The sequence below is a fragment of the Uloborus diversus genome, chromosome 3 (genome assembly GCF_026930045.1).
Source record: "Uloborus diversus isolate 005 chromosome 3, Udiv.v.3.1, whole genome shotgun sequence".
Taxonomy (NCBI): Eukaryota; Metazoa; Arthropoda; class Arachnida; order Araneae; family Uloboridae; genus Uloborus; species Uloborus diversus.
Window position 1 is genome coordinate 77,480,820 of NC_072733.1, and position 288,358 is coordinate 77,769,177.

General features: G+C 33.4%; 1 protein-coding gene across 1 annotated transcript; it reads right to left on the reverse strand.

The window, feature by feature from the left end:
• Window positions 1-89,241: 89,241 nt before the first annotated feature.
• On the reverse strand, window positions 89,242-220,810 carry LOC129218230 (ruvB-like 1). Its single transcript, XM_054852454.1, has 11 exons — window positions 220,495-220,810; window positions 219,601-219,687; window positions 192,076-192,208; window positions 177,846-177,929; window positions 168,111-168,268; window positions 146,795-146,839; window positions 136,547-136,715; window positions 131,450-131,648; window positions 114,505-114,607; window positions 95,836-95,927; window positions 89,242-89,563 (listed from the first exon to the last, which is right to left on the reverse strand). Exons 1-11 carry the CDS (start codon window positions 220,633-220,635, stop codon window positions 89,404-89,406), a joined length of 1,371 nt encoding a protein of 456 aa, XP_054708429.1. The 5' UTR covers window positions 220,636-220,810; the 3' UTR covers window positions 89,242-89,403.
• Between the last annotated feature and the right edge of the window lie 67,548 nt (window positions 220,811-288,358).

The window sequence follows — 288,358 nt, forward strand, 5'->3', positions numbered from 1 at the left end:
ACCAACTAGAACAAAGAATGCAGTTGATACCAGTGAACGCAACAAGAAAATGTGCTGATAAAGCATGTGTGATTAGTGGGCTTAATATGCATTTGAAAGAAATTTCGCAATCGCCTAGGTAATTCAACTAATGATAGAGGTAATTATATTTTATCATTACATTTTTGCCAGTTTGGTGAAAAATCAGGCTAATTACTTAAAATTCAAACTGAAATTTTGTATGATAAGTAGGCTTGGTAAGAGGCAACTTTTCCGCATATAGACTTTACATATTTCTCAATTTCATTTTTTTCACTCCACCCTAATAGTAACTGGCTAGTCCTTACATATTTTTTAGTATAATTCTTTCAAAATTTCTCCCTGGGCGAGTTCACATTCCTTACTCTTCTTTTCTATCGACTGAACATAAAGCTGTACCTCCAATGACTAACATAAAGAATATAGTACTGCTATGGGATGGTAAAGTGCAGTATCAGCAGGAATGAGGTTTTGAGGAATTTGAAGGAACAGGTTTTGGGTTCCATACTAAGAATAGGAAATGTTGTAATTTGCCATTTTTTTCGTGCTTTATTTTTAGCTTGAACCAAATAAGCTAGCTTGCATAATAAAGCTAAAGTATAATAAATGACAAAAATGCAAAAACATGAAAAATGAAAAATTTGCATTTGCTGCGCTTTACCTTCCCACGGCAGAGTAGTGTACAACAGTGTTCCTGAAATTTATGATTTCTTGAGAGAAAAAGATTAATGTTTACCTGTATTCTTATTTTTTCTTTTTTTCTAGAAGAAGGAGTTATGAAAAATTTCAAAGGAAGTGCTGATAATACTGTTAAAGAGTATCCAAAATTAGAAATAACTGAGCTAGCTCATATATTAAAAGACAAACTACAGGTAAAACAGCTTGAACCTCTTTGAAATTTTGAAATATCATATTTAAAAAAATTTATAACTATGAGTTATATCATGCACTTAAATGTAAAAAAAAAAAAAAAAAATCATGAAAACCATTTTTTCAACAGCTACTAATGCTAACTATTATATTCAGAAAAATTGTCTAAGGTAGAATTACTCATGGTTTACATTGTTTTGAAGCATACATGTTAATCAAAATGTATCATAGTAAAAATTTTGAGTTTTCAATTCATTTCATAAATAATGTTGTTTCTGATTGAAATTAATAAATAAATAAAGTTTCAATAATTGGAAGCTGATGTTTTAAACTAAAATGATTCTGTTTTGAAACTAAGATTTTACTGCAACAACCTTTTAATGCATTGTTTTGTTTTTTTTTTCTTCTTGGGATAGTATCGACTGTAAATAGCAAAATGATTTGCTTTCCTTATGCTGTCCCATAGGTTTAGTTTCATTAGTTCTACGTAATATAGCAAAATCTTGTAGTGCAAATGAAAGCAATTTTGTTTAATATAATTATTAAATTAAGTTAAAAAATGTACATACTTTATTTTATTTAAGTCAAGTTTAAAAATATTTGAAAAGTATTATATCCGAAGTAAGCTTATTTTTTAAAATTAGCCCTGTAGAAGAATAATCTTTACAGTGAAATTTCCTCCAATCAAAAAGATAGAAAGGAATCAAGTCTTTGACATTTATGCAAAACTATAGTTGGGACAAACCTAACTTTGCAGTGTCATAATGTCAGGGGCAGACTGGCTGACTTTGGCCCAGTCGTCAAAAGAATATTTTGGCCCACCTATGTAAATTGAAAAAGTTAAACAGTGCCGCGGATCTTGATTCTTCCGTGGTCGAGCAAAAACATTAAACTACCGCTAGTTCCTATTTTTCTTTAAGTTTCTAAATCAAGTTTCAAAGTTCTAAAAAAAGTAGTAAACTGTGAAATGTAAAATAAATCTAACACTGACATTTTTTTTAAAGTGTCTTGAAAGAAGAATGTTAATGGTTACAATAGGGTGGTTCAGAAAAACTTTTTCCAGCTAGAGTACAGGACACTCCCTATTTTTTTAGACTTACTAATAGTATTATACTGTAAAAGTTTTAGTTTCTTACTCAAATTTCAAGAGGATGCTCAATGACCCTTAATTTAGCATTAGCCGTAGCATAGAAAATGGTACAAATTTAGAAATATATAATTTCCCTAGCTGTTTTTTTTTTTTTTTAAATAATTATTTTATTGCAATGTATATGAATATTGACAGTGTATATTATAATATGTAGCATTGTTTTTTCAGTTTAGTGTATATTTTTAACCCACCTCCCCATACTTATGAAGTTTGGGGGAGGGGGTTGAACACCCTCTTTCAGTTGAAATAGGAAGATAAAATTCTTCCAGTATATTACTATCCACAAGTCTAAAAATATTGAGGGGTGTCCTGTTTTCTAGGAAAAACTTTTTTTTACATGTATTTTTGAACCACCCTAAAGGCACATCTTCTATACTGACAACGTAGGGAAGACACAAGGAAAAGAAGGAATCGGAGAAAATTTCTCAGAAAATTTTCAAAATTGGTGTATCTATATAGGCTTTATAGGCTTAAGGAGAAAAGAATCGAGAGAAGGGGTTCTGGTTCCCTTCCAAGCAATATTTTCAAAATTGATCTCAAAAACAGCAATTTTACAATTTTCAGAAACGTTAGAAAAGGAGGAAAAGATGGGGTTCCCCAACAAATTTTTTGCCTTCCTTTTTTTTTTTTTTCTCTTCAAATTTAAGTCATTTTAGTCTATATTTAGAATGGAACATCAAGATCTCTTCCCGGAAATTACCCGAAATGTGAAATTTTAGAAATGCAATTTTAGGCTACCTTTTGTAAAATTGATGGAACAGGAAAGCATTGATGGCTCTCTACGAAAATGTTTTGATGTTAAGCCATTTAAAAACACAAAACTATCTTTGGTCGCGTTAGAGAGAGAAGGAGGCTCAGTGATCTGATTTGGAAGCATTTCAAAACTGAAGTCTACTCGACCCAATTTTAAATTACATTTAGTTACTATAGGGAATACGATGACTCCCTTCAGAATTTTTCAACATTGAAATTTAAAAACATAATCATGTAATACGTTTGGAATCATTAAAAGGAAAAGGGACCAGTTTCTCTGGTGTTACCCCTGAGCGTAGGTGGATTTAGGACTGAATTCTTGGGGGGGGGGGGGGACAGGATTTTTTTTTGGAGCAACATTTTTAATTGCCTTCCCCCCCCCACCTCTCCCATGTTTTTATCTGTTTTCTGTGATGCATAAGACCATTCTTTACTTTTTTTATGTGCCGTTTTCATTACTGTGTGTAATCATGCTGTCCTTTTTGAATTGACCTTAAAAGAGAGGGGGCTGGTATTAAGAGAGTGACGCAGTGCTCCCTTTTAAGTGGGATATAGAATATCTCCAATTTTAGGCGGCCCGGGGGTCTCAGGAGGATATTATATAAAATGGATATAAAATTCTGCATTTTGAAGTCTTATAAGGATTAATTGGAAATAATAGGCGAATCATTTTTTTTAAAAAGTTTTACACTTTAAAAGTGCTTTGTGATGCAGGTTAATACTTTAAAAGAAATGGTGCACAGATTTAAAGAATAGGTATAAAGAGAGTAACATACTACCCATTTGAACAATTCTTAATTTATACACTTGATAAGAAATAAAATTGAAGCACACTTTGCTTAGGAGTTTCAAAAACTTGTCTAATTATTTTCAAGGTTTGGTTAGTTAGATTGGGTTTTTGGCTCAAGAGCCCTGGTAGGCTATACTGCGCCAATTCTTTTCAGGGATTTTAGAATGTTGGGGAGAATTTCTAATCTAATAATATCTCCCCAATGTTTCTTTGATACTAGCAGAGTGAGTTCGGAAATAAGACTTAATAAACTATTTCTAACTTGCATGAAGTTTATTTAAACAATAATGTAAATAGTTAAAACACGCTGTAAATGATAAAAATAAATACTAACAACATAATCTCTCCACATGCTACTTTTGCATGAGATAACTAACACTACAATGCAAACTGCATGACTATTGACTAAAAACTTCGATGAAGTAAACCCATTGGGAAATCAGCTAATTCCAGCTCATCATTTCTAATAAAGGGCGAGCGGCACAAACAAGCAAGTTCGACTGCCGATCGAGCGACCGCCTACAACGACGAGAAATTATCAAAGAGAGAGCGAACATAAGCCGCGAGCAGTTTAAATATCCCCCCGGGTCATTAGCATATCAGAGTCACGTGAACGGACACATCACTGCTATCGTTAAGCACACGTGCCATCAGATTCCTTCTAGAAGCATTCTATGACGTCATCCACAACGGAGTATATATACTTAATATCCCGCCAAAGGTGAACGAAAGTGAAACAAACATTCGGTCGATTCGACCAATGTGAATGAGTGCTGATAAGAATCTTTTACCCCAGTCATGCAGAATGATTGGTAATACATTATAAGTAAGGAAAAACATTCTTTTACTATTGGTGTTGTGAGGTGATGAGATAGGATTATTTAACATTGTTATTAACAGGCATTTATGCCTAACAAGGCCCCCCTTCTCATCATCTCACAATGAAAACATTCAAAAAAAAATTAACTTCCTTTAGACATTTAACACAATTTCCACATATTAATAACTATATGAGAAAAACAATTTGATATCAATGTGTTTACTACGATGATTTTCGATAGGCGATTTAACAAAATCTAACGTAGCCTGATTATCCACATACAAAATAAATTTAATTTTACAACTTTTAACAATTTTTATTTTGATGCATTCGTCAATTATACGATCAAACCACATGAGTTCTTTTGCACATTCGGTCATGGCAATAAATTCAGCTTCCATCGTAGAAAGGCTAACGCTTCGTTCTTTGAACGTGCGCCATTCAATTGGAGCTTTATCAAGTAAAACAAGTTGACCGCCTAATGAGGTTCTATCATCTTTATTTGTGGCGAAATTAGCATCCGAAAAAGTTATAAGTTGAACATTTTCACATTTTAAGTTTAATTTTAAATCTTTAGTATGGAAAACATATCCTAGTAATTTCAACAATCCATCCCAGTGTACAATTCCTGGGTTGCCTTGAAATTGGCTGAAAATGTTAAAAGCATATGATATATCAGGACGTGTTCTACTAGAAATAAATGATAAACACCCTAATAAACTCTTGTATGGATATTTTGACATTTCGTCAATCTCAGCTGGAGTAGTAGGACAATTTAACTTTGAATCAACACATCCTTTACTAATAGGTAAAGAAGAAATAGGAATTTTAAATTTACTAAATCTTTCATAAACTACACGAATGTATTCAGTTTGATGTAAATTTAAGCCATTTCCTTCATTTTCAAATTCTACACCTAGTAGCTTTTTAGTTTTACCTAAAATTTTAATTTCAAAATGTTTTTGAAGTAAATTCAAAGCATCTTTAATATCCCTGTCCTTCTTACTGAATAACACAATGTCATCAACATATAAGAGTAAAATCACATTATCAGTATAATAAACACAATTACATGACAAAAATTTATGAAAACCAGTTTTAATCAGTATGTTTTCAATTTCATAAAACCATAGACGACCGCTTTGGTGCAGGCCGTATATAGCTTTATTCAACTTACACACATAATTTTCTTTTCCCTTTTCAATAAAACCTGGGGGTTGCTTCATATATATTATTTCATCAATAGGAGCATATAGGTACGCACTTTTAACGTCACATTGGATATGTAGCCAATTTTCTCTTGATACCAATAAAGAAAAGAAAAAGCGAATGGTACTAAAGCAGACTACTGGGCAGAAGGTAAGATCAAAATCTAGTCCCCTCACTTGATTAGTCCCCTGAGCAACTAGTCTACTTTTATAAACCTCACCATTTTCCCCTTTCTTTAAATTATAAACCCATCTACATCCGATAGGATTAACATTTTCCGGTAATTTGACTAAATTCCAAACATTTCTTTTACGCATAGTGCCTATTTCAATTTCCATTGATTTTTGCCATTCCCCCCCTTTCATTAGATTTTAATGACTGTTTATATGTTCTAGGGACTTGAATTTCTGTGTCTAGTCAGGAAACATGAGTTAAAATTTTAGATTGATTTGAAACTTCACCCTGAAAATCATCATTGCCTTTCAAATTAAATAATTCCAGATCATACGCTATGTTTTCACGAAGACAATATTTTTGAACATCATTCAACGATCTTAATCTTTTGTTATTCCCCTTTTCAAAATAATATACGTCGTTTCTTGAACCATCAGGTCTAGGGACAAATTTCCGAATCCACCTAGCTTCCCGCATTGGTTTGCGACTAGAATCATCTCCCTCACTGTCTGAACTTTCCGCCCCCCCTTCAGAGCTACTTTCAACATTTAATTCTCTGAAGCGATTTGAATCTTCGCTTTCTTCCGAAGAATTCTTATCTTCTGCCTGAGGCAAAAGAGGCCAGAAGAGGGTATTTTCTTTTCCGTGCGATTCCTGCTCGGAAGTAAATTCGTCCTTGAAAATGGAATTCTCTTTGAAAGATACGTTGATTGTTTCAATGACTTTATCTTTGTCTGGAAGATAAACGCGAAATCCTTTATGATTGAACACGTATCCGATTAAAATGCCTTTTTCGGCTTTTAGGTCTAGTTTCTTTCTTAATTGTCGTGGAATTCCAGCAAAACAAGTCGTTCCGAATGCTTTTAAATGTCTTACAGACGGTTTTCTTCCCCCGTAAAGTTCAAAAGGAGTCTTTTCTTGACTTGAATGACAAATCCTATTCCATGTGTATACAAAATATAACATCGCGTCGGGCCAAAAATTGTTTGGCAAACCACTTTCTTTTAACAAAACGCGTGCACTATTTGTTACTGTACGGTTAAAATTCTCAATTAATCCATTTTGCTCTGGTGTGTACACATTTGTGAGTTTATGATGTATACCCATATTCTGACAAAACCCGTCTAGTGCCTGATTTACAAGTTCCGTCCCGTTATCAGATCTGATACTGACAACCTTTTTTACCGATAAATCTTTCGGTTCTCAGAAGATGTTGTTTTACAATTCCCGGAACCTGACTTTTTGACTTAATAGGATACAATGAACACCTTTTAGAATAGTCATCAATAATAGAGAGAAAATAATTTTCTCCGTTTCTACCCTCTACTTCACATTTTCCCCAAACATCCATATGCAATAATTGCAATGGCTGGGTACTTCTTACTCTATCAATTGACTTGAAACTAACACGCTTAAATTTTCCTAATTTACAAACATCACAGTTTAATTTAACGTGTTTAAACTTAGGTAGGCCGCGAACAGCTGAAAGATTACTAGTTTTACGAATACTTTCAGTGTTTACGTGTCCACAGCGTTTATGCCAAGTTTCAATGTCACTTTGACAGCATTCTATAGAAGGTTCTTTATTTACATGACTAGAACTAGGAGAATTTTTAAACTTTTTACAATTAACATTATAAACTCCATTATTCAGTTCAGCTTTAAAAATTAATCCCTGTTTGTCGGATACCTCCACGAAACCTTCCCCACCTTTAAATTTTGCACCACCCTGGTCAAACTTGGTGCCAGACAAAATATTTCGTCTTAAACGGGGAGAATATTACATCTTTGAGAATTACAGTTCTTTTACCGAACTTAACTTTGATTTCCCCTTTTCCCTCAATCGGGAAAGTTTGCTTTTTCACGGCAACAGCCATGTTTACATCATTTAGGGGTTCAAATGTCCTAAACCAGTTCTTATTTGAGCAACAGTGATTTGATGCGGCAGTGTCAAAAATAAATGTATTCCCTTTATCTTGGGTCTGACTAAGATTTGCCTCTGACAAGAAATACAAAGGATACTCACATCTGTTATTTGAAGGTGGTCGGCGACGCTCCTGGAACTTCCTTCTAGAACTCCGTCAGTGATTTCTATTCCTTGGGCTCGTACCTTCTTCCCTCCATTCTTTCCGGGATTGGTGCTGGTTTCCCCTTTTATTTCTTTCTTGTGAAGTCAATCTTTGACGGTCTTCATTTTTGACATAAGGGCATCTGCTTCTTAAATGTCCATCTTCATGACATTTGTAACATCGAACTTTAGATTTAACTTGGAAAACCTGCATCTCATTTGTCTTCTCTTCTTTCATTTTTTGACGGTTTTCTTCAATAATTAGGTCAACCAGGATTTTCTCGAATGTAAAATCTTCATTTTTCCTCATCAAAATCTGTTGAATCAGATGATCATACGTTTCTGGTAAACTTTGCAGTAATTTAAAGGAAATACAATCCTCCGGGAAATTCGGATAAGCAACTTTGATTTTGTCGAAAATTCTCTGCAGACGCGCCGCGAATAAATTCAGCTTTTCTCCATTTTCTTTCTTGCACTGATTCAGCTCAATAAAGAGTTGCATACTTATACATCTATTCTCCGGAAAAAAATGTACTTTTAGCTTCTTCCAAGATTCGCATGGATCTTCTATAGTTTCAACAATTTTTCTTAGATTTTGTTCAATATTCAAGAAGATTAGAGAGACTGCAGTTCGCTTCCTCACAATAAATTCTTTCACATCCTTTTCTGTTACATTCGTCTTCTCATTAATGACTGGTTCTTTCTCTTCTCCATTTGTGATATTCCATACATTCCGTTCCATGAGAAGGAACTTCATATTTATCGACCATTCGAGGTAATTCTTGTTGTTGAGCTTTTCAATTTAAATCGCGAAATTTGCCATTTTTTTTCAAACTTTAGTATTCTCGAATTTTGGTAAAATCTTTTAAGTCGCTTCTATCTTGGTCGCCCCCCCCCCCCATCTCAAACATTCCAATAACTTCATCTTCAGATGGGTCATCGAATTTGCAGCTTCCAAAAACATTTTTCAAAATTTCTGAAAAATATCGAAATGTACACCATCCAACGGTACATGTACTTTTGGCAGTAGTACAACCCCACCTTTTTACAGATGCATGTACACTCTTTTTCATTTCCTAGTCTTATCCAAAAATATTTTCACTAGGTCTGCACAGGAAAGGGACTGGGCCCGTAACCTGTGTTGGGGAGAATTTCTAATCTAATAATATCTCCCCAATGTTTCTTTGATACTAGCAGAGTGAGTTCGGAAATAAGACTTAATAAACTATTTCTAACTTGCATGAAGTTTATTTAAACAATAATGTAAATAGTTAAAACACGCTGTAAATGATAAAAATAAATACTAACAACATAATCTCTCCACATGCTACTTTTGCATGAGATAACTAACACTGCAATGCAAACTGCATGACTATTGATTAAAAACTTCGATGAAGTAAACCCATTGGGAAATCAGCTAATTCCAGCTCATCATTTCTAATAAAGGGCGAGCAGCACGAACAAGCAAGTTCGACTGCCGTCGAGCGACCGCCTACAACGACGAGAGATGATCAAAGAGAGAGCGAACATAAGCCACGAGCAGTTTAAATATCCCCCCGGGTCATTAGCATATCAGAGTCACGTGAACGGACACATCACTGCTATCGTTAAGCACACGTGCCATCAGATTCCTTCTAGAAGCATTCTATGACGTCATCCACAACGGAGTTCCCGCCAAAGGTGAACGAAAGTGAAACAAACATTCGGTCGATTCGACCAATGTGAATGAGTGCTGATAAGAATCTTTTACCCCAGTCATGCAGAATGATTGGTAATACATTATAAGTAAGGAAAAACATTCTTTTACTATTGGTGCTGTGAGGTGATGAGATAGGATTATTTACTGTTGTTATTAACAGGCATTTATGCCTAACATAGAACCAATAATTTGCACTTTCCAGTCTCTGAAATTGAGTAGTAGATTATACAGTTGTACAGTATTGTTTCTCATTACAACTTTTTTTTAAAATATAAGTAGTGCAGAAAACGAAAAGGAATAGGGGTAGTGTATCATTTTTTCCCAGGCTAAACAGATCAGCAATATGCAGTAAAAATAAGATAAAAGCAATCAATACTAAAGAATTTCCAAAATTCTGCATTCGGGATTAAATAAATAGCAAGATATGAAGCATGTGAGTCGCAAAAAAATTTATTTCAAGTAATATGTTACAAACGCGAGAACCATGATTTTTACATTTTTGATGTAAGATGTAGCAAGGAGCTGAATTTGACACATTTTGGCATTCCTCCCCCTACAATTTGTTATAAATTTTAAAATTTAAGGTTTGTAGTCACACGTTTCCCAAATATTCAAGGTTTTCAACTACTTGAAAATGAAATTAGTTTTTCAAACACTTTCCATTTTTTTAAGGAACGAATCATAATTTTTGGGAGTTAGGGGTCCACTTCAAAGCAGGGGCCCTAAACAATAGCTTGTTTATCTTATAGGCAAATCCGGCCCTGCATGTAATTCACTCTTACCTGCAGATTTTTGTTTGATTTTTTGTAATTTTAACGAAAATTCGTCAGTTTTTACAGTTAAAGGATTTTTACGATTTTACCAATCTGTGTAAGGTTTTTATCGGTTTTTATCAAATTTCAGCAAATTTTTCCAAAACTTTTGATGACTGATTTACTCAGATTTCAATAATGACAATAATTGTCTCATTTAGACTTAGATGATTACGACTTACCTTAATTTTTAAACAGTAATTAGAATGTAAGGAAAATGGTATTTTCCCTCTAATTAAGAAGATTCATTTAATCGGAACGTTCAGATAACTGAAATTTATTCAGTTTGCGATAGTATTTACTTTTCTTTCTCAAAAAAAAAAAAAAAAAGACAAGCCGAAAATTTTCCAAGCGCATGAAGTACAGTTCTAACTATTATTTTCATATATACAAATTTTTTCCTTTAAAAAATAAAGAAAACACAGAAAAACATTTCATCAGGTAATAATGTGATCTTACAAGAATTGTGCAAAGCTTTCGTGCCGGAAATATATCTCCCTCTTTTTTTCTTTTATTCAGACATTTTCCTTACAATGTATGATTCTGGAAAATCAGAAATTTAGTTTTGAACTGCTAGGGATTGAGATTCCTAATTTTTTCCCCTAAAAAAATTAACGCATTGTTTACAGTGATTTTACGTTATGTTTGTTCAATGGTTGGACAAATTTTCTAGTCTTTTGTTTCATTGTTACATACATTCGTTGAGTATGGTGTTAACTGTTACAGTTGATAGTATTTTGCTGTACAAAAACCTTTTAGCTATGTACTTCTTTTGCAATAGCATACATTTCAAATCGGCCAATTTCATTTGAACGCGTGATACCAGAAGGTTCTTCAAAATCTTTCGTCTGTAACAACCCAAAACATCTAGTTTTTGAAATCACCCAAATTGAAAATAGCGTTCTCAAAAGAGAGAAGACAAATCGTAATGAGTAGATCGTTCTGTTAGCGCAAATTGGGGAGGGGGGAGGGAGGTTCCCAAACATCAATTATTATAAGTGTTGCAGCTGAATGCATAGCTCATTTAGCCTATATTTTCATTCATATACTTGCCCACATGGTTTTCAGTCCAAAATAGTGAATTTAGACCAATTTTCAGTGCCCCAGTGACAGCTGTACTATTTGTATTTAATGTTCTTTTTTTTCTTTTTCTTTTCTCCCTTCAGAAAAGAACATTTGCTAATCTCTTCATTTTCATTGAACTATTCAAAAAAGAAAAAAAATCATGATTTTTTTTTGTTAGATTTTGGAAGATAAGTTGTTACTATATGAACTCCTCTCAAAACTACGGAGCATTGCACCCTTTGCCCCTCCCCCCCCCCCATAAAGCCAACCATGCTCTTCTGAACTATTCAAAAACAAAAAAATAATGATTTTTTTTTTTTTTGGAAGATGTGTTGTTACTACATTAAGTCCTCCCAAAACTGGGGGGGGGGGCATTGCCCCCCTCTGCCCCCCCATAAATCCGCCCATTCCCCTGAGGTGTTTTAAAAAGGTGCCTTGTCCTTCCGCTTTTAATCTAATCTTTGACTCAACTTAAACCACCCTTCTTTCCCCTTAAAAGTTTCATCAAAACCTCACAACAGCAAAATTTTTTTGAAAGGTAAAGATTCATGCGAGCTGTCCTTGAAATGTCACTCCTTGGTTTCAATCGCTTTTCCACTAGAATCTGATTAGAATATGTTTGAATGTTTTTACATTATTTTTAAAACAAAACATCAAAAAGGTTTTCAATATTTAAAAAAAAGTTACTATCCAAAACACTTTGATTTTGTATGCACCTAGTATACCAAAATGTAAAAAAAGCACCTTTTTTATACATGCATGACAAAATTTCAATCAAAAAGTGCTCTTTTATCTGAAAGCACACTGCCCTTTTTTTGGTCTAGGGGAAACACTATTTTTTCTGAGCCACTTCACTGGGCATTTTTTTCTGAAACTGAAATCAATTTTAGGCTATAGTGATGCAGATATGAGAGTTTCCAAGCTCTCCCACGGAAATTTCTACAAGTGAAATTTCAAGCTATCTTTACTGACTTTAATTGAATGGCGAAGGCTCGAAGACTTTGTATGAAAATTTTTTGATATTTAAGTCTGAAAACGCAATGGCGAGCTTTTATGCAAGAACCAGGTAAGTCCAGACTCGCTTATTTTTGGGAGGACTATCAAATAACATCAGTGTCGAAAAGAAACTCTTTTTTTCTTTCCCACATAATTTACTTCAGACCAGAGGTCTGATCTTACATTTGCGTAATTGTGACCGGTTGTTGCACCAATCGAAACATCTATATTCTCCACACGCAAAAATGATTTACTTTTTTAAATGAAGAATTTGGACTTACCTGGTTCTTGCATTTAAGTCCTCAATTGTAGACTATCGTTGATGACTTTAGGAGAAAGTCTTAATGTTACCAAAATTAGAGTCAGGAGCCTCTTCTCAGAAGTTTTTCGAATTTGACGTTCTAAAAACGCGACTTTAGGCTTCGTTTGGAAACTATAGGAGACATAAGTGGTGCAAGAGGGGGTTAAACATAAAATCTTTCAAATTTGAATCAATTTCAAATCTTTCATTCGATTAAAGGGTTCAGGGGTGCTTTTTTGAGATTGAAAGTTTTATTTAGGCTATTTTTGAAGCTGTAGAAGTGTCAGAATGTCCCCAAAGAAGCTTCGTCATTGAAGATTTAAAAATGCAATTTTTTGCTGTATAGTGAAACGTTACGAGTGTGTGTACCTTAAGTACTTAGTCTTAAGTTAAGTACGTGTACTCTCCCTGGGAAAATTTTCAAAATTAAAGGCCTACATACGTACTTCTATGCTATGTTTGGTGACGTAATAAGAAGGATTCTAGGACTTTGGACCAACAGACCACATGGAGCCTGTGAAGTTGTTCTATGTACCCGCAGATTGTGTTTAATGATATGAAATGCAAAATCTATTCTGAAACATTTCATACCTTCTGATCATCTTCATTCGGTCTTATGAATGATAGTTGCAAATTTTGAAGCCAAGTAGTCATGTATTAGTTTCTAAAAAACAGATTCAAAGTTTGTATCAATAAAATTATTATGCAGTAATAATGGCAGCAGTTAATCCAATTGTATATATATATGTATATATATATATATATATATATATATATATATATGTATAGAGACGTTCACCGTGTTTCGAAGCCACGGAGAAGTTCACCGCGTATTGAAGCCAGTTTTAAACGGCTTCAGAACGCGGTGAACTTCTCTGGTTTTTTTTTATATACGAAGACGTTCACCGCGTTTCGAAGCCAGTTTTAAACGATGGAGCTGTATAAAGCGTTTACAAACCAAATGCATGAAATAATTCTGAATTATTGTTTTATAGTCAGGAGGAAATATATCGTTACATTTACGCTCTTAATTTTGCTAAAATTACTCACTGTGGAATCAAAACACTATAAAGGATTACATTAACCGATGCGCCTCTGTATACATATAAAGTCATACAGAGGCGCATCGGTAAATGTAATCGTTTTAATAAAAAGACACATCGTTTATACGACCAACAGAATGGATCATACGTTGACTTTTGATTTTTTAGTTGAGGATGAATAGAATTAGTCCGAAAAACCAGGAGACGTGAAATATTTGATGAGTTTACAGTGAAATAAAATCCCTTCATAAATTGATACGAACCATCCTTTAATGTAATCGCTTTACCATAAAATCAAATCGTTTATACGACACCTCAGAAGAGTATTTGAGTAAAAATCGTGGCCAAAAATATTTTCATGCGTTTTAAGCTTGAATCTTTTTTTTTTTTGAGTTTTCGCTCTCTTTACATTTCTTATTACTCTTGATTTACTATATCAGTAAACAAATAAGTATATTTTTAATCTATACTCATTATACAAAAGTTGTTTTTCTTATTAGTGAATGCAAGAAAAAGATAGGTGATGTATGTAAGATTGCGTGCAAGCGTAAAATTTTGACGAAGTATTTTTGAGTTACTTTTTGAGGACCTGAGTCAGGTGAAGAGAGGGGAACACTTTACTTGTTACCTATCAACAAAAAAACATTGTACTGTAAAAATCTCTTCGCTGTCTTCCGTGCCGAAATCCGTGCGTTCTTAAACTAATGTTGAAAATGTTTTAGTGAAGTGTTGAGTAAGTTTCCCTCAGCATCCGGACACTTGGTTATACTAGCAACTTAAATCTCCATAACTTCAAGCTTTTATCGATTGAATATTTCAGCAATTCGTACAATTTTAATCTGATGAATTCTTCCTCCATTTTGACGAATACTGCGATAGATCTGCTTGTTTTGCGCAGCTCTCTTTTCTGACAGAACTGCGTCTGAATGAATTTTTCCCCCGATCCTCGATGTTTGACCTGGTGTACTTATTTATTAGGGTATGTCATAAAAATAGTTTTTTTAAACGTTGACATGCACATTAAGCATGCGATGTATTTGCACCCGAAAAATTCATTTCTAGTATTATTTTTGAAAAATGTTAAGGTTTAGTTAACAGGAACGAGTTTAAAAGTTTGAAAATAAGGTAAAAAATGCCAATTTCCAAAAAAATTTTCAGAGTACAAATGTTTGAAATGCTTGTTTTAAAACCATTCAAATGCTTCATTTTAACTCTTTTCAAATGTCTTTATGATTAACTACTCCTTTACAGTTATAAGTGTGCGAATAAACCGTATCTTTTCGTGAAATTAACCAAAAAATTTATTTTTAACCATTTTTTGTACATTGCAATATTTTACCTTTTATAGTCCAGTAATATATGTGCACTATGCATCTCCTTGTTGGAAATGCAAATATATTTTATTGCACTAACAACTGAGAACCCACTACAAGTGGCTGCACTTCATGCTCCTTCCCATTAGGGACGGATTCAGACAGAATTCTAGGAGTGGGCCATTTGGGAAAATACGATGCTTTGGAAAATTTTTGAATTTTACAAGTATCAATGTAGCCCACCTTTAACTAGAGCATTTTTTCTGGAATTTTTACTAAGTGGCGCGAGTTTTAACATAGAGGTTGCAACCCCTTCCCAATACTTTCCTCTTTTCTTAACAAACGTGTGCATTTATCGTCTCCTTAAAGTTGTATTCCTGTTATCAGTACTGTGTTCTTGGGCAACTGTATGGGACTTTCTGATTTAAGAGGAAACAGATATGAACCAACCGTAAGTACAATAATAACTCCGAAGTCAAGGGGCCCGGGGGTTTCTCCCCTGAAAATTTTTCGAATTTGTAGTTTTAAAAACGCATTTTAGATGATCTTTGGTAATGTTAGGAGAGATGAGGTTCGGTGGCGCTACTCTGTCTATTTTTCGAAATACGTAGTAGCTTTACGAATGCAGTTTTAGACGATCTTTGATAATGTTAAAGGAAGTTAGAGGATTTGAGGGTCCATCTAAATAAATTTTTCTTATTTGTAATCTTAGAAATGCCTTTTGGCTGTCTTTCGTAATATTAAGGATTCGGGTGCGACCCCCCCCCCCCTCTCGCTCATTTTTCGAAATTGTAACCTTAAAACGCAAACATTATCTCCAATGATGTTAAGAAGAGGGAGGTACGGGGTTTCTCCGGCAGACTTTTTTTTTGCCATTGTAGAGTCAAAAACGCAGTTTAATACGATCTTTTCGTGATGATGCATGGAGGAGAAATTCGCGGGCCCGCATCAAGAAATTTTTCTTATTTGCAGTCTTAAAGATGTATTCTAATTATCTTTGGTAATGGTAGGGAGAGGAGGTTTGGAGCGCTCCCCTCGAAATTGTAGCTCTAAAAAAGGCTGTTTTAGACGATTTTTTGGTGATGTTAAGGGGAGGAGAGATTAAAAGGCCCACCCCAGGAAATTTTACTAATTTATAGACTTAAAAACGTATTCTAGATAATCTTTGGTAAGATTAAGAGTTAAAGAGATTCTGAGGTCCACTCCCAAAATTTTTTCAAAATTTAATTCTTTAAATTGCAAATGTAGGCAATCCATGATTCGTGAGTAACTTTTAGAGGACCAGCAATTTTTCGAAACTGAAGCTCCAGAAACGTAATTCTTGAAGACTTTCAATGAAGTTAGGGACAGAGGAGTTCTCCCCCCAGAAACATTTTGAAACTCAAGCGCTTAAAACAAAATTTAGGCCGATCTTGAACGCGAAAAGAAGAGGTGGGGGACCCTTCCATAGAAACATTTACAAGTTATTTTTTAAAACGTGGTTTGTAGACAATCTTTGGTACTAATAACAAGAGAAAGAGGCGTGGTTTGGAGGGTCCCATATTAAAAAGGGAATGAAGAATAATTACATAGCACTCCATAAAGCATTAAGCAAGGTTAAAACTTAAATTGAACTTAAACTTAATGCGCAATCATTAAATGTATAACTTTTTATCGGACACTTACTAATACATATCCCTTTCTTTCCCCCATGGGGAGAGTAAACTCATCTAACGAGACGAGCTCATTATGCTAAATGAACCCAAATATTTGGTATATACTTGATAATTTCGAAATTTCCACGGGGGGTGACCATGCCCTTCTCTTGCATTGTTTCCATTCTTGTTAGACTTCGCATGAATTACAAGTTTTTTTTTTTTTCAATTTAAGCTAGTAAAGAGGTTTAAAAACTATACTTTAAACTTCTCAGTGTGGTTTTATGGCTCCCCGGCGTTGTTTTGATATTCTTGTTAAACTTCAAGGAATAATAAGGATTTTTTTATATTTAGCTCTAAAAAAGATTTTAAACTATCTTCGAAACCTTCTCAGTGTGACCATGGCCCCTCTCATTATTTTCCTTATTGTTAGACTTTGTGTGTATTATAAGGGCAATGTTTTGCACTTTTGCTCAAAAAAGGGGTATTTTAACTACTTGGGAAATTTTCTCGGTGGGGGCCATGGCCCCTATGGCCCCCTCCCTGGATCCACCCATGCTTCCCATCCAACGAAGAAGGATAGTCATTACAGGACTTAAATTTACCCTTACTATATGATTTTAATCGAATTTCAATTTTTGGACAAGGGTTTGAAGTTAGACTTATGATTCAAATTGGTGATTATATTCGCAAGAATAAAGTACTACATGAAATACACTGCCAGCTCAGTCATTCCATCTGAGGACTGCAGTTTCTTGCTTATTAGCACTTCCTATGCCGGGCTGATGAGTGCTAATAAGCACGAAACTGCAGTCCTCGAATGGAATGACTGAGCTAGCGGTGTATTTCATGTATTTCTGCTATATCTCTGGTTATAGGGCGGTAACTTACTGATTAATAAAGTACTTGGGTAATATCCCCAGTAATTGCCACGGCACCAGTAATTGGCACTTCCAACAAAAATGTCCTAAAAAAAGACTCGTATCCAATTTTTTTAAAAATGAAGGCTACATACCAACTGAATGTACATTAATTTTAAAGATTATAACTTCAATTCATGTTACTAAATGACATCAGTTCGTAGGAAAGAGAAACAATTGTGGCTTGTGTCAAATCAGCCATTTTTGTTGCAAAAGCTTCTTCTCTGGCTTAAGGGAAGCATGCTCATAAATCCATTAAAATCTGACTTAAAATATATTTAAATTTTCGTTGTCAAAAGTTTTGTTTAGTTGAAAGGTGTTACTTTAATTGTGTAGAAGTATATTTTCGTCCCTATTTTGAATTTTAAAATAATGATGGGTGCCATTTACTGGTGCTTCAATTTTGCTAGTCCCCAGTAATTGGCATGTGTGCCAAGTACTGGGGAAATAACATCATTTCTGCGATAAAGCTGAGTGAGGTGTCATTATCTTCAGTTTTTTACGTAGATTACGAATATGATAAAGCGGAAATTGAAATCGATAGCTTTTGTACAGTAATTGTCAAAAAAAAAAGCATCAAAATCATCAATTTTTGAAGTTGCGGCTTTTTGTCAATTGGAGTGACTTTCACCAGAAAAAAATCCAAATGAAAGTTAATCAGTAATTAATTTTATACTGGGGGCTCCGTCCTCTGCTCGATTCGCTCGCTAACCCCCGTTCGCCACCTACGGTATCTCAATGCCGCCTGCAGCGGGTGGTTTTTCAAGAGAAAGAAAAACGACTTGTTGCATTTGATAAATAAAAAAGAGGAAAACTTATGCAAAAAAGTATGCTATATGAGTTTTTAACTATACTTGGGGCAAACCTAACTTGGTAGCATTCGTAAAATCAAAACTGTAAACCAAAGGATGAATCAGCATTAATTTCAATATCTTTTCCATGGAACATTCCAAATTTATGTTTTTATTTCTCTAAAATACTTTTCAGCATGAAGAAGAGTGATTTAGCATTAATTTATATAAAACTAGTGGTACCCGCACGGCTTTGCCCGTAATAGAAAAATTAAATGGTCTTGTCCCCATGTTACGGTTCCACGTTATGATAATTTCGTATCTCGCCAATTGGCTTGTGCCCATGTTACGGTTCCACGTTATGATAATTTCGTAATTTACTCGTCCATCTTTTGATAATTTTGTTCTTAAAATTGGAATAGGAAAAGAACTACATCGAATTTTCGAAAAATCGCTTCGAGGTGCACACCCCCATGCTACAAACTAATTTTGTGCCAAATTTCATGAAAATCGGTCGAACGGTCTAGGCGCTATGCGCGTCACAGAAATACAGACAGACAGAAATCCGGACAGAGGGAGATCCAGACAGAGAAACTTCCAGGTTTATTATTAGTAAAGATAAAGAAGAAGAAAGATAAAAACATTCTTCCTCATATTATCAAATTTATATGAAAAATGGGCTTAAAATTGGAATAAGAAAAGAACAAAATCGAATTTTCGAAAAATCGCTTCGAGGTGCACACCCTCATGCTACAAACTAACTTTGTGCCAAATTTCATGAAAATCGGCGAACAGTCTAGGCGCTATGCGCGTCACAGTGATCCTGACAGACAGAGATCCGGACAGAGATCCTGACAGACAGAGATCCGGACAGAGATCCTGACAGACAGAGATCCAGACAGAGAGACTTTCTGCTTTATTATTAGTAAAGATTACCTACTTTACATTATCATTACTCATGTTTCTTATGATGATAAAATTTGTATGTAATTTAAAAGTAAAAAATAAAGTAATTTTCCAGTTCTATTAACATGTGCCAATTACTGGATCACAAGGTGTCATACACTGGGGTATCAGGTGCCAATTACTGGGGATTTTGGTAACTTTTTATATACATATTTTTATGAAAGTATCGATTCAAATATTTTTGATTTTAGTGAACCAAATAGATGCACAGATGTGCACTCTTTGAGACAAAAATATTTGCAAGAGAGTATTTTTTTTCTAAGTACTGAAAACAGAGGTAAGTTTAAGGACAAACTCTTAACCGTTTAACCGCCGAACTATTGACGGAAGATCAAATTTGAGTAATTTTTTGAAATTTTGTCTATTTATGTCTAGTAAATACAGAAATAAAATAAAATTTCCAGAAAAAAATTTTTTACTATGTTTTTCAGTGTGTTCCATTTTTGGAACATTGGCGTTTTGCATGAATTTTTTTTTTTTTTTCAGAGAATTTTTTTAAACTAAGAGGTTTTTGAATGCGGTTTTTATCTTAGCATAATTTATTACGGAAAAAATAATATTTTAAATTGCATTTATGTACATACCAGAATTCAGAAAATCCAATACAGAAATATCTAATGCCCATGATATGAAAGGAAGCATTGCTGGTGAAGTCGTTTGTCGCAATGGAAACATTTGTCGTATTTTTTTTTGCACATCGTACAACGTCCTTGGGATGCAGATACAATATAATGTCCGTCAGACATTCTTGATTGTTTATGTAAATGACAACGAGGCCCTGAATGACTTTCCACTCGTACTTTTCTTCTTAGGAGGTGAGTTGTTATTTCTCTTCGGAACTCTAAATGCTTCATCTTGACTTCGTGTAACTCACAATGAAGTAACCAACTAGCTACAACTGAAATATTCAGAGCATTACTAAAAAGATTCCACCACCAATTTTTACTCCTCAATTGAGGTCTGTAGTTTCTAAAAGTTTATCCAAGACGTCCACACCCTCCATTCCTTCATTGTATATCTCTTGATAAGATGAGGTTGTGGCACATCTATCTTGCATTTCTGCTCATTTGAGTAACGTTTTACAGATGCAAGTGGCTCATGTGTATAACAATTAGATGCTACTGTAACCACTGCATTATCATTCCAGCTGCACATGTACACTGATCCATCAGATTGATAGTCAAAATCTCCTTGATCTTCTTTAGAAAGGGCTTTTTTGGATTTCAGTGGACAATGGCCAGTTCTGTTTTCACAAATTGTTCCTGTTGCTCGTACACCTTTTTTTGATAGCTGAGAAATTAAGTCATATGATATAAAAAAGTTATTTAACTATACTTCATGCTTAGACGTGTCAGTCAAAACTGATAATAGATCACTTACAACTCTGGATCCTAATTGCACATCAGGGGATCCTTCTTTTTTGCCTGAATAAATCTCCATGGAACATGGGTATCCACTTGAAGAGCACAGCATCCAAATTTTGAAGCCGAATCTTATTGGTTTTCCTCTAATAAACATTTTACATGAATGCGACCGTATAGTAGGGAACCATAGATTCAGCTATGCTCAATTTTTCATGAAATACACCAAATTGTTGAAGGTTTTTACACAATTCTTCGTAAATAGGGTATACTTTTGCAAGTTTGTCATTTTGTTTTAATTCATGGTTGTCCATCAAATGAAAGTTGTTTTTTATTTTTCGAAAACGATTTCGAAGCATAACTGTTAGTACAATTGGCACATATGTATCTTCTGCACTGCTCCAATACATATCTTCAGAAGGAACGGAATGGTACCCACTCAATAGCAGCAAACCAAAAAATTGTAGGATTTCATCTCTGTCAACATCTATTGATTCTCCTTTTTGCAATGCATACAAGTTTGTCATATTTGCTAAGTGTTCAACATACTGCAAAGGTAAAATTTTAAAAAATAAATCAATTGGAGATAAATCCACTATATTCGGAAATGTGTGTCGAAGCGGTTCAATACTTTCTGACGAAATCAGTTTCTGAAAATTAGCTTTCTTCTCCCATGTTAAATCCATTTTCATTTTTTTTTCTACTTTTATTTCCTGATAATTCCAACTTTTTCTTTTTTTCCATTTTCATTCGCTTTTTACTTTTATTATCTAATGATTTCAGACTTTGTTCTTCCTCCGATTTTTTTGTTAAATTTTCACGAGAGTTGGCGGAAAAAATGTCCACCTGTCTACATACATCAATTGGTGTAATAGGTTGTAACTCGTCTTCTATAATGTCTTCTTCCTCAGTGATATTGCCTGGTTCATCAGGGGGTATTTGGCATATATCTACATCTGACAAATCCGAATCTGACAATGTCTCTAAATAAGCTACAGCTTGTTCTACAGTAAGAAATCTTGTAGACATTTTTTAACATTTATGAACAGTTGGTATACGTCAAACAGAATTTCGTTTCGCTCGAAAACAAAGCTAGCGAATTATTGAACTGCATTTAAAATGAAGAATAAAACGCTGACTAATATTATTTTTTATCATCACGTCACAATGCAGTTGTCCGAGCAGGTGTGGATTCGGAGCCATATTGTCCGTCAAACAGTAGACTGTTATTATTTTCTTTGCTAACGAAATGTCATATCCATTCAAAATATAAACTTACTTGGTTTTGCCAACATCTACATCAGAGTACATTCAAAATGAGAAGAAAAAAGAAACATATATAACGAAAAATGAAATTTCCCCTTTGAAGTCGAACGATTAACTTCTTGGAAATTTAACTCCCTAAAAGCGCCAATGTTCCAAAATTGGAACATGCTATTTTGAAGGGGTACACCTTTTGGAAATATCATTGTACATTTCTACAAGCATTTTAAAATCATACATTGAAGTATTTTTCACAACTATAATAAATATCATCAAGTTTTCTGAAAAAGCCAATTTTTGGTAAATTTTATAAGAAAAAGTTGCAAAAAGCTAAAAAAACACGCATCTTTGAAAAATCGCAATAAATAATTGAAAATATATAAACAATCAAGCTTAAAATCAAAAAATACTTTGAAGTAAGACTAAACTGTGCTAAAAAAACTTGTTTATTTTAACGTTATTTCTTGGGAAAATTTTCAGTTAAATATGATGTTCCATTTTTGGAACATTGGCGGGTAAACGGTTAAAGTGCCAATTACTGGGGTCTTTACCCTAGCTCTTATAAATCTATCTTTTGTGCCTTTTGCCTCTAATGCCTTTCTCTAAATTAACTCCTTTATATTTTGACTGTCATAGGGTTTGTTATACAGATGCATGTACATTTTCGACTCGGAACATACATTTTCCTATGTATTTACCCATTTTGAGTTGATAGGTGCAAAAAAAAAAAGTTTGGGGAATGCAATTTCAGATACTGTGAAAACGTAATTTGCATATAATTCCGGGGTTTTTTTTATACACAAATACATAAAATACAAATGCTTAAAACTTTTATTCTAATACCACTCAAATGCTTCCTTTTAAAATTCTATTCGCATGTCATGATTAACATTCCATTAGTTTTTAGTTCGCTCGTAACTCGTAAAGTTTCGTAAAATTATCCAAAAATGGCTTTTTTTTTTAAAGCTTTTTCTGCACATTGCAATATTTTTTATGGTCCAGTTATGATTTTTTTGCAATAAGTGTCTATTATGCAACTCGTTGTTGAAAATATTTATATTACAAGTGCATTAACAACATCGAAATCCCAACAAGGAGGTGGCTGCATTTCGTGTTCTATATATCCTGCTCTTCCCATCCACCCAGCCAAGTTATTTACATATTTACAATTACTGTATGACTTTAAACACGTTTCTACTTTTGAATACAGGTTTGAAGTTGGACTTAGAGTCAGATTTAGCATTGATGATCAAGAGTATAATGTTTTTCTTATAAATTCACTTGTGTTTTCCCCGAGTTCTACAACGAAACTTTTCAAGAGAGAGCCCCTGGACTTTCCCCATCCCCTTAATGTCATCTCAGATAGCATAAAATTTCCTTTTTTTCCAACTTTTATTTGTGCAAATTTCTGGAGGAGCATTCAATTCTTAAATATTGCTTGAAATTGATTACAGTTCAAACGACTCAGGAAGGAACCTCAACCCCACATTACCAAACGTTACCCCCAAAACGTTTCGAAAATTGCGTTTTTGACAACAATTTTGCAAGTTTCTACGGGAGGGTCCTGACCCCCTCACCATTATCCGAATGTATTTTTACCTACCAATGTGATAATCTACTCAGCTTTATATGAGGTTCTTTGCCTCAGTATGGTTTTGGCTACTCCAGACTGATGAGCACAAAGCTTTAGCGCAGTCTGCAATCTCTGGATACTGTAACTGAGCTTTTCCGTTTAGTTCCAGCTATGGGGTGGTAAGTTGTAGCTTTATATCCATTCGGGGTGCTAATGGCCATTCCACCACGTACAGTACAGTTCAAACTCAATAAGTCCACTAACATTTTGTTATAGATCTTAATATTTTAATTAAACAGGAGTAAGCACATTTTTTTAAATCTTTACATGTGATATCAAGATACTCCTGACACTGTACTATTTTTATTAAATGACTTTTTTGCTTAAATTTTAATATATTTGCATGCGTCACGTGCAGGAGATCCAAAGTCAACCTCTTATAGTATGGTATGTGTATTTCTTAACTTTTTGTGCTATTAATACTAGAAAGTCGCCCGTCAAGGTACAAGGGGTGAAAATTGCGTCTACTCTTCTACATTTGAACAAAGCAATTGCCTATTTGGTGATATTTTGATAGTTGAAATTTTAACCCTAACTCCAGTGGATTAACCCTAAACTCCAGTAGATAGTGTTAGTTTTCAACCAATTTTTTAAATTCTTCATTCCCTTAAAATGACTACCTTGCCAGTAAAACAGTGAAGTTACTGGATCGAATTCAGCCTTGTCGCAATAAAGCCTTTCCCTACATGTTAAACATTACCAAAACATATTATCAAATTATCATGCCGTGGTACTAGTTTCATTTTTAAAACTTGCGGGTTACTCAATCATTGGCTATTATTTATATAAGGATAGCAATGGCGAAAAAAATTGTAGGTTTTAAAAGCTAAGTTTCTAATGTAAAGGAAACATACCTTATTTGTTGAGAAATAATAATTTTAACCGTAGAAAAAAAAAATGTATATGGCCTGGCCATTCCACTGAAAATTCAATTTCTCCCGCGTGGGATAATTCCTATATTTCTTTTTAAAAAATAATTTTACAGTGTAATGACAAAATTTTTTGCTTAAGAAGTCACACGTTTGTGATTCCTTGAGCAACAAAGTTTTGTTCATTTTCCTTTTAAATTATTTTTTTTAATGAAATGTATGAAGCGTGATGTGCAGGAAAAAATTGCAGTTTTTCCTGCACATCAGTGTAGTGTTTTCAGACCTTTAAATTTTCTTTGCGAAAAAGTATTTATATTCTTCAGTATACTACATTAGTTTTCTTCATAAGTAAAAAGCCTAATACGCATTTAAAATCTTAAATTCTTTAGGAAAGAATGAGAGACCCCTTGCAGAGAAACTTTCATATTGTTTAAATATGGGTGTCTACCCCTTTCAGAGTGATGCCTCCCCCCTCCCCTCTCCAAAAATCGAGAGTGCCCTCAAAAATGAAGAAAAAGACCCTCCAAAACAGTAGCTCCTCATTTGAACCTAGGTTACCCCTCCCCCTTGCTGGAATTCTAGATCCGACACTGCATGCATGATATCCCAATTGCTATTTTCAGCGATTTGCTATTTTCTATTTGCTATTTGCTATTTTCTTCCTTTCAACAGATTACAAGAAATATTAATTGTGTTTCTAATTTACGCCTCCAATAATGAAAGCCCTACACAAATACGACTCGATTGAACTCGCAAAGTAGGAGCTGCAGTCTCTGGCCTAAGGCAGCTGAAAAGGTCAAGTCTAGACCAGTGGTGCCCAACCTTTTTTTTTCAAACCGCGTGCGATACCTCACATTAGTGGGAATGTTGCGGGCCAAAAGAGTATAAAATTTCTAGATAGCATCGTAAAACAAGGGAAATTAAGGACAATAACAAACAAAAATTTCTGTCATCGTTGCTACGTGCTTAGTTTATTGATGCGAATTTTGCATCTGTATCTTAGAAAACAATGTATGACTATTTGGCTTAAAACATAGATTTCGTAACACCGAAAGAAAATGATTAGTTTTTTTTGGAACGTCCCAGAAAATATTTTTCGTTTTGTAACACTAAACACAAGGACGGGACACATGGATCAGCTTCCACATTGGACCGCGGACCGTAGGATGGGTCCCACTGCCTGACAGATCCACTAGCGTAGGATATGATCTGTCCAATGAAATCCCAATCGGCCTGGCCGATGCATCGGTGCCGATTGTTCAACAATTTATCCATCAGCATTGGCGGCCGATGCTAAATTGCAGGAAGCATCGGCCCATCGGCCTTAAAAACATCGAAAAACCGATGGAATTGGCCAATGCTTTTGAAAAAAAAAAGGACCTTTGATGTTTTACCTTTCAATACAAAGTAAAGGTTGTTTTCATATAAAAATGCTTACTTGAAATTCAGTATGAATTTCTATTTTAGTCACCCCTGAAAGAGTTTTTAATACTGCATTTAGGTACCAAACAAGTTAATTATTGCGTTGTTTCTTGCTGCTGGATGTACGTATGTATCTCTCATAAGTCATAACTCCAAAATGGTAAACTGTAGAAGGATAAGTTTTTGCATGTGGGGTGTGCGTACGTTCCAGTTGCGCACTTCCGTTTTTGTTTTCGATCGGGTGTTCAAAAAAGCCTGTTTACTCATTTTTTGTGGCTATTAATTACTTATTTTAATGCAAAACTAATATAGCGTCTCAGACTGACGATCATTTGGTGATATATTGCCGAATTGGAGACCATGGAAACAAATATGAGATGGCGAAACTGGTTTTTGTGTCATTTTGTTAGATTCCTCTTGAGCCGACGGTAATTTTTAATTTTTCGATGTTTGTAATATAAATCACAGTAATGCAATCTTTTCTGTATCGCTTCGGTGGAGTTACAAGTTTGGGGCTCGTCGAAGTACATTTTGGGGCCCTATTACTCTATCACAAAAATTGTAAAACATTTATCATAAGCATTTTTGTAACTCCTGCGGTGTCCGTATGGTTAAGAGGCCTCTCGCGCATTTGCTATATTTAAAATCCGCCACTGCACGCCAAAACAAACTCGGGTGCAAGTTTTGAAAGGGTTTTTCTGCTCAGTGTTTATGATTATTTTGAAGTCTTATTTTACGACTATTTCTTGAATTTCCGAGAACACATGCGTGCCCCTCCTCCCACTTCCTTATTTTCTGAAATTAAACTCTAGTTATACTTCTGAGTTGTTTAAAACTAACACCATTCATAAAATTAGCGATTTTTTTTTTTCAAATTTTATCTATTGTTTAGAAAGAATTTAGAGCATTAATGTAAGAAATTGATTAAAGATGTTTTGAATGGTGACATAATTCGGAAATCGAAGGAACTTTTGAATTTTTTTTCTTCGGAAGTGCTGAAATAGATTCAGAAACTCTTCCGAGGCGTTGGTTTTAGCGGTTCTGTACTAAAAAAATTACGCCGAGGTTGGGGCCGAAGTGTGAGTTACTGCAAAATCAGAGGGTGACTCCCCCCCCCCCATTTCGTAATGCGCCATCTTTTTTGTATCATTAATATCGATCGATTTTTTTCTGTTGTAAGTAACTATTTTTATGTATTTATATAAAATCAATGAATAAGTTATTTTCGATTTTATAGAAAAGTTTCAAGGTTTTTCTATTATGCAATTTTTTAAATTTCAGAAAATTATTGCTAAATTGAACAATTTAATTTGAACTTGTTTGTAAAGTTTCATAAAAGATTAAACAATCAAATTGTTCAATATTAGCAGATAATATCTGATAATATTAGATAATTCAATAACATCAGATCAAGTAGTATATGTATTCAGTTATTAACTTGGTGTAAATATTGAGTTTGTTTATTGTAGCTGCGTTTTAAGAACTTCGCTCTTTTCATGGCTATTTTTTGTTTCAGCAAAATTTATGTCACTGTTTTAGTTTTTTGAAAAATGCAAAATTTTCTGTTCGTAAATTTTAAATAAGTATAAAAATATACCTATCATGATTTAGTATTGTAATTTATCTGTTACCTTTTTGTTTAATTTGATGACCAAAAAATGTCTACGTGCAATCTTTGCACTTTAATTGCGTAATTTGTTGAAGGTTTCATAGTTTTATTCTTTTTTTTTGAATGATTTAACAACATAATTTAATGTTTTTTAACTATGTTTAGTGTACCTAAATCCATACATCATTACAATATTACTGAAATCTTAGTTATATGCTCAATTAAAAAAAATCAATAGGTTATTAAACAGTCCCTTTGTTTTTCTTCCTTTTTTTCTTCCTTTCTTTCTTTATTTCTTTCTTTCTTTTTTTAACTGTTGTTCTTTCTCTTTCATCATACAGCAGTCAAAAAAGGAGAAGCATAACTACACCTTATACAGATTGTACGTAGCACAATCCAAAAGTTCGGGGACAAGCTGTATAAAACCTTACCCAGAATAGTTCACATTACAGAAGCACATCCACCTTCAAAAGGTTATCTTGAGGGACTATGTACTTCTGCCAGTGTTCATATAACTTTTGGAAGCACTCCTGGAAGCCAATTTTTCGCTACCTTCTATGGTGCAGCTTTATCTTCTCCTGACGGAAGAAAGCGGCGTCCATCCAAAAGTTTTTTTGCTGGGAACAGGTAAAAGTCACACGGAGTTAAGTCCGACGAAACGTTACGTTATTTGTTTGTCATATCAGAGACCAATCGAACCGTGCATCCTCAACCTGAAAATCGACTTCTTCCCCGCGATGAAGTTAAAGCAACAGCTTAAGAGACCTTACTGGAGTTTGCAAAAAATGTCTTCCAGGAGTGCTTCTAAAAAGCTATACGAACGTTGGCAGAAGTGCATAGTCGTTCAAGGTGACTATTTTGTAGATAGATGTGCTTCGGTAATGTGAACTATTCAGGGTTCGGTTTCATACAACTTATCCTCTAACTTTCAGATCATACTACGTACGTATGAGTTTTCAACTTACTATTTCATAACGTTTTTGAGTGACGTAAGTTTACGCGCATGAAGACATCACAAGACAATTTGCGATAATTAACTGAGGAGGCGTTCAAAATGGATATTTCGGCCATCCACATGTTCTTAGGTACATATGCATGTACAGATGTGCCGAAAAAGCTTGTGAAGAAATTGGGTGATCGTAAAATAGAAATTTAGGTCAAAATCTGATTTTTTTTTGTGATTACAATTCCTTATTCGAAGAAAGGAAGTAAAGTGAAATGAATCAATGATCCTTTAAATCCATGACAATTGTACCTATTTTTTTTTGGCCAACGGCATCGGCCAAAAAATGCCATCGGTCGAGCCCTACTCTTTGGCTACTTTCTTAACTCACCGCAAGGTGACGCTATCAAGCTGTAGAACAAATAGTATGATCCTTCGGAAATATCATATCAAAGTATGAAAGATATTTTGATTCATATTTTCGTCTTCAAAATTTTCATCTTCTTCCATTTGTCTGTATGAGAAAGACCGAATATTTAAGTGAATCATCGGTGAAATTCAACACTCTCAAATTTTGTTTTTTTACGGTAACAAATATCTACAAGTAATATTTATTTATATCTTTCTTTGTTTACTGCATTGCTGGTTCAGATGAATAAAGGCAAGAAGTTTCTTGGTGCTAGCTGCTTTTTTTTTGTGGGGCTAATTGTTCCTCGGAACAACTTGACCCCACAAGAAAGTAACAACTAGACCCACACGCACATGTTCTCAAAAAGTCAAATTTTAAGATAACGAAACGTAAATCGTTTCAGCGAAGTATATTAGGATGCACAATCTATGTTTTCATAAAAACACCTACCTAAGAACTAAATACTATCGATTAAAATTCGTGAGAAAGACTAAAAAGTTAAAAAACGAAAATAGTTACAAAAGTAGACCAGGGGTGCATGTACTCGGCTTTTAATATGCTGGACGCCACTAGCCGGACTAATATGGCCGCCATCGGTGTGCTGCAGCATCGCATTTCACCAGGTATTGACTAAACATACTTATCTTTTTTCTTCATTGAGCTATTTCAAAGGGGACAATTTACCCGCAGAACGTTTAGCCCCACTTTCCCCTACTTGGTTTGGTTTATTGACAACATACATTTCCAGTTCGTGTTCTCGGTCACACAGGACCCGTTTATGAACTCACATCCAAGGTCCAATATGACAGATAGCACAATACAGGGACATAGTGTAGGACAGAATTAACAGCACAGAGAGGGAAGTTACAACCAGGGCAACGGGCGGGAATCGAACCCACCACCTCGGGATTACAACAATGACGCGCCAACCAACTGCGCTACCGAGGCCCCTTCCCATACTTATTGGATCTAGTTCAGCCTTGTCAAAACAAAGCACTTCTCTGCTTCTCAAGCATTGCCAAAAATTGTTATCAAGTTAATAAATAAAGTTACTGAATTTTAAGTGCTCAAACAATGAATAATGCCGTCTCACATGCCATGGGGCGATTCTCATTCTCTGTTACGTCAGAGTATAACCCGATTACTGATTTTGGTAGAGCCCCTATCTTCTTTACTAATAATAAAGCTGAGAGTCTCTCTGTCCGAATCTCTGTCTGTCAGGATCTATGTGACGCGCATAGCTCCTAGACCGTTCAGCCGATTTTCATGAAATTTGGCACAAAGTTAGTTTGTAGCATGGGGGTGTGCACCTTAAAGCGATTTTTCAAAAATTCGATGTGGTTCTTTTTCTATTCCAATTTTAAGAACAAAATTATCCTAAGATTGACGAGTAAATTACGAAATTATCATAACGTGGAACCGTAACATGGGCACAAGCCAATTGGCGAGAAAAATTCACCATACATTATTTGTAAATATGCAGGCGAACCGAAAGATCTTTTAATTTTCTATTAAGGGCAAAGCCACTAGTATATATATATAGTAGCCTTAGTCTATATAGTGACCTCAGAATTTGGTTATTATATATTTACTAGAAAGTCGCCCGTCAAGGTATGATGGGTGAAAATTGCTTCTACATTTGAACAAATGCATTGCCTGTTTGGTGATAGTTTGATAGTTGAAATTTTAACCCTAACTCCAGTGGATTAACCCTCAACTCCACTAGGTAGCGTTCATTGTTGACCATTTTTTCGTTTCTTCATTCAACTGAAATGAGACCAGTAAAACAGTTAAGTTACCGGATAGAGTTCAGCCTTGTTACAATAAAGCCTTTCCCTTCATGTTAAACATTACCAAAGCATATTATCAAATTATCATGCCGTGGCGCGAGTTTCATTGTTGAAACACGCGGGATACTCGATCATCTGCTATTATTTATGTGAGGATGATAATTCTTCCGGTTCCAGGGCTCAATACGCAATAGGGTGGTTTCGAAAAAATCTAAATTCTGCAGAGTACTTCGCCCTAGTGCGGAAAATTTGCGACTCCCTAACAATAATTACTGTGCAAAAATTCGTGACTCTGAGTTAATGCATTCTGCTCTGGGCAGAGGCCTAAATTTTTGAGATTTTTAGAAAAAAAATCAAATAAAGAGAAAATTTACAAAATATTTTAAACTCTGCAGAACTTCAAACTTTAGTGCGGGAATTTAACTTCCTAACACAAACTACTACGTAAAATTTCAAGTTTGTGAGTTAATTATTTCTGCTTTGGCAAAAGGCCTGAATTTTTAGATTTTTAAAAAAAAATCCTAAAATACGAGTGACACATTACAAAGTAGTACATACCTAATACGCTATATAATACTTAAATAACTAGCCAGAGACATTTATTATTTGCCAATCTCATCGAAAAAACGTTACTTCAAGATTTGACTTGAGAAAAGCCTTGAACATTCACACAAACACATAGAGTAAAGAAATTACATAGAAAGGCCTCGATTCATTAAGAAATTGAAGTCACCAGTTGTTGCACCGCTGTATCCCAAGATCCTTAGCTTCTTGCTAAGTATCTTAAGATGCATTTTTATTCAAAACATTCTATTACTGAATCTCATCGTGTTTTTTTTTTTTTTTTTTTGAAATTGCTCTAAAATATGAATTAAAATGCAAAACCAATCCGGCAGTTACTTTATTTGGTCCCTACACGAGATTGGAGAAAACCATTCTCGCAAAGTGACCATGTTATCATAACCTTGCTCATCATTGCACCGCTGTATCCCAAAATTCCGACTTCAGTTTAATCTGCTTTTTACCATAGACAGCCTCTCTGTAAATTTCTTTACTCTATGCACAAAAAGCAGAAATGATACGCAATTGTAGCTATAGACAAGTTGAAATGATGCACTAAAAACCTAATTGGGTTGAGGAAAGCCTTCGAACAGGGAATTAAAAATTTATTACTTGTGTTTTGTTCAACTTGGAAACTTTGAACCGATTCCATCTTTAGCAGAAAAATCAGCACTTTCGATGAAGATATAATGTTAATATGTGCAAGTATTTTTTCATCCCCATATTAGAGAATTTATGTGAAAATTGTGTCTTAACCCCCTCTAAGGGGCGTTTTGCCCCCATAGTGGGGCAAAAACTACCCTATGTGAATTTCTGAGCTCTAAAGGACCTCTGTGCAAAATTTGGAACAAATCCGACGTAAACTGTTGATTTGTATAAGTATAAGAAGCATGCAAACACACACGCAAATAAATTTCCGTTTTTATACTCGTAAATAGATAGATTACGTATCCAATATACTACGCTGAAAACATTTACGCTTCGTTACCTAATCTACAATTTGCTTTTTAAAAGACATGTGCTTTTGAGACTAGTTGTTTCCCTTTTCTCTAGGGTCAGTTGTTCCGAAGAACAAATTTCCCCAGGAAAAAGGAGCAATTTGTCCCATTATAGCGCGAATCATTAACAATAAACATCGAACATAAATAGTACCAGTGACAGAAAATTTAAATTGATATCACACAAAGGGTGAAGTCTATTGATTTATTTGCGTTCTTTTATAGAGCTATTAATTCAACGACAAACATGCAAGCAGGGGCGTGCACAGAAATTTTGGGGGCCATCAAAAATGACTTTTCCGGACCCTCTCCATATTGTTTACCCCAATATTTCATTCCTAGTTTTAATAATATTGGGCCCCCCTCAAGCTCGGGCCCAGACCAACATGTGTCCCCCCCCCCACATGCTGTGCACGCCCTTGCATTCTTGGGTGTATCTCTGGAAACATATGGTTGATTCTACTCATTACAACAGCTTTAAATGTTGGACTTGGACTTTTTGTGTTCGGTATAGAGTCTATGTAGGGGAGAAATGGTTACAGTGAGACAACAGCGATATATTTTATGTCTAGATATTTTTAGTCAGGTAAAACTTTTGAAAAGTCAGGTCGACGTACTGTGAACAATAATACACTCCTGTTTGTGAAAATTGCAACACCATGAAGGACGCATCATAGTTGAAAGATATTTAATACACAGTTGAGTGGTAATGGTATAAATAAATGATTACATTTTCAAACCAAACAAACAATAAAAAGAGATAGAAATTAGTATTTCGTGTGGCCACCATGCGCCGCAATAAGAACTGCTACACGACTCGGCATGGAGTGAAATAAAGTTTTAATATCTGCCTGAGGAAGAGTATTCCATATTGTTTGTATGTGCAACCAAAGTTCGTCTGTCGAAGCAACCGGACGAGGATCACGAGCGAGACGTCGCCCAACGAAATCCCACACATGTTCAATCGGTGACATATCCGGGAAATATGCAGGCCAAGGAAGAAGCTGTACCTGCTGCGAATCAAGGTAGGATTTGACAGTCCTGGCGACATGTGGGCGGGCATTATCCTGCTGGAATACAGCCCCTGGCAATCTTTGCAGGAAAGAAATAGCTTGGGGTAGTAAAACTTCGTTTATGTTTCGCGTACTGTTCAAATTGCCCACAATTCGTAGCAATTGTGATCGTCCATGATGTGCTATGGCACCCTAGACCATAACTCCAGGTGTTTGTCTACTGTGGCGTTTGATAATGCACTGCAAAATGTGCCATTCACCGGCATAGCGCCTGACACGAATTCGGCCATCATGGTGCCACAAATTAAAACGGGATTAATCAGAAAAGACGACCTGCTGCCAATCAGCACGCCAGCTCCTATGCACATTGGCCCATTGTAGCCGCAGCGGCGATGGTTTTGCGTAAGAGGAATCTTGTATAAAAGAATCCTTGCGCGCACCCCACGCTGCAGCAGACGTCTTCGAATTGATGAAGCACACAATGAAACACCTGTAGCTGTTGACCACTGTGCTGCCAATTGTCTAGAAGAAGCTGTGCGCCATATGCACCAGGTGTCTGTCATCGCGAGCTGACGTCACATTTCGGGGTCTATTCCCGGATTTCTGAGCTGTCCGACCCTTGTCCGTCCACTGCTTCCAAACACGCATGATTGTGCAGCTGTTACGCTGCACACGAGCGGCTACTGTACGATAAAACAACCAGCCTCACGACTGCCGAGGATTCTGCCCTGTTCAAACTCCAAAATTTGCTCCAATTTTGCTTTCTTTCGTCAAAGAGGCATAGTAAAGGTTCACTTAACGTTCATTCTAGCATATAACCACCGATAATCATACACGCCTTGCTACAGCCGTCTATTTATATTCGGTTCGATCCGCCGTTCAGAGGGCGCTGCTCAGCATACGCATGCGCTACCGGTCTGCAATTTTAATCATTTGCATATCATGTCCTACTTTACATTTCCTGCAATTCTCAGCTCACTAGCGTAAATCCTTCATGGTGTTGCAATTTTCACAAACAGGAGTGTATTTAAATAGTTTTCGTTTCACGTATCATGTAAGAAAAATAACTATGCCATCATACTTAGTAAGGTACCGCACTATAGCCAGGGCTAAGGCAGAAATACATGAAATACACCGCCAGCTCAGTCAATTCCAGCCGAGGACTGCAGTTTTGTGCTTATTAGCACTCATCAGCATGGCATAGAAGTGACTGAGCTGGAGGTGGAAAACCTCTTAAGGAAGCCAAGAGTGCCAAACAAACTGTTAGCTAATGCAGAATTAGCACTGACCAGACGAGTGACTGAAACATTTTGGTCACTCGTAATATATAATATCGATAATATATACTATCGTCGATATATAAATTATTTAATATCCTCATTAGTTGCATAGTTCTCTCTCTGCGCTGCCAAAAAATGGCAGTTTTTGTATCAAAAAATGCGAAAAAGTGCAGTTTTCATGGGCCTTTATCTCAGTGCACCGAGGGTCAGTGTAAAACTGGATACCTGCATTTCAAACTAGAGTATGTGTATTTTCACAAACAAGTGTCAGAACTATGGGCAAATTCTTTTCAAGAACACGTATTTCAAAAGAGTAAAATGAACTATTCAGTTTTTAATTTAGTCAACATATCCGGGTTTAAACTTTCCTCCAGGGACTTCCAGATACTGTTTAAAACACTAGTATGATCAAAAACTAATCATAAAAGAGTTATAATCTTGCAAATAGACTGAATATGCTTATTCGCATACTTCAAAATATGATAACTAGAAGCAAAGTGAAAGAAAAAAATCAACATATGATAAAAAATGTACTTTTTAGGGGCCTGTATCTCATAACACTGAGGGTTAGTATCGAACTTGATGCCTACATTTCAAACTAAATTGTATGTCCTTTCACAAACAAGTGACATAACTATGGGCAATGATTCTGCAGGCTCGTAAAATGCACTTCAAGATGAGGAAGTTGCATAAGAGTAATGACGCATCTAGTTAGTTGTACTCAAGCTACAATGCTTTGTTTTGCAATTGTTTACTGTCCCACTAGTCAGTTAGGCAACTATACCCTTGTTTTATAATGTTATAGTACTGCTTTTATCATAAGTAAGAAAATATGACTGAGTAATTGTTTACTATCATTGTAGTTTAGTAAATAATTTTTTTCACTATAATGTACCGCCTCAACGAATGTCCACGAACTATAATGTACAGTATAAACGAAATAAAGCTACCTTAATGAAAATAATTAAAAATATACCTAAAACACATTCAAAAAAGTGTTACAAATAACTTCCGTTTTTACCGCAATTTATTTATTTATTTAGAAGCTAAACAGCTTCACATACATACAGGACTGCGTGCCAAGCGCCTTGCCTCCGGACATACACGAGAAAGATGTACAATACAACAGAAGGAAATAACACCCGGGGCACCGGCGGGAAAGAACCCACAATCTCCGGCTTAGAAGACGAAGCTTCTACCACAGAGCCACGGAGACCTCTTTTTACCGCAATAATAACCGTTTTTTTTTCTCCACTTAGCTTCCAGTTATCATATTATAAAGTTAACTCTTATGCAATTTCCTCATCTTGAAGTGCATTTTACGAGCCTGCAGAACCATTGCCCATAGTTATGTCAGTTGTTTGTGAAAGGACATACAATCTAGTTTGAAATGTAGGCATCAAGTTCGATACTAACCCTCAGTGCTATGAGATACAGGCCCCTAAAAAGTAAATTTTTTCTCACATTTTGATGTTTTTCTTTCACTTTGCTTCTAGTTACTATATTATAAAGTATGCGAATAAGCATAATCAGTTTATTTGCAAGTTTATAACTCTTATGGTAAGTTTTTGATCATACTAGTTTTTTAAACAGTACCTGGAAGTCCCTGGAGGAAAGTTTAAAACCGGATATGTTGATTAAATTGAAAACTGAATAGTTCATTTTACTTTTTTGAAATACGTATTGTGTTCTTGAAAAGAATTTGCCCATAGTTCTGTCACTTGTTTGTGAAAATACACATAATCTAGTTTGAAATGCAGGTATCCAGTTCTACACTGACCCTCGGTGCACTGATATAAAGGCCCATGAAAACTGCACTTTTTCACATTTTGCGATAAAAAAACTGACATTTTTGGCAGCAATGAGCATTAACCATGCATTTAATGAGCCTATTTAATAATTTATATATATATCACTACACAAATTGCTCGCAAAAACTATGGTTGAACCTCAGTGCATGGAACCAGGATCCCTCAAACATGACATATTTTCACTTTCTTCGGCACAGTTTAGCCACCCCTGCCAGGGTCCACTGAAGGTCAGCCATAAAATTTACGATACATTTCATTTGAGGCACTAAATATCGTGTTGTAATCACAAAGATTACATCTGCTGATGCTCAACGCGCAGAGGTAATTGAATATTAAAAAATGTCGATTTGAGAAAAACCCAAAGTTGGGACCAACTTTCGAAATGTTTGTGGATCACAAAAAATTTTTTTGGGAAGGGGAGAATTCTGAATATGCCGAAAGAAATCATAATTTTACCGAATGATAAAATTCGATTATGCACACATATACATACACAGACCTGCCAACTCTCCCGTTTTTTACTCCATCCTCCCGGTTGTACGTTTGAGTATCCATTTCTCCCGTTTTTTTACTCTTTTCGGGGTTTTTTTCTTTTTTTAAAAATTAAACTTAATTTTTTTCCTTAAAATAGTTACTCACAGCCCTAATAGATGGCCTGACTAGCAGAGCAAACCTGCACTGCTCAGTGAGCTTACGTTCGACGAGCACGACCGGTTAGTTAATCACGTGACAGCTAATGATCACGTGCTCCAATCAACTGCTTAGAATGGTAACGGATGCGGTAACCGGTTGATCACAGAACGCTGCGGTTAGTAACCGGTTACTTACCGGTCGACCGGTGTGGTTCGTCGAACGCAAGGTGAGCGGCAAACATTCGATGGGTGCGTTCGGAGTGTCGACCGAAATGCTTCCGGCGATGGTGTTTTGGTTTAACTCCACGTTCGCACTTCCACTTCTATCTCACGCATGCGCCGTTGCTGTTTACGCGGTATCGTTCAGTTTCAGACGCATGCTAACTGCGCCGCGTGTTTTCATCTTGTTCCTTGATCTACCGCGTGCGTTGTAGTTTAACATTCATCTATAGCAATGTCTGAAAAAATGAAATATCTACAAACTTATAAGAGCTATTATACGAGTGAATTCTCTTTCATGAAAAAATCAAATAAATACTTGTTATAACAGTGTTTTTTACTTATTATAGCATCGTTTAAAATCTCCCTTTTTCTCCCTTAAAGCTTTGACTGGATCTCCCGTTTTTTCTTTTCATAAGGTTGGCAAGTCTGCATACATAACATCTACGGCGAAGAAAAATTGGGCATCATTGAAAATAATTTAAAAATAGAAAATAAGAATATTTAAATTCAATATTGTGTACTAATTTGTCAAATAAATTAATTAAGTGTCCCTACCCCCCGCAAAAAAATGGAATAGTGAACTTCGGTGACTTTCCATTGGGAAAACGCTGGGGTGGGGGCGAAATTTCTGAAGTTCACCAGGGGCGCCAAACCCCCTAGTTACCATACTGCCAGTAGAAGGAACTGAAGGAAAAGCTTGTTGAGCAATACACGTTAGTCCCTAAAACGGGGCAAAAGGGAAACTAAATGCAATATACCGACAGCCCGTTTGTCACATCCTGAGATTGCACTTTCGTCTCTCTTTGGACTCATCATTCAGGAATAGGCAATAACTGAGCTAGAGGCGGATGTCCTCTAATTGAAGCTGAGATTACCAATAAACTGGTAGATGAAATAAATTAATTTCATTAGCGAGAGTCCGTAAACCTGGCGCGTAAACTGAAGCTAAAGCTTGGGTTTTTAGCATATTATAAACTACAACTAAACATAACTTCAGTGACAATATTTTCTACAGTAATAAGGAAACATTGTCTTTGCAGTTATGCTGAGTTGTAGTTTATAATAAAACAAAGTGGATTGTTTGTTTAATTTAAAAAAAAAATTCTGTAGAACTCCCTCCTGAAACGTACCTCTCTCGTTTCCATTTCCTCCTAGAACGATAAAAAGTTCTTTATCTTCCCCCTCTGCAAACCATGAAAGGTTCTCTTTTAGAGAAAAATGTTTTCCTTCCAGCAACGTTCTCTTACTCCTACTTTTATACTGTCTCAACTCCTTAATTGAATAATACTATCTGATTATAAAAATTTATCTGAATGAAAAAAATTGCTTCACTATTTATTTCATATGTGGTTAATTCAAAAAATGTAAAAGCCTTGCGACAGTTTCAAATGTTGCTCCGGAATTCCAGCGCTCTTCCTCTCGTGTATGTAAAGCACCCATCTTTATGGTTTCATTACTTTTTTTTTTTAACTTCACGGCCTATTCGCATGTATGCATGGAAATGTACCTATGCCATCCTGTGTAAAGAAGAAGCATCTGCAGGGCCGATCCCAGCAGGTGTGCAGCTCGTGCTCCGATATCAAGCGACCGAAAGTAAGGGGCGGCCGCAGGCCACATTTAGTTCCATTAGTGAAGCAAAATTCCTGGAGAATTTTTACTATATAACTTATTTTAAGTCGAATAAACGTGCTGAATTTTAAACGTTTATTCAAAAATCAGAGTAAGTCCCGATTTCCCTACAGCATAGCACTCTTTAAGAACAATAGAACGTTAGTGCACAGCATGTTGGTCTATTGTCTATTAATATCTATTCTTTACATACATGCTTCATTTGATTGCCAAATTTGCGACAGGTTCGGCAATAAGGCATGGATACCGAGGAGGAACAGTGAGGGCAATGGATCTCTCCTGAAGCATTAAAGGGTACCTTGTAAAAGGAGCACCGAGGGCGGCAACTAATGCTTCCTCCTAAGCTCCTACAGACCCTAAACTATGAGCACATATTGTAGTAAAAAAAAAGAAACTAGACTGATAAAATACATTCGCAAGGCGGATATAGGGGGAGACAATAGACAATTGCGACTTCCCTGAGAGTCAAGTTTAATATATGAATAACAAACTAACTTTTTTGTAGTTTCCCCCTTAACAGCAGTTTTTTCTGGAGAAAATTGAAATAACTAATGAGCTGCCCGATTACAGATCAGGTAAGAGGGCAATTCTCGTATCTCAGGCAGCAAATTCAAGTTTGGCAGATCCAAAAGAAGGCCATGATCTCCTTGACGAGACTAAAGAAAGCTTAAAATTACTCTTCTAAAACTTAATCTCGGAAAATATCTGTCGTTGAACTACCGATCTTAAGTCTCTTACAAACCCTTTCTGTCTTAACTTGACCAAATATGACCTAAAATAGATTTTTTTGCGATTTCTAGCAGTTTACAGTTCCCCATGTCTTAAGTCCCTAAAGATGGCTTCTAAGTGTATTCTGTCCTCAAACCCTGACCCTTCTAATTGTGACATTAAAGATGGTTTAGAGAAATTTTTAGAATTTAAATTTCAAAAATTTTGCGGAGGAGGGTCCTAAAACCCATTTTCTATTACCGTAACTACCAAAGATAATCTGAACTAGAGTCGTTAGAGAGGTCCTACATCATTTCCTCTGAATTAACGTCTTCCAAAACAGACTAAAATTGCGTTTCTCAAACATCAGTTTCATAGAACTTTCGGAAAAGTGTGCCCGTATCCCCCCTTTCTATCAACGTAATCACGGAAAACTTAAATTTTCGTTTTCAGACGGACAGAACCTCCCGCGTTATCAAATAATGCCTAAAGTTCGCTTTTGGGACTTCAATTTCTAAAAATTTCAGGAGAAGAACCGACTGGCTTATGTAACTTTAATCGACGTTAGGGCATCCCCCTAACGTCGCCAAATAATGTGTTTATAAAACTACTGCTGTACTACAGCGCCGAGGAATTTCGGGAGGAAAGCCGCTAGTTCTCCTACCGTTGCCAAAGACATCCTAAATTTGCGTCTTAGACTTTAATTTGGACAACTTTTGATAAAAGATGAGCTTATCTCCTTCTCTCTCGTAACGTCAACAAAGATATCCCTAAATTGCGTGTTTAAAACTTCAGTTTCGGAAAAATTTTGGGGAGAACTGCTATACTTCCTAAGCTAAGGTCCCAAAAATAGCCTCAAATTGACTTCAACTTTAATAGAATTTCATAATGGAGAACCCCAACATTAGTTTCCCCTAAAAGTTTCAAAAAAGTTCCTACAAGCGCAATTTTTTAAGTCAAGTTTGAACGTTTCTCCTTGGACCTTGAGTAACCTCGACTCTCTTTTCCTCGCAACCTAACACAACCAAAGATTAATCATTTTTTTTCCTACGATAATTTCGAAAATTTTCTGAGCTATCTCAGCCCCCCTCCCAACTCCCCCGATGACAGACTAAAATACGATCTTACGACTAGTAATTCTTGGTATCTATAACTTTTCAAAGCGTAATTTTGTTTATCCATTAAGTTTTTGTTTTTTGACAAACTGCTCTTTTTAAGCTATCTACGACCTAGCGAAATTTCGAGAAACCTAAATTTGGCGATTCCGCAACATAGTGGATATATGTTCAAACCGAAATTTAATAGTTCAGATGGAACGAGAATGTGATTAGAAAAAAAATTAGTACTGTCGTACAAATTTAATTAGTAAAAGTATTTTTTCAAAGAATCTTCTTTTAAACATGTTTCTCATTTTATTTATTCTGAAATAAACAGGAGAGTATGAAACCAAAAATCTATTTGAAAACCATTTTATTTATTTATTTTTTTTCTTCAAAAATTTACTGTAAAGATTACTTTTACTAGCTATGTCTTCATAAGTAGCTGTGGTTAACTATACAACATTTTCTCTTTCATTGAAATCCTAAGTTAAAATGTTCCAAAGAATTTTCTTTTGTGATATTTTCTGCACAAGAATTTTAGTCATTTTTTAGAAAAATTTATAAAACATTGTCAAGAAAAACTGAAATGCTGAACTTAGTTTCAAAAATGTACATCAATTTAAAACGGCACAAAATAAATTATAAAAGATTAATAGAGCATAAAACAAAATATCTTTCATTGAATCTTTTTTAAGGGTTTTGGGCTTAAAACGCTGCAACTTTCACAATGGCTTCAAAGCGCGGTGTATACCTCTAAAAAACCTACCTTTTGAAGCCACGATAAATGGCTCCAAAACGCGGTGTGTGGTTAGAGACCGCTTTTTGAAGCCAGTGGCTTCGAAACGCGGCGAACGTCTCTACTGGCTTCATTAAGCGGTGAACGTCTCTAAAATACCGACGTATGTGAAGCCAAAAATTGGCTTCGAAACGCGGTGAGCCATTAGAAGTTGGCTTCAAAACGTGGTGAACTCAATTGTATATATATATATATATATATATATATATATATATGTACCCTTTATGACATGCTCACAGCTGAATTTAAAAAATTTGGTAGCATTTTCAGATCTAGTCCAGAGAATTTTTTTTCAATAAAAATTCAAAGCACACTTGTGATGAATTTTCAAATGTAAATTATAGTTGAGACAAACCTAACCTGTTAGTGTTTTAATACTGTTATTATGATCTGAGTAATATTCACAACTATTCCAGACATTGCCTCAACTATAATTTGGCAATTTTATAACAGCATCACTTGTTTGGACATTCATTTGTTGTATCTTCGATTCCCCCCCCCCCCCACAAAAAAACAAGCTCATGATTTGTTATAGATGGGGCAAACCTAACCTGGTAGCATTGTAAAGGCTGCACAGATCTTAATTACTACATCATGCAGGGGCGGACTGGCCCGGTCAGCTGGTCAGGAATCCCCGACTGGGCCAACTGCTGAAAGGGGCCAACTTAAATAGTTGACACTTATTTGTCAAACAAATTTTCCTAAAAAAAATACTTAAGTTCTGGTCCTTCAAATTCAAGTCAAAATTGTGCTTAAAGTAAAACGGGAAAAGTTCTACAGTACTGAGATTGATGCTATCCATCGGTGGTGCCCAACTTTTTTTATTTTTACCTCGGGCCACACCTTATATTAATAGGGATATTGCCCGCCAGAACAAACATAAAATTCTTTTTTTTTTTTCCTAAATAGAATGAGAAAACAAGGATGAAATGAAAGAATAGAATGGAATGTAAAGGATGAAAAGACAATTATATATATCTATATATATAGGGTCTATCAATGCAGTGTTATAAATAATCAGGACACCTAGACCAGCATTTCCTAAATTGTGTTCTGCGGAATGCCAGCATTACATGGGATCACTCAAGAGTTCCGTGAAACTTGCATTCTAGCTTTTAAATCAGATTAATCTCTGAAAATTGATATAAATTAGGTTTGAGTGAAGCTTTTTATCAGTATTTTTGGAATTAAGAGCAGAATAAATATAAATTGAATAGTGGATTAAAAGTTCATTTATTTACTAAGCATGTCCATATTTTTTTTAGAATTTGTTTCTATATCTATTACATTAAATTTTTTTTATAACAACTTTTTTTTAATATGTGCCCCAGATATGGAGGCACATGCAAATAGTTGAAGATTTTTTTTATATATATCATTCTGATAATTTTTAATACCAAGAAGTACTTTAATATTTTGTTATTATTTTTTCTAATGTTACTGTAAAAACTGAATGTTAATCAAATTGTAATTATTCCAATGTTTTTGTGCCAGTACAAGAAATGCATATATACCTTTTTTTAAAGAAATTACTATTTGCTAAAATGAAAATTATTTTGTTATAAATTTTGCTGTTAATAATCTGTTTAACATTTGTTAAAAAACATTTTTTTACTAGCTTTTTGTTTTCATAAAAGATAATCAGCTTCTTAATCATTTTGAAAGTGTTAGTTAAAAACTGAAATCAACAAACTTTTCAAAAGTAGTAATATCTTAAGCATTAACTTGTTAAATCTTTTGAAGCAAATAATATTGATTGTTATCAGGCAGAATGCAGCGAGGTTGTGAAGCACCCTCCCTCCCAAAAAAACCTTGGTCTTAAGCCATATTGCCAATTATGGTGTGATATTTTAAAACTATGTTTGGATTGTTATTAATCTTCCCCCTCCTTCCAAAGTAAAGTTTGACTAGTATAGATGCTAGTATGGGAGAAGAGATGGTTGAACCATTTTTAACAAAATTGATCTCTGAGCACTATATCTGTATTTTTGGCACTAGCATATTTGACATTATACATCAAATGGACCTTAGTTATCTCGCTAGAGCTGGATGAGCCTACATTGACAGTTAATTACAAAAATATTGAGGCAATTTAAGGCAATCAGAAAAATTTTCAACCGGTACCATACAACTGGCCTAGGACTGTTGAAAGTGACTGGGGTCTGTTGAAACATTAAACAAATAATGAGAATTATGAAATTATATAGTTATTTAATAAACAAAAATTACAACTAAAAGTCTTCAATCAATATTGTTTAAGAAAAAAATATCATTAACCTTTTTCTTAGGTAACAGTTAAGATAAAATCTAAAACTGATAATTCCAATCATATATGATTTCTCAAATGTGTTTTTGTGGAAAAGAGAGAACTTACTTAACAATTCTTCAAACTTCATAAGAAAGGCATCATTTTAAAGATTTTATTTTGCAACTTTTGGCAAAAATTAAACACACAATTCACATTGTTTTTTTGAAAAAATCCATTAATTTTACTTTTTTTAAACATTGCTCTAATGCAGGGGTCACCAACTTTTTTGCTCAAGGATCACATTATAAATTTTTGGAGGCAAGGCAGGCAAACAATCCAGCAATATTTCAACTGTAGGTGGTTAGTTATTTTGGTCAAATGAGGGGAAAAGCAAACCTATCGTTCAAAACAGAAAAATAAAAAAAAAAGGTAAAGAAAAACTCATTGCAAAACTTATTTATTTTTGTTTCAAATAAAAATTTCTAGCGGTAGTGGAAGTTCTGCCTTTCTGAACTGAACGCGCCTCGATTCTTGGATGTCTTCTGTCTTTTAGCGAAGCAGGGGGTGAATGCGTAGTGAACGCAAAACAACAAGGGGAAACCTCAACGCCTGAAGGCAGTCCATTATTGGGATGGCAGCTAATAAATAACATGTGCGGGCCCCAGAGGGCCCTTGATACAGTAACAATTCCTTCTGTGATTGGATGCTCGTTTGTCAATCATGTGAGCTTAGCACATGCCTTCTTGCCATGCTGAAAAACACTTTCAAATTAGCTCTCTGCCCAGCACCACCTTAATATTGAGCAATGTTTATTCGAAATATGTGATGTTGTCTACATTATTATATATTGCATTTTTAGTGACATTGCTTTAACATATTTTTACTAATGTAGTAAATTACCTGTTCCTTGATCTATTATTTGCAGTGTCAACTACTAACGTTATTCATTAGTGCTTGCAAGATTTTTTGTCAGAAAGCAAAATTTTCCGAAAAAATAGTTTAAAAATCTTTTTAAAATTCAATAAGTCTCTTTGGGTTCAATGAATATTTTAAGTTTTTGTAATCTTTTTTATGTGTGCTTTTATTCCCTTTAGCGTTATCTTCCATATAGATTTTATTTCATTTTTTAAGGTATGTTAAATGCTTCAGTAATAGAAGATAGTGCATCTTCTTATTTGTTGGTGCTATGTTTTTATTTAAACAATTGTTCTTTCTAGAAAACGTTTTCTTTATGAAACATAATTGCATATTCAATGTATTCGAAATCTAAAATTGATGTTTGCTTTTCCATCATTTATTGAAGCAAATTATACTTTTTATGTGTAAGAAATAATACTATTCAAGATAATTATGTTTCCATTCCTATTTCTTACATCTGAAAATGCTTAAAATTTTTATTTTTGTACTTAACAGAAATTGAAAAGGATGTTTGAAGAACAAAGACGAAGATAGATATTGCATAATAATATGTAACTTCTGACTTTTTTAAAGTAGTGTAAATTTTAGTGTAAAAAGTAAAGAATGTTTTAATAAGATGACTTTTCTTACTCATCATATGAGGCAGTGAGAAGCAAAGGGATGTAAGTGGCAAAATTATAAATTTGGAGATAACCAGTACACATGGTAGGTGAACCTCTCCTCTGTCTTGGGGCAAGAGATGGTACTAGTAGCCTGGTAGTTGCTGCTATACAGCATGATTTATAAAAAAATCAATGAAAGCCTATCTATAGGAGGTTATCTTTAAGTGTGTTTTACTCGAAAACTTGAAAATGTCTACTTACATCCCTTTACTTCTCACTGCCTTATGAGGTTTTTAGTGCAATTGTAGAGTAACCCCAAAGCATTTGTATAGAGATCCACTGTAAAAATTGAAAGTTCTTTTATTGTGAAAAAGGTTCTTCTCAAACCAAGAACATAAGTTTTTTAATTTTAATTTTTTGTTTAATGGTACAGGATGGTTAAAAACACATGATAGAAAGTAAGAGGCTGTTGTGGAAAAAAGACAACATCCAAGAACATGAAACCAATGTTTTTTAATACAGTAAAAAATGGCATTAATTTATGTAAGATTCTTAAAATGGGTACCATCTTTGACTATAGTTGGTTCTAAAACTGTCATAAACATTGGAATATGTCTAAAACAAGTGCAAAAGTCGCCTTTCTGATGGCCAATTTCAGGTCCTCGAGTAATTTAAGGGGTATCGTGTAGATTCTGTCCATGATGTAACCCCATAAAATATCACAGGGTCATTCCATATAAAATCAACAAATTTTCAGAAATGGATTGCATTGGGTGCAGAGAAATTCACAAGGCAAGGGACAGTAACTCCCATACAGTCCAGACTGAAATCCATAACATTGTTTTAAGACATGTGAAGATGTCAGCAGTTCTTTAGGGATGAGTTCTTAGGGAGCCTCATCTGGCATGAACTAGTACCAGCGTATCATATTGAGTCACCCGCTTCAGGGCCAAAGTGATGATGATCTTGTATGGATGTAACCATACAAGATCATCATCACTTTGGCCCTGTTCCGCTTTTTATGTAATGCCTTTGTAATGATGCACCTGTTGAGTGGAAGTGGTTGGCTGATCCTCAAAGAATGGGAGTACATGCTCCCTGTTATCATTGGCAACAACAAGATTTTCGTATTTTTGCATCCCAAACACTCCTAGTCAATTCAAATTGGACCATCAACATGTAAATAGTGATGTGCCGGATCGTTAAAGTAGATCCGTGGATACGGATCATTAGTGTCAAGATCCACGGATACGGATCTCAAAAAAAATTTTTTTTCACCCAATTCAACCATCCAAGTATAAAATTTGTTAGGGAAGGTATTCCCGTCAGAATAATGGCAATTTCTTCAAAAAATGTCAACTGCGGCAAAAATATAATCAAGACTATGATTTACTCTTTAAAGAAATCTCTGTTAAAATTGAGGGAGAGTTGGAAGGAATGGGCTAGCGCTGCATTAATGCTTAGATGGAATGTGAAAAATTATTTCTAGCTTACTCGGTAGATGTAGGATACAGGAGCAAGAGTGTAAAGCTGCTACTGAACAGGCTAGAAATAATGTTTCGCATTATATTTCAGAATAAATGCAGCGCTGACCCATTCCACCGAACTTACTCCGACCGACGAAATACTGAGCCGGGAGCACCTTTACAAACAGCAAATAGAGGATTTAGTCTCACCATTTTGGAAGGATGCCGAGGAAAACAAAAATGAAGAATAACAGAAACCTCAAATCAATAACAAAAACTAATACAAAATTAAAAAACCAAAATATGTCCCAGAGAACCGACCTCATATTAAGGTGATTTTCGCGGGTCAGATTACACATTTATAAACAAATATGAACTGACAGCAGGTAAAAAATTTAAATCATTGAGCTTTTTCTCCTTATCTTCCGATTATGAAATCACTACCAATCACGCATATGAAGGCTTAGAATTACATTTAAAATTTACTTAACAAGATTATAGCTCCTACTGTGTATAAGTTGGAAGTTTCAAATAAATATCAAACGCAGAAAACTTCGTTCTTTCAATTAGGGCCAACATTTTTAACGTACGGGTAAATTTTTACTGCCCTAATTGTGAAAAACGTTAAGTCGATTTTTAATTAATGTCTCCGGTAATTAAAGTTCTACACAGTGTTGCCAGATTGGGGGAATTTTCCCCATTTTGGGGATCTGGTGCTTTCTGCGGAAATTTTGATGCCACACAAAAAAAAAAAATCCACACACACTGATACACACTTTTAAAACTTATTTCCCCTTCCTTTTTTGCAACGGGGGGGGGGGGATACAAATTGGCTTCTGAAATGATACCTTAAAATTTAAATAAGGAATAAAACCGAATTTAAGAGTCTTTTATTCAAATATTAAAAAATTTTTAGAATAGAAATGATCCGTTTAAGATCCGTCAAAAAAGTAATGGATACGCATACAGATCTTTATTTTCCCTCAGATATCCACGGATACAAATACAAATGTGACGACCAGCAACAGGCTCTGGGCCCAGCTAGGCTGGTCCTAGTCAATTAATTAGTCCCCAATGAAGATCAATGGCCCTCTTAAAGCTATCCACTCCCTTGCTCATTACCACCTCTTCCGGTAAGCTATTCCAAGTGCCCACAACCCTGCTAAAGTAGTAGTTTTTCCTGATTTCCAAGTTAGCCTGAGATTTAAATAGCTTAAAACAATGACCCCTTGTTCTGCTTTTCCCGCAAAAATTTAATCCATTTACATCTTTCATTTTGATAAATTTAAATAACTGAATCATGTCCCCTCTGACTCTCCTTTGCTCCAGGCTGTACATGTTAAGCCTATTAAGTCTGGTATCATAATCTAAATCTGAGAGTCCCCTTACTAATTTAGTTACCCTTCTTTGAACCCTTTCCAATACAAAAATATCTTTCTTCAGATAAGGCGACCAAAACTGAACAGCATACTCCAAATGAGGTCTTACTAAACTCCTATATAAAGGCAGAAGAACTTTCTTAGATTTGTTTGAAATAGATCTATTGATGAACCCAAGCATTTTGTTGGCTTTGTTACTAGCAATACTGCACTGTTGACTAAACTTGAAGTCCTGATTTATAAAGACACCCAGATCCATAACATTTTCTGCCTGATTTATGATTGAACCCTGTAAACGATATCTCATACGCTTATTTCCATGACCTAAGTGTAGCACTTGACATTTCCCTACATTAACTGCCATACCCCATTGATACGGATATCCGGAACATCACTACATGTAAACAATGAAAATCAATGCAAGATTATGCCCAGAACATCAGCCATATGATGGTGTCAAAATGACTGTGACTTTACAGTGCTTTAACTTACTGCATGATTACCACTTTACTTGATGTCCTTTTCTTTCGGAATTAAACAACCATTAGGAAGAGTTGGCGACTGTGTTGAAAATTTTAGCCTAAATTATGACAAAAACGACTATTTCATAAAAAGCTGCTACTTTTTCAGCCTAAAAGCGACTAAAAGAAAAAAAAATAACGATGGATGTAAAGAAAATGGAAATGTAAAAAAAAAACCTTCAGCTTCAACAATCATCAGCTGAGCTTTTCTAATTTTGAACTCACTCAGGTCGGCCAAATTACGCCAAAAGTCTTCAAATTAGCTAGCGAGACCTTATTTATTGCCAAGGATAAGTAAAACATCCCTTTTTTGCTTTTTTTCTCCTGATGCATCTTGTACTTCCTGGAACGGAAGGAAGTTAGTTTAGATTGTACTAAGAAATGCACTTAATTTCATTTCAAAAAAATACTGATTCAATAGCAAAGCAAATTTTAAAAGGGACTAAGGTGACTTGTAGGTATTTTTTGGAAATATTTCGAGAACATTATTTAATGAACATAAGGCATTCAGTCTTATTTTTAATTATCATCTTAATTTTTTGTAAATGTAAATAAAAATTAAATGTGTAAATATATATAAAAGCTAACAATTGTTTGATCTACAAAACGATGGTGAATTGGTGAACGTGTTGTGGCAGTGTTAAAGAAATTTTCTGTGATTTAAATGCCTGATCTACCATTTAAAATACTAGTGTGTTATCAACTTACTTATATAATATTTAACTTGTTCCACATTTGTAAGTAGATTTAAACCCGAATAATGAAAAGTGTTTGGGGATGGCTTGTTAAATTTTATAGAGGTTGCCCTAGTATTAGGGCAAAGGAGCTTTTAAGTCTGAACCAAAACAGTATCAGGAGGGCCATCAGCCTCCTTACTGGTCATTGTACCTTGAAGCGGCATCTTACTATAATGGGCATCACTAATGACCCAATTCGTAGAGGCTGTCACTTTCACGAGGAAACTGCTGCACACATTTTGTGTGATTGCGACGTCTTTTCTGCCTACAGGTTTGAACATCTTGGCTACCACTTGCTTGAACTTTGGGAGATCTATGATATTCCCATTAAATGCTTGCTAATCTTTGCTTCGGCTACTGGTCTGTTTTAGGACTTCTGTTTGGGGTTTAGTGCAATAGACCTTTGGTCACAGTGCTTGGCTCTACTAAGCCCCCCTCTCCATCATTTCATTCAAGTAGATTTAAACCCTAACTATAATGAAAAGTTTAAGGGGATAGCTTGTTAAATTTTTTCAACTGCATGTCTACTAATAACCTTTACAATTATATGAGTGCTAATCAGGGTTCACCGATACATATCAATTGATATATATATATACATCATGATATATATCACATCTATATGATATATATCTAATATTTATTTTGAAAATATATTTCCGATATTTATTTTTTCAACTACGGTATTTTAATATAAACATTATATCAATCATAGTGTTATTGTATTGATACATCATTAATATAACAAAGTAATATAATTATTTATTTATTTATTTTATATTCATGACGTTATTAGCAATGTAACAATTTTAATTCATATTACAAGTGCCAAACAAATATTAAACATTGGTCAGAAGAAAAGAAAATGTTTATGACTGCACCAACTAATGCATATTTTTTATTTCTTAATCAAAAACTATGTAAAGTAGCTAACAGAAGAAAAAATGAGTAAAAGAGCTAACGCTGAATTAGCTCCATTTAAATTGATAAAAATGTAAAATGAAATATTAGAATAAATAATGGAAGAATCCTTAATTTTAAGTCTACATATAGCAGTAATAATATACGAAAATAAACGAGTGATTTGAGGATGCAGTTACTACATTGAAATCTTTAGTTCCTGCGAATTGAAAATATCAGATACATATCAAAATAACGGATATTTTTGAACCCTGGTGCTAATATTAGCCTTGTGTTATTACATGAACATAAACCATTCAGTCTTTTTTTTTCGTTCACTATTTTCATTTTACTATAAATGTAAATGAAACTTTAATGTGTAAATGTAAATCAATGCTTTAGATTCCTTTATTTGCATAAATGATTGTGAATTTAATGACAGTGTTTAGTGATTTTTTTAAACGCCTGTTGTACCTTATAAAATATCTAATGTGTGACCGCAATGCGTTGAAATAAAAAAATTGTTTAACTGCAGTTGACATATGGTAGGGGCTGGTGGAGTCAAGTGGTCATAAAATATGTTTTTTAACTTGAGTAAATAATAAATACAGGAATTTCTTTTAAAACTTAAAGTTTTCATTACATTAATAAATAACACACTGCGCTGAATTTTCGGAAGAAAAAAAATTGATTTAAATAGCTTGAGGACATTTTCTTTTTCCATGTGTGTTAATGACGTGGGGTGGGGTAAAGTGATCATAGTTAAACAAATTGATCTGAAACCACCATAAAATAACTGTAATTTTTTTAATACTCAACACACTTAATTCTTTTAAAGAAATTTACCTCATTTAAATAAAAATTCGATGGTCAACTAGGTCAAAAGTTGGTTCACCAAGAATTTTAATCATATTTTACCCCTGGGATTTCATCAATATCATCAGGCTGTGATAGTTTGAAATATTTTATTTCTTTAGGAATTATTTTAAAATAGCGCATGAATAATGTCTAAACTACCTAAATTACACAATAAGAAAATATTACACCCAAATAGAGTTCCGAAAAATATTAATTAAAAAACAAAAGGGGAAAAAAAATGATCAAACTTTATTGATCAATGTATGCGAAATACTTCTAGTTCTAAGTTTTTACTGATATTTAACAGATGATTTTTTTTTTTTTTTTTTGGAGAAGGAAAGGGGGGTGGCATAAATTATTCTACTAGAATGAATAGAAAACAGTGGTTTCAGAACAAATTCTACAATTTTTTCAAATTTTTTTTCAAATACTTTTGGATTACAATCTTGCTTTAATTCAATCAATATTATACACAGTCCAGTCACATTAATGTGACCATCTGTCAAAAGCCAGAATAACCACCTTTCGCAGAGCGGATTGCTGCGAGACGTGCAGGAAAAGAGTCACTTAGGTCCCTGAAGGTGTTCTCTGGGATGTTGAGCCATGCCGACTCTAATGCCGTGGCCAGCTGGCGCTAGATTACGCGGTTGAGGATTCATGGCGCGAACAACTCGATCGAGATGGTCCCACAGATGCTCGATTGGGTTTAAGTCAGATGAGTTTGCTGGCCAGGGGAGGACGGTAAACTCATCCTGGTGCTCTTCGAACCACGCACGTACACTGGCAGCTGTATGGCACCTCGCATTGTCCTGCTGGAAGATGCCATCATCCTGAGGAAAAACAATGCGCATGTAGGGGTGGACATGGTCCGCAAGGACAGATGCATACTTGTATTGATCCATAGTGCCTTCCACAATGATCAGTGAACCCAGAGAATGCCAGGAAAACATTCCCCAGACCATAATGCTCCCGCTCCAGCTTGGACCGTTCCAGCAATGGTTGCAGGGTGGCTCTTTTCAGAGGTTTCAGCCCTTATACGCCAACGTACATCAGTCCGATGGAGCATAAACGCGATTCATCTGAAAACGCTACCTGTCGCCACTCAGTGGACGTCCAGCTGCTGTACTGGCGTGCAAATTCTAGCCTTCGTCGTCGATGAACAGCAGTCAGCATAGGTGCACGAACCAGGCGTCTGCTTCGTAGGCCCAGACGCAGCAATGTTCGCTGAATAGTAGTTTGGGAGACACTTTTGGTAGCCCCTTGGTTCATTTTGGTGGTCAGTTGCTCAATGGTAGCCCGTCTATCTGCCCGAACACATCGCCGCAACCGTCATTCGTCTCTGTCATCTATGGCCCGTGGTGCACCACGTTTGCCACGTCGCTGATTTTGGACAGTCCCATTTTGCCATGCACGGTACATTTTTACCACGGCGGCACGCAAACAGTTCACAAACTCAGCCGTAAGCCATGATCATGCCCTTTTGGACATAGGATAAATTGCTTCGTTCTGCATTACGCCAACGATTGAAATGTTTTCCGAAGCCCTCACACACCCTTCATATAAGCTCAACTGCACATAGGCGGATTTAGGACTGAGTTCCTGGGGGGGGCGGAGGATGTTTTTTTTGGGGGGGAGCAACATTTTTAATTGCCCTCCTTACCCCTCTCCATGTTTTTCTCTGTTTTCTGTGCTGATGCATAGGCCATTCTTTACTTTTTTATGTATTGTTTTCTTACTGTGTGTAATCATGGTGTCCTTTTTGAATTGACCTTAAAAGAGAGGGGCGGGTATGAGAGAGTGACGCAGGGCTCCCTTTTAAGTGGGACATAGAATATCTCCAATTTGGGGGCCCGGAGGAAATTATATAAAATGGATATAAAATTCTGCATCTTGAAGTCTTATAAAGGTTAATTGGAAATAATAGGCAAATATTTTTTTTTTTAAGTTGTACGCTTTAAAAGTGCTTTGTGATGCAAGTTAATACTTTAAAAGAAATGGTGCACAGATTTAGAGAATAGGTATCAAGAGAGTAACATACTACCCATTTGAACAATTCTTAATTTATACACTTGATAAGAATAAAATTGAAGCACACTTTGTTTTAGGAGTTTCAAAGACTTGTCTAATTATTTTTAAGGTTTGGTTGGTTAGATTGGGTTTTTGGTTCAGAGCCCTGGTAGGCTATACTGCACCAATTCTTTTCAGGATTTAGAACCTTTCAATAATTTCCACTTTCCGGTCTCTGAAATTTGAGTAGTAGATTATATACAGTTGAACAGTATTGTTCAAACTTTGTAAGAAACGGCTTTTTTAAGTTAAGAGAAAGAATAAACTTTAATTTCTCATTACAACTTTTTTTTAATTATAAGTAGTGCAGAAACGAAAAGAAACAGGGGTGGTGTATAATTTTTTTCCCAAGCTAAACAGATTAACAATATGCAGTAAAAGTAAGATAAAAGCAATCAATACAAAAGAATTTCCAAAATTCTGCACTTGGGATTAAATAAATAGCAAGATATGAAGCATGTGAGTCACAAATTTTTTTTTCAAGTAATATGTTACAAATGCGAGAACCATGATTTTTACATTTTTGATGCAGGATGTAGCAAGGAGCTGAATTTGACACATTTTGGTATTCCTCCCCTACAATTTGTTAGAAATTTTAAAATTTAAGGTTTGTAGCCACACGTTTCCAAATATTCAAGGTTTTCAAATACTTGAAAATGAAATTAGTTGTTCAAGCACTTTCCATTTTTTTTAAGGAACGAATCAGTTTTTTGGGAGTTAGGGGCCCACTTCAAAGCAGGGGCCCTAAGCTATAGCTTGTTTATCTTATCTCATCAAAAACAACCCTGTTGTAAAAATTTCCCCGCCAAGAAAACCTTTAACTTTTCCGCCCAAAAAAGAAAACCTGCATCTAATAGTCAGAAAATAACTTGACATAAAATTAGGCTAGCCATTATTGTTCCTTAAAAACACAAAACAGCGTTGTTTCAATGAAAATTTTCTGACTTGAAGTTCTCAATTCTAAAAATTACAGACAAAGTAATAATATCAATCCAAAAAGATGTGATATCTCATCAAAAACAACCCTGTTGTAAAAATTTCCCCGCCAAGAAAACCTTTAACTTTGCCGCACAAAAAAGAAAACCTGCATCCTAAACCCAAAAACCCTCAGCCAAAAAAAGTTATGATATCTAGTTTGCCCGCCAAGTATCTGCCAAACTATCATCCTCCCTCTTCTCCTTTTCATCACAGCTACTTCCATTAGAACCTTCTCCCACCTTCAACTCCTCAGAAATATGGATAGATCTTTTAAATTGTTTATCTTGTTTGGCGGGAAGCTTTTCAAAGTGAAGTGGTTGCTATGGTGTTAACTGTTACATTTGATAGTATTTTGCTGTACAAAAACCTTTTAGCTATAGCATACATTTCAAATCAGCCAATTTCATTTGAACGTGTGAATCCAGAAGGTTCTTCAAAATCTTTCGTCTGTAACAACAAAAAACATCTAGTTTTTGAAATCACGCAAATTGAACGTAAACATTCTGAAAAGAGATAAAACAAATCATAACGAGTAGATCGTTCTGTTGGAGCAAATTGGGGAGGGGGAAGGGAGGGTCCCAAATGTCAATTATTGTAAGTGTCGCAGCTGAATGCATAGCTCGTTTAGCCTTTATTTTCATTCATATACTTGCCCAAATGGTTTTCAGTCCAAAATAGTGAATTTAGACCAATTTTCAGTACCCCAGTTACAGCTGTACTATTTGTATTTAATGTTCGGCTTTTTTTTTCTTTTTCTTTTCTCCCTTCAGAAAAGGACATTTGCTATTCTCTTCATTTTCATTGAACTATTCAAAAAAGAAAAAATCATATTTTTTTGTTATAAGATTTTGAAAGATAAGTTGTTACTATATAAACTCTTCCCCAAACTGGGGGCATTGCCCCCTTTGCCCCCCCCCCCCCCCCCGCTCCCATAAATCCACCCATGTTCTTCTGAACTGTTCAAAAACAAAAATATATATATATATATATATTTTAATTTTTGGAAGATGTGTTGTAACTACATAAAGTCCTCCCAAAACTGGGGGAGCATTGCCCCCCTCTGCCCCCCCCCATAAATCCGCCCATGCAACTGCAATATGCTGCCACCTGCCTTCTGTGATTGGTTATTTAACTCGGACGTGGAAAGTATGTGGTGGTCACATTAATATGTGACTGCACTGTGTATATCGAATTTAACCTAAGTTGTATTTATTCAGTTTACCTTAGAAACAGTAAATGGTTAGTTAACTTAATATTTAACTCATATCTGCGATATAAGTGAAATTTAAATTATTTTATATGAAGGATATATCGTCACCTCAGAGCAACAGTAGGATATCTTTGTATTATTTCTGGGATTAGATGTCTTAGTGTTGCTCTGAGGCGACGATATGTTACGCTTAACTTATGACCACTTTACCCCATCTTACTTAAGTTGTTCAAAATATTTAATACATTTCAATCCAGATTGGCTGTTTATGCAGACGTATTTTAGAGACATCCAAAAAGCTGCCTGCACAACCAATCTGCTAAAAATTTTAATAAACAAAATTTTACAAAGAAGTTAAAAGAGGCCTTCTGATTTTAAAATGTTTCGTGTGCACACAAAACGAAATTTTTCACGAAATAAAATACTGCTAGTTTCAAAATTTTGAATTCAGAATATAGTTCTTAATTGTTAAAATCTAAAATTTAAAAATTACCTTCATACTTTCACTTATTTCGAATACATAGCTCTTTATTTGATTTATACAAATACAAATGTGACGACCAGCAACAGGCTCTGGGCCCAGCTAGGCTGGTCCTAGTCAATTAATTAGTCCCCAATGAAGATCAATGGCCCTCTTAAAGCTATCCACTCCCTTGCTCATTACCGCCTCTTCCGGTAAGCTATTCCAAGTGCCCACGACCCTGCTAAAGTAGTAGTTTTTCCTGATTTCCAAGTTAGCCTGAGATTTAAATAGCTTAAAACAATGACCCCTTGTCCTGCTTTCCCCGCAAAAATTTAATCCATTTACATCTTTCATTTTGATAAATTTAAATAACTGAATCATGTCCCCTCTGACTCTCCTTTGCTCTAGGCTATACATGTTAAGCCTATTAAGTCTGGTATCATAATCTAAATCTGAGAGTCCCCTTACTAATTTAGTTACCCTTCTTTGAACCCTTTCCAATACAAAAATATCTTTCTTCAGATAAGGCGACCAGAACTGCACAGCATACTCCAAATGAGGTCTTACTAAACTCCTATATAAAGGCAGAAGAACTTTCTTAGATTTGTTTGAAATAGATCTATTGATGAACCCAAGCATTTTGTTGGCTTTGTTACTAGCAATACTGCACTGTTGACTAAACTTGAAGTCCTGATTTATAAAGACACCCAGATCCATAACATTTTCTGCCTGATTTATGACTGAACCCTGCAAACGATATCTCATACGCTTATTTCCATGACCTAAGTGTAGCACTTGACATTTCCCTACATTAACTGCCATACCCCATTTATCTGCCCACTTAGTAATATGATTTAAATCCTCTTGCAGCTGTTTTACTTGTTCTTCATTTTCGACAATCCCCATAACTTTTACATCGTCAGCAAAACAATTCATGCTTCCAGAAATATTTTCATTGATGTCATTCATAAATATAATAAACAAAAGAGGCCCTAAAACTGATCCCTGAGGAACCCCACTTAAAACATCACTCCAATTAGAATGATTTCCTCTCACAACTACTCTTTGCTTCCTACCAGTAAGCCAATTTCTTACCCAAAGTAAAGTTTTTCCTCCTATTCCAATGTCAGCTAACTTGCTGAGAAGAGCAACATGCGGTACCTTGTCAAAAGCTTTTTGAAAATCAATATAAACAACATCCACACATTTTTTGTTATCTAAAGCTGAGGTAACCTTGTTGTAGAAATGCAATAAATTAGTAGTACAGGATTTACCTTTCCTGAAACCGTACTGCAAACTAGTCAACAGACTATTAGTCTCTACGAACATCATGATCTTAATTTTGATCAAAGTTTCGAAAATCTTACAAATCACCGAAGTCAAACTTACAGGTCTATAATTCCCAGCAATACCTTTAGACCCCTTCTTGAAGAGTGGCGTTATGTTAGCCAGCTTCCAGTCCTCTGGCACCGTCCCCGAGTTATAAGAAGCATTGAAAATATTCAAAATAACATCCACTAATTCCTCTGCACATTCTACTAAAATTTTTGGATAAATATTATCTGGTCCCGGAGCTTTAGTTGCTTTAATCTTTTTCAAATGAAATAAAACCTCCTCCCTGGAAAATACAAAATCCTCAAGCTGTATAATAGCTTGTGTCTTGTTAGTGTCAACTGTTGAGATACAGTTATCGTTAAACACACTGGAAAAAAAGTTATTTAGAACATTTGCAATATCCCTATCGTTTTGGATTAAATTTCCATACTCATCAACCAAAGGCCCAATTTGACTGTTTCGAGCTTTCCCAGAATTAGCGTAAGCAAAAAACCTCTTAGGATTCCCAACAATGTCATCTGCCAGTCTTTGCTCCAATTCCCTTTTCTGAATCCGTACCAAATACTTAAAATTTCGCCTTGCCTTACTATACTGGAGTCTCTCCGCACTCTGACCAGTTTCTTTAAACTTACGAAAAGTGGCTTGCTTATAATTAAGAGCTTCTTTAGTCTCCCTGGAGAACCACATGGGCCAAATTTTGGTACTAACACCTTTTCTCCTAAATGGAACATAGTCCCCAACGGTTTTAGCAAGTTTATCCTTAAATTCCGTCCATTGCTGATCTACGTCGCTATTTTCCAACCCAGACGAAAAAACCTCTTTCAAGCTCTGCCTAAGTGCAACAAAATCAGTGTTTCTGAAATTGGGCACAAACCTAAAATTATCATCTTTGCACACTTCAAATTTAACCCGGAACCTAATGCTGTTATGATCACTATCTCCAATATGCTCCCTTACACTCAACCCCTGAACAAAACTACCCATGTCACAAAAAACTAGATCCAAAATTGCCTCCTCTCGAGTTCCCTGAGTTACAACTTGATCTAAGAAACAGTCACCAATTACTTTTAAAAATTCCTCTTCTTTGCCATTACCTGAATAAAAATTATTCCAATCAATACCCGGAAAATTGAAATCCCCCATTATGATAACGGATCCCTTACTGGACATGTCACTAATAATACGGTACATCTGTTCATCTTGTCCCTGGTTTGAATTAGGTGGCCTATAAATGTTTCCAAACCGTAGCTTTTTGCCCTTACTGCTCATCAACTCCAGCCAAACCATATCAATATCAGTAGGCTTATCACTTATGACCAATTCATTGCAAATAAAATTGTCTCTAACATAAAATAAAACCCCACCACCTCTTTTACCTACTCTATCCTGTCTGAACAAATTATACCCAGCAATATGTAATAACTCTGCATCAGATTCGGTAGCCCATGTCTCTGTTATTCCAATAACATCCAACTTCTCATCCATAACTATGCTTTTCAATTCATCCATCTTGTTCCTAATACTGCGAGCATTGGTATAGAAAACTTTAAGCATGCCTAAGTCGCTTTTATTTAACACCCTGAAATTTCCTAAATTACAATTGTTAACATTACTACTCTTGTTCATCACTTTATTTCCATTTCTAGCAGTACCCAAAAAAATTTCATTCTCTCGATACCTGATGCTTGAACCATGCCCCCCATTCCAACTTAGTTTTTTGACTCCGAAGCCCTTAAAATTAATCCACTAACCATTTTGACCCCTGTAGAGCTCAGATGCAGGCCATCCCTAGCAAACCAATCCCGTTTACAATGACTCCATACATCAATGAACCTGATACTGCGCTTTTCGCAAATTGACTTCAGTAGCAAGTTCATAAACCTCGCACGTTGATTTAGCCAGCTCCTATGCACTCCATACCTGGGAAGCAAACCAACCACTTGGACATTCGTCGAAAAGCTGGTTGCTTTATCCAACAGGGATTCCCATTCCCTAGAAAACTCCTCATTTTTACTGTGGCCTACATCATTTGTTCCCACCCACAAAGTAACCATGTCCTCCTTATTCAATACTCCCTTCTTTTCAGCAACCATATTAACGTCTTTTACCCGAGCCCCTGGTAAACAACACCTAGCCACCTTACGCTTTACTCTCCCAACTGTGTTACCCACCTCCCTTACCATAGAGTCCCCCAAAATTACACCCTTAGTTTCCCAATCTAACTCCTCACTTGAAACTTCCCCTTGAATCTCTGGAACATTTATACCCTCTACAACTGGCTTACACCCTAATGCTAACTGGGCTTCCAAAACTATTGTCTTAAGTCTGAGAGTTCAGCACATTTAGTGCAAATATAATCCTCCTCAAAAACAGACTCATTTTCCCCCTTATACAGGCAGAACATATGACATAAATCACAAGAGATCCACCTGTCCCCCTTCCCACTCTTTACCTCTTTCATAATGCATATAACACCCATTTCTACTCAGTGAAAATGTTCCAAAAGGCAAAACAGAAAGATAAAAATGCAAAAAAACACAGAATAAATACTAAAAACAGCAGTAAATAAACAGAGTTGCTACACCCAATAAAGCACACAAGATCAAAAACCAGGAGATCACCACATGTTAGGCTTAGCTCCAAAAAATGCAAAAACACTTCAAGAATACAATAACAGCAAAAATGAGCCCCCAAAACACAATAAAACTAAATTACATGATAAAGTGAAGTAAAAAAACCTAAAACTAGACAGTAATAATGAAAAATTATAGTAAGAAAACACTTATCAAATTAGCAGCAATAACACTCCCTGCATCACAGGCGCCCTACCACTTTTCCCCAACAGACCCTAGACAGCAGACGGTTTCTCAACCAGACTATTGGGTTATCCATCATATCATATACTGTAAAACCGTACAAGTTTATACCAATTTATGTGTATTTTTCTTCATATTTTGTTTATTTTTTGCCAAAAAAGGTTGAGAATTCAACCATACACTACCATACATCTCAGCTGTAGAGTCACCCTTCGAAACAAAATCTAAATTACACACAAAGGGAGGGAGAATTTTTTGTATAGCGGTATAAAGTTTGCACATGGTGGTGACAACTTTAGACCACCTCATATTTATCTTAATATGCATTGCAAAACCGCTCCAGTCTGAAGTTACAATGCATAGATCGTTCTGCTCGAATCCCGTACATTGCAAAAAAAATTGTACTTACTTTTTCCAATTTATAAATTTTATTCTACTTTTTGAGTCAATTTCAGGTTCTCTTGAATAAAATCAATTATGAAAAATACAATATTTTATTCAGCTATATAAATATGAATGTTAGATAGTCTGAAAAGCAATTAGGAGGTACATACTACTAGATTTTTTTTTTTACAAGATCATTTTTGTTTATTAATTTTTTGCAGGAGCTTGATAAATATTTCATCCCAATTGCGTAGATTTCTTCGTTGCCGCAATATATATATTTTTTATACTAAATGACATCAGGGGAATGCCAACACCAAAATTTACCCTTTTTTGCCTTTCTTGTTGAAATTTGGTTGCTCCTGATTTCTTGGGTCACCTTTTCCATCAGTTCAGGCAAATAGTTGAGGTAAGGACGATACAAAATTGTTCGCAAAATATTGACAAACGCGAGTAAAAATTGTTGGGCTAAAGCCTTTATTTATTAATGCTTGGAGGGTTTCATCATAAATAAAATATAAATTGTGACTTACCGTTTGTCATTCGAAGGGGGGGGGGAGCAAAAAAAAAAACCTTGCACGAACAGATCCATTCCACATGTTTTCATTTTGAATCGGCTAAGTCCGAATCTGAAGTTTTTCCGAACTGTATTTTGAAAGTGTTGTGATTGGATGCCTTGAATCGGCAATCTTCAGAATGTTTCCGATAGAGCACGCCGTTTGTGGCATAAGATAGCAGTTGAGATGTATTCACCAAATTCCAAGCCACGCTTACCGTATTTTCGGGATTAAGCGCCGCACCCAGTATAAGCGCCGCATCGAAAATTATCGTCGCCGGAAAAAAAAATTAATGTACGCGCCGCACCCATTATAAGCGCCGCGCCCGCTATAAGCGCCGCATCCAACTTAACGCAACTTAAAAGCGCAATTTAGACGTTCAGAAACTTGCAATAAAATGAAAATAAAATTTAAAAGAATATAATTAACATAACTATATTATTATTACTATAATTAAAATTTTCGTACTTTGGGAGGAGACATTGGTTGGTTATCCAGAGCGCGGGACGCGGACCCTTCTCCTCATGGCGCTCCACGTTTTTTTAAGTGGTCGGCGCCACTATAAGCACGCTTTTTTCAGTGGGTCGCATCCACTATGGATCGGCGATTCAAAATCCTTCGAAATCGCTGTCCTCGCTGTCGGACGCAAATAGTCCTAGAAAGTCTGCATCGAGCTCCGGGCTGTTTTCCTCGTCATCGGAGCCATCGTCCTCCGCAGCAACATCCGGGACTCGGGGAATGATCTCCGCCTCGGTGAAGCCGGAAATTATGGTGCTCGGCTTTACCGCATTCCAAGCTGCAGCTACCCACTTCGCCACTTCCGCGAACGACGCTTTCTTCAGGTTGCCGCCTTTCGTGTATTCGTGCAGTCCGTTCACCATCCAGGACTCCCATTGTTGACGCATGTGGCTCTTAAAACTGTGATTGGGGGCCAAATCCAAGGGCTGCAACTTTTTTGTAAGCCCACCTGGTATGATGGCCAGGGACGCCAAACATTGCCGCGCCGCTTCCTTCACAGGGTCGGTCTTGTGCGCCGCCATGGAGTCCATAATCAACATTCCACTTGGTTGGAAAAAAGCGCCTTTCCTTTTTCTCCAAACTTCGTTAAACCAGTCTGACATAGTAGCCCTTCTTTTCCAAACTCACTCCTTACGGGAGTGGATCGTTCCATTTCCCTTACAGGTGGGGAAGGTAGAGATCTTCGCTGCTCTCGAAGCAAACTAATGCGCATGCTCAGAAACTTTGCGCTCTTTTATATTCTGTGGCTACGATTTTGTTTACAGCGTGCTATTTTGCCATGTCTGATCATTTTAAAACAAAAAGGCCGTTTTCAGGGCCAACTTCAATAAATTTGGATGACGACTCGGAACGGATTTTGGATAGTGAATTAATGGATACGGATCAAATATTGACTTCAGACAATAATGCTGACGACTCGGAACGGATTTTGGATGATGAAAGTGAACTGAAACATTAAGGTTATGACAGTAAATTACTGCACCTAAGCCAGGGCTAAGGCAGAACCTCATGCAATATAACATATATTTGCATTAAGTTGATGATTAATGATGCAGAATGCTTACTTTAAAAGGAACTAAGATAGCATCTTTAGTTAAATATTTGATTGTGTATAAAATAATTTGGATGAACTTTGGTGATGAAAACGTTTTCGGCAGTTATTCATAAAAAAAAGAATAAAAAATTGAATCTTAAATTTAGATAAATTGAATCAATGATATCTTTAATTATATATTCTAGTAGATTCTATGTCATGATTAATCAAAGACAATAGATCAATCCTTTAAAATACAGCTAATACAAATACAAATCAAAATTTTCATAAAATTCTTAAACTCAATGTGTACTATAATCAAGTATTCATAAGTCTTGCTAAAAAATTCAAAAAATGAACCGAGTACAGATTTAATAATTTTCTGTAAGCAAAATATACTATTCATTTTTTGCTCTTTTTTTTTTTTTTTTTTTGTTTGTTTTGCTAAAAAATTAATTAAGTAGAGAAGAAAGTGATTTTATAATAATAATGACTCAAAAGTACAATTAGAACAAAAGAAATGTAACTCGTTGGCAGGGCGTCCCAACTTAAATTTGGGAGGGCAGAAATTCTTAATTTGCGGAACAGAATTCCAACTTGTGCCAAATGATAAAATGGTTAGACACATATCGATCTTATAAAAACGGATATTCTGACATTGGAAATCAATCTTGCAAAGATGTCGCCAAATCGTCGTTAGAGAATATTTGCCGAACAAGGAAAATTTTCCAGGAGTGAAGTAGTACCTCAGCTTGTAGAAAAATTTTATTTTAAAATATAAAAAAAAACTTGAAAAGAAATTATTGCTGTTTCAATTTGAAACCAGTAGATGGCGCCACTATTTAAAATTCAGGAAGAAATATTCTTCCTTTCCCCACCTGCAATAGTAATGGAACGATCCACTTCCATAGGGAGTGAGTTTGGAAATGAAGGGCTAGTGTCTGACATCAGGGCCTCATTCATCCACCCCTTCTCGTTGCAGCGGATGACAACGGTGGACGGGAAAGACTCCTTCGGGACCGTTTTCCGCTTAAAAATCAGCATAGGCTTCAGCTTCTCTCCGCTAGCCGTGCAAGCCAAAACACACGTGAATGATGTTTTTTCATGCCCCGTGGTTGTAATGGCGACGCTCTTCTCACCGGTAGATGTGACAGTCCTGTTGGGAGGGCAGTCGAAAGTCAAAGGGACTTCGTCCATGTTGATAAGCTGATGAGGCTGAAAGTTGTTTTCTTTCTTCAGCTTCTCGACGTAGTCTAAAAACTTTTTTTTCTGCTCCATCCAATCAGCTGGAAGACTCTGCCCCACAGTTGTTCGCTGCCTGACGGACAAATGATTCCGCTTCATGAATCTGAAGCACCAATTCGCGTTGCCTTTGAAGTTGGAAATATTCAAATTAGCAGCGATGCACCTGGCTTCTATTCGAATCCGGACAGTCGAAACGGAAATTCCTTTAGCTCTCTGCTCCACTACCCACTTCTTCAGGTCCCGTTCTAAATCCGGCCAGTGAGCTGATCTTCCTCGTCGGGCACGTTTTGTCTTCGGCATCGCTTCGATCGTTGATTTTTCGGACCTCCAACGCCGAACACATCTTTCATCAATTCCGAATTCCCGGGCAGCAGGACGATTTCCGATCGCTTCAGCCTTAGCGATAACTTCCAACTTGAAAGCTGCAGTGTAACTCTTAAGTCGTTTAGTAGGAGCCATTTCAGATGAAACTCGATGTAAAAACTTTAAGAAAGAAAAGAACGCACGAACGACAGCAAAAGCGACGATGTGAGTGAATAAAATTGGGGATGGGAGACGGAGAAACAAGTTTTCAATTAGTAGGTCACTTGACCACCCCGAGCAACCCACTTTGTTGAAAGGGGTGATTCCCCTTTAGAAAACTGGAAGTTCCACCCCCCTCCCCTGCTAGTCTTGCTAACAAGCTCCTTTCCTTGACCCTCCGTCCCCCTTCGCTTCGATGAGGCTTCCTCGCCGCTCACGTCATTCAGCGCTCACGTGGTTTAGCGTTTCTCTCTATGGTGCAACACCAGCAATCGCTGACTCACCTCCCCTCATGGCTACCCCTCTTTGCTTTGCTTGTCGCTCATTTCGCAAAACGAAAGGGAAAAGTGTGGCGCCATCTATTGGTAAAATGTTCAACTTTTTTGCAAACTCGGATTTTTTTTAAAACTTGATCGGGGGAAAAAAAAAAAACACTATACCCGCCGCTTGTGTGATTAAAATAAAGAACCACTATTCATTACGTCATGAGAAAAAAATGAATAATTATTAATTAAATCTTGAGTTTTGGAGAAGTGGTGTTGTATTTTTTCCCTCTAGGTTGAAATGTTAAATTTTAGGTTTAAGTTCTTGTTCTTTTTAACTAAATAATGGCAAATGTTCGCTAGAAAACTAGTTTTTCAGCAGTCTCCCAATATTTCAAAACTATGGTAAGATGCTTGGTTATTGAAGACTCTAAAAGAGTAATTACTTCTTTAAACTATACTGAATGGTGTGTGGTTCTGTTTTGTTTTGTCTTTACACTAACATATTACATTATGGCATACTTTTCGGTTTCAAAGGAGTGATATTGTTACAAAATAAATTTGATTTAATTTTATGCTCACAGTTTCAAATTCACTTTAATTTAAGCAAGTTAATTATTACTTTGTAATAAATGAATGCATATGAAAGGGAGTTGATCAAAATTTGAAACTATAAGCCACTAAGTATGTGATATGTATCTGAACGAGTCGTGGTGTCTTAATCCGTAAGGCATCGGACTTATGACAGGAGGGTCCCTGGTTTGCTCCTAGCCAGTCGAAGATCTACTGTCTTAAATAAGGGTGACTGGGGAGACGTTAAATATGCTCATAGTCACAAGTTCCTCCATGAGAAACGATACTAGTGGGGGGTGCTTGGCCAGAAGTTATGTCGGCTTCTGGTCTGGTTCTAAATTATCGAACTTTCCATAGATGGTGCTACCATCTATCGTGTTGTCTGAGCCAAATCAGACTTCCATCTAGAAATAGGTTTTCGATTAAACGGAAGCTGTTCCCCTTTGCCATACTATCATGTAGCCCCCACCCCAAACCTGGAACAGTATTCGACTGTTTGCTCTAAAAAATTGATTGAAACCGTAAGAAATTGCAAATATGGGGTATTTCGTGAAAGGGTTGATTCAATGAGAAGCGGGGTGGGGGGGGGGATTTTTTGCTAGAGACGTACCGAGTACTTGGCCAATTCGCCGATTACTCAGTATTCGGCCAAATTCTGATCAGATACTCGGCTAATACCGAGTAGTTGCAAAAAATTGAATATTGTCCAAGACAGATACTAAAATTTATTTAAAAAAAAGAGCAAGCATTATATTCTGCAATCATTTACAATTAAAATTTAAATTTTGAGAATACTGAAGTTTAATGCTTCAATGGAATAAATCTTTATTTTAATGTCCCCAAAGTTAATAAAACTTATTTATTAAAAATTATGCAAAAAAGGTAAGTATTGAAAATATGGAATTTTTATATTAAAAATGGATTTTTGCTACAAACAAAAATTAGTTATAAAAAATATAAAAATACCTTTGCTTAAAAAATAAAACAATGTTAAAAGCACAGTGCAGGAACACTGCAGACACGTGTTTTTGCGTTACAAGGAATTCCTTTTTCAATGCACAAAATGGGAGCTCATGGATTTGAAGGCATCCGACAAAAGTCGGATTGTTTTGTCGAATGTCTTTACATTCTTTAGCTCACATGTTATGCACTGAAAAAGATGTTCTTTGTAACGGGGAGGGGGGAGGCAGAAACATGTGTCTGCAGTGTTCCTGCATATTTGTTTTATCTGCTTTTAAAAATTATTTATGTTTGGCGTGCTAGAACCATAATTGATTGGTATACAGTGAAACCCCTCATAATGGACACCCCTCTTATGCAGAAATTTTTTAATTCCCCAGTTCCAAAGCAAATAACATTATTAAACCCCTGTCCTTCGGACACCTCTCTATTGCGGACAAAAAAAGTGTCCTGCTAGTGTCCGCATTAGAATGATTTAATTTGTTTTAATTCCAACTTAATTAATCATACCTTTTATTTATTTATTTTTAATTTTAAAAATAACTTTTTTGTAAAATTTTTGACACAAACAAAATTGTTTATATAATGCATAATTAAATTTCAGCAGGAATTTAGTTTTAAAAACTATTATATGGACAAGGAGGTCTATACTACTATTCCAATAAGTTCAAAATTCATCACATGTGTGTCGGTGTTTTTTCTTAAAACATAATTGGTACTTGGTAACTCGGCCGAGTACTCGGTACTCGGCCAAAGTGCTACTCGGTACGTCTCTATTTTTTACAAATATTTTAAGTGATATTTTAATAGTATTTTTCTGCATTCAAGATGGATGTGTCAAGTATCATGCAAATTTATAATCAAAGATGGATACGTGTCAAGTATTATGAAAATATTTAATCAACCAAGGGTTTTGTGATCCGAAATTTCCAAAAACTTTAGGTTGTCGTTTCAGAAAATTTTGGGTTTACAACACATTCTAAAACAGGAAAATTATTTTAAAAGAAAATGTTTAAAATTATATGCATATTTAAAGAGTTTTTGCGGGGGTGGGGGGGGGAGGCCTCGAGCTTCCACCTAGTTTCAAAAATTTTCTCTGTTTTCAGAATTTTTTGCTTGATTCCACAATCACCCCTGAAATCAACATATATAAATTTTTCATATTTGTAAAACATTAAATTTTTATTAGATTTTCATAGTACAGTGAAGCACCATTTATACGTTTCTCTTTTATATGTTTTTAAATTGGTCCCTGTAGAGTCTAATACGCATTAACCTATACCTATTATATGTTTTTTTATCTGTATATTTTTCATACAGACCCTTCAGAAACGTATAAACGGTGTTTCACTGTATTTGTGTTGGCTGGGTGCGAATACTGGTCTAGAGCAGGTTATAATACAATTAAACAAGAAAATTGTAGTAGGTAAGACTGCATTCTAGAGCATGACCCTCCTTAAAATGAAATCCTGAATCCGCCCCTGAATGTAAGTAGATAGCAAACCAAAGTTAACAAAATGTTTGTTTTGTCCGTTATTTCGAGTGATGTGCAACTTGGTTTTTCACCAGATCTTCAGTTAGAAAGAGAATGACTGAAACATGAGTACTAATTACAGATGTACCGAGTACTGTGTAACTGCTCGGTACTCGGCCAGTACCGAGTAGTTGCAAAAAAATTCAATTATTTAAAGCAGATTTTACAATTAATAAAAAAAGTGCAAGCATATAATATACTGCAATCATTTACAATTCAAATTTACAAGTCAAAATTAAATTTTGAGAACAATGAAGTTTGATATGCTTCAATGGAGTAAATCTTTTATTTTAATGCCCCAAAGATAATAAAACTTATTTATTAAAAATGGAGCAAAAAAGGTAAGTACAGAAAATATGAAATTTTTATATTATTAAATGGATTTTTGCCACAAACAAAATTATTTACAAGAAGCATCAAAATACATTTTCTTAGAAAATAAAACAACGTTAAAAGCACAAATGTGCAAGAACACTGCAGACCAGAGCCGGCCTTAGTATATGCGGGGACCGATTGGAGAGTTCTGGTAGGACCCTTTACAGAATTATTTTACAAACTTGAGAAGTGCCATAGATTTTTACAAAACGGGTAAGGGTTCAAAACTGCCGCAATTATCCATCCTTCTTCAAATTTCTAAATCACGTTTGATTTTTACTTATTTTTTCTTAAGAAATGAATGCCCACAAAGGTGAATTTTGAGAATGTAAGATAAGTAGCTCTGAGATTCTTTATGCACAATCACAGGTGGCTGGTGCACTAAAAAGGTGTGGGGGTTAGGGAGCGGTGTCCCTGATACTAATTTTTTCTTTCTTTTTTTGTGAAATCTGACTATATTATAGGATTTTAACATGACTGATTAAACCTCGAAAAAATGGAATATAGCCTCCAAAATAGGGACGGAGATGGCCACCGTAGACCTCTCTCTCTTCCAATTTAAAGTTCCATTATTGTCAAATAACATGACAAAATTATATTTAGTTGGAGTTTTTAGTTTTTATTTTCATGAAATAAATCAATCTGCCCAGTAAAAAATAATTTTTCTTTCGATCAGTATTGTTACACTCTGAAAAGTGAGGGGGCAACCCCCTTCACTCTTGGAAGAGAGTGGGCTGTTGCCTCCCCCCCCCCCTCTTATGAGCCACCTATGTGCACAATTTATTACTTTGACAAAAAAGTAAAATGCACGAAAATTTACCAGTTCTAAAAAAGCAATTTTAGACTGTCTTTGGGATGTCAGAAGTGGAACGGAGATGCAAGGAACGGCGGAGCTCCCTTCTTGAAAACTTTTCAAAGTTGAAGTTTAAAAATCAGTTTTGGTACCGAGATTAGGTAGAAGGGGGGTAGAGGGAGGGGGGCGTTAGAGGTCAGATAAACCGCTGATGGTCGGCGGTCCCTGGAAGAGTCATCAAAGCGATAGAGAAAAGATTAAATTTAAGCTGGAATTTTGTTATAAAAACTATTATTTGGACATGGAGGTCTATACCACTATTCCAATGAGTTCAAAATTCGTCACGTATGTGTCGGTGGTTTTTCTTAAAATATAAATTGAAACTCGGTACTCGGCCGAGTACTGCGTACTTGGCCAAAGTGTGACTCGGTAGGTCTCTAGTACTAGTTTCTCCAAACCTTCGACCGCCGCACCCAGCCATGCGGGGGGCCCACTACGCGGACCCCCGGATGGTGGAACCTAAGGCTTGCAGCTAAGTGGTGGGGTGTGTGCGGAAAAAAGTTTCTCCAAACCTATAAAACATGTTTTGAAAATGTTTAGTAATTTAAAGATGCACCAAATATTCGGTTCAACTGGTACACTGCTTATTTGGCAGACAAACAAAATGTTTGGTTTCGCCGAATACAGTCGGATCTCGATAACTTGAAATATTCTTTTATCTCGAAGTTTTCCTTTCTTGGGACTTCGAGTTATTGACAGTACTTTAATATTAGGCGCTCTAATTGTAAACAAATTTAGATATTCGACAATCGGTACACATTAACTAAAGTTATAGTATAGCATCATAGTACAGCTATTGGTATTACATTCAAAGCAATTTTAACGCAGGAGAAAGCACTCGGAGATTAAATTTAAATTTTGTTATCTTTAAAAAAAATTTTATGCCTATGATATATCAATCTTACTACAGAAGCAAATTGATTAAACAAAAAAGAAAAAAAGTGATGAACAAATATGTAATAAAATATTAAATATCAAACCAGAAAATTAGGTAGCAACTTTAAACCAATAAGTGTGTGTGAACTGAAAAGCTACAACAGGAGAATTGATTGAATATGACACCAAAACTCCTGTCATAGCCATTCTGTATGAACACAGTGCAGAAAAGCTTCCATCATTGAAAAAATAGCTTCAACTTAAGAATAGGAATTACAATTCACAACGTACTTGTAACCCAGTAGATTTGTGATTCTTGAAAGCAGACTTTGTATCAACTTTATTTCTGTTTACGAGGTATTCATAAAAGCTTATCATTGAAATCGCAGTAATGATCGACAAACGAAGACTCGTTTTTTTTTCCCCTTATTTCTGTATTTAAAGGATCAGGAAGATCAGATCCGTTGATCGACAATTCTTGAGAATAGCAAAGCCTATTATACTCATTTCATGCATTAAAATATGCAAAAGACATGATTCTACCTAGAACGGAAAGAAAACAAAATTGCCTGAACCCTGTAAACATCAATCGCTAGCAAAATAGATTCGCCATCCATCTACTAAGGATCGGAAAGGTCACAACCATTGAAAGATAATTTTTTCACAATAACTAAGTTTGTCTTTCTCATTTAATGCATTGAAATACGCAGAAGACATTGTTCTGCTTTTTAAAGAAGCACAACAAAATCGCTTTCGCTATGAACACCTATCGCTAGCAATGGAGATTGGCGCTTAACCGGAAATAAGACTCGCTACTTCCGGTCTACGTCAGTGGTTTGTTTGTTTATTTAGGATATTTGGTGAATATATATAGATTCTCATAAAATTTTCCTATGATAACTTTTTTTAAGATCAGTGATTCCATATTGGTCATTATTCATATTAGGCCATTTCAGTATTCACCTAAAATGTCAATATACATTGTTTGTCTCAAAAGTAATGAGCCTCAATTTTTTGCCATGCGAATGTGCCACGCACACCTGCGCGACCAGTTGGAAATGGTGGAGGGGACTCGAAGCTTTCCAGAAATGCCTGGTCAGTCGTCTACGAACTCCCGAATCAGTGGGAGGTTGTTTTGAACATCTGAGCAGAGAACTCGTCGTGGTCTTATGAATGTTGTTCAGGGTTTCCAGATGCTTTCATTTCAGATCCCTTTTCACCCTTGGGAATAAGAAGTCGACCAGGGCTACAGGGAACCTGTGGCACCGTTAAAACACCAATCTGGGTCAGATAGGAGTTGACAACAAAGGCGGTCGGACAAGATTTTTGGCACAAGTTTCGGGAAAATGCCACGCATGGCCAAGTCTTTCATAAGAATTCGATGAACATCTGTTTTCGGCAAATTTAATTGTTGGGGAATGTGTCTTTACCTTATGTTCATAGAACTAAATAAAAGGTTTACAGAACCCCAACATCAAAAAGCCGTGCAGTCTGCCAATAAGAAATAAAACATACTCAAAATAATATAAATAAATAACATTTATTCAAAAATATCACAGTATACAACAGGAAAAATGTTTTGTTAAATACCAAAATTAATTTAGATTGTAAACTCCCCCAATTATCACAGAAATTTCAAAGTTAAATTGTTAAACAAACATTTTTAGAAAAATGCGAAATATTTTAGAAAAATTGTAAAATGTCACCTTCCTGCGCTAAATGCGCATGTTTACATTGTGATGGGCTATAATTCTCCAGCATAAAGCAAGAAAGAGAATAGCCCAAGTTTTGCAAAGAATAATGATAATTCAAAGCTATTAAATTAGCAAAGTGTAATATGCGATTAGAGTAGTCAAACTATCAAATAGAAATCTATCTTCCGCTGCATGAAGAATCTTATATTAAGTGACGAAAAGTCGTTCTTTAAAAATATAACGATTTATTAAACAATTAACAATTGTAAAAGATAAAATGAGAAAATAATAAAGTAACTTGAAGAATCAATAACTCAAAGCCATACGCAAAATTAAAGTATAATCGTGAACTTTGTAGACCTATTATATCTATTTACTAATTCTATTAAATATTACCGAATGTTCCATTGAAGATGTTTTCATGATCTCTATTCATAGATCTCTAATACTAACATTTCAATAATGCATCACGAACACTAAGTTCGGCGAGTTCTAGTAGAATCTATTAGATCACATCTAACTACCGATCAGAAAACTAACTTCCTATTAATCCATTCTAAAAACTGTGAATGACTATCTCGATGGTTGAAAAGCCAAGAGCCGAAAACCCCCAACTGCAACCTGCAAGTTGGCAAACTAAAACATCTATCGTAGATGCGAGAAGTGAAAAAGAGAAAGAGTCATATCGCACGAGCGTATAAATACTGCTTTCCCAATTAGCATAACGCGTCATCTCAAGTTCGACACGTGCGGAAAAGACGTGTGCAAAAAGCTTCTAGAATGTCTGAGAACGAGTGACGTCATCTGACCTTCAATTCGCCGGGAAGCGAAAAGCAGATTCACTCATTGTTTACGTTTTCCTCTGAAGTTGAAGTACGCGGGAAGAATCGCTTGTCAAAGCGAAAAGGATATTACAACGCGAACATGCTAACATGTATAGTAAGTTTACAATTAAATAGCTTTAGTTTGTAAATGATGAGATACATATAATTAAATAATAACATTGTGCTTAGGATAAACTTAGTGTTTATCAATGTCCCCCCCATCTCATTATCTTACAAATTAAATATAAATTCAATAAATTAAAAATAAATTCATATGGCTTCAAGTTTTACATATAAATTCTTTTACAATATTAGTAGAAATTAGAAACACGAAAAGTATTTTTCATTGGGAATAAATACAGAAACCCATCGAACTTCAAATTTTCACAAGAATTGTAGAGAAAAAATTTTCTTCATTATCCATCATTGATTGAAAAATTGGGTAGACAGTCCTGTGAAATGTCCTAAGAAAATACAGTCCTTCCACAGATACACACTCAATCTGAAAATAGTTACAACATACAACAAGTAACTGTTCAAATCAGCACAAGATGTATAAGCACTTATAAATTTTTAGTTGTATAAACACATTGAAAAAAAATTTATGTTTTGACTTCTTAAATACGTGAAAACAATGCGTTAAGTTATACATTTATGATTTGTAAAAAAAATTTCAATAAATTTAGACAATTCAATGCGAGTCATTGGTTTTGTAAATATGTCCGATAAATTATCTTTACTTCTGACATATTTAATGTTAAAAACATCTTTATATATTAAATCTCTAATGAAAAACAATTTAACATCGATGTGTTTACTTCTGTGATTTTCAACTGATGATTTTACAAATTGAATAGCAGCTTGATTATCAACAAATAGCGAGGATTTTACTTTAGATTTTACACTTTTAGTTTCAATACATTCATTCAAAATCCTATCAAACCATATCAATTCTTTGACAGTTTCAGTCATTGCGACAAATTCTGCCTCCATAGTTGAAAGACTTACACATTTTTCTTTAAAAGTGCGCCATTCTATGGGCGAATTATCAAGCAAGATAAGTTGACCTCCGACAGATGTTCGGTCATCTCTATTTGAAGCGAAATCTGCATCAGTATAAGCAATGATTTGGATTTTGTTACAATTTAATTTCAATTTTAAATTCTTTGTATTAGAAACATAACCAAGTAATCTTAATAATCCGTTCCAATGGGTAATACCGGGATTGCTTTGAAATTGACTGAAAATGTTAATTGCATAAGATATATCCGGTCTAGTTCGATTTGCAATAAAACTTAAGCATCCTAATAGATTTCTATATGGTAATTTACTCATTTCTTTGATTTCATCGTCATTTTTCGGACAATCTTTAGTTGAGTAGACACAACCTTTACTAATTGGTAATGACGAGATAGAAAAATTATATTTACTAAATCTTTTACATACTTCTTCAATATAATTAGTTTGATGTAGGTGAAAGCCATTTTCGCCTTCTTCAAATTCTACACCTAGTAGTTTTCTCGTCTTACCCAATGCTTTTAAGTCAAAATGTTTACTTAATAATTTTAAACAATTTTTAATATCACAGTCCTTTTTACCAAAAATAACGATGTCATCAACATATAATAGCAAAATTACACTAGAATTATAAAATACACAATTGCAACATGAAAATTTGTTAAATCCTAATTTTGACAAAACATTGAAAATTTCATTGTACCACAGACGTCCACTTTGATGTAATCCATAAATTGCCTTATTTAACTTGCAATATAAATTTTCCTTTCCTTTTTCAACAAAACCTGGGGGTTGACACATATATATTTGTTCGTCAATTGGGGCATACAGATAGGCATTTTTTACATCACATTGAACATTTGACCATTTTAAACATACTACTAATAATGTAAAGAAAAACCGAATTATACCGAATTAAACTACTGGGGAAAAGGTATCTTCAAAATTTAATCCTTTAATTTGAGCAAAACCCTGAGCACAAAGCCGTGTTTTGAATCTTATAATATCCCCCTGTTCGTTTTTCTTAAGTGTATAAACCCAGCGACTACCAACTGGAGTGGTATTTGCTGGTAATTTGGCCAAAGTCCAAACATTTCTATCATGCATACATTGGATCTCAGACTTCATTGCATCATGCCATTTTTCCCGCTCTGTTGACTTAAGAGTCTGTTTATAAGTGCGTGGAATTTTAATATCATTTTCTAGTCAAGATTCTGTTATACTTGAACTAGAATTATGGCTTGCAATTTCCCCCTGAAAGGTATCTTTCCCTTGAAAATTAAATAAGGATGGTTCAAAAACAAGATTTAATTTATCACAATATTTTCTTACATCATGAACAGATCTTAACCTTTTAGATTGACCCTTTTCAAAATAATATATGTCATTTCTTGACCCATCGGGTCTTGGAACAATTTTTCTGACCCATGTTGGATTCCTCATGATCCTGGACTTGTCATCGTCTGACGTATCCCCCTCAGTATCTGAATCACTATTTGAATCCGAATCACTATGAATGTTAGATTCTCTGTTAGAGATTTCTGGCACGTCAACGTCAGATTGACTCTGCTCCTCCTCAGTTTCAACATCCGTATCATTATCGAGTGGACGAGAGGTTAGAGGCCATGATAAAGTATTATTATCCAACTTAGAATGAAAATGGTCTTTGTAAAAATGACCTTCTTTAAAAGAAACATTGATGGATTCAATTACCGCGTTAGTATCAGGTATCCAGATACGATAACCTTTGGTACTAAACGCATACCCAATCATAATACCTTTTTGGGCTTTAGCATCCAATTTGTTTCTACGTTGTCCTGGAGTGCCCACGAATGAAATTGTGCCGAAAGGCTTAAGATGTTTTACAGATGGTTTATTACCGCCATATAGTTCAAATGGAGTTTTGTCCTGATTGGAGTGACATACCCTGTTCCAAGTGTATGCAAAATACAACATTGCATCTGGCCAGAATTCTTTTGGCAAACCACTTTCTATTAACAAGACACGGGTACAATCAGCGACAATTCTGTTATAATTCTCCGCGGAACCATTTTGTTCTGGCGTGTAATAATTAGTAAGTTCATGTTTAATACCAAGCTTTTCACAAAAATTATCCAAATTATGATTAACAAATTCCTTACCATTATCTGTTCTAATAGCTTTTACTTTCTTATCTAAAAATCTTTCAGCTCTAGTAATATGCTTTTTGAAAATTTCTGCGACCTGACCCTTTGATTTAATGGGATACAAAGATGCGCGTCGAGAAAAGTCATCAATGATAGATAAGTAAAATTTTTCACCATTTTTACCAGTTACATTGCAAGGGCCCCATACATCAGCATGTAAAAGCTCTAATGGGTATTTACTACGTTTTTCAGTCAACGGCTTGAAACTGACTCTTTTAAATTTACCAATTTTACAGTCGTCACACTGAATTTTAGAATTTTTAAACTTTGGTAAACCCCTTGCTCCCTGCAATTTACTAGTTTTCTTAATACTATCAATATTGACATGCGCCAAGCGCTTATGCCAAGTTTCTAAATCTTCAACATGACTAGATTCAGAATTAAAATGACTAGAATTTAAAGGAATTTGATTTGACTTTTTAGAATTTACAATATATACACCATTCTTAAGTTTTGCTTTTAAAATTAGACCTTCTTTGTCAGAAACTTCCACAAAACCATTCCCCCCTTTAAATTTAGCTCCTCCTTTGTCGAATTTTGTACCAGATAACAAATTCCGCCTTAATTGCGGGGAATACAGAACATCTTTTAGAACTACAGACCTTTTTCCAAATCTTACTTTAATATCTCCTTTCCCTTCAATCGGGAAGGTCTGATTTTTGATGGCAACAGCCATTTTACTATTTTTTAAAGGTGTAAAAGTTCTAAACCAGTCTCTGTTTCCAGAAAAATGATCACTGGCAGCAGTATCAAAAAGCCATACAGAGGGCTTTTCCTCTACATGGTTTAAGTTAGCTTCACAAATAAAAAAGTTCTTGTACTCACATCGGGTGCTTGAAGGTGAACGATTCCTCTCCCTTGAAAAATGTTGTTTCCTCCTATATGGGCTCCGTCCTCTTCTATTGGTTCTGTCCTGGGATCCTTGACTTTTCCTGTTCTGGGCTGAAGAATTCCGATATAGTCGTGGACAATCTCTTTTGAAGTGTCCAGGCTGCTTACAATAGTAACACAACTTTTTCCTGGTTTCAACATGAGCAACTTCTGATTTAGTATTTAAATTTTCACGAAGTGCTAGACGTCCTTCTTCTACTATTAGATCAACTATAATTTCTTCAAATTTAAAAGTTGCATCTGGTCTGATTAATATCGATTGTATAATATGGTCAAATTCTATAGGTAAGTTTTGTAACAATTGAAAAATTAGAAAATCTTCAGGGAAATCTTTGTGTACAATTTTTATCTTCTCGTAAATGCGTCTTAAGCGGGCTGCGTATAGGTTTAATTTTTCTCCCGATTCTATTTTGCAATTATTTAACTCTGCGTACAGTTGCATCTGAATGCAGCGGTTTTCCGGGAAGAAGTGATCTTTGAGCTTTCGCCAAGATAAGCTAGGTTCTTCTATATTTTCAATTATCTTTTTAAATTCTTGTTCGATGTTAAGAAAAATTAACGATAGGGCAAGTCTCTTGCGATAGAGAAAATCTTTGATATCTCGCTTAGTGACGTCAGAGTCTTTTGAAATTACGGGAAGTTCTTCGGAACCAATGACAATATCCCAGCAATCTTTTTCCATAAGTAGGAATTTGACATTTACCGCCCATTCGGTGTAGTTGTTGCTATTCAATTTTTCTATGGTGTAAGTAGGACCTGCCATTTTCAAAAAAAATTTCAAATTTTTCTTAAATTTTAACTAAAATAGTCAAAGATGTCGACTCTTGGATCCATCGATTCATTTTGTAAATTAGTGAACGGTCCCCCCCGTCACTAACTATCATAGAAATCTTGAAGAAAGGTAATCTCTTGAAAAAAAGTTCAAATTTGGAAAAAATTCATCAAATCTTGAATAAACCTGTACAAAAAGTTCAATTATCTTGCAAAAAATTCTTCCTAATCTTCTTTTAAATCTTGACACTTGAAAAAGGAATTAAATTTTCGATAAACTGACTTCAGACAACAGCATTATATTTCATCTCTTATTTGACTAACTCTATAATCTGGGCTACCATAACCATTGATGGGCTATAATTCTCCAGCATAAAGCAAGAAAGAGAATAGCCCAAGTTTTGCAAAGAATAATGATAATTCAAAGCTATTAAATTAGCAAAGTGTAATATGCGATTAGAGTAGTCAAACTATCAAATAGAAATCTATCTTCCGCTGCATGAAGAATCTTATATTAAGTGACGAAAAGTCGTTCTTTAAAAATATAACGATTTATTAAACAATTAACAATTGTAAAAGATAAAATGAGAAAATAATAAAGTAACTTGAAGAATCAATAACTCAAAGCCATACGCAAAATTAAAGTATAATCGTGAACTTTGTAGACCTATTATATCTATTTACTAATTCTATTAAATATTACCGAATGTTCCATTGAAGATGTTTTCATGATCTCTATTCATAGATCTCTAATACTAACATTTCAATAATGCATCACGAACACTAAGTTCGGCGAGTTCTAGTAGAATCTATTAGATCACATCTAACTACCGATCAGAAAACTAACTTCCTATTAATCCATTCTAAAAACTGTGAATGACTATCTCGATGGTTGAAAAGCCAAGAGCCGAAAACCCCCAACTGCAACCTGCAAGTTGGCAAACTAAAACATCTATCGTAGATGCGAGAAGTGAAAAAGAGAAAGAGTCATATCGCACGAGCGTATAAATACTGCTTTCCCAATTAGCATAACGCGTCATCTCAAGTTCGACACGTGCGGAAAAGACGTGTGCAAAAAGCTTCTAGAATGTCTGAGAACGAGTGACGTCATCTGACCTTCAATTCGCCGGGAAGCGAAAAGCAGATTCACTCATTGTTTACGTTTTCCTCTGAAGTTGAAGTACGCGGGAAGAATCGCTTGTCAAAGCGAAAAGGATATTACAACGCGAACATGCTAACATGTATAGTAAGTTTACAATTAAATAGCTTTAGTTTGTAAATGATGAGATACATATAATTAAATAATAACATTGTGCTTAGGATAAACTTAGTGTTTATCAATGTCCCCCCCATCTCATTATCTTACAAATTAAATATAAATTCAATAAATTAAAAATAAATTCATATGGCTTCAAGTTTTACATATAAATTCTTTTACAATATTAGTAGAAATTAGAAACACGAAAAGTATTTTTCATTGGGAATAAATACAGAAACCCATCGAACTTCAAATTTTCACAAGAATTGTAGAGAAAAAATTTTCTTCATTATCCATCATTGATTGAAAAATTGGGTAGACAGTCCTGTGAAATGTCCTAAGAAAATACAGTCCTTCCACAGATACACACTCAATCTGAAAATAGTTACAACATACAACAAGTAACTGTTCAAATCAGCACAAGATGTATAAGCACTTATAAATTTTTAGTTGTATAAACACATTGAAAAAAAAATTTATGTTTTGACTTCTTAAATACGTGAAAACAATGCGTTAAGTTATACATTTATGATTTGTAAAAAAAATTTCAATAAATTTAGACAATTCAATGCGAGTCATTGGTTTTGTAAATATGTCCGATAAATTATCTTTACTTCTGACATATTTAATGTTAAAAACATCTTTATATATTAAATCTCTAATGAAAAACAATTTAACATCGATGTGTTTACTTCTGTGATTTTCAACTGATGATTTTACAAATTGAATAGCAGCTTGATTATCAACAAATAGCGAGGATTTTACTTTAGATTTTACAGTTTTAGTTTCAATACATTCATTCAAAATCCTATCAAACCATATCAATTCTTTGACAGTTTCAGTCATTGCGACAAATTCTGCCTCCATAGTTGAAAGACTTACACATTTTTCTTTAAAAGTGCGCCATTCTATGGGCGAATTATCAAGCAAGATAAGTTGACCTCCGACAGATGTTCGGTCATCTCTATTTGAAGCGAAATCTGCATCAGTATAAGCAATGATTTGGATTTTGTTACAATTTAATTTCAATTTTAAATTCTTTGTATTAGAAACATAACCAAGTAATCTTAATAATCCGTTCCAATGGGTAATACCGGGATTGCTTTGAAATTGACTGAAAATGTTAATTGCATAAGATATATCCAGTCTAGTTCGATTTGCAATAAAACTTAAGCATCCTAATAGATTTCTATATGGTAATTTACTCATTTCTTTGATTTCATCGTCATTTTTCGGACAATCTTTAGTTGAGTAGACACAACCTTTACTAATTGGTAATGACGAGATAGAAAAATTATATTTACTAAATCTTTTACATACTTCTTCAATATAATTAGTTTGATGTAGGTGAAAGCCATTTTCGCCTTCTTCAAATTCTACACCTAGTAGTTTTCTCGTCTTACCCAATGCTTTTAAGTCAAAATGTTTACTTAATAATTTTAAACAATTTTTAATATCACAGTCCTTTTTACCAAAAATAACGATGTCATCAACATATAATAGCAAAATTACACTAGAATTATAAAATACACAATTGCAACATGAAAATTTGTTAAATCCTAATTTTGACAAAACATTGAAAATTTCATTGTACCACAGACGTCCACTTTGATGTAATCCATAAATTGCCTTATTTAACTTGCAATATAAATTTTCCTTTCCTTTTTCAACAAAACCTGGGGGTTGACACATATATATTTGTTCGTCAATTGGGGCATACAGATAGGCATTTTTTACATCACATTGAACATTTGACCATTTTAAACATACTACTAATAATGTAAAGAAAAACCGAATTATACCGAATTAAACTACTGGGGAAAAGGTATCTTCAAAATTTAATCCTTTAATTTGAGCAAAACCCTGAGCACAAAGCCGTGTTTTGAATCTTATAATATCCCCCTGTTCGTTTTTCTTAAGTGTATAAACCCAGCGACTACCAACTGGAGTGGTATTTGCTGGTAATTTGGCCAAAGTCCAAACATTTCTATCATGCATACATTGGATCTCAGACTTCATTGCATCATGCCATTTTTCCCGCTCTGTTGACTTAAGAGTCTGTTTATAAGTGCGTGGAATTTTAATATCATTTTCTAGTCAAGATTCTGTTATACTTGAACTAGAATTATGGCTTGCAATTTCCCCCTGAAAGGTATCTTTCCCTTGAAAATTAAATAAGGATGGTTCAAAAACAAGATTTAATTTATCACAATATTTTCTTACATCATGAACAGATCTTAACCTTTTAGATTGACCCTTTTCAAAATAATATATGTCATTTCTTGACCCATCGGGTCTTGGAACAATTTTTCTGACCCATGTTGGATTCCTCATGATCCTGGACTTGTCATCGTCTGACGTATCCCCCTCAGTATCTGAATCACTATTTGAATCCGAATCACTATGAATGTTAGATTCTCTGTTAGAGATTTCTGGCACGTCAACGTCAGATTGACTCTGCTCCTCCTCAGTTTCAACATCCGTATCATTATCGAGTGGACGAGAGGTTAGAGGCCATGATAAAGTATTATTATCCAACTTAGAATGAAAATGGTCTTTGTAAAAATGACCTTCTTTAAAAGAAACATTGATGGATTCAATTACCGCGTTAGTATCAGGTATCCAGATACGATAACCTTTGGTACTAAACGCATACCCAATCATAATACCTTTTTGGGCTTTAGCATCCAATTTGTTTCTACGTTGTCGTGGAGTGCCCACGAATGAAATTGTGCCGAAAGGCTTAAGATGTTTTACAGATGGTTTATTACCGCCATATAGTTCAAATGGAGTTTTGTCCTGATTGGAGTGACATACCCTGTTCCAAGTGATCACAGATTCACTCATTGTTTACGTTTTCCTCTGAAGTTGAAGTACGCGGGAAGAATCGCTTGTCAAAGCGAAAAGGATATTACAACGCGAACATGCTAACATGTATAGTAAGTTTACAATTAAATAGCTTTAGTTTGTAAATGATGAGATACATATAATTAAATAATAACATTGTGCTTAGGATAAACTTAGTGTTTATCACATTGCTGAAGAATTTTGGCCAAAGCGTAACAGAATTGTAGATTCATCAAACTGTTCCATCATTCACCGGCCGATAGGCTTGCTTGGTCCGAGAAGAACTTTTTCATATACCGGAACACCAACTTGTGCACACACTGGAATACCACCGGAACCTTCTGGAAATATAGTTGGAACATCCAGGAAATCCAATCAGGAAGGTCACTCTGTAGGACATCGATGATTTCAAACTGATGACGGTTCCATTCCACCATAAGAGCACCGGTAAGTCAATCCAGGTATAGGCCAAGTTTAAGAATTAGGCCTAGTTGCCATGAGCTACATCTTTTGGTAATCTACCGCGAACACCTTCAGCAATGGTGACATTTTCCATCCACACTAAGGAGTAATTTAAAACATTTTAAACAACAATTAACACTGAGTAAAACTTATCTCAAGCCCTGCTTGAATTCAAAAACGTTGCTTCAACAACGGCTCGAGCACGCCGCAACTTCCATCAACGACAACCAAGCAGGGTTGCCAAACCGTCAAAGACCAATCCCTGATTGGTCAACAAAAATGGCAAGATGCCAATGGGGAGTAAACACAAATAATCAAGTGAGAACTGAAAATATTTCGATCAATCTATTTATATGTTCCATGACCGCGATATGTCATCCCATGACACACCCTACTTTGCATTGGAGATATACATCTCAACTATTCCTGATTGAGTGATTTAACAACCTTTCTGGCCGTGGTAGCCTGATCGGTAGGGCATTGGACTCGGGGCCGGAGGGGCTCGGGTTCGATCCCCGCTGGTCGAAGACCCACCGTCGTCATTAAAGGGGACTGGGCGACGTTAAATATGCTCGTGGTCTCAATGTCCTCCAAGTGAAACGATACCTCTGGGGGTGCTAGTACCAGGTAGCTATTAGCTCTTGAACTAGTTCTAAATTCTCATTAACTGTTCGATCCGGTGATGGTGCTGCCATCTATCGGTATATAAAATAATGGAGGCAAGGCACTAGTATGCAGACCTCGACATAAATACAGTTGTAGTCAGTTGTGACTCTTGAATAGAATAGAATAACAACCTTTCTATTCGTTCTTTCGGCTCAAAGTAGCCAAAAACATCTCAACCATCGGGTGTTACGTCATAGGATGATTCCGACGTTGCACGATCATGCCCGAATCAATTTCAGTTATCCGCCGCTGGGACACAGGACGCGGAGTGGCAAAACATATCGGAGGTAAGTCTCAAAAAATACTTTAACATTTGTAATTAAATTAAAAGCGCTCCAAGATACTGAATAAAGGCTTTTAAGCCCAACATTAATGGTTCTGACATCAAACGAACACTCATTTGGCGGCCTTTGTTCAACAAATCTTGCACACAAAAGACATTATCATCTGTTTGCGATGATGATGGATGCCCAGAAAGAGTTTCATTGGCAACTTCCTCCCGGCCTTCCTTGTGCCACATTTTGACCTGCTAGTACGACAAGCAATCATCCTTGAAGGTCTGAGTTAACAAATCAAACGTTTTCATCTCTGTCTTTTGGAGTTTGATGCAAAATTTTATCGAATAGCCTTGCTCCAAAGTTCTCTCTATCCTACACATCATGACGAGGCTCTGCTCATAGGTTCACTAAAAACGACCTCAAATCACTCCGAGCGTTCCTAAGCGACTGAACCTGGCATCTCTGGAAGGCTGAGTCCCCTCCAACATTTCCAACCGGTTGTGCAAGTGTGCGTGGTATATTCACATGGCAAAAAATGAGGCTCATTTCTTTTGGGACAAACCCTGTTTGTGCTATTACACTATGGAAGTATTGTACTTATATCAATACATTTGAAATCAGGAACTTAAAAAACTTTGTCATGTTTTTTGGACCACTTTGTACTTTAATTTTAAAAAAATGAAGTACTCTAAAATTAGATGGATTGTTTTCTTTTCTATCTTTTCAACTTTGTCAATGTTGGTTATTTCATTTTTGCATTGATTTTTGTTTTGTTTAGTTAATTTGAACATTCTATTGAAATTTCAATTCTCTTTTAATAGAAAATGGGAACACATCTAGGATAGAACATTGTGTTACAAAACTTTCTTGGCTAAAGAGCTAAAATTTACTAAAAATACTCAGCTGCATTCATTTGCCAAATGCGTCAAGCTATGTCTGCTACTAAATGTGCTTTTTTTTATGCCAAATACTTCAAACGTGAGCCAAAAAGTGTTGTAGAGTAAAAACCCTCTAATGCGGACCTCTAACAGGACAAAAGTTTTTGTCTGCAATGGAGGGGTGCCCGCAGGACAGGGGTTTAATAATGTTATTTGCCTTGGAATCAGGGAATTAAAAATTGTCGGCATAAAAGGGTTGTCTGTTAGGAGGGATTTTACTGTATTTGCATTTAAAATTGCAAACAGTATACCTGCCGACTTTGCACAAAACTTACACATTTGAGCTATTGTTTTTTTTACAAGTACCATTTTTTAACGTATTTCTTATTCTATTCACTTCAACAAAATTTGCTTCTTTGATTCTACTGCTTGGACAGATTACTATTTATATATTTACTATTATTTTCAACCTTTTTATGCTTCAATTTCAGTAGTAAGGAACATCTAAGTTCATCATTTTGCCATCCACAGTCTAAAATTTCACTTCAATTACTTTTCATGATTTTTTTATTTATATATCTTTTATTTTCAATTAAATCAGGCTCTTTTTATTTAAATCTGATTCTTTTTATTCATATCAGATTTTTTTTTTTTTTTTGCTTTCAATTTGTATCCTTTTTTTAAAACTTTTAGGCAGGCTTTAAGAATTTTATGTATAAAATAGTTAGATTTTTAAAACGATTAATTTGCAGAAAAAGCAAATATCATGGTAGTCACTATTTTTTAGTAATAAAACACATGTGACTCAATTTTAATTCAAGTGCATGATTCATATAAAATTTAACGTACAAAAAAACTAGCAATAATAAGTAACACCCTCTAAGTATAGAAAAATTAAACAACGTAACACAGAGCGTAAAACTGGTCAGTAAATGTTGGTATTCTTCAACTTTATCAGTGTTTTCAAAATCGGCTGACGCATCCAGCCGTGCGGGAGGCCCGCTTCGCGGACCCATCGGACGGTGAAACCTAAGGCTTACAGCTAAGAGGTGGGGTGTGTTCGGAGAAAAGTGTTTTCAAAATTGAGTCAGTAAAATCAGTATTTATCTACAAATTTGCTGAAGAATTCAAGTAAGAAATTAGGATTGATGCTTTTCCTGTTTTCCTTATAATCTTCGTAAAATGCCAAAACCGTGAGAAATATCCAATATTGCAACCTAATTTTGGCTACCTGGCAAAGAATCATTTGATATTTTCTTCTTTTTAGTCGACTTTCTACAGAAAAAAGTTTAAAAAACAAATATATGTTTAATATATTGTAAAAAATTATTAAAAAGAAAAAAAAATGTCACGTATTTTACGATAAGTAAATGAGAATTGCAAAATAAAAATTTTGAAAGTAAAGTACTAAGATATGGAAATGTGTGTCTGTTGGTCTGTATGATCACCCCTCACCCCTCATTGAAAAAAAAAATTTATTTCAAAAATGTTGCCAATGATGCATCATTCCTTTTTCCTCCCAATGGTTCAAAGTTCAAAAATGGCAACATAAGCACCTCTACGGGAAATAGAAAGGCATACATAAATCTCGGACTGAAAGGCAGATTTGTTTTAAATAAACATAATTAACGTGTCATACAAAAAATCTTTCTTAAATTTCGCTATTTGAAGTTATTTTTTGAGAAATTTAAAATGTTTTAACATTAATGCCGATTTGAAACCTTTAGAGTAAAACTGATTTCAAGTAATTTTTTGTAGCAAAAAAATTTGTGGAGAGAGAGTTTTCTTACGTTTTAAGAAATAAATTTAAAAAACTATTTTTTATATTTCAAGTGGTTTCTTACAGATTTATCAACATCGACAAAAGTTGGTGTTTGGTTTGATTGATTCAAAATGAAGTAAATTCAAAACATGAGAAAGTTGTAATTGATTTTTAAAAAAATATGATGATTGATATGTCTCCTTATCAAAGGGGTTTTTTTCCTACACCTTTTTGAAAAAAATAATAAAAGGAAAAAGATAATTTCATTTAAAATTTTTTATCAGATTAAAATTGCTTCTGATCTTTACAAAAAAGGGAAACACATGTATCATTCAAAAAGAAAAATTGCTATTTTTTGTTAACTCAGGGTGGCGTTAGATCAGGAAGAAGTCCTGGAACTTTATTAATCAGGGAAAATTAATTAAATAAAGAAAAAAAGAATTTTTTTGATTTGCAAAATTAAGTACCATTTTTTCCTGCGCATATTCCACCAATTATTTGTTTAAAAAAAATTAAGTTAATGAGGTGCGATTATACACTGCCGTATATTTGCGCATCTCTTCTCCTCAAGGTCAAAGTATTGAATCTTAAGTTATTAACCACAGGATGAACTTCCTAAGATTGCTTCTGTGTCTGTAAAGCTGTTTATTTTAGGTAGCTTGAATTTTTCATCAATGTGTTCCATGCTACGCAAAATAAACAACCCTACAGGCAAAGAGGAAGCCATCATTAATGACTCAGCTCTTTTTTTGCCTTTACTCATTGTCTTGAAGTTATTGCATACTGCAATCACGATTTCAAGAACTTTATTTAGTAAATTAATACTGATAAAAGCTTATAAGTTATTACTTGGCATTTTTGATTTAATGCTAAATGAAAATCAACTTAGTTTTTTGCCATTGTATTATTTGCTGTTGGCTTTTTTTTTTTTTTTTTTTCAGGCTTTAAAATTTTTTTATTTTAAAACCAAGTAATATACATATTATTTTGGAATAAAAAATTGTTTTTTGCATTTCAATGATTGTTATAGAAGTTTTTTTTTTTTTTGACAAATAATGAAACCATTTGAAATTGAATTGTGTACATAGGTAAATATTTTTACTATTTTTTAATAGTTAAAATGCTGTATTCATTCATTAAAACCTAAGTTTTTGATTAGATAATAGCTCAATATGACTGGTTGTTATAAGGTTTTAGTTTTTTTCCACAGAAATATGTCTATCATTTACGTTACATCTATACTTTCACTATTACTTGTTATTCTTGCAGCAACAATTATAATGCTTGAAAATAGTTCAAAATTATTTCTATATAAACTTTTTAGTTTTATGATTAGACATGTCTTAAAGAGTGGTTTTAACGATTTCTTAGCATTCTTATGTTAACTGGTTACTGGAAGTTCCGAAGAATATTTGTTTTACATTTCCTATAACATATCTCTGTAGATTTTATTTAATATATTTACTTTACTAAAAAAAGGAACATCTGATCAAAACACATTTTTAATTAACAGCTTAATACGTTTCAAACACTGCATTTTATTTAATATGCAATGGATTTCAGGTAGAGTAAAGAAAGGAAACCATTATCATTGGTAATATAAATCAGGGAAAAGTCTGGGAAATTTTTTCAGTTCCTGTCATCACTCTAACTTTATAAAGTGAAACTTCAAAAACTTTCCTCGGAAGCGTCCCTCCCCCTCCCTCTTGCCAACATTCAAGATTGTCTTAAATTTTTTCTTCAATTTTGTAGTAAATGTTCTGAGAGCGAGTCCCCAAAAACTCCTATAATAGCATTATCAAAATTTGACTTTAATTAAATTTTTGGAGCTTCAATTTCAAAACTTTTCCAGTGAGGGCTCTTTTACCCTCTAACGTCACCTGAAATTGTCTAAAACTGTTTTTCAAACTATAATTTTGAAAATTACTGAGAGAGACCCCCCCCCTTCCCATAAACCCCTTTCTGTAAAATAGTCGAAGGTCCAGACATATTAGACATTAAAATTGCAAAGCGTGATGTACAGTAAACTTTAGATTGTCCACAACCTTTCATGCTTTCAAAAAAAGAATTTTTTTTTCACAATGATTAACTAAATGTAGATAATGAGTATAAATGCACACATCTTGTGTAAAGTTAATTTTTAAACATTTATATTTCTTTCCCACCCTCCTTTCCAGAGATATGGAATTTTCCAAGGCCACCAAAAAGAGGGACCGCGTTAAGCGTGCTCCAATGCGCCAAATGCGATAAAATCTTAATTTGGCGAAAAAAATTTGAATTTGGCGAAGTTATTGGTGCACAGAAAATTCTCTGAAATTTCCATTAAAAAAAAAAATCTATATTCAGACGTCAATCTAGATAAAAATTAGGTCCATTTACAAAATTCAGACCCCTAAAAAAATGGACCCTTCACAAAATTCCGAATCCTCAAAAATGGACATTTCACTAAAACTCCCAGATTAGCAGTCACTGAAAGTTGTTTTATCCTCCGACCATCCAGCCACTCCGAGCAGAATAACGTGCGTGCACAGGCGTTGGCATCGGATCCGAGGAAGGATGACTTTTGCCGTTTGCCTCTCGCCTCTTGACTTGCACATCTCGCTCATTGGAGGGATACCGAGTGCGCAGGTGGCTACAGAGTAGAAATTGTTGGCGGGTGCCTTGTTGCATGATGTGTTTGTTGTTTCATTGTGTGCGATGTCTTAAACTTCGGACTAAGATAGGAATGCAGTCTTTACTTCATTAAAAGCTTTTATTTCTACTCTCAAATTTATTAAAGAATGATAAATATCACTTTAAGTTGTTTTTAGCAATTTTTTCCTTTTTACTGTACTAGTATGAACAATCATGTTTCTTGGCCATTTTATAAATTTCGAACAGAAAGCACATGCGGAGCGAGCGAAATCGTTGCTCGATTAAATCCTCTCTTGTTTTGTAACAAGCTTAAAGTATCATTTATTATTATTTTTCTAAAAGGAAAGGAATTTAGTTTTTTTGACAAATCACATATGATTTGTCGAAAAACTACTTAATTGGCATTTTTTTTCTCTTGCAAAAATCCTGAAAATGGACAAAAATTCCTGTATTTACCCCTGCCCTTATCCAAAAAAATTAAGTTATACTTCACTCTCTGATTAACTATTTCTGCAGATAAAAATACATTAAAATGAGTAATAGTTAGTTTGACTAAGACTTTTGAAATTTAGCTAATTTACTGGCTAACAATTCGAAATCCTTAGCGCCGTACCTGACTGACTAGTTAAAATCTGCTTTTTAAACCTACACTACTTTCTAACCTACTCCAATTACTGACCCTACTGATTGATTTTTAGATCTATCCTTCTTATGCGACAAACCCGTAACTCGACCAATTCTTGAAAAAATTTGCCTCCCATGTACGTTTTAGGTGTAACCTAGCTTGATCTGTTTCAGTTCAGCTGTTTGCACGATCTGCTTGCGTATGTGTGCAATCCGTTTGTATTAATTAGCAATTCTTTTTTGGCTTTTACATACATTTTTTTACATACACTGTTATCATTTTCGTGGTAGTTTAAATTAATGCGAGTGTTATTGAGTTATAATTAAACTATTGCATACACTAAAGGCATTTTTGCCTAATTTGCAGATTATCCGCAAATTTGCTTATCCATGGTTCTTGTTCCACCCTATTCTGCGAATAATCAGGAGTTTACTGTAGGTAGCAAGTTGCAGCTAATTTGAAGGCTAAAGGTGGCATAACACATCGAGTAGGTGGTCATAAAGTTTTGGCTCTTCAGTGTAATTCTTGGTCATCTCATTCAAGCTGAGAGCACCAACAAACTAATTTTATCCCACCAGTGAGTGTCTGCAGTATGGTGCAGTTCAACTCATTAATTGAAGGCAAAGCTTAGCCAGAACTACATGCAATATACCAGACAGCCCAGTTATCACATCTAGAGAGTGCAGTCTGTCATAGTGAATAACTGAGCTGGAAGCAGATACCATCTCATTGAAGGTGATAGTGCCAAAAAGACAGAAATATAAACATTTTAGAAAGAAATAGGTCATGTTGTTGAAAGAGAGTAAAATAAAATTTATTTGAAAAATCTCAAATATAAAAATACAGGCCTTAAAGCTATTTACAGAGCAATGATTCCTAGGAAAAGGAAAACATTGTGATGATTTACATGAGATAAAGAAATTTTTTTTTAAATGAAGCATAATGCAATAATGGAATGATAAATTTAAACACAAAACTTATTTAAGGAATTTATCACCCGCAGCTTGTAACATTTTTGCTGAAGCTTTGGAATGTTTGAATATTGCACTTACTTCCAAAACATCTGCTTTCCTGATACAAGAACGTCTATCTACTCTAGCCAGTATTCTGGCAGGAGTCAATAACTGCATGGCAAATCTACAACAAAACACAAATAAATTTTTGAAGAGAACAGGGGTAAAACTGTTTGGAGGGTCAAAAATACTGACTTTACTGACCAAAATTTATAAAATACTGACCAAATACTAACTAAAATTTTAAAACTCAACAAACTTTGGCGTAACAAATTTGAAATAGATGCTAGATTTATTTGTAATGTGCAGGAACATAGTGTAAAGTGCTTTTGTTACAAATTTTGAATGAAAGTTTAATTTATATATTTAGTGAATAATGAAAACTTTTTTGAAACTAGGAAAATAAATTAAAAGATCTTGCAACTGGTCAACATATTATTAAATGATTAAGAGCAGTATTTCATTCACAATTTTTTTCTCTGAAAACTAACTGGAAAACACAATTTCAAGAAAATTTCCAAGATCAGAAAACACAAAGTGAAAAAAAAAATCAAAAATTGTACACTTAACCCTGTAAACTTTTCGTATAAAAACTAGTTTAGTAAAACCCAGAGCATATTTAAAAGATTGTTTTAATTACTAATCCACAAAAATTTTTGCATGTACATAAACTAAGTTCACTTATACTACAAGAGTTTATGATGAAAGTTAAAGGCAGCAAATAAAGATAACAATTTAAAAATAACAAATTTTTTCTCATCTCGAAATTTTACACAATTGTAGTTGTCATGAATACCTTAATGCTCTGATATTATCTTCATCTTACCTTACACTTTAGACAAAAATAGGAAACCTTTTCAAAGAGATTTTTTTAACGATGATAAAATGCAGAGTATTGTACAATGTAAATCATAATTAATGTTTGTATGAATTTAAAGATAAAACGTCCAGGCAATGCTCTTATGCAATGAAAACAGATCATAAAAAGTCTCATAAATCTGCAAATAAATTGGAAAATACTAGTTTTTATACACAGGGAGCCCCAACGCAGAATACTTAAGGATATTCTGTGACACACACAGTCGTTTTCGTACAGTAGACGTGGATGCGTGAACACTCGATTCGTTTTCCCATGCCGTTCTAAGGTCTGTGGAAGATGACTGTCTGTTCCGAAGACTAAGTCGCATCAAATACCTGTCCTGCGCTGCATGGAATATTCGTGGACGACCACTGCCACTCTTTCTTAATGTGCTTCTGGTGCTCTTTAGCTTATTCAGTAGTCCAACAACAGTCGATTGCGAACAGTTTATTCTTTTTGCTATGGAACATGACGACAATCCTTCTTTGTCCAATGCAACAGCAACTCTCTTCCTTTGTGGTGTCAGTTGAACGTATTTCGACATATTGCAACTCATAAGTCCAGATCGTAAATGAATGCGTCGAACGGTCAACTGTTTTTTTTATACAGTTAGAAGGATGATGCAATCTTACGCAATAGCTTGTGTCATGTACCGATGCCAATTCATGTTACATGATGCAAGAACCATTAAATATTTCATAATTACTTATAAATGCTAAAAATATTTGGATTTAGTTTGTGATGCAATTTTTTTTACCACCACTGTATCAGCGTGATGAGCATAACAAATTGATTGTGATGAACGTAACCGCTTGAAACAAACACTACATCTTTCAAACATTTAGTTCAGTATAACATAAATGAAATGTATATTTTGAAATAATTTATCTTTTTTAATGTTACAGCACAAAATTTTCTAATTTTCACAACAAGAAACTTGATTTTTTAACACATATTTGTGGAATTTTCTAGGGTTGTATTTTATGGGGAAAACAGCAGCTTCAAAAAAAAAAAAAAAAAAGAGTTAAAGCAGAGCAAGAAGGGCAGGTAAACAAAAAGAAAATGACAGGGAAAAAGCAGCAGAACACATGCGAATATTACGGCAAAAAAATAATAATAATAAAACTGCAACAATTTTAAAAAATCAAGAAGACTGAGCAATAAACAATGGAAATTCAAGAGATTAGAACTAATTGCAGAGAAGCTAGTTAAGCTAACTTTGTATGGAGTTGTAAACCAATGCAACTACGCCTTTCTTAATATGCTAAGTTTACGGAAAGATTCAAAAAGCATGCTCTTCCAAGTAGTCTCAGGGAAAAAATAGGTTTTTATATGTTATCTTCTAAATAATAAAAATGGAATTATTGTGGTAGAAATGAAAATCAGAAAGTTCCTGGAAGAAGCCTTCTTGAAAATACAATCCTTACAATGATTTTGTTTTCATAAAGAAGATTACATTTCTTTATAGTTTTCTGAAAAAAAAGTTTGTCTGTGTGTGATTAAATAAAAAAAAAATAAAAAACAGTTGAAGGCCCAAGATAGAAGTAAAACTTTTATGTTTTTTTCTCTTTTATATTCTAAACTGCTATTTTACCTGCATGTTCTCTCTCACCCTAAGCTCTTGTTCTTTATGCCTCTGACTTATGCATATTCACAACATGATTGTATATTTTAATAAAGAAAACATATTATAAGCAGTGAGAAAACAGAAAGTTACTTGAAATCCGCTTTTTAATTATTGCCAAAAATAATAAAAAAATAATAGTAATAATGAAGTTAATTTTGGTAATAAAAGTGAACAAACTAAATTTAAGGCCAAACCTTAGCAGTGAGGATGACGCTCTTAAACTGATGACTTGACTTAAATGAAAGAAATCTCAAAAACCTGCATTATTTGAAATGTTTAAAGTGACCAAAATCCACAAATATATGCTTACTTAGGCCTTGAAATTAAATTGTTAATTTTATTAACAAAACTAAATTTACAAATACAATCATTTTTCATTATTTCTGGCAACATTTAAAAAACAACTACGTCACACAAAAAAGGTTGGGGATCAGAAATTCCAAGATCTCGCATAAAAAGTTCACTTCAAAACAGAAGAGAAAAAAATAAATTTTACACAAACCGAATAAAAAAGCATTTATTTAATACATGTTGAAAATTTGCTGACAGAGGTGTTAATTTTAAGGCAAAGTATCAGTGTTTACTTATTAAATAATATTTAGACATGTAACAGTCTAAAACACTGAACGAGTCTTCACCGTGACGAACGTAACTTCAGAGTTAGGTTTCTCACGGTTACGTTCATCACATGTCATATTTTGAAGAAATATTTATTTCTAAAACATTATAAAAAAAATGAGTATTAATCTGCATGAAAAATAAAGTTAAGGAATTAAAACAACGCACATTGCACTGTTTTGACAATAATCTCTACCTAAACTTTAGAGAATCAGAGTTGAATTTCATGTTGCAAATTCAAGTTTGCAAAAATGTTACGTTTGTCACTCTATACTAATTTTGTTTCAAAAACCAATTCATGTGATTAATATTGTTTTATTGCATGGATATTACATAGAAGTTTTATTCTTTCAGAAAATTCCGCAAAACCACAAGTTAATGATTATCAAACGTTTATAACTCATGTTATGCAACTAAACAGAGTCTTTGAATGTTACGTTTCTCACTATGGAATGATCATATATTAGGGGCGCGACATCGATGTCGATGTTTTGGAAACATCAATGTTTTTCTTTCCATGTTTTCGGACCATCAATGTTTTGGTTTCGATGTTTTTTCAATGCTGATTTTTTTGCATTTTAATTGAAAATTATCATAAAATTTGCTCCAACTTTCTCGCTAGGTAATTAAGTTTACTTATAGAGTTGCCAAAAAAAAATCATTTTTTGCACCCATTTTTAAGATTAATTTTTCTGTGTAGAAGATGATTTTTGGGAAGATCACTACAAGATAGTAAAAGATAAACTACAGAGTGAGGAAAAGGTCAAAGCTATTAGAAGAACCTAACACTGGTAGTCAGGTGCCAGAACTTGCAGTCTATTTCAAGGCCCCAGTTCTTAAACTAAAGGGATATCCTATACGTTACTAGGGTGAAAATTATAACTGGTAAGAGAGAGCTGGTAAAAGTTGCTTCACTGTTCCATCGGAAAGAGATGTTCCTCTGACTGTGGGATCGTCTGCAAAAAGAGAAATGTGCTTCTGGGGAACAAAGTAAACAAACTTCGTTTTCTCCAAACTGTCAATACCAATATTCGGGGTTGCTTATCGACTTCCCCCAACAAATCGTCCCTCTATTACTTACAATTTGTGTTTAATTATTAACTAACAGTACAACACATATTTCTTGCTCTTAAAAATAATTGTTAAAATTAATTTTGTATTTTTAAAATATTTAGCATAACTTTTTATTATCATTAAACTGATGGTAAGTGCTATGATACATTTTTCTTAGATTCCTTTTTGATGTAAATTTACTTTTAGTTTCATTCAGTTTGAAAATATTTCCTTATTACTATAACTAGTTGTATTAATCGGTGCTTGTCTTATTATCAATTTTTGCCCTACTATAATACCAAGATGTTGCGAAATTATTCTTATTAAATTATATTCATGATTTGAGGTTCAGTATTTTTAATATATTCGTCTGATACATATTATTTTCTATTGCTTAAACTAGTGTAGTATATTCAAAAATGTATGTTATACATTGATAAAAAGATCGATGTTTTAAAACATCGATGTTTGGAAACATCAATGTTTTTTGGTCGATGTATCAATACCATCGATGTTTTGCCATCGATGTCGCACCTCTACCATATATATAATATATATATATATATATATATATATATCAGGCTTTGATTTTTTTAAATCCAAAATAACCGATTTCTTTTATCTAAATCGGAGGTTTTTTTTTTTTTTTTTTGCTAAAATTTCAAAAATTTTTAAGAGATTATTCACTTCACATTTTTAAATATAAGATATTTCATACAATAGATGAAAAAGCAACTTTATTGCTAAACAGTGGCACCACTATTTCCAAGAATAATAATTTTCACACTGTTTAGAAGTAAAATTCGACCCATTAAAAAAAAGTTTTCAGCCAAAAGAAATGTTTTCATTCTGCTAAGTCAGAAAGAATACTTCACAAAGTTTTTCCAATAATGAATAGATTTTAAATACGATTGATACAAATCACTTTTTTGATTTAGACAAGCTTTCGGTTGTTTTTAATTTCAAAAAGACTTTAAATTTATCGAAAAACTGATTTAAGAGAAAATGCTCGCAAAACATGTTTTATTTTTTTATTTCAAAAAAAAAAAAAAAAAACACCCTTCTAATTTTTTGAACATAGCAAGAGTATATTTTGTTCACAAGAGAAAAAAAAATGATGCAGTTGCTAGTAGGTATTCTGAAGATATGACTTATTGAGTATAACATTTGAAAAAATAAAAATTCTGACTTTAGCTGATGATTGGCGCCATTTTATTGTACACAATCTCAAATTTATTGTTAATATTGAAGGGAGCGACAAATGCCTTTAAAATAATATGTAAACCAGCTCAATCAAATGAAAAACAAATAAATGAGAGAGTTTTTCTAGACTTTTACCAAAAATGAGACAGCAAAAATTGTGTAAAAATCAAAATTTTGAAAAATTCTACAATGCTAAATTTTTATTTAAAAAATTTGAAAAAAATTATTTGAGCTTATCTCATGGGTATCTATCCGTAAAAAAAATAACAAAAAAATTCCAAGATATGACGGCTCATGGCATTAGGCGATTTGATGTGGATAATGACCCAGAAGTAATTTGAAGGGGTTTTTTGCCGTGTATTTAATTATCCTTGTTTGATTTGCAATTCTTTGTTTTAAAATTGATTGTGGTTTTTTTACTGAACACCTTTGGGGATGAATTAATGTTGACTTTCATCTACTTTTACACTTTATTAGTGTTTTCAGAACTTTCCCCAAGATATAAAAGTTGAGGGAATGCTTTTTCCTAGAGTACAATACAATGGGCTATGATTGAATATGTAAAATACTTTGCTCTCCAAGATCGCTAAAAATTCACTGTAGTTTCTTGTCCCATCACTAAAACTGGATTGACTGGGCAATAATAGGTGCCTGTGTGAATAGCTGATAAAGTCAAAGGGTGCTTTTTATTTGTTTCAGTTTATTCCTCTTTGTCATTGAAGAAGCAATTACTAAATTAATCTTCCCCCTTTTCAAGAGTTTTTTTGAAGCTTGGTGCATTTGGTTTTTCTGGGTAAATTGAACCTTAAACTATGCGGAAGTTGCATCCCTTTCCAACGAATTTGCATTTTTAAAAACCTATGCTATAGCACATACAGGAACTCCCACAAAATATTTGATTAGCTTTTCCAAAAAATTGAGAATGTAAACAAATGTCATAATTTGGCCAGTGCTTCCTTTTTTTCACTTGACATTGATAAATGATTTTCACAAAAAATTCTCTCATAAAAAAACAAATCCAGAAATAAATGAGTACCTAATAGTTGTGTTCCTAGCTATTTCTCCCAGATGCACAAGACATTCTCCATCCAATTGGACACCCTCAGTATCAGCACGTAACTTTAATATCTGAAATATAATGGACATTTTTGTATATGAATATCTTGTAAAACAAATACAGTTGAATACACTACTACAAATCCTTTCATACGGCTAGTGAACATTCATTTGATTATACAGTGCATGACCACAATTTCGGAATCCTGAAATCCTTAAGACCTGAAAACTAGGCTTTTTCCCCATAAATCAAAAGAAAGGGGGGGGGGACGTTATGCGAACTGTTTTTCTTACGTTTATCTGACATTTTTCGAGTTCATATTTGTTTCAATCAATACCTTTATTATGCTTACATTGTACAGCGAAAAATATTTAAAAAAAGGAAAAAAAAACACTGCTAATGGGTGCACAGGGGTCATAGCGCATTTTGATGGTCAAAAAGAAGGAAAAGTAGGATATTTTTGCAAAAAAGTAGGAAAAGTAGGACACTTTTACAAAAAAAGTAGGAAAATGTAGGACCAGTATTTTAATGCAAAAATAGGAAATTTTCAAAACAATGAAAAAGTAACTGAGCAATATTTTTTCATGAAAAACTTCCTTTCATATTTTTAACTTGCCAGTACATATCTTACATGCAAAATATATTTTTAAAAAATGAACAAACAAACCAAATAAAAACATAATTATATTTATACACTTTTTTAGGTCGACTCAACTTCTTAAGCGAGTTATTAGAAATTGGAAGATTTTTTTTTTTCGAAGTTCAGATGAAATATCATTCATAAGCATGAAATCAAAAGATGTGTACTATAATGATGTAGAAGCAATATTAGATTGTAGACTCCAGAAACTTCAAATTATAAGTAAAATTTACAACTTTGCATAAGTGTAAATTTTACTTATAGCTTAAGTGCATAAAGCTTATAGTGCATAAAGCTTTTTTATTTTAATTTTATTATTTTTAAAAGCTACATCCTTAGTTAAATGCCTTATCCTAGAGCTCAGTTACATTTCTTCTAAAATGATTGTTTTAAATGAAAATTTTATTAATTTTAAATTGTAAATTTCCTTTTTTAAATACTAATATGTAAATTTAACTAAATACTTTTAAAATGCCAGCCAAAAGCATGCAAGTTATTTTTAAAAAGAAATATAAGAAATACAATAGTTTGTGTACTGTAATAGGAAATTTGAGTTGATTGTTTCAAAGCAGTTTACGTATTACCGGTAGAATTAGATATGAAAAACATAATCATCCAGTATTGCAGGTTGACAGGCAAGTATCTTGAACATAATACGAACAAATATGTCAAGTTATATCACTGAGCAAGAATAAATAAGATGTGTACCCCCCTCAAAAGTAAAGGCGCACCACCCTAAATACCACAAAAAAAAATTTTATATAGTAAGCCTCCCCCCCCCAAAAAATTTACCCCTTAACCCCCCTCCCCCCTCAAAAAAAAAATTCAACGCCGCAATCTGCTACATGAAACCTCTAGGTGGACACCCCTGAATAAGAATAAGTAACATACTTATTTAAAGTCAAATGCTATTCTATTTCTCAGAACCCCTCCCCCCCCTTTTTTTTTCTCTTTTCTTGGAGACTTTGTTCAATACACTAGTAGCAACATTAAAACATTAAATCAAATACTTTTGTTGCACCACTTCTAGAAAAATCTTTTAAGTCAACAAGAATTAGTTCAAAAACATGTGGGTCATTGGATGTAAAACGAACACAATTTTCTACTAAAATTTATGTTAACATTTAGGATTTCAATGAAATTGGTGCAGAGGTGACACATTCATAAAAAGCTTTTTTTTTTTACATTTAAATATGAACCCCATTATGATACATGCCATTTCAATACATACATTTTTTTAAAAAACTTTCTAAAGAGATGCATTTTGGAAAAAGGACTTTATTTTAAATTTTAATTTCATGAACAGTTTGGATACTGAGCCTTCAAATTTTATTGATGTTTTTTTGGATTTCTACATTGCTGTACTCTCAAAATGGATGAATACTTTGAAATGTTTTTAAAGACTTTTTATGTGTTATCGATATTACCCTTTACGTTAAATTTAATCACAATCTACTATTGTGCAGTCAAGCCAAGAGTGCCCAGTGGGAGGTTGCTGTGATCTTCCAAAAATTTCTTTATTCAGCAAATTTTGTTTGACGATTCCAAAAATTTGGGACAAAACTGCAATTCTTTAATATCCAACTATCTCTTTTTAACACACTTTTATTAGCTTCACCTGTATGTATGTATCTTGTAACGGAATCTTGCAACTCAAATTTCGCCCACTTCCTGCGACCAGATTCCTCTGAAATTTGGCACGCGATCTCAGAACAGACAATGCAATATTCTATAATGAAGTTAATTAATTAACTATTAATTGTTAGTTTATTCCAATTTTAATCAATATTTTGCCATAAATCCAACAATGTGAAGAAAATTTTTTTAAAAAATTTAAAATGCTAGCAAAAATAATTTAAAATATCTATAAAAAAAACCTTTGATTTTTCTGCATCAGACAATGTTTGTTCCAACGTTTCAAGATAATTAGAACATGAGTTACAATTGTTTTTAACTAATTTCATGCCAAAATTTAGGTGAGCCTTCAATTGGAAATTCATTTTTGATCAGGCCATTGTTGAACAATACTTTTATTAAAATGTATCTCAAATTTTCAAAGTAATGTAAATATGATTTCTGCACACATACATTGATGACTGAGATGGATTAGCTGGATTAGACAATTACTCGACAGGCAATTTAACGGCGCAGTTGAATGTTTTTAGAGCTCGGCTATTACACTTTAAGGAATATAATTATTCTTTTTGGAGTTTGAGAAACCGCGTTTTGAATGCTGCCGAAGACCTATAGTTGCTTTTTTGGGGGCAAATTCCATGAAAATAAAAGATTTTGAATTATGTTGAAATGAATATTTTTTGGTTAAACAAGTTGAACTAAACAGAGAAAAAGAAAAATAAATAAAAATAAAATAATAGTTTTAAAAAACTAAAAAAAAAAAAACAAGTTTTTGCAGCAAAATGAACTGAAAAGTAAAAAAGGTTCATTTTGCTACAAGAGCGTGTTTTTTTTTTTTTTTTTAGCTTTTTAAACTATTATTTTATTATAAGTTATATGTATGTGTTTATATGCACTAATATATCTAAAGACCTATCTACTTCAGTACTTTGTATGCAACAAAATATTTTAGGTAAGAAATAACATGAAATTTTTAATTTAAAATTTTTTCACTTAAAAAGAAAGTTTTATTTCTCTGATTTAAGTGAACTTCATTCTATCAGACTGAAAATGATATCTATTTTACAAAACTCGTGAATTTTAAGAAAATGTGACAGAAACAAAAAAAAAGGTGGGGAGGATTCAGTTTTTTTGATTATAGTTCAAATTGAAATTCAAATACAATTACTATGTTACATACCAGGAAAAAAAAAAAAAGAATAACATACATAACAAGTGTAATTACCAAAAGTTTCTATTTACATTGATGGATATTTTTATACTTTTTAAAAACTAAAGTTTTTTCTTAATACAAGCAGTAGAATTCAAAAGAAATTGCAAGCATGTATAACTTCGTGAAATAAATTCAATATTAGATATAAACAATTTACAGGGTTGCCAACTTTCAGACAGGCTCAAGAGGAGCACTTTTCCGCAGATCCAAGATTCGAGTATTGCGAGCGAGAAAATTGCATATCAGCGACTTTGTGATAAACTAATAATTTGTAATGGCAACACTAAGTGTTATTGTGGATTTTAAATGAAACATATTATTAAAAAATTATTTCCATCTATTTTTTATTACCAGCACTTCTGTTACATTTAGCAAATACAATATACAAACAATAAATGACTATTGAAATTAGTTATTACTCAAATACAGTCAACTTCAAATAAAAATTAATTTAAAATGTCATGGGAAAAGAACATCAAATGAGTAACAGAAGTTAAAATGACAGTACCTAGATTAGGCTTTTTGCAGCAACATTACAGTTGCTTTCTTTGCTTTAACGAGTTCCTCTTTAGTAAATTCTTTTTGATAACAAAGTGTTCTTTTAGACATTAATTTTGACTTTTCGATAACTATCGATTCTAAGGTTGACACACTTAAATTAGCCCGAAATTCATTTTGATTCTTCCTAACTAAGCTGAACACACGCTCACAAGCTGCATTGCTATGAGGAATTAACAAAATTCTTCGCATCAAAGTGGGTAACACTTCATATTTGACACAGCCTCGATGATCTTTGAGCTGGCTAATTAGAAACCAAGCGTGATCCGTCCTGTCACAATTGAGAATATCATTAGAAAATTCATCAATTTGATAGAGCGAAAATTCACTTTCAATTTTACCCTTTTGAGCATCGGTAAAATCCTCACAAAACAGTTGAATAAAATAGTCCACTGAACAGAAAGACTTTTCTAATCTCATGTTGACATCAGCAACTTCAGCATGCAGTAATGTATTGTCCTCTAAAGGAAATTTATCAACTATGTACTGACAGGCTACGGCGTAAAAGTCTCTAACATTTTGGTAGAACTCTGATTTATCATTTAGAGATAAAGTCTGATCAGTTAGATGTTGTCTAGTTTTACTGCCAATTACTAGATCTTCATCACACTTCTGTCGTTTTTTGCTCGAGAACTTCAATTTAAGGATTGAGTCGGCCTCCTTAACAGCAACTGGGGAAATAAAATTTGCTATAAGCTTTGTCAAGAAAGCAAGTAACTCCCGACGTAATCGGTGGATGAGTGGTGCCTCGGTCTGCAGCAGAACATTTGGACCTGTAAACACAGGTAAAGTATTCTGCAGAAATAGCAAATACAACTTTGTTGCAGAATTTCTGAACATTTTTCTTATTTTTTTACACTTTTCAGATGGATTTTCACCTTCACTCTCAAAAAAAAGAGTAAGCGATTCCCATTGCTCCAAAAATCTTGTGATCACATCCAACATGGACAACCATCTTGTCGAAACATACTTTAAAATTTTATGTTCTTCAAGCTCACATAATTGTTGGCACAATTTGAAGAATTCGACCCGCTTTGCACTTTTTTTGAAGTAGTAAAATGTATCAACTAAAAAGTCTTCAACATTCATGCTCAATGCTTTGGCACTTGTTTTAGCAGCTAAATGTAGGAGGTGGCAAGAGCACCTACTGACAAATATTTTAGGATTTTTCTCCAACAAAAATTTTGTAAAGCCTTTATTTTTACCAATCATTGCATTAGCATTATCACATGAAAATGCAACACAATTCGACCACGGTATTGATCGCTTTGAGAGTTCTTCGTCCAGTAAATTGAACATATTTTTACCTGTTGAATCCCCCTCTAACTTTGGAAGGCTTAACAAACGTGTAGAGATAGTTCCATTATCGTTGAAAATCACCACAACTGGAAATATTTTCTCTAAAGATGCAGAATTGCTTGCATCAGTTCCTAATGCAAATTTGCAATGTTTTAGAGAGTCTGATAGTTCCTGAGAAGTGTTGCTTGCTAAGCACTTGATGATAGCAGTTGTTTTAGTTCTGGCACATCCGTATTTTTTTGCCACTTCCGAATCTGGGAACATTTTTCTAAATAAAGGTTTTGCATGATCGGATGCGGCTATAGGCAAGTTGTGCTCCAAAAGGAAATTAGTAAATAAAAGTTCTGCCCTAATTGTATTATCATCATTTGATGATACAGCAAACGAAGAACTCAAAGTTTTATTAGTTTTTAATAACTGCACTTTTTCTTTATGGCGTTGACTATCAACATGGCGCTTGCAGTCCGATTGTCCACCATGTGCAATACTGAAATCAAAATCGCACGTCATACAATAAGCATGTTTTTCTGACTTTCGCGATTTTTTTAAAATTGGAAACAGTTTTGTGTAATCTTCTTTGAAAACTTGGCTATGCGGCCTCTTTGGGGGCATGATTATTAATCACAATCAAAAAATCGGTAAGAAAAATTCAGCAAGCACAAGTTCACTATCAACACCAAACCACAACATTCAAAGTTGAGAACACCAATAATTGCACCCGTTGCCAAACACGAAAGTCTGTAGCACAGAAAATTAATCTGCAAGCGCGAGGAGACTCAAACGGTACTTGACCGGCAAACCCTTCATTTCATGACGCCATCAAAACCTATCGAGGACACGCGCGCGCATCAAGATAGCGAAAGTTCAGTAACACTGCGCTCCCCCCCCCCCTGCCGCGGGCCCCGGCGTCGGATGATTGGCATATTCCGTGACAGCGGGAGCGCGCGCAGCTCCGTAGCCTACGGTAATCGTCTCTCGCTTCTCCCCTTGCAGGTCTTACCGATTGTTGACAATTGAGTTTCGAAAACGGAGTTTTTGTGAACTTGCGCGGATCAGCGGAGTTTGAACTGTAAAGCGGAGAAACTCCGCTCAAAGCGGAGCAGTTGGCATGTCTGAATTTACAATCAAAAAATTTTCATTTTTTGAATGCAAATTTCTTGAAATCACATCAATTTCAAAGTGTTCTGAAGGAATTTCAAGCTAAATTCTAAAGGAAAATCAAGCTAAAAAGTAGGAGAAGTAAGAATTTTTTGCTGAAAAGTAGGAAAAGTAGGAATTTTTGCTGAAAAGTAGGACAATTCCTACTTAAGTAGGAATAGTAGGAAAAGTAGGAGGAAAATGAGCCCTGGGTGCATTATGAATGCAGCAAGAACTGTCCTGCATTCCTGTCGGTAATAACTTCATTAACGATTAACAACTTTTATATTTTTTCATTAAATTAAATTAAATTTAGAATTTAAAAATCTTTTTGTTTTTCGATTGAAATGAAAAACAATAGACAAAAAAAATTTCTCAAGAAAATGCAGCAAATAGTTGTTTTAAGGCTACAATGGAGACAGTGCTTCATCAGTGCAAAAGTGCTAAGCACACAACAAAAGCGTCAAGAGAGAACCACTAATTGTGTTTCAATCATATTTTAGCACAAAGCATATTTGATCTTTTTTCTATTTTCTGTCTTTGTTTAGATTTTGTATCAGGGTTGATTGAATGAAGTGGTTTTTAAATTGCTTTCGCAGATTTAAAATTGTTGTTTGAAATATATAATATGTTTCATTTACAACCTCAGCTTCAATTAGCAAAGCTAGGTCCTTCTCTGTCCATCTGCGAGCATTTAATGCATTTCAATTCTTCAGAAATGAAAAATAGAAGAAAAAAAAAAGAGCCATTTGAAACCAACTTACATTGCATAGGCATAATTTTTACAGCAAAAAAACAAACATTTTAAAGGACAGAGTCCCTGCACTCCCCCCCCTTCCCAAATAACAGCACTGAATATGATGATAAAAAGTATAATTGTTAAATGTAGGACTTTTCACTCAAAACATAACCACTTCTTACAACCAAACCACCAGTTAGAACATGTTTCTAAACCTTAAAATTTATGAAATACTTAGAGAAATTATCCTAATTTTAATATGCTACAGGGATATATTAATTCAGTTTTCTTTTCCAATGTCATCCTAGTACCTTTTATCACCTCTTTTTAAATTCTTTCCAGAACTTTTGATAACCATCCCCTTCTTCCCCTTCTGCAAAATTTGGTTTAATTCACTCTCAACTTCGTTTAATGTTGAAAATTTGCTTTTCTTCTCAAACAATTTAGCGACAATTCATTTAACAGTTGCAGTTCATAAAAATAAATTAAATAATATAGATAAAATCTAACTTTATTTGTTTTTGATGACAATACAAATAAAGTTAGAATGTGCATATGTATTGAAAGAATGAGCATAGGTAGATATTATAGACACGCATGTGGCATGCCGAGTGTGGATACAATTGTTGCTGTGCAAATACATCTGCTGTACATAGTGCATTGCCAGATTATTTCAAATTAATACCATTATTTAAAAATGAAAAGGTAGAAAAAATAATTAAAAAGTTCACATTTTGCTTTTATGGATACATGATTGAAAGCAAAAGGCATTCTTACTAAAAATTTTGTCTGCGGACTGTGTATTGATTTTCTACAGATAGTTTTGAGTTGTGTCAGCAGATCCTCTATATATTTATCTTACTATGTGAATCCAATACAAAATTTTGTCTGAAATCCATAGGGGGTGCACTTCCTATAAATACTATGATGCACCCCCCAAGATTAAGAGGACTAAAACCTCCTAAAAATATTACCAAAAATATTTCAATGCCAGAGTTCACCCCCCCCCCCCCCCCCAGTTATCGACGAGGGTTATTCAGAAACTAAGGTTCGTTTACTTGTAAAACATAAAACATTACAGATTTTTTCACAAAACTTTATTTTTTAAATTCCTTACATGTGTCTCTATTTGTCTGTGCAACACCAATACAATACGATGGGACAATTAATAGGATGAGGAACGTGATTTTCAAAGGAAATGTTTACTCTATTTAAGAACTTTTGACCTATCGGGATTGGAAATTTTTAGGGATAATCGGGGCGATAGTTTTAGGGCCCATGCAATCTCAGGCAAATTTCCGGGGACTGTTATAAAATTCTGAACGAAAATTAAACTCAAAATATTTCCTATGCATATGAACTCAATATATTTAGGCGTGACTGTAGAAATTGTGTCACGTGACATGAGATTTTTTTTTTTCCTCTCCCCAAAAAATGACGAAATAGTTAAGGTAGCCCGCCCAGAGAACCTTAGATACTTGTTATGCTGATGGGAAAATTTTACACTATTTGTTTCTCTTTTTCTTTTAGACATGAGGCTGAACATGCATCACTTTTCATTGCTTTTTCAACGAGGTGGCCTGTAGATATTTAACAGTCAAAAACAATTTTATTCAATAACAATAAATATATCTTAAACTTGTACATCAACAAGGGGGCAATTCCATGGTGTCGGACGTAAAAAATGAAGAAAAATTTCTCGGTTTTAATTCCATTTACCGAATATAAACTGTTCCAAAATGATCAAATTTATTTACAAGATACTTACTACATCCCACTGAATATAAAATCATGTTAGTTTTTTGAAATAGATCCCTAAAGTATAAATTAAAAAAATGTAAAGAGTTGGTGTCGGACGTAAACACACAAATAGTAAAATTGATGGTTCACTTAAAAATTATTAAAAGTCTGTGAATTGGCTTACATTTTAATTTTAAAAACAGCATAATTCTAAAGTACACTTATGATTGAAGCATATATCACAGTTTTCAAATGATATTATAAGGAATAAAATTATTTAAAAAAATATTTTTAGCTTGGTGTCGGACGTAAATTTTCAGTGTCGGACGTAAATTGTTCATATTGGATGTAAACTATTGCTCTTAAATGTAAATACATAACAATGATTACAGTTATAAATATGTAAATTATAGGTTACATATACTGAAACAAAATTTACGAAGTAAATTCAAAAGTAGGGTTGATTAGGGGAAGTGGGACACTGAGGTAAGTGGGTCACCCCCCAAAAACTGAAATATCCATATGGTGTTTATACTTTTTTACATTGATCGTGTCATGGTTCATCATAGTGATTAGTTTTGCATATATTTGGGCTAAGTGGAATTTTTTTCTAGGTCAGAGAAAGTCAAAAAAAAAGCAAACAAAAATCTGAACAATATTTTTTGGCGAGTTTAAGCAGCATTTTCCAAAGAAGTGTTTCCCGGTTAGCATTTAATTTTTATGATCATTAAACATTCATGTACAGTTTAACTTAAAGTGCATACTGCAGTCAGAATTTTTGAGTAAAATATTATTAAAAACTTTTAGAGGAGGGGCCCCACTTACCCCGCAAAATTTTGCTATAAGACGTCCCTACACTATGGGGCAAGTAGTTCCCCTCCCCCCTAACAGTGAGGATTTGAAAATCAAAAGCAACTTTGATGAAATATTTGTTAGTGAAATACAAGACAACTAAGATGACTTAGTAGGAATTGATAGTTCAGCTACAAAAGCTGGTGATTAGTTATTTGTGAAACTTACATGAAAGAAAACCATCAAGATTTATATGGGTTGAATGTTGATAATTGTTCTTCCTTAGCCTACTTTACACAGACACAGTCATTTAGTGTTTCTAATTTCTTTTTACACTTATAGTTTTGGCAAATTTGCCAAAATTGATCTTTATCAGCTGTATTACGTTCATTCAACACACCTATTCTCAAAAGGGGTCCTACTTACCCCTATCAACCCTAAATGTATATACCATAAATTCACTAAGTTGTTTTTTATGCATTTTCCACTTTAACTTTGAAATTAAAGGCAAAAAAAGGAGAAACACAGTTGAAAACATATGTTATTTAAAGGAATGTAACAGTGTCGGACGTAAATGGTGTCGGACGTAAAAAAATGTTTATGTCCGACACCTAGATTTTAGTAAAAAATATTCACTTGTTACAAAATAAAAATAGGTTACATCAAAGAGATTGAAATTCTTACTTTGTACCCAAAAATACATGTATGTAGCTTTAAAATTATTGGCTCAGCATAATTAACTGCCCATTTTGATGTCGGACGTAAAACACTTAATGTACCCTAGAGGAATTCTTTTACAAATCAAAATGAATTATATTTTGACACCTTTTTGCAACATCACCAGCGACACTCTGTATCTTTAAATGTTTATTCATCTCAATTCATAATATTAGCATGTATTTTTTGGAAAATGCAGAATTTCTCCGAGAGTCTCCAAATATGGTTTGAAAATACTCAAGATGTTGACCTTGGTTTAACCTGCTGTAACTTATTTATAACTGAAATGATCAAATTTTAGACAGGCATTTCAAAATACACAACTCTTTACCTTCAAAATGACACCTCATTTGCTTACAAATTTTATTTTTGAAAATTTGATCATCTGGTTGACCTTATCATGGAATTGCCCAAGGGTAAATAAGCTACTTTTAAACCCAAAAACATTTTGACTGAAAATACCCCCGCCCCCCCACAAGAAAGATTCTTTGGAACACTTTTCAAAAATACAGTATTGTTCAGTTCCAAAACTTTACAGACTAGTCAAACGCTAGTCCACCTTGAGTCCAATGCCTAAAAATGGTCTAGTCCTGGTAAAACTTAGAATGAAAGTTCATACCACTCAGGATATTCCATCCTTAATACTTGGCATATCAAAACGTGAAGGCCTGATCCATCCATAGGATCCTACATGAAAGTTGATTGCAGCCTGTACCACTTGTGGCCAGTCGCCATGCTGAACCTCCCATAGACTTGACCTCTCAGACATCAAGAACTGCCACATCCGGTGAAAAACCCTTACACTGGGACATCCAGTCCAGCCAGGCTTCAGGACACCTTTTACTTCAATCCAGCATGAACCTTCAATGGTCTTGTGAAGCCTATATCCAACAACATCAACTTCCGTGAAAGAAACTCCAATCTTTCACTCCTCCATTTCCTTCACCATCGAACAATCTCAAGGTGACCAATGGAACCTGCCCGCTCCTTTAGCGAGGCACAACCAACTTATTTCCTACATCTTTTATGAAATCAAAGTCCACTTGATAACGTGGAACTGACAAACTGGAGCACACCGCTTCCAGCAACACACCGAACTGCAGTTACGGCGACATCAAAACTAATAAGATAAGAGTAAGATTGATTGATTGGGTGCACTCACTTAAATACATTTCCCAACCCCACCACGTGATGATGTGATGTTTATCGTATCACATGCATAAATTATCACTGTGAAACAACACAACAGTGTTTACATTTTAACTGTGAAACCTTTTAAAATAGTTGTGCATGCACTCATCAGAAAGTTACCCAACTCGGTAACAGTGACATCACATCATCGCACCGTGTGAACAAACACACAATTCTGTTACAGTTTCTACTTTTGGGAACAATTCGCCCACTGGATAGGTAACAGGATAATTTTCAATGTTTGTAACAACAAGGAACTAAGTAACAAAAACTTTCTTAAACCTTAGGAATTGTCTTCAAGAACTAAAATTTCATATTTTTGCTAACACCTGAGAAACTTGAAATGTTTAGAATATGGAGAAAGTGCCTGAATCTGAGAAACTTGAAATGTTTGCACATTCATGACCAGAGCATTAGAATTCCCAATTTTTTCTATCTTAAGTGTCCCCAACTAAAATTAAAGATCAGTTTTTGTCCTAAAACAGAAAGAAACCCAAGATTAAAAACTGGTGAACAATATCAATTTTTACAGATGGCTTTCGCTTAAATCAATTAGGATGCAACTGGATTGATATTTTCGAGTGGGTGTGACAAGAAGACAAACTTACAAGTCCTCATATTCTGAAAACAAAAGATAAGAAGGGTTGAAAATAATGATCAACACAAAATTTTTCAAGTCAAAGGAACATACCCACATAAAAAATTGAAACGATCAAGTTTTTCAAAAGCGGATACAATCGGATTTTTAAATGCGCAAAAAATCGAGACCAAGTCAAAAAATTGTAAAAACAAGCTTCAAATGCATAAACTTGATATTTTTCAAAAACTGCCAAATATACCAAAGGAACTGCAACATTAAATGCAAAATTGCACTTTTGGCGCAAGTTTGTCCAATTTTGGTGCAGAAAAGTCCATTTGGCAGTCTTCATGGCAGTTTGGCGCAGCTGGCACGTCCCCACATACTGTTGGCAAAAGCCATTTTTTTAGGTTCTGATTCTTGAGATTCATAAAAGACTAGAATGTGTTCTAATTTTGGAAAACTTACTTGTGAATTCAAACTATCCGAGAGAAATAGATTCCCGGTTTTAAATGACGTAAATACCCGGCGAGCGTGCGGAAATCCCCAGTGTCTAAACACCCAACATGTCGATCACATGTTTGGCCCCTCGGCGGACGTGACGTCAGGCTTCAAGAGTTGAGAATCTTTCTGCTGATAGCAGTGCAGAAAGAAAATAGAAAAATAGGAAGAGTTAAAAGATTAACCGAGTTGAGTTGCTATGAGATGAATCAGATGCAAATTTTGATGATGTCACGTCATTGCTTAGGAGAAATGGAGACTGCTTAAATAGCAAGTCAATCAATAAATCCATCTCTTATGATTTGGTTCTGTTCTGCAGACGGTTTGTTTAGAAGTGAGCATGTGAGCTCGGATTGATTTATCCACGCAAGGGACGTGGAAATTTTATTAGAGTAATGTAAAATTAAATATTCATTTGCCTACTAGAAGTGCAGGAAGTGTTCTAAAACAGTACCCTATGTTTGGAAGGTGGTTTTTGTTAAAAGGAATTTAGAAATAAAGAGTTGAAGTATTGAGAATTAGGCTTAACAGGGCCGGAAGATCCGATACGGCTCATACTAGGTTTCGAAGCTGGTCGGACCGTGCGGAATTCAGTGTGGGGTGAGGCATCTCTCATAGACTGTGTGTTCCCTATTAGGGTGAGGTGACTTCTCATAGACTGTCTGTCCCCTATTAGGGTGAGGTGACCTCTCATAGACTGTGTGTCCCCTCTTAGGGTGAGGTGACCTCTCATAGACTGTGTGTCCCCTATTAGGGTGAGGTGACCTCTCATAGACTATGAGTCCCCTATTAGGGTGAGGTGACCTCTCATAGAAAGTGTGTCCTCTAATACTGAATGTTTCCCTGTTTTGCTTGGAAACCAGGTAAATAATTTCCTGTGCTGCATACGGTGAGGAGTTCTCTACTGTGGCATGGGTGTGCCTTGGAATGGAGTGACCATTGACAGGACATGGTCTGTCGTCCACGAGTGAACGTGTTTTTTCAACTCAACAGTACATCTTATAGGTGGATGTAGTCTTCATGTTTTTGTGTGCCAAGTGCTTGTGTGTGGACTCCCAGTGGCATGAACTTTTTCATTAGTTTTTCCTGGACAGTACCAACAATGTGGCATTGTGTTTAGGGTCGTTTTATTAAGGACGTTTTAGAACTGAAATTTAGAGAAAAAGAATATGTGATATTTCTTGGTGAAGTATGTTGAGGGAAATGTTTAATTTGTTTATGGGGATTTGATTTAATAAATGTTTGTTTGTCTTTTCCTATTTACACTTATACATTTCTTTGGAATAAATTGTTATTTAAATTGAAATTCAGTTTCCATTGCTGATTTCTCCCAGACCGACCATTCCACATCAGTAGGTCTTTTTCTAAGGGCCAACACATACTATGTGGGAACCTATATGTTGCATCCGAGCAACTTCTTTTATTTGACAATAATTTCCAGCTTTATTGCTCACAATTTTCAACTTTTAAAAATTTTAAAATTTTTTGTTATTTAAAAAAAAATGATTTTTTTAAGAAAATTATAAACTTTAAGCCTCTTGCGGGACACCTAAATATTTTTTGATTCGGATAAATAATTTTATATTAGATGTAAGTTGGTAGGGGCAACTTTTTATCAACTTGACAAAATGAATTTCGGAAAAAAGTTTCCTCGCTACACCCTCGTGCTTATTTATGGCATCTAAAATTTTACGACAATTGACAAAATAATGGCGTAAGCCTTTATTATTCATGTTCTAGGAGCATTTTTATAAATCTAGAATGTTTTTAAAAATATGTAAACTTACTTTTTGATTCAAGCTATGTGGAAAAAAAATTCCCGTTTTCAATGTACACTCTATAACAAAAAATCGACACACCAAGAAGCAATCATCCGATTGCTTTGAAATTTTGTATGCATGAGTGTTTTGACCAGATATGCAAATGATTAAAATTTGGTGTCCAATGAATGAATAGTTTGATCTCCAGCGCATCCAGCAGATGTACATAAAGAGCAGTTTTTCAACAGTTGTTAAAACTTTCGGTTTGATTACGATTTAGATTACCTTTCAACAACTTAAAAATGCCTCGCCACATGGTTTGTGCTCATTACGAGCAACTGTTAGAGTTTAAAAGAGGTCGTATCATTGGACTGAAAGATGCCGGTTGGTTAAATCGGAGAATCGCTTGTCATTTGAGTCGAAGCGATGCGGCGATTCGAATATGCTGGCAAGGATGGGTGGAAAATGGTAGAGTTCAGCGTCAGGATGGTAGCGGTCGACCTAGGGTCACAACAGATCGTGATGACAGAGTGATTGTGCGATCAGCTGTCACAGCGCTTTCTTCATCTCTATGAACCATCAGACGTTCAACTGAAACACCAGTGTCCATCATGACCATTTACAGATGGTTGGGACAACGAAATCTACGCAGGCATCGACCGTTACGCCACCTGCCACTGACGCCTACACACTGCCGAGCCAGATTACAGTGGTGCATGGCTCGATCAGGTTGGAATGATGCCAACTGGGGACGTATAGTCTTTAGCGACGAATCTGGCTTCCAACTGTGTCATGACGATCATTGAAGACGTGTTTGGAGACACCCAGGGCAGAGGAGGGATCCTAGTTACACTTTTGCACGCCACACTGGACCTCAACAAGGTATTATGGTCTAGGGTGCCATTTCTTTGACAGCTGGATCCCTTTAGTCATAATTAAAGGTACACTTATTGCACAGTGGTACGTCGACGACATCCTAAGATCTGTTTTGCTGCCGTTCCTCTTGTAGTACCCTCGATTGGTTTTCAGCAGGACAATGCCAGATTACATATGGCACGTGTTGCTATGAACTGTCTGCAAGCTTGTCAACATCTTCCGTGGCCTGCCAGATCGCCAGATCTCTCTCCCATTGAACATGTCTGGGATATGAGGGGATGGTGATTGCATCGGGCAAGGAATGTTGATAACCTCCTCCGACAATTGGAGTAAATTTGGTCGGAAATACTGCAGGAAACCCTCCGGGAGCTTTATCGGTGTTTGCCACGACGTGCTTCAGCTTGTATCCAGGCTAGAGGCGGGTCAATACCTTATTAAACTTGTTACTGTAACTCTGACATAAATTATTCAATTGTTCTGAGAATTTAATCATTTACTATTCTGTGCACTGTCTTCCTATCCACCAATTTTCGTCTCAATCGGATCACTCCTTGGTGCGTTGATTTTTTTGTTATAGAGTGTAATAGATAACCAGGGAGTGAAATCCCCTAGGTGTCTAAACATCCAACAGTCAATCACATGTTTTGCCCATCACGGCGGACCTAACGTCAGAGCTCAAGAGTTGAACTTTTGGCTCGCTGCATAGCAGAAAACAAATTAAAAATTGTAAACAGTTAAATGTTAACTGAGTTGAGTTGGCTATGCTATGTATTGTATGCAAAATTTTGATGACATCACCTCTTTGCGTATGGGGTAAGGATGATGCTTAAATATCAAGTCAATGAATCAATCTGTCTATTATCATTTGGTTCTGTCGTTCTGCAGACAGTGTTTTTGTGAGCATGTGGACTCAGTAGATTGATTTATCCACGCAGAGGACATAGAAGTTTTTCTGGCAATATGTAATAAAAAGAAGATTTATTAGCTTGCTAAAAGTGCAGGAAGTTCTAAAACAGCACTTTTAAAGTAATGAAGGACTTTTTTTAAAAGGAATTAAAATTGAAGAGTTGATATTTTAAGCTAGGCCTAACAGAGCCGGAAGGTTCGTCCAGAGTACCCGATTATAGAGCCGGTCGGACTGGATTGGATTCTGTATATGGTGAGGTGTCCTCTGTTACTGAATGGTTCTGTTTTGCCTGGAAGTCAGGTAAACAATTTCCCGTGCAGCATATGGTGAGGTATCCTCTGCTGTTGCATGGATGTGCCTGGAATGGAATGACCATGGATTTTGGTATGGCCTGCCATCCGCGAGTGGAACGAGCGGGTGTTCTCAACTCAGCAGTACATTTGAGATTGGGATGTTGCCTTCGTGTTTTTTCATAGTGTACCAAGTTTAAAGTGGGGACTGCCAGCGATGAGAACATTTCTAAATAGTTTTTCATGAACTGTACCAAGGGTGTGGCATTGTTTTAGGGTGGACTTGTTTAAATTATGAACGTTTTAGAACTGCTGTTTTTAAGTAACAAAATCTTGAATCTTGTGATATTTCTCAGTGATGTTTGTTTGTTGGAGGGTATTTTATTTGAATTGTTTGTAGGGGATGTTTTTTGTTAATATTGATTTATTTTTCCTATTCACACTTATATTCAGGTTTAAATAAATTGTTATTTGTATGTGTGTGTGTTTTGCAAATGAGTACATATTTATTTTCTCCCAGGCAGATCATTCCAGCTCAATTTCTTCAGTTGGTTTAGGGCTAACAAAATTCTTGAGAATCTAAGGTATTGAAATTTTCGGAATGTTATTATTGGGAAAGAATTTTTGGTATGTTTTATGTTATCCCGGCTCAACAGTCATTCTAAAAGCCCCGTGAAAATGTTTAAAAAATCTGCTAAATAGATAAAGTAAGCAATTAAAAACCATTAAAAGTTAAGGGTGAATATCAACGCGGGAACATTGGTGTTTTCAAAACGTTTTTTAATTAAATTTGATTTTAAATAATTGGATTTTTTTTTTTGAACTAAGTCAAACCTAATGGAAAATAATGGATTATAAATTTATCTCAATTTGGCATGTACCAAAGATGATTTCTAGAAAAGTTAAACAAAACCTGAAAATAAACCACCTAGCAAATAAAAGAGAACATTAAGTTTAGTCAAAGTTTCATGTGAAAAGCTAAATAATTACAAAAATGAAGAAAAGAAAAGAAGAAAAAGAGAAAAAATATTAAAAACTGCGTTAGTTATTGCCAATCTCACCAAGTGACCAAGGTTTTTTTAACCAACACAACCACGTTAATTCTGTTGGTTTTTGAAAGGTTTGTCTCACTTTTAATTGCGTATTATGTGAGTTGAATTCGTTTGAAACAAATTTCAGCTAATTAAATGTTTTAAAAAGTTTTTATTTCTTTTTTTCCAAATACTGTTTGTAGTTGTTTGACAATATTTCACATTACATTGAAATTAAACATTAAACTCGCTGTTGTTAAACTTCTAGTTTAAATTCGTAACTATCATAAAAACAGCGACAGAATTGAAAATGGGCTCATATGTATTTTCCTTTAAATTTTATAATAGGCAAAGTCGTGGTGGGTGTCACTATTGTATTTATATATATATATATATATTGAACCTATTGTCAAAATATGGACATATTCTATCAGAATGGTTGTAGAATCTTAAGAGATAAAATTTCCCAAAGTTTCCCTGATTACTATGATCATTACTGATACAAATAAACTTGTAGCCCTATTCATTTATGGTGCAAACATTATATTCAAAATAATTTTATAGCAACATAAAACATAAAACTAATTTAATGTTTATTCAATAGTTCAATGGAATTATTTTCTCTTTTTTTTTTTTGACATTTCATAAGGCAAATGAAAATCATTGTGTGCATGCCTAACTTTCTTCTTCTGTTCTTGCACTTTCATCAAGGGATCATTTGAGGGAGAATTTTTTTTTTTTTGCAAAATTCAGTTCAAATATAATATTCATCATATACTTTTTCTGATATTTTTAATATGGAAATGAAAGTCACTGAGATAATTGCTTCAAAAAACTAAAAAAGCGTTTTTGAAAGTTATAAAGCAAAAATTTTCAGATTGGTTATAAAATTAAACCATCACAAGAATTTCTTGAAAACAGCTCAAAAACTTTCATTACATACTTTATTTTCCCAAAGGTGTTTCGACTTATAAGAACATAACTAAATAAAATTTGATCAATATAACTTAGAACTTGAGTAATCATTATTTTGGTTAAGACTTACCTGCATTCTTTCAAGATTAGAGAAGTGTGAAGTACGAATCAGCATTAATCGGTTCAAAAAGTCAACTGGAATACCATGAGGAGAAACAATGTCCTCAGCACCTCTAAATAAAAATTCATATTTAAGATTAATAATAATTTTCTACTGGATACCTATCATAAAGAAAATGTACTCCTTTAATTAAGGTTTAAAAATAGCACAACAGTTAGAAATTCAGAGCTTAATAAAAATAAAATGAATAATAAATTTACATGAAGGAGGATATAGGTACTGCAGAAATGTGGTCTAGGGCAACATTAAAACTTACTTTACATACATATGTTTCAAAGCAAAACAGAACTGGAAGAAGACTTGCAGTATGATCTAGAAAATGGACCCTGTAAATAAATGTGGGGCCCATGCGCCTATCAGAATTCTTTGTTTAGAAATTTTCTTTTTAAAGCGACAATTGTGTTATACACAATTTTATAATTTCAGAAATGGTTTTGTTACATGTTTCAAGTCTCTTTTGAATAACAGTTTTTGTTTTTCTTGCCTTTTTCAATCAACATGCCACATCTTTTTAAATATATTATTTTGCAGCAGAGACTTGAAAATCCAAGTCTTATAACTCGGAGGTTCAGGTTAATTCAAGGTGCTTTATTGACATTTTAAAGTATATCTTTAAATAGCTAAAAATTTGATTTATATTGAAAATAAAACTTCCTTAATTTCATACAATGAAGTGATAAATAAAGTAATTAAGAAGTCAATGTAAACAACACTTGTCAAGCGGTGTGAAATATTTTTTGACTACTAGAGGTGGATTAAGATATTCTTTTGATACGAAAAATGACTTATCCCCCTCTCCTTCCTATATTGCCAAAAACAACCAAAAGTTTTAGGGCATCAATTTCTAAAATGCTTCGAAAGAGAGATCCCCGAAATCCCAGACTTTAAACTCACTTAAGGGAACGGTAGACCTTGAATTCGGCGAAAATCGACTAAAAAAATCAAAATTTTGATTTTTGTGTTTTGTTGTACTTCAAACATTTAGCTTCCTAACTCAAAAAACAGCAGAACGATTGAGCATTTCTTACCAAAATTACGATTGCTCAACAGGGTTCATACTCTATTTGGATGAAAAAATTCCATGACTTTTCCAAGACTTTTTCATGACTTCATGAAAATTTTCATGACCTTGTTACACGAAAATAGTACCGTTTGCCAATTTTCTGCAATGGGTATTGGTGAAACTATTATGTGAATGCCACTACCTTATCAAAGCATTTACTTGTCACTGAAAAAACATCAGCACATAGTACAGAAACTAATAACTATTCTTATTTATCTTTTTAATTTGAGTAAGGTAAAAATAGTGAATGCAATATATAGATGTTTAGATTAAAAAATATTTAATAAGCAAAGCATAATACAGTGAAACCTGTGTAAGTTAACCACCTGCGGAGCACTACTTTAGTGGTCAACTTAAAGAGGTAGTCAACTTACAGAGGTTGATTTATATGATAAGGGCAAATTCCATGCCTGAAAAAGTGGTTAACTTAAGACAGGTTTTACTGTAGAAATAAATAGGGCAGAATATTAATAAATAGGACAAAGGTTGAATGATTCATTACAAAATTTTCAAAAATAAATTTACTTTATAAAAATACTGCCCTTTGGTGCCAACAGTGTATCTAATAACCTATGTAACTTGACAGTATTTTCGTTCATTGAAGTAAAGCTTCATTTTTCAGTAAATTCTTTTTTTTTAAGTATTAGAATTGCCTATTTCTTTATTCTTTCGCCCGATTAAACCTTTATTTTCTAAAGCCTTCAACAAATTAAGATAAACTCTGACAAGTTTAATAATGATTTTTTTTTTTTTTTTTATGAGTGGTTGAAACGAACTTATATGCAATTGAATTATATTTTTTGAGTGGGTGAGGCAAAATCTAGAACATGCAAACCCAGTTCTAAAAAAATATATTATGTACTGAAAATAATTGTGAATTCTAAATAAGCAGCAGTAAAACTACATTACAAAAAAAGGCGGACGGCTGTAACAGAAACGAATGCAATAGGATTCCAAAACTCGGATTCATTTTTTTTTTGGATGGTTCAGTTTTCCTGTGTAAATAGCTTTTACATGCAATACTGTTAAATCACTGAAAATTTATAATGTTCTTTTAGCTTCTGTTACTTTCTTGCTGCCCAAGACATTTTTCCATGACTTGAAATAATTTTCCATGATTTTCAATGAAAATATTAATTTTCCATGACTTTCCAGGATTTCCATAACCGGTACGAACCCTGTCAAAGTTTGCACACAAGCGATTTTTCATGAGATACTCCTATCAAACTTGGCTGTTCAGATGCAAACAAAGCAGGAAAAAGTGAATTTTAAAATAAATCTTATTATTTCAATTAAAATATTGTTATAAATCTTGTTCTCGTAATGAAACATACTTCAACGATAAATAAAACAATGAAAAAGAGGTTTCGCAAAGTAAATTTTTAAGATAAGTGCAAAATTATGCTTTAGTTGCATTTTACTCGAAACGAAATTTTCTCAATTTTCATACCTACAAAATGCTCCATGCGACACAATTTTCGCTCAAAGTACACGAAACTCAATATTTAGCCTCATGTTTTACCAAATAATAAAACTTGGTACGCATTATAGAATCTAACTTCAGGAAGGTTTTAAAAAATGGACTAAAAATTACTAGCAAGAGAAATTTTGGGGAATTTTTATAGAAATATTTTTAAAAAATTTCATTTTTAAGGAATTTACTAATTAATACCAATTTTTCTTTGCAATGATTTATTACGTAATAAAATGAGAAAATTTAGCAAATATGTAAAAATACGTCGCATGCAGCATTTTAAATTATTCAAAAAATATTAAAATTTTTTTTAAAAATAAGTAACAGTTGTTTTTTTTTTTTTTTTTTTTTGTTTGATGCACTATATGTTTATGCTTAAATGCATATGCTCACAAAACCTTAAGTTTCTAGTGTGAGAACTAAAAAAAAAAGTAACTTAAAGATAGCCAAAATAGCATTTTAATACTTCAGCATTTAGAAATTCTCGGGCGAGAGGCAGAAAATAATTCTTTGAAAAATAATGACAGATTTTTTGTTCTAATGTTAACCACTGGAAAGCACAGCAAATTTAAATGAAGATGTAAACTTCAAACTCTTCTCCTTTAATTTCTTTGTATTCAAGCACTCGTCTTCCAAATGAGCGATACAAACACAAATACATAACATTGTTTCCAAATTGCAGGGAGAGGCACAAGTGACAGTGATGCCCCATTATCAGTGAATTATATTTGAAAATTTGATACATCACAGGGATGAGAGTGATCAGAGCCCAAAAAAGAGGAAATCCAAAAAAAAAAAAAAACCATTAAAATCATGCAGAAAACGGATGAGATCAAAATAGCTCCTGGAGTCCATGACATTCCAAAATTTAACGAAAAATGGCTATTTACCAGTTTTAAAGCTAATACGATAATTTTTACCATTAATTATGTTTGAAATGATTTGGGTAGCAATTAATATATGGCACACATTGTTCTTAGAATTTATTTCTCAAACTTCAGTGATAAAAAAAGAAAATGTAGAAAATTAGTTGTTTATTAAGGCAGTATTTTTTAAAGTTTTTTTAGCATACATTATTGGAGTAAGAGCCAAATTGAAGGAAAAGAACTAAAATCTCTTTTCTTCAAGATGTTTAAGCTATGGTTTTATTATTATTGCTTTTCATTTGTTACTAACATCCTATTTTGTACAAATTTGCTCATTGCACCATTTCGTACAAGTTCGTTTACATCAATATAAATTTAAATTTTGAAAGGGAGGCAGCAATTTCCAACCCCCCTCCTCATCAGGGCCGATCCCAGGGTGTCGGCCTCCTGTGTGCAAAGACCTAATGTGCCGCCCCTGAAGAGCAATTTGCATGTTTTAACTATAACGCCCGTATAAATGTTTCTTCAAATTTCTGTATCAAGTTCTAATTTAAAAAATAAAAACAAGAAGGATGAATTTACGTAAAAAGTTTGAAAAAGCTCCTCAGGTACAATTTATATCTTTGAAGAAAGTAATAGGTACAAAAAATTTACTAATCGTAAAAACGCATTTTATAGCCTGTCTTTGGTGACATCAGAGGAAAGACGGAGGAGGGAGAAACGGGGGGGGGGGGGGATCGCCCCCAGAAAATATTCGAAATTGGCATATGAAAAATAGCTGTAATTAATCTTTGGTTGTGTTTGGTTGCAAGTTGCAAGGACAAAAGAGTCGGGAACATTCAAGGTCCATGGAGAAATTTTCAATATTGACGTCAAAAATTGCAATTTTAGGAAATTTTTCGAGACTTGAGGGAAAAGTACTGTTGGAGTTCTTTCCTAAAATTCTTTCAAAATTGATGTTAAATTGCAGCTATTTTTTGTAACCTTAGTTTAGAAAGGATCGGCGCTCTTCCGGAAAATTTTCTGAAACGGAAGTTTTAAACAAGCAATTTTGGGTTATCTTTGTTGACGTTGCTGGAGAGAGGGAGATTCGGTCGTCTCCTATTGAAAGTTTTCAAAATTGAAGTTTAAAAATCAAATTTAGGCTGTCTTTGGTGACGGTAGGGGTCTGGCATCTTTCCTCTGGTAATTTATCGGCATTATTGTTTTAAAAACATATTTTTCGCTAGATTTGGACACGAAAGGGGAAACGGGAAAATATTCCGAACTGAGAGAAATATTTTTCGGAATTAAAATCAATTTTAGGCTATTTTTGTGAAGGAAGGGTTTTGGGGCTCTAAAAAGCGCAATTTTGTGCTATCTTTGGTGACGTTAAGGAAACCGAGAAGCTTCAGCGGATCTTTCTGAATATTTTTCAATATTGATATCTGTAAAATACAACTAAAGACGTGTCTCTGATTGATGGGGAATGCCAGATGCCCTAGCGCCGTGAAAATTTACGTAAGCCATCCGAAATATTTTAGAAATGGAAGTCCCAAAATCGTATTTTAGGCATTGTTTGATAACGATGGGACAAAGAGCGGTTGGGGATTCAGTGTGCCCTCAAGAACTGTTTTTTGAAACTGAAGTCAATTTCAGGCTAGTTTAGGCAGAAAGGGTTTGGTGGCTTCACTGAACCACCTAAAAACGAAAGTTTGAGCTATAGTGATTACGTTGGAGAAAAGGGGGATCCGCGGTATTTCCCCCAAGGTTCTTAGAAACTGATGATTGAAAAACTCAATTTTAGTTTGTTTTTGAATACGTTAAGTGAGAGGGGATAGGATAGGGGGCCTTTCTAGAGACGCTAATTCAGACCATCTTTGGTAGTAATCTTAGGGAATGAATTTCAGGGTCCTCTACCGTAAACATTTCAAAAAAGAAATTCAAAAAATACCATTGAGCAATTTTTGATGACGTTAGGAAGGGCTGTTCCCAGAAAAGACATTTTGGAGCCACCATTTTTAGGCTATGTTTAATTACATTAAGGTAGAAAAGGTGAATAAGAGACTTAATTGGGTCCTTAAAACTGGTGGTTCAACCAGCGAAATTTTCCGGAATTAAAGTCCTAAAAACGCAGTTTAAAGCCTTCGTTAGTCTCGTCAAGGCATCCTTTTGGATCTTCGTTTTGGAGCTACACTTAAAATTTATAATCCGGGACAAGGGCCCTGTCCTCCTACCTGATCTGAAACCGGGCAGTTCATTCGTGATTTTAATTAGAAAAAAATTGGTGTAAAGGGGGAAAATTAAAAATTTTAGCTCATTAATTATATATATGTTTGACTCTCAGGGGAGTCGCAATTTTCCATTGTCTCTCCAGTCTCCACGCATCCACGACTGCTGAACACAGAATTTGTTGTTTGAAATACTTGCGAGAGTATTCTATCAGCATAATTTTTTTTTAACATAAAATATGTCTTCATTGTTAAGGGTCAATAACAGCTTGGGAGACTGGGGATTAGCATTAGAGCCCCTCCCCTGTATCCATGCCTGATTACCAGTTCTGTCACAAATTTTGCAACCAAATGAAGCATGTGAGTAAAGAGTTGATATTAATGGATAATGGAGCAACACAATGTGCTCTAACATTCCATTTTTCTTATTATGCTATACTGTTGGAAAATTGTCACTTTGATAATTGAACATTTAAAATTCTGCATAATTATTCGACTTATTATGTTATCTTGAGAAATTCTTGAGGAATTTTGCTTGATTAAAAGTACTATATGATGCGGCCTGCAGCCGCCCCTTGCTTTGGCCGCCCTTGTGCCGTGCACACTCTGCACACCTGCTAGGATCAGCCCTGCCCCTAATCCACCCAGTCCTTGAATAAAGGGTTGAGGGAGCCAGGGTTCAATCTTGGCCGCATCCCTCAATAATATCAATTTTTCATAATTTTTAGAGAGGAATATCTTTTTTTAATTAAAAACATTTGAATTTAAGGCATTGAAAACCAGAGCGTAAATTTTTAAATTAGGTTTGTTTGTAAAGTAAAAATTTACAACAGAATGAAAAATCGAAGTTTTCCTTATGTGGTAGAACATACATTTCACAGCGAGAATTGAAAATAAATAAATAAATATGAATATATAAATAATTGGTAATCCTTTTTCCTTGCATTGGAACTCAAAATTAGATTTGAAAAACTTTATAGTTTCAGGATCAAAAGAACAATTTGAAATTGCTTCATTTAATCATGAAATTCCAAAAAATTTTACAGGTGTATAGCCTTAACCATTAGAGATTCATCATAAATATTTTGAATGCATTTTTAAATACATAAGAAATGTAACCATGCCAAGTTTCAAAACAATCCAAAACTCAGACCAAATTTTTTTATTGACTTCTCCATTTTTCCCAAATAAATTTAAGCAATAAAAATATTATTGGAATAAGAAATGAAATAACAGCATACATGCCAACATCTACTGGAAAAAAATCCAGTAGATCATTAAAAAATCCAGTAGAGGTTAACGATGGATTTTTCATTCTTAGTTAGGAAATAAAGAATTTCTTTATTATCCTTCTTAGTACAACCAAATGTCTCTTACATTTAAAACATCAGCAAGAGTCAAAGTTGAGGAAACTCCCGGAAAAACCAGTCAAGTTGGCAGGTATGTAACAGGTATAAAGTAGCATATTTTTAAAAAAAACCTTCCAACAACAAAAATGATTGAAATATTTGCGGGATGCAAAAAGATTGAAATATCAAAGCAAGCACACTGTTTTCGGCAAAACACGTGTTTGAGGTCTTTGGGCATGTTTCCCAAACATACGTAATCCTCAGATATCGCGAAGAACGAATATTTGGGGGGGGGGGGGAATAAAAAATAAGAAAACAAGGACTAAACTTAATATAGTTTTTAAAAAATTAAGGAAATTTTCAAAAAATTAAGGATTTTTTATGGGTTTTTTAGGAACCTTAATTTTGCTTGATGAAATAAAGGGTTTTTTAAGGAAGTACCAACCCTGCATTAACCCTTTCAGGGGCGCATCATTAATTTTTGAGAAATATGAAGAAAAAACGCCACAAGTAGGTTTATTTGATCAACTAGACATAGATTTTTCAGTTAAAAAAAAATGTTTGGCAACTTTTTTCGCTGGGGGTGGTGTCCCCATTTGTTCACACCCCCCACCTGGGGAAGGACAAAAACATGTTTACACATGTAAAAATGAATTTGAATCATTTAGAACAATATGATTGAGTACCTCAGGTAAAATCAAGAAAAATGATTCACTCTTTCAGCGTTAATTAAAAATTTTAAAATCTGAAACAAAATTCCAATTTTGGGGTAAACGAAAAATTGAAAATTTGATGATTTGGACAAGAAATTGAGTCTACGGAAAAAAATATTTTTTTGTTATTCTGCCATCTCATTTTGTTCATTGAACTCAAAAGATGAGGACTCAAGCGATCTTGATTCAAAACATTCGGAAAAAAAGAGAGAAAAATTTATAAATTGGTGGTTTCACAGCGCGACCACCGCCCCTGAAAGGGTTAACAAAGTCAGCCAAAAAAGGTTGACTTCAGTTACAAAAATTTTTTGGAAGAGTCCCGAATACCCTTTCCCTTAAATCATCTAAGTATAGCTTGAAATCAAGTTTTTTATACTTCAGCTACAAAAAATAATATCTGCTAGAATAACAAGCAACTCCAGTCTTCAATGCAGAGTTAGCAGTACCAGAGCTACCTAAGAAAAATTTAACAGCAAGAGTCTAAAAGCCATGCCTCCAAAAACATGAGGCAAACAAATCAAAATCAAGCCCATGGTGGAAACTCGAGAGCAATTCGATGTAAATTCATTGTCATAGAATGGTATTATGATTAAAGCATATTTTCAAACACCCAATTACAGTATAACCTTGATTTAAATGTGGTCAAGGGATTAGAAAATTGTATTGTTAAATTGAGGCGCATAGACAATAGAGTTAAATCCAGACCAGTGAAATGCTCATTAAATTGAAGAAATAGTTAAATCATGTATCGTTAAATCTAAGTTATACAGTATTATTCTTTTTTTTTTAAAGCAAAAACTGAAGGGAAGTCATTGAATTTCTTTCTTTCCCGTCCTCTGTCTCGGAAATTTTGTCTAGACAGAAATCCCTCCTGAGATGGAAGGTCTTTCACCCATGTCTAAGCTACTATGTAAAAATAATTATCTTCTTTTGTAATGCATAAATTTCAAATAAAATATACATGCAACATCACTAATTTAATATCATTATTATCGTCAAACATTATGCAAAAGATTTAAATTTGCTTTTAAATGGAAATAAATTAAGTTATCAAACAAGAAAAAAAAACATTGATTCAGCATTAGGGTAGTCCAAAAAAAAGCCCTTTTTAAAAAAAAAATTCTGGTTTTTACAGGTCTTACCCTATTTGGTTTCATTTATGTAAAAAATTAATTATTGTGAAGTTTGAGGTCATAACTTCTAGAGGTAGCTCAACATCCTTAAAGTTCAATAATATTTGATTTTACACAATAAATGCAGAAGAAAAGAAAAAGGCTAAGAAAGCAATATATTTTTGTTTCACTGAATTATTTAGCATTTTGTAAGTTGAAAATTGCAATACAACAATTATATTCAAATCACTATGGATGTGATTGTGCTAGTAACTACCAAACTATTTTTTTGCTAATGATATATGCAGCACAATGTTTTTTGACAACCTGCAACAAGAATTGAATCTAACCCTCATTGATAATTATTTTTTCATTAAAATAATTATCAATGAGGTTTACTCTTTTAAAAGAATATTAATACCTTTCAGCAAGATTATTACTGGCAAAATTTTAGTGCTTTATGATAATTCTCCCAAAACTTGCAGATTTGTTTGATCTTTCAAGTTTTACATGATAAAACCTATCAGGTAAATTAATTTTTTCTGTTAATGAAGCTGATCACATATAGTTAGGAAGTTCTCAAATTTTATATTCTTGAGCATAATCTCAGGTACTTTGCAGCATTACTTTTTCCCTCACTTCTTGCAACAGCTTTACCAATTGTCTTCTATGGGTCATTCCATGCAAAATGAGCAAATCAGCTGTGGCTGACATGCAGATTTCAATGAAAATTTTTACTTACGTAAATCGTGCATATCTATGAGGGAATGCAAAGTATGAAAGTTTAAAAACTGTTTGTTGCTTTGTTATTGAAATTAGAAGTTGATGCTTACGCTAAGCCTAAATTTTCAGAGTTCATAGGCAGCCAGTTTGTGACTCAATAACTCCGTAAGTTATAAACGCCAGGGGTCTGTCCAGGATTTTTCACAGGGTCCATTTTTTGTGAAAAATAAAATAATTTTGTGAAAAATGAGTTAATTTTGTGAAAAATCAAATAATTTCGAAAAAAAAAATTTTTTGTTAAAACGAAATTTTAGACTTAAGAGATGGCACAAACTGCATCAATTAAACTTAAAGTTGAGTGTTTTCCTCTTCTATGTCGAGAAAATCATTCTGGAGTGTTTTTCTGATATTTGGCGGCGGGGGGGGGGGGGCAACGCTCTCGCAAGTATCAATATTTATCTACCATTCTACATTATGTTAAATTATACTAGAAATATTTCTGTACAGTATTTAAAATAATTTTAACAAAAAAAAAATAAATAAATAAAATAAAATTCAGAGTGGGGTTCAGCATTTAACTTTTTGACCCAAGACACTCTTAAAAAGCACAGAATTTCGTTTAAAACTTATAAATTCCGTGATTTTAACAAAAATAAAAATATTTTAATTGTTTACCTCTTAACAAAGCGTAATAATCATCAAAAATTCGAAAAATCGGATTCCCATAGCGGATGCAAAGAGATCGCAATTCTCAAAGTGAAGGCATCAAAAGTATAAAAACCGCTTGTAAAAGAAATATTTTTGATAAAATTATTTTAAAATTGCATTTTAGAGTCCTATGATAAACATTTCATTAATATCTGTGGACACAGTTGACGCAAAAAAATAAATAAATAAATAAATAAATAAAATAAACCATCTATTCAGCATTTTAATTTTTGACTCATAACAGAAAAGGGAATTTTGCTTTAAAAACTTGAAATGAGACTAATAACAGAAATAAAGAGACTTTTCATTTATTTGCATCCTAATAAAGCGAAGTTAGCTTGAAAAAAGAACAAAATATAATTCCAGGGGTCTGTCCAGGATTTTTTACAGGGTCCATTTTTTGTGAAAAATCAAATAGTTTTGTGAAAAATGAATTAATTTTGTGAAAAACCAAAAAATTTAGCAAATTTTTTTTTTTTTGTTAAAATGAAATTTTAGAATTTCGAGATGGCACAAACTGCATCAATTAAACTTAAAGTTGAGTGTTTTCCTCTTCTACATCGAGAAAATCATTCTGGGTTTTTTTTTCTGATATTTGGTGGGGGGGGGGGGGGGCATCGCTCTTTCAAGTATCAATATTTATCTACCATTCTACATTTCAATATTTATCTACCATTCTACATTATGTTAAATTATACTAGATATATTTCTGTACAGTACTTAAAATAATTGTAACAAAAATATAACTAAATAAAATTCAGAATAGGGTTCAGCATTCAACTCTTAAAAAGCACAGAATTTCGTTTAAAACTTATAAATTCCGTGATTTTAACAAAAATAAAAAGATATTTCAATTGTTTACCTCTTAACAAAGCGTAATAGTCATTAAAAATTCGAAAAATCGGATTCCCATAGCGGATGCAAAGAGATCGCAATTCTCAAAGTGAAGGCATCAAAAGTATAAAAATGGCTTGTAAAAGAAATATTTTTGATAAAATTATTTTAAAATTGCATTTTAGAGTCCTATGATAAACATATCATTAATATCTGTGGACACAGTTGACCCAAAAAATAAAATAAAATAAACCATCTATTTAGCATTTTAATTTTTGACTCATAACAGAAAATGGAATTTTGCTTTAAAAACTTGAAATGAGAGTTCTAACAGAAATAAAGAGACTTTTCATTTATTTGCATCCTAATAAAGCGAAGTTAGCTTGAAAAAAGAACAAAATATGATTCTCATATCGGATGTTAAAATATTGCATTTTTCAAAATGTAGACATCTAAAGAAAAAAAAAACGGTAATTAAAAGAGTTTATTCAAAGTCATCCTTGTTAGCATCGAAAAATCAAAACCCATATAATTTTCTCCCAAAATAACAATTAAACATCGCACCGCACCGTAAAAACGCAAATATTGACAAGCTGGCAAAATGATGAGAATATTTTCTAATCAAGTCATTATAAAGGTTCAACGCCAGACGCTAAGTGGTGATAATTTTGAAGTTGGTAACACTATCTGAAGCGATCATATTTTTTCCTTACCCTTAACTATCCCTTTGCAGTTCTAAGTTCATTTCGCAGATATTATTATTGTTTAGTAAATCATGAGCGGAGAAAAGTGCTTACCAATGACTTTTCAGAAAAGTTTACAAAAACACCGCTGCTAATTAGCTGTGATAAAACAAACAACCATTATATTTATTTGGCAGTAGCAATTATTTATCGCGTGCAGGAGCATTCCAAGAGTGCCTATTTTTTTTTTTTTTTCAAAATTAGCCGATTTTGTATAAGCTGATCCCTCTAATTTGACTTAAAAAAAGGTTCCAAAAATTATCGGTTTATACACAGAAATGTGCGTTATTTCGCTTTCAGATTTGCTCTTTCAATAAACAATTTGACAGATCCGATCTTGTTTATCGGAATTTTGTGAAGGGTCCGTTTTGTTTGATCGGGATTTTGTGAAAGGTCCGTTTTGTTTGACCGGGATTTTGTGAAAGGTCCGTTTTGGTTGATCGGATTTTTGTGAAGGGTCCGTTAACGGACCCAAATATCCTCTGGCCAGACCCCTGAATTCTCATATCGGATGTTAAAAGATTGCATTTTTCAAAATGTAGACATCTAAAGAAAAAAAAACGGTAATTAAAAGAGTTGATTTAAAGTTATGTTAGCATCGAGAAATCAAAGCCCATATAATTTTCTCCCAAAATAACAATTAAACATTGCACCCACCGAAAAACGCAAATATTGACAAGCTGGTAAAATGCTGAGAATATTTTCTAATCAAGTCATTATAAAGATTCAGCGCCAGACGCTAAGTGATGATAATTTTGAAGTTGGTAACCCTATCTGAAGCGATCATATTTTTTCCACACCCTTACTATCCCTTTGCAGTTCTAAGTTCATTTCGCAGATATATATTATTTTTGTTGTTTATTAAATCATGAGCGCAGAGAAAAGTGCTTACCAATGAGTTTTCAGAAAAGTTTACAACAACACCGCTGCTAATTAGCTGTGATAAAACAAACAACCATTATATTTATTTGGCAGTAGCAATTATTTATCGCTTGCAGGAGCATCGCAAGAGTGCCGATTTTTTTTTTTTTTTTTTTTTTTTAATTAGCCGATTTTGTATAAGCTGATCCCTCTAATTTGACTTAAAAAAGGTTCCAAAAATTATCCGTTTATACACAGAAATATGCGTTATTTTGCTTTCAGATTTGCTCTTTCAATAAACAATTTGAAAGATCCGATCTTGTTTATCAGAATTTTGTGAAGGGTCCGTTTTGTTTGATCGGGATTTTGTGAAAGGTCCGTTTTGTTTGATCGGGATTTTGTGAAAGGTCCGTTTTGGTTGATCGGATTTTTGTGAAGGGTCCGTTAACGGACCCAAATATCCTCTGGCCAGACCCCTGAATGCACACTTAAAAAATAAATATCTCTACATTCTATAAACAAATCTCTATAAGGGAAGAGCAAAGTAAAATTTATTCAGAGCTTTTTTTGAATCTGAGATACTAACAAAGATTGAAAACTTCCCAATTTATTTCAGATTTCAAATCACTCTTCTAGCTCTTTTAATGAAAAAAAAAAACAGTAAAAATGATTCCTATTAAAAAATTATCTATTACTAACTATCCGCTCTAATTTAGTAATTGTGTTTGAATTCCTTGATGATGAAATCGTACTTGAAAAAAAAAAATAACGAAATTTTCATTTTTTCCTCTATTTGAGATGCGTGTTTGAACATGAGGGAATGCTCTAATTTACTCAATTTTTTTACGTAACATACTGAAGCGTCTTTTAGATTAATAGTTAATTTTAATTATTGGAATCGGTGTATTTTTGTTACTAGAGTAACTTAAACTAAGGTAAAGTTTCCTTAGTTACATCTATTTATTGTAAGTTTAGAAAGACTTAACCATTTCTTTGGTGTTTAATTTTTTCAAAAGTATGTTTATGAAGTACTTGCCAAAATGTTTCCTTAAATACTATGAAGTATGTAACATTCCAGCATGCATATTTAAATATTATTGTGCCACTGAAAGTTGAATTTTCTTCTCCACCCGTGACATAGGACAAAATAACTCTTAAAGTTTCTAAACAACCTATCATGTCTGCATGACTAAAAGAATATACTGAGTTTAACGATTAAGACAGAGGACCATCACGTCTAACTCTCAATAGCATTTGATATTAAGCTATGAGTTTGAAGAACTTTGTTTCATCCTTGGATAAGTATATTTGACGAAATACAATAATTTATTTCAACCATCCTGATGCGACGTTCTTCAAAACAAAAGGTTTTTAGCTCCGGTAGCGAAACTCGTCTATTTTAGTAATAACTTTTCTTTCCAGAATAAAAATTGAAAGTTAAACAACATTTGCCACAATGAATCTAATTTTCAATGGAAAGCAGATGGCTTTTCTATCTGCTATCAATGGCAAAAGTGCATATTATGCCATTGATGAAACTATGAAACTATTATTAGTCACAACAAGTTTGCATATGACATACAATAATCCAGTTATGACTACAATATATATTCTCCTTCTGTCTGCTACAAGCACAAATATTAGATATTTTTTGCGTCATCAGTAAAAATTAATCTTGAAAGTTAGATTCCGTAACAATTTAATGAAGTACCCATAGCTATTTTGGAGACATGAAATTATCATTGTTTCTTCTTAATTAACAATTGAACTTCTAAATTCCTTGTCTCTCATTCATCTCAGTCATCGGTGTAAGCAGCATATGTTTGAAGAAAAAGAGTTTAGAAATCAGGCCTAAATCCAATGTCATAATTTTATTTGTTTGTTACACATACAGCAACTATTTGTAGCTAGGTAATCTGTTTCTACACATTAATTTTATGCATCTGTATTTTTTCAGATAAATGATTTTCTTATTAAGTTAGTGAATCCACACGGACCGTAACTGTAGTACATATGATCTATTAAAGATAATGCAAGTCTGGAACTACTTGAAAAATATATTAATGAAAGAGAGAGAGTACTATTAATGTCTTCAAGTGGATTTTCCTACAAAAATTGAACCCCAAATTTTTATGCAGATCGAAAAAGCTTTTGTAGAGAGCAAAAAAAAAAAACATTTCTTTTGATGCATTTTTTGAAGTTATTATTATTATTATTATTGCTTAAGATATAAATTTTATCCACTTTTTTTTTTATAAGTTTCACATTATGCCAATAAATTTTTTTAAAGATTGAAATGAATGTTAGGTATACTTGCTTTTGCATCATTTAGTCATTCATCTAATACATGGAACTCTCGTAATTTCACATTAAGCACAAAGAAAATGCTATTGTTCTGAATTTTATTTTAAGCTTGGAAATCAAAAACCAATTTTGAACTTTTTCAAGCAAAGAGTATAAATACTGCTCTATATTCTTGCAAAATTTGAAACTTGTGTAAAGTTTTTCTCATTAAAATTTTTGTGCCTGTGTGAAGGGGAAAATCATGATTTTATAAAATGTCACTAAGTTCAAAACTGATTTTGAAGACAAAGGAGTTAAAATGCAACTGCAAAAGTAAGGTATTACTTTTATGACACTTAGCACATTATTGGGTATTAATTTCAGCACAGCTAAAAACATTCCTTAAAGCTTGAGATAAAAAAATAAAATGCTTAATTATGAGAAAAGAAGCTTAATTAAGAGAAATATTTTCAGTTTTTCAAACACAGTTAAAAGTTAACTATAATAAATTTGAAAAAATTACTGAAAGCAGATGAATTTTTAACACCCTATAGATTACAACAATATGTAACTTTTATGTTTACATTAAATAGTTAGTAAAAGACAAGCCTTCAAAAATGCTACATTTAGCATTTCTGAGAGTACTATTCAATGTGACCAATTTTCAATCACATGTAACTACTAAAATAAAAATATATTGAGCTAAAATATTTTAGATGTTTCTATATAGGCATAAAACGAACTTGTATACCAAATTTCATAAAAATCTGTTACCATGCGGCCACTTTTTTGTCATTTTTGCTCATTTCGTATGGAATGACCCCTATTCAATTGTGTCAATTGATTGTGAAAAAGAGCTGTGCAATTTTACTTACTTCTTCATCAATATTTTTACACTGCAATAATGAAATTTAGATTTCATTCAATTGAAATCATTACATAGTGCATTCTGAAGTATAGAAGCTGTCATCCAAGGTTTTAAATAAACATGTTCCACAAATATACCATATCTCTTGCAATCCAATATCTTCCACTGAAGGTTAAACATTTATATTTTAAAACAGTACAAGATTTTTGACACTCACTGAGCATGGTGTATAGCTCCAATGCAATACAAATGTAATGGTAAAATAAATCTGATTCTAGGAGAAGGGGTTTTATGCTAAACTATTAAAATCATTTCAAGAAATTCTCAATAATCCTCTCCAGTAGGAGTCATGCAGCAACATTTTAACAAATTGTATTCTACAGTCCTCTACACCAGCCACTTTTTTCTTATTATTGAGTCTTGTAATGCAGTTATCCTTATCAATGAACTCAGAGCAGGCCTAGAATCTGTTACAGAGAAGTACTTTTGGTGCAGAAGAGAACCCTATCAATTGTTAAAAATGGCACCAATAATCAATTCCATGCATATAATGTGATGTTCACATTCCAGAACTAATTATTTCTTTTGTTTTGCCCCAGTAAACCAGGTGTTTTTACTTCTGCCGGTGTTGATGCTTCTTCGATCAAAGCACTTAGATGATGTACACAAAATTGCATAAACTGCAACATCTTACAAAAAAATTTTGTTTATTTACAAAATATTTTCCGTGGCTAACATTGAAAGTGTACCTAAAATAGCAATCATATTTGATTGGTTTGTTCTTTTGTCAATACTTATATTCGGCAATGATGCAAACTTCATCTGCTTTGAGCTACCTCTAAATATTATTCAAATGTCATAAATTTTTGTCCCACTTATTTTCTTATGTATTGAAACCAAGGTAAGAATAAAAAAATTTTCACTTTCAAAATTTTGGACCACCCTATTCAGCGTACACCATGAACCTTCTTAAGAGCAACAAGCTTAGAAACAAATGTATAGATAGTGCTAGATTTTAAGTAGAGATAAAAAGCACTTATTGTTCATTCCCTATTACTGAGATTAATCTTATAAGAATGCTGTGTACCTGATAGGACAAATCCCACGATTGGTAGCAAACACTACAATAGGAGCAATAGTTGACTCTAAAGCTCTGTTCAAATAACTAAAGCATTCAATGTCCAACATATGAACTTCATCAATGAACAATACTCCAGGAATCAACTCAGCAACTCCTTGATCAATATATTTGTTCACAGCTTTGTTTATTTCTTTACGTAACTTATCTGAAAAGAATCAAGGCTTTACTTTAATTTTTCTTTCAAAAATTAGCAGAGCAAATATCATGGAAAACAAACACAAAACTTGCCAAATAACACTGAAAAAAAAATAATTTGTAATGCTGGGACTGATTTTTTTTTCTCTCTCATGAAAAAAGGGGACAGAACAGAATCCCTCGAAGTAGTCTAAAGGTTTTCATTGGATTTGTTAGAACACAGGTTGATAGTTAATTGAAAAAATATTAGAATAATAATACTTTTTAAACTGTCTTGCCAATGTCAATAATTTTTTCAACGGAATTTTTTTTAAAATTAGTTTCTTATTTTTTTAGATTACTGAATATGAATTCAGGCTACTGGTTTACTTCTTTTTATACTATATGAAGTTTTAAAAAAAATCATTAGTTATTGAGAAATATATTTTTTTCTTTTTTTTTCCAAACAGCTATTGTTGATTCTGAAAGAACCGTAAATGGCAACTGAGGGGAGGGGGGAGGAAATTCTCAAAATTTAAAGAGCTAAAATTTTTAAAAAACTTAACAGAGAAAAAACAATTTTCGGTTACTTATACAGTAGAACCTCGCTGGACCTTGTTATCTCCGGATCGATTGATTTTTTTTTAATTTGAAGAGCGATCATCAAATTTTCATAACATTAATTTATTAAACCCTCTCACGGGCAAGCCCATGTTATGTCGTTGATTGAGTTCCCTTTTTCTTGGCAATGCAACTTTTGAATAATTTTTTTTCCTTGATAAGGAAAAAAAATTGAACTGTCACAGCAGAAGATTACAGACTTTATAATAACAAAGTAAACATGTTTACTGTTTATGTGTAATACTATGTGTTTCCTTTCAAGGTGAGTTTCAGTAAGTATGTTTTATTTTATTATTTTTTTCATTCTCCATATATATAATCCGGATTGGGTCATATCTCAATTAATCCAAATTATCGAGGTTTTACTGTAAATATAAAAATGTGTACATTGGAGTTGCCGAACTTCAATTGAAAACCCCCCTGATTTTTGGGTGTTGGGCTGTGGTTAACTGATAAGGAGAGAAATGCAAATTATGTAAAATGTGCGAAATTCCGAATTCCCTATTCGCAAATTTTCTGTATAGTTCATTGCAGGTAAATTTGACCTTGTTTTAAAGAAATTAATGTAATAAGGATGCAAAAATAAAAGCCAGCATATTATTGCTGATTCTTTAGAAACATTTAACAAACATAGTGTACCAGAAATGGACCCTTTACAAGAATTATGATTGCAAAAATTTTGTCACACTCAAATATGAACATTTTGCATTTTGGATAGTATATAGTAAACATTAATTGGAATTATAAAACTTCTTTTTTTTTTTCATTTTAAGGAGTTTATTCTCAGAAGGGAAAAAAACTGCAAAAAATCTTTAAATTGATTCCTGTTTTTTTTTTTTTTTAATTGGAGATAAATTTAAACAAGGGTTTTTAGTCCCACCCCCTTGTTTATATATATAAAAGAAGGGAGATTATCATACATGCTCTTTATTCTTTCCTTTTAACATACTTTTTTTTAATGAGACCCTGATGTACCATGGTTGAATAAATTATTTTTCATTGAAGCGTGTAGGGCAATGTAGCATTTCTGGGCTTTTATATTTCTTGACTCTTTTTTGGCAGTGTGATGATTATGCTAATGTAGCATTTCGACTTCAAATTACAGTGTTTGTAATTTACTTCTTATATTCCGCTTTTTATCTTGGCCCTAAAATTGTTACTACTCATGATTTTGGATGTTCTATAACACTTTCTGATAGCAAAATATTTATGAAACTTAGAATCATTTTTACTTTCATTATAGGTTAGGAGTAATTATATAGTAATTTAAGCCTTAGTTAGGGATTTGTTCAATTGCTCAAACTTTTTAATTAGTACCAAAAAAATTTCTTAGACTGTAGACTGAAACAGATCAATGCTTATGCTAGGAATTAAATATTAAAGCTAATGAAGAAAAATTTTAGAAAAGATGATTAATTTTCTCATTTTCAAAAACTAAATATCCTATTCATTTATTGTATGAATAAACTTTCTACAGTTTAGAATGCCTAAAAAATCTTCATAAATATTTTTACATTGAAACCAAATTTACACTTTGTAGCAAAATTACTGATAAACAAAACAAAAAAAAAAACTTTTGGGGAATATCTTGGTATCCTAACACTTGTTCTAAGACAATTGAGACATGCTGATTAAAAATATGCAAAAGGTTTGTCTTTATCACCCACCGTTTTTGAAATATCAGACATCAACCATTTATATATGTTTAACAACATATCAAGGCAAACAACTCCCAGACAAGATAAGGTAGCACATGTATTGCTGCATAGAGTACTAATTAACATAAACTATATGCATCATCTAGTTTTAGATATAATGAATGTATAAAATACATAGGTATAGGTATAGCATAAAGTTTCTTAATTTAAAGTAAGTTTGGTTTGAATTTCATGGCTGTAGGCTTGCATTTGTGCTGAGCATTTAACAAGTTGCGCTGAAGCATCCAGCAGCAGTTAGCCAATATTGTTGCATTATTATATTGACCTTCACCAGGGCCCAATTTAGAAATTGTAGGACTGTAAGCACAACAAACCTGTGGGGTCCTCTTAAATTGCACAATCGAAGAACGTGCTCAATCTCGCATCTTTTACCGTAAAGTGGACCACAGGTCAAAAACCTTTACTAGGCAAAACAAACCGTACAGAATAACAAGCAAAAATGTTTTTCAGTGAACGAAAAAGTTTGCAATCTTTTGCAAAAATAAATTTTAGAAAGTAATATAGGGGTGAAAAGCGAAACCACTAATTGTTGTGATAGCAAAAAAAAAGAAAAGAAAAGGGTCCAGAGTGGGATTTGATCATGCTATCTCTGGAGCACAATATCGCGCCTCAACCAACTAGGCTAGCGGCGGCTTGTCAAGAGAATGACATTTTAAACTCATAAGGCGCCTAGGAGACTCCATGGTGACTTTAAATCGATTTTTCTCATAATTTTCTGAGTATTGCGTTGTATTACTTTAACCACGTAAGGTACTAGGGGTCCTCTTTCACCGAAAAAAAATTAACGCAAATCTCCGATCCCACGGTCATGCCATCTCCTTGTTAGCAGGAAAAATTTTAGCAATTTTATTTTCAGAAGTATAGTTTGTTGATAGATACCAATTTTATCTGAATTTCATGCACACCATGTAGTGCTGAATCCATTACAAAAGTAACATCCTTTGCCTCGATGTAAACTACCTGCTTATCAAATTTTTCAGATTGTTTCTATTTCCTAAAAAATGACTAATTTTTCTCTTTGGATAGTGTTTAAATTGGGACTAAAATTACAGTTCATCAACAGATTCTGTAATTCGCTTAATATGTAGAAATAATCTCACCTTCAGATTACGATTATAAAATCTGAAGCATTTAATCTTCTTGAATGGTTTTGGATTAGTTTCAATTAATGGATCTATAATGTCATTGTATTTCACACCAGATGGAGCTTTTGGTGCAACCAGATTCTTTAACAATTTGTAAGAAGAGGTTCCATGTTGTTCAAAACAAATGGTTAAATTCTTACACTGCAATCTTATTCATTATGAAGTAAAACTCAAGTTGTTTGATATAACTTGACCAATCTTCTGCAGCAATATTAAATGCCTCAAAACTAATGTTGGAAAATTCCATCATTTGGCCACCAACTTTTTATCCTGATCAAGCAATATATATAAAGATGTGTTTCAAAGACAACAAACACTTATTTTATATTTCTACAACATAAAACACTACTGATATACTAAATAATAATCTTGCAAACAAGAACGGAAACTGAAACCAGTGATGTTCCCATCAATTTTTCTCAGGGTATGCTCCCAGTAACCCATTATCATTCTTGCCAGCCTTTGAAGAAAAAAAAAACAGGAGATTCCACTAGGGGTATATAGGTGATTCACCGGCGACATATCTTCACAAAAGAATTATTAAATTATGCTTTTAAATAACATGAATACTAAATTTAAAGTGAAATGGGGATTTTTTGCAGATAAGCTAATTGGTAGCAGCAAGAAAAACAAACTGCAAAGGAAAAAATAAATAATAAGGAGGGAATTTGCTTTAAGTATTTTACATTTCCCAGTCTCTACCAAAAAAGTAGCTACAAAAATTCATTTACTAAAATACGAAAAAAAATCAATATATAATGAAATTAAAATATAAAATGAGTAGGTATAGGGTAGCACATGTTAAAATAATTTCAAACTTTCAAAATAATTGAAGTATTTTTAAGATGCAAAAGGATAGAAATCTGCTGCAATTTTCAGCAAAGCATGTGCTTCGTTGAACATGCAATGTGGAAGGCTTCCAAAAAATTTATTTTTGCTAAATGAGGTATTAATTGGAAAAATTCTTATTCCCTGACATTAGTAGACTAGAAAAGAGCGCTATCTATTGAAGAGAAAGTGAAACTTTTTGATGATTGATTGAAAAAACTGCAAAAACGGGAGAAAATAGTAAAAAAATTGACATAGGGAGATGGAAGCAAAAAACGAGAATCTCCCGTTAAAAACAGTAGAGTTGGCAAGTATGCATTATGCACTATTTGTATATGTGATCATATACATAATATGTCATAATATGAAAATTTATGAAGCTTGAGGGTATATGCTATATGTCTAAAAAATGTTTGAGAGTATATGACGTATATGGAGTATACCCTATGGGAACACCACCGACTGAAACCACGACAGCTGTAGTCATCACAATTTGGGAAAAGTTCAATAAAGAATTGTTGGCTGGTTCAAGACACAACAAAATATAACTAAGAAAAAGGAGCATATTTAAAAATAAATTGAATGCAAAGTAGAAAAGAAATAGGAAAAATCATTACCAGTAATTTCAGTTTTCTTTGGTTTGATAAGCATATTCAAAACAGAAAGAATATCTTGACCACCTTGGGGTTTAGCATTTGCACTATCCAAATCATGAAGTGTTATATCCTGCACTACATCCTTTTTCTTATGTACATCCCCTTTTGGCAATGGAACATATTCTTCTGCCTTTTAAAAAAAATATTAAAGTTAAATCTCATCTATATACATAAAAGAAAGTTGTATTAGTTACACTATTTATAACTCAAGAACGGCTGAACTGATTTGCCAGAAAATTGGTGGGGAGGTAGCTTAGAACCAGGAGACGGACATAAGATACTTTTTATCCCGTTCGACCACGTTCTTGAAATATTTGAAATTGCAATGTTTGTTTTCGTTCTTATAGTTGAAGATAGTTACATATCTAAGGGTCATTCCATGCGAAATGAGCAAATCAGCTGCGGCTGACATGTCAGATTTTAATGAAAATTTTTATTTAGGTAAATCATGCATGAGGGAATGCAAAGTATGGAAGTTTAAAAACTGTTTATTGCTTTGTTATTGAAATTAGAAGTTGACGCTTACACTAAGCCTAAATTTTCAGAGTTCATGGCAGCCAGTTTGTGACTCAATAACTCTGTAAGTATTGTGCCACTTAAAGTTGGAATTTTCCTCTCCACCCGTGATATAGGAAAAAATAACTCTTAAGTTTCTAGAAAACCCATCATGTCGGCATGACTAAAAAAAACATACTGAGTTCAAAGATTAAGAGAGAGAGCCATCTCGTCTAATCATCAATAGCATTTGAGATTGAGCTATGAGTTTGAGGAAATTTGTTTTATCCACGAATAAGTATATTTGACGAAATACACCCATTTATTTCAACCATCCTGCTGCGACGTTCTTTGAAGCAGGATTCCTTTGGTAGCAAAACCTACCTATAATAGTTATACCTTTTCTTTCCAGAATAAAAATTGCCAGTTAAACAACATTTGCCACACAATGAATCTAATTTTTCAATGGAAAGCAGATCAATTTTCTTTCTACTATCAATGGCAAAATACATATTATGGCATATTGATAAAACTATCAAATTAATATCCGTCAGAACAAATATGCGTACGACATACAATAATGCACATATGACTGCAAGATATTTTCTCCTTCTGGCTGCTTGAATCAAATAGTTTTTTTTTTTTTTTTTTTTAAATCTCATGAATAAAACTTATCTATTTTGAAAGTTAGGTTCAATAACAATTTATTGAAGCACCCATAGCTGTCTTGGAGATAGAAAATTATCATCATTTTATCTCAATTAACAATTGAACACCTAAATTCCTTGTCTCAGATTTATTTCAATCATCAGTGAAAGGAGCATATGTTTGAAGAGAAAGAGTTTAGAGATCAAGCTCGAATCCAACATCAATAATTTCATTTGTTTGTTACATAAAAATAGCAATGGCAACTTTTTGTGGCTAGGTAACGTTTTTCTACACATTTATTCTATGCATCGATATCTTTTCAGATAAGTGATTTTCTTATTAAGTTACTGAATCCACATGGACCGTCACCGTAGTACAAATGACCTATTAAAAATGATATTTGCCTGAAACTACTTGAAGTTTATTAATGAAAGAGAGAGAGAGTACTATTAATGTCTTCAACTGGATTTTCCTACAAAAAATGAGCCAAATTTTTAGCGGGATTGAAAGATTTTTCTGTGGAGAGCAAAGAAAGAAAAAAAAAGCAACTTTTTTTTTTTTTTTGCATTTGTTGAAGTTATTATTATAATAATTACTTGAGATATAAATTTATCAGCAATTTTTTTTCTAAAATTCACATTGTACCAGTACATTTTAAAAATTTAAATTAAATGTTAGATATACCACTTGCTTTTGTATCATTTAGTCGTTTATCTAGTTCTTTGTCTTCTTGTAATTTCACAAAAACACAAAAAAATGCTATTTTTCTAAATTTTATTTTAAGCTTAAAAATCGAAAACCAATTTTGAGTTTCTTCAAACAAATAATAGAAATATCCGTGTCTGCCATGAACTCAGAATCCTATTTCAGAGTTCATGGCAGCCAGTTTGCGACTCAATAATTCCGTAAGTTATAAACGTACGCTTAAAAAATAAATATGTCCACATTTTATAAGCAAATCACTATTAGGAAAGAACAAAGTGAAATTTATTCGGAGCTTTTTTTGAATCTGAGATATTAACAAAGATTGTAAAATTGCCAATTTACTTCAGATTTCAAATCACTTTTCTAGCTCTTTGAATGAAAAAAATAACAGCAGAAAATATTCAGATTGAAAACTATCTATAATTAAATATCAGCACTAATTTAGTAATTGTTTTTGAATTCCTTAGTGATGAAATCGTACTTTAAAAAATAAAAAAATTTGGAAATTTTCATTTTTTTTTATATTTTAGATGTTTGTTCGAACCTGCGGGAATGCCCTTAATTTAGCCAATTTTTTTTCGTAACATATTGAAGTGTCTTTTAGATAATACTAAATTCTAATCATTGGAATGGGCGTATTTTTGTTACTAGAGTAACTTAAACTAAGGTAAAATTTCATTAGTTATGGCCATTTATTGCAAGTTTAGCAAGACTTAACCATTTCTTTGGTGTTTATTTTTTTCAAAAGTATGTTTATGAAGTACTTGCCAAAATGTTTCCTTAAATATTGTGAAATCCAGCATGCATATTTAAATATAATTGTGCCACTGAAAGTTGAATTTTCCTCTCCACCCGTAACATAGGACAAAATAACTCTTCAAGTTCCTAGAAAACCTATCATGTCAGCATAACTAAAATAACATACTGAGTTTAAAGATTAAGAGAGAGGACCATCTTGTCTAATTCTCAATATCATTTGAGATTGAGCTATTTGTGGCTTCAGTCCGACTCTCAAAGACAGGCCAAGACTCTGAACCAGAAGCCTTCCTGGTTTAGGCCCAAGCAACTGCCTAATTTGAGTAGGAATTAGATCAAAAAGTCTGTAGGGTTGCTAACTGGACACTGCTCTCTTAATAGGCATCTTAATCTGATGGGTGTTACCGACAATCCATCCTACAGAGGATGTCATATAGCTGATGAGAGCTCAATTCATGTGCTATGTGAATGTGACTTCTACTCTGCGCAGAGATTGGAGCACTTGGGATACCACTATGTAGATCCCTGGGAACTGCCTAAAATTTCGGTTAGGCAACTGTTGAAATTTATTTCTGTTACTGGGCTCTTTTAGTAGTCTAAGCGGGGACAGTACAATAGATCTGCGGTCTTAGTGCTAGCGCTCATTTCAAGCGCCCCCCTTTTCACTTCATCATTAATATAACAATATCTCAAAAATAACTCTTACAATTGCCATACGTATAGAAGATAACTCGTAGAGCTTAAAATTCTGAGCAAAATGAGTACCAACAATATACAGTGGCTCCCAAAAGTGTGTGTACACTTTCAAATTTTTTAGTAAAACAAGAATAACGCGAAACTGAATTCGAATATGAAGTTCAATATTTTTTCACATCATTCCTATGTCATTCTAAATAAAACAGTGTAGTTTTTCAAAATATTGAAGGATCTTCTTTTTGAAATGGGTCAAAAAATGAAGAGACAGAAATAATACGCCACAAAAGTCATCGTACAAAAAAATTCATGATTAAAATTATCATATGTCGTTTTTTTTATTATTTTTGCATTGTGTTGACCCTCAAAGGTCATTTGACTTTAAGTTTTTGTTTATTTATTTCTTAATATTGTGCTTATTACTTTAAAATGGCTGATATTCGTAAAAAACCACAAACACCATTGGAAAGTTGAATTTTTTCCTCACAGTAGCGGTAAATTGGTTTGAAATGTCTCTAAACTAGTTAATTTATTCCATTCTATAGTAAAGTGCTTGATAAAATGCTTAAAAGAAAAGAATCGGACCGAAAACAAGGTAAGAAAAGGTCAACCGGCAAAGTTGACAAAGCGTGATTGGAGATTTACAGCTAAAAAAATTATGAAAAATACACATTTGAGGGCTGTAAAAGTTTCTGCAGAGTTAAATGAAAATTTTTACATTTAATTTTCACCTAAAATTGTTCGCCAAGTTCTCTCATTAGCTGGATTACAGTGGACCTCTTCCCGCAGAAATTTTCTTAGTCGTGCGAAAAGCAGAAAGCTTACGCTTTTCGTCGCAAAATCAATGATAAACTAACTCAAACCATATTGGAATTACGGCTTACTTACAGATAAAAATTAATTCAACATTTTTGGTTAAATTGCTGTATAATTGTAAAGAGGAAAAAAATCAGGAACTTAATCTTAAGAACTTAGTTGGACCTGTAAATCAGGATGGTGAAGGTGTCTTGTGTGAGGGTGCATATCAGCATCAGGACATGGTAGTTTAGAATTTTTTGATGAAATAATGAATCATGCTGTTCATTTAAGAATTTTAAAAGCCAATTTTAAACTCTTAGCCAAAAATTTGACTATCGGAAACAACTTTGTTTTTTTTATCAAAATAACGATAAGAAGCACACAGTTTTCAACGTTTGCGTCTAATGCCTCAAAAATTGTCCTAAAGTTTAGAAAATACCTTTTCAATCTCCAGATTTGAACTTAATGTAACATATTTAGAGATATCTGGAGGCTAGATTACAAAAATACGGCTTTGAAACGAAAATAAAGCAAGAAACAGTAAGACTCGAAGTGTGGTTGAACACTTGCTCAGAAATTACACAAAAAAAAGGAAGAAAAAAGAATGAAATCTATTCCCAGACGTTTAAAAATTGTTGTTAATACTGCATGATATTCTACTAATTAATAACTTAATAAAAAGTTAGATTATTCAATAATATATAGACATTTTTTGAAGTGTAATGAAGACTTTTGTGAGATAAAATTTCCGGCTTTTTTTGGTTTTTGATTTTTAAAAAATTAAATTTTAATATTTTTTTTAAAAAATTCACGTAGTTTTGTTGAAAATAGATCATAGATCTTATAATTAGTTACCTGTTCTGAAATATTCATTCTAACCAATGGATAAGGTCTTATTTCATTGAAAGTCGTAGGTGTACAAACACTTTTGGGAGCCACTGTATATCTTTGTTAAATACTAAGCACAGAACTTAATTTCAAAGTTTGGCTCAAACAACCAATTAGGTGCTTCAAGCCAAAATGTACCTTTCTCACTAACCCCTGGCCTTCCCAGAGACCTTGTGGAATAGAAGTTTGTAAGACTAAAAAACTTGGCGGTGCTTTCCTACCTACGGAAGCAGCATCTGTGTGATTCATACTAGATGTTACTGAAAAAAATTCACAGCAGTGTAACAAAGAAATGAAAAAGGATCCAATCTTTATATAGAACTCATTTTATTTCTTAAAAGGAAGCACAAAAATACTGATAGGTTATTTCAAGTAGAAGTTTATCCAGGGAAAATGACTGATTTTGAGTAACATAACTGGAATTAGAAAGTTAGTTTCATGTTCAAGGTAAAAAACTTTTCCAGTCCACTTTTCTTGAAGTAAATTATTTTTTTAATTTAAGCAATTTATGTAATACTTAATCAGGGCTCCCAGCACATTTTAGCCATAGAAAAGGGTAAAAGAGGACAACTTTCAATCAAAAAGGGGACTAAAGAGGACCAGTTAGGATTAAAAAGAGGACCTTGAGAGGACCATTCATAGTTAAACCCAGGGAAGCACCAAAAGGCAAATTAGCTGCCTGCTAGCTAAATCTGTGAAGATAATTCGTTAATTAACCATAATAATGATTTTTAATGATACAATTACTTATTACCTTCTGTACAACTGAACTTTTTATCCACTGAGTTATATTATTTACAAACATTTGGATGGGGCGGGGGGGGGGGGGGGTGACAGCAAGCATGTAACTAACGATCTTACGGAGTAATTTTAACTGAAAAGTAAATTTTCTACTTATTAACAACTGAACACAGGCTGATTATAAATTCAGCTATGTGACCGATGAATCAGTGCATACCTAGTTAAGACCTTTTAGATACAGTTATTACAGTAAACATCTTAGCACATTGTCATTTACAAATTTTTCATGTAACTGGTTTAAACAGAATTTATCTTGAAGTAAGGTACTGCAAGACAAAAATACATAGTTTAGAGCAGGGGTATAGCGGCCTCCGTGGCTCTATGGTAAAAGCTTTGCTTTATATGCCGAAGGTTGCGGGTTCAAATCCCGCTGGTGCGCTGGGTGTTATTTCCTCTCTATGTGCTGTAAATCTTTTCTTGTGTTGTCTTATCTGTTAATAAAGAAGTCAAACCCTTCGAGGCAATGGCACCAATCTTCCCATAGTAGCTTATTGAGGATACGCTAACAACAGCAGGGGCATACAAAGAAATTTTGGGGTTTGTTACAAACAATTTTTAAGACTGTAGCTTACTTCTACGACTCTACATATATTTCCCCAATCTTGGGCTCCCTTTAGGCTCGGACCTGTGCCAACAGGTGTCCCTCCTGCCCACCTCTGGTTTAGAGACCAGGAGGGAGGTCCCCTACCCGCCAGAGCCCTTGGTTTTTTACACATATATGCAACCCTAATGTCATGGCAACCCAAATGTTTTAATATACATATGAGAGTTTATAACCTCCAAAGTTAGATAGAGATTAGAGAGTTATATAAATAGTTAGATTAGAGAGTTATATAAACACCCAACCAAAAAAGTAATTTCTGGCTACGCTACTGCTCAAGTTCAAAAATATTAGAGGTTTGCCACATCATTTATTAGTATACTGAGTATCCAAATTATTTTTTCATATGTATGTATTAGCTGTTCTGCCACTAAGGTATTGTAACTGTCTTCAAGCATATATAAAAATTTGTTAGAAAGAAAATATCACATTGAAGTCGCAGCGCCCAAAAAAATGCAAATGCTGCTTAAGTGATAAATGCTGAATGTAAATTTGAGCCTGATTAACTGAATAACTTAATGTAATCAATAAATGTGCAAGTTCAGATTCATAGAGCTATATTTTTAAATTGAAATTACTCAATATGAGTATTTTTGATAATAAATAAGGATACAAAGAAGCAAAAGTAATTCAGTTTTTAAAAATAACATTAAATAATATAATGTGTGGTAGTACGTGTCAAAATAGCTTCCAGTTTCCAAAAATATTAAAATAACTCCAAGATGCAAAAGGATTGAAATCTTGAACACGACAATCAAATTTTCGAGAAGTACGTTCGCTGTTGGCATGTTTTTGGAAAATAAATTTATTTATTATTTGACTAAACATAACTAAAATTAAACATAAAATATGCTAGTTAAAAATAGAATATGTGAAAATAACATCCAATTGCCCAAAATATTGAAATATTTACAAGATGCAAAAAGATTGAAATCTCAAACACATGAAGCAATTTCTCACGAAGTTCGAGAAAATGCAATGTTGCCATGGTTCCAAAAACAAGAAAGTTTATTATCTATTAAAATTAAACATAAAATAAGCTAATCTAGGGTGTCGTATGTCAAAATAACTTCCGGTTGCGAAAAATATCAAAATATTTACAAGATGCAAAAAGACTGAAATTTCAAACACAACAAGCAATTTTTTGCGAAGTTCGAGAAAGTGCAATGTTGTCATGGTTCCAAAAATAAGAAAATGTGTTATCTATTAAAATGAAATAAAAAATAAGCTAATTTATGGTAGCATATGTCAAAATAACTTCTGATTGCCAAAAATACCAAAATATTAACAAGATGCAAAAATATTGAAAATTCAAACATGATAAGCAATTTTCCGCGAAGCCCGAGTAAAGTTTGATGTTGCCATGGTTCCGAAAAAAAAAATTGTTATCTATTGAAATTAAACATAAATGAGTTAATCTATGGTGGGGTATGTCAAAATAACCAATTGCGAAAAATATCAAAATATTTACAAGATGCAAAGAGATATCTAAGGTGAGGTATGTCAAAATAATTTACGATTGCTAAAAATATCAAAATATTAACAAGATGGAAAAAAGATTGAACTCAGAAACACAGGAAGCAGTTTTTTGCAATGCAGCATATGAAACACAAGTTCAGAAAATTGCACTGAAGAAATATTCTTGAAAAATATTCAAGCACAATCCAATGATTTTCTACCAATTCAAGCACTGAAAAAACTTCCAGGCTTTTTTCAAGGTTTTAAAACTTTTTCGAGCTTGTCAAGCACTTGAAAAGGAAAAAATTTTTTGAGCACTTTTCAAGGTTTTTCAAGGACGTATGAACCCTGGAAAAATACCTGGAGCATCCTGCTTTGATTTGACGTCATAACTCCTCCTCCAAACCTCCCCATTTGCTAGATTTCAGCGGTTGAAGGAGGAGTAATGACGTCAATCTGAAGTGAAATAATACGGGAAAGTCAGATTCAATAGAAAAAAAGCACCGCGGGCGTGTTTGGGCATAACAAACTTCAGCACACAGTATCTTTTAACGTAATGAAAGCTTTTAAAAATCTCGTTTTTAAGTAAAATCAGTATAAAAGGAGACTAATCGGACCAAAATGTTAAAAAGCGGTCTAAAGCAGACTTTACCCTAAAAAACGGACTTTGGCGGGAAAAGCAGACTATTTGGGAGCCCTGCTTAATGTAAAATTTTGAATGTTTTGCTGTGATACATGGTTTTACATAGCTCAATCAGTGATTACGTAAATAAACTATTTGAGAAAAGCATCACCGACTTGTGCGTGATTTGCGATAAATTACATACAGAAGGTTAGGTGTTTGAAGTAAAAGAATGTAGAATTCAAAAATTTATTAAATGCAGCTATAAAATACTATCATGTCAAATTAAGCAAGAATATTAATGTTTCACCATTCCACATACTATTAAACTTTCCCATGTTTTCAAATGTTTTGGCCATGCTCCATTTATCGCAAGTGGACTGTAAAATTTCCATGCTTTACAATCTTTTGAGCCTTTCAAATGTGAAGGGATACGGTCTTTTCAGACAACTTAGAACATTTTCAGGGTCATTAAAATGCTTATCTGAAGAATTTAGCATTTTGTATGAGATTCATTTTGAAAAACATATCCACGAGTGAGTGATGCATAACTTATATTCACTGACTTTTAAATTAAATTTAAAAATATCCGAGAGGTCTGCCTGAACAGTTAACATAAGTGGAAGGCAACTATACTTTTTACCAATAGATCGTCGCTAAAAAGACGAATGGGCGTATCTCACTTTAAAGCATTTTGCTGAAAACTGATTTTAAGTTTTCCAGTTTACTGTTTCGCTTGAGAACTGCCACAAGAGTGAATGACTGTAACTTTTTTACTATTTATTGCAGAGCCCATTTGTCACATTACAAAATTGACTTTTGACATTTCTTTGGTGGTCATAACTCATTTTTCTTTTTGAGCTACTCCCATATGTCTTTTTAGCGACGAATTATTAACACATTTCTCCTATTGTAAAAAGTTTAAATTCCATCTTCACGTAGATCCACTCCCTTATTTCTGTGTTTCTGCGCTAAGCCTTCAATAATGACACAAGATAGGGTAACAACACCAGTCCCAAATATGCTTCAGACATCACTCTCAGTTTAACTCAATTTTTTGTACCTTTTAATGTATTTAGACTTTTTAAATTATTTTTCTCTCATGCAACTACATCTTATTTAACATTTAGCTGCTTTCGGATCCACTGAATTAATTCTATTTTTATCTAAATCTAGCTCAATTTCAAAAAAAAAGTCTTGACCTCAGTAACAGATGCTGAAAAAAAGATGATACCCAGGAACAGACAGAATGAGTAATAGACAAAATTACATCTTTTTCTCTTCAAAATGTCAAAGTGCCTTATTAAATTCAAATGAACATGATACACCAGCTAACCTTGTGTCAGTTGTTCCTAACCTTCCACCACTGCCTTGTAAATACCAAATGGCTCATAAAAACTGATAACACTAGATAATTGCACTGTATAACATAGCACATTCGCTACAGCAACATTGGTTTTACCTGCCTAAAAGGGGTATTATTTACATCAAAACTCATGACTGTCTGTTACTTTTGACCTTACCCTAATCCACTTTGTTTCTTAATGCATATTCACGTGTCATTTGTTTATGCATATCACACTTCACTCATCTGCCAATAATTTTCACCTTTTAACATTTTTTGCATCAAAAAGAAAATTAATGCGATATTTCAAAATTGCACCTAATATACTTTGTAAAATTTACAACCCATAGTTAAACAGTTTTCAAAAACAGCACAGTTTTTATTTCAAAAATACAATACCTCTAAATCATACTCTGTGGCATAAGCATCACATCTTCCTTGTCTCTAATTCAAAGTAAAATAGAATAAATTATTAAAAAAACAAAATAACATGTATAACAAGGCATTTCACTAAGTAGTTAATTATGCTGCTGCTCAAGTAAAGACTTTTACTAACATTCATTTCAACATACATTACAATGCATTCTATTCAATACTTTTTATTTCCATAATATAATGCAGTCATGCCTCAGTAGGACTTCAATGAGTAAGCAAATGCATTCCTTCTCATACTAATGGGTCATTCCATACAGATTCAATGGATGAGTTCGCGCAACCATTTTTAATTTTTTTGAAACTCATATCCCAAAAAGATGCATATGAATGATGTTTAAAACCACTTTTATTTTTTCTCCAACCTTAACCCTTGATTTTTTAGGGGTCATCAAAAGTGATTTTTGCAGTCAAAGATGGGACTTTTAGACCTTTGCATTTTGGCCAAAATCTATTTGAATTACATTTATGGCAGTTAATTTTACGCTTTGATGTTAAAGTGCATAAGATGATAGTCTCACATGCTGAGTTACGTGGGTGTAACTTAATAATTAAAATAATGGCAACAGGTTAAAGTTCAAGGACAAATGTAAAATTTTTGCTCATTTAAAAGGGTCATAACTCGCTTAGGGGACGAAAACACAAAATGAAATATGGCAAAAACTAATCACTGGAGTTACACTAATGAGAAAATATAGCTGTATTGTGTGTTTGTTTACCCTTTACAAATTACAGCCCCTCAAAGATCAGAAAATTGAGAAAAACGACATTTTTAGACCCCTGTTAACCAAAAGGGGATGGAATTAAAAATGAAATTTCTTGGCCAATTGAATATTCCATTCAAGTACTATACATTTTATATATATTGTTTTGTGTATTTGGTTTGTAAAAAAGATACAGGTCTTTGAAATTGAGCAATTTCGATAGTTAATTTACGAACTAAAACAGAAATAAAAAGTGTGAAAACTTCATTGCACTTTCTTAAATGGCCTATATAATATATTATACTGAAAAAACATATTTTAAGTATAAAAAAACTATTTTAATTTGATAACTTAGAAATATTTGGACATGAATGAGTAGTTCATACTTGATTGACATCTTAAGTAGTTAATTTATAGACTATCTACATTAGGGTGTCCCAAAAAAATGAAAGTTGTTTTTTTTAAACGCATACCCTTGTATTTTTTTCCTTTTATATCAAAACCGTTGTAAAAAAAGTTTCATGCAATTTGAAGCACGGTAACCCGTGCCGACTTGCGCCTAAAGGCCTAAACGTGAAAAATAGCACGTGTTATTTATAAACAAGCGAACGCTGGCGACGCGATACTTTGTAAAGCTCAAAACAGCTGTAAATAGTGCATAGAAAACAAATGAAAACAGAAAAACATATGTTGGGGGGGGGGGGGGGGGCTTATCCGTGGCAATTTGCAAACCGTCAAACGTGTCAGTACGAATACATTCCGGTCAGCGCGCGCAGTATATAGTCGTTCCATAGGGAACGAAACATGACAGTGGAATTGCAAAGTTCGAAAAAAGATATTTTCAACAGGAGTTGCAAAACACTAAATTGCGGGCTTGAAACTTCCCTCTAATACTCTAACGGACAAGTTCTGTATGTTTTGTTTTATAACATTTGAGAAGTAAATTTAACCATCAGTGAAAGTGCAAGTCTCGCTATTCGGGAATGCATCATCTTTTCAGAAAAGGCACGCATTCCCACCAAATCGTTGCCAAATTGTGTGAATAAACTTACTAACCTGTATCAAATTTAAAGAGACTTACAAAAAAAAATGCAAAGAAACTGCAAGAAGTATTCAGGCAGCGCCAACAAGAATTTGAGAGTAATTTAAACAATTTATTCAATATTGCACATGCTGATGCACTTCGGTTAATCAAAATAGATGAAGATGGGATTTTCTTGCAACTCCAAAGAGAGCCCGGCCGACGTGGTCACTTTAAGTGGAGTAGATAAAAACTGGCCGACAAAGAGGAAAGGGCTCGACTTAGCTGTCAAAGAAGAAAACAGGCCCATGGAATACGATTCCGCTTCACCGTCCTCGGCATTGTATGAACCTGTACAAGAAGATTCTTCTTCGAGCTCTAGTGAAAATATTAATTCAGAAGATTTCTCTGAAACATATAAATCAGTACCTGGAACAAGTATTCCAGAACCTGGAACAAGAATTATCAGAATCTGGAACAAGTAAATATGTAATGAGGAGCGATTTTATTTCTCCAAAGTCAGTTGCTGCATTGGAGAGGTGTCCAAGTATATGAGATTATATGTTTATTCTTGAAGTGACGCACTTGGGTGTAACATTGGTGAATTTCCCATAGGTAATTCTTCAATTCAAAGAATTTGAACCGAAAAGCGGAAGGAGCACGAGGAAAGAATAAAAATTGGTGTTCAGTACGAGGTACCATATGTAGTGAATTTACCTTGGGATATGAAACTGTTGCCTACTTTGAGTGCTCAAAAGTTCAAACAATATCGCTTATCTATAGTTATTTCATAAGGATGTGAGGAAAAACTCATTGCTGAGTCTTAACTGGATAATTCTACAGGAAAAGAACAAATACAGGCTGTTTGAAAGGCAGTTTTAGATTGGAATCTCGAACACAAAGTTCAAAACTCTCTGTTGTGATACTACAGCTTCCAAAACAGGTCCTTTAAGTGGTTCTTGCGCTATTCTTAAGCAAATATTTGATAGAGAAATCCTTTCCTTTGCTTGCCGCCATCATATATATGAACTGATTTATCCCACTGAAATACAGTGCTATTCAAGAGCTACGGAGTTGTTCCAGACTGTATCCCAACTTCGAAAACTTACTTGATTTTTACCACGCTAAACTCACTAATACTACGGTCAGGGATGACTATCAAGAGTTGATAGAACTGCCTATCACATTTTTAAGGTGGAGATACAGAAAATGAATTTAAACTAAGACCACCGGGAGCCATGCACCAAGCTTGATGGATGGCTCGAGCGATTTACTCCCTAAAACTATAACTATTTAGTTCACAACTAAAATTAGATACGGAGGAAAATGAAGCATTGTTTGATGTCTGCTTGTTTGTAGTAACGATATACGTGAAATTATGGCTTCAATGCATTTTGGCAGTCAAAGTACCCAACAAAGATTTGTGCTTTTTGGAAAAAAGTGTACGAAAATGTGGACCCAATTATCTCAATAGCTGCTCACAAAAATTCATCCAGCTTTTATGGTATGATCAATAATATTTCATTCTTTGATGTGAAAAGACTGTCTCAATGTTTAGTGCAGTAAACGATGGAGCTGAAAGAGCGGTAAAAATGATGCAGGACTTTCATGGTTTACTTACAGCTGATGAGAAACAAAAACAATTTGTGTTACGTTGCGTTCAAGAGCACTGGAAGCTCTATCCTGACTGCAAAAAGCAAACATTGAAATAAAAATATGTACAGTAATGTTTCTTGTAGTCTAATATTGTTGTAAATATCTGCTTTAAATAAATTAATGTCGCGTGTAGTAAGGAATTATGCAGTTAGCAATCTTTCCGCTGTAGTCGCCGTACAGGATTTCAGGTCCAACTTTGACCTCAAGTCGGCACGGGTTCCCGTTATTTTATTGCAATAAAACTTTTTTCTCATGTTTCTGAGGTGAAATGGAAAAAAATTGGAGGGTATGCGTATTCGATTTCACAATTTTTTTTTTCGCCATTATATCTTGGGACACCCTAATCTACATACACAAATTTTCAATACACACAATTATATGCTCTGTACATTAACATATTATGCAAACTTGTTTGAGTGTAGTTTTGAAAAAATGAACTCACTTAGTAGTCCTATAGTTGTAATGGTGACTGAAGTATATGGCGTTTTAAAATGCTTTACCAAGGCACATTCATAATTTGATACTTTGAAAATGTACTAGGAGCAAGACAATGACAGGGGTTCTAAATTTAGTGATCAACACAAGCTATGTAATAACTTTTTTGACAATAATGGGCATTTTCCTTAGGGCTCGACTGATGGCAATTTTTGGCGGATGGGCCGATGCCGATTGTTGGCCGATTGTTCAAAGAGGGCCGATGGCCGATGGCCGATTGTTTTTCCTCCAAATGGCCGATTGCTGATGGCACGATGGCCGATGCCGTTGGCCGATGGCAAAAAAAATCAAACAGAAATGAATTGATAAGATTGTCAGGGATTTAAAGGTTCATTGATTCATTTCACTTTACTTCCTTTCTACGAATAAGGAATTGTAATCACAAAAAAAAATAGATTTCGAACTAAATTTCTATTTTACGATCATCCAATTTATACTTCACAAGTTTTTTCGGCACATCTGTACATGTATATGCACCTAAGAACATATGGATGACCGAAATATCCATTTTGAACGCCTCCTAAGTTAATTATCGTAATATAGTTTATTCTCTTGTGATGTCTTCATACGCGCAAATTTGCGTCACTCAAAAACGTTATGAAATAGTACGTTGAAAACTCATACGTACGTAGTACAGACCCTGAAGAGGTTTTTTGGGGAGAAAAGTAGGAAATAAGGAATCAAAAATTTAAAAAGTAGGAAAAAAAATCACTTAAAAAAGTAGTAAAAAATAGGAAGAGATAGGACTACACACACATAAAAAGGAAACAAATTTAGCGTAAATTTATTTCTAATGTAAAATAAACTAACAGTATTTTAGATTTAAAACCGTCTCAAAAATAAAATAACAGTTCTTTTGAAGTATTCAAGGGATTTAATGAAATACCGAGTTGCAGAAACAAAACGAAAGAAAGAAGCTGACAATCATCAGTATTAAAAATAAACTGACTACTAGCCAGTGGGAACAAAGATATTAATTACAAAAATATGAAAATAAAATTCAAACAAAGAAACACCCTAAACAATACAGTAATAAAATTTTTAAGTGTGAAAGAGTAAAATGCAATGTAACGATCGCAAAAAAATAATAATAATAGTAATAAAATAAAACTCATATTTTGGTGCAATAAAACCATTTTTGGTAAAGATTTGTTTCGTCAAAAACGAAAACATTCCTTTGAGAGCATCCATTAATCATTTGAAAATACCAACACTTTCAGCTCCTGTTGTCATAAACTATGATACAAAAAGCAAAGCAAATATTATATTAGTTTTAGTTAAAAATAATCAGCAGCTACCATCAACGCCTCGGAAGAGTTTCTGAATCTGCTTCAGCACTTCCGAAGAAAAAATTCAAAAGTCCCTTTGATTTCCGAATTATGTCACCATTCAAAACGTCTTTAATCAATTTCTTACATTAATGCTCTAAATTCTTCCTAAACAATAGATAAAGCTTGAAAAAAATCTCTAATTTTATGAATGGTGTTAGTTTTAAACAACTAAGAAGTACGTGAAATACACCGCCAGCTCAGTCATTTCCAGCCGAGGACTGCAGTTTCATGCTTAATAGAACTCATGAGTGCTAATTAAGCTGAAATTATGAGCAGAAGCAGCTAAAGCAGAAATAACGTATTTCTGCTTTAGCCCTGGCTAATGGGCGGTAATTTACTGAACTAAGAAGAACCACTACAGTTTAATTTCAGAAATTGAGGGAGTGGGAGGAGGGGCACACAAGTGTTCTCGGAAATACAAAAAATAGTTGTAAAAAATATAAGTTCAAAATAATCATAAACACTGAGCAGAAAAACCCTTTTAAAACTTGCACCCGAGTTAGTTTTGACGTGCAGTGGCGGATTTAAAATATAGCAAATGTTGCAATGAGCGAGAGACCCCATAACCATAGGGGCACCATGGGAGTTACAAAAATGCTTATGATAAATGTTTTACAACTTCTGTGAAAGAGAAATAGGGCCCCAAAATGTATTTTGACGGGCCCCAAACTTGTAGCTCCGCCGAAGCGATACAGAAAAGACTGCATTACTGTGATTCATATTACAAATATCAAAAAATTAAAAATTACCGTCGGTTTAACGGGGATCTAACAGAATGAAACAAAACCGGTTTTGCCATCTCTTATTTGTTTCCATGGTTTCCAATTCGGCAATATATCACCAAATGATCGTCAGTCAGAGACGCTATATTTGTTTTGCATTGAAATAAGTAATTAATAGCCACAAAAAATGAGTAAACAGGCTTTTCAGAACACCCGATCGAAAACGAAAAGGGAAGTACACAACTGGAATGTACGCACAACCCACATGCGAAAAGTTATCCTTCTACAGCTTACCATTTTTGAGTTATGACTTATGAGAGATACATACGTACATCCAGCTGCAAGAAACAACGCAATAATTAACTTGTTTGGTACCTGAATGCAGTATTAAAAACTCTTTCAGGGGTGACTAAAATGGAAATTCATACTGAAATTTAATTAAACAATTTTATATGAAAACCATAACTACCTTTACTTTGTATTAAAAAGTAAAACATCTAAGGTCCTTTTTTTTGAAAACATCGGCCAATTCTATCGGCTTTTCGATGTTTTTTAAGGCCGATGGGCCGATGTTTCCTGCAAGTTGGCATCGGTCGCCGATGCTGATGCCGATGGCTAAATTGTTGAACCATCGGCGCCGATGCATCGGTAGAGTCCTAATTTTCCTTTGATAGTCTTTTTAGTAACACACTATTCTTCATACCTATTGCTAGGGGACAATAATTTTACAGTGATAATATTTAAATTCGGTGGCATAAAGCAGTGATTAAATGTTGTATTGGGAATTTTATTTGCAGAGTCAAACCTTTCTTGCAGCATTTTTTCAGCTAGTTTAATATACTGAATGCTCACAAGGATACATGCAATGGTTAGTAGCAAAAATGCAGAAGGTATACCTACATTTCTATAGGAATTAAAATGTGACTTCTAGTAGTTCTTTGCAAGCTAGTCTTAGTAGTATCAATTCTTTTTACTGTTCTTCTGATTCTGTTACAATGTCTACTACCGTGTGATATTGCATAGAAATGCCATTCAGCTCTCAAGTTGACATCCATTTCGTGATTACATAAATTAAGAAAGTTCTTTCTATTTTTGTTGTGTATTTGAATAAAGTATTTCAGTACGCCACATGCTGTGTCACCACCAGAACTATAGTACTACTGTGTGAGTTCATTTTCTTAAAACTACACTGAAGCAAGAAATTAAAAACTCGCCTTTTTTTTTCCTTTCAACTATGTAGATAATGCTTTTGCACGTGTTTAGGCAAGTTACATAAGTTAATGTACAGAGCGTATGTTTGTATGTATTGAAAATTTGTGTGTGTAGATAGTCTATAAATTAACTACTTAAGCTGTCAATCATGTATGAACTACTCATTTATGTCCAAATATTTCTAAGTTATCAAATTAAAATAGTTTTTTTTATACTTAAAATATGTTTTTTCAGTATAATATATTATATAGGCCATTTAAGAAAGTGCAATGAAGTTTTCGCACTTTTTATTTCTGTTTTAGTGCGTAAATTAATTAGCAAAATTGCTCAATTTCAAAGACCTGTATCTTTTTTACAAACCAAATACACAAAACAATATATATAAAATGTATAGTACTTGAATGGAATATTCAATTGGCTAAGAAATTTCATTTTTAATTCCATCCCCTTTTGGTTTACAGGGGTCTAAAAATGTCATTTTTCTCAATTTTCTTATCTTTGAGGGGCTGTAATTTATAAAGGGTAAACAAACACACAATTACAGCTATATTTTCTCATTAATGTAACTCCAGTGATTAGTTTTTGCCATATTTCATTTTGCGTTTCCGTCCCCTAAGCGAGTTATGACCCTTTGAAATAAGCAAAAATTTTACATTTGACCTTGAACTTTAACCTGTTGCCATTATTTTAATTATTAAGTTACACCCACGTAACTCAGCATATGAGACTATCATCTTATGCACTTTAACATCAAAGCGTAAAATTAACTGCCATAAATGTAATTCAAATAGATTTTGGCCAAAATGCAAAGGTCTAAAAGTCCCATTTTTGACTGCAAAAATCACTTTTGATGACCCCTAAAAAATCAAGGGTTAAGGTTAGAGAAAAAATAAAAGTGGTTTTAAACATCATTCATATGCATCTTTTTGGGATATGAGTTTCAAAAAAATTGAAAATGGTCGAGCAAACTCATCCGTTGAATCTGTATGGAATGACCCAATGTCAATGAAGAGATCAAAAAGAGTGACAAAATTAATCTTTTGAAGCTTCTTCAGTTTTAAGGTTAATTTCACAGAAAATATCTTTTAATGAGGTAATATTTAGAGAAATTATACATTTTTTTACCAATCTTTTTTTCCATTTAATCTCAATTGAAATTGACTGATTTTTACATAATTCTTTAAGCTATTTTGTGTTCTGCTCAGCCAAACAGAATGCAGAGGACTTTCTGATCTTCTAATTTCAATATTTTTTTTGAGCTTCCATTTTAATATTTGATTTAATTTCATGTAGGAATCTCATTAGCATTTATTATACAAGGGATGCACAACTTTTTTGAGACAGCAGATCACATAAACTGTAATTGATTAAGTTGATGGCCACTTCAAGGTAGGGAGGTCTGTTGAAATTATAAAAAGGCACAACATATTTAGCAATGTAATTGGAGATACAGTCGAACTCGCTTATAGCAAGCCTTGTTTTAACCAAAACTCGGATTTAGAGAAAAATCAGAAAGATTTGGTTGGTACAATGCTAAGTCTATGGGAACAAAACTCGCTTTTAACGAGCAAACCCTGCTTAAAGCGAGCAAAATTTTTGTAATTCATAAAATTTCTGTTGATTTTCTCCTCAGAAAATATTATTCTATTTTTGGAAAAATTCTATTAACGTTTTAAATTCAACCAAAAGTTATAGATAAGACATAAATCATGACAACAAGTGATGACACGGCCCTTTTTCTAAATTTATAGTGCAGAAGAGCATTTAAAAAGCATATATTTGTTGAAGAGAATGTTATCATTTCCGAGATATACTTCCGAGGATATTGTAGTGAAAGTCAAGAGAGAGGAGAGGGGGGAAAAATGAAAGTGATGACCATAATGACAAATGTAAAGAATTTGGAAGTTAAATAGCCCTCTGACATACTCACAGAAAAACTTCAAACTATTTTGAAACTAGAGTATTCAAATGAATGTTTTTTGGACCCCACATTCCTCGACAAAATAGCAAGAAAGAGACAATATGACAGTTGAAATCAAATAATCAACTTCTTCGGTACTGTAGAGATATAAAAAAATAACAAAGCATGTATAAATTTTTATGATTTTTTCACACTCATTTTTTTCAAGCACTTGGTTATAACAAGCAAATATTGCTGTCCCTTCGTGCTCATTATAAGCGAGTTTGACTGCAGTACATATAACTTTACAATTGAACTAATTTTTGTGTACATGAAATGGTAATGGAAAAAATTAATATTTAAAAATATTCACATAAAAATAAACAAAGTTGGAAAGTAGCAGGTATAGTTTTCATTAGTGTTTAGTTAAGCACAGATAACTAAATTTAAAAAAAAAAAACTTTCGATTCCAATTACGATTTATTAATACAGTGTACTCTCTAGTTTTGGGACCATGGGACTGAACAAAAATATTACAGATTATGGGGGTGTTCATTTTGAGGGAGACTGCAAATCCATGCATATGTATTCTGTGCCCTTAATGTCCAATACTTTGACAAGTGAGCTATATCAGTTATTGAGATAGAGGTGCGGAATTTTGGATAGATGGCTAGTGCAAATTCAACTTGGTAGGATATAAACTCTTGCATTTCTTTCTTTCCTAATTAAAAAAGTTTTACATAGCATTTAACGATAAAATATTACGATACAGCTATGGGCAGAGCTTCCCCCAGGATTTTCAAAAAAGGGCACTTTTTTGAGATAAGAGAACTTTTTTGAAACTAAATTATAGCTTCAAAGCATCAGTGGATATAGTCGTAAGCTATTACTGTTATTCCTGGGTTCAAATGTCTTACTGTCTCAACAATAAAAACTTCGAAACATTTATGAATTACTTCCTAGGACATTTGAATAGTTTATAATCATTTTCAAAGGAGGCGATTGGGACTAAAAATTGGGGAAGAGAAGGGGTTAAAAAAGAAAGCAACTAAAAGCCATAGGATTTTTAGCATCTGCAAGAAAAGGGAAAGAAAAAAAAGGAGAGAAAACAGTACAAAATTTTTCTAAGGCTGGTTTTGAGAGCATGTGAGTGGTAATTGATGCAAATCTAACAGCTTAACTCGTGTTTCTCTTAAGATTTTGATGAATTATGTACATAATAACTTTCCCCAGCGACACACTTTAACATGAATTAGACTTAGTTACCGCAAAGTACTTTGAGATGTCACAAACATTCGGTAACAATTTCATTAAGCAAGAATGGCTTGTTTAAGTAAAACAATTGATTTACTATAATCTAAACAATGAATATATAAAGTAAAAGTTTCTGCTTGTGGCTAAATAATGTTTTGTAAGCAGATACACAAGTAAAACAAATTATTATGATCTGAAAATTTGGACATTCTGCTTTTTTTTTTCTTTTTTTAATAATCCTTATATATTATTTCTGTAGCCTGTTTTTGGTTTCTACACGAGATTTTCCTCAATTCTTGATCGATTTCTTTGATTTACACCTTATTTTAAAGCTTATCGTACAGGCTACTGACGAAAAATAGACCCACGGTCTAAAAATTGTTTTTTCGAGCCAAAAAATTTGTTTTAAAGAACCAGAATGAGGTTTTTGGTTTAAACTAAGGTTTAACTAACTTCGGTTTAACTTTAACTTGCACTGTTACTGACAGAACTGAATAGCTTGATCGGCAGAGCGTTCGATTGGTAACCAGGAGAATGCATGTTCAGGCCCACGTCCGGACAATCTGCATCAAAAAATTAGAAAAATATCGCGCATTACATGAACTATGAATAACAAATATGAGGGAATACATGCAGTAGAAACGCTCCTAGCTGTTATGAAAACCTGATGCAACACGGAGCTAAATTGATATTCAATTGTAAGGTTTTTTTTTAAGCTTTGGCTCCGGGAAGAAAATTAAAGCATAATGTAAGCGAAAATATAAGTATCAGGTTTAAGATTTCAGACTACATTGGAATTGTTTTGTGTTCAGTAAAATATAATAAATCATATGTTGAAATATAGATTCTTCTAATGAGTTTTTGACTCTTTGTACAAATAAAAAAAATACTGCCTCAATTTAAAGGGTAATATGTATATTTTTCTTCTTTTTGCAAAAAAACAAATAGCGTATCACATTTTTACTACATTTAAAAAGCTATGCTTAAAAAAGAACTTAGTTCAAATTATTTTGTATTTTAACCGTGCTGTTAAATGATGAACACGTGCTGCCATCTAAGTCATAACGGTTCAAACAGCCTGCGATAGCAAATTGTAAAAATTTTTAAAAACAAAAACACTTCTCGGCAAGAAAAAAAATATTAAAATTACCTGCGGGGTTTTTTTTCTTCGGTAGAGCGTTCAGCTATAAACTGTCTGAACTTCGGGCCAGTTCGGGCTGTCCGACATAATAGCAAATTTACAGTAATATTATGCATTGCATGTACTCATAACATACAACAGATAACACATGTAATAAAATAAATGCAGTGGGAATGCTATTTGGTGTTTTGACTCCTTTATGCAGGCTACAGTTATCATTCAGATAAGTTGACTGCTAATCGAAGGGTGTTCTTCCCTTTTTTTTAAAGCTTTGACTCCGTCCAGACCACTGAGCATAATGTAAGCATAAAAAAGTATAAGATATACCTCAAGGGAATCCTTTTTGTGCAGAAAAACAGTTTCATTGTATGCTGAAATGTAGATTTTTCTAATAGCAGTGTTTGAACTTTTGTACAAATGAAAAAATACTGTGCCAAATTAAAACTACGAGTTTCAACCAGTAAATCTTTAATTATTTATTCGAATATGATATAAAACATTAAAATTATTGTCAACTTCAGTAGTAAGAAATCATTTTCTACTCCTCTGCTTTCGGCTGAAAAAAAAAATACATTTTATCTACGTCCGAAAAATTACACTTAAAAAACGGACTCAGTTCAACTGGTTTTGGTTTTGAATTTTAAGTGTTCGATTAAAAGAAAAACAAGTGCGGACTTTTAAGCCGTGCAGGTTAAAGAAGCCTGCTATGGGAAATTGTTGAATATTCAAAAATCAAAACACTTATTTTTTCAACCGAATTTATAGAATGTTTGTTTCAATCGCTTCCTCATTCTTTAATCAAATTCCATGTTTTATGAATAATTTTAAATCGTATCATGCTGGCTAATGACGAAACATAGACGCATGATCTTATTATATTTTTTTCGGCGAAAAGCTTTTTTACTGTGTTTTATTACGCATTCCTACAATGAATAGCATTCAAAAAGGAAGGCACAGTTGCTAGGTTTGTTGGAGCATCGTACTGTTAATCAGAATGGCGCCAGTTTGAATCCATGCCACTAAATATCTTTTTAATGTTTCTTTTTTTTCCGTCAGATGTTCACATGGGCAGGACTCTATTTGCCACAACCTGTCTTTTCACTTGCAAAATTACTGATTTTTCACGTGTCACTCAGCCACACTTTTAATGATATTTGTATTTGCATTGAAAATACGTACAACCAAAAGGGGAGCGATGATCAAATTATCACAACGTTGTATTTAACGAGGTTTTGTTACTGATGTCTTCAAATTACATGCCTTCTCTTCTGCGCTTACTTTTTTCGGTTTTTCTTCACAATATTCTTTCTTTGAAATTTTTAAAGAGCGAAATGCCATATGAAAAGATTTGGAGTACAGTGCGGAGTTCCGCACGGGTCGACTAGTCTCTAGTTTTGGTTTCTAAATTAAAAAAAAAAGAATGAATTACAAAGGGGGGGGGGGGCGGAAAACTAATTCTCTCAGCTGTTACTAGCTGTAACTTAAAAGACTTTTAAATCCAAAAGTAATAATTTCTCTTGGAATAACCACCACCATAATGAAACAAAAACCAATAAACAGCACCAGTTTGAAAGCACTTCTTATTTATTTTCAATAGTTAAAAGTCATTTGTTTTCATTTGAAATGTATAAAATCATCCACATTTGACTTTTACATGCTGAATTTTTTGTAATATTTTTGCGTTTCTTTGATGCCATGTGTCACACGAAATATTAGCGTTTTGCTGTCAATCTGCAGCAATCTTTTAGCATCTGCTTTCAGTTTTCGATATTTCTTATTATTTTTTGAGTAGTACACAATATGAAGAAAACTGAGCAGAAATACAAACTTATTTTTCGGACCAAAAAATTATCAGTGTGCGTATAATGCACAATAAAACAGAACATATTATCCGCTAAAACAGCTGTTTCAGAAAATAATCGTGATTTTGATAACTTTAGACTGAAATAAAATTTAAAAAAAAAAATTAACTGTAATTTGAATTCCGAAACTTTGAATTCAAATTATTTTTTTCGCAATCACGAGTTGCGACAAGACTCTACTGGTTAGAGTTATTGTTTCTAGAAATGGCTCCCCCCCCAAGCATGTCCCTCCTCCTGGGTGCTTACGTGTCTATAGTTGTGTGCGTGTGTGTGTAGGCTTACGAGTGTGCACGTGTGTAAAGGCGTGCGCGCGTGACTGTGTATGAGCATGCGTGTGTAGGACATGGACGCCACCGCCCAGCAAAAGTGGATTCCAGGGGACAGTGCTCAGAACCAGCCGCGCCGCCGCCGGTGGCGCTGCAGGCCTGGTCCAAGCTGAAAAAGGAACCGGAACATCAAGGATTGTCAAGTGAGAACAATAAGCAATCGTGATTGCTCAAAAAAGATTAAATTCGCAGCGCAGGGGGGGGGGGGGAATGGCACGGATTTTGGATGTTGGCGGATTTTAGGTCTGTGGATTTGTGGTGCTCCACTGCACTTACTTAATTCTAATTCAAAATGGAAAAGCACTATTAAAAATATGAATTTGATTGAAAGATTATAAAATGCAGGGCTAACTTTACGTTTATCTGGCTGGAAGAGAAGAAGAATTTTCTTAACATACATGTGAATTGGACAAAGAAAAACTTCCCTTGTCATGAAGCGATAAGGAGGAAGGATTACAGCCAGTATTTTTCGCTACAGCCCTCCATTATTAAATAAAGGGCGATGCAAAGCCTGAGGCAAGGAGCAAGGAAGTGATTCTGGGAATTCAGCAGTGGCTTATCAGTAGTGTTCCCAAAAGTGAAAGGTCCTTGGAAGAACATTGTTAAGCAATTGTTGCAATGCCCAGTAGGCCACTTTTTATCCCTTGTGGTAACTGATAATGGAAGGCATGCTTTTCTAAGTCAGCTCAATGGCAATCCTAGTTGGGAGGCGAGGGGGAGGGGCGGATGTCCGCTGTTTTCACTTAGAAGAAAGTCATTAAAGGAAAACAATGGAAAGGAACACTGGCTCCTTCCTTTTCTAGTAAAAATCTTAAATCCAAAGGATGCCAGTTCATGAACAAAAAGGCAATTAGGGTGGCATTTTACCGATAAAACGGCAAGTTGGGCGCATTCTAAAAATCAAAGGGCAAGTTGGGCATGGCGCCCTCCCGCCCAATCCTAGGGGAGGGTCTGCTAACGGTAAAATTCCTGGGGAAAAAAATAATTTTAATATGTTTTTGCAATGTGTATTCTCATGCAAGGTACATGTTATCATCTAATAGCGTAAGCAAAAATTCTTCTGGGTGATCTTCAGCCACATATTTCTTGAAGATAATTGTACTTTAAAGGTTTTGAATTCTGTTTAATACAATGGTCCGATACTTGAAATAAGCAGTTCTGTGGCAGGAATTTCAGGCTTATATTGCTCCGCTGAATGATTTTATATGATGCAGTAATATCTGGGATAATAATATTTTTCTTCTTCCTCTTTCCATCTTCCCCTTAATGCCCTTACTCATCATGATAAAATTGGGAACGTGTTTCAGGTTTTCTGACTTGATTTTTAGGAATACCTGAGTACCGATTGTGAACATGATAATTATTGAACAGGGTTAAAAAATAGCATTAAAAATACTGGGGTGTTCATATTATTAAGTGTTCAGAGTACAGAGAGATCAGCACATGCTAAGTATATGGAGTTTCGGTGTGGACCATGAAATTATTTTCAGAATATCGGGGTGTTCACAATAAGGAGCATTTAGACAGAGTAGATGTATATGTAAGAATGCACAATAATTCATAGATCAGATTTAAAGTTGAAGTTACATGCAGTAGTGAATTAAAAATGTTCATTAAAATTTGGCACAAATATATTTAATGGGGTGGTTTAAATTGCATAATCCTTTTGATTTTGGATTTAATATTAGAGGTATCAAAATGCAAGATAAAAAAAAGGCTTCCAACTGTTATTTTGTTCCTGTTTTTGACTGCTTCAAATTCATGAAAAAAAAAAAAAAATCAGAAATGTAAGTACAGTATAACTGTGATTTTACGATTGTCAAGGGACTAGAAAAGTTATCATTAAATCAAGGATATCGATAATCGAGAAGCACATACATTTAGTGCAGTTAAATCTGGACCATTAAAATGCATCATTAAAATGAGGAAATCATTAAAACAGGTATCATTAAATCAAAGTCACAATGTACTGCTAAACTCAGGGGCACAAGCAGCGGCCCTAAAAGTGTTTTTTTTTTTTTTTTTTTGTGTAGACAAAACATTTTTAGGATAAAATTTAGACAGCAATGACAACAAAAAAGATGAGGAAATATACAAAATGTGTATTTTTTTAACAGCAATAGTTTTAATTCATTTTGAGTATTTTTTCAGCTCCCCCCCCCCCCCCTGGGAAAAACACTATTTTTACCTTGGCACAGGGATATGCGGACTGAAACTCATTTTAAGAGCATTAAAATGGTAAACTTGGAGCAGTAGAAGGATGAATTTGAAGCTGTTGGGAGCTGCTTCAAATCATGAATTTGGGGCAGATTCCAGCAGTAAAAACTTAGCTTTTGTATTACTTGCAGCTACTACATTCATCTTACATACACAAATGTACATAAGACATGATAAGAATAATAGTAAAGGAGATTAAAGATGCAAATACATCAGAACTTAAAAGAACTAATGGAAGTTCCCTTAATTGCAACTTTTTTTTCTAATACTTTTCACAACATACAAGTATTGTCTGGTACGATTTTTTCTCTCACACCTTTTTGGACTTAAATTCATTTCACTTACTTGCTTTGCTTCATACTTAGCTACATTTAAGCACATACTAGCACATTTAAATTATTCTATTATAATTTATTAAATTATTAAATAAATTATTTATTAAATTCTTCTACATATTTCAAAAATTTGTTTGCTTTTATGTAGTTTATGCATACAGATCAATTACGTAAGATATACAGGGTGTTTCTGAACTCTTGAGCAAAACTTTAAGGGGTGATAATACACATCAGGACAAACAATATAATGTCAAAAATTAGGGTCCAAAATGTCTTCCAAAGGAGATAGGTGCCATTAAAGTTTAGGGTTCAAAACTTCAAATGATCTTAAAAAACCAACAAATTGGTTGATTCGTTTGCGGTTTTCGCTAAAATTATTCTTTTTATCAGTATTTTCTTGAAAATAAATATTGAAGATGCAGTTTTAAAAAGGATAATAGAGGGCACTTTATACTTTGGAGTAACGAACTATATTTTACCGCTATTTTTGAATCTCATTAAATGTTTTCTAATGCTTGGAGTTAAATTTAAATTTTGAGCTTAAAATCTGAATTGTTGGTAGTGATTAAGTAGAGAAAACTGAACTGTCTTCAAAGGTTGAAATACACTGTCACAAAAAATTTTATGCATCAAGAATAAATTGAGCTGCAACCAACAACCTCAGCAGGATTGTAGTTTGGTAAGAGATGATTTAAATTTCATCGCCAGAAGGCACTATGCGCATACAAAATGCGCAGAAAGGTTCGATTGAAAGTTTGAAAGCTTGTGTCAAAGGGCACTTCAAAAGAAACTGTCGAGTTGTAAGTACACTATTGTGATTAGGACCACCTTTTAGAGGTATATGAACAACTGTTGGACTTTCTGAAAGGATGTACAGTAGGTCTCAGAGAAGCAGGTTGGTTGCATGGGCGTATCTGCCGCCACCTCAGTTGGAGGGATGTGGGTGTAGCTTAGTGTAGGTAAAAATAAACGAATCACTCCAATGAAGCTAGTTAAGGCATTCTAGAAACAGGAATGAGTGCGAAGATTGCACATGATGAGAGCGCCCACTACTGTATCAACAAGTTCGCTAACATTAGTTCCATGCCATTGAACACCTTCCAAGAAACTGGTGGTATCAAGAAAAACAATCCTGAGTAGATTGTAAGATGCTGGTATCTTGAACCGGCGCATATAGCGATGGAATAGATTTTCGTCAATTGAATTTTCGCTGCACTTGATTAGCTGGGTTGTAACAGACAGGAGACGTGTTATCTACAACGATGAATCTCAATTTAGCCTCAGTGGTTATAGGCAACCTATTTCATTCTATACCATGCCGCCTTTTGTTTTGTATAGCTGCTATAGTAGGCTTTACTACTTACGGCTTTGTAACCATTATTGTGCCATAACTTCTTAATAAAACAATCTTTTGTTCTGAATTTGTAATCATTTCTCCATCTTCTCATAGGCCACAGGCATTTTAAGTTTAATGAAGATTGCTTATTTCCTCCTTGGTAATTTTTTTTTTTTTTTTTTGAGCGTATCTCAACTTCAAAACACAGTTCAATTTGCGCAACTTAATAACTCCTAATGATTGATTTTAATCTGAAAATTTAAGTTTAGGTCTAAGCTTTAGAAAACATTTAATGAGATTCAAAAATAGCTTGTTTGTTACTTCAAAGTCTAAAGCGCCTTCTATTGGCATTTTTTAAACCACTTCTGCAAAATTTATTTTCAAGAAAATATTGATAAAAAGAATATTTTTAGCGAAAACCGCAAACAAATCGACTAATTTTTCCGTTTTTTCTAATCATTTGAAATTTTAGACCCTCAAATTTAATGGCACCTATCTTCTTCGGAAGATGTTTCGAACACTTACTTTTGACCTTATATTGTTTGTTCTGATGTGTACTATCACTCCTTAAAGTTTTGCCCAAGAGTTCAGAAACACCCTGATACAGTGGAGCGGCAAAAATCCGCCAACGTCTAAAATCAGCGTTGTTGTTTTTTAACTTTTTTTGTGCACTATGAATTTATTTTCTATTATTGTATTTCAGTTTTTTTCTTATCCAAATCACAATTATTTCCCCAAACAATTATTTTTACAGATAATGGATAGTATGTTTTGTTTTACTGTTATACCTTATACGCATGCCGACTGATGTAATCAAATGAAAACATATTTGTTCAAAATAATGCTTTTATTTTGGTTCAATATGCAATATTGTGTAAGAAATATAATAAACCAAAATCAGATGCTAAAAGATTGCTGCAGAGTTACAGCAAAAAGCTAATTTCGCGTGACACATGGCATGCAAGAAACAAATACAGTGAAATTCCATTACAACGAACTTCAAGGGACCACAAATTCTGTTCGTTGTAACGAGAATTTCGTTGTAACAGAATTCAAACAATGTAATGTCAGTTAAATCAGGACTGAATATGTATTTCGTTGAAACTGAAATTTCGTTGTATTGGTATTCGTTGTAATGGAATTTCACTATAAACCAAAAATTCAAACAATTCAGCATGTTAAAGCTGAATGAGGATGATTTTGGAAATTTCACTGGAAAATAAATGAGTTGACTGTTGAAACTAAATACGAATTACTTTCAAAATGGCGCCATTTGTTTTTGTTTCCTAATGGTGGTGGTTACTCCAAGAGCAACTATTACTTTTGGATTTAAAAATGTTTTTTAGTTACAGCTCAAAGAATTAGTTATCAAACTTTTTTTTTTGATGATTATGAACTATTCAATTCAATTGTCCTATACAGTAATTCATAAATATTTTGAAGTTTTTATTGCTGTTTCATTTCTTTAATTTTCAGATGCCACTTAAAGCTAGTTGTAGTACCTATAATGACCTGAAATCAACAAAATCCTAAAATCCGAACAACCACTTCTTCCAAGTTGTGAGGTTGTGCTGAGTTTTGATCCTCCACTGTATATACATAAAGAGCCATGCAAATGGTACATTCAGGGGACCTTGGGGTACCATACCATTTACATACATAAAACTCAAAAACATTTTCCAAAAGGTTAAAAGGAAAAAATAATTAAACACTAAACTTTAAGGGGAGGGGGAGTAGAGTTTTCAGCCAAAAATATTCACTTTTTTTAGGATTTTTTTTTTTTTAAGAAAATGGTTTCATTAAATTTATTAAAGTCTCTTGTGCATGATTATGTATGGTTTTAATAATTTTCTATAAATTTTCGATCAAAAAATATCCACAGACAAGCCGGTGACTGAGTTTTTCCCAGAGCACCTTTGAAAAAGATGTTTTGCAGTGTTCACTGTATCTCAGCTGACATTTATCTGAAATCAAATTCTATTTGAATTTAGTCAAAGTTAATTAAACCTCATTTTCTCAGATCTTTTTTGTTCGACTTTAAAATTTTTGGCAGCCATTTGAAGTTAAAAGTGCTATTTTTCACGAAAAATTTTGCTACTTTATTAGTAAAAAACCCATAAAAAATTTAAAAAAAAAAAACTCAAACTCAATGTAGGGGGATGGGGGTTATATGCAGAATATGGATACTAAATTTGAAATGAATTGGTCAGTTGGTTTTAAAATGGAAGTGAACACAGACTTTGAAAAAGTGGTTTTGAGAAAAATGCGTTTCAAGTTTTAGAAGCTGAAAAGCATCAATTCCAGCTCCATAGAGTACAGTCATTGTGCAGCTTCGATCTCTTCAGCCTCTTCTTTCTCGGTTATTCATCTATAGTACATTTAACTATTCCCAAGCAAGCAGCACTGACATTCTGAGGGTCTGCAGTTGTCGGAGCTACAATTTGATAACTTTGGGAATTTTACTCGAAACCACTTGAAATTTTCAGAATATGTTTTTAAAATGTTTAACTACAGGACAAAACAAAAAAGAAAAAAAAAAATCACTTTTTTGCAACTACAAAACCCTACACCTCCCCCCCCCCTTACCACATAACAAGTGAGTTTTAAAGAGCAATTAATCTATCTGTAAAATTTTTGATTGGTATTTTTTAAGTTATTAACTTACATGACCTTATACATAGGCAGACATATTATATTGAACTACTTGATTATCAAAGGCATAGATCAAGAAAAGTCACTACTAAACTTTTTATTTTGGGTTGTTTCAAGTTGAATTATAATAAAATGTTATTTGAAAAAATCAGCTAATAGAAAATGTCATAACAAAAATATTTTTAAATAGATAATGAGGGCACAATATTTAATAGTTTAAATAATTGATATGAATGCCAAAATTTTATGAAAGGCTAAAAATATGGGGAAAAGGCTCGAATTAGAGCAACTTGCATGTCTACATATTCATTATACATTAGAATTCATCGATTTTTACCTTCCATCTCTATAACAAAACTTAGCTCAAATGCATAAATTTTGTGCCAAATCTGTAAAAACTAAAAAATATGCCGAAGGGACTGTAATATTTCATGCAGAACTGCAAAGTATATTAAGCGGTCTTTGTTTCCCTTTAGTAGTTCTCGTTGTTTACTCAAAATCTTAAGCTGACCAATTTAACACAAATGAAAAATTATTTTATGAAAAGTTTTTACTTACAGTTTTTGCCAATTCCTATCAGTAGTCATTCATCCTCAATTCATTAAAGAAGCCCTACTCCAGTGAAATCCAATGGCTTGAATGGGAGCTTGTGTTGTTTGCCAATTAGTGGCATACTACCTCTTTCAAAATGGATAAGTTTGGGGGCATATTGGCCTAGCAACAGCGATCGACGTGGTAACTTATGAGCGCGCACGGGGGATAGTCCACATATTTAAGATTGCATGCTACCTGGTTGTTGAATTCAGTGAGATGTTTGCGACTTGTTTTATCTAAAGATGTTGTAGTTGGTGTTTTAAGCACTTAATCTCATCATTAATTCTACATAAAAGTTGGTTAGATTCAGGGGTGTTAGTGGATGGTAATGAAATTTTTTAAATTACAATTGAAATTTTCTGAAATTTGAGGCAGGCCATTTACCTTCCTCATAAAAGTTTAAATGAAATACAAATCCTGATTCAATATATCACTTTTTAAAATTCACAAAATAATGATAATATAACTGCTGATCTTCTATGTGATAAGAAAAACCTGCAGTAAGTAATATTAAAATATAAATACCTTAACAGATCCACTATTTACTTCAATGTATATAACATCACCAGTATTAATCTTCTCCTTCTGAAAGCTTTCATACATTGCAGGATCCAGATTTAATTTCCTGGCACCTCTAGCAGTTTTTAACCCAACAGTAACTTGGGTAACAGTTTTACCATACCCTAGGATGGAAAAACTGATATGAAAACATTCTTATTATTATGACTTATAGTAACAATAGCTGTGTATTTGGGTGCAAGTTTGGTGAAGTGCTCAAGATAAAAATATTTTGAGCCTCCCCCCCCCCCACACCTTTCCTACACATGCATAGTTAAAGAAAAATCTACATATGTTGTTGATTTTAACTATACTAATTTTGGAATATGAGCTTAATTTGAATTTCAAGCTTTTGACCTTTGTAACAGTATGAATCTAGTTTTACGTGTATCAAACTGGGAGTTTCAAAATCCCAAGAAAAGACGACCTTTAAAAAGAGAGACTTTTGTATTGAAATAAGACGACTTAAAAATGTCGTCAAGAGCCAGCAGACCCCCTTCACCCATGCACTAATACTGCTCCAATATACAACTCCCCCCCCCCCCCCCCAAGAATCAGATCCCAAGTTTTTGGCTATAGGCTGACCACAGCCTCTTGTTGGTCTTGAAGATTATTCCCAGGTGTTGTTTTCGGGTGAGAGGGGGAGGGGAGTATTTTCGTTTTTGCCTTGAATTTTGACAGTTAGATGTTGTCAAAAACCGAGATTTTTAAACTCTGCTCCAGAGGATGGGCAATGGTCAGCGAAAAATGTGACTGCATCTGGAGATTTTTACGTGGCCCCATTAAAATAATTTCCTTATAAAGATATATTTACAGTCCTATTTTATATGATATATTTATATTAATTTTGGGATTACTTCTTATAATTTTGTTTTTTTCTCAAAGGTTACGTATTAATAATTACAATTATTAGGGTAGATTCAGGAAGAATTGGACTGCAAAAGTGAGGCAACGGTATTTACAAGCCGAAATAAAGCATGAAAAATTACTTCTATCTTGTACAGTAGATGTTGCTGACGCAGAGTAGAGTCAGGCCGAGAGTTTAAAGCTGCTACAGCTACCAGACTAGCTAGAAATGAATTTTTCTCATTTTACTTTGGCTTATAAATCAGCCATCCCATTCTTCCTGATTAGCCATCCCTTTACTGCACTTGTCTCTAAACTAACATGTTGTTCTTAGCAGACCTGGATTTGCCTATAAGCTAAACAAATCATAGCTTAGGGATCCAGCTTTGTTGGGGGCCTTCAACTCCCAAAAAACTACATGATTCGTTCCTAAAAAAATTAAAAGTTGAAAGAAAAAAAAATCTTTCATTTTCAAGTGTTGAAAAACTTTAAACGTTTGGAGAAATGCAGTTACAAACCTTGACTTTTAAAAATTTTAACAACTGTGAGGAAAAGGGGGGAAAACCGAATTATACCAAATTCAGCTCCTTGCGGCATCGAAAATGCATAAATCATGGTTTTCACATTTCTGTAACATACAATTTGAGATATCTTTTTGTGATTTACATATTTCACATCCAATTAATTATTTAACCTCAAATTCAGTATTTTGAAAGTTCTTATGTTATTTATTGCTTTTATATTGCTTCTACTTCATACTGTTAATTTTTAGCACAAGAAACAAATAATGCCCTACCTCTATTCTTTTTTGCTCTCCACACTACTTGTATTCGAAAATATATTGTTGTGAGGAGAAATCTACAGTACTTGGAAAAAAAAATTAAAACAACAAAAATTAAAACAAAAGTTTCTTAGGAGTTTAGAAAAACTCCATAAACTGATACCGTCAAGTATTAAAGTATTAAAATGTTAGAAGAGTAGAAAGTGCAAATGATGTGCTTTAAATAAGTTTAATTGTTTTAGACTCATTGAAAATAATTCAACAAGTCTTTGAGTCTACTTAAAAAGTGCTTCAATTGTATTTCTTATCTGGTGTAAACTATAAATTGTTTGAATGACAAAAATGTTGCTATCTTATTACCTATCTTCTAAATCTCTGCATCGTTTATTTCAAGAGTTTAATGCATTATTTACTATTGATCATTTTGTTTGTCAGTGGGTTTGGAAGATGATCAAAAATCAACTTCACCAAAAGCTAATGTGAGCAAATGATGATGAGTTGTCTTTTCTCATTTCTTTGTCGATCAATGTCAACGATTTGTCGAACCAAGAGCAACCTTTTTTTTTCAACCCACATAAATATATCATTGTACTAGAGAAGGAAACAAATGGGTCCTCATTTAAAAAGTAACTTTTCTGTCACACGCCTTTTACAGTAAAAACTTTAAGGAACAATTCATTTAACAATGCTTTTTAATTTCATCAAAAATATATCTATTTAAACCTGCCAACAATTTTTAATAACAATTTTTACTTAAGTATATTTTTGGTTAACAACATGTAAATTCTCACCTCTGTGGTATGTCACACACCTTGAGTGACTGTTATGTTGCTTAATAAATTGTTTAATTATAAGTATATACTTATTTATTTATTATTCCTTTCACAAGTGTTTTGAATACTTACTGTTTAAGCAAGTTTAATTTTTTAATATTGTGCTTTAATTCATTTTAGTAGGATGAGGAATTATGTCACACAATAAATTCTCATCTCCCTAACCTAAACACAAAATGTCATTCCTCATAAAGATGTGGCAGTAATGACATCAAATTTCATTTTCCATGATACAAGGGAGCCCTTGTTAGATTAGAAAATGTCTATAATGAATGATAACAGAAAATAATAATTTCGCCAATTCATCCCCACCCATGGGATCTATATCAGGCCATTGAAAGTAATGAATGGGCCACTAAATGAATTCAATGAAAACATGTGGAATTGATCTTTTAAAAAATTTTCATAAACAAAAATACAAGCAAAAAGGAAGACCAATTTCATTACATTTTTTTAAATTGTATATATGTTTTTAATAATGAAAATTTTAATTACTTTTTGTAAAATTCAATATTATCATTGACAAAGTGTTAAAAAGAAATAAGAATTATTATTTAGATTTTCAAATAGACAAGTAATTAAAAAAACAATTAGTATTATTTAAATATACACCAGATTACAAAATACTATTTAACCCTAACTTATTTATTAAATGCTGGATAAAATAACTTATATCAAATCTAAATGGGGGAAATGCTGGTAGGTGTGGTTAATAACTGGAAAGATCATCTTAATCATTTATAGAATTTCACTCATGTTTCTAATAAATAGCTAATATTTCTTTGGGTTAAAATGAGCAAATTTTAGAAATTATAATACATCTATTCTTACAAGACAGTAATCTAAATTTATGACAGCCAGTTATGTTTAATATTAAAGATAAAATCAGAAAAAAAAGGAATAAAAAACCATATTTTGGTGGTCCACTCAGCCCCCATGTATACTTCTAGAATATATTCAGATTTTTTTAATACATGAAATTCAAAATTGGATGAGTTTAGTAGAAGAAATAGCTCCATCTATTAGTGGCATCTAAAATACTTTTATACAAATATTTTGTTAGCGGCCCCTTCATTATCACTCTCCTCTATTATAATTTTGACTATTTGTTCAATGCAACTGTAGTTGCTGATTTAGCTTTTTTCAAGAACTTCTTTTCGTATTTTTGTAAATAACAAACATTTGAAATCCTAGACTCGGCAACAAGAATTGCTTGTAAAGTGGATTGGTTCATTGAACTTTTAAAATCAGTTTTATTCCTTTGCACAAGACTGAAAATACACTCAAACGAGGCATTACTATGTGGAAGTGTTAGAACACCCAACATAACCTGGCTTAATTTTTCATATTTGGGTCGTCCAAGTGGCGCGACTTCTTTTGACAATGCAGCCCACTGTTCATCAATTCTAGCCAAGTTCAAAATATTATCCACACTTCTTGGCTTAGAAAACATCTTAACGACAGAAAAATGAACGAATCAGCAATTACATGTCAAATTAAACTTGGAACAGCAAAAGCGAAAACATGCGAAAAATCCCACGTGCAAATCTAAGATAAACGGAACCAAGAACAGAACAGATCATTACTGCTAAAATGCAACCGCGCAGCCAACAACACGCCAGTGATTTAAAAAAATGGCGAACTCGATGTTAGACGTAAATGCTTGTTAGCAACAACAGTAAATAAACCTATCTCATCACTTCACAACAACAATAGTAAAAGAGTATGTTTTTCGCTACTTACAATGTATTACCAATCATTCTGCATGACTGGGGTAAAAAAGCTTATCAGCACTCATTTCGCGTTGTAGGAATCAATCGAATATTTGGTTTCACTTTCGTCCACCCTTTGCGGAACTCCGTAATGGATGACGTCACATCAAAGCTTCTAGAAGGAATCTGATGGCACATGTGCAACGATAGCAGTGACGAGTGTCCGTTCAGGTGACTCGGATATGCTAATGACCCTGGGGATATTTAAGCCGCTCGCGGCTTATGTTCTTTCTCTTTGCTTACCTCTCTTTGTAGTAGGCGGTTTGCTTTGTCAGCATTCAAACTTGCTTGTTTGTGCCACTCACCCCTCTTCAAAATCACGAGCTTTTATTAGCTTCTTTCCAAATGGGTTTAAAGTTTTACATCGAAGTTTTAGTCGATAGTCACGCAGTTTAGATTTTCTCATTTCTGTATTAGTCATCTTGTACATTAATAGCACATAGCACGTGGTGCGCCATAGTTTGTAGCTAAATGTGAGATGGAATTAATTATTATGTTTTTAGTATACATATATAGTTTTTACAGACTGTTTTAGCTATATACCTTGTTGTTTAATAAACGTCGTTCAAGTTTGAAATAGTATATTAGTCTTCTTTCAGAACTCACTCTGCAAATATTAAAGGAAATATTGAAGAGATATTATTAAATTAGAAATTCTCCATAACACTAGACTCCAATGACACTACTCGCTGAGCGCTGGAAGGTGGGTGATGGGGGGAAATGCAGGATGCAGAATGAATGCTGCTGACGTTGAACGGAAAGGGAGGACTGGAATGCAGTTGATTGAGTTTGGAAGAGTCTAGTTTTTTCGTCTCCTGTAGCCAATCAAACGTTACGTTCTCTCACTCTTTTCTGCAATAATTGGAGACGTCACGAGCCAATTCTATTCTTCACGGATGGATTTTATTTCCTTCTAAAAGCAAAAGCATATGCGGAGATAGAAAAAATCAGAGTTTTCTGGAATAAATCAGATTTTCAGAGTACGCAGAAAAAATCGGATTAATTCCTGGAAAAACGGAGCACTTGGCAAGTCTGCATTAGTGTGTCATGCGCGTGAGCGCGTCATACTTGCATTTTTTAAATATTACAGAAAACCAAGAGGGCTATGGATAATACAGATTAAAAAGCAAGCTATGATTATGTTTCTTATATTTATTGTACATTAATATCCCAAAAACTTTTCAAAAAACAGAAATGTTTAAAATCTGAATATTTATCTTGTAAAATGTTACCCCACAAGGTAAAAAACAAACAATTAAAACTGAATTAGTTACTTATATTGATCAAATTAAGAATACAAATAAATGATTCATTGATGAAAAAAATGTATTTATCGAAGTATACTACATTAAAATTAAATTTCGATCTGGACTCATCCAATGATTGCTTTCAAGAGTGTTTTGGTTTTTCTTGTACCAATTTAATGATAGCTTTTATGTGTGCTAAAAACCAAGATGTCTTTTTTTTTTTTTTTTTTGCATCAAATTTTTATTAAGTTTGAGGGGAAAGCCCTGCATACTCAAAAAACATATAAAACCGTTTAGAATTGGGTTCTTGGAGTTTCAATTTTGAAAAATTACTGGCCCTAATACAGTAGCCCCTCATTATATCGCGCCTCGTTATATTGCTCATTCGGATATATCTCTCTCTTCTTCTGTCTCCCGAAATATCAAAGCCTAAAATAAGAAAAAAAACTTTGCTTTAAGTTTAAAACCATTTCTTAAAACATACGGTATTGCTCAGAGAAGGTCTCTTTCTTCTTTATTTTTTTCCAATGAACAAAACGAAACTATTCATCTGAATTTGCTGGAAAAGCAGCAGCCATTCCTGTCATCCAAATGTACATACCCGCGCAGTATATTTCCATTTAAGATAGTCTGTAAACTACTTGACATCTTCTTTTGTATTGATGCAGGGCCTTTACAATGAGGGAGAGACATCAAGCAAGTGTCATACTAGCCCAGGTAGAAGAGAACATACGCCCTTCTTTTAGTACAGAAAAGATTTGTGCTTTGTTGCAAAAATCGGGATTTGCATTAAAGAAAGAATGACCTGGACGGGCAAAAGAGTTTTCTGTAAACAATGTGGTTATTTTTACTTTCCACATACTTTGCACAGCAAGTCCAGGAAGTCAAACAGATTAGAAAGTCTACTGGGAATAAGAGGGTATTGGGATGCTCACTCTTATCTCGCGGTAGCTCAGAAAGATCGTCTTCATTTGCCATTTGATGTTTTTAACTTTCTGACGGTGAAAATGTTCTTAAATTTCAATCTTGTTTAAATTTCAATAGGTGTGATAGTACATTCGTGAACTACATCGAAACCATTAGAAAATCATGTCAAGAAGAACGAATTCTAATTTACTTGTATACTGGAATTATAACTATTTTTAATGACCTGCGTTATATCGCGCTTTCGGATATATCGCTCTTTTTCTTTGTCCCCTGAAAAGCACAATATAACGAGGGATTACTGTATAACAAAATATGGCCTGACAATTGTATTTTTAATACTTGATTTCAGAAAATATTCAGGCATAGGTCCTCATACCGCCTTTCTTTAATATCACAAGCAAATGTGTTTTTTAAATGACGCTTACTAGGGATAAGAGTGGTCAGAGAGCAAAAAGGAAGAAATCCAAAAACATTTCATAACAGGTATGATATCCAAAACTGCATCAAAATGGAACGTGGAAGTCATGATATTCAAAAATTGAACAAAAAATTGCTAATTTAGCAGTTTTAAAGGTAATATATTTAATTACCTATAAATAATAATTTTGTACAATTTGCTGCCTTGCATCATTTCTTGCAAGAGTGTTTATTCCTAAATAAATCTAAATTTTGAAAAAGAAGCAATAATTTCTAACCCCTGAGTCCTTGAACAAAGGGTTGAGGGAGTCAGAAGTTAATCTTGGCTGCATCACACAATAGTGTCAAATTTTCATATTTTTTAGAGAAAAATATTTTTTTTTCATTGAAAACATTTGAATTTATAGTGTTGAATGAGTAAGAACATAAATTTTAAAATTAGGTTTGTTTGTAAAGTAAAAATTTACAACAGAGTGAAAAATCTAAAATTTCCTAATGTGGTAGAACATACTTTTCATAGTAAGAATAGAAAATAAATAACTTAACTATACAAATGATTGGTTATCTTTTTCCTTGCATTGGGACCCGAAATTCGGTTTTAAAAATTCGAGGCAGTTGTTAAGCTGGAGCCATTTTTTGACTTTTGCATTTTTTCTTAAGTAAATAAAATTATTATTTAAATGTTGAATAAAATAAGTAAATATAAGGTAGCATATAGTAAAAAACCATTCAACATTAAAAATGATAGAAATATTTGCAGAATGCAAAAATATTGAAATCCCAAAGGAGACATGCAACTTTCGGCGCAACACGTGTTTGACGTCGTTGGCACGATTTCAAAACATACGCTTTTGGCAGATATTGAGGATTATAAAGATTCGAAGGGGAAAAATAGAAATAAAAAGAAAACGAGAATCGAAAATTAGGAAAAATCCAAATTTTTTCGTTTTTTGTGAAAAATAAGAGTGCTATGAGGCCTGAGAGAGGCAAAAAAGGAGGATAGACTATAAAAGCCAACAGAAAAAGCAGGAATTCTGGCAAAAGCCGGAAAAAGCAGGGGTAAAATTCTAAGAAATTTTGTGGGAACTAGAGAAAGATTGTCATCTTTTGTTTGATTCTAAACAGCTATAATGTCAGAATCTGCTTCAATGCTACAAAGAAACGAATGTTTTGGAAACTGGGAGAGAGGAATTCTTTCGTGCACTAGGAAAAATTAGAGAATAATTGCAATGATTCTGTTTTGTGTGTTCATCACTGTGCATCATCTCTGTGCTCCTTGTGGCGCCCCCTCATTTCGTGGCGCCCGGGGTGATTGCCCCGCTCGCCCCCCCCCCCCACACATTTCAGACGGCCCTGACTACTAATTAAGTTGCACTTTAATTAAAAGAACTAAAAATTACATTCATAATAATCATTAAAACAGCTCATTGTTTGTACAATTAACAAAATTACTACTTTAATATTAAATTGGCCTCAATTTTTCAAAGATTTTTTTTTTTAAATTTCCATGCACAAGGCATTTTTTTACTTTTTTTATTTATTAGTAAAATAATTGGAACTTAGCTGGGCTGTTCTTTATGGTTACTTCTAGTAGGTAACACTTTCATGTAAGAATGAAAAAAAAAAATAAAACAAAAGGTTTTAAAATTGAAAAATATTTGCATTCAAAAGTTACATTTTCTGGAGAATGACCCATATATGACTCCTATACCAACCACAAAATGCTATGTGGATCGAAATCGACATTTTGTCTCTTACCCCTCCTAGAAATTCTGAAACGTTAAACTAACATATTTTCTGGAGAATGACCCAAATGCGTCAGGTTACCGGGACGGTGGCCGAGCTATCCAAGTGTCAAGTTATCTAGGCTCTGTTTAATTTTTTTAACGTAATCATTCACTGAGGCTCTTACCCTATCATTATTGAAGTTGAGAGAATGCTAAATACGTTTTCACTATATTTTTAAGGAAAAATAATAGTTTACTTGTTTTGAAGACACCGTATTTTTCAGTGTATTATCCACAGGTGGCTTTTAGTCTGTAGGTCATAAAATCGGCCTGAGGAGGAAAAAGCTTTTTATAATCCACGGATAATATGATGTAAAAAAATAAAGTTTAGATTGAACATACTAATTGGACAACTAAGCTAAAAATGTGAAAAAGCAATTACTTTGAAGGTATAATCAAAATTAATCTGAAAAATAAACTAAAAAAATAATGATTTCATCTTGAAATCACGATAGACTGGGAAAGTAGCTTCTGATTACTCGAAGTACCAAAAGCTAAAAGGTTTTAGCATGTCCCTTAGTAGAGTTGACTGTATTTTCTGGAGTTGATGCACCTTGTGTAAAAAAGCTTTTGCCTCAATTCGATTTCGTCATGCTGAAGTAGATCAATCACTCTACAACTTCAAATTCAAACTTTCAAGCACACTATTTACATTGAATATATTGACACTGGTGAGCTGCCAGCATTTTTTACAGGAAGCGAATGAATTGCTTACACGAAGCTTAAGCTCTTGTTCCAAGGGGCTCATGATTCAACTCCCAATACTTAATAATATACTTACGTATTTCAAACAGCAATTACAGCATTCTCTATGGGAAGAATAAGCAGGAAACTGCATAGAGCAAAGGTTTCCCTACATACCTTTTTTTATGACCAATGTCTGATATAGATATAGATGTAAGCAGCTACACAAACAACAGCTACATGAATGTTACATTGAAGTACAGTATTCCATATATTTTTGGAAAAAACTTTTTAAAACAAGCAGGTTTATTCAAATTAATGAGGGGAAGTGTATATATACACTGGTTAGCTATACCAAATGTATGTATAACTTATATTACCTTTTAAACTATATTCTAAATTGCTTACCACACAAAGGATTTTCACTTTCAATAGGAGTGATTTCAGTTACTTCACCTTCATAAATCTCTTTTAATTCCTTTATACGTAACCCTAAAAATAGAAGGAAAAAAACTAACAGAAAGCAACCAAATCGTACAGCTCATACAACTGACAAAAAAATGTGACTTAAAGTATCGCAGCATTGTTTTTTAAAGATTACTCTTAAATATAAATATCATGCTTAATTTTAAATTAAGAGCTTAAAGGTTTCAAACTTTTTAAAATAAATGTCAGTCACCTAGCTCTTGTCGAAAAACAACACTTTGCATTGCACCATAATCAAAAAATTTTCTGTTAATAAATAAGATTCCTAACATACTTCAGAAAACGAAATAATGTTGGAAAAATTTGTTTGCATGGTATTCAAATGATTTTAACACTTTGTTTTACATATGGTGCACATTTTACTCCTTCAGAATAATAAACTAACTTCTCAAAAGAATCGAAACTAAGTTTAATGGAAAAAAATCAGGAATCTTTTCTTCATAAGATCCCATGTCATGTGGAAAAGGACACAAATAAAACAAGACAGGTGGGGAAAAAACGGGGTTGGTTATTTTTTTTTTAACACAGGTGTAGTTGGGTCTCTTTATATTACGTTAGTGCTAGTGTTTCGGTCTTTTTCCTGCCCTAGCAATTAGTGAGACAAAAAAAAAATTTAGAATTCGTGTTTGCTTCAGCTAATAGAATAGATACCATTTGTTATACAAAAGTATGCAATACAGAACAATGCCAACAGTGTATGCTCAAAGAAAGTAACTGTTGATATGTTGACTAGGCTGTTGGGCTATTGGTCTAAATGACCAACATACATTTCTGAAAGCTATGCAACCTTGAAATACCAAAAGAAATTCTCAGAATTCTGTGTAAGGGTTGGAGATTTTCTCAAGATCAGCTACACAAATGGGTCTTTTTATCAATATAAGGGGTGGTGGGATAGAGCAAAATATATGACAACAGGTGGGGAATCAATAGACCAATATGCGACTACTTAATGGTTCAATCTAAGAAACCAGTTTTTTTTTTAACCAGATTTTTGGTTTGGTTTTAATACTGATTGTAAGGAAACAAATTTGATTTTTGGACAATCATGAAGAATATATAAATTCATTTTTAATGAATGTTTATCATTCACATTCATACCTATGGATGATTAAAAAAAATAACTAAGAATAAAATCTTGTGATTTGATTTTCTTGTTAGCAGAGCTTTCTATAGAGGAAATATTGTTTAAAAAGCACTACTTTTGCGAGCCGGTCGCAAACTCGAAATTTTAAGCCTTACAAAATATTTCAACTTTATAAATACAATCTACTTTCAGTTCAGTTCATATAAAATTAGAGTTTCCACTCACAATACAACTGATATCTCCTGGCAATTCCATGAAAAGTGAAACCAATAGGTCAAAATTTCATATAGCAGTAATGTTGATATATTATATATCACTGTATAGCTTAAAATGTATATTTTCAGAACATTGAATTTTTTTTTAAAATAAAAGATAAATAATATATGTTGGAAGTATGACATTCAGGTCTTCGTAACAACCAGAAAAAAATACCATATTTTCAAATGCTTATTTCTAATGGCAAAATAAATGTGAACAAAATTACTTGCAGTACAGTTTAAACTATTAACATAATACTATAATAGCATGCATTTGTTTGAAATTTTTTGCAAAATAAAATTATGCAATTTAAATTTTTTTTTAAAATGAAAATTAATGTTAAGTCTGTAACAAAAAATTGGCAAAATTTGTCATTACTTCCTAAAAAATCAAAATTAAAAGAAATCCTTCATTGTTCTTTTAGCAATTCATTAGAGTATTTGTTTAACATAGTTTAAAACATTGTGACTTCCTTAGTTTTTAAAAAAATGGCGTTACAGACACAACATTTTTTGTTTCAGAAGTAACAAAAAGCAGTATGTTATATCTGTAACACATGTATATTTCCAATTAAATAGAAGAAAAAGTACAGGATGAGCAATGAAAAGATAGAGTATGACATGCAATCTAAACTAATATTATAAAGAGAGAGTGGATTTTTGTATGCTCATATGTTCAAGGTAATCTCCGGAACCAATGCACCTATTTGAAAAATTCCGTCACTATATGAAATGTGCATTCTTACTGAGTGACATAGGCTATAAATTATGCATATATGTTTTTATACTATTTTTCAAAAGTAATAAGTTCGCTTCGCTACCTGTTTATGTTTCGTACTGTTTTGCTCTTATATACGTAAAAACTAACCCCGATTGCTCAGCATCAGCAAAGACAGAATGGTTGCAGGTTCTTCTTCGAACTGAATGTGGAGAGATGGGGACATATGAAATATAAAAATATCACAATGCCAGCAGGAGAACCGCAAAAATGTTTTCATGTATTTGAGGCTGCAGAAGATAGGGTTGTAGCATTCTATTAGCCCAGGACATTGAAAACTATTTAGAGTCACATAATGTTTAGGCTTCAAAATTCAATTAAACAAAACATAACTGCAATTTGCTTCAAGTAATGTAGGATAGATGATAATAATGTGTTCCTGAAAGTTGCAATTTTGCATGCATTCAATTAAGTACATTTAATTTAAAAAAGTCTTAATTGAAAGAGTAATTGCACACAAAAACCGCACTTTAAAAATTTAAGAGTTAAAATTACAAAGAACAAAAAACAGTGGATAGGGACGAATTTGACAAAGAAGAGGTAAAATTTCAAATAAAAATTATTTGCGGAACTATCCTTCATGATGACCAGCATTTAAGCATTTAAAAACGATATAATAAACTAATATAGCTCATAAATATCTCATCAGAAGAAATTTTTTTCAAAAAGACAAAATTGGAGGCATATGAAAAAAGCAAGTGTCCCGAAGAAAACGAGTACAACACGTTGAAAGGCATCCCGGGATTGAAAAAGACTCACCACTTAGTAGAATATGCAGTATTAATTCTAATAGCTAACAGGAATACGGTCACATAATAATTCATTTGGAACATTTTTGTGGTCCTACATATTTACAAAGTTAATTAACAGTTAAAGATCCTACCAACCCATCAAACAGCATATAAAGAACTCAGTCAGATGGCCACATAGGAAACTACCTTAATTTATACATATAACTTTCTGACTCCGCTCCTAAACTTAGAAAATTATTTACATCCATACCTGCCAACATGTCTACTTGGAAAACCTTACAATCTCCCGTTCAAAACCTTACAATGATTCAAAATTACAATAACACTCTAATTTCCTTTACATTCTTATTACATTACAAGAAACATAACTGTACTAGAAAACATAGAAGGCCATTGAAAACTAAAAATAGAAATGTTCAAAAAATTACAATATCTTGATGAGGTACTGGGGTACCTAATTTTGGTCAAACCTCATACTGCAAATTTAAAAAAAAAAAAAATTACTCCGCCTCCATACTTTTTAAATGTTTATACGTAGCAGATTTAGCCTTAGCCAAAAACTCTTTATTAAAATTCTGTTGATAGCAGAATTGTTTCTGCATGTTTTTGGCTAGTAAAACATTTTCTAAGTTCTCGTTTGATAAAGAACTTCGGGTTTCAGTTCTTGTTTTCCGCACACAGCTGAATACTCTTTCACATTCACAGTTACTGTGTGGTATTGTTAAGATGCACAACATGAATCTAGCTATTCTACTATATTTAAGTGATCCATCCGCTGCTTTAAGCTTCCCCAAAACAAACCACTTTTTATCCACTGTTTCTTCATTTATTACCTCAAGTGGTAAGTCATCAATTTGTAGAGCACAAAATTCTGCTTGGAGTTGATCTTTGGCCTCATCTTCAGTTTCGTTAGAATTTTTGAAACTAATAGCTGGAAATATATCTAAAAAATAATGCACATCCATGAAAGACTTTTGGGAAATTTTGTCAATGTCCGCAACTTCAGCATGCATTAATACATCGCTATTAACAGGAAACTTGAGTCTGATATAATTGCAGCATGTAGAAAAGTACTGTCTAACATCAGAATAAAATTGCTGTTTTTCCTTACTTTCTAATTTATTGACTACTTTTAAGGTAGCACTACCAATTAACAAATCTTGGTCATTTTTCTGGTTGCATCTCTCAGCATACTTCACATCAGTTATACGTACACAACCTTTGAGAACAAATGGCTGAACAAATTTGCATAAAATATCTTTAAACATTTCTAACAATAAAGAATTCAAAATATGAATTTTCGGTTCTGCAGACTGCAATATTACATTTGTGTTTTCAAAAATTGGTAGCATGAAGTTCAAAAATAAACAATAAGCTTTGTTCAGATCAGAAGTTAAAAACATAAGTAATTGTTCCTCTCTTGTCAAATAACTCTGAGTACATACAGTGCTTTTCTTACTTGAACTTGGCATATTCATAGCACAACTTGAATTTGTCTTCAATTTTTTGGTTGGCTGCTCACTGCTGCATGAAGAGCTTTTCTTAGATGTTTTCAAGGGAATTCGGTATGATTCAAGTGAAGAATTTTTCTTAGAATTATCCGCTTGTACGATCTGATTTTTAAAAAAACTACAAAGTACATCCCATTGTTCTAATAACTGTTTTAAACTCCTGCCTAGAGACAGCCACCTAGTACACACGTGTTTAAGAATTTTGTGGTTTTCCACATCAAATTGGTCTTGCAAATCTTTTAACTCTTCTTTTCTCTTTGCACTTTTCTCCAAATAATAAAATATGTCGACTAAAATGTCATCCACTGACACAGAAAGGGAGTTGGCTGCCTTCTCAGCAGCTAAGTGAATAAGGTGACAAACACAGCCCATGACAATGAGATTTTCATTTCTGCTTTTAAGATGAGCAGCAACACCCTTCTTATCGCCAATCATTACATTTGCATTGTCTGCACTATAAGCTATGCAGTTCTCTACACTGTTTTTTACCTGCAAGGTATCAAGTAATAATTTCCCAATGTTTTCTCCAGTACAGCGCCCAGATAGCACAGGAAGAGCTAGTAGAGAATTTTTATTTTGCCCTCTTCAGTGTTGAAATAAACTACCACAATAGGATAAATTTGTGCATTCGAATCATTGCTACCATCAACAGAGATTGTAAACACTGTTTTTTGTAGAATGTCCCTTAATGAGTTTTTACCTTCTAACACCATCTCCTTAATTATGGCGCTCATTTTAGTCAGACCACATGCAAATTGTTTAGCAATTTCACATTTAGGAAACATTTTTTTAAAGAGTTGCCCTGCATGATCAGCTATTGCTATAGGCAGATTATGCTCTAATATGAAACTGGTGAAGAGGCACTCCGCGCGTATGACATCACTTCCCGCAGCGTCGTCCACACGATTAAAGAATGTCCCGAGTCTCTGAGATTTTGCTTAAATTGCCATATAATCTTGGTGCTTTTTAATTGCAACATGGTCCTTAATATCACTTTTGCCACCATGCGCAATTTTTATATCGCAACTGCAAATGGTTCAGAGCGCAAATGAGGGCCCTTTTCTTGACTGTTTTATGCAGGGGATTTCTTGTGCATAGGATTCCAGAAACACTTGATTATAACTTTTTCCTTTTCCATTTCACGGCAGTGACGATTATTCAATCCAGAAAGAAAGAACACTGTTACGGAAGCAAAATCCAAAAATAAATTCACACGAGGCGAGCAACGCCGATTACGCTATTGCTGCACGTCTTTCTAGCCGGCAGCAGTGGATGCTCAACGAGTTGCTAAAAATCACGATCGACGCATGGAGGCGGGCTTAACAACTTCCCTCGTTTATAAACAAATAGCGCATGCGTAGAGGCTAGGAGAAAAGTGTTGGATGGTACGTTGAAATTGCGCATTTCTTCTTGGCGTCAAGGCTTGGGTTTGGAAGCTCAGTGATCACGTGATCACCATGCGTAAAAGCATTGCGCGGTGGCTCCGGTCGATTGTAGATAGATGGGCTTGAGCGCGTTCGATTGTTTGAACGAAAGTTTTGCATTTTTAGGTTTTGGGGGAAATTTTACGCGAAACCGTACAATTTTAGTACAGAACCTTACAACAGTACAATTTGTACCAAAACCGTACAATGTACGGCCAAACCGTACAAGTTGGCAGGTATGTACATCTATTTTAACTTTATGTTAACTTTTAAGCCCAATTGATTTATGGCAAACATTAAACAAATATCTCTTTGATGACATAGTGCAAGGAGAGCCTGAGCAGAAATACTATGATTGTCGTTCAATGTCAAGCGATATAAAAATTAAAGGCAAAACTTGTGAATGAAGCGGAAACTCAACAGGGGGATTTTGTTTGCCACCACTGCAGAGAATCAACGAAATTTTTTTTATTAAAACACGGTTGGTATATGAAAACCAGGAACGTAAATTGATGTTGATCGGCATTCCCGGTGAAAATGAAAAAAATAATAAATTCAACTCTAAAAAACCAAACCACTTCAAAAATGAACCAACAGGCTTTTGTAACTTTTTTTTTTTTACAGAACTGCAGGGACTTTACCTAGAGGTATAAAAACTGACCATTTTGCATTTAAACTACTTTGAATATCTCCTCCAGAAAGACTGTATGTTTAACAAGAAAAAAACTGGCAATTGGGGGAATTTCTTCAATAGGGTACCCCTCTAGACTTCATGCTTCTAAAATTAAAGACAATATCTCAATAATTTTATTGCGCAACTTTAATTCGTCTAATATATTCAATGTAATTGGACCCCAATTAAATTCACTACAGATTAATATGATTTTGAGTATTGTTCTTACAGCACCAGCAGCATATCAGCTGGTTCATAATCCTCCAGGGTTCATACCCTTAAGGGAGAAAAAAATTCAAGCACTTTTCAAGTACTTTTCAAGGCAAAAAAATTTTTTTTCAAGGCAATATCATAAATTTGTACTAAAAATATTGTATGAAGATTTCATGCAATGCAAACATATAAATAATAGGTAATAATATAAAAAAGTAAAGAAAAACAAAATTGCCTTTTCTACAACAAGACTTTGATAAAAAAAAGATCCACTGTGTTGAAAGTTTTCCTGCAAATGTCTGAAAAACTTGGTCATAAAGAGGAGCAGGTCCTACGAGGTTTAATTTTGAAATCTTCACATTCAAAGAAGTATATTTTATAGAATATGCAAGTTAATATTTATATATAAAAAAAAGAACCTTTCCTGAGTGATTTTAATTTTTATCAGAAGAAACCACAATGCCTAAATTCACTGGAATTGCTAGAGGAGGTTTTGATTGATAGTGGTTCATACATATATAAGGGCGGTTAGGATCAAAAACACAACCCAGATGGTAATTTCGGTTGCACTAAGTTTAATAGTATTAGACTTTTGATAATTATTTATGGGTATCAAAGTATAAATCAATCAATCGATTTCATACAAAGTCACCTGTAAGTTTCACTGAGCTAATCGGGGGGGGGGGATAATTTTTAAAACTAAGTCCCCTATGACTTAAATATACATTTGTACAGCAACTACTTTTGATACATATAAAATTCATTTCTTATTTTAAAATAATTTATGAAGTTAAAATATTGCACAGATAAGTGCCTGTTGATAACCAGCAACAAGCAAAGGGCCTAACTAGGTTGGTCCTAGTCAATTTATTTGACCCCAATGAATATCAATGACCTTCCTTAAGCTATCTACCCCTTTGCTGATTACAGCCTCTTCTGGTAAGCTGTTCCAAATGCCCCACAACCCAACAAAAGTAGTAATTTTGAATATTTGAGGTAAAGGAGGGAAATTGGAAGTAGGGAGATGAAAGCATAACAAACTCTACTGGATTTCCAGTAAATAACCAAAACACAATCACACGTGTTATATACCTTAATTATTTTAGCAGACATAAAAAAAATGATGTACTTATAAATTCAACTTTACAAAATTGTATAGCTCAACTTTATCATTAAAATACAAACTTTAAGTCAAAATGTTAAGTGCTCAATCGCTTAAATTAAAAAAATTTTCCAAAAATCTGTAATAACCAAGAATTAGCTAATGATAAAAATTAAAATTGCAAAATTAAGTAAGTATATATGTAGTTAAACAAAACAAAAATAATTAACTTTTTAGTTATTAAAAATAATATAAACAAGCTAATCTTATGTAGCATGTGCCAAAATAATTTCTAATTGCCAAAAAATATAAAAATATTTACAAGATGCAAAAGGGTTGAAACCTCAAACAAGAGAAGCAAATTGTCACGAATTAAGTTCAATGCTGGCATGTTTCCCATAAAATAAATTCATTAATTTTTTACTAAAATTAAACATAATCTAAGGTAGCATGTATGAAAATAACATCTGATTAGCCAAAATATTTAAATATTTGGAAGATGCAAAAAGATTCGTATTTCAAACACGAGAAGCAATTTTCCGCGAAGTCTGAGTAAGTTCAACGTTGGCATGTCTTCCATAAAATAAATGTATTAATATTTTACTAAAATTAAACATAAAATATGTTAATCTGAGGTAGTATATGCGAAAATAACAATCGATTAGCGAAAATATTTAAACATTAGCAGGATGTAAAAAGATTGAAATTTCAAAAAAACAGAGAAATTTTTCGCGAAATTCGGGAAAGTTCAATGTTGTTATGGTTTACAAAATAATTCCTTTTTTAGACATGGAAATTAAACAAAAAGTAAACTTATCTGAGGTACTATACGTCAAAATAGCTTCCGATTGTAAAAACTTCAAAATATTTACAAGATGGAAAAAGATTGAAATCCCAAACAGGGAAGCGATTTTTCGCGATGTTGCAAATCGAACGCATGTTCAGAAAATAGCATTAGTAAAATACTTTATTAAAAGTTTAAAGCACAATCCGATGATTTTATTAAGAATTTAAGCACCAAGAAACTTTTTCAAGGTTTTAAAACTTTTTCAAGGTTTTCAAGCACTTGAAAATGAACTTTTTTTTTTCAAGCACTTTTCAAGGTTTTTCAAGGGCGTACGAACCCTCCTCGCATCCCCATGGTTCCTGTATAATTCGTTTTCCAGTTTAAGTGATTACAATATCTGATGAAAATTTCTTATGCAATCACCATTATCAAACAATGTTACATACGGGAAGAATGTATTGTTCAGTGGGAATTATATGTTGATATCTCTTGATATGGTAATGAGGTAAATCAATTAATTTCAAACCTCATAAAAGCGAAACAAAAAAATATTGCTTACTAGAAATCAGCAAATTAAAAAGCACCTTTATAATAATTTGTTCAAGATAGTTCTTTTTAACCCAAACTAGGTTGGGACGGGCTTTTAGTGTGATATGAAAAATCTTCTGGTAATTCTGATTTTCAAATTTTTATAAATGTTAATGTTAGTAGATACTTAATTTTATTTTTAAAATTATTAAAATACACATGTGTTCCTCTCAATCAATGTAAGATTTTTTTGTCATCCGAATCTTGCAATAATTTCAATTAATGTTAATAATTGTGCACTAGCAATTAATGCTCAATAACTTGCATATACACCTTTGTGCAAATTAATTGAAACCAAATACTGTTTTTCATTAATTTCTCTCAGCTATGGATGTGAATTGCCAAAGCTTACAAAGATTGTAGCTCTTTACGAACATAGGCCAAGACTTATAGAGAGATTTCTAAGATAAACTTAATTTTTTTCATGGATTTCATCAAGATTGCAGGGGAAAAAGTGTTTTTTTTTTTTTTTTTTTGTTCACAATAAGTGGCAGTTTTTTCATTTTTTGTCAAAAAGAAAAAAATTATCACTTCTTCAGACCAAAAAGGTGGGGTAGGGTGGTCCGCTCTTTGTTGGGCACGTTGGATCAGAACCAACCTACCCCACATAATTTAAAAACTTATTTTTTCTCTTAAATCTCGATAATTATAACAATATTTTAAGTTTATTTAGTAAGTTACCACCCAATAGCCAGGGCTAAGGCAGAAATACATGAAATACACAGCCAGTTCAGTCAATTCCAGCCGAGGACTGCAGTTTCGTGATTATTAGCACTCATCAGCCCGGTATAGGAGTGACTGAGCTGGAGGTGGAAAACCTCTTAAGAAAGCCAAGAGTGCCAAACAAACTGGTAGCTAATACAGAATTAGCACTGATCAGTACTCTAAGTGTTTGTATATTACACATTCATTTCATTTCATGTTACACATGTTTCAAAACGATAATAATAAAAACTTAGGGGGAAAAAAGCAAAGATATATTTCATAATTATTTAGCAAAAATTTTACAAAATTAATTTTACCAAAAGATTTATTTCATATCTGCACTTTTTTCTATTTATAATTTCAATATACTTCCAAATTTTTGCAGACAGTTGTATTCTAAGAGTAAAATATGCAATACATGATATAATTGTGATATATGATAATAAGTAATGATAATATGATGAGATGTGATAATAATAATAAGTTCCTGTATTAAACAAAATATTTTTGCTAAACAAGCATTCTACATGGAAACAAAATAAAGAATTGATTAAAGGTATAAAAAAGTATACTTTTACTTAAGATTATCTAGTTTCATTTTAATATTTGATTTTAGAACAAAGATATGCTAACTTGAAGTTGTCAATTTTATTACTTTTTCCTTGAAATATATGGTAGCATAACAGGATTATTTTCTTTTTGGAATTGTTTCATGCAATGCAATGAAGTAAAAAAAGAGCTTTTTCCACCTAGCAAAAAATATTGATGTAACTTTGCAGAAAAGTAACATATGACTTATCCTTCCGAAACCCAGTCCAATAAAAGTGCTTCTATCAAAGTTATGGAAGTAGCCCTTTTATATTCCCACATTGTTTAACACATCTTAAGTTAACTTTAATCTGCACTAATTGTCTTATGAATATTAAATAATTGAATTTTCTTTTGATTTTTAAAAATAATTGTGTGCTAATGATGAATGCTTATTGCTGTTTTCACTTAAAATCAATTTAATGTGTTATATTGATCTTTTTCACTCTACACACAAAAGTGAATAAGGTAGTTACAACGTTTGATATAGTATTTATCCCTAAAACAACAGTAAACAAAAAATTCTAAATAAATGAACTTTGCTCATCATATTTCATACAAATGGAACATTGAAATGGAAGGGGAAGTTTACAGTGGCTATCCATCCTAATTTTGATGCCATATCCCACATTATTAATCAGTTTTTTAAATAAGTAATATTAAAAGTCAGTAATATAGCCCATGTTTACAAAAACAATTAGCTTCAAGGACCACGCTCCCTGACCCCTACACATCTTTTGACATTTCACTTTTTTGGTGCACCGGCCGTCTATGTACCGCAGAACATTACAATTCCCTGTTTTTGCCTTTCGAAATATTAACTGTCTCCGTACAAAAATTAGAGATCAATTTTATGTCCTAATAAACATTTTAGACCAATTTTATGTCTTTTTTGATTTTAAGGAACCCAAGGTATAAACTGGTAAACAATATTAGTTTTTAAAGATAGCATTGGCTTAAATCAATTTGGATGCAACTGGATTTACGTTTTCGAGTGGGAGTGGCAAAAAGATGATTTTACATGTCCTCTCTTACTAAAAATAAAAGATAAGAATTATTGGAAAAAATGGTTATTTTTATATATTATTTCTGTAGCCTGTTTTTCTGTGGCTACGTAAGAACTTCTTCATTTCTCAATTCAATGATTTACCCCTCATTTTAAAGCTTATTGTACAGGCTAATGACAAAAAATAGACCTAAGGATTAAAAATTGTTTTTTGTAAAAAAAAAAAAAAGCACTTTAAAAATATTGGACTGATGTGTTTGGTTGAATTAATAAGTTTTATTTGTGTTGCGATCAACAGAGCTGAGTGGCTTAATCGGTAGAGCATTCAACTGTTAACAAGCTGGTCAGTTACAGCCCCCGCCTGGATGCTCTGCTGGAATTGAAAAATTAGACCATTATCACGCATTACATATAATACACTTGGCATACAATAAGAAGCACTTGTAAGACAATAAAATAAATGAGACAGGAATGTTTCTTGCTGGTTTGAAACCTTAATACAGCCTATAGACACATCGACTCTTATTCGAAAGGACATAATTTAAGCATAAATTGGAGTATCAAGTTTAAGATTGCAGACTTTTAAGTGAATCCTTTTTTTGTGAAGAAGAAAAAAAAAAACATTTTTTTTAGCTATGTAAGCTATATTTTCGATCAAGTAAACCATTTAGTACATACTTCTCAAAAATTTAAAGTTAAACATAATTTTCATATTTATTTAATTGCAAGTTTAATGCTTGTAACCAGAGAAATAGTCACATCTGTGGACAGAAAAGAAAGTGCCAATAAATTCTTACAGGATGCAGTACCAAACAGTATTGGTTGAAGGATCAACTCTCAAGAAGCCATTTTGTTTAGTGGGACAGAAACAGAAGCCTGCTTTGAGATTTCTGTGACTTTATTTGAAGTTTTTGTCCTTGATTTATAATAAGTAAAGATGAACTCATCACATCTCTGGCTCATACAGATTTTAAATAACAAGGTAAGATAATACAATACAATGAAGTGATAATATCAAATGTAAAATATTTGATTTTCAACTTAAAAGTCAAAACTTCAAAAAGGCATGTTCTTAAAATGTAGAAAATTGTTGTTTTTATTGCATCCGTGGACATCACATCTGTGGATACAGTTTGTCCATGGATCCACTAACAAAGTAATTTTAAAAGCTTAAAATATTTGCTCGCTTGATCTGAACCACTATAATAGCATTATTACTTTAGGATAGATCTAACGAGATAGTAGTTAGATACGAGATAGTAGTTAGTTAACGAGATAGTAGTAGGGCGAGAGTAGTAGTTAGATTTTAAACATTTGCATTTTTTTGAAATTTATCAGATAAAAAATCCAATATCTTCTGGCGCCCTTATAGTGACACCAATTTTATTATATATTTTTGATGTATGCAAGTGTAGCTAGGAATTTATGTAAAAACGTTGGTGTCATCATGAAGGCGCTTTGAGAAAATTGGCATTGAATGTAGTAAAAAAATTCATTTTCGGTCATTTTTAAACGGAGTTTGTGGCCGTCGCCCTCGTAGTGACACCGATTTGACAGCTGTAATAGTATCTAGGAAGACCATATAATAGCATAGAATTTAAAAATCCATGTCATTATAGGGGCGTTTAAAGTAACAAGAACTTTAAAATCTGCAAATTTGAAAAACACGTAAAAATGTGCCACGCCTACTAAATTTAAAAATTTAATTTCCCAAAAGCGGTAAGGCAGACAAAGCTCATATTTTGCACAAACATTACATTCATGATAAGGAATAACATTTGGGAAAATAAAGAAAATTAAAAATGTCAACAATCACAACCTGCCTGATCCTTACAGACAATGGCTCTTAATTTTAAGTATTTAACATATTAGGAAAAATTTTATTTTTTAAAAAATCAGCAGCAAAATTACTGCTTTTTCTGAGAATGACTTATATGTTTTTTTTCTAATCTTCAATATAATAAATGTTCTCATCAGGAACGGATCCAGAATTTTTTGGAAGGGAGGTCAAGTTTCAATTGTGAGTGTGTTATACTGTACAAAAAATCAGTTAAACAGGGGTGCCAATCCCCCAAGGTTAATGGCATACCCCCTCAACAACAAGGGTTACAACCCCCCCCCCACCAAAAATTAATATCAAAATCCTTTCAAATTACCCTTCCCCCCCCCCCGAATTTTTCAATGGTGTGACCTGTGCCATGGATCCTATTCCCCCAAATTTTTACTAAAAATAATTTTTCTTTGGCTGACAGGCTGGACACGTTACCGTATTAAATGGTTGGATATTTTTACATGAATATTTTATAGCACACAAAACGTTATGGTTTGAAGTGGAAGAGTGCTCTGAAAAAACTTTAAGCTCATTAGAGGTGATTGTTCTTTTGAAAATGAACAATAACTCCTATTAGCAGTAGCCCAGTAAACAAACTCTGTCATATCCTTTAGATTACGACATACTGGGAAGAAAAACCTTACAGAACGAAGCAAAAAAAAAAGGTTGACATTAATTCCGGATACTATTTTTTTGGATCTAAAAATTTGAAGTTGGAACAATAATCATTAAAAAAAAATCTTGTCACAGGGGGGTCAGCTGACCCTTTGACCCTCCCCTGAATCCGACCTTCGTACTCATGATGTGATATTTTATTAAGTATTTTTATAAATTAAAAACAATAATGGCTTACCAATTGCTCGTCGAAAGTTTTCCATTAAAACTTCAGTTTTCTTTATTTCTGAAGAATATACTTCACTTCCCACCATTTGGCAAAAAGGAACTTTTGATCCTAACTCCATCGACATGGCCAAAGCAATAACAGTCTAAAGAAATATTAGGACTATATTGTATGTAAAAATGTAAATTCTCTGAGAGAGGAATAAACTCTTAATAAACTCTTTTTGCCGCATTTGTGGCAGAAAGTGGCAAAAACTCACAAAATGACAAAAAAATTTATAATTGACATACAAGAGAAAATGCATGGAAAAAATAATTAAGGGGAAATTCCAAGTCAAATCAATCAAAAAAATAAGTTTTTGATCTCACCATTTCATTTCTGATTTTTATGAAATTTTGTGTGAGGGACACATATGAGGCAGTGAGAAGCAAAAGGATGTAAGTGACAAAATTAAAAGTTTGGAGATAACCAGTACATATGGTAGGTGAACCTCTCCTGTCTTACGGCAAGAGATGGTACTAGTTGCCCTGGTAGCTGCTGCTATACAGTATGATTTAGAAAAAAATTTCATGGAAAGCCTACCTAGATGTTATCTTTAAACACGTTTTAATCAAAACTTGAAAATGTCCACTTACATTCCTTTGCTTCTCACTGCCTCATATGACAAGATAGGTAATCCTGCCAATTTTTAGAATTCTACTTTAAAAATTTTACAAAATACAGGGCCGTTAAAAAACTGAAAAAGGACTAAAAAACAAAAAGTTGTGACATACAAATGACTGTAACTTCTCTCCTAATTATAGTAGAATAAAAATTCAAAAACCTGTGTAAAGCTAAAGAATAGAACTTTCTATTGAATGAAACATGACTTTCTTACAACAGGTTTAAGTTTCAAAATAATTCACTGTGATGTTTGACCTTGAATATCTCAAAACATGCCCCCTTAGAATTTCTTCAAAAAAATATATTTCATAGCTCTGACACTATTCTTCCACTACAACAAAACTTAAGCTGGGATCTCAATTGCAAGGTACTGAAAAAAAAAATCAGGAATGTTCACGTTTTATATTGTGGAATACCCTATGTCAGGTCAGTCACCTTCTTGACAACCTCACCATTTCTGATTTTAATGAAATTTCGTGTGAAGGACACATATGGCAAGATAAATAATCCTGCCAGTTTTCAGAGTTGTACTTCAAAACTGAGGTCAGGAGATGAGAATCAATTCCAGGGATGCTAGCAAACTTACTTTGTATAGAGTTGTAAAATAATGCACCTTCACCTTTCTCAACACGCTAAGTTTACGGAAAGATTAAAAAAAAAAAGCTCTTCCAAGTAGTCCCAGGAAAAAATAGGCTCTTTAATTTTATCTTGCTAAATAATAATATTGGTATTACTATGGCAGAAATGAAAGTCACAAAGTTCCTAAAAAGAAGCCTTCTTGAAATAACAATCCTTACAACTGATTTTGTTTTCATAATGAAGATTATATTTCTTGATAATTTTCTAGAAAAAGAAGGTCTGCATGTAGGTGATTTTTAAAAAAAGTGTGTTGTAAAGATACATGCAAGAAATAAAACTTTTATCTTTTCTTCTTTTTTACATTCTAAATTGTCATTTCACACGTACATTTTAAATCAAACCAAGCTCTTGTCCTTTCTGCACCTGACTCAGGCATATTCATAAGATAATTGGATACTTTAATGAAGAAAATAGATCATAGACATTAAGAAAATTAAAAATTACTCGATATCCGTTTTTTAACTGTTGCCAAAAAGCAATAAAAAATAACAGTTATAATAAAGTTAATTTGTGAATTTTGCTCTTAAACTGGTGACTTGACTTGAATCAAAGAAATACTCGAAAACCTGCATTATTTAAAACTTTTAAAGTGACCAAAATCCAAATATAAGCATACTTAAGAAACTTGCCTTGCTTGATGCTAACTTGCCTTGAAATTAATTGTGAATTTTATTAACAAAACAAAAATTGTAAGTACTATCATTTTTTTTTATTTTTGGCTACAATTAAAAAACAATTACATCACTTCCGTCACCCAAAAAGGCTGGAGATCAGAAATTCCGAGCTCTCACATAAAAAGTTTCACTTCAATTTTTGCACAAAACCAGTAAAAAAGCATTTATTTCATCCATGGTGAAAATTTGTTGATAGAAGTGTCAATTTTAAGACAAAGTATCAGAGAGTGTTTACTTATTAATCAATATTTAGACATGTAACTGTATAAAAAACTAAACGATTCTATTTCTAAAATGGACTTTAATAATCATGATGAGCATAACGTTAGAGTTACATTCTTCATGTTACGTTCGTCACACGTCATATTTTTAAGAAATATTTGTTTTTGTCAATTAAACGAAAAATTAGCATTATTCTGCTTGAATATTAAAGTTAAGGAATAAAAATAACACATTGCATTATTTGTATAATAATACAGTGAAACCCCTCTATTACGGACACTAACGGGACAAACTTTTTTGTCCGTAAGAGAGGGGTGTCCGCTTTACAGAGGTTTTTTTTAATTTAATTAACTTTAGTTATTTGTTTATGTTTTTTGAAATCTTAAATGAAATATGTGTGAATTCTACTCTTTCATATGCATAGATTTTTTTTAATTTACTAGTTTTTACCAACATATACATAATAAACAATTATTTTATCAGGTTAAATTCAAATATTACAGTTTTGCACACTCAAAGAGATTTAAATAACAGGTTCGCATAAAAATTACATACCTAATTTGTACTTTTAAAAAATTGTTCGATTGATGTCTGTTGATATGTTTTGATCGATGAAAGTCTTTCATTTTCGAAATGTATCTTAAGTTCTTGTACCAAGTCTAGTCCTTTAGGATCGTTGTGTTTAATTGAAAATTCCCTGAGTCCACCTAATACGCTTAAAGCTTCGTTAACATTTTTAATTGTTTTAACGTCTTCTTTTACGGACAGTTCATCTTCATCGTCATCCTCAACTGTATGATCTTCGTTAATTTCGCGCACTATGCTTGCAATTTCTGTTTCGCTTTCTTCAGTGAAAACTTGGTCGTCGATGGGAGCATAGTCTTCAGCGGTCACATTTGTGAACCCTGCTTGTTGCATTAACGACTGCAAATTGGATCCATCATTGTCACAATCAACTTCGTTGTCAATTTCCTCTGTGGCAGATCCTTTTTTGAATCCAACGCGATTAAAGCAACTTACTATTGTTTCTTTTTTAACTTCCTTCCATGCGTGCTTAACCCAGCTGATTGCATCTAACACATCAATTGTTTTGGACAATTTGCTACTTGTTTTAGTTTCTTCCATTTTATTGATTAAATGCTTCATAACTAGTTGTCTGTATTGAATTTTAAATGCTTGAATTATCCCAGCATCCATAGGTTGGCATTTCGATGTTGTGTTTGCTGGCAAGAAGACTATTTCTATATTTTTCAAGTGAAAGTCTTTGGGATGGGAGGGCGCGTTGTCCATAAAAATAACAATATGCCTTTTTTCTCACCCCAACTTCTTTCAAAAGTTACAAGCCAATCAGATATGACACTGGTTGTCATCCACGCTCTTCTATTTGAATACCAGTCTACAGGTAATTTTTTTATATCCAGTCCTTTAAAACACCGAGGTCTGGCTGCTTTTCCGATGACAACTGGTTTTAATTTTGTACCATCTATGCTGGCACCCAACAAAACTGTTAAGCGTTCTTTGGAGATTTTGCCACCAGAGCAGTTTTCTTTCCGTAAAGTTAAGGTTTTATCTGGCAGAGCTCTATAAAACAAACCGGTCTCATCAATGTTATAAATGTCACATGGCTCGTAATTTTCAATCAAACTAGGCACTTTCTCAAACCATTTCTCGCAAACGTCAGCATCCACATCCATGGATTCACCACATATTTTTTTAAAAACGATATCATGTCTCGTTCGAAAACGATCTAACCATCCATTGGAAGCTTTGAAATTTTCTATACCCATTTCAGTAGCTGCTTCTTTCGCCTTTTCTTGTAAAATAGGGCCAGAAATCGGAATATTTTTGCTTCTTGCGGACACAAACCATTTAAACACAATTTCATCCACTGCAAGGGCATTACTTTTAGGAAAATCTTTTTTTTTTCTCTTGGATTCCATTTATGAACCATTCTTTCTTAAACTTCTCTTTTCCTTTTAATATACAGCAAATTTGTGTGCGTCCCACACCAAACTTTTCAGCAATGTTCCGTATTCCAATTTTATTTTTTTCTGCGAAATCTATAACTTCAATTTTTTCTTTCAGAGAAAGAGTACGACGCTGACGATGAGTATGCAGAGCCTTTTCAATGAGAACGATGAAACAACTGAATGCTTTTACCCTTAAGTTTACTTTATGATATTGCATTGGCTTTACTTTTACTCTCTATAAAATATTTTTGTTAGATGGCGCGTCAACTCGGCTCCACTTAGACACAACACGCCTGCTTGTTAGTCATCTGAAAAGGAACAAGGCAACGGGGGAGGGTGGGGGTATACAGACAGAAACTTGCAGAATAATCATTTTCTCTTTTCTTTTCTTTTCTTTTTGACGATTTGATGATGTTTTTTGGAATGAAAAATGCATTTCGGTGTCAAGCTGAAAATTTTTTGCTACGCAGTAGATGCAAAGTAAAATTGCAAAGAAATATTTTTTTTATCTCCGTATAAGCTGGTCGACTTTGCATTAAATGAAGCCTTTCAATGGAGTAGCTATTTAATTCTCAAGTTTTAAATACTATCCGCAAAAAAGGATATATCAATGTAAATGACTTCGAAAAGGGTGTCCGTGTCCGTATTTGAGGGTGTCCGTACGAGAGAGGTTCCTTATACATTAGGTTTAATGTCTCTCTGCCGGGGAATTAAAAACTGTCCGCATAAGAGGGGTGTCCGCATTAAAGGGGTGTCCGTTAGGAGGGGTTTCACTGTATCTACCTAAACTTAAGAGAAAATAAGAGCTGAACTTCATGTTGCAAATTCAAGGTTGCAAAAATATTACGTTGGTCACACTATAGTAATTTAGTTTCAAAAACCAATTTATGTGATTTATTCAGTGTTTTACTGCATAAATATTTTACAGAAGTTTTATTCTTTCACAAAATTTCCACAAAACCACAACTAAATGATTATTAGACATTTAAAACTCATGTTATGCAACGAAACGTCAAACGTGAATGTTACGTTCGTCACTATGGATGTTCCCAATATTTTTATTTGCCCAGTTTCAAAAAAAGGTGCAACCCCTGTGTACAGGTTTGTCAATGCCTCTCTTAGTGGTGTTGATTTAACTGTTCACGCAAATGCTGGATGTCCACAGGGTGGTGTTCTTTCACCTATCCTTTGGTGTCTTGTTGTAGATTCGCTGCTTGAAAGCATTACTTCTTCTGGCCTTTTTTGCTGTGGCTATGCTGATGATGTGGTCATTATGGCCAGAGGCAAGTTCTTAGACACTGTCTCCTCAATCCTATCACATGGTTTAAAATGTGTGGAAAAATGGTGTCATTCTGAGGGTCTTTCTGTAAATCCTCTTAAGGCCACTATGGTTGCTTTTACATGTAAAAGAGCAATCCAGGTGAGTAATATTACTTTTTTCGGACAGACTCTCAGCTGCGCTGACGAGGTCAAGTATCTTGGGATCTATTTTGACTCCAAGATGAACTGGAAGAAACACTTCACCCACTGTTTGGCAAAGGCTAATAAAGTCCTATGGTCTTGCAAGAGAGCTATTGGTAGAACCTGGGGGCTCAGCCCCAGGGTTATCCATTGGATCTACAAGATGGTTATCTGTCCCATCATTACATATGGCTCTATTGTCTGGTGGTCAAGAACTAAACTTGACATTGCTAAAAATGAGCTTAACAAGCTGCAGAGGTTAGTCTGCATAGCCATGACTGGCTGTATTAGGACAACGCCTACTGCTGCGCTGGAACTACTTTTAGGTTTATGTCCGCTCCATATGCGGATTGAAGCTGAAGCTTTCCTGTGTATGGAGAGGCTTAAACGCTCAAATCAATGGAAAGCCTATTCTTGTTACCTTTCCTGGAAGTACTTTGATGAGGATGTACTTACTCATCCTCTTTCTGGCCTGCCAAGTGACTACATGCTTGGCGAGTATGCTTTTAATAAGCCATATCAGGTTATCTTTCCTTCTAGGAGTGACTGGAGGGATGTTACCTTATCTCATGGTAAAGATTGCACTCTCTGGTACACCGATGGTTCTAAGATGAATGAAAGGACTGGGGCTGGGGCTTTTTGTCCCGGCGATGGTATTGAATATTCCTGTCCTCTGGGCAAGTTTACTTCTGTTTTTCAGGCTGAAATTTATGCTATCCTGGTGTGTTGTGGTATTTGCCTGAGTCGTGGCTATAGAGATCGTTGTGTTCATATATGCTCTGATAGTCAGGCTGCCTTAAACGCACTCAAGAAGGATGTTATGACATCCCACATCGTTTGGGAGTGCTATAATTTGCTCTGCAATCTTGCAAAGCTGAACAAGGTTACCCTTTGCTGGGTACCTGGACACTCTGGAGTGCAGGGAAATGAAAAGGCCGACTATCTTGCTCGGAATGGTTCTGATATCCCTTTTGTTGGCCCTGAGCCAGCAATTGGGATTTCGAAAAATCTTATTAGAACTGCTGTTTTTGATATTTTTGGGAAAAAACAGTATAATAACTGGCGCAACCTTGATGGACAGCGGCAGGCTAAAGAACTTACTAGAGGTTGCCCTAGTATTAGGGCAAAGGAGCTCTTAAGTCTGAACCGCAACAGCATCAGAAGAGCTATTGGCCTCCTTACTGGTCACTGTACCTTGAAGCGGCATCTTACTATTATGGGCGTGTCTGATGACCCAATTTGTAAAGGCTGTCGCTTTCATGAGGAAACTGTTGCACATATTCTGTGTGATTGTGAGACCTTTTCTGCCTATAGGTTTGAACACCTTGGCCGCCACTTACTTGATCCTTGGGAAATCTATGACATTCCCGTTAAATGCCTGCTAATCTTTGCTACGGCTACTGGTCTTTTTTAAGATTTTTGTTTGGGGTTTAGTACAATAGACCTCTGGTCGCAGTGCTTGGCTCTGCTGAGCCCCCCTCTCTTTCATTTCATTTCGTGCAACCCCCAGTAACAGACACTGACAATTCTGATGATACCCAGTAACCCCTCAGTTATGCTACTATACAGCTAGTGAAACAATTCAATTACTGTATGAGGCATTTCCTGGCCATGTACTCTCTCGTTTTGGTGATCAGAATTGGCACCCTAGATCATGTGATTTAACATCATGAGACTTCTTATGGGGTTATTTGAAGTCAAAGGTCTATGTTAACAAGCCCACAACCACCCATGCATTATTGTGTCGTAATTAGGGTTTCCAATCCTGTGTCAATTTCAGTCCCACAGGATTTTGGGATTGTAAAGAGACAATCCGGCAGGAATGACATTATTCTTCAAAAGCTAGATTTTAATTTTAAATAGAAAAAATTGTGATTTTTAGGAAGAACTAATGAGGAACCTGCATGGTTCGGGTAATCGCGGAACGTTGATTGATTTGAATAGTCTTCTACTTAAAACTCCCAAAAATGAACTCAGTTTTTAAAAAAAAGACTTGGATTCTTCAAAATTACAACTTAAAATTCGCTAAAAATGGAACGAAGCTCACGTGACACAAAAAGAGGAGGAGCATGCACAACGTCAAGATTCAGTCCCTGGGTTAGAATAGAACCGGTTCCGAAGTAGTCGAAACAAAGGGATAGGAGTGCAGCGTGGTTTGCCGTTGTTTATCTAAAACAAAGGTGCTCTTATTTCGATCTTCAGAAGAGGAAGAGGTGTATATCCTCGCTGAATCACCCACCCTTAACGCCTGAAATTCTTACAACCAGAAAACTAAATTTGAATTGAACATCAATATTTTTTTCACAAGTAAATTACTTCAAAATTGTTTACACAATAAATTGAATACAGAGCATTTATTGACACCTCTATATGTCATGGGCGTACGGTTTATTGAGACATCCCCCCCCCTCCCTTTGAAAAATCTGACATAAGAAAAATTCATTTTGAGCTATACATCATTAACTAATTTAAAATAAAATCACTTTAAATTAAAGTAAAATTTAAAAATTAATAAAGAAAACAAAAATGAAAGATTTTTTCTATGTTTACAGATACTACTCAGAATTTTACAAACTACCAATGCCAGTGACTGCAGTGCCTGACTAACTAAAAGTGAGGCCAAGGCCTACAATGCTTTGGAAGCCCCTCTCGCCCCCCTCCCCCTCCTATTCCATCACTTTAAGGGGACGCAAAATAATGTTTAACATTTACTTAAAACATGTTTTTTTTTTTTAATTTCACAAAAATACATAATTGTTTAATGCTGTGCATAGGTTTTTTAAAAATTAACTTAGGCCCCTTAGGAAGATGAACTCCAGGCCCAGGGCCTAGTAGACCTGTGCCTTAATCAGGCCTGAGTGACTGTCACAGCTTGCAAGAGATGCTGACATTCATAAAACAGTATTTGTGTTCATTAATGAGGCAGAGCAAATAAACACTACTTGCCATTTAAGCCATGAAAAATAATGACGCTCAAAAAATAAATTAAGAAGATATCAAACAAATTGCTGGTGCCAAGCTAGGCAGATACCTCTCCCCACATGGAATATGGGGGAATAAACCTTCTTAATTTAATAATTTATAACATTAAGCAGATATCGACTTTACCGTCTTCTATCTTTGTTTGTCGAATTTACGAGCTTTTTTTTTTCTTAATGGGGTTGTTTCCATCAGTCAGAAGTATTACTTTTTGTCACTGAAGTTAAAAGAATGAAAAAAAAATAATACGGAGCCAGGAAAATCTTTTATTTTCAAAAGATTTAATTTTTAATTTTTCAAATAAGGCGTGGTCTTCACGACGTCAGAAGTGATGAACTTTGGCACGTACTCTACTGCCGCCCTGAGTGTTTACGTTTGCTGTCTAGCGTGTTTCTAGGTTTTTATAATTCAGAAGTGAATTAAATATTGCGCTCTGCGCTAATGGCACTACATCACTTGTGATGTCATGTGCATAAGCGTAGAAAAGGAAATTGAGTCTGCGCACCCATTAAAATAATTTTTAAGAATATTAAACTTTGTCAAAAAATTTGAAAAAATGGTCAAATCCTATATTTTTAAGCATGCTCTTTCAGGAAAATATTTCTAAATTTCGAAAACAACCCCATTCTCTTAAAATCTTTTTTTTTTTTCTCTTTTAGCCTGTTAAAATTTATATTATTGATCTGAAAAATAACACGTAATGTGTTAGGTTAGTAATTATTCATTACTTTTTCGCTTTTAAATGCTTAGACATATTTTTAGATTGACTTAAATGCGTACTGAATTACTTTTCGAGTGCTTGTTTTTTATCTTGTGTAGTGACATTTTACGGAAAAATATAATTCAGTTTTTTAACAGTGTTCCTCTTTTCGAAAATTGTTTTTGAAAAGCGATCACTTAATAAAGTTTCATTTACTAGTTTTTTAATATTTACTACCTATATAATTCAGATTTCTTCATTCATTAACAATGGTAAATTACAAAGACGTTCGTCTATTGTTCGTTGAAATTACACAGGGGTCTGGCCAGAGCAAATTTGGGTCCGTTAACGGACCCTTCACAAAAATCCGATCAACCAAAACGGACCTTTCACAAAAATCCGATCAACCAAAACGGACCCTTCACAAAATTCTGGTAAACAAAAACGGATCTTTCACAAATTGTTTATTGAAAGATCAAATCTCAAATTAAAATAATACAGCATATTTAAAGTTAAATTAGAGGAATCAACTTATACAAAATCAGCTAATTTTGCAAAAGGAAAAAAAAAATCGGCACTCTTGTGATGCTCCTGCAAGCCATAAATAATTACTACCGCCAAATAAATATAATGCCTGTTGTTGGTTTCTTTGAAAGAAATTAACAGCTGAAAGTCAGTTTGGTTTATAATTTTGCTTGTTTGTTTTATGCAGCGGTGTTGTTGTAAACTTCTTTGGAAAAGCGTCAACATTCTCTGAATAGGCGTAGTAAGCACTTTTCTCCCCACTCATGATTTAATCATCAATAATATACAGCGAAATGAATTTAGAACTGCAAAGCATAGTATGGGTGGGGCGGATGTGATCGCTTCAGATAGGTTACAAAATGTAAACTTATTGCCACTTAGTGTCTGGTGGTGCGATGTTAAACTGTTATTTTGGGAGAAAGTTATATGGGTTTGGTTTTTCGATACTAAAAAGGATAATTAACTTTAAATAAACTTTTATTTACCGTTATTTTTTTCTATAGATGTCTACATTTTGAAAAACGCAATCTTTTTACATCCAATATGAGAATCGTATTTTATTCTTTTTTTCAAGCTAACTTCGCTTTATTAGGATGCAAATAAATAAAAAAGTCTCTTTATTTTTTTAACAAAGCTTATTTCAAGTTTTTGAAGGGGAATTCCATTTTCTTTTATGAGTCAATAATTAAAATGCTGAATCGATGGTTTATTTTTTATTCATTTTTGCTTCAACTGTGTCCAGATATTAATGATATGTTTATCATAGGACTCTAAAATGCAATTCAAAAGTAATTTTGTCAAAAATATTTATTTTACAAGTCGTTTTTATACTTTTGATTCCTTCACTTTGAGGATTGCAATCTCTTTGCATTGGCTGTGGAAATCTGATTTTTCGAATTTTCGATGTTTAGTACGCTTAGTTAGAGGTAAACAAATAAAATATTTTTTTATTTTTGTGAAAATCACGGAGTTTATAATGTTTGAACGAAACTCTGTGCTCTTAAACAGTGTCTTGGGTTAAAAAGTTAAATGCTGAACCCCTGCCTATTTTCTTTTCTTACAGTTATTTTAAATACTATACAAAAAACATTTCTAGTATAATTTAACATGATGTGGAATGGTAGATAAATATTGATACTTGAGGGGTGGCCATCTCCCAGGGAGCGATGCCTCCCGCCACTCTTCAAATACTAGAAAAACACTCAAGAATGATATTCTCAACAGAAAAGAGAGAAAACACTCAACTTTAAGCGTCAATGATGCAGTTTCCACCATCTCAAGAGTCTAAACTTTCGTTTTTACAAGAAAAAAAAAATAATTATTTGATTTTTCACAAAAATAATTGATTTTTCACAAAAAACGGACCCTGTGAAAAATCCTAGACAGACCCCTGTTACAACAAACCACCTTCATTTCTCTGTTCGTATGGGGGGTGCGGGGGGGAGTTAACGTCACGTTTTCGCACGATCTGGGTTTTGGACGCAGAAGTTAGAGCACAGCAAAGTAATACAAAATAATAAATAAAAACTATTATATTAATCTTTATTGTAACCATTTTCGAATTTTGTACTTTTTAAAAATATGTTTTGAAATAAAAAGAAAATATGATTTTAAATTTAAAATTTTTGAGAATTTATTATTTCTTCAATACCTTTTTTCCTCATTTTTATTGTTTGCTCCTAAAGTACTTTTTTTAGTACTTTATTTATTTATTATTATTCTTATTCATGAATTTTTCAGACTAGAGATGCAAATCATTCAAAAATCCCCTTCATTTTTTTTAAATCTTAAAAATTACTAAAAAATTCAAATCGAGACTTTTGATTTCAATAACTGTTTTGAATGCAATAGTTGAAGCAGAGCAAAATGAAATAAATCAATACATGAAAAATAACATTCTATGCTCAAAGAAAATCAACTCGTTTCAATTCGAAGAATAAAAAAAAGGAAAGAATAGTGATCAGGAATAGCTTTTATAAAAAGCAAAACAATTTTATGTAATTAATATACAATTCTGTTAGTTTCTGTAAAATTATTTTTGCAATAGAACAGTGAAAAATACAGTTTAGTATTTCTCCCTCTTTCTTTTTTTAGTAGTGCTGATGGCATTGCACTATTTTTATCTTCTCCTCTGGGTACATTAAAAATATTTAACTTGTTGTGTACGATGCTGAATATTTGCTATGAGGTACAATATAGTACTTGCATTTCGGCAGTTTGTGCCATTGAACTTCAATGGTTTGTGAGTGGAGCTATCTTGAGAATGATACGCACGTGTGTTCCGTGGCAGAAGGAGCGGGGAGCGGGAATGAATCTTAGCGTCATCAGCGGAGATGGGGAAACTAAGGGGGCGGGGCTAATTGGGAGACTTTAAGAATTAATTAAAAAATAACTAGCAGTCCAAATGAACTGAAACTGGTGTCTATTGTTATAAAATGGCCTAAATTTTCATTTAAAAAAATTTTAAAAATGCATGCAGGTTCCTCATTGTTATTTGAATTAGTAGTTTTCTCCAATTCTGTACACCAATTGTAGAGAACTACAAATTCACATCCCAATCAGCAGCTATCGTTTAGCAGGTAAAAGTATGCCCGAAAAAAGTCCAATGCGTCTTCATGAAGTTTTGCTCGCATGGAATGGGAAAGGACTATTGCGCAAAAAAATAAAAAATAAAAAAACGAGTCTGATAAAATCGCGAGATGTGACGCCGCTGCATTTGGTTTTACAAAGATTAAATAATCTTGGACATTCAGCAAAAATCTAAAGGTCAAGATTCAGAAAATTTCTAAGTGGCCAGTGGCCACTAGACCAAAAAAACTTGGTGACCACCACTGTCACCGAGTGCTGAAGAACAAAATAAAGTTTTTTTTTCTTTTAATTAGTTATTTTCTGGAAAAGTGAAATTTTATCAGCAAAATTGTATTTTTTGTAAATTTCATCTGAAACATACCTTTTTGCTGACTTTTCATTTATTTATTCAGGCCGGGATCTATAAACTATAAAAGGAAGTAATTCATGAATGTTTTGAAGTTTTTATTGTTGCAACAGTAACACATCCGAATCCAGCCCCAGGAATAACTATATGTCCTACGACTATATTCACTAATGCTTTAAAGCGATAATTAACATGCCTTTCAGTTTTGAATAAGTGCCCTTTTCTCGAAAAAATGCCCTTTTTTAAAAAACAGCAAACTGCCCTTTTTTAATCCTGACGGAAGCTCTGGATCAGACATAAACTGAATTTTTATTAGGAAATTCCTCCTAACTGCTGCACGTGGACACATACTTAACGCTCTAATGTCACAGTAACAGTAATAAAATATTTTTTATTGCTATTGAACAGTCATCCCTCGCTACTTCGCGCTTCAACTTTTGCGGTTTTTTCTTTTTTTTTTTCAAATTCAGTAACTAGCCTTTTGTATGCGCTCGTGTAAACTTTTTCCTACAAAAGAATAACAATGCATGTCTTTTTAAGTAAGCTGAGCTCTTCTGAGGTGTGTAGTTGTACTAGTTGAGAGAGTGAAGGCATAAAATCACCGAAGGAAGTGAAGGTATAAAATCACCGAAGGAAGTGAAGGGAATCGCTATCTCATTTTATCCGTTAAACACTAACTGGAAAGTATAAATCACTGTATTATTACTAGGGGATGTAAACGCATCTATAAATGGTGTTCAACAATGTACTAGCTAAGTACAGGGGTCTGGCCAGAGCATATTTGGGTCCGTTAACGGACCCTTCACAAAAATCCGATCAACCAAAACGGACCTTTCACAAAATCTTGATCAACCAAAACGGACCCTTCACAAAATTCTGATAAGCAAAAACGGATCTTTCACAAATTGTTTATTGAAAGAGCAAATCTCAATTAAAATAATACAGCATATTTCCTGTATAAAAACGATAGTGTTTGGAAACTTTTTTAAAGCTAAATTAGAGGAATCAACTAGTCACAATCAGCTAATTTTGCAAGAGGAAAAAAAAAAAAAATCCACACCCTTGTGATGCTCTTGAAAGCCATAAATAATTACTTCGGCCAAATAAATATAATGCCTGTTGTTGGTTTCTTTGAGAGAAATTAACAGCTGAAAGTCAGAAAGGCTTGTTTGTTTTATGCAACGGTGTTGTTGTAAACTTCTTTGAAAAAGCATCAACACTCTCTGAATAGGCGAAGTAAGCACTTTTCTCCCTACTCATGATTTAATAATCAATAATATACATCGAAATGAACTTAGAACTGCAAAGGATAGTGGGGGGGGATGTGATCACTTCAGATAGGGTTGCCACGTTCAAACGGTGGGATGCGATGGATGTTTAACTGTTTATCGCCACTTAGCGTCTGGCGGTGCAATGTTAAACTGTTCTTTTGGGAGAAAGTTATATGGGTTTGGTTTTTCGATGCTAAAAAGGGAATAAACTCTTTTATTAACCTTTTTTTTTTCTTTTTCTATAGATGCCTACATTTTGAAAAACGCAATTTTTTTACATCCAATATGAGAATCATATTTTTTTTTTCGAGCTAACTTCGCTTGATTAGGATGCAAATAAATGAAAAGTCTCTTTATTTTTGTAACAAATCTTATTTTAAGTTTTTAAAGCGGAATTCCATTTTCTTTTATAAGTCAATAATTGAAATGCTGAATCGATGGTTTATTTATTTATTTTATTTATTTATTTATTTTTTTTATTTTTTTGCTTCAACTGTGTCCAGATATTAATGATATGTTTATTATAGGATTCTAAAATGCAATTCTAAAATAATTTTATCAAAAATATTTATTTTACAAACCCTTTTTATACTTTTGATGCCTTAACTTTGAGGATTGCAATCTCTTTGCATCCGCTATGGGAATCTGTTTTTTCAAACTTTCGATGTTTAGTACGCTTAGTTAAGAGGTAAACAAATAAAATATTTTTGTAAAAATCACGGAGTTTATAAGTTTTAAACGAAACTGTGCTCTTAAACAGTGTTTTGGGTTAATAAAAAGTTAAATGTTGAACCTCTACCTGAATTTCTTTTTCTTGCAGTTATTTTAAATACCATACAAGTGATATTTCTAGTATAATTTGTAACTGTAAAATGGTAGATAAATATTGGATACTTGAGGGGTGCCCATCTCCCAATGAGCGATGCCTCCCCCTCCCCTGCTCCTCAAATACTAGAAAAACACTCAAGAATGATATTCTCAACAGAAAAGAAGGAAAAATACTCAACTTTAAGTGTCAATGACACAGTTTCCACCATCTCAAGAGTCTAAACTTGCGTTTTTACAAAAAAAAAAAAAAAATTTCAAAATTATTTGATGTTTTACAAAATTATTCGATTTTTCACAAAAAACGGACACTGTGAAAAATCCTGGACAGACCCCTGATGTAAGTTGTATACTGTGTATACTTAATACCTTTAATGAGGATAAATGTAGAGAGGAAGAACAGGGACTCACACGGTCACTAACTGGCAATTAATTCATCTTCGAACAAGTTGAGCTATTTTCATAGATTAATAGATAGATTGTAAGAACTTCATGTGTGTGTGTGTGTGTAGTTTATTTCTCAATGATTAACAATGTGATATATATTTCATCTAATTTTGTGCAATATATTGAGTAATACAAATGTAATGGTGGCAAAGGATGCTGTTTCATGTCTAGAGGGCTCTATGTTAGAAATCTATTTAAGTTATCGTAAAGTAAGTTTTATGTGCTCTAATAAGGAAAATATTCGGTTTATAAATACAGAATCCTACTTCGCAGAAATTCATTTATCGAGGTAAAGTCTGGAACAAATTAACCGCGATAAACGAGGGTTAACTGTACGAGCTTTTAAAAATAAATAGTCACATGCGCAAAAAATACTGTTTATTTACCTTTTAAAACTTCGCAGGAAATTACAAAATAATATGAGTTTGCAGATATCTGTCAGATTTCAGATTTTCTGTCACATATAGCGCTGCATTTAAAATTGTGTAAGAAAATTTAGAATTATCCTACAAAAATGTCTGTGTATATATATATATATATATACATACCCCGTAGCAGAAACTGCGAGACGTGCGTCGCAGATTTTTCAGCAGCCTGCAGATAATTTTACCAAAACACAACAGGAAAGAAAGAAAAAAATAAATATATAAAAGATTTTAAAAAAAAGAAATACAATTTGACAAAGATCGCATGGAGATCATTTTTTGACCGTTAAGGCGATGGATGCTTTTCAGCATTTCAGCGAGGAACATAGTCGTCATATTTGGTCATTAACAAGATCGAAGTAGATGAGATGCTAAGTGCCAATGTTTTCATAAACAAAGCAGAATTTGATGTTTCATTTAACTGCAAACTAACGAATATAACTTAACATGTGCAGCAAATCGTTTTTCTCCTTGGATTTTTAAAAATAATTTTCTTGAGAAATGAAAAAGTTTATATTTAAAATTTCACCTTATCCTCATTGCGTTGGATGCAGAAGCGCTAAATTATTTTCAACTGAAGTGTAGTCTCATGAGGATTTTTATTTTTAAATTGTTTATTTGAAACAAATTCAGAAATCTGTATCTTAATTTTTGGCATAGTCGCCATGTATTTTTCCCGTAGACGCCATGTTTGGTCATTTGCAAGATGGAAATAATCAAGACTTAAGTTTTCAAAAGCATAATTGGATATTTACCTCAATACAAACTATTGAAGATGACATAAAATGTACACTAAATCATGTTTTTTTTTAAAGTTATTTTCATGAAAAATGTAAATTATTATCAACACAGTTTTATTTGATCCTCATTGCTTTGGAAGCTTTGCTATAAACTAAAACATTCATCTAAAATGCAGTTTCCTGCTAACTTCTCATTTACTAATTTATTCATTTATTCATTGAAAAAAAATTCAAAACTCTATTTCAGCTTAATTTTTTCACATTGAAACAAGTATGTATTGAACAATGGTTTTTTATGGTGCATAGAGTTCTATTTATTTTTTTGAAAGTAGTGAAAAACTGCTCTCTCTCTCTCCCCCTTTTTACATTATAACTAATCGACAATCACAGGACCGTCGCCATAGGGAGGGTGAGGGAGGTGTCTCACCCTCCCAGTGATTTCATCCAGTCGGCAAAATCAGTTCATAAGTCGGCATTTTCAATGTTTCGGAATTTCAAAGTTTTAATTGACAGAAATTTTAAAAAAAAGTTATCATATTCATGCAAAGTTATACATCTAACCTTTTCATACTTTGCGCAAGAGAAAATAATGAATGGTGTCTCCGTTTATATTCAGTTTTACATTGCTCACACTATGCCGATTGCTTAGTTTGCGACTGCTCATTTAGCCGAGACAATAAGCGTCCAATCAGAAAATTCAGCTAGAGTCGGCATTTTTTCTTTTTCAGTTGATTCTGTATTCTAAATCTTTGAGTAAAGTAGTATGTGGTTTGACCATGTGCACGTTTTCACCTTTTATTGAAAAAGGAAAAACCAAAAAACATGTATATTTTGCGTACTGATGACTATTCATCTCAAAGCCCACCTGAAAGACATAATCAATTCGCCGACTGCTAATTGCACAGTATTCTCAATTTACCAACATATACTTGAACAAAGTATGTTTTGCCGACACTATATCCAGGGACACCCCAAACTTAAATTCTTGGGGAAAATCCTCAATTTTCCGAATGATAAAATACGGATATGCAATGCACACATGAGAAGGGACATTCAGGAATTTTAAAAAATGCAATAATGTCTTAAAACTTGCCGAATAATCAGACAAATTTGGCCGAATAAGGACTTTTATGGAGGCCAGTGGGACCTCCCAATGGGCGCCGCCTTCCTGTACTCAGTCGGCAATTTCAGCTACAATCAGCAATTTTTACTTTTAGAGTGAATTCAAAGTTCACTATATCTTTAATAAAAGTTAAATGGAAGTGCATTTGGATAAATGGAAGTGCACTTTTACATTTTCTCATTTTAACAAATTTACAATGCAAATCATAAGTTCTAATGAGTGTTTATATTGTAAATTTTAAAAAGATAATCCAATCTTAAAACATTATTTAGAAATATCTGCGAAGCTGTATCACACATTAAGATTACCTGTGAGCAGTCGAGATGTAAGATTCAAATATTTTTTTCAAAAATAGTTATTCAATAAACTGTATAGAAACCCACGGAAAGTCTCAGTTTAAAAACACAACTACATTAAAAAACATGATAGCTTTGGACAGTGCACAGTGGACACATTTATAAAATTGAATCATCAATAAAAAAAATTCACAGCAAAGTGGAGAAATGCATAGGGTGCCGAAATCATTAAAAAAATTAAAATAGAGAGAAGGATTTTATTACAACACAAAGTCCCATTGGTATGTATTTTTAAGTGTTTGATTTTGAAACGAACTTCTGAATACACATTCAGCACCGTTTCCCCTTTTTCTAGGCTTACGGGTAAAAACCGAAATAGTATTCTACTCGCAGGGGTTATGCCTATTTGTCGACCACACAAGTTTACTGTGTAACTAAAGCAAGACATTTGTCCGCCAATTGTAACACTCAGAAATGCCGTCGTGGAGACGGCGTGGCGTAATCGCGTGCAGGGGTGATATTAGAAACGTCAGACCTTCAGGGGTCCTTTCTGTTAAAAACCTTTCTCTGGAATCTGGAACTAGGAGCTCGAGGGAAAATTAGAGAAGAGTTGGATCAACTGTTGTTGTGTGCTTAGGACGGTCTGTCCGGCCCCTGCTGTGTGAACTTTCTGCCTGAAGAAGGAAAAAGAAGGTTATTGGCGTTGGAGTCTTGAAGAGATACAAATGCATTGAGTTTGTCCGGCTCCCGAGTTTGGCAGAAGATTTGAGTGACTATCCTGCAAAGCTATTTTATTCATTATGAATTTCAAAAGAAAAAAAAAAGACTAGTTAAAGTTTTTGAACTTTATTCTCATGTGAATGAACAATAATTCTCATTGTGGCAAGTAAGGAAAAATCTGAAAAAGCATTTTACTTGAATTTGAGAAAAAAAAAAAGCTTATTGAAATGCAGCAGAAAAGGTATGATTATTTTAACTAATATTTTCAAAGCATTATTATAATCTTTCCCCATTTACATAAATCTCTATATATCTTCCGTTAAATATTGAAAAATAAGAGTTCTAAGTAAGTTGCTGGGATGAAAATTTTTTTGTGAAAAGTTTCAAAAAAGAAAAGAAAAAAAAGGGGGGGGGAGGGCAAATGAATGTTTTTTTTTTTTTAGCTCTAAAATTTCAGAAGAAAATGCAATTTAAAAATATTATTTAGGAACATTCAAACATGTACAACATCATTAAAATTACCATTTACCAAACCAAAGACAGCTGAAATACGTTTCAAACATTTTTTCAACCAATAGAGAAAAAGAATAGCCAGAGCGTTATAGAATTGCATAACAAGTTTCAATTAAAAAAAAAAAAAAACGATATGTAAATAAACATGATAGCTTCCTAGGGCACACCTGTGCAAAAAATAAGGTAAATATGTTTCAAATAGAGGATTCAAAAAAGGAGGAAAAAGATTCAAAATCTTGTCTAGAAAAGTCACACCAGTAACTCTAATGAGTGTTTAAAAAATGAGTTATAAAAAATTAAAGTAAAATGAAAGTTATCAAGAGATTCAGGATTTCTGATATTTAAAAAAAGTAAAAAAAGGTATCTTATTAGGTATCTCTAAAAAATACCACCTGTATTCAAAATGTTAAACGTTTAACACTTCCTCAAGTTAAAATATAAAAGCTTTAAATTATCTTAGTCTGTAAGTTCAAAATGTTAACAGATTGTTTTAAGGTTGCATAATTTTGTACTTTAAACAATTAAAGCATTAGAGTGAAAATTGAAAATTTCGTCGTGAAAAACTAAAACAGCTAAAATGTTTTTTAAAAAGAAAATCTGGAGGAGGATCTCCTACCTTTTTTTCTTTTAATAAATAAAATGATTTAGTAAAGTAGCTTAGGAGGGAGGACGGAGGAATCGCAGAACTATAGTGCCTAGAAAGAGTAGTGTGCCGATCGACGGGGAAAAAGTGAGGTCAGATCTGAGGAAAATCCAGATGGCGCTGCGCTCGAGGAGTACGTTGCGTTCCTCAATCAGACTCGTTTTAAATCAGCGATTGCATGCTGATTTCGCAGTTTAAAATCCCCGTTTTTCGGATTGAACTTATTTTTGCGCAAAAGACAAATACTGTAATAAGTGCTAATTGTTACATGGGTATTCATTTATTTTTTGAAGCATATAAAATTACCTTATGCTAATTGATATTCAATGAAAATAGTAGCCTATAAGGGGCGATTCATTAAATACGTAAGGGTCCCAAGGGGGAGGGGGTTGGAAAAGCCTCTACGTACCCTTACTTGGGGGGGAGGGTCAAACTCATTCTTACGCAATATTTTCCAAGTTGGTAATTCACATTATAAATTGCACGTCAAGTGATTTGGCAGAGATTATGTTCCATTTGCGTCTGGAAGGTAAGAAACGTGTTAGGATAAGATGTTTTTTTATTTGTTTTACAAAAAAAAAAAAGTGTAAAATATAATAAAAGAGTCGCATTGTGTATGGCATGTTTTCTTTGTAATTAATATTACATAAAAACAAACAAACAAAAAAAAATGTCGAAAAAACATTCAGTTTAGATTCTAACTTTTCAGTAACTATTTCTTTACGCAAAAGGTTTAATTTAATAATGTGAATTTAATAACGTTAAACTTTGTTTTGAAAACATCCTTGTCTTTGTGTCTACTTCAATAATGATCTTTTTATCGTTAATATTATTTTCCGCATAATTTTCATTATTTACAAAAACTACAATATTTGGGGATTTTTTAAATTTCATACAAACCCAATATTCGTTAGGCAAATTAATATGAACAATTTCATTTATAATAGATTTATACGTGGTTATTTCAGTTTCTTCTGCGGGAAGATCAAGCTTTATTTTTTTTCAAACAGGGAACATTTTTTTTAACTGCATAATTCCTGATGGACCTTTTCTTTGGTACTTTTTCAGTAAATTATGTTGGTAGACTTGGGAAAATTGTCAGAGTTGCCACATCTTTCAAAAAAGGTTTTCCCTGAGGAATCAAAATTTCCTCACCATTTATAATATGCTTAAAATGTGTTTCAATAAAATGTTTTTCGAAATGCAGAGCACCAATTGAGCAATATTTATCAAAAACTTTATCTAACCTGGGAATTAACGAATTCCTTTTTAGTTTTTCTTCACCTGCTGGAGCTTTAAAAAGCGTAACTTTTTCCTTGAATGTTTTGTATCCACTTTTGCACCCTGGTACGAAACAAGATAAAGCTTTATTTCTTTTAATGTTCAACTTTGATGCCTCCATTAAAAGCCTTAAACTCTGCACCTCGACTGCACTGCCCTCTAGCGGTTTTCATACAATTTGTCTTCAAGAATCAAGGAGAAAAAAGCGTCGGTCGGCACACTACTCTTTCTAGGCACTATAGCAGAACCTAACCATTTCCTTTTATCTTATGGTAATGAAATGTAATCTAAGTTGCGTTTTTAGAAACTTACTGCAGGAGGGTCCTATGAAATCAATGAAGATCGTCTGAAACTTCGTTTTTTAGCATTCAATTTCAGAAAGTTGTCGAAAGAGAGAGCCTCTGAACCTCGTTTACCACAAATGGCCTACAATGGCACTTTAAAGATCTCAATTTTCAAAAAAATTTCGATCGAAATCACTTCGTATCACCTTCTCCTAACATCACCAATAGTCGTTTAACGTTTAAAACTATATGTTTAGAACTACAATTCAAATAACGCTTGGGGAAACACTAGACGATACTCCTTTCTTAAATCGTGTGGTGTAGCAAAGATTCTATTTCAGAAGAGGCCCAGGTTCTTCGGTTCTTACCTCAAGGAGATCATCACATTAATTATTTTTCATTGAATTGCTAAATTGATTTTATTATAGATAATGCTAATTATCTATATCTGCTAATTATTAATTAATAGTTGTTTAAAACACCAATACACTCCTATTTGTTAAGTCTGGGTATTTTAAAAAGTGATAAATAACCTCAAAACTTATGCATGAGTTATATTCTTAACTAGAGGATAGAAATGCTGACATGTTTTCTCCTTCAGTATTTCTGAATATGGTGTTTGGGAGCTGACCTGCTAAGAACATTGTAAACGCTATGGTTTGCTAAGTTGGATGAGGGGGAGGAGTGGAAGGTCTTACCTAAAAATGTTTAAAACCTTAGACCCGAAAACCATTTTTGAAAACATTATGGAACTGCTTGGGAATCGGGAGCTCACCCCCGAAAATCTTCCGAAATTAAAAGCCGAAAAACAAGGTTATAGGCTCTCTTAGAAGCGTTATGCCCTCGGTCCTTCTCCCTGGGCGTTTGGCCCCTCCCCTGACTACGCAGTAGGGTGGGCCGAAAAAACTTTTTTTGGAAATCTGTTTTTGGATAGTGCGGAAAAGTTGCTATATGGGCCCGTTATTACCCATAAAAAATTTCGCTAAATTTGTTTAATATTTAGCCGGCGCTATTTGACCTTGAAAAACTGAAAAACGGGCAAAAATGCAGTTTTTTCAAAAAAAAAGGGGGGGGGGTCAAAAATAAAAGTTTGAAGCTAGTTTCAGCAAATATTAGAAGTATCTGTCCGGGAATTAGTTGAAATCCTCAAAGACTTTTATACATTTCGTAGAATATTTAGCTACGCTCCTTTAAGACTGAAACATGGGAAAAATGAAAAAAAAAAAAAAAAATAGAGTAGTTTCGAAATAAGTAAATACTGAAATGTTACGCAATTCGTTACTTAGGAAAAACAGCGAAAATTCAATTTTATGCGACTTTTGTAATTGCAGAAAAAAAGCAAAAGTCCCTGATGGAGAAAAACAATTTCTAATTGATAAAAGGACAGTAAGAAAAATGGCTATTGGAAAAGTGGATAAAGTAACAACCCAGAAACTACGAAAAAGAGAAAAAAGATACCAGAAAATTGAAACAAGTGTTGCTTTGGATGAGAAAGACATCAGTACCTAGCACAAGTGAATTGAGGGTTAAGGAAAGTCATATTACATTGAATGAACCTGAAACAGAGCTTGAATCAGGAGAAAGCAAAGAAAATACAGATGACGATTTTAAATTGAATTATCCGCTTTCAGGAAAACGTAAGCGAAATGATGCGCCATCAACAGCAAGTCAAATGAGACTTTCTATGCCTCATACAGCTTTAGCAGTAGATCTAACTGGCGCTTCAAATAGAGCAGTGGCTAAAATTGCTACAGCAGTTCTCGCTGATTTCGACTTAGTTTCTCCTAAACAACAAAAATATATAGTCGATGAGAACAAAGTAAGGAGGGAAGTCGATAAACAAATGGAGCGAGCTAAGAGAAAGGGATTTAGGAGCAGTTAAAGGGGCAGCTATAAAGAGTGTGTATCTTGCCGGCCGCAAAGGTGACACCCTTCAAAAGATATCTGGCCATCAAAAATTAGCATCTGAAGCACATGTAGTACTGATAGAAGAACCAGGTAGAAAGTACATCGGTCATTTATCACTAACAGTTGGTGAAAGTGCAAAAGAAAATTTGCAAATTATTATAGGCTTTGCAAAAAGTATAATATGAGCTTGCTTAACTTATCGGTTATTGGATGCGACGGAACAAATGTAAATACGGGATGGAAAGGTGGAGTAATTCGTTTACTTGAGACATATCTCAAAAGAAATTTACAGTGGAACATATGTCTATTGCATACTAATAAGTTGCCACGGCGGCATCTTATTCTGGAATTGGACGGTTGCACAAAGGGGCCACATTCATATTCTGGAGCTATCGGACAACTTCTTAGAGATTGTGAAAAAATCCGGCGGTCAAATTTGTTAAAATTGACTGCAATCTTCCGGTTTTAGACATGGAAGATATAAAAAATTTAAGTACAGAACAGTAGCAATATTTGTATAGAATCTGTCTTGCCGTAAAAGATGGTAGTTGGCCTTCTAGCGTGACTGATAGTAGCCCAGGCAAACTCAGTTATGCGTGATGGCTGACAACTGCAAACCGCTTGCTACGCTTGTATATAGACACTCCAACTCCACCAGAAAATCTTGCAATGCTTGTAAAGTATGTAATGTTAGTTTATGCTCCAATGTGGTTCGAAATGAAAATAAAACCGAACTGCCAGTATAGTGCCCAAAATTTTTGGAAAATGATTTCTCTTGTAAGGCAGTTTCCAGACAACGTTATGGAGATAATTTTCAAAGATCTCTCAAATATTGCATATTTCGCTCATCCTGAACAGTTACTGTTGACAGTGCTGTTTGACTCAAGAAAATACATTCGGGAATTAGCTGTTAGGCGCATTCTGAACTCTAGAAATAAGAAGACGAAGAGCTCGGATGGTGTACGATTTTTTGAGCGTCCTAAACTCAATTTTGAAGCCGTTGATTATGTTGATTTAGTTGATTGGGCAAACTGTGTTGTAACAGAGCCACCTCTTACAATGCATCTAAAAGACCAACAATAGAAAGAAATGTGCAAAGAACATTCTACAGAATTTACTTTCGAGAAATTTTCCTGTCACACGCAAGCTGTGAAACGTTGTGTGAAACTAATAACCGAAGCTGCAATAAAAATTCGTGGTGAAACTGCACGAGATGCATACATTCGTGCTAAACTTCAAGCTAGGAAAGAACTTTCATCATTTGATAACAAGGGACAATATTATTCCAATAAATAATATTCATTATGCATGAGGTATTATAAATCAAATTTGAAGATTTCTTTTTTAAAATTTTATTATCTATATATGTAGTTCTCGAAAATGTATGATACTATTTCGTGATAATAATTACTATGATTAATGGCGCTATTTAATTAATTAGTCTGTGATTTAATTTTGAAAAATAATTTTCACATTGGTTTTTAAAAGAAATTCAATATTTTTTTCATTTTTCTCCAATTTTTGATGTCGGAAAGAAGCGGTTAAATGCTCATTAAAATCAATGAAACATTTTTTGGGCTCTAACTGGCTCATTATATAACATTTTCGGTGCATTCCAGCAAAATATTTTGAATTTAGTTTTTTAAAAAAAATTCCGACAAAAATTGATTTTTCTCTTTTTTTTCGGTTTTTCAGTGTCAAATAGCGCCGGCTAGATATTTTTTAATATCAAAGAAATTTTTTGTGAGTGCTAACTAGCTCACTACGCAACTTTTGCGCGCTATCCAAAAATTGATTTCGAAAAAAAAATTTTTTCGGCTTATTTCGGCCCACCCTACTACGCAGGTACCCAAATCCATCAAAGTTGTCTAGAGAATTTTTTTTTTCAAGACTTCAAGTCCTTAAAATTTTTCCGGGGGGCAGCGCCCAAACATCATTGCAGATCGCGTAAAAATATATTTTTCGAACATCATTCGCAGAAAATTTCCGGGGAGAGTCTATGAAATCCACTCTTTTCCCACAACATTAAAAAATGTCATTCCCCTCTCCTTTCCTTAATATCACCAATAGTGGTGTATGATCGCCTTTCTGGAACTTTAATTTCACGCAATCGCCTAGGGAGTGCCCCTGAGCCCCAGCGGAACCAAACATGACTTACTATCACCTGTTTAAGTCTTCAGTTTCGAAAAATTTCCTGAGCCTAAACTCCCCCAAACATCGTCAAAGACTGTCTAAAGTTTCATTTTTAGAATCTTCAGGGGCAGAAATCTCCGAACACCACTTTTTCTAGCTTAACATTACTAGCATGATATAACTCATTTTGCAAACTATCTGATTTGTATACTTAAAATCCCTATTTGTGTGCCATGGAAATGTTCAATCAGAATCAATGTACTCAGAGATACCATAACGAATGATTACCATGAGGGTCTCCCCTCCCCCCCAAAAAAATTATGTACAACATAATTAATTCACCATTATATTACAAAACTTTTTCAGTAGAAAATGTTCTTATGTGTTAAATTTTATATGGATAAAGTACGTTTTCTTTTTCTTTTTTTCGAATTTCCCCAGAATGTCTCCTCCAAAATTCGTTGTAATTCCTCACTGCCGTTTTCTCTAGCTAATCTGCCACTGTCCACTGGACATCTGTAAATACCTACCCTCAGTGCCGGATTTAAGGGGAGGAGGAGACGGGGGTTGCCAAGGGCGGCGACTTTTAGGAGGCGGCAAAATCACACTATTTTTATGTTTTTTTCGTTGAAACTCAATTTTAAAACTTGAAAGATGGATAAAGGTGGCAGTTTCGATATTTGCCTCGCCTCGGGAAAAAAAATGTAGATCCGTCACTGCCTACCCTTTCCCTAAAAGTATCCTTAAATAGCCTAAAACTGTGTTTTTAAAACTTCAATTTCGAAAAACCTTCGGGGAGGGCCCCCGAACCCCCTATCCTTTCCTTCGCGTCAATAAAGATGGCATAAAATCTTTGTTTTTAGAAATTTCTAAGGAAGAACTCCCGAAAACCACCTTTTCTAGAAAAAAGCATATTGACTCCAGCGAAAAAAAGATGAGAATGAATCCACGGTCCTCTTGCTTCTTATATAAACCAAAGCTTAAAGTCATGTTTTTAGTATGCCAATTTCAGAAATTTTTCGGAGGACAGCAGTCTATCTTGCCTTTAATCGAAATTAATGCATCCCCTTAGTAGCACTGAAGCACGTCTACAATTGCATGTTCCAGACTGCAATATGTAACGAATTCTGGTCAGAGACCCTGAATTTATATATATATATATGTGTGTGTGTGTGTGTGTGTGTACGTATCTGTCGGGTCGGCAAAATGTTAGGAGTCAGTCGGCAAAATCAGTTTCAACACCCCCCCCCCCCCAAACGAATGTACCTGGCGACGGCCCTGTCGACAATGGTGGCCACTGGCCAGTTGAAAAATTTCTGTTATCTTGACCTTTCAAGGGACTTGTGTATTTTATGAAAACTCAAAATAAAACTGATAATAATGCTGCAGATTATTTTCAACTGCCCAAAATAGCGTTGCAGACTGGCTAGAAAATTTCTGCTACTGAGTATACATACACATACTCACACATATAATACACAGACTGACTGACTTCTGCTGCCTGAAAAACAAATTTTTCTTTTCCTTCAGTTCTTGCTTTTATTGAATAATTCTCTGCAGAGGAGGAAAATAATCTGCGATGTACGTCACCCGTCACCCTACTTTCTGCTATGGGGTTCGCATCTTTAACAAAAAACTACACAGAACCAAAAATTAATTAATAAGAAAAATAATAAATATTATTTCAAAGAGAACACTTCTAAGCTAGCATGTTATTAAATAACTTTAATTTCAAAATATTTAAAATAAGAGCAGGACGCAAAAAAAATTGAAACGTGTGCTTCAAACTGGAATCTGCTTCCTGGCTTCCTTATTAGCTGTGAGAGAAACTATGACTGTGAATTGGGCTATTGATGGTTCCTATTCAACTGGTTTACTTAGTTGGAATGTGATGCATTCACTTCAACGCAATAGAGGGAATTTTTTTCCTAGAAATCAGTTTTCAAGGGCTTTTCTAAATTTTCAAGGATATGATTTTCAAGTGCTTTTCAAGGCTGCGGGAAACCTGTAGAATCCTAATCAACATAACTTTCATTGGTCATTAAAATAAAATAAACATTCTTTTTTTAAATTTAAATTTCGATTTATCTTCCCTTTCTCTTTTCAGTTCTGTTAAATATTTAACTTTTTTGCAAATAAATAATGTAATGGGTTGATTACCTTTCCAGATGAAGGTGGGCCTCCTATCAGCAATGCACGGCCAGACATCTTTTTGGCTTTGACTAAATCGACAATTAATCCAGCTGCCTAAAATCAGAATATGTAGAAAAAAGTTATGTTGAAGAAACTAATCTCTTAATCTAAACTTGCTTTAATTATTTAGAAAAATTTCCAGATGAAAATCTTTGCCGAGCTTTTATGATATTTTTCATTTGGCAACAGTTTTAGCTCAGAGGGAAATTGTTGATTGATAAAATAAAACTTAAGAGACCTCTTGGTTCTCCTGAAGTCTGACTGTCAAAAAGCGTAACAGCAAAGAATTTGGAACAGTATGCAACTTGCTGAAGAAAAGGTGGCAGAGAAAGCAGATTAGGAATATGAAATCGACAAAAAAAAAAAAACATCAGAGGGAGCATTTTTTTTAAAGTTGAACATCCAATTACGTCAAATATTAACAAAGGCAAGTAATTTTTCTTGTAATGAATTATTTCATCAATATGTTCAACTTTTAAAAGAAAACAAAAGGAAACGAAATAAAGCGGGACAGTACAATTAATGAAAGGAATAAATATCCATTTGGAAAAGGGCGACCTTAGATTATTCAAAGCATTAATAATGATAGGGTTGGTACTTTTCCTCGAGTATAAATTAAAATTCCAAACTTCAGAAAGATTTCAAAAAAAAAAGAAGGAAATAAATGATTTCAAAACAAAATGGTGACTGAGGGATAACTTGATAATTTTTTACTGGACTTACATGGAAAAAATAAGAGAGAATAAAGTACCCTGAAATGAAGATCTTTAAAGGATTAAAGTGGTACACTGGTTTTGGTTTCGAAAGAAACCTATTTTCTAAGTTGAAAAGGAATGACCAATCTTGTATACTGATATTTACCTCCCGTGCGTTCTTTTGACCGACCAAGCCACAGGCAAAATCAACGGCATATCCATTTTCATCTAAACCCAAACCTTTAACATGACTGTGAGAGGCGATGAGGCGCTCTTTGCTATTTTTTTTTACGTCTTGAAAATTCATGATACGAAATTGTCAACTGATGGATTCCTGGATATTAAATTTCTTTAAATGACAATCGAAGAAATCTTTAAGCTACTGAATTGAAGATTGAAGCAAAATAATAAAAACACAGGAGTGCGATGTTTACTAACATGCACTAAACTTGATTTCGCAATTCGAACAAGAACCGGCGCGAACGAGCATGGGTGCGGATTAGTGTTGCCAAAATAAGCGACAATTGCCAGTCCTTTTCACTAGAGTGTCTATGAAGACGTCTCTAGGAAGATTGGGTGCCGTATTCACCAAATTCCAAGCCACGCTTACTCTTTTGAGGTATTTACGAGCTGGAAACATTCACCTTAATTTCATCAGCTTTGTATTTTTACTGTAATGTGTGAAGATCTATATTGATCTATATTAAATTGATTATTAGAAAAACTCAACCTGAACAATTTTTTATTTGCTTCCTGCAAAGCTGAAAGTTTCCAGTGTTTTGAAGGGTTTCAAACAGTTTGATTTGTGTGATTAAAATAAAGAACCACTATTCATTACCTCATGAGAAAAAAACTTCCCATAGCTCGAACTATCAATAACTCGAACCATTTAGCCCGACTCTTGGGACTTCGAGTTATTGACGGTACTTTAATATTAGGCGCTCTAATTGTAAACAAATTTAGATATTCGACAATCGGTAAACAAACTCATTAATTAAAGTTATAGTATAGTATCATAGTACAGCTATTGGTATTACATTCAAAGCAATTTTAACGCAGGAGAAAGCACTCGGAGTAAATTTAAATTTTGTTATCTTTCAATTTTTTTATGCCTATCAATCTTGCTACAGAAGCAAGTTGATTAAACAAAAAAAAAAGTGATGAACAAATATGTAATAAAATATATTAAATATCAAACCTGAAAATTAGGTAGCAACTGTAATAAGTGTGTGAGAACTGAAAAGCTACAACAGGAGAATTGATTGAATATGACACCAAAACTCCCTGTCATAGCCATTCTGTGTGAACACAGTGCAGAAAAGCTTCCATCTTTGAAAAAATAGCTTCAACTTAAGAATAGGAATTACAATTCACAACGTACTTGCAATCCAGTAGATTTGTGATTCTTGAAAGCAGACTTTGTATCAACTTTATTTCTGTTTAGGAGGTATTCATAAATGCTTATCATTGAAATCGCGGTAATGATCGACAAACGAAGACTCGTTTTTTTTTTTTTTTTTTTTTTTTTTTTCTTATTTCTGTATTTAAAGGATCAGGAAAATCAGATCCGTTGATCGACAATTTTTGAGAATAGCAAAGCCTATTATGCTCATTTCATGCATTAAAATACGCAAAAGACATGATTCTACTTAGAACTGAAAGAAAACAAAAGTGCCTGAACACTGTAAACATCAATCGTTAGTAATAGATTCGCCAACCATATACTAAAGGATCGGTAAGGTCACAGCCATTGAAAGATAATTTTTAACAATAACTAAGTTTGTCTTTCTTATTTAATGCATTGAAGTACGCAGAAAACATTATTCTGCTTTTTAAAGAAGCACAACAAAATCGCTTTCGCTATGAACACCTATCTCTAGCAATGGAGATTGGCGCTTAACCGGAAATAAGACTCGCTACTTCCGGTCTACGTCAGTGGTTTGTTTGTTTATTTAGGATATTTGGTGAATATTGGGCGCTGAGAACATTGGCACCGAGCATTTTGGGCGCCGGGAACATTGGGCGCTAGGCATATTGGGCGTCGAGCACCTTGGACCCAAAGTTCCCGGCAACTCATATTCATAGCGCTCAATGTTTCCTCTTCTCAATGTGCTCAGCGCCCAATGTTCCGGGTGCCTAATCTGCGGCGCCCTATCTTCCCATTTCTTGAAAACCACGGAGTAGGAAGAAGGAGAGAAATGTCCTACGGATTTGCTAGTGTAAAAGTGGCAACGATTGCTCACTTTTTTGCAGAGTGCGCTGTCGGCGAGCAGCTCCCGACAATCGCAGCAGATCAATGTAAATGCTAAGTTTCTCATTTTTTTTAGAGGCAGCTATTAAAGCAAAAAAAGAAAAAAACTACTGGAAATTGGTTGTAGAAGGGGCCAATATAGTGGACGATGTACGTCTTTCGTCCACAGGAAGTTTGCACAGTATTTTGATGAAAAAATTAATTTTATTTTTCATCACCAACTTGCCGAATTTGTCTGCTATTAACATTGCGCTGTGTGATGTTTTATTTTTTAACGACTTGGAATGTTTCTAATCCTGTAAATAATTGACAAAATGAGAGTGTAGTAGAATTAATTACGTGAATACTTTTTTTTTAATTAGTTGTAAATTTCGTGACATGTTTCGAGAACTAATTAAAGCGAAATAATTTTTTGCTTTCACGACCTTTAACAGATAAAAATAAATGTTAATGTTCTATTTACTTCAAGCTGATATTGATTATAATAATTTTATTCATGTATTTACTTACTACTTAGACATTGTTGTTATCATTGTTTTTTATTATTATTGCATTTTTTTCTACAACCAAATCGAAAAAAAAATCGGGAAACCTTTTTCATTTAAAAAATACATGTACAATATGAGTAAATTAATTTTTGAAAACTTGATTAATTTCGACAGAAAACCCCACAACTATCTCAAAAAAGCGTTCCAAGGTATAATTTTTTTAATGAATATGGTTTCTCGATTTTTTTTCCCATTTGGTTGTCGAAAAAAATGCAATGAAAAAAAATAATGATAACAATTCTGTTTAAGCAGTGAGTAAATACATGAATAAAATTATTATAATCAATATCAGCTTGAAGTTAAGTAAATAGAACATTAACATTTATTTTTATCTGTTAAAGGTCGTGGATGCAAAAAATTATTTCGCTTTAATTAGTTCTCGAAACATGTTACGAAATTTACAACTAATTAAAAAAAAGTAATCACTTAGTTAATTCTACTACATTCTCATTCCGTCAATTATTTACAGCAAGGGCGTATATAAGGGAGGGGCTGAGGGGGCCCGCCCCCCCCCAAAAAAAAAAATCTGGAAAAAATTTAAATAAAGATAGTTACTTTTGGTTTTAGATGCGCTCAGAAATAATTTCCAAACTTTTAGCTACAAAAAAGAAATAATAATAATAATAATATGCTAGTAATAATAGTTATAATACTATGATCAGAGGTTAGTTGTTCGGTTAGAATAATAATGGAAATTGATGTCCTAAAACTGCATTTATTTAGGCGTTTTTCGGACAACAATTTCAACACATTTCTGGAGGAAGGCACCCGAACCAACGCCCCGTCTCCAAAGGTAACCTGAAATTGCGTTTTACCTTTCAGCGGAGGATTCTCGATCTCTTCCTTTCCAAAGATTGCCTAAAATCTGAATTGTTTTTGAAAAGAACCTTAAAATAAAAATTTTGAAAAGTTGCTGACTATTGATCAGGTAACTACGTCCAACACCTCCTATTTCTTTTTGCCCCCTCCCTCTTTTTTTCCCCTTTTCCTTAGTCGGTCTAAAAATTAAAAAAAAGTCTTCAAAATGCTACACTTCGCAAGCCCCATCCACCTACTAAAACCATTAAAGAGCTTCTCAAACCTCGTTTTCAGGGCTTCAATGTCGAAAAATTTCCAGGGGACAATTACCGATTCCACTCCAATACCGGACTAGTCCAATATACCTCAGGTGCTTTGGCCAAGAGCGACGTCATCATTTCTATTGTCCGCCTTTAGTCCAAGATTATAGCTTCCGAGCAATAAAGTTGGGTAGAATTTTAAGCGCTTATCACACGATGCAACTTTTCACCCGATTCACTCCAATACCGGACTAGTCCAATATACCTCAGGTGCTTCGGCCAAGAGCGACGTCATCATTTCTATTGTCCGCCTTTAGTCCAATTTTATAGCTTCCGAGCAATAAAGTTGGGTAGAGTTGGTCTTTCGACCAATAGGAAAGCATCTGAGTGAACGGGCAAATCCAACATGGCTGCCTGCTTGAATTCGAAGTAGAAGACTAAGAAATTTATTAAATAATGGACTTTATTAGCGAGAAAAAATGTCTATGGGATGTTAAAAGTCCGTTGTATTGCATGAAGATTTATAGAATTTGGTTAATGAGGGAGTATTTTCAAGGAATTGATTAATCAGCGATTGCCGAAAGCATGCATACTCCTTGCATACGGTAAAGATATCCTTTTCGATGTTTATTTATTTGTTTGATATAGTGCGTGAAAAAGAAATCTTAAATGCTGTGATACCTTTAGTTTTATTGTTGTTCGTGCTGAAATTTCGCCTGTAAATTTGGCTAATTCTTACATTAATTCGTAGTTTTGGTTAAAGGTACATTGGCGACAGTACCGGTACATATCGACGCCAAATGATTGTTTACATTTTACTGAATCCTTGTCAAATTACTGGAAAAAATAACAATCTTAATTTGATTATTTGCCGTATTATTTCTCATAGTGCGTATGTGCGAAATGTAAAACTGTTTACATAAAACAGTATCATATAAAAAGTAGGCTGATGCTTGATACATAATTTTTATATTAAATGTTTGTAAAATAGTTTTTGAGGTGCTCTAGAATAGTGAGAAATTCTTAATTTCATAAGATTCAAAAACAACTTTTCATTTTGCAGTGCTAATAAATCAGTATTAATCCTGCTTGCAAATAATTATCATTTTGTCTTGCTTTTAGTGTTAAAAAAAATTAAAATTAATCTATGTTATTGCTTTACCATGATTTAAAAGTGAGTTTCTGAATCATTTTGTAAGAGAGCTGTACATAATTTTTGCTTCTCAGTTACAAGGATCCCTTTCAGCCATTCATCTGTGCAAATGAATGAAGAAGGATATAAGAAAGACCTTTTAGTGAAATCTTACCATTAAACGCTAGCTGGTTTGTCGATATTGACAGGTTAAATAAATTAAATTATCTGTCATATTGGTTAACTTGCTGGTTAATCTTTTCATCCTTTGAGTTCCGGTGCCAAAGTAATTGAAGAAAACCACAAGTCACTGAGGCATTTACAATTGTAATAGTTCAGTTGGTGGTGGCTATGTTTTAATTCAAGGAAAAAAAAAACAAGTTTTTCCCATTTGAAGAGAATTCATTGCATTTAGCCAAGAAGAAATGAAGATTTGAACCCAAGCATCATTACTTTGAAAAACCTAGAAATGTATTCCCTCTACCAATTTTTATTATGATTTTATAGTATTTTTTTTATTCTGTTCTTTTATTATAGTTTATGCTATTTTTTAACGAATAGTTCTTTACCTGAGTAAAGCATGATTGGAACATTTGCTATAGTTTTTATATTTAAAATAAACATTGTTATTCAATTTGGTGTACTTGCTGTTCATGTCATTACTTTGCGAATATGTTAACAATGTTGCACCAATTGTTTGGGAACTTCGGTTTCCGGGTATTTTTTTTAACAATCCGGTATCTGATCCAGCCAGCCCACACCGTACACGGGATATCTGACAGATTTTTGCAGGATATCCAGTAGTTAATCTGATATTGATATGGGGGTTATCCGGTATGAAGTGGGGTTTGATGGAAAATTTTCAATTAAATGGGATGATGTAATAACTTTTCATGTTTCCTTCATCAAGTTTTGCCTTTAGTAGTTAAGATAATAATTTGCATTTTGTAAGACTCTACCTGAATTTTTTGAACACAGTAAGATTTCTTAAAGTTGATTTTTTAATTATGAGTTTATTAATTTCTTTTTTTAAAAATAAACATTTTTAGCACAACTCTTAATGATGTATTTTAGATGTTAATTTGCATTTTTTATGACTATGTAGGGGAAAAAGGGGCACATTTGAACATGGGTCACATGTGTACATGGCATGTTTTACTAAGATAACCTCAAGCAAAAAATATTTAAAATTCTCAAAATATGACAGTACCAGTCCTACCTCTTGGTGACATAATCTTTGTTTTAGCGGGTGTTGTATATAATTTTACCAATATGTCCTTTCCTTGTAAAAACATATTTTAAACTAATTATGGAGCTAAACTTAGCTGTTGCAAACCATTATATGAACATGCAAGTGAATTTATGACATAACTTTTTAAATTGAATCAACTTCTTTTGAAAGTCAGCTGTAAGGTAGATAAGATGGGGTACTTGTGAATATAACATCTTCCTGCATATGTGAACACTTTCCATACCTCTTCCATAATACCTGTACCTCAGAGCCAGACTGATGTAAGTCCAAAAATTGTGATTTTCAATTCGTTCATTATTATATTGTACGTAGAATCCTATTCATTCCGCATCGAGCCATGTAAATGCAATTCTAAAAAAAAAATTATATTAATTTGAATTTTTGGCATCTTGAATTCAAATTATGTTGTTCGCAATCACGAGCGTGTGTGTGTATGAATGCGCGTGTGTGTTTGTGTAGGCGCATGTATGTGGGTGCGTGTATATGTGTATGTATGCATGTGTGTGCGTGTTGTATATGCAGTGCTGTGTGTGTAGGAGTTCGTGTGTGTGTATGTAGGCATTTGTGTCTGTGTTGAGCGCATGTTCAATCTTTTGCATGCGGCAGACAAAAGTTTTTCCTCTCGCCTCTAAAGTTACCATTCTATGACTTACGTTGTTCTGACCTGAGGTACAGATATTAATATTAGGGTAGTATTAGGGTTGAAAACACTACGTACTGGTGTCGGAGTACAACTAGTTTTGGGATACAGGAGTCAGAGGACCTAAAATGTTTTCAAAAAATTCTGTGTACAAGCATGGAGAAAGAAAATCATTGAATTAGTAATTTAAACTTTTTCATTTTGTAAAATTTTTGACCTGAATAGGGAAAAAATAATCTTTTACTAATAATAAAGATGAAAGTTTGTGTCTGTCTCTGGATCTCTGTACGTCTGTTACGCGCATAGCGCCTAGACCGCTCGGCTGATTTTTATGAAATTTGGAGCAGAATTAGTTTGTAGCATATGGGTGAGCACCTCGAAGAAATTTTCGAAAATTCCATTTTGTTCTTTTACTATTCCAATGTTAAGAATATTTTACCAAGGAAATTATCATAACCTGGACAAATAAATTTCCAATTTATCATAACATGGAACCGTAACATTTGAGAGCAAATGAACACAGCAAATTGGCGAGAAATTCATCATCCATTATTTGTAAATATACAGGCAAACCAAACCACCTTTTATTTTTCTACTACTGGCAAAGCCGTGCCAGTAACGGTACTCAATAAAGTAAGACAAAAGGGATGAAAATAAGGAATTTCTTCCGAAGCTGCAGAGTGGGAGTACGACTAATTTTGGGGGTGCAGGAGTCGGAGTTGGAGGCCCTAAAATTTTCTCTAGCATTTCTTTGTACATGCATAGAGAAAGAAAATCATAGAACTAAATTATTCAAACAATTTTTCATAATGTACATTTTTAATCTGAATAGGGAAAATATAATAAATTAACTTATGAAGTAAAAAAAAAAAAGATGGAAGTAATGAATTTCTGCCACAGCTGGGGAGTCGGATTACGACTAATTGTATGGTACAGGAGTCAGAATTGGTAGCTAGGCATTTCCCTTCAATTCCGCAGCATTAGTAACACCATTTGCATTTCATATTCCTTTCATTTTGGTTAAGTCATGTTTATCTCTTGTGTCAATATTCAGGTCTACGAGATATGGCATTTCAATTTTAGTGATAGCTTTTTAATATATTCCTTGATACCAAAAATTGCGAATGTATTCAAAATCTGCACAAATCCTCCCCCCCCCCCTTAATTTTTTTTAGGTGATAAAAAATAATGTTTTCTGTTATTCTGAATGTTAAAAAATTTTCAGTTGTTCAAAAAATACTTTTAAAATAGTTAAATTGACAAATACCTTTTCTATATACATGTTCATCACCAAGAACTTTTTCCAACTGTTTGTTTGAAGCAAATTCACCTTTAAGTTAGGGATTTATCTTTGCCTTAAATGTTCCCTTAGAGGCTAATGTTACATTCCTTTGATGTGTAAAAAATGAAACAAAATATATTTCAAATCAAAAAGTAAAATCTGGAAATGAGGTGTGCTCGCTGAAATTTTTCAAACAGAAAGTTTGTTCAAATCTGACTATTCACTCAAAAGTTATGTGTGTGTGAGGGGGAGGGGGGCAGCAGATTTCTAAATGTATTCTGTGGGGAAAAAAAGCCTTTTTGTTATTATAAAATTGATATAAAATTAATTTACTTCAGCTGTTAGTCTTTAGTTAATTAAACCTACATTAATAGCGCTTTTTTAGGAAAATTTTAAATTCAATAAATTTCTTCTGCATTTTTGCGCACAAACGAGATGAGAAAAAAAATCATGGAACTAAATTATAAAAGCCATTTTTCATAAGTCATTATTTTGAATCTGCATAGGGAAAAATTAATAACCAAACAAATGAAGACAAAAAAGACAATTTTTATGCAGTTAAAATTTAGCACCTTTTTTTACTTGAAAGTGAACAATGACAAGATTTTTATTGAAAAAAGAAAGAAAGTAAAAAAATAGCATACGGAACAAAAAAAAATGTATCAAAATAAAGTCCTTTTTTTCAAACAATTTACTAAAACTATCGGCGATGAAACAAGTAAAAAAAAAGCCCGCATGAAGAGATAAAAACTTATTTTAGCAAACCAAGTATTTGTTTTGAGAGCAGACGATCCGAACTTTTACGGCAACCCACAATAGTAGCGATGACGTCATGGTTTAGAAACAAGTCTGAGCTCTGCCTGTGTTGGCTGGTATAGAGGATAGCTCGAACTTCAGCGTTGCTTGGACTTGTCTCAGGTTGGATCGTGTGATAAGCGCTTCAGAGTCCCTATATGAAAACGTAGTTTTCAGAGTTGCGACAACAGCTACGCTCGGAAAGCGGAACCGGTTACAGGGGGAAGATAGGGTTGCCGCCGAGTTGCAAGATTGGCTCCTTGCTCGCTTTCGAGTTTCATTAAAAAAAATTGTCGCAAACGGGAGCGGAAAGACTGGCTGAAACGGGTTCTGGTTGTGAAAGGATGTAAGCACGCGGATTCGAAAATGCATGCTGTTCAATAACTGAAACGCTCGATTTTTATTCAAACATTAAAAAAAGACAAAATGGCCCTGTGTTAGCAGAATTAAGAGCAGATATTTTTTTCTTAAACCTTATTCTCTTTAATACGATCAATTTTAAATTAAAAGATTCCGAGACAACGAAAATTATATTATAATTTTAATTGATTCAAAATGAATGAAAGAATAAAGACTGATTAAGAAAATGAAAATAAATAAATAAGCAACAAATAACGAACATAAAAAATTGCTTGTTTTGCTACATTAAATTAAGCTTTATATATATTTTTGAACATAGAAATATTTCTTACATTGATATCAAAAGCATTACTTATTTATTTTTTTTCTATAAAAGGAAAAATATACAATTTTCAGATTTAAATGGAACAAAGCTTAGCATTAGCTTAAATATTCTGAAAGGAAATATATGCCTGGGATGCCCACCTACGGGGGGGGGGGGGCTGTTAGGGGTGTGGCACCCATGTATATGCAAAGGAAAGTTTGAAAGAGGAATACTAGAAATATGTAGAAGCTTAAAACAAGGTATCCTATCCAGGCCAGGATCTATACATTTTAGGCCTCCCTGCAACAAAATCTGTATAGCCCCTCCCCAGAGGCCATCAGTGTATATTTGTAACGTTAAATAAGTCTTAGTGCTAGGTTTTGTCAATTTTTGTCTTTAATTTCAGAGGCCGTTGGACTTCTTAAGACGTGGGGCACCCCACACTGCGGGGATCCCATCTCGCCCCAACCCACTCCAAAAAAAAAAAAGAGATTAAGAACATCTGAATATTTTAATGGTTTAGTGGGCACACTTAGTTAATAGATTAATTTGTATAAAGTTGAAAACTGAAATTATATTAATCAGAGGTCATTTTTATTTGAAACTAGATGCAGATAGAAATATTCAGAAATAAATTGGGAAGATAAGGAGGGGGGGGGGTGTATTTCGACACATTATATTTTTTCAACATTCTTATATGCATAAGAAACAGATGTCTCCATTATTTTATATTTATTTCTTGAAAGTACACTATCTATTATTTAAAATTTTCAACAACATTTTTATACCAAAACAAAACTAGAATGAAAGGTAGTAAGATAGTAGACATTTTTTTAATGAAACAAAATTAAAACAATTCAGAGCACCAAAAAAGGACTTGTACTTATTTTGAATTTTTATGACAAAGCAAAAACTAAAAATTGAAAACAATTTAGCATGAGGAAAACTCATTTCTTTCATGCTAAGTTTTCAGATCAATAGCATGATCTTATTGTTGTAATCTTGTTGTTGTTGTAAACAACATAGATCTCTGTTGTTCAATTTACTTTTTGGTGTTATTGTATCTATAAACTTTATTTAAAACACAAAATTTTCAGCATTTTCATCCGAAAAAGAAAACATTAGTTTAATTAAAAACTTCAGTCACTAATGGGCTAATCTTCAAAAAGTGCAACTTAGCTATCACATGCCTTTTACAGTTAAAACTAAGGAATAATTTATTATTTTTTAATTTCAGCAAAAATATATCCATTTAAATCTGCGGACAGTTTTTTATTTTTTTTTGTAATAATTTTTCTTTTTTTTTTTTGGTTTGCAGCATGTAAATTCTCACCTCCATGTGTTAGAATTTAATTGATTCAAAATAAAGAGATAAAAAAAAAGGTAAGAAAAGGAAAATAAATAAATGAACGACAGATAATGCACATTAGAAATTGCTTGTTTTTGTTTCGGAAAGGCAAACGTTCTAAAGAGTTTTAAATCTAAAAGTATTTCCTGTAACCATCTGAAACGCAATATCACTAATTAAAATGGTTTGCTATAAAAAAAAGGCTAATTAAAATTGCATGTTTTAGTTTACCCTGTACAATTTTCTGATTTAAATGTGATTAAGTTAAACATTAAAATATAAAATTTGAAAGTTCAATACTAGAAATAGGTAGATGGTCAAAACGAGGTAACTTCTCCCTCCCCCCCCCCAAAAAAAAAGAAAGAAAGAATACCAAGAACCTCTAAATATTTTAGTGGTTCAGTAGGCACTCTTGGTTAAAATATTAATTTGAATAAAGTTGAAAATTATTACTTTAATTTGATGTAGATAGAAATATTCAGAAATAAATTAAGGAGTTGAGGGGTGTAATTTGAAGCATTACTTATTTTCAACTCATATAAATAAGAAACAAATGTATCTATTGTTATTTATTTCTCTGCATCACATCATGCATCTATTACTTACATTTTGAACAATATTTTCAAATCAAAACAATATTATAAAGAAAAGAAAGTAGACACTTTCTTAATGAAGCAAAGAAAAAAATCATTACCAGCACCAGTAGAGGACTTGTACTTATTTTCAATGTTCGTGGAAAAGCAATGTTTACATTTAATTTTGACAGAGATTTTAAATACAACTTAGCATGAAGAAAACTCATTCATTCCATACTAACAGTTCAGGTCATTACCACATAAAGATTACAAAAGTCTCTAGTGTTAATTAATTTTTTTGGTGTTGTTACATCTGTAAACTTTATTTCAAACATAGAATTTCTAACATTTTTACACACAAAAAAAAAATAAAAAAGAGAAAACAAAGACATTTTTCTCAATGAGGCAATTAAAATCAAATTCAGGGAACCAAAACAGAATTTGTAGTTTTTATAGATTTTGGGCAAACTATTATTGTCAATAACTGCTTAAGTAACAAAATAAGCAAAGATTAATCTTTGTGTTTTCTGAAATGCAACGTAACTTTAAAATATTCACATGTTCAAAATGTGGTTATTATTATCAAATTTTTAAAAATTCTTTACTCCAAAGTATCATTTCCTAAAACTAATAACTATGGACAAAACACAAGTTTAATCAAAAATTTCAGTCATTTATAAGCATAAAGAAAATAAATTTTGTTATAGGCTTTACTCCCATCTACTCAATTAGGGAGTTTCGATTAGACAGGGCAAAATATACTGATGCTTGTAATTTCTTTTCTTTTATACTATTTGTGAAGTGAATGTTTGTGAAAAAAAAAACCCTTGATTGAAATAAATTGAATTTTTTGTTCAGATTTTTTCATATAGATTGCAATTCCATTCATTACCCTGTATCATGGATGGATGAACATGACCTATATTCCAACATCTTGAAAAATGCTTCCAGAATTTAGTCAGAAACAGAGAAGGTGCATTGACAGTCGGAAGTGGACTAGGATAACAGTTGCTACCTATCCCTTTCAAAATTGGAGTTATTCAAATCCTGTCCTGTAGTTTAAGTGGGGAGAAAAATCTCTTCTTGAGAGGGGGGGATTTCTGGATAACTACACAAAGAGAATAAGCATCAATGAACTGTTCATTTAATGCTGAAATAAACTAACCTAAATATATCTTTCATAATTTTATGTATACTTTAAATTACTTCAATTGAATACCGAAAAATTTATTAAAAATCTAAATTGAAAACAATATTTTTACATGACAAACAAGCATAAACCTTAAAGCATTTGTTTTACAAAACAAATTCAAAACTCTAAATTTAGAGAATCAAAACAGAATTCCAGCTATTTCTCAATTTCTGTTGCAAAATTGTTTGTTTTACCTCTTTACATTTCAATATTATTATACAAATGAATGATAATAAATATGATAATAAGCGTGACAAATCAGAAATACAGCACTGTTTGTATGAAGAAGATCAAAATTTTATTTAATTACACTATTTAGCATTTAAACACAGAATTTTTGTTGGTTTGTGTGTCATTGTTGAAAGTCCAAAGACCATTTCGGCAACAAATTTTCTGAAGTCATCAGCATAATAAGAAGCATAACAAACATGAATGACATATTATGTATGGAAGTTTATTATTTTTTTTAAACAACTTCATTAGTTTTGATAAAGCTGTCAAGCTAAGAAAACTTGGAAAATGATTTCTGGACATCCTTGTAAACTAAATATTGGAGATCATTCTATTATACAATTCTTTAAGCGAACAGTCAGGGCCGCCGTTTGGGGGGGGGACACCGGACCTATAGTACCGGGGCCCGGAGCTCTGGGGGGGCCCGTAAAGTAATGAAACAGTTTTTCCAATAATAATGTTAATAATTTCTCGAAAAAAATTAAGCTTTTGTTCATGAAGCGCTAAGCTGAAATCAACCTGACCACTGGAATTTTGCAACGCAAACTTTTCTTCTCCCGCTACAAAAACTCGTTAAGTCAATTTTTCCGCGCGATCAGCGTTGCCTAGGAATCTACCTTGGCTAGCTGCACGCTGTTTGTCCACTCGGCACATGTTGATGCGACCAATGGTCGCGACATCGCGACGGGTAGGCGGATAGCGGCCTGGGAAACCACTGCTTCCAAGAACCACAAGACAATGCAAGCCAGCGTTTAGCAATGCGCTGTCGGTTACAATGCAATCCGCAAGGAGAGTCGGTTCGAAATCTCATTTTCTTGCGATTCGTGAAAGACGTAGTATTTCGAATGTGCTTTGATTTTGTTTTCACGGTAATCTACGATCTCGCTTGACGCGTGTTTTAATTTACGTGTTAGAGAAAGTTTTACTGCAGGTCTTGGTCAAAATGTCCTACAAACACAAATCAGGGGCTGAAAAGAAAAGGCTCCGAGCTGAAAAAGAAAAAAAAAGTGCTATTGGCAGGCAAGAGATTACTAATTTTTTTCAATCTTCTGCTTGTTTTTCTGTTCAACCGTTATTTTCTGGAACAACTGAACTGGAATCAAATCAACCAACTACTTCAGCGTTTGAAATAACTGAAGAAAATTCTCTGGGCTCCGAAATTAATGAAAGTAGAGGAGAAAATGTAAATCAGCTGGATTTAACTAATAATGCAAATCTGAACGATCCTGAAGTGCAACCAGTATTTTCTGAAACAACTGAACTGGAATCAAATGAACCAATTACATCAGCGATTGAAATAACTCAAGAAGATTCTCTAGGCTCCAAATTTGATGAAAATAGAAGTGAAAATATAAGTCAACTGGATTCAACTAGCAATGCAAATCTGAGTGATCCTGCAGAATGGCCGGACTTTATAAATGATACTCTTCGCTCAGAAATAATAAAAATTGGAGCTCCAAATTTTAATAAACTGTCTGCAGTTAAGTTTCCACGAGACCTAAACAAGCAACAGTTTCAAAAGAAGCTTCTATACAGCAAAAGCTCAAACCAAAGAGAAGAATTGCAGCGAGACTGGCTTGTATGGAGTTCTATGAATCAAGCACTTTACTGTTTCCCCTGCTTTTTATTTAAAAACTCCATTTCTAGTAAAGGCAATAGCAGTCTTGCGAAGAAAAGTGGTTTTTCACCAGCTCAAGTGCCTTGGAAAAAATGTTATTCTCGATTTCCCTCACATGAAGAAAGTGCAGGACATAAGAATTGCTATGTTTCGTGGAAATCTTTGGAGCAGTCTCTGGCTGGGAAGGGTATTGACAGCAACATCCAAACTCTGATAATGTGCGAGACAGAAAGATGGAAAGCAATTCTTAAAAGAATAATTGATGTTACACTTCATCTCGCTTCTCGAGGTCTCCCCTTCAGAGGAGATAATTCCCACATAGGGCATGTGAGCAACGGAAACTTTTTAGGATGTTTAGAATTGATAAGCCATTATGATGAAATAACTAGAGATCATCTGAACAAAATTAAACTTGAACAGGAACGTGGGGAAAGCAAAAAACATACGCATTATCTGTCATGGCAGAGCCAAAATGAATTTATTTCCTTATGTGGTGATCAGGTTTTGAAATTAATTCTTGCAGAACGTGAAAAGGCAATTTATTATGCTATCATAGCTGATGCAACACCAGATGTAAGTCATCAAGAACAGAATGTATTGATATTAAGGTATCTTTCTTTCTCATCAGATAAGAATTTGTTTGAAATTCAGGAGAGATTTATTGAATTTCTGAATTTCTCAAAAAAAACGGGATTTGATATTGCTCAGGAATTGTTGAATTGCCTTAAAAAGCATGCGATTCCATTAGAGGATTGCAGGGGACAAGTATTCGACAATGGGTCGAATATGAAGGGCGCTGTGAAAGGAGTCAAGAGCCGAATTCTAAACGAAAACCCACTTGCTCTATTTTCACCTTGTGGGTCCCACTCGTTAAATTTAACTGGAGTAAATGCTGCAAAGATGTGTCCTCAAATAATGACATTCTTTGGTTCTGTGCAAGCATTATTTGTACTCTTTGCAGCCAGTCCTTCCAGATGGTCCATTCTTTTAGAAGAGATACCAATTTCTCTCATGGCATTATCAGAAACGCGCTGGAGTTCTCGCATTGACGCTGTTCGACCCATCTCCTTGCACCGTCCAGGATTATTGAAAGCTCTCGATCGTTTGTGTGATGAACTACAATTAACCGAGAAGGCCTTCAGTGAAGCTCGAGCATTAAGAAAATACTTTAGCTCTTTTGAGAGCATGCTTATGTCAGCTTTCTGGTTAAAAGTGCTGTCATGTATTGACGAACGAAACGTGATTATCCAAACACGTGGAATTTCCCTGGATGTGGAACTGAACCTTCTAAATGATATCCATAAAGATCTCCAAAAGTTAAGGGATGGTTGGCCTGCAATTTTTCAAGAAACAAAATTGGTTTCTGAAGCCATGGACTTGGAGATCGAATTTTCAAATTCAAAAAAACGAACAAAAAAGAGAAAAGTATTTTTTGACGAAGGAGCAGAAGTTGAAGAAGAAGCAATGCATCAAAGTACTGAACTCTTACCCGGTGAATATAAATTTCGAACAGAAGTAATTTTTACAGTTTTGGACTTTATTATAATTGATATAAATACTCGTTTTGAAGAAATGAAAGAAATTTGTTCTCTATTTAAACCAATACTGAAATATATGTCCTTAGATGATGAAGAAGTGCAAAAGCTGTCTGCATGCTTGTCATCAAAGTATGCAATCGACTTAAATAGTCAACTTGGAAATGAGATTATTCACATTAGAAACATTCATTCGTCAGTGTTTAATGAAGTAACTGAACTTTCTCCCCTAGTGCTTTTGAATGAGATTTACAACAGAAAGCTTCAAACAATATTTCCTAACATATGTATTGCCCTTCGCATATTCTGCACTCTCCCCTTGACTGTCGCCCAAGCTGAAAGGGCATTTAGTAAATTAGGAAATCGAATTAAAACATGGACTAGATCAGCAATTGGACAAGACAGACTAAATTCGCTAGCTATTCTTGGCATTGAGCACCAGTTGGCAGCACAAGTGGATTTTAATTCAGTCATACACGAGTTTGCGACAAAAAAAGTACGTAGGGTGAGAATATGTTAGTGAATGTTACTGACAAAAAAAAACCCCACTAAATGTCCATTCTGTAATCCAGACAGGTATATCTATATTCGTTAGAAGTTAAAGTTATGGAAACGTATGTAAGTTAATTTAAATATAAATTTAAAATCTCATGTTCGGAGAGATTATATGTATATGTTATTTTCGATTATTAATTTATATTTACTCTAGAAACTCAATACTTTCTCCTGACTGTGGATTATCTAAGTCAAATGTAATATGTATGTGTGGTAATAAATTCAGCATTTATTTCAATGATATTTCGACTTATAATATCATTACGGTACCATTGTTCGGCTTTAATTTTTACGTCTAGAGCTTTTTATTTCGTAATTCGGATTTTTTTTCCCTTCGTTCATGCGGCTTCGCCTTACTGAACATTCATAATTCACAATCATGTAACTTCACTTATCTCAAACATGACAAATTATCCAATTTTTACCGCATGAAGTTACTGTATTTGAAAACATATTTTATAAAAGATGATTAAATTTTAAATTAACATTAAAATTAAAAAAAAAAACTATCGGCAAACTAAACAATTGAACATCACATATGAATGCAATTTTAAACTACTCATTTTGAAGTTAATAAGTGTGTGAGTGAAAGGAAATGAAGCGCGACAGTTAAAAAAAGGAATGGGGGTGCGGGGGTCATGGGGGGGGGCCGGAATGAAAATTGGTACCGGGCCCCATTGCTGGTAGCGGCGGCCCTGCGAACAGTACAATACTATCATGAGCTTTCTAGAACATCTGCATCAGGGCCATTCAGCTAGTAGTTGAGCTTTCTTCAAGTTGCAGAATATCTGGAAGAAACTTAAACATTAAGGGCAAATAAATTTAAAAGCAGAAGTAAAAACTCTTCAAATGTGCTAAATCATCAATACGGCTGAACACAATTGGTAGGAATGTTTTTTTAAACTAGTTCATAAAATTATAAATGGAAAATAAATAAACACACTTTAATTGAAATAGAACTGTATTTCAACTACTTTGCATTAAGTGTGTTGTAAAATTTAATTTCAAATAACAGGGTGTGTTTTAAAAACACTTGAAAAAGTAAAACACATATTACAGGGGAATATTTTACCTAATTCATCAATCTCTTTTGACTAGCATAGATTGTTTTTCATTTAATTATGTACATATTTGTTACTGTGCATCATCTTTGCTCTTAAGAAGAGAAATCATCAGTTTATGATGACTAAAATAAGTAATGAACGTTCGTGATTCTAAACTTTTTAGGAACCGTGAGAAAACTTGCTTGCTTTTTCTGCACCTTACTTAGGAATATCCACAACAAAATTGTAGGGGGAAGTGGGGCACATTGGACAGTGGGGCATGTTGTACGGGTTCCAATTATTTGAATATTAATATTTTTTCATTTATTTTTTGACCAACAAATAGCTCCTATGGTCCTACAAATCCTATAATGAAATCACATGGTAGTTATATTGAACAAATTTTATTCCAGAAAGTGTTATTTCAGCAGTCCTCAGTACTTTTCAGAAAACTATGAATTAATTTTTTTAATGTTTTTAGTCAAGATTGCGAGAAAAAAAATTGAACTCCCGTCTTTACATGAGTTCAATTTTTTCAATTTTTCAACTTCAATGAATTCAACTTTTACATGAATGCCACTACCTCATCAAAGTGCTTACTAGTGATTGTGATTGGAAAAATGTGAGTGCATACTAAAGAAATTAACCATAAACTGTTTTTGTTTGTTTTTAATATATAAATTTAAGTGAAGTAAAAATATAGGGAATGCAATATACTGATGCTTGAATTTAAATTCTTTAAAATAAAGCCACATTTTTTAGCAAATTCATTTATCTGTACCTGATATTTTAGCTGGCCACATGAATAAGTTTTGAAAGCCGTATGTTGGGCACCACTGTTTTAGAGCATTTGAATTCCCCTTAATTTCAATGTTCTATTTCCTGACAAAAGTATTGATTTTCTAAAGATTTCAACAAATTAAGATAAGCTCTGATAAGTTGAATATTCATTTATATATATATTTATTTTTATGAGTGGTTGAAATGAACTCGGATGCAATTGAATTACTTTTTGAGTGGGTGAGGCAAAATCATGAACATGTAATAAATGAATATAAATAATGAAAGAAAAATTACTTTTAAAGTTGATGCATTATAATAATAATAATATAAGAAAATAAATAACTCTGATTTAAGGAAGCAGTTACTAAACACTTTATTTTGCAATTGGTTGAAAACATAGGATAAATATCAAAATATCCAATATACAGTCGACTCCCGCTACAAAGTGATCCGACTTAAGCGAAATGGCAATAACGCGATTTTTTCAACAGTAAAGAATTTTTGAGCTAGCGCGAATTCCTTGCCCGCAAAATGAAAATTTTCGGAAAGGAACCGCAGTGAGTAAGTTGTTTTCGTGAATGGACCTTCATGCCTTTAGAATCACTGAGAGCAGAAGAACCCACACTGTACTAGTCTTTTGTCGCTTATATAAATAACTACTTCTCATTTTCCATTATTTTTTTTTCATTCTAAATGCGAAAGTTAACGAAATATAACGACACCTAGGAGCGCTGCTTTATCTAAAGTTGGTGAAGATAGAAAGAAAAAGAGAACGTTTCTGACAATTAAAGAAAAGGTAAAGCTTCTTGAAAAGCTGAAGCTGAACCAAAAAATGCTTCGAAGGGTAGCACAACAATTAGGTATGATGGTATGAGTGAATTTTCCATACGTACAATTAAAAGTCAAGAAAAGGAAATCCATAAAAGTTCACTGAGTAATAGTATCCAAACAAAATGCAAAAATTATGAAAATGGAAGCTGTTTTTTATTGTAAATTAAAGAAACAAGGAAGAGGGGTAATGCCATAGATGGAAACTTTATAAAAGAACCAATGAAGCAACTGTATTTAAAAATATATTAGAATAACAACAGCATAAATCATCATTTTCACTTTTTTTTAAGTTACAAATATCATTATTGAATCAACTGTACAGTACAACTATAGGGCATTTGTTCTCCTTACTACAGTGAAACCTCGCTTAACGGACACCCCTTTAAAGCGGACACCTCTCTTTACGGACAGTTTCTTTTTTTCCCGTCCCTTTTCTATGGTTAAGCCATTAAAATGCCCCTCATTAAAGCGGACACTCACTTAACCGGACACGGACACAACATTTCTTGGAAAAAAGCTCTTTCTTCTCTCATTAAAGCGGACACCGACGGACTATTTCAGCAAATCTGACTCTTTCTCCTTGAAAGAAAAAAGAGAGAGATTTATTGAACATCCTAGATTGGGGTTCACTTCCAATACAGGACTTTTTCAATAATTGATACAAAGAGAACCTGAGATAACAATGAGCAACACCTTTCCTCCTTCCACAATAAACCATAAAAGTTATTTACCCCATTGCGAAAATGCACAACTGGTTCAGAATCTGCCAGGAAAAAATCTGCTGAGGTGGAAAACGAATGTAGAACCCATTGTTTGGGGGTAGGGAGTACATTTTAGGCTCCTGGGGACAGCTCGGATTCCCAGAAAGGCAATTGTTGGTTATTGAGTGCGGCTTAAGTGAACAAAACACATGGTACACTGGCCGAACACCTTATCTTTCCCAAGAGTAATTAAACTGTCCGCCATGTGGTCTTCAGAGTTTACAAAAGAGAATTGGTGATTCGTTTATATTTTTAAGTTTTATTACTGCGGCCTTTGCTGTTCTTCATCGGCGCCTTTTAATGGACGGGGCTGATGGTTGAGAAGTGATGCGTTCTTAATTCCAGTTATTGAGTTTATTTTAAAGGGAAAAAGAAAGCTGAAAATTTATGGATCGGAATAATGGGGGATCGTTGCCAAAGAAAGGGGAGGTGGAGCAGCTTCCTTGGAAGGATTATTTCATTTTAAGAGTTTTTGGAATAAGTTTTGCGTTTGACCCTGTAGTCGAGTGTGTCCTTATTCGAATCGACGTTGGAAAAAATGCCTCGCAAAGCTTTGACTTTAAAAGAAAAAATTGAGGTGCTCGAATATCACAAAAGTGAAAAACGTGGTGTAAGAAAATTAGCAGAGCATTTTAACGTAGGGAAAACACAAGCGGCAGAAATTGTAAAAAATAGAGAAAAGTTAATGAAAGCTTGGTGCGAGAACGGAAACAGCAAGCAGTACAGAATGTCATCTGAAAAGGGACCTTCATATCAAATTGATAAATGCGTGTTCGAATGGTTTTGCCAAGTGCGAAGCAATCAAGTTCCCGTGTCAGGACCAATGCTGCAAACAAAAGCACTAGAAGCTGCGCTGAGCCTTGGAGTAAAGGATTTTAAAGCCTCGAATGGATGGCTTGAAAGATTTCGGAAGAGACATTCTGTTTCTTTTAATGCAATAAGTGGAGAGTCCGCTACAGTAAATCCAGAAACGGTAAATGAATGGGTCGAGAAACTGTCATCCATAATTAAAGACTATGATCCCGAAAATATTTTAAATGCCGATGAAACAGGGCTTTTTTACCGTGCATTACCTGAAAAAACCATGTGCTTTAAAGGTGAAAAATGTCATGGTGGCAAAATGTCAAAAGAGCGTTTAACGGTCTTATTATGCTCTAGTATGGATGGTGTTAAAGAGCAACCCTTAATTATAGGAAAAGCGGCAAAGCCAAGGTGCTTTAAAGGTATGAATCCGCAAAAACTTGGCTTTCAATGGAAAGCGAACAGAAAAACCTGGATGAACATGGATTTAATGACTGAATGGCTAATGGAACTAAATAAAAAAATGAAACGTCAGAAGCGCAAAGTTCTTCTTTTTCTGGACAATGCGACCTCTCATCCAAATGTGAAACTGAGCAATGTAAATATTGTTTTTTTCCCTCCAAATATTACATCTGTCTGCCAACCTTTGGATCAAGGTGTCATAAAAAACTTCAAAGTGTTTTATCGACAACTAATTTTAAAGCACATCGTTTCAGGTTTAGATGGAGGAAAATGTAGTGCAAGCTCGGTAAAAATCGATGTCTTACAGGCATCTTCATGGATAAATGCAGCGTGGCAAACAGTCAAGGCGACTACAATTACCAGCTGTTTTCTAAAAGCTGGGTTCAAAAAAGGTCTACCTGTTGCTGAAGAAGGAACAGTAAATGACGAAGAACCCGTTAATGATTTAACAAAATTAGTACGCCTCAGTGGTGAAAATGTTTTAATTGGCAATGAATTTGCTGAAATTGATGGTGATGTTGAATGTGAAATCAATTCCTTAGAAATGGAGGAGATAGTTGGAAGCATAACACATAACGTTACCGAAAGTGAAGGAGTAGACGACGATCCTCAGATAGTAGTGGAAGTATCTTCTGAAGAAACGAAAATTAGAAGCTTACGTGATGCTCAAATATACATTGATCAACTAAGACATTTTTACACGGAAAGAAATGATGAAGTAGGGGTAAAATTAACGCAAGAACTTAAAATTTATCATGAAGATATGATGAGCAAAAACTACTCAAAACAAACTTCAATTACATCTTTTTTACGAAACTGACATAGGTATGTTTTTGTATTTTCTCTGGGCGTGTTTTATAGTTTATTTCTTGAAAACCTTGAATTGAAGCATATGTAACACTTATTACATTTTGTTACTTTTCTGTAATTACAAGCATATAACTTTTGATCTCAGAATAAGTTTTCTTTTAAGAAGTGTTATTAATTATTTTGTAATAAGTAGATTATTTAAAAACTCGTTTTTTATTTTTTTACGTGTCCCTCGGGAAAGCGGACACCCCTTTAAACCGGACAATATTTATGTCCCCGTAGGTGTCCGTAATAGAGAGGTTTTACTGTACATGCCGTATGTACAGTACTGGTTTATTTTATGTCTTTCTTCCCCATTGATCATTGTTTCTGTGCATCATAGCAGTATTTTATGTTAAATAAAACGGCTTTCTTTTTAAAATACAAATAAAAATTCGGTTCTTTATGTAAGAAACAGTAAGGTATGGTTTAGAAAAGGTTTTTAACTGTTTAAGGTTGTATTTACACGTGTCTAAAATGATTGGTTATGTTTATAAAAGTTTTTACACATACCTTTTTCCACAACGTGAAATTTCGACTTACGCGAGGGGTCTTGGAACGCATCCCTCGCGTAAGTCTGGACTCAACTGTATATCAAAATATCGGATATTTTTGAACCCTGATCTTTACAGATAATCTCAAAGCCACACGATGACAGCCTTTATTTTAAAATGCAATTCCACACTAGTTAAAATTTAACTCCACATTAATTGAGATAGGATTATTTAAAAATCATTTTCCCACCAAATATCGAAATTTTTACGAACTTGATGTGGGGTGAGAGCTTCATGTACTTTATTTTTCTGCTGATCTAGAAGAGTAGAATTCAGTGGTGGTGCTAGGAAATCCCCGACAGGGTAGCAAGCTTGCCCGACAGGGGGGCATAGCCAAATTTTAGTTTGCAAGATTCCACCCCCCCCCCTCCAATTCAGGTAATAAAGAAACTAATCATTCTTTGCGTCTAAGAACACGAATTCCCTATAAAAATTAAAAGCAAAAAATAAAAATTTTAAAATAGATAAAATGAAATATGTAGGGAAAAAATTAAATTTAAAATGAAAAACATAAAACTAGGCTTTTGTGAGCAGGGTCATCGCGAGATCAATAAACTAGAAGTGTCTGAGAATCAGAATTTAACGAAAAATCTGAATATGATGTAAAATCATTATAAATGTGTGCTCAACATAGTTTTATGCAGAGAAAGAAACTTAACAACAGGAATTTAATTGTGCGTGTAGAAATTAGGGGGGTCCGGGGGCTCTCCCCCGGAAAATTTTCGAAATTGTAGCTCTGAAAACGAAATTTTAGTCGATCTGTAACGGTATTTTATAGGGAGTATGAGAGTCGAGGTGCACTCCCGAAAAAGTTTCAAAATTAAAGTATCGAAAACGCAATTGTAGGTCATGTTTGGTAACGTTAGGGTGATGGGGTTAGTGACCGATTAAGATACTGAGGGTTCCCCCCCCCCTCCTTCCGTAATCAAACCTTATAAACACACAAATTTACGGGTGGAAATTCCAGGGCAAAAGGTTATAGTAGTGCTCATCCACTAGCTCAAAATAATTATTGGGGAGCAGAGAAACCCACATCTTAAGTAAACAGAAGAAGAGTAACTAATATTAAGTTAAAAAAATTCAAAAGAAACTTGAGCCCGATGCCTAGCTTTATATTAAGATGAACTTCGCGAGTCAGAACACGTATAAAATTAAATTTATTTATATTTTCTTTTATTATATTATTTTTCCGAGATTACTTGGGAAAGCACGGAAAAGGCAAAACGATCACAACTACTAAGTTTTGCTAGCGCAAAAGTAGAATCAAGAGAAGAAATTGAAAATCTTTTGAAGAGCCTTGCTTGCTAAAACCAATTACAAGTATTTTATTTGATAACAAATAGAAACTGGAAACATAAAAATCTTGAGCTAAAAAAATTAGAAAAGGTGCACATTTTTACGGTTTTTAACTAATTTGTATGGTAATAAAAGGTCTACATCGATTAGGCCTAGCTGGTGGTGGATGGAGCCGGCGAGCAGCCGGACTAATCAAATAAATAATCATGATAGTTTCATAGGGGGCGCAAACATATTTCATTCCTAGATTTTTAAAAATATCATCGTACAAATCACAGCTATTTGGAGGAAAATGTGTGGGCCGCCCAAGCATGTTTGAAATAGAAAATAAAAGTCAAAATGTAGTGAGCGAGATTTTAATTATTGAAATGAATAGTCTCACCAGTAGTTTTAAGCAGGACTGCGGAGTCGGAAGAAAAATGACCGACTCCGACTTCGGGAATTTTAGAGCCTTCGACTCTAATTCCACAAGAACTGGCAGGGTTGCAGATTTTAAGGGAAAATGATCGACTCCGACTGTTGAATTTTTAAACCTTCGACTCCTGACTCCGACTTCTTTACCTCAAAATCATTTCGACTTCAACTCCTCACCGTTGATTCTAAGTTTTTGAATGTACAAAACGAAAGTATTGTGTGCCCAGTAAGCAAAATATCTTGCCTCAGTATTGCATAAAGGTTGACGTGCAAGAAAAATCATCTTGCATTAATGCTGCCTCAATGTTGTTATGTTACTCCATTTATGCTGTCAGCAGGCTGCCACAATATTGACTGACAAGGTGTATGCAGCATAATATCAGGAAAATATCAAGGTATGCTGCTTTTGTAATGTTGCATACGTATTGATATGACAGGATAATATCAAGATGTTGTCATGACAGCATGAAAGCAAGGTCTAGGCAAGATGATCTTGCTTTTGTAATCTTGCATACGTATTGATATGACAGGATAATATCAAGATGTTGTCATGACAGCATGAAATCAAGGTCTATGCAAGATGATCTTGCTTTTGTAACATTGCATACGTATTGATATGACAGGAAAATGTCAGGATACATTGTCATGACAGTATGAAATCAGCACGTTTGCAAGGTGTTTTATCTATTTATTTTATTTATTTATTTTATTTTTTGTATTATTTTCACTTTAAAGTCGGGAATTACGTTTCATTCTTTAATTATTTCTGTTATTCTTCAATTTAGTTTTCTAGCCTAAGAATATTTTCTTAAAGCTGACATCTGATCGGAAATTCATATAAATGTATTAATAGTACTCGCAATTTAATTTAAAAAATGAAAGTTTCTTCGTTTTGCGTAATACTTGACTTATTTTTTAAATTCATGCTTCTAATTGTATTATAAATACATAAAATGCCTAGTTAGGAATAATTGCGGAAGTTTTTATAACACATTTAGGAGTAAAGAAAGCAAAATAATTAATAAGTAAATAAATACAATAAAGTACATTTCCAAATGGATGTCAGCATTGAAAATATCCCATGGACAAAACACATGAATTTATCTTAAAGAATAACATAAATAACCATTGAATAAAATTAATCTTACTCATGAGATTGAAGTGATAATACGAAATTCTGGGCTTCATGTCCTTTGTTTCAAAGTCTAGGGACGAAAAAAGTTATTTTCGGCCATTTTTAACATTGATCGCACATCGTCTGCTATATGATTTGTTTAGTACTATATTAATAAACAAATGCAGTTATCAGTCCTAAGTTATTCCTAAAACAATACGATTCCACACTAATAACTAAGCAACCAACTTAACGAAGCCTAAAGAAATGCAACGCCACGTGCAGCTCCTCTGAACCGACTGAATCGAACGAATTAGAAAGATGTGCCAGCAAGCAATGCGAGGGACGCTGGGTAGAAAGAACTGTGCGCATGCGCAAGTATCAACGAAGGTCCACCTGTTCTATTGTGTACTAATTATCTTGACGGCGACAGCATGAAATCAATATCATCTTGACGGCGTTAACATGTATGCAATGTTGTTATTGTAAGGTAATATCAATATTGATATTTTAAGATGAATGCAATGTTGCATACGTGTTGTTATTTTAAGGTAATATCAATATTGATATTTTAAGATGAATGCAATGTTGCATACGTGTTGTTATTGTAATATTGCTTTTTAATCTTTATGCAAGCTTTATGCAGTATGAAACATGTCAATATTGACGCCGTCAGTATAATATCAAGATCTGTCAAGGTTGATGCAAGAAATTTTGCTAGTAGGGTGTGTGTGTGTGTGTGTTTTGCATAATCCCCCCCCCCCCCAAAAAAAAAAAAACGAAACTTGATAATATGGTCGGTATCATGCTAAACTCAGTAACAAACGAAGGTGAAAAATCGCGAATCTCGTTTTTCAAATTGAATGGTTTGCCGTAGTACTTAAAAAGGGCTATTACTACAGTACACTCCCGATTATCCGCGGAATTGAGTGGCCCAGGTACCGCGGATAACGAAAATCGTGGATAATCCGAAAAAGGTTTAAAACCAGAGGTAAAGAAGACAGAAATTATCTTTTGCTTGAAAATTATTGTATTATGACTAAAACGTGATACGTTTAAAAGAGATGCGGCATTAAAAATTATTTGTTTTTCAAGTTCTACAGAACTAGAATAAACTAGAATTTAAATCATGAGTAGGAACTTTCCGTCGACCTAAAACACTCAACAGCTCAGAAGTGAAAACAGTGACCACAACAAAAAAGATCACCCCAAACCATTCTCAATCGGAACAGATGATTAGGAATTATACCAGACTTCCCTTAAAAACCGGTATATACTAATGTCTTACGCTCCTTGATAAACTAGGGGTCTTCAGTAAACACATGTGTTTTCCCTTGAGGCACGCGTCAAAAGAGAAGTTAATGATAATGCATAACGACTTTCACGTTTTTTGAGAAGGAGCTTGTCGTGGGAAAGGGAAAAAAATCTAGGACGAATTGATTTCAGATCCTTGTTTTTGAAGAACAAAAATTTTCTCCACAAAAATTTAATCTTTCTTATTTTTCTTTTTCCGAGACTTTCGCGGATAATCCACCCCGCAATAATCCGCTCGTGGATAATCGAGAGTTGACTGTACATCTAACAATAAGATTTACACTTAATGTTACTTACAAAAATCAAAACATTGAAAATAACTGAACGCGTCTGGTGGACAAAAATATTGTTTTGGCTCTCCTGAAAAGAGCCAGTTTTCACATTCGGTAGTTCATCATGGTGCCGACGATATTACGCCAGAAACAAACTTATTAAGTATCAAAGTGATTTAACATTAATTGCACCAGTTTTCTCTTGTGTAAGGTTTTTCTTTTTTTTTTTTTAATTAACTATATACCTAACTTTTTTTATTTTTCAAATCTTTTGAAGCTTTTATAATTCGAAAATGCATAACCATTAGTTTCGAACTTTTTATTGAGCATGCCAGATGAAATCTGTCATACTTTGAAATTTTAAGTTTTAATTCACTTTCCAGACTAAGGGGGGAAAATGTAAATTCTAAGTCTTACCCTAACGTTTATCTACATGGACCCTTTTTGCAGATCTACGGAGTCGGAGGGAAAATGGCCGACTCCAACTCAGGGACGGATTTAGACTTAACGGGGCCCTAAGCTATTTTAGGTATGGGGCCCCTTTTGTAGTTTTAACAACGTTTCTCTCGGTGGTGTAAGAGGCATTTTTTTTAAACTTTTTTCTCCTTTACTCTGTCTGTCTCTTTCATCTGATACATATAGCAATATTTTTACTTTTTTGATCGTGCTTTTATATATATATATATATATATATATATATATATATATATATATATATATATATATATATATATATATATATATATATATATATATTTGGTGTACTTTTTTTGATTGACCTTCAGAGGGGAACAGTATCAAGAGAGTAACCCAAGACTCCGCTTTAAGGGGGAAAAATAGATATAAAATTCTGCATTTTGAATCCTTATAAGATGTAGTTGGAACTACAAAAATATCAAGACAGAAATAGGCAAACAAACTTTTTTAAGTTATAAACTCTTTCAAAAATTAAGATAATACACAGTAAAAATTGTTTTTGATTCGAAAAACCAATGACAGCAGTCGACAGAGAGAAACAGCGCAGGAAACAAAAAGACAACGCATTGCTTCTTGCTCACATTGGCTTTCGATACAATTAGTTTTTAATCACCCCTCCAACTCACCGACAAACAATTCAACTCCGGCTCCTTTATCAGTTCGACTCCAACTCTCACTCCGACCCCGCAATCACTGGCAGTGTTACAAGCATTGAGGGAAAATGACTCAGACTCTTGGAATTTTCAACCTACAAATTCCGACTCAGACTCCTAACTCCTTGTCTCCAAAATCTGTCCGACTCCGACTGCGCAGCACTGCTTTTTTACACCATTTTAGTGCTTGAAAAAAGGCATATTTAAAAAAAATAGAACATAGCTTGCAAAAAAAAAAAAAAAACTTAAACAAAACTGAGTCTGGTATCAGTCTGTAAGTTGGTTTGATCGATCTCGAAGGAGCAATGTTGACTTTTGAACTGGACTTGGTCCGATCAAATGATTACAGCGGTCTGGGCTAAGCGCAGCTTTTTGAAGGTTTCACTTCAAGTTAGAAACACGAGTTTCGACTACATGATAACATCTGAAAAAATTAAATTTGGAAGCAAAATGTATGTTTTCAATTGCTTTTAACGCATGATTTATTTAATTTTGCCTTTTCCAAAAGGTTCGCCCCTCCCCCTCCCCCAGACATTTTTCTCAAAAAGAACCCAAACCTGATGCATTACCCAACTCGACGTTTATTAATCCAATGATTGTTTAGTTGTGCCAAAAACCCGATGTTTAGTAAATCATTCTCATTTCTTCTTCATTCCCAGCAAAACTATTATGCAGCCTGAAAACAAGATCAATATAAGTTTCTGAGAGAAATGTATTTAAAACGTTAAACATCTATTTGCTTTTATTATATTAGTGCAAAGAATTTTTTTCCTGCGTTTAGCATTTGCCGACAAGACATCATTACACTAAAAAATTAAAACATTAAATCTGCTTTAGTACACTTCCTTGAATAAGGTAAAAGGATCGTTTACTCATCGATATGTTTCGTTGCAGAATAATCCAACAATAATCAAATAAATTGTGAATAACTATAGTAATAACTTACTTGTAACTTCTGATTGAAAATAAAAAGATAATATTGCAGTTATTTACCCAGAGAAGTACTTTAAAACGCATCAATGAGTCCGTCTGCACACTTGACATGCTGATGAAGAGCTGTTTAGCGAATGTAATAGAAAAGCAAAAATCTCCGAAGCATGTTTTTTCTCCGATGACAACCTCCCCCCCCCCCATCCTCTCTTGTCTCCTTAGCTCGTCTCGTCCTGGCTATTGTCCTTCGGTACGTATTTGTCTCGTAAACCCGATGACGACGCCTTAGGTCTGACCGGTAATCACCACTATCACCCACTATCACCACTTCATTCTGCAGGGACGGGGATGGTACTCTTTTAGTCTTAAGTGGACACCCTGAGGCCAAAGCCAACTCATCGACACCCTGCATCTACAAACAGAAATTTCAAGGATCAAAACACACCATTTCCCCCGAAGCAATAGCTATATTTTGTCACCATCTGGACGACGTTATACGGACTCGGGCTAACCTTGCCTCAAAGGGGATAGTTTTTTTCCTTTATATATATATATATATATATATATATATATATATATATATATATAAAGAGACTTCTACTTTTTTCTACTAATTTTTTTTTTGAGTTCATATTTGAGAAAATTATTATCATTTACGATAAACGCCAAAGCAAACAGATTCCCCGACGAAATACTAAATTTTCCCCGACGGGGGGGCAAGACGTTTCCGACAGGGGGGCAATTGCCCCCCCTGCCCCTCCCTTGGAGCCACGTCTGGTAGAATTCTTCTAAAGTTTGATTCCAAGAAACGGGTTGTGTCATAATGACACACGATAGACGTGAAACATTTTAACTATTCATCAAAAACTTTTGAACAGATTGTGTTTCTTATTCATATTTTTACATAAAATTATATACATGTGTCCACTGATAATGATCATCTTCTTCTTTCTTAAGAAGAAAAATGATCTGTTTACGATAACTAAAGTAAGTAATAACAAATGTACATATTGATCTCTTCGCTGCCTGAACGCAGTACATGCAATCATACAAAATGAGAAAGGAAGCGAGAAGAGTGTAATGTCTCACTTTTCTCCAATACCTGAAGGCAAGCAAGCCACTGCTTTCCTTCTAACCGACATTGCTTATCCCCACCACATTTCGTCACACAAAAAGGAAGGATCATTACTTCAAAGCCCTCGCGTAAAAAGTTTCATTTAAAAAATCTTTGATTCAGCATTTTATCATAAAAGTATTGATATTTCAACCCGCAAAATTTTAAATGTACCCAATTTCTGACAAACAAGAGCTGTTGCTGGGAGGACTTTTACAATCTCAAAAACCCATGATAACGGTCCTGATCTCAAAGGTAATTCAACACTTGTTAAAACTTAATTATGTATCAATCATGGCCATAATTATTTAAAAATCATTTTCTCAATAAAAATAGAAATTTTTACTAACCTGAAGCGGGGTGATAGCATGTACTTTATTCTTCAGGTGATAAAGAAAGAGTAGCATGTAAAGGAAATAACTAGGCAACCTAAAAATTAGTAAACCCTAATTAGAGCATAACAAAAAGTACCAACACACAACTTGAAACGAACTTAGAACATCTCAGTTTTCTGTTTATGATGGAACACACAGCGAGTGACATGCTTGTTGAATAAAAAAGGGTAAATTACCAAAATAACCAAAACTGCCTACAATTCATTAAATTTTTAATAAAATAGTACATTTTAAATTGGCTCGCTCAACCTAAAAAATCAAAAAATCGATAAAAACTACCGTGTGTCAAGCAAGTGTTCTACTTCATATCCACTTCAAACGCTTTGGCAAATTCATGTGGTGACATTAATTTCATAATCGAATTGACACTTTTTTTTACAATTTTTAACTAATAAATATTTGGCAGAAAATCATAACAAATCGTTTTCCCTTAAATCTAAACGTTATTAAAAGATACTGCCAGCAAGCATTGAAAGTTCTATAATTTATAAGCATTTTATTTCCTCTGCATCTCCTTTCAAAAAACAAAAATTTGACACTGTAAATACTTACGTTGCATAAAGAGAAGATTTAACTTGGAGTTTTATAGCTTGAAGGAATATTAAAAACGATACAAAATTTTTGTCAATGATCAAGAAAAATAAAAACCCTAAAATTAAAACATAAGTTAAAATGGGTTTTAATATCAAGTCACATTTATTTAAAAAAAAAAAATTTCTGCAACATACAGCATTTATAATACACATCACAAGTTAAGACATCCTCACGTACATCACAAGTGTATGTTTTGTTTACTTTCACTCGTTGCCAAGCACGAAATTGATCGCGCCAAACCGAATACAGAGATCTATCGTTAAAAAAATTTAATTTACACAATTTAAATTTTTGCCTTGTCTTAGAATGTTGTTTTTCAATAATGTTGTGATTCGATTAAATGATTTAACAGGAAAACTAACTATAAAAGACCCAAATAAAGTGTCAGAAGGGAATTTTAGCACACCGGAACACATGTTCTTGATATAATTACGCGATAGTTAAAGAAATAGGAATGGACTCACTCAAGTAAAGCTACACACTTATAATTTGAACATTGTAGAACAGTAATATGAGCATTAAACTCTTGGACTCACCTTAAATTTTCCAGATTCTGGGTTTTTCCACAGCAATGTCATACGCTCCATGTTAATCCTACGGGAGAAGAAGAAACACTGCCTCAGGCGGTCTTCGACCAATAGGAAAATGATACCGCGTTGTCGCAACTCTGAAAACTACGTTTTCATATAGGGACTCTAGGTAGAATTGGTCTTTCGACCAATAGGAAAGCATCTGAGTGCACGGGCAAATCCAACATGGCTGCCTGCTTGAATTCGACGAGACCTTAAACCCCACTTTTGCCGGACCCTCTGATTGGACAATCAACTTCGCTGCTCTTTGATGGAGGTTACCATAAAAAAATGTTTATCGCTACTTTTGGCACCGTTTTAAAAAGGATAAAAAATGATTTCCCGACTTAAGTTGAGGTGAACGTTTTCTGTTTCTTGCATTATCCTATAATAACAACTGTGGCTTGGCATAGCAGAACATTTTTTTTCATGATTAATTTTAAAACAACGGTATAAGTGCAGTTATCTTTTTTTTCTTTTCCATTGCGGTATAAAAATTATTTTGATGCAAATTAATTTATTAACAAACGGTAAAAAAAATTGAAATTTAATTTAATTATATTTTGGGGACTCTGCTGAATAAATTATGAAAAAAATAGCAACGAAAATATTTCAAATCTTTTGCTTAAAAATCAAAACCAACTTTTTTTTTCTTTTTGAGCAATCACGATTGCTTATTGTTCTCATTTGACCGTTTTTGGCGTCCGTGCCTTTTTCAACTTGCATCAGAAGCCTCTGCAGCACCACCGCCCACCGTCCTCTGCTGGCGGCGCTGCGCGGCTGCTCCGGTTTTGAGCTATCCGCTTCTCCTGGTCGGAGGCGTCCATGTCCTACACACACGCACGTTCACACACACACACACACACGGCTTCACATTCATACACTCACACACGCCTACGTGCATACACACAGGTCTACGCACACACACAAGCCTACACACTTACACACACGACTATGCCCACGTAACCGCCCAGGAGGAGAGGCAGGCTTGGGGGGGACAGGAGCCGTTTCTAGAAACAATAACTCCAATGAGTAGGGTGCTGTCTCAGTTCGTGATTGCGAAAATGCATATTTTGAATTCAAAATTTCAGAATTCAAATTAATTTTTTTTTTAAATTATTATTATTATTTTAGTTTAACAGCAATGTCTTGCACAATATGCACGACGGAAATTTTAATAATACAGAACAACCTTGCCTCGATTTGACGATTGCCAAGGGACTGGAAAAAGTTATCGTTAAATCGAGGAGCATAGTCATTTAATACAGTCAAATGCATCATTAAATTGAGGAATTCGGGTATCGTTAAATCGAAGTTATACTGTAATAGCTCACACACGACCAAATCTAGTACCCTAAGACCCCGCAATACGAAGGTGGGGGGGGGGGGGGGGACCGAAAATAAATTGTAAAAAAAACTAGCATTATACAAATAGTATATTCTGCTGGTCTCTGGGGAGGAGACCTACAGAATTTTTGCAGGGGGGCCCCAAGATTTATTTATCCTGGCCCGTATTTCTCAAAACGAAATTTTTAAACACAGTAGCTCAATTTTAAACTTAAACGTGGTAAGGACGAAAAGTTGTAGTCTTCAAATGATGAGGAATGTGGGATAAAAAGTGCAGGGCTTAATTACGCCATTGTGAAGCCCTGGGCCTAGAGTTCATATGCAGGCATTACCCTCTCTCATTAGCGGTTTGAATACAACTAGAAGTGTTCTGATTTTTTTCTTTTTTCTTGTCAAAATGCAATATTTGCTATTTGTCCCATAATATCAATGCAATATTATTGAAAATTTTGTCAGGCAAATACTATACTGAATATTCAAGACATGCCACAAATAATAAAGAAATTAAAAAAAAGACACAAAAAATTTAACAAATATTTCGTTCTTAGTAATTGTATTTATATTTAGAACCATGGGTGTATTGAGGCGGGGGCAATTGCCCCCTCACTAAAAAAAATAAAGTGACGTTCAAACTTAATTGCTCATTTTTTTGCAAACGTCAGTTTTAGGGCGCCTCTCCCCCCCCCCCCCCCTCCATACCTCCTTTTTTGGCGCACCAGCTTTCTCTGTTTTAAACCTACTGTTAAGAAAAATTCAAACGAAATACCCTTAGACAATCAATTCATTAGTCAATTCAGTAATCAGGCCCTTATTCATACTGTAGCATTATGTATGTTGTTTATGTTACAGTAAATGTGATGAATTGGTGAATGTATATAATTACCAGTGATTATACACAATCGCCAAAAAAATTGGTAAATGTGATCAATTATTCAATATTTATCACATTTACCGGTTTATTCATACAATCCCCGACTCGTAATGGGGAATGTAATAAATTTGAATAATTCTGTAGAGTAACAAGAGATTAATTCCAAAAAATAATATTTTCAACACTTACAATTACTTTGAGCATTAAAACAAGGTTTAATATCTATCAAAGCGCATATAAATATTTCAATCAATAAAAAAAAATAATAAAACTGTTTTTCCTTTGCTTTACTTTAATTAAATATCTAAGAACAAACAAATTAGATGATCTATCATAAATAATGTAATCGGGAGCGTCACTACAGAAGGGGAAGGAGGGAGCGGTCCACTCCACATTACACCTTCTTGGGGGGGGGGGGGGGCTCAAAATAGTCAGTTTATAAAAAAAAAAAAAATACAAATATTGCAATTCTGATAAATTTTCTCAAAAAAATCTTAAATTGCGAAATTTATTGAATATTAAATAAAATTGATTACTGTATTGCGGGGACAATTTTACAAAATACGTTCATAACTTTACTTGTCTTTTATTAATGTAAATTTTCGATTAACCACAAAAATTGAAATTGATTTCTGACAATTGTATGAACTTCATGTTTGCATGAAGATTTTTATTTATTTATTTATTTATTTTTTGGAGCGTTCAGGCGAGGGATTATTTGTAAATATGCAGGTGAGCCAAATGACATTTTAATTTTCTACTACGGGCAAAGCTGTGCGGATACCGCTAGTATTTAAAATTTAGAATGCCGTTAATGGAGATCTTCAGAAAATCCCCCCCCCCCCCCCCGTTTGTTCAAGCCAATGAACACGATAAGAAACCAGAACAAACGCATTCTGACATACTTTGACATCGGCCGACTGTTAAGAAAATTAATGTGTGCATAAAAAATGCCAAAATCGAGATATTTCCGATCACGTGGAAAATGTGTTCACTTTTAGAATGTAACAACACTACAAAAATTGAAAAAGAAAATACTGCTGACATTCATTAAGATTACTGTCAACAGTAACAAAATCGTATTAGCGGAAGCGAACTAGGCTTATTACATTTCAATTCTTTAAACGCTAAAAAAAGGAAAACTGGAGTTTTGACGAACGTTAGTTTTGTTTCTACCAGCATTTTTGAGATACAGTGGTCGTGGCTTATTTGAATCACGTTTCTTGTATACAGTTTTGATTCCTTAAAGCGGCTGATTCAATAAAGCAGGATTATTTGTTCTGTTTTTGACATAGTGATTCATTAAAGAAGTTGATTCAATTAAACGACGTCCACTGCAATTATATATATTGAAATAACAGATTAAAAAAAAAAAAATAATACTAAGCACTTTTCATAATGCACTCAAAAGGACAAAATAAGTTTTCTGGGTCAGAAAGTACATTATTTAAGTATTCCTGTAGTTTTCAATTATTCCAAGAAAATGACTCCACAAACGAGGAAAAGTGCACCTCAAGTTAGGTGGAGAATTTCTTATCCTTATCTTTCTCTCATAAATTTGAGTGTTGAAACATGCTTATTTTTCTGGGAATGTTTGGTTTGAAGTGACTTGAGCCGCACTTTTCCTCGTTTGTGGAGTCATTTTCTTGTAATAATTGAAAACTACAGGAATACTTAAATAATGTATTTTCTGACCCAGAAAAGTTATTTTGTCCTTTTGAGTGCATTATGAAAAGTGCTTAGTATTTTTTAAAAAATTCTGTTATTTTATTCTTTGTAGTGTAAATATATTTCATAAATAGAATAATATTACCACCACAAAAGTTCACCTCTTTTTTTCATATATAAATGGAAAATATATATATATACGTGTCTAAAACTGTAAGCATTTGGCACTAAAAATGAATCCTCATTCCCCTCTAGGATTTGTTTGTGTGCTAAATTAATTAGAACTATTTAAATATTAAAGGTTTATGAAACTAATTCATATTTCACAGTATACAAGTTATTGGTAGGTGAAGATAAAAATCCTAAGACCAATGATCATAGTAGGTAAATTTCATGCTTGCTCCAGACAAGACTTGAGTCAAAATTTTTATTATGATTAGTATTAATATTACTGTCCCAAGGCAACAAAATTTGTAAAAATGGATTTATATTAAACATTTAATGGAGAAATTAAATGAAATTTGCTGTTTTCCATCCTAACCGAAATAATTTTGTTTCGTAATTTTAATTTTTCAGCGTAAAGTTGTTCCTTATTATTAAGCAAATCATTTAGTGAAATCCCGAAGTATCTTAGTTGTCTAGTTGCTGAGCTATAAGCAAAATCAGGCCTCACATTTCTCTGACAATCAGGCCAAGTATAATAAAAGTGCTTAAAAAATAGTAAATTATTTTTGCACATTTTTGTTCTTCTTCATATTTAAATGAGACAGAAATACTCAGGTTGATGTAATATATCATATTTAAGAACAATTGAAAACTATCACCTGGACATCTTCTCTAGATTGTTCTGGGTGTGTAATAATGTAAATTCGCAAATATGAATCTTGACTTTTTTACCCAATTGAATCTCTGTGTAAGTGTAACCCTGGTAATTCAATCCTCATGAAATTCAATTTTTACAATATTTTATATAACTTTTCCCCATTTATGTTAAGTTAGGTTGATATAAAAACCAATTTAAACCCCACCCTCCAAAAAAAGGTTTTTTTTTTTGTTTTGGTTTGAACTCAGTTTATTTGGTTTTTATCACTATTTGTAAGGAAAACAATTTTATTTTAGGAAAATCATGGACGATTTTATAAATTAATTGTTAAGTAATGTTTTAAGATTCATATTTGTACCCTATTTCTTAATAATTAAATAATTAAGAGTAAAATCTTATAATTTCATTTCCTCATAATTAGAGATTTCTATTGGAGAATATTGTTTATGAAAACATTTCGGAGGGGGGGGGGACAGTAAAATTTTTCAAAACAACCCTGACAAAATGTATATGCAAGTAAAAAATATCTTCTTAGACAGTCTTGGCATGAGAATGATATTTTGGTGTTTTAACACACATACATACACAAATATATGTAGCAACAATAAAAAGACAAAATGAAAACTCTTTTTTTCAATCACATTTTATTTAAGAATTCAACTTATGTTTTTGAATCAAAGCAATTGAATGCAAGAGCAAAGCAAATCATCATTACAGCATTGCTAAAAAATATTACATAGACATGAGATCATATCTTTTTTCCTATTCCAGAATTAATAGTAGGTAATGTAACTATTTTAATGCAGTGGCAACAAAAACTTTTATTTGGTGACCTTGAAGCTACCAATATTTACATGCGACAAGTAAAAATTACGAAAAAGAAATTACCTCATCCTTGGTATTGGAATTTGTAATGGGGAATACAATAGGGGTGATTGTGAGTTCAAGAAAATATGCTAAAGGTAAAATGGGGGAGTGTTTTTTTAAACTAAAGCCTCAAACATTAAAGAATAATAATTAACTAACTTAGTGTTTACAAAGACAATTGTGTCTCTAAAACCCAATACATGACAATAAATGTAAAATTAGCTAAAGTTAAGCTATGATTTAAAAAAAAAATAATAATAAAAGAACTTTTTTAGTTTTTTGAATCAATTGTTGAATCTAATGAAAAGAAATAGCACCTGCATGCTTTTGGAAATATTCATATCAGTTGTGCTGTATCAAAGTCGTACACATTAAAAATGAGAAAAATCCAAGTCAGATAACAGATGAAAGAGAGATTTTTTTTTTCTTTTAGAGATAGGGTCATAAAAAAAAGCATAATGGATGATATCAGCCTTCCAGCATTAATACCAATGTTGGGTTTTGGACATCCTATAGTATCTCGAAGTATGCTGAAACTAAAGGGGACTAATCTAATCAATTTATACTGACAACGATATTTATAATGCATAATCTAAAAATCAATAAATTTTGATCAATGAGTATTTGATAATATATTTTTTAAAACTCCATTACATAAAAACTTCCCTTTAAAAAGTCGGTAGTGCAACGAGAAGATAAAAAAAGCTTAATTTTTTTTAATGGTCAATAAGTTTTACATTATGTTTTAACAAAAATTCTTTTTCAAATCAGATTAATGAACAATAAATTGATGTTTAAAGATAAGAACTTATGTTTTGAAACTTGTGTACATTTTTTTAAATTCATATTTCTAACTACAATTACGAAATAGCATCATAGTCAAGAAAAAAAATGTACATAAAGCTGTAAGAAAGAGACTTATAACTATATTTTTTTTCCCTACAGGTGAAAATTTATCATTTATTGAATTAAAATCAATTATTGCACTATACTTTGAGCACTCTCAATAGCACACATGCATAAAAATGGGCAAATTTGGTTACTATTTTTGTAAAAAAATAATAATAAAAATAAACTCATTCAACAAACAAACTGAAACTTTTAATGAAGAATTCATCTTCTATGTAACTGAACTAGAATCAGTTGCAGAAATGTTAATATTGAATACCTGTCAAATGTAAAATACTACTTTGATACCTTTTCAGTAAAAATATAGTTTGGGACACTTTTAGACAGGAGGGTAAAAACTATGATTTTACCTTGCCAACTTTGATTATCACATAAAAAAGTACCCTAATTCAAGTGTATAGCTGACACAATCACTCCTTAAACAAGAAAAAGTTAATAAGTGTGATCAAAGGTTGAATGAATGTAAATTGGATCTTCACCATTAACTGCTGAATCAATAACTGAATTTTTAAACTCTACAGATGGCTTTGATAAAGCACTAGATTGCAAGCGTTTCTTTTTAGTGGAGAAGAAACGTGGCTGCAATTTAATTTTTTTATTTGCAGGCTCTTTGCACTTTTCTGTTATTTGACCCTTACTGCTGAAAATATTGATAATTTTATCTAAATGTAAGTTAACTTGATGATGTTCAGCATCAGTTAAATTTTCTGGAATGAGAGATAAAGCATATTGCATTTTTACTCTTACATCTGAAGCAGGAATTTTATTGCTGTTAGAATAATCCTGAAAGGATTTACTTTGAGTGATTGCCATAACAAGATCAGGCTCATTTTCTTCACATACAGATGGAATTGACTCTGGCTCAATATCAAGCTGGCACACTGCATGAATATGCTTACAAATATTCATTTTCATTATGTTATCCACACAACTACAAGTGAATGAATGTATGCACATTTTGCAAGCATTGCATATGATGCGACAGTCTGTACAACTTGCATTTATTTTCTCAACCCTATAAGTTGCTTTTGAATTTGAAGTTGAAGGAACTTCCCAAATTTCATTATCTTTGATAACCAAAATAGTTTCCCTTGAGATGTTTTTACTTTCCCTGTGCCTTTGGTTTATTTCTTTTAACTTGGTTTTGCAGCCTCCTTTAATTAAATTAGTAAACCTTTGAAAGGTTTTCCCCCGTACTAATTGAAATAACAAATCAATACACTTATCTAAGCGTTTATTTACTTTTCCTTCCATGTAAATGTGCTTTAAGACTTTGTGCACAGCTTCAAGATACATATTGGCATTAATACCCGATTGCAAGCGGAAGCAATACCCCCAAAGTTCAGGCCTATTTGCATAGTGATTTTTAAAATAAAAATAAAAGCTTTTTGTGTCATCATCATTTTCCAAATCATTAAGAAATCTTTTCATTGTATCGTGAAATTTTTTTTCATCTAAACATTCCAATAGAGTACGAGCTGTCTCGTACACTTGTCTCCTTTTGGATAAAGATCTTATTTTGTTCAAATTGCTACGCCAACTCCTGTCCACATGCCAAGTGCACAAAAGCTGCTTTTCAGCTGTGCCCATTACACGACACCAAGCATTATAATACACAGGAGCATCGTCGGCCATAAAAATCTTCGCGGATATTTTTCCTGCTTTTAAGAAGATACTGGAAACAAATTGTTCCATTTGGTGTGCATCTAGCTTTTTGGATATACAAAATGCAACAGGAAAGCCAGAATTGAATTCATCTACAACCAGCAAGGTTGTCAAATTAAAATCGTAAGCATTGGTACCGTGGGTGGTATCAATGCAAATTTTTTTGTCACCAAAACTTTGGAGCATTTCCACTTGACCAGGTGTCATTAAAACGAGCATGAAGTCACTGTTGGCAAAACCTTCCATGACTGCATTCTGATCTTTGAAAAAAAGAACAGGAGAGTCATCTCCTAAACTCTCCATTTGCTCCACAAATAATCTTACACTATGTGCATCATTTGAATGCAATCGTTCTGGGTGTGATATTTGGCTTGCATTAGCCATATTGCGCAGGTCCTGCTTTGTGGTGAGATGCACACGCTCTAGTGTGTCTCCCAACGAGCTTCTAACTTCATTTAGAACCTTGTCCATTGATGCCCCTTCAGCAAGCTTGGCTGAAACAAATAAATGAACAAAGAGTGAGTAGTTTTCAAAAAGAAAAAAAATAAATAAAACATATTTTACAGTGCAAAGTATTCAATATTAGGAACTACAATGCCACAAATAGTCAAAGATACACTTTTAAAACTTATTACCTGTTCTTTTTTGCAACGGGGGGTACAAATTCGCTTCTGAAATAATACCATATAATTTATATAGGGAGTAAAACCTAATTTAAATGGAATTTAAGAGTCTTTTATTCAAATATTTAAGAATTTTTAGAATAGAAAATCCGTTTAAGATCCGTCAAAAAAGTAACGGATACGGAAACAGATCTTTATTTTCCCTCGGATATCCGGAACACCACTAATACTCAATGTTATTGGAAAACATCAAAAACCACCTTAATCACAAACATTTTACCTGTCTAAATAGACAATGGGAATAGAAAAAATCTTTTGAATCACCGAGATTTTGCAATATGTCTGCGGCAATTCAAATTCCATGAAAGGCTTGCACAATGCAAATGTAGGTGAAAACTTTTTAACCTCATGTATCTTTCATTGGTTTAATTAAGCTCAAAAGATGAACAAAATCACCCCTCCCCACTGGAGCAATTAACGTCAAAATTGAATCAGTGCTCGTCTCTGTGCAGGTTTATTTTCATTCCAAATTTCATTCAAATCATTGAATGTGAATCAGGGTTCGAAAATATCATGATATTTTCAAAAATATCGAAAATATCCAATATTTTCAATTAGCACAAACTAAAGTCTTTAAAATACTAAATGCGTCCTCAAATTACTCTTTATCTTTTATATTATAATTACAATTTGCAGAATTAAAATTAATGTTTCTGAATTTTTCTTTTAACCTAATTTTTCATTTTATTTTTCTATCAATTTTAATGGAGTTAATTTAGAATTGGCTGTTTTACTCATTTTTCTTCTGTTACCTACTTTTAAGTAATATGATTCAGAAATAAATAATATGCATTTTATTAACAGTCTGTGCACAGTCATAAGACATTTTCTTTTTTTTCTGAGCAGTGTTCAATATTTAATTAGGCACTTTAAATGTGAATTAAAATTGTTACATTAATAATAATTTTATGAATATAAAATACAAATAAAAAGGAATATTATATTACTTTGTTGTATTAATGATGCATATAATAAATCATAAAACTCTAGTACATAACTTTCTGCCTATTTTTAATAATAAATTAACAATATTGCTATGATTAATATACTTTTTATATTGAAAATACCATAGTTGAAAAAATAAAAATATCATGATATTTTCAAAATAAATATCGGATATATATCGTGATATAGATTAAGTGATATATATTGGTGAACCCTGAATGTGATACTTTGCTTTTCCACTCTGTAGAAATTTTTTAAACTATCTTTTCTTGCAAAGGAAACCTAAATATTGTAAATAAAGATTCAAACTTCCAAAAGATGCAGAAAATTATGATGCTTATTATTTTTGAAAAAAAAAAAAAAAGTTCATTAAAAGGATACGGCCAAGAAAAGGCAAGGGCTGGAAAAAAAAATTCTTGAGAAGGTCAGGGCCCACCCAGGGCTGTCGTGCCACTGAGGAAGGAAGGGAAGAACAAATTTAATTGTTTAAGAAATCAGAATTGTAAGTGTAACTTCTTAAGCAAAAAATTTGTTACCTTTTAAAACTTTCTTTTTTGTGAAATATAGAAACCGTCATGTGCGGGTCAAAATGGCCCTTTTCAGTGGAATGGCCACTTACATACATTTTTTAACGGTTTAAATTATTATTTCTCAACAAATGAGAAATGTTTCCTTTATGTTGGAACTATAGCTTTCCATTTGTTTCATCATTGCTGTATTAATAGAACAGATATATTAAGTAATGCATGAAGCAAACTACAGGTTAACTTTGGATGTGCTGCATGTGACACATGCAAGCAATTAACTTCACTGGTCCAATGGACTACTAAAAATTTATATACTACTGGCCCAATGGACATTTTAGTGGTCTGGGACTTTCCTTCACGCAGGAGGGTCCCCTGTTCCGATTAGGTGGTCCGGGACCAGTGGATCTTTGTTAATTTCAAAATTTGTTTACATGTAACTAAACATTGAGTAAATTAGTTATAACCAGCAGCACTCCCCAGGGTGAGAACTGCTGGTATAAACCATGTTCATGGAAAAGGTACACCACTGAAAGTAAAGAATCAGGTTGCCAGAAAGTTATCAACTGCTGTTCACCACTAAATAAACACAATGAACCCTATGGAATTTAATTGACTACAAAGGGGGGGAGGTCAACAGGGTTTTTAAAATACAAACAATAAAAAAAAAGACTAAGTAATTAGTTTACTAATGCACAATATTCTCTTACCTATTAAAGGCTTTTTATCTAACTTATGAAGAGGCAAATGTTTCAGCTCAATATCATGCCCTACATGAGTTTTGAAGTACGTAACTGTAATAATATCCGCTTCACAGCAATCAAGTGCTGCAGTGCAGTACCCATTAATTTTGCAACTTCCTTGCACCTTTGTCTCTCGCATCGACGGCGCTGCATTACCCTTGATGTTAAAATTCGATCGATGACATGCATAGTAAGTTTTCTTTCCAGCTTTGGTAGTTGAGCTTCTCTGTAGTCTGAAGAGAACATTTTCTTTTTTTTCTAATTGTTCCTTCCATTCTATAAAAGCTGTATTTAAAAAATACACCATGAATACAGGAAAGTACAAGTTACTGAAAACATATTATGAAACATTGAATTTGAAGAATCAACATTCACTGCAAATAGTGGGTGATGATTTTCTTACGTCAATTGGCGACATTTACTGGTGATTGTCAATATTCCAGGTTTACATCATTTACAATTGCTTAGCCTATTGAATTTGTTATTCCACAAAAATTATTTCTTCACTTAATTGTGCAACAGTATTGCTATTTAGACTTAAACCATTTTTAATAAACAGTATTAAAATAAAACAAGGGTTTACTTATATAGCGAAAGCACACATCTCTTTACTAGGTAAGTATAATAAAATTATGCAATACTTTTTTAGGTTGGAGAGCAAAGCGAGCGAGGGCGAGCCTATTATTTTGATAAAATTAACTTGTTTAGAATTTTGTCAATCCTAATCAACGATTCAATTCTATACTTCCAAAAGTCATTGGAGGCCAACCGTCATTTCAAATTTTTTTCAGTGGAGACTCCTCATGGAAGGGAGTATGTTTCCTTTCTCTGTGTGGTTACAGGTAGAGAAAAGACAGGAGGGGGAGGGGGGCAGACCCATCATTTAAACATTTTCTAGGAGGGCAAAAGGTATGCACCCAATGTATTTTGTGGGAAAAAAGCAAATTTCATGCATAATTTATAATTACATTACGTTTTCAAATTACCTTGCAACTGCCTTCACCTGATTGTCCAAATGAGGGGACAGGGAGGCTTTAGCCACTGGTTAATCATGAAATTTTGATAAACAATCTTCAAAACAATAACTCAATACTCAAATGCAGAAGTAAACTACAGCGGGCTTAACTTAGTTGAATCACTAGTTAATTGAATCAACCACGTTAATGAATCAAATCCTAAAATAACAGACGAAATCCAGCTATATCGAAATTGTTGCTTTACGAATCATAACTGATTAGCACAAACTGAATTCATTTCAGGGGTAACCACCATATAATCTTATCAGCATATTTTATCCATTTTAATTGATTAATGTCTAGGGGAGCCCATAAAATTCCTCACTGCACAAACACCCAGTTCCCTAAACCCTACTTGGGGTACGTAGCAGATGACAATAATGAATAAATATGAGAGGTGGTTTGATTTTATTCTTCTAGCATTACATTTTTATGGCTAACGGGCAAACATTTTAAAAAGTAAGTCACCGGTAGGATAGAACAAGAACTAAAAGATTTCCCCCAGTCCATACACTTTTGAACACAACAATAATATGAAACAAAAGTAATATGTGAAGTCAATTTCCAATAGAAACGTTTGAACAAAGGAAGAGAGAGAGAGAGAAATCTTACGGTACACCAATTTTGATTAAGGAAAATTTACAGTCCCCCCTCGCCCCCTAAAATGCCGGCCTGAGGCAACAACCCAGGGGTTGCACCCCCTTCCCCTCTAGATCCGGCACTGAGAAATAATATGATAGTTTAAGCATTGGCATTTCATTGAGTTTTAGAATTGTTAAAACAGGACAGCAAGGATTAAGGGAATGCAGTATTACTCACTATTAAAGTTTTCGAAAACCATCACTTCAGATTGTACGTCAATGTCGTGCTCATCACGCACGTGGTCCCGCAGCTTGGCAGTAGTAGAGCTTACCTTCTGGCAGATCGGACAGGAAATTTTATGTTTAGTTACGACGTCTACTTTATGCACCTTCCTTTGATGTTCATACAAATTTCGCCGCAATTTAAAGGCTTTGCCGCATATATCGCATTTATTTTCGGGATCCATTAGGCAGAGCCGTATACTGTAGCTGTTTATCAAACACTATTGCTTTGATGAACAACTGAAATCGTGTCGCCAAGCATTCATCATCTGCCGCGCCATATCGCCAGTCCACTTTTGCCGGAAATTTTGAAAGCAACCCCACCTACTCTGAGCAGCCAATCAGATTGTCCGGCAAAAGTGGGGTTTAATGCCTCGTTTGAATTCGAAGTAGAAGACTAAGAAATTTATTAAATAATGGACTTTATTAGCGAGAAAAAATGTCTATGGGATGTTGAAAGTCCCTTGCACTGCATGAAGATTTATAGGATTCGGTTAATGAGGGAGTATTTTCAAGGAATTGATTAATCAGCGATTGCCGAAAGCATGCATACTCCTTACATACGGTAAAGATATCCTTTTCGATGTTTATTTATTTGCTTGATATAGTGCGTGAAAAAGAAATCTTAAATGCTGTGATACCTTTAGTTTTATTGTTGTTCGTGCTGAAATTTCGCCTGTAAATTTGGCTAATTCTTACATTAATTCGTAATTTTGGTTAAAGGTACATTGGCGACAGTACAGGTACAAATCGACGCCAAATGATTGTTTATATTTTACTGAATCTTTGTCAAATTATTGGAAAAAATAACGATAGCCTTAATTTGATTATTTGCCGTATTATTTCTCATAGTGCGTATGTGCGAAATGTAAAACTGTTTACATTTAACAGTATCATATAAAAAGTAGGCTGATGCTTGATATATAATTTTTATATTAAATGTTTGAAATAGTTTTTGAGGTGTTCTAGAATGGTGAGAAATTCATTGGCAGACTTTGTATAGATCTCAACAAATGATTTAATTGAAAGAAAATAATTCTTAATTTCATAAGATTCAAAAACAACTTTTCATTTTGCAGTGCTAATTCACCGAATGGGATACTTTCACGCCGAGAAGAAGAACACCGCGGATACGGCTCCTTATGCAAAACAAACGCACATGGTAATGTTAATGGTATTGGGAGCGTGGCGTTAGCTGTCGAAATTAGGTTTTTTCGTAAAGAAAAATGCTAACAAGCTGTTGTGCGTGTAGATGAACGAATAATGATGATAAAGAAGAATGCAAGGAGCAGGAAATATCCCTCAAAATCCTTCCACATTCAACTACAGAGCTAAAAAAATAAATCGGTTGTCAATGTCAAATCACGATTTTCAAGGTTCTCACGACGGCCATGTATGACCACAAGGATTTTATCGGACTAAAAAAGAGTACTGAAAACTGATGCTGTGTCAACTTTTTCTTTCTTTTTGTGCAAGCCATCTTGTAAAAAGGAGGAATACAAATTTTATGCTTCGAGCTGCTGAAGCATAGTAAGTTATTTCGTCATTAATCTACACTTTATAGTCGTTATGTTTACATCTGTTTTGCCCATGTAAAGTTGAATGATATGTATAATTTCTTGAATTTTCATTTATTCCCGTCAAAAAAATCAAATAATGGAATTTTTATAAACAAACCATTCATTTTTTTTTCAGTTTTTTTTTTAGCTTTGAGTATTAAAAAATAATGTTATAAACTTGTCTCACTATTAGTACAAAAAAAAAAAAAAAAAAAAAAAACTATACCACCAAGTGCAAAAAAACTATAAATTATTTTCTCTTGTTGAATACAAAGGTTTATTCTACTAGTCCTGCAATTACCTGAATTCATTCTTATTTCCTTCATCCCCGAACATTAGTTCTCAGGTTAAATCAATTTTCAACATTCATATACAGCTCATGCATTCCATTGATTCAGGTATATTAATTGTAAATTCATGTGATATTTGTCAAGTAATATAAATACTGTACAAAATTTTAATGATTAAAACTAGTCTTTGGAGCTGTGCCATATTTATATCTTTTAAATCTTAGTAATTTCCTGCTGAAGAGATGAGGAACACTTCTCATTCTATATTTATCATTGGATGGTTAAACATATTTGCTATACTGTATACATATTTTGTGATTCGCCAAATCTCGTACCATAAATTGAATGCCAAGCAGTGCACCTTCAATGCAAAATTACTTTTCTGAGTACCTACAGGTCTGCTTTACTGTTAGGCTATGTTCGGTGTGAGGCCCACGGAGAATACAAACATTTTTGACAAAGCTGTTGAAGTGAAATTAAGAAGTGCATTTCAAACCAATGTACAGTACAGTAGTCTCGTTAATCAAATTTAAAAATTTCTTTTAAAATCCTGTTTTTTCATAGATATAATTTTAAGTTATGAAAGTAAAAATATAACTCTGAGTGCAGGATAGATTCCATTTATATTTTGATCTATTAATGAAGCATTTTCATGACCGTGCTTCATTGAAATGTCACTTGTGTTTGAAACAGAAGATAAGTAGACTAATTCTTTGTAAGGAAATACAGTCAACTCTCGATGACTCGAAGTCCCGTGGGCTAAAATGTTCGAGTTGTTGGTAGTTCGAGTTATGGGGAATTTTCACAACAGTCTCAAAAGTTTGGCATCCGATGAAAACTTCGAGATAAAGGAATATTCGAGTTATTGAGATTTGACTGTAATGTGGAAAATTATTCATATATTTTTAAATGTCTTGTAAACAATTCTAATTTTTGTAACAAAACATAGTTTTTTTTTCATCCCGATACAAAATGCCTCTTTAAGGATCTCTTTCGCTTTTTATCCGTAGTATCCTGATTTTTGATTCTCCTGCGTTACGAACGGGACATTTTTTCCGAAAATTGCTCATTTGTTGTTCATTAATATTCTTGCATTTTCAACAATTGCTTATTTGTGTTTTTTTTTTTTTTTTTTTTTGGTCAAATGTTGAATTTTGATAACTTTTCTACAATTTTATTCATTTCTTTTATTTAAAATATTAGGCAAAGGACAAAATGTGCTAACTCAATGAAGGCTTGCATCCATGAATATTTTTGAGAACCAGTCAATTCAAGTAAATATTTTTTTTTGGACATTAAAGTGTCACACTAGAGGTATTACTTTTAATATATTTTCTGTTTATAAATGATTTTTTATTTTTCAAAGTAAATAAAATATTTGTGTAATGTCCTTACATAAAATTATTGATTTTCCAAACACAATTTTGTATTTTTTAGTTTCCTGCTGCATTTTCAGATGGATGAACATTTATAAATGGAGAAATGTTCCAATTCCTACACCTTCATTGGATACATACCTGGTATAAAATTTTCCCATTAGTTAGAACTATCTAACAACTCTTGTAAATGATTATTACACCATCAATTCTTAATGACATTTTAAAAATAGTAGCAAATAGCTTTTCTTTTCTGTGATGGAAATATACCTCCTGGGGAACCCGCCTTCCTTCTGCAAAAAGGGGTAATGCGCTTATTGCATCATACCTCCAAAGTGGCATCCCCACTAGAGTGCTTTTGATCTTAGATCATGTTCAGAAGCTGTTTTATGATGCTCCAGTCTGGATGCCACTTTAAGGTAGTGTGGAAATTGATGCAGAACTTTATCTTTCTTAAAAAACCTTTCATACTCAAACGAGAAGGATTTGCATGCAACATATATTTCTAGGTTATCACAGTTGAAGTGGCTAACATCCCATCAGATTCATTGGCATAGCGAAAAATTTTGCGATTTTCATAAAAGCAATGGATTTTTTTTTTTTTGAAAATAAAATTATTTTATTTGAATGTGTCAGTTATTTTTTATACAAACTGTCGAACATTCAAAATTGTTTTTAAGACTAATGAGTAATATGTATTTTAAGCATCAAAAAGTTTTCCTCCCAAACAATAGGCAGTCTGATTACTAGTAAGTAGTGAATAGTATGGATAAGAGGGTAATTTTTTATCAATTTACTAGTAAAGAAGCAAAGTTTACCAGGATAAAGTGAAATAAAAAATTACAACACACACACAATAATCTATATATACTCAACAATGGCTTGATGTGTCCATATGGTAAAACTATACTTTGTATAATCCATGATTTGCTGTAGTGAGAGATTTCATACTTAGAACATGCCACTATGTTGTTCTCCATGGCGGGGTAAAATATTGAAAGTCCATCTATACTTTTCAGTAACTTACCGCCCTATAGCCAGTGTTTAGGCAGAAATACGTAAAATACACCGCCAGCTCAGTCAATTCCAGCCAAGGACTGCAGTTTCGTGCTTATTGGCACTCATCAGCCTGGCATAGGAAGAGAGTGAGCTGGAGGTGGAAAACCTCTTAAGGAAGCCTAGAGTGCCAAACAAACTGGTAGCTAATGTAGAATTAGCACTGACCAGACGAGTGACCGAACCATTGCTTCAGTCACTCGTCTGCTAGCTAGTTTCACAGCTAGTGAAACAAAATGTAAACAATATTATATAGTGAATTTCCATATATCACATCTTTTTAAACTTTTGGTCAACTTATCAAAAAGTTCACGTCTTACAACTGAAAACAATCAATATAAACTGATAAAATTCTCTATTAGAATCCTATAATATGCTATAAATCAAGTCCTTAAATGGTATCTTGAGAAGTTTTTTCAAAGAAATGTCGGGTTCAAAGCTATGCGGAATACCACCGAAAGGCAAGGTTGTCAGATTTTGTCCACCCTGGGAAAAACCGCCCTATCCATCTTTTTTCAGTACATTAAAATTTTCAAATCGAAAACGCTGAGCTTAATAATAATAAATAAATGTGTAATCTGTGTAAATGATGAGTCTGTAATGTAGCAGTTAAATTGTCAATTAATGCAATTAAAAATTAAATCATGATACAAAAAATCATAAATTTTGGGTCCAGTATCAAAAGTTATAACATGAATTAAAAAGTTGGTGTTGAGAAAGAAAATATTATAGCGTGGCTCTGATAAATGCAAGCTTGACCTTGACTACTTCTTTTTGGGAACTTCAATGAAAAAGGGACGTGTCATTGCTGCACGGATTTGGGTTGGAATACTTTTGAGAAACTTCTACAAAAGCAATCCTACTCAATTTGGTGCCAATTACCCTTCCTTGGTATCCCAAAAGAATATAAACATTATCAAGGTCAAGCTTAAACTTATCAGAGTCACAATATACATTGAAATGAAACCAGTACTTAGTATGACATTAATGTAAATTTAAAGTTAAGCTCTTTTGTTCCGGTTCAAATTTAATGCATTTTATGTTTTCACTTTTGGTTCAATATCTGAAGCAAACTTAATGAATCATAACTTCTTGTGGTATCAGCCTAGGCTGTTTTAAAGTGAATATGGATTTAAATGGAAAAAATAAATTCTTTAAATACAAACAAATATTTTTATTAAACAATACAATGATACAGACATGTACTATTTTTTCATTTGATTGCCTTATGATTCATAAAAACTAATGTAATACTAGTTTTCAATAAACAGATTTCAATGAATGTTTATTTTCCAATACTCATGCTATGAGAAAAACATCCTTTCTTTTTCTTGTAATAAGCAATAATATATGAGTTTTAAAATTAAGGTTGATGGTATTATCATAAGATTTAAGAAAAATATAAAAGCAACAAAATGTAACACTGCATCATACAGAAAAATCTATTATGCCATAGACATTTTGGAAGGTTAAGTCATTATTGGATGGTGAAATTGTAGAATATAAGTAGGCTTGCCAGACGTCCTGGTTTGACTATGACAGTCCCAGTTTTCAAACAAAATCTCGGTGTCCTGGCTGGCTTCACGTCACGGAAAAAGATAAATTTGATTACAGATGACCGAAAAAGTCCAAAAACTCATTTCTGTACCTCAGAGCCAGACTGACACGAGTCTATAAATTGCGATTTTCTGCATTGTATGTATAATCCTAGTCCATATCGAGTCATGCAAATGTAATTCTAAAAAAAAAAATCCACTGTAATTATTTACCAGTGTTAAAAGAGCGCACCCCTTATCCTTTGCATGATCCAGGGACAAATGTTCCTTCTTTTTCCTATAAAGTAGCGATTGTGGACTTAAGTTAGTCTTGCTCTGAGGTAAAGTTGACTTGTAAAATTAATATTGGATTTGCTTGTGAGGAATTTTCACAACGAGATTTAAAACAAAAAAGACTTTCTAAAACAGTCCTGGCCAATGCAAAGAATGCGTAAATACTGTTCAAATTTTTATTCCTCAATCAAAGTTTTCCTTCCTACTAAAGTAACTTAAAAATATTAACGTGTAGGAACTAAAATATTTAAATGTATCTGATTGTGTCATGTATTATTTATTACCCCTGATTTATCCTTAGAATTAGTAACCATTTATTCATAGCATTGAGATTGAACCATCCTCTAAAACTCTAAAAATCAAATAGGGGTGGGCAATGTCATTCTTTTTAATGATCTGTTCACACACACATCAGAGGATCGTTCATTCAACTCGTTCATTTGAACTACTTCGTACATTTGAAAAAGTTGCAGATGATCTCTCTGCACAACATATTCACTTAGACTCGAAATGTTTCATTAGATCAGTAATATTCTTTGAAGAGAAAATAACTAAAATTATTTTAAAGTAATAAAAAATGCCTATGAAAAATTGATCAAACATTTTTATTCAGGTTTAGATGTATAAAGCAATTATAATTTTTTTTAGAGACGTACCGAGTACTCGGTACTTGGCCAATACCGAGTAGTTGCAAAAAAATTGAATATTGTCCAAGACAGATACTAAAATTTATAAAAAAAGAGCAAGCACTATACTCTGCAATCATTTACAATTAAAATTTATAAGTCAAATTTAAATTTTGAGAATAATGAAGTTTGTAATGCTTCAATGGAATAAATCTTTATTTTAATGTCCTCAAAGTTAATAAAACTTATTTATTAAAAATTATGCAAAAAAGGTAAGTATAGAAAATATGGAATTTTTATATTAAAAATGGATTTTTGCTACAAACAAAAAATAGTTATAAAAAATATAAAAATACCTTTGCTTAAAAAATAAAAGGAAATAAAAACGTTAAAAGCACAGTGCAGAAAAACTGCAGAGACGTGTTTTGGCGTCACAAGGAATTCCTTTTTTAATGCACTAAATGGGAGCTCGTGGATTTAAAGGCATCCGACAAAAGTCAGATTTTTTTGTCAAATGTCTTTACATTCTTTAGCTCACATGTTATGACTGAAAAAGACGTTCCTTGCAATGGGGGGAGGGGGGCAGAAACACGTGTCTGCAGTGTTCCTGCACATTTGTTTTATCTGCTTTTAAAATTTATTTATGTTTGGCGGACTAAAACTATAATTGATTGGTTTACAGTGAAGCCCCTCCTAACGGACACCCCCTCTTATGCGGACAATTTTTAATTTCCCAGTTCCAATGCAAATAAATTTATTAAACCCCTGTCCTGCGGACACCTCTCTATTGCGGACAAAAAAAATTGTCCTGTTAATGTCCGCATTAGATGGATTTTACTGTAATTCGTTTTAATTCCAACTTGATTAATCATACCTTTTATTTATTTATTTTTAATTTTAAAAATAATATTTTGCAAAATTTTTGACACAAACAAAATTGTTTATATAATGCGTAATTAAATTTCAGCAGGAATTTAGTTTTAAAAACTATTATATGGACAAGAAGGTCTATACTACTATTCCAATAATTTCAAAATTCATCACATGTGTGTGCTGATTCTTCTTAAAACATAATTGGTACTTGGTAACTCGGCCGAGTAGTGAAAAGCCGAGTACTCGGTACTAAGTCGTGTACTCGGTACTTGGCTACTCGGTCAAAGTGCCACTCGGTACGTCTCTATTTTTTTGTAAGTCATTTCTCAGTTCCTGAAACGAAAAAAGTAACAAGAAATGCATCGGTAGCTCAGCCGCAGTACCGAAAAACTTAATTTTAAAAAAAGGTACTCATCTAAATATTAGAGAACTTCAAAATTATTCCACAGTACTGATGGGAACAGAAGAAAAAAAGGCAACACTTTTTTAAATGGGGAACTAATTATACAATCTTTATTAAAAATCCCTGGATATTGAATGTAAAATAAGCGACTTGAAAATCGCCTAAGCAAGGTAAAAATAAAGTAAAATCAATATAGAATGTAGTTGATAGGAATGTTATAGAAGATAAAATGATCACCAGAAAAGTGATAAAAAGTATTTTTAGAAATAACTTTGGTGACAGAAAGCGTGAGAAGGATTTTAGCAAGTGCGTGGGACAAGAAGTGGAATGTCCAAACATTTTGTTAGTAGCCCAAACCAGTTACACAAAACATTACTAATGAATACTACATTGGAAAATAGCAAATTAACTGCAATGGTTAAAGAAAAATGATGAATAATGCAGAAAGTAAAAAGGTTCGAAAAGAAGATATCGTACACTGTTAAAAATGGGTATTCAAAAATAATGAAAATTTACTCATTTTTGAATACTTTCATTACTCAATATAGCTCCGAATCAATAAGGTTCAATTTTGAGAAACACATGTACTCATTTTTTTGAGTACATTCTGGTAATCAAATATGAGTACACATTTGTTTCAATTATAAACACATTCATTAATTAATAATGAGTTTTTAGCTCAGTTATATGTACTCATTTTTGAGTACATTTTTGAATCAAATATGAACACATTCATTAATTAATAATTAGTTTTTAGCTCAGTTATATGTATTCATTTTTGAGTACATTTTAAAATCAAATATAAATACATTAATTAATTAATAATGAGTTTTTAGCTCAGTTATATGTACTCATTTTTGAGTACATTTAGAAATCAAATATAAACTCATTCATTAATCAATAATGAGTTTTTAGCTGTTATATGTACTCATTTTTGAATACATTTAGAAATCAAGTATAATGGCTTATTTCAAATATATGAATTGGGTCAGCTCACTTTTGAAAACATTTTGAATTCACATTCTAAGTATTGCCATGCACTTTAGTGCAATTATCATTTCAGTCATTTAAAAGTCCATAAAAATTTTTGAGTAAAGTAGTGTGAAAATAAGTGAATTTTGTGTTCCATTTTTTTAAATGCATAATGTAAAAGAAATTCCGTAAAAATTACGGTTTTTTACCGGCAGCTGGGTTGGTTGTGCAAAACTGTAAAATTTGCGGAGAATACCCCTCAATAGAATGGTGTTTTACTATACAAGGCCAAATTTTTCCCATAAAATTTACAGAGGGGCCGTGGTAGCCCGATCGGTAGAGTGTCGGATTCGGAGCCGGAGGGCCTCGGGTTCGAACAACGCCCCCTATATCTGGAAGGCCTGCTCACGGGCGAGTCACGTGGTCAAAATGAGGCCAGTTTCTCTCGCGCCGTGACTTGACGGAAATCGGTCGGGAAAGCGCCGTGCGTACAATGTAACACGAATTTAAATATTAAATAAAAAAAAAGGTGACGCATATCTTTTTCAATTAAATCACCAATCTAATAGAATAGACAGCTTATTTCTCCTTCACCTCACAAAATCACTTATTTTACTAATTTTATAAGTGAAACTTGTGCGTTTTCCAGGGCAGAAAATTAATCTTCAAATTTTACTTTCACACGTTTTCAAAATTTCAAATAGACATCGGGGGGTTGGGGAAACTTGTACCGTAAATAATTATAAAATTATTTAGAGCGTACATTTTTTTCATGTAGGGTTATTAATAAATGAGAAATATTTTATTGAGTCTTGTTTAATTTGAAGTTTCCAAGTTTCTTTTTTTTGAAGAAATAATTATCTCTGATTTTTCAACTTAATCTGCTTTGGTAAAATGTTCTTTTGCTATAAATATCAAAATAGGCAATTAGTTGAAGACTTTTGGGTGGAACTATACAGCTTTGGCAAATTAGTATAACTACTTCAAAAGGAAAATAAGTTGAGCCTACACATAAGTAAATAAATATTCCTAATATATTTTAAACAAAATATCTGTGAACAAATAAATGACTTAATTGTTTAAAGAGATTTTGCTTTTGTTCATATTGATGTAATTTTGTACTTTCACACAAGTAATCCTTTCTTGTAGAAAAAGTTCTGAAAAAAATTGAAAAAAAAAAAAAAAGGAATGCTTAGCATATGTTATGCTTTCAACTAGCTTATGAATGTGATACTCAAATAAAGACAATATTTTAAGCACAGTAACTTTTATTTGCACATGATAACACATACATCACATAAAAAACACCTATTACCATTTATGTTACACATGAGGTCAAATAAGAGCTAACACTCAAATTATTTAGCTATTAGGAACTCACAATCAAAAACATGAAAAATTAAGAATCAAGTACTAACAGTTCACACTACATATGCAGAGGTGGTGGTCTACTATTTTACACTCATAAATTCTCATAAAGCACGGTTTAATTTAATTGACTCTTTTCTTTTTTATATACAGCATCAATAATGATTAATAATAATTAAATTTTAATTGATAAAACTTAAAATTATTAAATAAAATAGAAAAATTCATTTTTTTTTTTAAAGGGTTTAAGAAGATGTTCATTTCTCTTTGTACAATACATTAAGAAACTTCATTGTCCATAACTAATTAGAAATTAAAATTCTGCACACTTTCACAATCAGGGTTGCTAATCAATTTTGCAAGAAAAATTCCCTATGATTTCCCTGCATGAAAATGAAACATTATAAACAAGCGGACACTGATATTTGAAAAAGAACATAAATATCTTGATAATTTCACCACAGGTTTTTTAAAAAAAATCTAAATAAGTAAGGGAAAATAAATAGGAATTCATAATAACTGAAATAATAGCATGGTGATTGAATATATTCAACTTTTTACTCAAAAAAAAAAAAAAAAAACTTCTTTTGACCATTCATTACATGGACCTAAAAGTGTGTAAGTGATCCAGAATAAAGATTATTGACGACTAATTTCATACACTCAAAATTATCATGAAATTCAAGAATCTATTTTTATGATGAATATTTTAATATTTAACTTGAAAATAAAAACTTAAGCAAAATTGCCATTTTTTATTTTACTTTATTAATATTATCATTATAATTATTACTAGTAATTTATTTGTTTTTTGGTGGTTTATATATTAGGAAATTGATTTTCGCAACTTCAATTTAAGAAGAAAAAAATTCCCTGTATTTTCCAGGTTTTTGAGGAAATTTTTGAAATTCGCTGGATGGTCAGTTCTTTATATATATATATATATATATACATATATTTGAATTCCCTATGTTTTCCCTGTTTCTTCAGGTTTCCCTGTGGCGTGGCAACCTTGACAATAATCTGCAATGTACATCACAGTGTTTCCACCTATTCCCTAGGTTGTAATTTAAAAATAGTTTAGGATAATTCAGTCAAACTTTTACATTTTAAAAGATAACTCATAGAAACAATATAAAATTGCTTATTTATTTAGTGTGGACAATTTACGTGCATCTTTCTTAAATTTTTTCAGTGTATTTTTTTCTTTTTGATCTTTTTTCATTTTTTGAAGAGAATCATTTTGTTTTTTGCAAAAGTTGTTCAAAAATATATTAATGAAAACCCATACAATTTGTTTTACAAGAAACAGAGAATCATGACTCTCACATTCATCGATACCTAGAGAAATATCATTTTCATCCAGTACATCAAGAGTTAAATATTTTACAACCTTTCTGTGATTTTGACAACTGATAAAATTTGATTCAAAATGTGTTGACAACAATTTGTTTACAACTGCATATGTGAATTGAGAAACACAAACAACTTCGGGATGTGGGTATTTCAACCCCCCTCTGTCTAATTTTGATATCCAATCATTGTTTACATCTGTGTCAAGGGGCTTATCAATGCATAAAGTTGATCGACATTGTTCACACTTTAGTTTCAATAGAACTTTATGAGCTGCATATCCACTAATGTATGTTAAAATTGGCAAACTCGATTGAGTACTTACCATTTCTTCCGGAGTGATTAGAAAACCATTAAAAAAAGGATATGAATCTGAGCTATCTTCATCTTCATCCCAATGTTTGTCCTGAAAAAAACTTAGTAACAATTCTCCACAACTTTTCGATTTTAACACAAGGGGTAAAATTGTTTGCATTCTCAATTTTGTTTCAGTGTCATAAATTTGACGTATACTGACATTGTAATTTGACCCTGCCAATGTACGGTAAGACCCAAATCTGTCTTCTAATGAGTCTGTTTGTATTTTCCCTGGTAAAAAATAATCGAAATTTAAAGTTTTAAAACAGTACTCGGCAAGAGCAAGCATAGCTTTTGTAGTATGGCTTATGGCTAGATGGGTTTGCTTTGTTAATCCACCAGTTGTACAATTCATTTCCTCCCATTTGTCTAACCAATTAATAAAGTTAGTTAAGAACTTATACTGAGCTGTGGCAGTATTTGGTATGAGAGGCGTTTGGAACTCATCCCTTTTATGCTCACCCTTATACAAAGTTTTCACATTCATTATTGACCACCACTTGCAAAGAATCTGAATGTAGTCTGTAAAAATATGAACGGAATCAAATGAACGGAATCAAAAGAAAAATAGAAATATTTTCCTGGACTTCCAGGATAATCATACCTAACCCGCGACTCAAGGGGAGAGGCAAACATACTAACGGCCTTTTTATTAATAGCATTATTGTCAGTGGCTACTGATATGACATTAAACCCTATGGCAGCTAAACCAATCAAGATTTTTTTTATATATGAATGGAAATCGTCAGCATCTATGCTACGGACTGGCAAAATATGTGCCACATCTTTGTACGGAGACAATAAACTTTGGATCATAAATGTGAAAGCACTGGATGCAGCATTTGAGTCATTGTGGGACATACCAAATATTTCACTCTTTAGAAGTCTCATCGACTTTTCATCGAAGAATTCTGCTTCATGAAGAATGTCTTCTTTGCGAAAATGTAATTCACATACCTAAGGAATAGAAAACTCATCAATAAAAAAACATATGCAAAAAAAATATTGAATATTAAGAAAAGCGTTTAACTGAAAATGATAAAACTCAACGATATTGAACTGTATTTTTCTACTTAAAATCGGGCAGATAGGTGCAGAAAAAGATTTTAAAAAATCTTTCTGCAATAATAATTATCTGTCATCTTATAGATATGCGACAGGCGTCTCAGCATTGCATTGTTTACCTGATATCGAATGTTGCATAATTTTTAAAATTGCAACATTGTTTAACAAAATTATTACTTAGCGAAAAATAATTATGTTTCACTTTCAAATATATTTTGTTGATATGATCAACTATATTTGTTAGAACACCAGTGACATAGCCACGGGGGTCCAGACCTTTCTCCTAAAATGAGTAAGAAAATTCAAAAATAAAAGTGTCCACTCTTTTAATATTTTCCTATCGCATGCATAAGATATGGAAATCAAATCTGAGCGCATACATTCCCCAACTCTTAAATTTTGTTATAAAAAACAAGTTTCACAAAAAAAAAGAAGACGTAATTGGGTTGTGCTTTTCCTATGAAAAAATGCCAAATGTCTTCGAAGAAGAGCATCGATTTGGATTAAAGATGCATCAAGTTTAAAATAGAAAATTTTTGAACTATTTTATGAAGTGTAAATGCATTTCCATTTAACATAGTAAATTTATTTATATATTAAGTATAATTATCAATTTAATTTAAAATAAATAATAAACCATTTCAAAAAAAGCAAAAAAATAAATAAATAAAATAATATAGTAAATAGGTAATTTGCTTTATGTTTGTCTGCAAGTAAAAACTGATGTTTATTATTATTAGTTGCATTCTGTTATTTACTTTATTACTTTTCATTCTTTCATATTTTATTTTCATATTGGTATGTAGGTTATATAGACCGCTGAGCAAACTCTTGTATTTAGATATCATAGCTACTTTATTATTAGCTGCATTCTGTTCATTACTTTATTATTTTTCATTCTTTCATATTTTATTTTCATATTGGTCCCCCGACACGACGACGCTTGGATATATTACTGCTATTATTTATAAGGCAATTTATCAGAAACCTCAAAAGTCGATAAATATTTTATTTTAAACATTTTTTAGTCGGGTATTTTTACTTTCTTCTATATCTAATATATAGAAGAAAGTATTGGATTTGTGCAAATTTTCGAATTTCGAATTTTGACGGATTCGAACGTTTTGAGGTGTGCTGAGTTCATTTCGACTATTTTTGGAAAATGTCTGTCTGTCTGTGTGTGTGTGTGTGTATGTGTGTATGTATGTGTGTCACGTCTGTGTGTGACCAGTTTTTTGTGGCCGCTCTACAGCAAAAACTACCGCATGAAATCGAACGAAATTTGGTACACATATGTGCCCGTATGTGAACTTGTGCCCATTGGTTTTTGGCGCGAATTCCTCCAAGGGGGGTGGAGCAATGGGACGTTTTTTGAGTTACGCTTGCTTGCTATTCCTCAGGAAGTAACTGGCGGAATCAAACAAAATTTGGTCCATATGTTGCCATTAACAGGAACAGGTGCTGATTCAATTTTGGTGTCAATAACTCAAACGGGGGTTGAACTATAGAACGTTTTTTTGTCGTCAATTGTGACTGCTGTATCTCAAGAAATAATGAACGGAATGAAAGAAAAATTTATCGGCAAGTAGCCCTTAGTGGGTATAAGAGCTGATTTTATTTTGGTGTCAACAGCTAAAAAGGGGGGGGGTAGCGCAATCGCCCGTTCTTTTTTTCCATTGTGAGTACCCTATCTCAAGAAGTAATGCTACGTTCTGGTTGAAATTTGGAATATATGTGAATCCATACGTAAACAGGCTTTGGTTCAATTTTGACGCCAATCGCTCCAAGAGGTGTTGATTTTTTTTTTTTTTTTTTTTTTTTTTGCGAATAAAAATAGCTTTATTAATGCAACAATAAGAAAGATAAATCGTAATAGATTGTCGTCTGCGTATTTCTCGTGATTTTAATTGTATGGAAATGATCGGAAATATTATCTCAATGATTTAAAATTTTTAACTGTTGCCATCTTATGTTTGTTAACAAATAAAATTTTTGTCATTAATTCAAGCAAGGCTTTTAAAATAACTTTCAATTTTCGCTCTTTGCTTTGCTTTTGCAATAATTCAGACATTGGGATGGTCGTCAAGTTTTTGCATGTGTAATTTTGTTTTTGTTGGGAATATTGCTTCCTCGTCAAGCATGGGGAGGGATCAGAAAAGAAAAAAAAGGAAAATATAGAAGAAAGTTTCGTGATGGCCACAACATACTAGTAATTGTATGGAAATGATCGGAAATATTATCTCAATGATTTAAAATTTTTAACTGTTGCCATCTTATGTTTGTTAATAAATAAAATATTTGTAATTGATTTAAGCAAGGCTTTTAAAATAACTTTCATTTTTTCGCTTTTTGCTTTGCTTTTGCAATAATTCAGACATTGGAATGGTCGTCAAGTTTTTTCATGTGAAATTTTGTTTTTGTTGGGAATATTGCTTCCTCATCAAGCATGGGGAGGGATCAGAAAAAAAAAAAAAAAGAAAAATATAGAAGAAAGTTTCGTGCTGGCCACAACATACTAGTTAGTTCTTTATTTTAGTTTTATTTAAGGTTTTTTTTAGTCGGGGGGTTTTTTAAATTTTTAATTTTAGTTTCATTTAAAGTTTTTTTCAGTAGGCGATTTTTAAAATTTTTAATTCAATTTTTATTTTATGCTTTTTAAAAGCCAGAATTCAAACTTTCCCGGACGTGAAATTGTAACACGAGATTCTGTGCCACTGAATCTGCGTATTCTGACAATAGTTGCAATTCAAGTTATTGCTAACCGTAGTATGCAAAATATTGCTCTTCGTGATATGTAACTTATTGCTCACCGTATGCAACATAGTGTTGGAAAAAGGTTTTGTTCACCGTGCAATTTGTAATTATGTTGCACAAAGTTATTGTAAATACGCGATCGTAATATACAGTCGGACCTCCATATATCGAAGTAGCAAATTGCCGGGAAAAAATTCGATATATAGAAACGATCTTATTTTAACATAAAAAAATTCTAAATCATTAAAACGTGCATGAAACCCAATTTATAATTTAAACGAGCATTAAATGAAAGATAACAATAAAAATATTAATTTTGCAGAAATTACATTTTTGCGCCTTCATACATCTTCATTCTTCGGCAAATCAACTTGATCTGTAACATTAGGGGATTTTCGTTTTGACAATGGAATCGAGTGAAAAGTAAAAAATCAATCTACTTAACTTGAATGATTTTTACTGAAGCTAACAAGACTAGGAATGATACTCAACAGACAAAAGGGATAGCTTGAAACTGATTTTACAGTGATACTGGTTACAACTAAGATTTGAAATAAACTTGAGGGAATGTAAGAACTCCAGAACGGAACAACGACCGAACTACACACTCCTAAACCCCAGATTCCTCAAGTTTTGTAGCAACCTTTAGTGAACATAATTTTCTCCGCTAAGCTTCATTTTTCATGATACCAACAGTCTAAAGCAGAGAAAAACCTACGAGTATCTCGAAAAAAATTTCGATATATAGTAGAGACGTACCGAGTACTCGGAAACTACTCGGTACTCGGCCTACTCGGCCAATTTGCCGAGTAGTCGGTACTCGGCCAAATTTTGATCAGATACTCGGCCAATACCGAGCAGTTGCAAAAAATTGAATATTGTCCAAGACAGATACTAAAATTTATAAAAAAAAGAGCAAGAATTATATTCTGCAATCATTTACCATTAAAATTTATAAGTCAAATTTAAATTTTGAGAATAATGAAGTTTGTAATGCTTCAATGGAATAAATCTTTATTTTAATGTCCCCAAAGTTAATAAAACTTATTTATTAAAAATTATGCAAAAAAGAAAATATAGAAATATATAATGGTATAGAAAATATGGAATTTTTATATTAAAATTGGATTTTTGCTTCAACCAAAAATTAGTTATAAGAAATATAAAAATATTTTTGCTTAAAAAATAAAAGGAAATGAAACAACGTTGAAAGTACAGTGCAGAAATACTGCAGACACATGTTTTGGCATTACAAGGAATTCTTTTTTTCAATGCACAAAATGGGAGCTCGTGGATTTAAAGACAAAACTCGGACTTTTTTGTTGAATGTCTTTACATTCTTTAGCTCACATGTTATGCACTGAAAAAGACATTCCCTGTAATGGGGGGGGGGGGGGGCAGAAACACGTGTCTGCAGTGCTCCTGCATATTTGTTTTATCTGCTTTTAAAAATTATTTATATTTGGCAGACTAGAACTATAATTGATTCGTATGCAGTGAAAACCCTCCTAACGTACACCCCTCAAAGGCAGACACCACTCTTATGCGGACAATTTTTGATTCCCCAGTTCCAATGCAAATAACATTCTTAAACCCCTGTCCTGCGGTCATCGCTCTATTGCGAACAAAAAAAATTGTCCAGTTAGTGTCCACATTAGAGGGATTTTACTGTAATTTGTCTTAATTCCAACTTGATTAATCATACCTTTTATTTATTTTTAATTTTAAAAATAATTTTTTTGTAAAATTTTAGACAAACAAAACTGTTTATGTAATGCGTAATTAAATTTCAGCAGGAATTTAGTTTTAAAAACTATTATATGGACAAGGAGGACTATACTACTATTCCATTAAGTTCAAAATTCATCACATGCGTGTAGATGGTTCTTCTTAGAACATAATTGGTACTTGGTAACTCGGCCGAGTAGTGAAAAGCCGAGTACTCGGCCGAGTAGTGAAAGGCCGGGTACTCGGCTACTCGGCCCAAGTGCTACTTGGTACGTCTCTAATTTTAAGATTCAAAAATATGTTATAATGCTTAGATAAGATGTGATTTTGTTTAATGCTTTGCTTAAAGATAAGGTTTCCATTATCATGTACGTTTTTAGTCTAAAATAATATGTTAACCAACTACTTTTCTGAACTATATTAGTCATGGCGTGTAAGAAAAACTCAAAATTTTTATTTTGTTCTAAACTAATTTTGGAGTAAAAGCAATGTTACAAGAGTGAAAATCTGCATCACACACAGAAAGAGGGATCTATGTAGTTTTGCCTGTTGAGGTTAAGGTAGTATAATACAGTGTAGTTAAATTTAGAGCAATACATTTTAAAAATGCAAAATTAATTTATAAAAGTAAAATCAACTGATTTTAATTACTGATTTTGTTTAAAAAAATCACTTAATACAAATCAATTGATTTAAATCAATTTTTAAAAAAAAAAATCACTTGATTTAGATCATGATTTTTAATCACTATTTAAATCAAGCTGATTTAAATCAACAAAACCCTGATTAAACATGAATCTTGAGATACAATCAACTTATAAAAAACCTATATTTACCCATAAAATCAAATATTAAATAAATATCTTTGTCATTTTTGGCCTTTACAACCTTCAGCAATGTGATAATGTTGGAGTGATTATGAAATTCTTGAAGATACCATATCTCTCGAAAGGTTCGCTAAAAAAGAAAATTTAAGAAATTAAAAAATTGAATGCAAAATGAAGTACATATGCAAGAAAAGTAGGTACAAAAGTTGCCAGGAGAGATGCATGACATCCGTTCTCTCCGGGGATTTAAAAAAAAAAAAAAAAGAGGACTAGATAAATCATGAAAAAATGTGTTGGTCCAATATTCTTAACAATCGAAATAGTAATAGTTTTATTTCTATTATATGTTTTAAAATAATATTTTGGTTTGGAAAGAATTAATTTTTTATAGTGTTCTTACTCGATGCTAACTTCATAGAAAAAATATTGTAAATTAATCTTAAAAAGGTAAACACGATTATAACAAAAGAAAAAAGATAACATTAAAATGCATATTTGCAATAAACTAATTTATAAAAATTTGCAAATTTGTGCAATTTAACACTGCATTTTGTTTTCTACTTTTCAGCACAAATCCATTTTTATTTCATAATTAATGCTGAAATTACATGACTTCATAAGCTTTGGTTTAGAGACGTACCGAGTACTCGGTAACTACTCGGTACTCGGCCTACTCGGCCAATTTGCCGAGTACTCGGTACTCGGCCAAATTCTGATCAGATACTCGGCCAATACCAAGTAGTTGCAAAAAATTGAATATTGTCCAAGACATACTAAAATTTATAAAAAAAAAAAAGAGCAAGCATTATATTCTGCAATCATTTACAATTAAAATTTATAAGTCAAATTTAAATTTTGAGAATAATGAAGTTTGTAATGCTTCAATTGAATAAATCTTTATTTTAAATGTCGGCAAAGTTAATAAAACTTATTTATTAAAAATTACGCAAAAAATGTAAGTATAGAAAATATGGAATTTTTATATTAAAAATGGATTTTTGCTGCAAACAAAAATTAGTTATAAAAAATGTGAAAATACCTTTGCTTAAAAAATAAAACAACCTTAAAAGTACAGTGCAGGAACTCTGCAGACACGTGTTTTGGCATTACAAGGAATTCCTTTTTCAATGCACAAAATGGGGGCTCGTAGATTTAAAGGCATCCGACAAAAGTCGTATTTTTTTGTTGAATGTCTTTACATTCTTTAGCTCACATGTTATGCACTGAAAAAGACGTTCCTTGTAAGGGGGGGGGGCAGAAACATGTGTCTGGAGTGTTCCTGCACATTGGTTTTATCTGCTTTTAAAAATTATTTATGTTTGGCAGATTAGAACTATAATTGATTGGTATACAGTGAAACCCCTCCTAACGGACACCCCTCAAAGGCGGACACCCCTCTTATGCGGACAATTTTTAATTCCCCAGTTCCAATGCAAATAACATTATTTAACCCCTGTCCTGCTGACACCTCTCTATTGCGGACAAAAAATTTGTCCTGTTAGTGTCCGCATTAGAGGGATTTTACTGTACTTTGTTTTAATTCCAACTTGATTAATCATACCTTTTATTTATTTATTTTTAATTTAAAAAAATATTTTTTTGTAAAATTTTTGACACAAACAAAATTGTATCTATATAATGCGTAATTAAATTTCAGCGGGAATTTAGTTTTAAAAACTATTATATGGACAAGGAGTGTTTAAACTACTATTTCAATAAGTTCAAAATTCATCACATGTGTGTCGGTGGTTCTTCTTAAAACATAATTGGTACTTGGAACTCGGCCGAGTAGTGAAAGGCCAAGTACTCGGTAACTCGGTACTCGGCTTAGTAATAAAAAGCCGAGTACTCGGTACTCGGCTACTCGGCCAAAGTGCTACTCGGTACATCTCTAATATATAGAGATTTTTTCGATATATAGAAACAACTTTTCTATGTAATGAACATAGAAATTTGCTGGGATTTCGATACATAGAAAATTTCGATATGTGGAAGTTCGATATATGGAGGTCCGACTGTAGTTATTGCTCACCGTATGTAATATAGAATTGAAAAAATGTTTTTCCCCGTACATTTTGTAATTAGAGTTGTAATATTCTGTTGTAAAAAAAGTTATTGCTCACCGTAGAATGACTGTTATGGCTCACCGTATGTGATGCAGTACTATTTATAAATTATTGCTTACTGTGCATTTCATAACTTATAGACGCAGTGAAAGGTTTTTTTGTAAATTACATAATGCATCATTCAAAAAATGAAGATCTTTTTTCATAGGAGGTGAAAAACATCTCGGCTCTTTTATGTAAATGCAACTTCTATCCAAAACCAATGTATGTATGACGTTTTTTATATCTCACCATGCATTTATCAATTTTTTAGAAGGATTTAACAGTTTATTTGTAAATTGCACAATGCAGCATTGATGTCTCTCAAGTTTCTGTAAAAATGTAAAATTTTCTTTAAAAACGAAGTTCTATTTTCACAAAGAGTATGAAGCTTTCTCAATGGCGGGAAGCACCATGGTCTTACATGTAAATACTAACATTATCCCTAAGTAATCCTTCTATATTGTTTATTATTGTTCACCATGCATTTCATAATTTATACAAGTAACTCATGATGTATTTGTTAATGATACAATGCATGATTAATAATCAAAAATTATTGTAAAAATGTGAAGTTTACTTTAAAACTGTTAGAGAAAAGCATTTCTCTCTCTCTCTCTCTCTCAGCTCTTACATGTAAATGCAATTCCTATCCATAATAATTGAGTATATAATGTTTTTAATTGTTAACTATGTATTAATTTATAGGAGTAACTTAATAGTTTGCTTGTCAATTTAACATTACGGTATTAATTTTTCATATTGTAAGCAAATATAGTCTCGTTATGGAGAACTTATTATCAAGTGGAATGAATAAATATCCTACTGCTGTTATAGTTGTAGTTATTTTTGCCCCTGATTCCTTCGTTTTGTATTTAAACTGAACTTTTAAACATTTTTTAAGAGGGTTATTTGATATTTAAATTGTTTAGTTTAATATTTTTTTAGAGTTTGTTTTCCATTTTGATACATTTTGTATTCTTGTTACACAGAATGTTTTGAATAAAAATTAAGAATTAAATTTTAAATTTCATCACCACTAATTTCAGCAAAAATTTGACAAGCAGATACGCGTTTTATTTATTTACGCGAGGGAGCAAAGCTTAGGATTGCGGGGGGGGGGCATTCCCTCGACCCGATTGAACATTACTAAAATCTAGCAAGCCTGTGCATGGCCGAGTGAATCATACTAAAGATTTGGAAATCTTATCAATAGTTATGTAACGATAAATGATTAATATGTTCACTGAAATATGTTGAATTCAAATCTGTATTTCTTGTTACTTTTCGGCAAAAAGGTTTTTATATTAGTGGGTATTTCGAAAGAAAAAATATTTTTGCAGTGAAACACACAAGTGTTCCAAAAATGTATTCATGCAACGATTTATGCTTGATGAGAACCTAATTTCTTCCATAGCTGTTTGTGCAAGATGTTGCTTTCGCTTTTTTTTTTTTTTTTTTCAAATTTGAAGAGTAAAATATAAATAATAAAATTTACGAAACTCGTTATGAACTTTCCTTTCACAGTTTGAAAACATATCCACATAAAATATAACGTTTAAAAAATGTTCCGAGAACAGTCGGATGTTGAATGTTCTATCGAGCAATTTCGGCAAGTAATTTTTGGGTAATTTAGATACAACCCTTCAATTATTATCCTTACTACGATAATAAAGGTTACGAAGCTCGTTATGAACTTTCTTTCACAGTTTGAAAACATATATATCCACATAAAATATAATGTTTAAAAATATGTTCCGAGCACAGTCGGATGTTGAATGTGCTATCGAGCAATTTAGGCAAGTAATTTTTGGGTAATTTAGATACAACCCTTCATTTATTATCCTTACTATGATAATAAAAGTAAAACTTACTTTCAAAGTTCGATGAAAACTCTTCCAATTTCCAATCTTCTAGTTTTTTCTTGACGAACAGTTCAGCCATTTCGATCGCTCCGCAAGACAGCACGAAATATGCGCCGAAAGCGTATGAACATTGTCGACACTTGTTCACGCTCTTGAGCGACGCGTAGCATGCGCAATAAGAAAAGAGTTCGAAGCTCGCGAGTTTTATTCTTGGAAGTCACGCTTATTATATTTCCTATTTATACATGAATATTTATTAAACCATGTTCTTGAAACGTTAGCTGCAGTATTAAATGATTGTATGCATCTTTATTCATGAATTAGTGTTTGATAATGTGTTGTATTCTTATATGATGACTTGGGTATGTTCGTATATGATGACTCGTATTTCTCGTATGTTTGTATTTGATGCCACATTTACTCATTTTTGAATCAATTTTATTCAAAAAAAATGAATACATTCAGAGTTTCATTTTGAATACATTTTTTTTAACAGTGTACTGCATTGAGAAAAAGGAAATTTGAAATTGATTACCCGTTAAAAAATTAAAGATGAATGTATTTTCGCGATTAAAATGCGATTTTATCACAAATGCATCAGTAAAATTTTCCAAATGCTCGCCGTTCAAAGGAATGGTCGTTCACTTTTTAGTGAACGAACGGAGCTGTTCATTTTAAGAACTCATTCTTTTTGACTCGTTTGTTAATGAACAAATCCCTACCCTTTTGAATACTTGCTATGTTGAAGGGGGGGGGGAGTTTTTCGATGTTTCGGTTGAACAGTACAAAAATCTGGCT

Bases quoted from the DNA above. Each gene is read 5' to 3' on its own strand.
- LOC129218230 (XM_054852454.1), bottom strand. From the start codon at position 220,635: ATGAATTTTCAAGACGTAAAAAAAAATAGCAAAGAGCGCCTCATCGCC. The intron at 219,688-220,494 runs GTAAATATCAGT...TTCTGATTTTAG, and splicing joins GTCAAAAGAACGCACGGGAG to GCAGCTGGATTAATTGTCGA. The intron at 136,716-146,794 runs GTATTGTATTTT...TTTTTTTAAAAG, and splicing joins CCACAGAGTATGATTTAGAG to GCAGAAGAATATGTTCCATT.